The following is a 288,358-nucleotide window of genomic DNA, read 5'->3' as shown; positions in this document are numbered from 1 at the left end:
CTCCAGCTCCCAGATGCGTTGCCACCCTTCCACCCATCTCAGCTCACCATCTGGGAGCTCCCGTAGTCCTTTTATATAGCCTGACCCGGAAGTGTTCACAATCCCCAGTCCATGTGACTCTCAATCACTTCCGGGTCAGGTACAAGTCCTTTTCTTCACACCAGAAGCACGTCATTCCTCTTGTCCACATGTGCTTCCGGGGCGTTGGGAAAATACCCATTATTCCTCCCTGCAGCATCCCCTAGTGGCCCCCATGGCATCCAGCAGGGCTGCGTATACAAACTACTGTACAATGTCCATGATGCCCTGCTGGTCTTCTGTGGACCTCCATACTGCAAGGAGGGCTCCACCTGGCGGCTTGGGGGTATTGGCCGGGATAAACGGCCGGCCATCCATCACAATATATATATATTGTGGACGCTAGAGGCACTGTTGCCCCGTTAAGCCCACCAGACAGATGTTCTGGACACACATTTAAAAGCACCAAGAATAATTCTTTAATAATTTCTTCAATAAAGTGCACAAAGCACCTCACACTCCACAATTCTCCAATCAATAATAATAAACAATAATCACAGTAATTCTCCTCTCCACCCAGCAGCTCCGTCACTCTACCACCCAACTCCAGCTCAACTTGCTGGGTCTCAATCAGTATTTTAAATAGTCCTTACCTGGAAGTGTTCCTTCTGCAGGTCAAACGCCACCTCCTAATGAGGCTTCTTAATGTGGAATTTTTTCTTTTTCTGTTAATGGAAGTTAAGCATTTTGCGTGATGGGGGTTCAATGTTATACTTCTAAATATAAATAATATGTGTTATGCAAGACACTAGACCTCCCTGGTATGGAGCAGTATCAAGGAATACCATATTTTAAAATTAATTTAAATTTAATTTTAAATTATAATAATTACGACATTAAACCAAGAAAGAATATACAGAATTTGACACTTTGAATGATTCCACTTAATATTTCAAATGATGAAGTATTCATTACAAAATACAGCATACTCCCATGTTTGCAGATAATTGAATCAAATTAATTCTAAATAAAAAGACTGATGTTTCTTATGAACACATAATACACATATGAAGTGTATGCAAGTGAAAAGAGAGATCATGAGAAAGAGGAGTAAAACAGAGAGACAGAAATTCAAATGCTGCAGCAGCTGGGACGGGCTCTTTAACATTACATGGAGTAAGTAGCCTGTCATCACTCATCAGCTAACTAATTTGCAGCTTTCTGAATGATATTAGGTAATGAGGTCAAGTAGCAAGCAGTTGTTTCAGTATTGCTGTGTATGGAAGAGTAGCATCTAATTATGTAGTAAACATTGATCTACTGTAGGAGTGCTGAAATGTTGAACAACTAATTAACATTTATACATTTTGTTTATTTTATGGGTAAGGCATTGTGAATCCTACAAAATCCTCTGTTGGAAAGGAGATTACAAACTAAAAAAGACTGGAAAGGACAAGAACAAGGTTTACTAAGGTTGTAGAAGAAGAAAAGAAGCAGCTGCTGGCTTATACAATGCTTCTTGTCTGGCCACTACAAGAAGACAGCGGGGATAGAGGTATGCAATACTTCTTCTATACACTAGGCACCTGAACCTCATGTTATAACCAAACACAACATCCACAACAGGTTGTTAGGAAGATACAAGACACCCTGACTATTTGGTGGCATATTCTATCAGTCTATCAATCATACAATCTTTATTTTATATATTGACTATTGAGGAAGTTCCACTATGTTATATTTGGGCCACTAGCCCCTCTTTTTACATGCAATTTGCTCTTGGCCTCTTCTGTCACTGTCTGCTGCCATGCAACACTACGAACGTTGAAGTCATGTGATGGAAGAGGTGCAGAAATAAAAAAAGGAACCTGGCAAGAGCTATCATTGTGCATCTTGCCAGTGTGCTCCTGAGTTCAGTTGTTTTGAACTTACTTTTGTTTTATTATGGATTTTTGTAAGGTGTTTTCTGAATATCTTAACTGTGCTGTACTTGCCTTTTGTATTTTTGACCTCTTGCTCATTTTGATGAATGATTTACATTTTGATGAATCATGAGTTTTCTCATTCAGGCTTCAATCTTCTCCTTGGCTCCTGAAGCCACTTGAGCTTAAAGGGAGCTGCCTTACTCTGTGACCTTACAGTTCAACATAGCATTCTTATCTGAGAAGCTGCAGCACAATAGAAGGACTGTAGTCTAAAAAAAGAACCAGATAGAGAGGAGCCAGTGGAAGAACTGTTTGAACTGTTTGCAGGCCAGAAATGTATAGCTCAGGAAAATAGCCTACACTAATAATCCTGTATAATACAATTTAACAGATCAACTACCATTCAGATTTCTGATTCACCCTTTCAGTTTAACCATTTACTACAAGATAATATTAAAATTATTTAAAGGTAATTGAGATCCCACATCAGAAACTGGGTACTTCAAACAATCAAAAACTAAACTGCTCAAAAAAATTAAAGGAACACTTTGAAAACACATCAGATCTCAATGGGGAAAATCATGCAGGATATCTATACTGATATGGGGGTATTTTTCATACATGGATTACTCGTTTAGCCAGATGTAATTGTTGATGATTTAACATGATCCTGGATCTGTCGGTTTTTTGAAACTCTTGCTGGATGTGTTGTCATAGCAGCACATCCAAATCCTCAAACCAGCTCGGAGCAGGTTTGTTCTATGTAAACAAGGATTAGCTCACACACTTGATCGGTTTCCGTGCATGGAATTCATTCAGTCATGGCTTTGCCGTTCATGAGTGAGCGACCAATTGATATTGGTGTGCAAATTATAATAAGAGAATTTCATATAGAGAGGGTTTTGCGCGATCGGCAAGATCCTTTATTGCTCCTGGAGGAAATTCTTTTCGAAAAGATACCACTTTAGCTAAGGGGGAATATTGTACCTCAATGATTTATTAGCACCTTATATTCGAAGTCAAACTAGGTGAAGTCAAACAAAAAAAAAATGCCCCCAGAAACAGGGCAATGGGCATTTTGCTGAAGTGCCAACTCTTCTGCAGGGGTTAGGTCTGGACCGCATGGACTTCCACCTGTTTTTTGCTTGTCTACCTTCCTATTAGCTTTGAAATTAATGTTTTTTATATTATATATGATTCTTTATGTCAACAATTCTTTAAATAGTTATATACCAATATTTACCAGTTTGAAGTATATTCTTGTACTTCACTTTAACCTGTTCCTATGTTCACCTTGTGCTCACTTTTGATCTGGAATTATGATATATTAAATAATAATTAATCTGACACATAAGAAATGAAACGCTGCATTCGGTAAGTATAATGCACACTTCTTAGCGTTTAATTTGTCAGCCACTTTTTGCCAGCCATCTTTTCTGGTTTGGGCTGCTATTGCAGTGTTACCCCTTGTGCATATTAAATCTTGAAATTCTTCATAACCTTCGAATTAAAGGTCATGCTCCTCTTGTATGAAAAAAAATGTGCCCGTTCTTTCGTCATTTTGTTACAGTCTATCAAAGACTTGTTGATCATGTTTTCTAGACTGAATATATATGGACTTTCCAATCAGCGCGGGCGCGCACATTCATCTTGGATGATTAGATCCAGCTAGACTAATCTACTACACGGCTGCGTCTGAAAAACTGACTTATCCCGGATGAGCTTCACCGGCATTAACTCATCCAAGATGAGGCATCTGATCTCAGATGATTTAAGCGACGTACGGAAAATACCCCCATGGACTGGGTAATGTGTTAGGAACAAAAGAATGCCACATCATTTGATGGGAGAGAAAATTATCAACCTACAGAGGGCTGAATTCAAAGACACCCTGAAAATCAAACTGAAAAAATGATGCAGCAAGCTAGTCCATTTTGCCAAAATTTCATTGCAATAACTTCAAATTGTAATCAATAGTTTGTATGACTCCCAAGTGCTTGCACGCATGCCTGACAATGCTGAGGCATGCTCCTAATGAAACAACAGATGGTGTCCTAGGGGATCTCCTCCCAGATCTGTTCCAGGGCATCACTGAGCTCCTGGACAGTCTGAGGTGCAACCTGGCAGCGTTAGATGGACCGAGACATCATGTCCCAGAGGTGTTCTATTGGATTTAGATCAAGGGCAAGTGTGGGGGACAGTCAATGGTATCAATTCCCTCATCCTCCAGGAACTGCCTGCATACTCTCACCACATGAGGCCAGGTGTTGTCGTGTACTTGGAGGAACCCAAGACCCACTGCACCAGCATAGGGTCTGACAACGTGTCCAAGGATTTCATCCCGATACCTAATGGCAGTCTAGGTGCCGTAGTCTAGCCTGTAGAGGTCTGTGCGTCTCTCCATGGATATGCCTTCTTAGACCATCACTGACCCACCATCAAATCGGTCATGCTGAACAATGTTACAGGCAGCATAACATTCTCCACAGCTTCTCCAGACCATTTCAGGTCTGTCACATGTGATCAGGGTGAACCTGCTCTCATCTGTGAAAAGCACAAGGTGCCAGTGGTGGACCTGCCAATTCTGGTATTCTATGGCAAATACCAATCGAGCTCCATGGTGCTGGGCAGTGAGCACAGGGTCCACTAGAGGACATTGGGAACTCATGCCACCCTCATTAAGTCTATTTCTGATTGTTTGGTCAGAGACATTCACACCAGTGGTCTACTGGAGGTCATTTTGTAGTGCTCTGACAGTGCTCATCTTGTTCCTACTTGCCCTAAGGAGCAGATACCAGTCCTGCTGATGGGTTAAAGACCTTCTGCGGCCCTATCCAGCTCTCCTAGAGTAACTGCCTGTCTCCTAGAATCTCCTACATGCCCTTGAGACTGTGCTGGGAGACACAGCAAACCTTCTGGCAATGGCACGTATTGATGTGCCATCCTGGAGAAGTTGGACTACCTGTGTAACTTCTGTAGTGTCCAGGTAGTTTTGTTTTAATTTACTGTCATGTTTTTATGAGAACTCACACAAGTAAATAGAGAATGTGTCTTTACCATGAGAAAAATAGTACTAAGATATATGCGATAAAATAATTATTTCCAGATCTGTTTTGTTGTCACAAACATGCATCGGAAACAGAGAGGGCATGTTTTCAAATATCAAAATCTTTGCTACTTTATCTGTAGGTTTTTAAGCTGTGGTTTTCTGGTGGTGTTCTTTGGCCCATGGCCCTTAAATTAAAGAGTGCCAGTGGAGGTAAAACATTTTTTAAAATTTATAGAAAACGCTTAATTTTAGAGCACAATTTCACATGGCAAATGCATATGTACCATGTTTGGGAGGAAATAACTTAGACTTGATCAACACCAGACTTAATAATTACAAAACAGTATTATTTTATATAAAAATAAAAAAACTGCTCTATGTATATTAAAAAATGGATGCATCAAAACCCTGCTACTTTCATTACTGAAAAGACTGGAAAAGTCTCTACTCCTCAGTCTGCACCTGAGGAACACCATGTAGTGGGTAACAAGTGGAAGGAAGTTATAGATGGATTTTTAAATGAAATGAGTTGAGTGTTTGATTAATATTGTCTGCAGCATTTGATTATTATCATATTTGATTGATATGTTCTTATATCATGCCAGTAGTGATGTTCCAAGCATTTTGGTGGCATGGATTAATGTTATTCTTTGGTTAACTCTAATATGGCAATTGAGAGAGAGGTCTTTTCAGTTGATGTCAGCTCATCTGTTGTAGTGTAGGATGTCTATTCATAGTGGCTCTGTCTCTCTCCTTATGAAGCATCTCTTCAACCTAGCTCAGTGATCTCAAACTCCAGAGTGGCTGCAGGTTTTCATTCTCACCCTTTTCTTAATTGGTGACCAGTTTTGGCTGTTAATTAATTCTCTTTCCTTTCATTTTATTTTCAAAGATTTGTTCCCCCGAATTTCTTCATTGTTCCTCTGAATTGCTTCATTTCTTTCCATAAATGGCACCTATACAGAAATGAAACTTGAAATGAGTGAGCCAACAGAAGACCAATTAAGTCAGGGTCTCAAACTCCATCCAATTTCACTCCAACCAGTTGCTTAATTAGGAGCTGAGTCTTGTTGTTAATTAAACCTGTTCTTTAATTTCATTTCTTGTTGCTGCTCTCATTGTGCAATGGCATACATTTCCAAGATTATTGATTTCCTCTTTTCTAAAAGCACTGTTAAAATGTTTTGTGGACCTGAGACGATCAGCATTCCTGAGACCTCCATTTCTTGATTTTCAGATATTGTGTAATGGACACATTTTGCTGGTCATTTTATATGTCATTATTGTTTGAGTGCTAATTGACTGCACAACTAAGGGGTCTGAGTCTTCAAGAACAAGTCAACAACAACAACATTTATTTATATAGCACATTTTCATACAAACAGTAGCTCAAAGTGCTTTACATAATAAAGAATTGAAAAATAAAAGACACAATAAGAAAACAAAATAAATCCACATTAATTAACATCGAATAAGAGTAAGGTTCAATGGCCAGGGGGGACAGAAAAAACAAAAAAAACTCCAGATGCTGGAGAAAAAATAAAATCTGTAGGGATTCCAGACCATTAGACTGTCCAGTCCCCTCTGGGCATTCTACCTAACATAAATGAAACAGTCCTCTTTGGATTTAGGGTTCTCACGGAAGGGCTTGATGAAGATGGTCACGTAGAGTTCTGCCTTTTAATCCATCCATCATTGTTGGAGCATCATGAAGCTTTGAGTAGGTGGAGGTGGCGCAGGCCACCACCATAAAGAAACCAGAAAAAGAAACAGAAAAGAGAGTAGGGGTCAGTACGGATTTTAGAGCCATCATGAATAGTTATTATGATGAATTGAACATATAGAGTATCAGGGTTAAGTTAAATTAAGTTAAATTGAAGTTATAGAAAGGCCATGTTAAAGTAATATGTTTTCAGCAGTGTTTTAAATTGCTCTACTGTATCAGCCTGGCGAATTCCTATTGGCAGGTGCACAGCAGCAGAAGGCCACCTCACCACATCTTTTAAGTTTTGTTCTTGGAATTCTAAGGAGACACTCATTTGAGGATCTGAGGTTACGATTTGGAATATAAAGTGTCAGATTAAGGCTTTATAAACCATAAGCAGAATTTTAAAGTCAATTCTGAATGACACAGGTAACCAGTGTAGTGACATTAAAACTGGAGAAATGTGTTTGGATTTTCTTTTCCTAGTTTGGATTCTAGCAGCTGCATTCTGCACTAGTTGCAAACGATTTATGTCTTTTTTGGGTAGTCCTGAGAGGAGTGCGTTACAGTAATCTAGTCGACTGAAAACATACGCATGAACTAATTTCTCAGCATCTTTCAGTGATATAAGAGGTCTAACTTTACTTATGTTTCTTAAGTGAAAAAATGCTGTCCTAATGATCTGATTAATATGCGATTTAAAATTCAGATTACAGTCAACAATTACCCCTAAACTTTTTACCTCCGTCTTGACTTTTAATCCTAATGTATCCAGTTTATTTCTAATAGCCTCATTGTATCCATTATTGCTAATCACTAAGATTTCACTTTTCTCTTTATTTAACTTGAGAAAGTTACTATTCATCCATTCTGAGATACAAGTCAGACATTGTGTTAGTGAATCAGTCAATTAAAATGAATTCAAAAGAACTTAATTAGCAGCAAAAACAGGTCACTAATTAAGAAAAGGGTTAGAATGAAAACCTGCAGTCATGCGGCCCTCTGGAGTTTGAGACCACTGGTCTAGTTAGTGCTTTACCAGTTAGTCTGTCACCATCCCTAATGACCATTTAAATTCTTTTGACATCAATTCTTTATTACAAAACCGAGACAATGATTATTAACTATTAAATTGAAATTTGATATTGACTGGTGCCAACAGACATAAATCCAAATAGGTTTTGACTTAGGCAAAGGTTCAAAACCAAACAAAATAAACAATAGGTTTATTTGTTTTTAAGGAAATGCTTTTTTGAATGAAGTTTGTGAGTATCTTTTTTTTTTGGTTAGTTTTGCACCCTTGCATACTGGAAAATGCACTATATAATAATGTAGTATTATCATTAATGTTATTGTTATTGCCGCAATGTTTTTTATGACAACATGATGGCATTACATCATGCCACATTACCATATAACATTGTAGCAATAGGAATTATAACCAACAGCACAAAATTGTGGCACCCAACAAAACACATTCAACAAAATGGTGGTTCGGTGAGATCAATAAAAATCACTAATATTTAAAATAACCAAAATGAAACAGAATCAAAAGTTACAAAGTTTTTGAAGGTTTGTTCTTTTTTCTTTTAGAGACCAGATCCAGGGATTCTATGTAGTCCATCTAGCAACTGTGGAGATCTTTTCAAGATAGGTAGTACAAATATGAGCTTGTGATATATTTTAAATTTTAACAGATAGCAGTGCAAGAAAAATGTTGAAGATACTCATACGTTTCCTTTTTGTTAATTCTAGCTGTGTCCATAGAAACTGTCATCAATAGAAATGACAATTTACACTTGATCAACAAAAATTGATCAAATGTACATTAGTAAGTCCCAATTTCTGTAAATATAAAGGAATGCCTGGTAACAAGCTAATTGTGCCATTGTAAAACCTGTTTTGTGGGAACATAAATACTTTCACTGAACACATTCTTAGAAATAGGAATTGCATGCATACATAGCTTCTTCAGAGGACTGGACAGTGACTCGTTTTCAACACTTTATTTGTATCATTCAGTATATGATCCCTAGTGCTAATAGATAATGTTTTTAAATCCATGTACAAAGTACCTAAAGGTATCTCTTGGACAAAGGGTGGCTTAGCTATAAATGAACTATGCAAGCTTAACACTTATGTCTTGGAAGAATGGGAGCATGACTCTTGCCTCATGTTGCTCAAAGGCCTCCATTGTCCATTAAAACAGTTAAATTAGCTCCTCCCACTTCTTTCTTACTATACCACTCAGAAATCTCTTCTTGGTCAATACTTTTCACATCGATAGAATAAAAAATAATATTTAGATTCATGCTATATACCTTTTCATCTGAAACTATTTAATGTCCTGTTTGCACCTTTCAAATGATGTCCCTATGTTCTCTAGCTTCCTGTATTAATATAATGTGGAAATAAAGTACAAAACACAGTGTAACGACAAGGGGCCACCACTGAGCACCAAATGTTAGACACAATAAAACCCAGACATACTTCTAACTCAAATGAAGGGTTTTATTGAGCCCCACCACCTTCTGCACAGGAATAATAACAAAATAAAGCACCAAGCACAATCCTCCATCCTCCACCAAGAGTGTAGCCCACTGCCTCCCGACTCTGACTCATCAAACTAAACATAAAACCTAAACTTGGAGTAAAGCCACGCACATTTTCACGCCAGCTAAATGTTTGGCATACGCAATTTCTCTGCACGGTTTGGCAAACTGGCAGCACCCAGCGTCAAAGCAGTGCTTTTGTTCATGTGTGGTTTCCCTTTCTTTTTTAGATCCACATCCCTGATGCGGCTTTATCAAATATACTGAAGTTAACTGCATATTGTTTATTAGTTTAAGGTATCTAATTGTAATTAAGCTGTAACAATATAATGGTTCACGGAATGGCCAAACTATTCCAAATACCATAGCTGCTTTAGCTTTGTTACTCTCAATGCACCACTCGGAGTATTTATATCACTGTATCTGAGTGTGGCATCACAGCTTTACAGCAGCTGATCAGAAAGAGAATTATTGGTAAACAGCATCAAGCACACGCTACCTTAGTCATGCTGTCTATTGAACTGTTCCCATATGGCAAACGCTTCAGAGCCTTTCCTGTAGGGACATCGCGATAAAGAAACAGTTTCATCCCAAGAATTATAAACACACTCAATCAGTCCATCAAGTGCTCCTTGTAGAACTGTTTGTACTTATTAGTGCAATTACTTCACTGTAAACTTGCGATACAGATTTAATATTGCACAACCAGAGCCACTTTATGAAGCATGTATTTACATATGATGACAATATCATTTTAATATGAAATGCAGCAAAAAATATTTATTACATTATCCAGGTAAAATGTTAATATCATTTAAATAATCTATATTGTTAATAATTAAACATGTGAGGACACGGTGTCATAGCGCTAGCTAGTTCAGGGATTGTTCCTGCCTCACGCTGTATTCTTGCTGGGGCTGGCATGACACTGGAAGGATAGATGGATATAATAATTAAACATGTACTATGAAGATATTTCAATGTTCCTTAAAACTTTTGAAGAATCTGCATTCTAAGCTTACAGATGGCTTAACATCTATTACAGAGCTGATTATGTGGCGATGGCTTACTTGGAGAAAGAAAAGGAAGGACAGGAATTAGGTTAAAACGTTTGAAAGAGACAGTTCTGCTGCAATAAATTATTTCATCAAAGGTCACGCACGGCGCATCAAGCATTTTGCGGAAGGCAGGAACAATCTCTGGACAGGGCGCCAGCTCGTCACTATCACTGCGCCACCATGTCCCCATGTTTAATAACATGATTTAACTCCTATCATCATGAAAATTATATAAAGTATACATATCAGTATTTGAATTATTCAGAGAGCTGTAATATCACAAATGTAATGTATTCCGTGTCCTGTTGGAGGAAGAGAAAGCCCGTTTAAGAAGCATGTAGTGATACACACACATAGAGCACATAGAAGAACACATAAAAAACAAAGCATTTAACGTGCTACTTTAGTTACAATGGTATTTGAGAAACTAGTAAATTACAGTAAATGATTTAAAGATGAAGTTTATGATGTTCTACTTGACAAAATAAACTATGTGATTAAAGTGGACATTTCGAGATTAAAGTTAACATTTCGAGCTTTTTTCTCACAGTGTCCCTATTTTTTTTTTTCCTGTACCCTAATAAGCTTTCATATGACACTCAGATGGTGGGCTACGACTTTTTTACGGCGACTTTAATATCTGACAACTTTTTTATTTCGGGCACTGTGTGAATTTGTGAACTTGAGCTTTCAAGTTTCTCCAACACTATGTCACTCGATCAACTTCCTTTTGTTGTTTATACCACTGTTTAAACCAAAAAATAGTAAGTTTTTCCTTGACTCCACTGGGTATTCGCTGAAATTCTTCTATTTTCACCCATGCTTTTGAACTTAAGGGCTATTTATATTGATTTGCATATTCAAAGATGCATAATTCTAGGAGGAGTTGGGGTGTGGCAGCAGGCGCGTGCACATGCTTTACTTTTCACACTAACCTGGATTTATTTATCAGAAGAATGTGGAAGTTGGCATTTACACAGATTTATGCATCTGGATTTTTTGTGCGTACGCACATTTCCGCTTTTGTCCGTATGCCATGTTTTAATGTGAATTCTACTCATGGCATTATGCATGAGGCCCCAAGTCATTTGGAGCACTTCCAGGTTCAGCGGGAACCAGGGAAGTTCTTCCCTGGCAGCACCCTCTGGTGGTCCCCAAAGACCCTGACAGAGTTGCATTTTCAGACTCCACTTCCCATGCAACTCTATTGGTGTCCTAATCGGGTTTAGCTCTGAGGAACACTGCCCCCTGCTGTGTGGGGAATGACCTGCTCCTGGCGAGTCCGTTTTCCCAGTCCTTTCATTATGGCCTCCTGGCTAGGTATGAAACCTTCCATTATCTCAGCCAGAATTCTAGTCCTTCCTTCTGGGCACCCACAACAGATAAAGAGATGGGGCACTCTCGGATGAACCCCACATATTCTGCTGTCAAAATGATGATTTTTATTGAGTGATTATAGTGAACGTGATTCCTTAAATTGTGGTGTGAAATTAAATTCCAAATGGACCAGAACCTGAGATCTACCTGTTGAGAGATTGTTTTTAAAAACTCATTTCAATTGTACTTGGGCGAATAGGAGTACTCTGAAGCTCAGGAGGATTTCTCTAATATTACTAGATTTTTTTCTACATGAAAAGATGTCTCAGCCATCACAATCTCCAAAGTAACAAAAATATCCACAGTAATAAATATGCAATATTTTAATTAATGATTTATTTAAATTAACCTCCTGTGACGGGTGGCCGGGGCCCATGCCCGGCCGGGACGCCCCTGCAGCATATGTTTCAGGGGAGCAAGCATGGGAAACCCAATGTCTCCCCCTGGACACAAGATGACAGCCTTCCTTGGTTTCAGTAGTGCCTTGGACTCCCGCAGGGCTTCATGGGAGTTGGAGTTTGAGCAGCCCTGTTGAATTCCACAGGCGCCGCCAGTGGGTGTTGCAGCAGGAGCTGCTAGCCTTTTTTGGGCACTAGTTTTGCCACACCCGGAAGTGCAGCCGGATGTCAGCAATCAAGCACCCGGAGCAATTCTGGGTGCCTAATAAAAGGAGCCAGCAACCACCACTCATTGGCCAGAGTCAGGAGGAGGAGGGCAAAGCTTAAAGGAGGAGTGGTGGTAGTGGAAGAAAGAGAGGAGTGTGGTGTTTAATTGGTGTTCTGATACACTTAGGACTGTGTTGTGCCTGTAAGGGTTTACGGGGAAGACATACCCCAAAGGTGAAGAACAATAAAAGTCTTTTTATTTTATACGTGCCACCAGTGTGAATCTGTGTTGGGTCGTTCGCTTATATAGCACCTTGTTACACTCATTAAACTATGGTCTATCATTTGGATTAAAAAAATTAATTCTTGATATTTGCCTAAAGAGAGCCTAAGGATGACCTCTTTGAATATGTGTTGGCCCCCAGTTTAGAGTTAATTGCCCTGTGGTGGCTCCGGCTGCTCATGCTGATATTTATAGTGGTTCTCTCTGTCTCCTTCCCTCCCTCCCTTTTGCTGTTTTGAAGCTGGTTTGCTTGGCTGACCTCTTAGTCTTTTTATTACTCATCATGAAGCACATATCACTGGAGGAATGAAAGCACTTTGGGTGCAGTTTTAAGAAATTTTGCAGTTCTAGCAACTGAAACAACCAGATCCATTCCCCACCTCCGCAATAGCTAGAGCATGCACTTTCCCTGCCAGGATTTGGAGCTATGCCCTGCTGTGCCCTATAATCCCCCGCCATACAGTACCTTTAATGCCCATGAGTAGTCTTATCTTCAATATGCATGCCAAGTATTTCTTCATTTCAGGTCTATGTAAATTGAATTATCTTTCATTTCTCCAAAGGCAAAAAAGACAGGAATCCCTAAAGGTATATAATAATTTAGATTTATTAGACTGTTGGTTTTGAAATTAATCTAAACAAATGCAGTACTTTTCTACAAAAGGAAGGTTTGATGTCATTTTTTTTATTTTACATGGAAAATTTACACTAAAACAAATGTAATACTTATGATTATTTTACTAAGAACAAAAAAAAAAGTTAAATTACAACTTCACAAAGTTAGTAATGCATGTTGTGGCTGTAGATATTTTATCCATTACAACATGATATATTTTTTACACAATAAGAGGCATTAGATAAAATTAATCTTTAACTGCTTTTTTACATTATTTGAACAACAATGTCTTCAAAGTTAAACCTCCATATATGAACATTTTCTTTTATATACAAATTGTTAAAAATAATCTACCCAATTTCCCATTGTTTACTAATTTCTAATTCTTTAACAGTACTATTAGTGTTGATAAAGAATTGAGCAACATCTACAAAATATATAAAAAAGATATCAATGTACAATATTTTCCGTTTACTTGTTTTAGAACAATGATGGGAAAGGGGCCTTTCAATTAAAATCTCAGAAAAGGGATGCAAAACAGCTATTCAGAAAATAAATTATTGTTCATTATGTACCAAGCATTGCATAATTCAACTAAGCATTATTCATTCTTGACATACTTTACATCACATTTAAACTGTCCAAAATCCAACTTGTGAATGTTGTTGTCAAGAGCCTGCATCACCAGGCCATGTTGTTTGGGAATGCCCTGTACTTAAATTGTTTTCATACATCTCTTGGCTAGTCTTACATTTACTCCTAAAGCTTTCACAGTACTATTTGGAATATACCAGATGGGGTAAAAGTGTTGTAGGAAAAATCACTTGCAATATCCTTTACTACCCTACTTACACAAAAATAAATTTTGCTCATCTGGAAGTAATTAATAAATGGATAAAAAAATAGTAGACATGGATAGGTGAATCGCTATGTTTATATGCAGTATAAAGGTATATATTGTTATTTCTGAGCAAGTACTTTATTTTTACTGTCATACATGAGAAACTGATTTTGTGGCAGGGATGCACTCATCTCATCCCAATCACTCATACACATTTATAAATCAGTGTCTGTGTTTATCAGGCATCTCAGAATAAGAAAATGGTTCTAACAGGCTCAGAAACTTCAGTGATGCAAATATGGTCCTACTCTTAGGAGTAGGATTATAAGCATTTTTTTCAATTTTCCTAATTTAGAAAACTATTTGTAAATTCGCCAGGATTTAGGAGAGCTCATTTTTAGTCCTAACTCGCTAGAAGCTTCCAGAAGATGGCATTCAGGCAGACATTGTCACTCACATTTTAGGATGGACAGAATACTTTGCAAACAATGGACAACAATGAACTTATAAAAAGATATTGATTTGTCAGAGATGGAATAATGTTTATAACAAATAATGTGTATTATGTGATCATACCATCTATGCAGCCATGCACTGTTTGCTGAAATGAAAGTGTTGAATTCAGCTTTGCAAGAGCATTGATTTGTGAATGTCACTACCAATCATTCCTTGAATTTTGCACCACACTTTGAATGCCCTTACAACACATACGGGAATATGCACATTCATTTCACCACCACTCCATTTGAGGTCAAGTTAAGGCAAGTTGCATTCATTGTAATCTAAGTGTGGATGAGCAATCACATTTGAATCACAAGTGATATCACAATATCAGTATACCGATGGCCGTAGGTGCAAACTGTATTGTAGTAGCCAGCATATTACTCTGAAGATAGAAAAGGCAGGATGGATGATTGACAAATAAATTTCACACAGATATGCTTAGTTTTGCATTCCACGAAGCCCTGTAAAATTTCTGTTACACTTTACAAGCCCAGTGAGGTCCAAAATGGCAGGCAGAGACTCCTGGGGCATTGGATGAATACAGCCTTGTGGCTGTAACAGCAGGGAGGTGATTCTTCTGAAAGTATAGTTGTGGATCATTCATTGCTAAATAAACATACCTGTGATCGGGCTTTACTCTCATTTAGTGTATGTATTGCGGTCCTTTCAGCTCAGTGCTCAGTGAATTATTCTTGATATTTATGCGAAGTGGCAACAATTATGTGCAACTTAGCACAATATCCTACCTTATTATGTTTTTCTTCTTTATCTTCCTTTTTCTTTGCTATAAGAACATAAGACAATTGAAAAGCAAGACGCAATCATTCACTTTAGCAACCCCATTTGTTTAGCTGATAGCTAACCTGTCCCAGTATCTCATCCAGTTTCTTCTTAAAGGTTGTCAAGGTTTCTGCTTCAGCTCCATGTCTCAGTAGTTTGTCCCAGATTCCCAAAACTCATTACGTAAAGAAGTGCTTCTAAGTCTCAGTCTTTAAATACATATCCCCTTAATGTCCTTGAGTAGGTGATTCACCCATATCATGAAAGAATTATGTTTGTGGTGAAGCCATACTGCTAGTATCAGAAAACTACAAAGTGTCATTATGATTTCCATGGAAATTTCAAAATGTCATGAGTTACACTTTGTGGCTCGGGATGTCATAAAATTGAGACATTGTTCGTTCTCAAATGTGAGCTCCTAGCTGGGTGGTAAGTGTTTTTCATGAATATGTCTCATGTCCTACTCTAAGGTAAGACACATTCTTATTCTAGTCAGATGTTTACTGCATTTTCTAAGAGTAATACTGAGATGCTTGATAAATATGGGCACAGAAACCATGCTTCCATGTGCAAGGTGATAGATCATATACCATACAAACAAGAAAAACAAATGTAAGTGTCTTGTTTAAAAACAAAAGTGAAGTGACATACATAGCAGAAAAAGGAGCCCAACCCTGAAGTTCAAGATTCTGACTTCTGGGCCAAGTGTCACTTAAGAGGCTTCTATTTTATTGTGCATTAAAATATTTCAATTTACTCCAAATTTAAATTTCATCTTATTTCATGCCAACAGATTTTGTTATTTACACAAATTTATTTTGGGTAGACTTACATTACCTTAGATTATCCATCCATCCATTATCCAGCCCGCTACATCCTAACTACAGGGTCACAGGGGTCAATCCCAGCCAGCCCACACACACCCGCACACCAAGAACACACTAGGGACAATTTAGAATCACCAATGCACCTAACCTGCATGGCTTTGGATTGTGGGAGGAAACCAGAGGAAACCCACGCAGACACGGGGAGAACATGCAAACTCCACGCAGGGAGGACCTGGGAAGCAAACCCAGGTCTCCTAACTGCGAGGCAGCAGTGCTACCACTGCGGTACCGTGCCGCCACCTTAGATTATAGAAACTGGAAATATTTAATAAAATCTTTATTAATAAATCCTCTGATTATCTTACATTAATGCAAAAATATAGTAAACTTTCAATAACATTGGGTTGGTTATTGAATATACAACACACAATCAGATAAAAACAGAGTACATAATGAAAACATGTCTTGTATTAATCGTCATAAAGTAAAGCAGCTGTATGCCTGGACAGCATTTTATGTTACCAGACTTGTTAATATGACAATCAGAAACAAATTTAGCACATGTGTAGATCACTGTATACTGTAAAAATCATGAATCCAATGTATTCTGACATTTTTTTTTCTTCCAAGTAACAAAACTGTCTCAGGAATAGTACATTTGGCACAGGAATCTCATTACAAATTGCTTTACCATTAACTTTTAATACATTTCAGCTTTAGCTTACACAGTTATTTTAACCTGAGAAAAATGAAGTTAAACACATACACAAATGCACACTGTAAAAAGTTAGAAGGCCACTTAAATGAATACCTATCACCTTTCAATTAATCCATTCCCCTATTTACTCAGCACTTACTCCAATTTAAAATGCCATGTAAATGGTCTTTTGCAGGCCACGCTCACCTATAAATCCACAATAAGACATACTGGCCTATACTGTATATGTTTAGGGTGTGGGAGGAAAACCAGTAAGCTTCCTGGGGTTTTGTTGGCCATACTAAGGATGGCTGTGATTTGAACTAACTCTCCTGGAACAGTGAAGCAGTGTGCCATCCATAAGTCATTTTCATTTCTTTTTTATAGTCACTACATATCATTTATGTAATAACATAATAGTGACAGTGTAATAATATAATTTTAACATGCAAAAATACTGTATTAAGACATCACATTCATGGATTTTTGTGCCTTGTGACTCTGAATTTTTATTAAACACTTCAAAAAGTAAAGAAAAATTGGATGAAACCTATTTGGCTAAGGTCAGTAACTACAGAGGAGAGTAAACCAAAACTCCCCTCTACACGGATTATAAAGAATACTTAGTTTGGGATCCCACAGTCATTAGGAAAAGGAAAGCCAATATCTTCATGACCCAGGAAAGCTATGCACTAAAACTCTCCTCTCGGTCAACTTCACACTCAACCTCATTCTTTAATGTGCTACGATAAAGTCTGAATTCCACTGTTTTGCTGGAATATGCCAAAGATCCTAGCCTGGATCTGTCACTTTTAATGCTAATGTCTCCTGTTGGCTCTGAGCTCTGCTTTCAAAGCCAGGCTCTGGTGTTGCTGTGTCATGGTCACACGAGATATCTCATCTGCACAGCATCAATTTATGTGACAATTTATTTTTGAAATGCAAAATACAAACTTGTGAAAATAACCCAAACAACTTAACATGTTGAGAGCCAAGAGGAAAGCAGACCCCACAATCGTACATGCACAGAGCAACCATGTGCTCTGACAAACCCAGAAATATCTCATTAAGTCAGCTCTTCAACTTAATCTATGCTGAAATTCATATGGAAATTTGGATACTAAAAGTTGAGAATGGTTTATTTCAAGACAGGATTTAGAATCTCAACTTTCATTTGAAACCTGCTAAAGCATCTGTCCAAAAACTGCTGGTGGGGAAAAACAAGTGACAGATGACAATGGTCAATCAATGACACTCTTTCTGTACTTGGAATTGACCAAAACACAAAATGTAATTCATTTGGTTGTTAACTATTATTTGTTTTTTAGGATGAAACTTTCCTTTATTTGAGTTATATTTATTTAAAGTTCAGATAAAGGGATTATGGTAGCCTCTCATTCTTAAATAAGATGGTAGGCCATAAATCACAGATTGATATATGCACCACTGCAACCAAATAACAGCACAGTGTCCTCAACAAATATGCAACTTTCAAAAATATCATAAAAAATGTGTACACAGATACGCACAAAGGTCTCAGTCCATGGAATGCACACTCAATAAAACAATCCAGCTGCTTTTACTTATGCATTACCTCATCTAATACATCACGTAATCTGATTCTTAATATGCATAATATTCAGAGCTTCATCCAATCATCAAGTGCCACCAGTATTTTCTGAATCCCTTTGACTCTCCCAGTAATCTGAATATAGATATTGATATATTGATATTAGCACCACTTCATAGGAGGGGTGTTTGGGCTTTCCCATTAGTTTATTCCTGCTGTCCCCTAATGTCCTTATTTCTGGTATTGAAATGAAACCGCTCTGCATATTGAATTTATTTACTTGTTTTTTATTTAATATTAGGCAGCATTTTTGTGTGGCCCTTTGGTAATTTTCTGATGATCTGTTCTACAGATTCTTGAGCACTAAACCTTGGCAAATTTTAAATATGCCTCTCCACTCATGGCTTTAGAGAGAGAAAGAGGTTAGGAGCACGCACTGATAACAGCGCATTGCCGCACCCACCACATGACAAACCAACTCAGGATCCCAGATTAGAACCCATGCAATGGGTGACACCACAGCAGCACACTAATTCAGATGGAGTGGAACAGTGCGAGGTTTTTTTTGGTGGCTGGAGTGAAAATTCTGCTACCAACCCCCAGGGTTTTTCCTGCAGGTTGGAGAGCTTACATGAAGGGCTGGATTAACATCATACCCAGGGCGGAGCCATTGCACGTTATCTGCCTTGCTCAAGTGCCCAATGAAGTAGAGTCACTTTTTGCATTTACAGGAATTGAACCAGCAACCTTCCGATTGCTAGTTCAAATTCCTAGCCTCAGAGCCACCACCACCACCACTCTGGTTTTAATTTCACAAGAATAAGAGATGTGAGTGAAAGAGTGAGACTTTGTATTGTAAACACAAACAATGCCCAGGCTGCAAGTAGTAAGAAGTGGTGAATCTTGTTTTGTGGGTTAAAAAATAATATTCAGGCAGACTTTTTTGTTTTTCCTTTTATGAGTTGTGGTAGCCGGCCCGGACACAGACAGGCAGACACGTTCATGTCACCCAACACACGTTTTATTACCATCATCTATTACGTACAAGTGCCACACAACCCCAAAGTCCCCAAAAGTCCAGGTCACCAAGCAATCCCTTCTCTCTCTTCAGGCCACCTCTTTGCCTCCTCCAGAGACCTTGTCCTCTTCCACCCGACTCCAGCCATCCTATGAGGGGAGGCGGCCCCTTTTATACACCCCAAGGATGTGCTCCAGGTGCTTCCCGGCAATCTTCTACCGGCATTCCCCAGTGTGGCGGAAGTGCTGGCTGCGCACCCAGAAGCACTCCGGGTGTCCCTTCTCCTCTTCCCCCTCAGCACTTCCGTGTGTGGCAGAAGTGCTGAGGTCCAGGGCTCCCAAGGCATAGGGGTGCCCCCTGGTGGTGACCACAGACCCCTACAGGGTTGAGCTTCAAAACTCTGTACCTGTGGTCCCCATAGGCACCAGGGCGGTCTCCCCCACATGGTCTGGGGAAGGCATAAGCCCTCCTCAGGTCCTCCTGGGTCACCCCCCCAGCCATCTGCAACAAAACTTTTTATATTTGAGAGAAACATGGAAAATGATCTTTCATAAAGTTTACAAATTAATTCACAATAATCAAAATATGAACATTAGAAAATTACCCTAACATGTGTTTCTACCTGTAGTCCTGTAATTGCATTTGGTACATTTACAGTGCTTAGCATTCCCCTAGTGATGCCCTTACAGCTGAAATTGCATGTCAATGAATGTCATCCATGCTAGATCATGCTTCTCCGTCTTTCATCATATGGCATTTCTGTATTTAACTCCAGCCTCCTGTTACATGTATCTTTCTTGTCAATAGCTTTTCCTCCAAACTACCCATAACTATGCCAATATTTATATTGTGAAAAGATACAAAGGGGAGGGTGGTGCCACGGTTAGAAAAGTTTGGAGGTACAGAGTCAGCAGGACATAGACTAGGATGGTTCATGCTTTTTTTAGTAAGACCCAAGGGTTATAGTAATGCAAGTCAACTGCCACTAACAGAATGTCCATCTCCAAGATTAAGAGTAATCATGAGGATGAAGTTGTGGGCCATAAATCCTGAATTATGGTGGGCCTCAGAGGGTTAGTTACGCATCTAAAAACTAAAAGAGAACAAACTTCTTCCAGGTCTTTGCATGTCAATAGAGAGCACCAGAGTGGAACAGGTTTCTGTTCTGTTACATATTTTGAAATACTGTACATGCATACCTGGCTCAGGGATGCAGTAATAACTATGGCCACTAGAACATGGTCATGAGATATGGCCACTAGAACATGGTCATGAGATGTGGCCTTAGGACTTTCAGAAGGTGATAACTGATTCAAGATGTAATTATAGAAATTGTCTTGTTAGTAACATTAACCCTGTTTTTTATGCATTTTAATGTATTCTCAATTACTGTTGTAAATTTCTACTACAGTGGTGTGAAAAACTATTTGCCCCCTTCCTGATTTCTTATTCTTTTGCATGTTTGTCACACAAAATGTTTCTGATCATCAAACACATTTAACCATTAGTCAAATATAACACAAGTAAACACAAAATGCAGTTTTTAAAGGATGGTTTTTATTATTTAGGGAGAAAAAAACTCCAAACCTACATGGCCCTGTGTGAAAAAGTAATTGCCCCCTTGCTAAAAAATAACCTAACTGTGGTGTATCACACCTGAGTTCAATTTCCGTAGCCACCCCCATGCCTGATTACTGCCACACCTATTTCAATCAAGAAATCACTTAAATAGGAGCTGCCTGACACAGAGAAGTAGACCAAAAGCACCTCAAAGCTAGACATCATGCCAAGATCCAAAGAAATTCAGGAACAAATGAGAACAGAAGTAATTGAGATCTATCAGTCTGGTAAAGGTTATAAAGCCATTTCTAAAGCTTTGGGACTCCAGCGAACCACAGTGAGAGCCATTATCCACAAATGGCAAAAACATGGAACAGTGGTGAACCTTCCCAGGAGTGGCCGGCTGACCAAAATTACCCCAAGAGCGCAGAGACGACTCATCCGAGAGGTCACAAAAGACCCCAGGACAACGTCTAAAGAACTGCAGGCCTCACTTGCCTCAATTGAGGTCGGTGTTCACGACTCCACCATAAGAAAGAGACTGGGCAAAAACGGCCTGCATGGCAGATTTCCAAGACGCAAACCACTGTTAAGCAAAAAGAACATTAGGGCTTGTCTCAATTTTGCTAAGAAACATCTCAATGATTGCCAAGACTTTTGGGAAAATACCTTGTGGACTGATGAGACAAAAGTTAAACTTTTTGGAAGGCAAATGTCCCGTTACATCTGGCGTAAAAGGAACACAGCATTTCAGAAAAAGAACATCATACCAACAGTAAAATATGATGGTGGTAGTGTGATGATCTGGAGTTGTTTTGCTGCTTCAGGACCTGGAAGGCTTGCTGTGATAGATGGAACCATGAATTCTACTGTCTACCAAAAAATCCTGAAGGAGAATGTCCGCCATCTGTTCGTCAACTCAAGCTGAAGCAATCTTGGGTGCTGCAACAGGACAATGACCCAAAACACACCAGCAAATCCACCTCTGAATGGCTGAAGAAAAACAAAATGAAGACTTTGGGGTGGCCTAGTCAAAGTCCTGACCTGAATCCAATTGAGATGCTATGGCATGACCTTAAAAAGGCGGTTCATGCTAGAAAACCCTCAAAAAGCTGAATTACAACAATTCTGCAAAGATGAGTGGGCCAAAATTCCTCCAGAGCGCTGTAAAAGACTCATTGCAAGTTATCACAAACGCTTGATTGCAGTTATTGCTGCTAAGGGTGGCCCAACCAGTTATTAGGTTCAGGGGGCAATTACTTTTTCACACAGGGCCATGTAGGTTTGGATTTTTTTTTCTCCCTAAATAATAAAACCATCATTTAAAAGCTGCATTTTGTGTTTACTTGTGTTATATTTGACTAATGGTTAAATGCGTTTGATGATCAGAAACATTTTGTGTGACAAACATGCAAATGAATAAGAAATCAGGAAGGGGGCAAATAGTTTTTCACACCACTGTATATATGTCAGCTTATTATCAATTTTTAATATTATATTTTGACATAATTGTGGCATCATTATTTTATTGTTGTTTCTGTCTGTCCTGGGTCTTTTTTCATGGTGGTGGTCATATTGTTTACAGTTGTTATGCCTCTTGCTTGGTCAGATGACACAGAAATCACATGATGTGTTATATCATATCACCCTGCCTGTTTAAGAAGGTGATGTAGCATTTAGTTTGTACGCATTTATGGATACATTCTAAGAACAAATCTTTGAGTTGGTTAGGGAAAGGATATCTAGTTAGCTTAATTTCTCACTCCCTTTTTTAAGGCTTCTACTGGTCAATTTCCTGGTATTCTAGTCTTTTTTCTGCTCCCTGACTTAATTTCTGCTTCCTTCTTGAAAATATTTAATCTCCTGGGGCCTCATGTATAACTCCATGCCTAGAATTCGCACTATAACATGACATAAGCACAAAAGCCCAAATGTGCTTACGCACAGAAAATTCCAGGTGCAAGAATCTGTGCGTACTCCAACTTCCGCGTTCTTCCGCATGAAAGCATGAAAACTAACACACGTGCACGCGCCTTCTGTCCCGCCCCGTCTCCTCCCAGAATTACGCCTCTTTGAATATGCAAATCAATATAAATAGACCTTAAGCTCAGCGTTCTGTGAAAAGGCAATAGCAAAAGCAAGAGGGAAAATATAAGAATTTCAGCGAATACCAAGTGGAGACAAAGAAAAACGTACTATTTGTTGGTTTATACAGTGGTATAATCAACAAAAGGAAGCTGATCGAGTGACATAGCGTGTTGGAGAAACAAGCTCAAGTTCACAAAGTCGCATAGTGCCCGACATAAAAAAGTAGTTGTCACATATCAAAGTCACCGTGAAAAGGCGAGATATAGCCCATCGTCTGAGTGTCATATGGAAGCTTATTAGGGTACAGTGAGAAAAAAAGGCACAGAGTAGGAAAAAAGCACGAAATGTTAACTTCAGTCTTGAAATATCCAATTTAATCACATAGTTTATTTTGTCATTAAAGTAGAACATAAACTTCATCTTAAAATTGTTTAATTTACTAGTTTCTCAAATCCCATCGTAACTAAAGTAGCACATTAAATGCTTTGTCTTGTATTTGATCTTCAATGTGCTCTATTTGTTTGAATCACTATGTCCTTCCATTCTTTCTCTTTCCACGACAGGACACAGAATCCATTACATTCATGATATTACAGCTCTCTGAATAATTAAAATACTGAGATGTATACTTGATATCTTTTTCATGATAATAGGAGTTAAAGCACATTATTAAACAGGGGAACACGCTGCGTGATTGTGCGCGACCTTTGATGAGATTACTGTAGCAGTCCTGTCTCTTTCAAATGTACTATCCTCCAGTTCCTGTGCTTACTTTTCTTTCTCCAAATACCCAATTGCCACACAATCAGCTCTGTAATAGATATTAAGTCATCTGTAAGCTTACAACGACGATTCTTCAAAACTTTTAAGGAACATTGAAATATCTTCATAGTACGTGTTTAATTGTTCTATCAGTCTATTCTTCCAGTGTCGCGCCATCCTCAGCAAATATACAGCGCGAGGCAGGAATAATACGTGAACTTGCTAGTGCTGCGGCACAGTGTCCTCACATATTTAAATATTACAATATTATAATACAGATTATTTAAATGAAGTTAAAGTATAATCAACATATTTTGCTGCATTTTATCTTAAAAATGATATCGTCATCATATGTAAATACGTGCTTTATAAAGTGGCGCAGGTTGTGCAATATTATAACTGTAGTGCAAGTTTACAGTGGGGTGATTGTACTTATAAGTACAAACAGTTCTACAAGAAGCAATTGATTGAGTGTGTTTATAGTTTTTGGGATGAAACTGTTTCTGAACCGCGAGGTCCATACAGGAAAGGCTTTGAAACGTTTTGCCGTGACTTAGGCAGAGTGGGCTTGATGCTATATACCGATAATTCTCTTTCCGATCACCTGCTGCTGTGATTCCCCACTCAGATACAGTGATATAAATACTCTGGGTGGTGCAGTAAGAGTAATATGGAAAAAGATGATCCGTTGCGGCAACCCTTAACGAGGGCAGCTGAAAGAAGGAAAAAAAGGTGCAGTGAGAGTTACAATGCTAAAGCAGTCATGGTATTTGGAATACTATGGCTATTCTGTGGACCATTATATTGTTATAGGTTAATTACAATCAGATGCATTACACTAATGAACAATATGCGATTAGTTTCAGTGTGTTTATAAAGCTGCGTCAGGAATGTGGTTCTAACAAATAAAAGGTAGCCACACAGGAACAGTAGCACTGCTTTGACACTGGGTGCCGCCAGTCTGCAAAACCAAGTGGAGAACTTGCGTACAACAAGGTAGGAGGTACCGTGGAAAAGTGCGTGGCATTACGCCAAGTGTAATTTTTATACATCACGATTTGAACGTAGAAGCATTCTTACGCAACATTTCTGTGCGTACGCACCATTTACACATGAGGCCCTTGGTCTTTTCATGACTTTCTTTCAGTTCTGTACTTTGCAGGAGTTCACCAGGTGCATTTCAGACTTCATGAGATGAATAGGAGTGTTATTTTGTGTTTGCATTCTAAGGACAGATAGTTTGAAATTTTTTGTAGTGAGACCGTGAGAGTCGTTAGAGTTTTAGTTTGTTTTTGCTCATTTGCCTCTTTGTATTCTATGATTATTTATCAGTTACTTGTTTATTTTTTCAATACAGTATACTAATTATTTTCATAAAGAGCTTATTTCTTGTCATTTATGTCTCCTAGTTGGGATATTTATGTTAACTGTGTAAAATCAATTTAACAGAAGAGAGTATATGGAACTGGGGGTTAAACAGAAAACGAGGTGGATAAGAAGACAAGTGAAACATTTCATTCTTTTACAGTTTACAGTGATTATAAAAATGTTCTGTGGTCACTTCTCTTCTGTATAAATGTAAATGCACAATCTAAAGATTTGGGGAATCTAGAGTTACTCAAAAAATGACTGCAATATTGCAATATTGCATGTTTAATACCATTGTCGTTCCAAATTCAGAACCTTTCATGACTGTGTTGTATACAAATTTGAAACAAATAATTGAACATTAACACATTGCTTTATCCATAAAAATAGTTGAAAACAGAAACAGACTGAAGCTTGGTAGTTCCATTTGCATATCTGTCTGTGCAGTTCCATCACTTGCAGAAAAACACATTTCAAAGTATTTAAAGTTGAGATTATCTTTTATTCTTTAAAGTCCAATAGTGTTATATCTTATTTTGTCTCCAGTTCAATGTTTATAGGTTTAATTATTCATTCATTTTTTGGTAATCTGTGGACCAAAAGTTTACAGCTTGGAAGACCTAATACAGAAGTACTATAACTTTCTCCAGACTTTAATTTTGTTTTTAATAAAATACTGTACGTGGGCTAATATTTTCTTTCCATCCTGTTTGACAAAGTTGTTTTTTTATGAAATGTAACATGTTTTTTATGAATTTTTACACTTATTCGCCAACTTCCTTTAAGGTAATTTTTAATCTTTTCTGTTTTTCACTAAATGTTTTTTTATGATCTGGATTGAGATGAATATTTCTCTGTTTTATATCATTCTTGAATTTAATCTAAGTGCCAAAAACACTGAGTCATGCTGGTGCAGTAATACCAAAGTCTGCACACATGGAAAGGTCAGCCTGAGCTGATGATAAAGCAGCACACTTGACATCCCAGCAATGTTTACATCAGAGTGCATTTTATGTCTTGTATAATAGTGGATAAAGTATAATGTAAGAATAAAACCAAAAAATATTATGTGGAAATAAGCAAATGATTTTCCAGCTTTTTGCTCCTTTGCAATTTTTTTTTATATAAAAAGAGAGTATTCAAGTAAAAAAAAGCACAAACATTAATAAATATTTCAAATAAATATATTAAGCACAAAATTAGGAACCCTTTTTTATGTAGGCTAAATGTAATTTAATAGAGTCTTTTATCTTTTATAAATGTATGACTAAATGTAGTATTGAAAAGTCCTGAAGGAGCTTCTATCCATAGTTTTCTCCTGTGTCATTCAGACTTTGCTTTTTCTAGAAAAAGATGATGGTTAATTCAAAATCTTGAAAGGCATGTAGCACAGTAAGTCTTTTGTCATTGTTATTTATCATGGATGACAAACCATTGCATGGGAGACAACTTGGATTTTTCATCCTCTTTCAATTAGGGTCCTCAAATATTGCAAAAAATTATGAAGTCTTTAAGTTTCCCAGCTGACATCAGCTTTTATTTTCTTTTTAAACCAACAGGATATATATCAATAGAATCTTCTGGATTTTACCAGTTTATTTTTAGATCTTTTCCATGATTAGGAGCATGAATAAACCGCACTCAGTACATGTATCTGTATATTTTGGGTTGTGATATCTACTCATATGAAATTGTGCACTTTCTATTTCTAAACACCTTCTCTTTGATGTGTATATGCAGCAGGTAGACTTCTCTAAACTGGGAATAGGTCATTTCAATGTACAACTCCTTGAAAAAAGTTGGAACAATATAAAAGCAGAAAGCAATAATCTAAAAATTCACTTTGACCAGCAATCCATCACAAACAGTAAAAAGACAAGACATTTAATGTTTAGTCTGGTCAACTTAATTTTTTCGCAAACATATAGCCATATTTGGTATGAGGGCCTGCTAACATACCAAAATGCTGGGATGGGTAATTTAGGTAAAAATAAAAAAATAATGATGTGGGTAGAAATTGATAATGTTTAATAGATGAGTATCATCATGTTTTAGTATAAAAGCTGCATTCAGGAAAGGCCTAGTCTTTTAGAAGCAAAGATTGACCAAGAATTGCATATTTTCCCACAAATGGCTGATAAAATCATTTAAAAGTCTAAAACCAATGTTTCTCAAAGACAAATCTAAAGGGATTTATTCCATCTTCAATAGTGCCTAATACAAATAGAAGATTAAAGGAACCTGGTGAAATTTCTGTGCATAAAGTTCAAAGCCACAAAGCCTAAGATGACTGCATGTGATCTCTGATGCCTCAGATAGCACTGCATCAAGAACCGTCATTCATCAATAAATGAGATAACCACATGGGCTCAGGAGTACTTTGTCAAACCTTTATCAAGTAACACAATACATAGTTACTTTCACAAATGCAGGTTACAACTGTATCGTGCAAAGCAGAAGATATGCTGTCAACTTCTCTGAGTTTGAAGGACTTCAAGGATAGTCCATTGTACAATGGAAACATCTATTGTGGATGGATGAATCAATATTTAAGACCTTTTCTGGAAGAAGTGCACATTGTGTCCTCCAGACTAAAGAAGAAAAGGAACATTTAGACTGTTACCAGCTAAAAGCCAGATGCCAGTGTCAGTAATGATATGGAGCTGTGTCAGTGCCATGGACAGGGGTAACTTGCACTTCTGTGAAGGCACCATTAATGCTGAAAAGTACATACAGATTTTGGAGCAACACATTCTACCTTTTAAGCTACATCCCTTCCATGGAGGCCATGCATATTTCAGCAAGACAATGCACATTTGAAAGGTGTGGCTGCATTGAAAGAGGACAGGAAAATGTGAATGACCTCCCTGTTGTCCTGGCCTGTCCCCAATTGAGAATGTGTGGCACATTTTGAAAAATAAAATGTGACATAGGGAACACCATATTGTTTCACACCATTAAACTTGTCTTCAAGAAGAATGGGGCACAATTACACCTGAAACACTCAATAAATTGGTGCCTTCAGTACTTAAACATTTATTAAGTGTTGTGAGAAGTTACAAAGTGGCAAATTTGTTACTGTCCAAACTTTCTTCTGGGCATGTTGCAAATAGCGTTTATTTTTGAAAAATACAGTAATCCCTCGCTATATCGCACTTCGACTTTTGCGCCTTCACTCTATCGCAGATTTTAAATGTAAGCATATCTAAATATATATCACGGATTTTTCGCTGGTTCGTGGATTTCTGCGGACAATGGGTCTTTTAATTTATGGTACATGCTTCCTCAGTTTGTTTGCCCAGTTGATTTCATACAAGGGACGCTATTGGCGGATGGCTTAGAAGCTACCCAATCAGAGCATGTATTACATATTAACTAAAACTCCTCAATGATATAAGATATGCTTCCCGCGCGGTGCTTGATTGTTTGCTTTCTCTGTACATAAAAAGCCCAGTCAATATGTCAGTGTCAGTAAGAGTTTTATTAGTAATAAAAAATAATTGTTATATGTCACCTGAAAATATGTTATATTATAATGCAAGAGTGTTTTTAAAGAAAGTTACTGAACATTTTAAAGGCAGTGCTTAAAATGATCACTGCAGGTAAGGATGCCAAGTTCAGTGTGCACTAACATATTCATAAAAACAGACCTCAGCCCATCTATTGTGATAATCACTGCATTGAAATATAAGGATTTCTTTTCATGTGATGCATAATGTCTATGACAACCTCTGGTGTAAAGATAAAAAGGTTTTTTGGTTTCATTTAATTGCTAACAGAATTATTTGTCTGTGGTGGGCTGGCGCCCTGCCCGGGGTTTGTTTCCTGCCTTATGCCTTGTGTTGGCTGGGATTGGCTCCAGCAGACCCCCGTGACCCTGTTATTAGGATATAGCGGGTTGGATAATGGAATAATGGATGGATAATTTTTATGCCACTCTTTCACCAAACTGTAAATAGTGTTTTTGGAAAGTGTTACTGTATTGTTTTAAAGAAACTTGCTTATATCATCTTGAAGGAGCCTGTATAAGCATACTCACGTTTGAAATATGCTTTTCCAATGAATAAGACATGTCTTCTCTCCAGCATGCTCAAACAAAACAAAAAGCTAATGAGAAGTCCAATATGGTTCACCTTGCTGTGTTTGCTGTTGCTAAAACCAGAGCTGAGCTCCTTACCACTAACAGAACTATATTTTTCAAACACCACCCTGTATCAGGAAGACCCTAAGTGTGTTTGCATGCAGTTTGATAATTCAGTTTTTAAACACAGAAATACAGTTTCTAAAATGGCATGTCAACCCTTACTTGAGTTAAAGAAACCAGGTTATTAGTCTCTGAGAAACCAAGTTAACAAATGCAGATTTCTCCATTTGACCATGTAAATGCTTAACTTTGTTACAGTTAAGGATTTCGTAGTCTGTGCATGTCTGTTGCACACTATGATCTTTACAAGCGCTTTCTGTAACCATGGGTTAAAAGCTGTGGACACAAAGATCAAATTTCCAGAAGCAAATGTTCAGGCAATCGTATTATTCATTCCTGATTGAAATAATCTCTCTTAAGATTTCAGAAATCACTAAGTTTATGTTGGTGACCTAAACTTGCAGTAGTAAGCCCAGCAAAACAATCTTGGAAGTGGTGTCAGGAGTAACATGTTAAAAACTTGCCTTATGTAGTCCTGTTGCTTTTTAAAGTAACAAGTAACTTAACACTATTCTAATTTTATTGAAGTAAAAATACCTGTGTTATTATTATCCCAGCAACAATTAATGTAAGGCAAAAAGCACACACACCAGCATGCTGCTCTTTTTCAGGGCTCAGTTGCACAACCAAGCAGAAAAGAGTAGGCTCCATGCAATCCATTAATAGAAACATATTAATAAAGGGTTAGTTTAGTTTTAGTCCAGCTATCTTTTATCAATATGTTGAAACATAGTGATCAGGCGATGCAGTGGCCAGTGTTCATACCACCTAATCATCTGTAGCTCAGGTCAAGATGTAAAAAATGAGATAAATGATATTTACTTAACAGCACATGAAGGACTACAGGTGTTTTTAAAACACAAGAAAATAACCATGTTTGTCTGTGTTTCTCGTCAGTTTCATGCAGATTCATATAGGGCGTAGAATTTAATAACAAATGCTGGCCAGTCAAATGAGCAGATTTTAATAGAATAGAAGAAAATTAACACAAATGTAATAAACTGTTCATGTAGCACATTTTACAATAACTAACTATATACAATTCATTTGCTTTTTGTAAGTAATGAGCAACTTAAATACTTTTAAAGGTAACATTCCTCACACTGCTAGGGATACACAGACTTCAGTATTGTTTTTTGGATCCATGGCGGCTGATGAGGACATTTAACTCTTTTTTTCATCAGTTTATTGACATTTTCATATTTTTCCAAGGGGGAACTCCATAGGTGGACTTACTCACAGTTTTAGCCTTAACTGGTTTAATTTTTTTTTTTTTTACTTCATTCTATACTTAGTAGTGTGGATTTATTGTCCATGCTGGCATAATGAGTGTATCCATTTTCATCTGTTCTTTTGTTCATCTAAAACAAAAATACTGCCATTTTCATTACGTCCTAGGAGATAGGGCCGCTCCCCAGTCAAACCATTGTTTGACCAAGAAGTTTTCAAATACCCTTACAGTTGTTGACTTTCTACAGCTAACTTCACTTCAGGTTAATCTCATGGCTTAGCTTTTCTTAGTTTTCAGTGTATAGAAGATTATGCGGAAAAGTGGCCCATTATTTATTTATTTTTTCCTTTCATTCATATTATTAGGTTTTCTCAAACTACATGGCACCATTAAAGTTGCCTACTGCTTATTATTATTATTATTATTATTATTTATTACAGGACCTTACATAATATTCCTACTGTTGCCATCTAGTGGGAAAGTATTGCTACAACCTCTGCTTCTTGTGCTTTTAAACTCTATTCTGTCATTCTCTCTTTAAAGTCTTATCTTATACACATATGTGGCATAAAGTCATTGTAGAATAAATGTCAATCAGAATTAATGTCACCTAGTTTTATCTTGTTGCCAGTTCCTCTATAAAATTTTTTTAATTGCAGGCTCAGCAGTTGAAGACAGACTCTTAATAGCTTTGGTGTGTGTGTGTAAAAAGCAGGTGGTCTACATCAGACAATGATTTATGATTTCATACCAGCTTTCCTTCTCTCTTGGGCCACTTTTTATTTAGTTAGGAGAACTTAGCAGCACAGGGGTCATAGACACCACTACCATTGGTGGCTTTACTGAAGAAATGCAAAGATTCCTTTATAAGGCAAATTCCTAAAAATATTGTAAATTGTTGCAGTAACTATGAGAAAATACAATCCCGTCTATTTCTTTACTTCCTTACTTTGTAGCAGTAGTTACTGACTAGTAAAAACAGAACAATATATAGTATATGCAGGTAAATATCCATCCATCCATCCATACCTACGATTATTTTAGGACTCTGTTTTATCCATTACAGAGTTACAGAGAATGGGAGTCTAAAACAGCAGAACTGAAGGAAATGAGTGAACCAGTCCTGCACAAGAGATAGATATTTTGGCAACAGCTATAAATAAGAGAACTCTTCGCCCTTTTACTTATATGTGATTTATATAATGAATATACAGTACATAAGAAAAAAAGGAAGGGTATTTGTTTGTTTCATTTGCAAAGGCATGCAGATGCATCCCTTTAATAACTCCAAACAATGATATACTATGGTATAGTATAAACAATATATTTATATAAATGAATGTGTCTAACAATCTTTATTTTAGACATCACTTTTGTGTAGTGAAAATGGGCAAGTTTTATAATTTATTTCTTCAGACTAACTAAAATGCAGAGATCGAATTTGTTATCTTGTGTTTAATTTCTATAACCAAAAGGTCACACATTCCTGTTGTTCCTTTCTTCCATACTGTACCATAGAAAACCACAGCTCTTATGTTATGTGGCAAAGTGACTTGGTTAAGCTAACTTTTTTTGCAAATTTTAAACCTAGTAAATACATTTGTGTCAAAATATTAAATACAATTTTATGAGATGTTAGAAATAGAAGTAGAAGCTTTGAAATATGCTTCTACAGAATAGGCTAATTGATTACTCTTTATTGATAATGAAGGAGTGAGGAAAGGTTTATTTATGAGATTAACCTGCGATGGACTACACGTTCTGTGCAGGACTCAATGCAGTGACCACCAGTGACCCCAAATTAGATAGATGGGTAAAAAAATGAATAGATGGAGTATGCAGTGACCCTGTAAAATCAAATGACATACAACTGAAATGCATCATGGTCATTTTCTAGTGCTATTTTTATACAATTTCAGAGAGAGAGAGAACTGAGAGAATAGTTAGTGACACTGGAATAATGTACACACAGTACTACTTCCAGAAGAGCCAGAATTCTTTGAGACATGGACTCAGCAAAGTTTGCTGTAATGAATTGAGATCTGGGAACTGATAAGCCAATGGAGTAAACTGCAGTCACTGATATGCTTGTAAAAATCTGTTTGCATGCTTTATGACATACTAGAAACATCAATCTGAATAATGATATGCTAAGGACATAAAGGGATGTGCTGCAGCATTCAGATGATGATTAATTGGTGGTGTAATGTATACAAAGAAAACAATCCCTGCACCATTACACTACCATTACCTGCCTGTACTGTTGCCTCAAGCCGGGATGGATGCCTGGGTTCAAGCTGTCCATGCCAGATTCTATGCCTAACATCTGTATGCTAAGGTCAGTGCCTAAAGTGGACATATGAATGTGTGTATTCTCTCTACCTTGGAGATTTGAGCGTCACAATATACTATTATTTGATTGATGAGTAGGGGAGAGAGGTGCTTGATGCGTGCCAGTACTCACAATAACATTGCTGGTATAAAACAAAGATTCAGCTACTGGTGAGTACTGTCCCACTTCAAGCACTGCCTGTGGGAGAAATTAAGAGACATTTTTCCATTTTCAGTTGTCCAGTTTTGTTGAATACATAGCATCAGCTTTCTGTTCTTAGCTGAAAATAACGGAACCATGTGTGGTCTTTTGCTGCTATAGCCCATCTGCTTCAAAGTTCAATGGGACACACATTCAGAGATACCACACCACAGTTGTAGACATTTTGTATTTAAGTATGTATTGCCTTTCTATTAGCTAGAGACAGTTGGCCCATTTTTCTTTTACGTTTCTCGTTAATAGCACTTACAAATCTGGTAATGACAAAACATTTTTTTTTTTGTTGCACCGAGGAAAGCTGTCAAAATCACCAAAAAAGATACTACATTAAACGTTTTTCAAATCATGTGTCTTACCGATTTTAATGTTTGAATGAACAACAATACAATTTATTTTTGTATAGCCCAAAATCACACAAGAAGTGCCGCAATGGGCTTTAACAGGGCTTGCCTCTTGACAGCTCCCAAGCCTTTGAAAAAAAACACTTGTAGGGAAAAAATGGAAGAAACCTTGGGAAAGGCAGTTCAAAGAGTGACCCCTTTTCTGGTAGGTTGGGCGTGCAGTGGGTGTCAAAAAGAAGGGGGTCAATGCAATACAAACAATAAACAATATTAACAACAACAACATGATTAACAGTATATTAAAATATTGACAGTAACAACAACAATAATCTGTCATGATTTTGGGATTTTAGAACATGTTCAATCCAATTTTGCACTTTTTTAAAAATACAACTGTATATATATTTGTATCATGATTTTGATAATGTATTTGCACAGACATTTAGTTTTGTGTGGTGCTTCTTTTATGCATAGTTTTGTTATTGCCGATGCCATATTCTGCTGCCATGAATGGTTGCTGATCACATGACAGACATTACATTACCTCTTATGTTACTATTTACGCTATTGCTGATCGTCCATGTTTATGGAAGAAATGACAGAACATTTGGTGTGTTAATGTAGTTTATGAACTTTCAGGTATTTCAGATTTTGGATTTTGTTTGACAACTTTGATTTATGGATAGTGTCTTGGGTCTTTACGATTTGATTCTTTTTGAACTTTTGGTAAAAAAAAAAACCCTGCCCATTTCTGACCATTGACCTTTCTTTCATCTCCTGGTCCTGTTAAACTTTGCCATCAGGCTTGCCTTACCATTTCAGGCATAACATAAACCACTTGACTGTATGTGCTATATGTAGGGGTGGGAAAAAGTCGGTTTGTAGTCGTGAGTATGTGAAACACAGAGTTAATTCTCCTATTATTATTTATTTGTTAATTACTGTATTATTTATTTGTATTATTTGTCTTCTTATTTGTCATCTTATTATTATTATTAATGTGTGCTTGAGTGTAGCAAGTAGACTACAAGAATGTGTAAATAATAAAGGCCATCAATTTGAGCACTTAATGAGAGTGTAGCTAAGTGCACTTTGCCATTGTGGCATTCTTTTCAGTTAATAAAGTTAATAAAGCTATTGTAATAATCATAAATTGCCAATTTTATCCATACAAACGACTGTAAACTTCCTTTTGCCCACTCCTGTATATTGAGAAGCAACCACTGGATTAAATATTTGAAGAACGCTTGTTGCATTAACAGAAAGGTGTAGCTAATTTGGTGGCCACTGTAACTATCTGACCTTTATTTAGAAGCAAATTATAAAAAATATAAAAGTAACATTTTTATTACTATATTTTACATGAAAATATCCTTTAGAATTGTGAATAATAGTCCACTGTTGAATCGTGCAGAAGGTAGCACTACTGCCCCATGATTCCAAGAGCTTAGGTTTAGTACTTATCTTGACTAATGCCTGTGTTGAATTGGCATATTCTCTCTGAGAATGAGATTATACAGATACATTTGGTTTGTTCCTGCACCTCAGAGATGTGCCTGATAGACTAGCGCCCCCATTAGAAGTGAGTGTAGAATGGGATGTCCATGAGTGTACCATGGGGGGCACTGCCACTCTATAACATTTTTGGGCATGATGTTGCCAGGATAGGCATGAGGCTTCACACAAGCATTTCACAGGTCAGCTGGGTTCAAAAAATGTATGAATAAGTGCATGCCATGCAGGCAGTGCCAGTGCTAGGTTATTTTGCACCCTAGGCCAAGCTTATTAGTGTGCCAACACACTGTTTGGTAGCTAGCCCATGTGGCTAGGTTCCCCCCCATTATGATCTGTGCACCAGCCAAATGCCTAATTCACCTTAAAGGTGGTGCCAGCCCTGTATACAGGATAGATATATCAGTAGTTTCATGTAAGAAATAATTTTCATTTCCCCTTGTCTCATCCAAAAGGTTAGGCTATCCAGCTTTAAATGCTTGACACATACCTATTCTCTTTTTTCTCTATTTTAATTAAGAATTGTTGTGCAGCATGTGTGTGGCTATGCCAACCTTTTAAACCTCCCTCAAAAAAATACAGTTACTGTTTTTTTTTTTTACAGAAAGTGGGATGCGTCTAATTAATGGAGTTGTCAAACTCAGTGTCTTAAAAGGAGGTCTGTGTTCAGTTGCTCCATAAAACTGTTAAGATTCTGCTCCCTGCTGTGTATTTACCTCTTGCAGAACATACAGTTTGGCTGCCTCTCAGACAGTGGTTGTTGATGGTTTGAAGGGGCGTGTTGATTTGTGACTGACAGACGCAATGAGAACTTTACAGCAGTCTGCTTTAACGCGTGATGAGTAGCAGACCCATGAAGGTCTCCTGAGATGATCTCTGGTTACTGTTTTCACTGCCTCAACAAATGCTCTTATTAGCCTCTGGACCTTTAAGCAAAGGTTTTCCCACTGAAATAAATGTGTGTTTATTATTGAAAACCAACGGCCTAATAAAAGTTGGGATGATTATTTTTACGGTATTTGACATTCTCAACTTTTTCTTGTTCCCTTTTTTGTAATCTCATTTTTAGAAATCTCAGGGTGATTATTATTATTTTTTTCTTCTTTTATTTAAATATTTCTAATTTCAGTCAGATCACAATTGTTATTTTGTCTGATTGAGAATTTAAGAATCACAAGCCTGAAAGTCTCTTAGAGTTTTAAATCAAATGCATGATTTCATATGACAAAAGACAACTTTTATTTTCTGCACAAAAGGTCACCCATTGTGAAAAATTATTTCCAGGGGTTAGAAGTTAGAATGTCATGATAAAGAATAATACGGCTTGAGCACTACAAGTATGACTGGGTTAATGTGAAGTGAACATAACCAAATCTGAAATTTCCAAGTTTGAAAAATTATATTACTAAAACACTTCTGTACATAAATTTGACAGCATGCTTAAAGTAATGGAGCTGTGCTGTTTTGCTTTACTCTTTTCATTAATCCGTCCACTTTCTGACCTGTTAGGACTCTGGAGGCCAAAGCCTATTCTGGGAACATCAGACATAAAACAGGAACCGACCCAGGATCGGATGCCAATTCATAGCAAGGCACATTTACTGATATCACACTAATGCGGATTTACTAGTTAAACCTAACGCGCATGTAGAGGGAAAACAGTAGTAACCAGAATTTTTTTTTTTTTTAAATATAAGAGCAACATTCAGGCTCAACACATTTAGTAATAGACTCAAAATTTAAAATCAAGTCTCTTGAAGCTAACCAGTGAAGCATCCTACTGCCTATCTTTCTGTTTATTTCAATTAAATGTCATATTTAAAACAGATTTTAGGTTATGGCATGCATGATTTCTATGTATACAGTATACACTGTATCTACCAATAGAAATGAAGGCTTGCAAAAATGCATGCCATTTCATTTTTGTCATTGAATGGATAACATAGTTATCATGATAGAGCATAAAGAAATAGAAGATAATAGAATACTACTGACCTGTGGGAGTTATCATTTTAAATTCCCAGATAAATCATTGAACAAGAGCAATTTAGACATGTAAACTAATAAAGAACAATGCAGACTAGACAGAGAAGATGGTTCTGATTTCTTAAGAAACAATGTAAATATATTCAGTTTAAATACAGATTACAGATAATGGATGTGAAAATGCAAAAGATAATCAAAATATGTTGTGTACTTCTAGATAATTAAATAAAATAAAATAATTTCAGAGTTTTATTATAGATCATTTTTTAATTTGATTTTAAAAAGAGGAAGATAATAGCAAGGTAAAATATTTTCATATATAAATTTGAACCCTGTACGCACCAATGCTCTGCACACTGGAGCAATACATAATAAAAAAAGCAAGCAAAAATATAAACGAATACAACCTCTAGGCCACCGACAAAGTCCAAAGGTCAACATGCTTGGCCGAGCGAAAATAAAATTTACAAATTAAGTAATATTATGGGTTCACTGTTATCCATGACTTAATCACGGAAATAGTGCCTTCCCACTTGCTGATTGTTCAAGCCGAAACATCATTTATCCACACAGTTGGCAGTTTATAAATGCACACCTTAGTATATAAGAAATAGACAGAGGTAAAGATTAAGTAGTGTGAATATCTTAATATTTTATATGGGACAATAGTTTTCTATAATGAGGTAATTTCATGTAATAAACTTTTTTTTTTCATTTTTGATCACTTACATAGTATTGATAGTTATTCTTCTGCATATATTTTTGTATACTGAAACTTTAATAAGATAACAAAAATCAACACAGGAAAGACTTGATCCATAATGCCCCCAATGTGCTACTTCTGTGCAATTTTCTGCATCAGCACTTGCACTTTCTGATTATTATGTGCAATATATCATTTTAGTTTTCTGCATTTTTTTCATGATTTAAATTACATTTTTAGTGAGGTTGGATTTTTGTTGACCCACTAGTGAAAACCTTTTTCCCTAAGTGGTCTGCAAATAGCCAAAAAAAGTCTTCAGTTAGTCAGTGAGTTCAGCTTTATATATATGTGTCCTCTTCCAGGTGGTGTTCGTGTATTCTACAGAGGAGAGAAACAGACATTAAGTAAACAACTGTTCCATCCCTTTATTATTACCCTGCCCCAGATTTAAGATTGTCTCATCATGCTTTTGTGTGTGACAATATATTTCTATGTAATAAAACGGTACAAATTGTAGGTTTAAAGCTGAGTTTGTCTTCTTATACTCAGAGTTCAACATACGGTGTTATTTGAAAAGCTTCCTATCTGCTGCTGAACTGCATTAATATTATTAAGCTAATTAATTAAATAAAAGTATGCTATTAACCAGACTCATTTGACATCTGTAATCCATCTACTCATAACTGTAACAATTATAATCCACCTCAATAAAAGGACAAGTGTCTGTGTCTATGTATCTGTGTGTCTGTTCAGTTGCTATGTCTGTTATATTTCATTCAGAATGGGTTTCATACAAGCAGTACTAATGTTTGTGATGCACCATCTGTTGGAATGAAAGATGTATTGCATTTAATTACTGTAGGCAATACAAATTACATTCCAATAGATGATGCACTGCAAGCATTCATGTTGAATATGATGAGGTTTATATTGATTACTTACATTTCAGATACTTAGATGGATAGCACAGCTAGTAAGTAAATAACTTGACCATGATGCAAGGTCAGCACCAGGACAGATTTTCCTGGAAGGTGAGTAATGCATACCAAATATATTCCTTAGAGTGAGTGTTCCTGAAGCATATAAAGAAAAGCCAACACGAAACCCCACCTGAAGAAGACCCGTACAAAGATACAACTCCTCCTGAAGCGCCTGAAGAAGAGGGGCCACCCGAGGAGTTTTAAATCCTGTGCATCGAACTGCACAGCTACTTCATCATCATCATCATCATCAATATCATTCATCATTGGCGAGTACCCGTACATTTGACTGTATTTTAATTAAAGTAAATTATTATGTATTTACTCTATAACAAAGAAAACTACAGCACATACCAAAGAAAACTTGCATTCATGAATTACAGTACGTATTGTGGTAACATCGGTGTTTTACATTCTTCACTGTGGGAGACATAACAGTACAGTACTGTACAGTATATGGGTGTACCTTTACATTCTGTTTTTAGGTAATGTAGTAAGGTTATTTTTTTAGGTAATGTATTAATGTATTAAGCTGAGTTTGCAACGAAATTAAAGTGCTTTGGGGGCATACTGTATTTAGGGTTGAAACTATAAAAAAAGGGCATTTTTATAACTACATTCAAAAGTCGCGGTTTTTCACAATTCGCGGGTGCTCTAGGAACGTAACCCCCACGAATTTTGGGGGTGTACTGTACAGCACTATCAGTGCATGTGAGAGTGTGACGTGCGGAAACGCGGGTGTGTCAGCCGGTCACACTTTCTGGGTTGTTCACGTTTTACATCCATACGGCAGTTGCACTTCATCCGATCAAAGCAGTCGGCCTTCTCATACTTGGACACTTTCATCTGTTGGCAATTGAAAGAAACATGGGTAAAGAGCGACGCACAGAGACCAAAGCTGCCGCTAGATGGCACTGCGGTGAACGTCTGTTGGAACGTGCGGCCATCGTGTCGATGATATGTACGGGGACATGTGCCGAAGGTTGTGTCATTGAAAAGGTGCCCTGCGGTTCACCATGAACATTTTTCCGAACCAAACATACCCCATGACCTTCTCCTGGTCACAAAGGAGCCCATGCCCAGTTTGGTGCCAATCGGACGCCCGGTGCAGATTTGTATGGTGGACAAACAAACATACATACACACATCGACTCTGCTTTATATATTAGAATATACTCATCAGGCACTTTATTAGATACATCTGTTCAGCTAACCACATGGCAACAACTCAATGCATTTTGGCATGTGGACATTAATGACCTGCTGAAGTTCAAACTGAGCATCAGAATGGGGAAGAAAGGTGATTTAAGTAACTTTGAACGTGGCATTGTTGTTGGTGTAAGACAGGCTGATCTGACAATTTCAGAAACTGCTGATCTACTGGAATTTTCACTTACAACTATCTCTAGGGTTTACAGAGAGCAGTGCAAGAAAGGGAAAATATCCAGTGAGTGTCAGTTTTCTGGACAAAAATGCATTGTTGATGCCAGAGGTCAGAAGAGGATGGCCAGCTTGGTTCGAACTGATAGAAAGGCAACAGTAACTCAGATAACCACTCATTACAACTGAGGTATGAAGAAGAGCATGTCTGAACACACAACACATCAGACCTTGAAGCAGATGGGCTACAGCAGCAGACCACACCAGGTGCCACTCCTGTTAGCTCAGAACAGGCAACTGAGACAACAATTCACATGGGCTCACCAAAACTGGACAAAGGAAGATTGAAAAAATGTTGCCTGGTCTGATGAATCTCGATTTCTGTTTCAACATACAGATAGCAGGGTCAGAATTGGTGTCAACAACATGAAAGCATGGAACCATCCTGCCTTATATCAACGGTTTGGGCTGGTGGTGGTGGTGTAATGTTGTGTGGGATGTTTTCTTGGCACACTTTGGGCCCCATAGTACCAAATGAGCATCGCTTAAATGCCACAGCCTACCTGAGTATTTTTGCTGACTATGTCCATCCATTTATGACCACAGTGTACCCATCTTCTGATGGCTAGTTCCAGCACAAAACTCAGATCATCTCAAACTGGATTACTGAAACATGGCCTACAAAGTCAACAGATCTCAGTCCAATAGAGCATCTTTGGGATGTGATGGAACAGGAGATCACATCATGGATGTGCAGCTGACAAATCAGCAGCAACTGCATGATGCTGTCATGTACATATTGTAAAATAAAGCACAACACAGCATAAAGGTTTGGGGTTTCTAGCCCCATATACTGTACAGTTTGCAAAAATTATAGTTCAGAAAATAATCCATATATCAGACAGTCAAGATGGCAGAGTGGGGACGATTTATGGAGTGGGACCAGAATTGACAGAGAGGCATGCTGGGAGGGAACCGAGGTGGATGCTGGGAGTCATGACTTCATCAGAGGTAGACAGAAGGAAGGAAAAGAACACGGAAGTGGCAGTATGTGGTCAGGGAGTTTGCGGAAGTTCATGGCGGCGCTGCTTCTTTCTTTCTGTAGGAACAAAGAGAGAGATATTAGTACTCTGCCTTTCCCTCTTGGCATGAGTTTTCACGCTGCAGTTCGGGTCTTTACGCGGCTCCCTATGCGAGCGTGCGTGACATGACCCCCTCCCCATAGCCCAGACACATCGGGTCAGGAGCCCCGAACCAAAAGGTCGTGAACCCGGGAGAGGGCATCGGCATTGGCTTGCAGGTTGCCCCGGTGATAAGTGACCATAAACTTGTACGGCTGAAGGTCTAAAAACCACCCGGTGACTCGGGGATTCGACTCCTTGTGAACCACCATCCACTGGAGAGCAGCATGATCGGTCACTAGTGTGAAGTCACGACCCAACAGGTGAGTCACTGCCCACTTAATAGCCAAGGCTTCCCTCTCCACTGCCGCATACCTGGTCTCCCGGTCCAACAGTTTCTGGCTCAGGTAAATTATGGGGTGCTTGACACCATTGACGCTTTGGCTCAGCACGGTGCCCAGGCCTGTGTCTGAAGCATCGGTCTGGAGAATAAAGTGAAGAGAAAAGTCAGGAGTTTTTAATATTGGTGCCATTGTCAGGGCCGTCTTAAAGTCACTGAAAGCTCGTTCCATTTCATTGTTCCATACCACATACAAAGGAGCCCGTTTCTTTGTTAAATTTGTCAAGGGTGCTGCTCTCTCGGAGAAACAAGATACAAACTAGCGGTAGTACCCCGATAACCCCAAGAAGGCTTGCACCTGTCTCTGGGTATTTGAACGGGGCCATTCGAGGATGTCTTTGACTTTAGAACATTGGGGTTTCACCTGTCCTCCCCCCACCAGGTAGTCTAAATATTTGGCCTTCCTTAAACCAAAGAAACATTTGCGTGGATTAATACGGAGACCGGGCCTATGCTACTGTTAAGAGGACAGCGTACACCTGCAAGATATGTTCCTCCCAGGTGCCGGAATAGATGACTACGTCATCCAGGTAGGCGGCATAATAGGACTGGTGGGGCCGAAGCACTCTGTCTACCAGATGCTGGAAGGTTGCTGGCGCCCCGTGCAGTCCGAATGGGAGGACCATATATTGCCAATGTCCACTAGGGGTACTAAAGGCAGTTTTCTCTTTAGCGGATGCCGTTAAGGGAATTTACCAGTACCCTTTTGTCATGTCAAGCGTAGTCAAGTACTGAGCCATACCCAACCTTCAATAAGGTCGTCCACCCGAGGCATAGGGTAGGCATCAAATTTCGAGACCTGGTTAAGACGTCTAAAATCGTTGCAGAATCTCCAGGAGCCATCTGGCTTGGAAACGAGGACGATAGGACTGGACCAAGGACTGTGACTTTCCTCAATTATGTCCATGTCCAACGTCCACTGGACGTCTAGTTCGACCTCTGTCCGTTTTACCTCCGGGAGGCAATAGGGGCGTTCCCAGACCACCACCCCGGGGTTATGATGTTGTGCTCAATCAGCGAGGTACGTCCAGGTGTCTCGCTGACCACCTCCGAGACTGACAGGATCGCTTGTTCCAGCTCCTGTCGTTGCTGGGACGTCAAATTGGGACCGAGGTTAAGAGCCGATTTTTCTGAGAAAAGGGAGAGGGCTGCACCAGAGTTCGGGTGGCCTTCCCGTTCTCTCCATGGCTTTAGTAAGTTCACATGGTACACCCTCTCGCTCGGTCGACGTTTTGGTTGTTTTACCAAATAATCGCCGAGCCCTTTTCTTTCCTTAACCTCATAAGGGACCTGCCAATGGGCCAGCAATTTGGAGTGGGAGGAGGGCACTAGCACCATTGCTCAGTCTCCAGGTTGGAATTCCCTGAGGACTGAGTTTCTATTATAACACCGCGCCTGCGCTGTCTGAGCATGCGTCATATGTTCCTTTAGAAGAGGTCGGATTTTATTTAACCTATCGCACAGTTGCGCGATATATTCCAATATATTGCAGAAGGGAAGAGCCTCCGCTTCCCAACCTTCCTTTAGTATGTCCAAAAGGCTCCGGGGTTGGTGCCCATATAAGAGTTCAAATGGGGAGAACCCCGTGGAGGCTTGTGGCACCTCCCAGTAGGCAAATAGCACGAGAGGCAGAAGTTCCTACCGTCCGCAATGAGTACCTTGCGCAGCATTTGTTTAAGCATCTGATTAAAATGCTCTAAAAGTCCATCGGTTTGCGAATGGTAAACAGACATCTTTAGATGCTTAATACGGAGTAACTTGGCCACCTCCCTGAACGTATCCGAAGTAAAGAGGACTTCTTTAGGTATTCCCACTCTGGAAAAAAGATGTACTAATTTCTGTGTGATATTTTTTGTATTGGCGGATCGCAAGGGAACCGCCTCTAGGTACAGAGTCGCGTAGTCTACCATGACTAATATATATTTATGTCCATGGTTCGAAGGCTCTAGGGGTCCTACTAAATCGACTCCGATTCTTTCAAAAGGAACATCAACGAGGGGAATCGGAACGAGAGGAGCACAGACCCTCCTAGGTATCTGACATAACTGACAATCCAGGCAGGACTGGCAGAAACGTCGGACCTCCTCATTTATTCTGGGTCAATAGAAACAGAGTTTTATTCTCTCAAGAGTTTTCTCAGCCCCGAGATGGGCACCTAGGAGGTGGGCGTGCGCCAGTTCACAAACCTAGGTCCGCGGTACTAGCAAAAACTTCTGTACCTCGCCTTCTTGAGTTGCGAGTCAACACAACAGATCTTTTTCAAGTACAAAGTAGGGTTCCGGTGGCATGGGAGTATCTGACACATTGCCATCAATGGAAACAATAGCATTCTGAGCAAACTTTAGGGAATCTTCGTTCCACTGTTCCCGTTTATATGATGCTGGCGTGGACCTAAATTGATGATCCATACTGTTTAAAGGATCAATTCGCGTTGGGCGGCTGTCGTTTAGTTGGCTCGGGCCCTCACCTGGTGGCACATCCGGGTCCGGGTCCGTCGCCTGAGAATCTTCCCCCCGTCCGCTTACATCATCATCAGTTGCAAAACTGCACGGTGTGGGAGCCGCAGGGGGGCGCCCTGTCCTCTCATTATAAGACCCAACTTGGGTACCGGAGTGGTTTCTGTTCTATCGCTTTTAGGCCTAGACCAGTCATGTCCCAGAATTACAGGAAAGGGGGGTTCGGGTAATACGACCACAGACAATTGACTTAGTTCCCCCTTCCAGGTAATATAACATTATAACAATATAACTGATATGATCTGGTCTCCTCGTGCACACAAGTAACCTTCATATGTTGGTTTAACCACTGTCGCGGTAGAATGTAACGGCGAGCCACAATAGTTATGTTTCTCCTGGTATCGAATAACTCCATCACCGAGTGTCCATTCACCAGTACCACCCCTACGTTCGGGATTGCCAAGGGATTCAACAGAGCACAATACCTCTCAACTGTTGTCCAACTGCAGTCCATTGGCTCCATATTTAGTGGACAGGCTAGTAGAATATGCCCCACCTCGCCACACTTGAAACAGAGCGGCGGGGCAGGCGCTTTCTCTCTGGGTTTCACCGGAGCTTCCGGCTCACAACGGGTGGGCTCAGTGTTGGCGACACATCCTTGTCGGGCTCCGCGAGCTGGCTTCTCTGACCCCCCGTCTCAGTGTACCACGAGCTGACGCTACAGGACCTCGACGAGACCTTTCATATCCTTATAGGGGTGGCGCCAGACCTGCTGAACAAGATAATCTGGCATGGCATTGACTAAACCTTCGCACGCCACCTGTTCGACCACTTGGCATGCTTGGGTACCTTCTGGCCTTAGCCAGTGGCCCATCTTGCCCCAGAAGTCAAAAGCCTGGGCTCGGGCAGGGCGATTGGTGTTGAATTGCCACTGCCTCCATTCACTTGCCTAATGGCCCGGCGTGATGCCGTAGCGGCTAAGAATCTCCACTTTTAGGAGATCATAACTCGCGGTCTCCTCCTTGGGGAGGTTGTGATAGGCCCACTGTGCAATGCCTTTCAAATATGGCGCCAGTATGGACGCCCATTCAATCCGTGGCTATTGATTCCGAGAGGCTGTCCTCTCGAATATCCCCAGATAAGACTCAATGTCTTCCGCCTCCAAGAGGGGAACGATCGGAGGAGGCGGAGGCCGGGCGGGCTCAGGTCTTACAGCTTCAGCTGCAGCCAGGCGAGCTTTGGTTTCTTCTAGCTCGTGCTTCGTCGCGGCTTGGTCAAGCTGCAGTGTCTGGAGCTGATTCGCCAGGCTGGTCATAACGCTGTTCAGGTCCTGTCCTTCTGACATCTCAGATACTCTCTATCCTGCCGACTATGCCACTGTAAAATAAAGCACAACACAGCATAAAGGTTTGGGGTTTCCGGCCCCACCCTGCTCCCCCCTGTCTGCACTCTCTTTTTTACCTCTCTTCCACATTCCCCATTACTCTGTACTGCTGATCCCAAGTATTTAAATTTACCCACCTTCACCAGCTCAACTCCTTGCATCCTCACCATTCCACTGACCTCCCTCTCATTCACACACGTTTTCTGTCTTGTTCCTACTGACCTTCATTCCTCTCCTTTTTAGAGCATATCTCCACTTCTCCAGGGTCTCCTCAATCTGCTCCCTACTATCACTGCAGATCATAATGTCATCAGCAAACATCATAGTCCACGGGGAATCCTGTCTAATCTTGTCTGTCAACCTGTCCATTACCATTACAAATAAGAAAGGGCTTAGAGCCGATCCCTGATGTAATCCCACCTCCACCTTGAATTCATCCGTCACTCCTACCGCAGACCTCATCACTGTCACACTTCCCTCGTACACATCCTTTACCACTTTCACGTACTTCTCTGCCACTCCCGAATTCCTAATACAATAAAACAAAAATCTCGATGCACCCTGTCATATGCTTTCCCCAGGTCCACAAAGACGCAATGTAACTCCTTCTAGCCTTCTCTATACTACTCCATCAACACCCTATGAGCAAACATTGCATCTGTGGTGCTCTTTCTTGGCATGAAACCATACTGCTGTTTATTAATCGTCACCTCATTTCTTAACTTAGCTTCCATTACTCCTTCCCATAACTTAATGCTGTGGCTCATCAATTTTATCCCCCTGTAGTTACTACAGTCCTGCACATCCCCCTTATTCTTAAATATCGGCACCAGTACACTTCTTCTCCACTCCTCAAGCATCCTCTCACTTTCCAAGATTCCCTTAAATAATCTGGTTAAAAACTCCACTGCCATCTCTCCTAAACATCTCCATGCTTCCACAGGTATGTCATCTGGACCAACGGCTTTTCCATTCTTCATCCTCTTCATAGCTGTCCTTACTTCCACCTTGCTAATCCATTGCACTTCCTGATTCACTATCTCCACATCATCCAACCTCTTCTCTCTCTTGTTCACTTCATTCATAAGCCTCTCAAAGTACTCTTTCCATCAGCTCAACACACTCTCCTCGCTTGTGAGTATGTTTCCATCTTTATCCTTTATCACCCTAACCTTCTGCACATCTTTCCCAGCTCGGTCCCTCTGTCTAGCCAATCACTACAGGTCCTTTCTCTGTCCTTAGTATCCAATCTCTAATACAACTCATCATTCGCTTTTTCTTTAGCCTTCGCCACCTCTCTCTTCACCTTGCACCTTATCTCCTTGTACTGTTGTTTACTTTAAGCATCTCTCTGACTACCCCACTTCTTCTTTGCCATCCTTTTCCTCTGTATACTCTCCTGTACTTCCCCATTCCACCACTAGGTTTCCTTTTCCTCCTTCCTCTGTCCAGATGTCATGCCAAGCACCCTTCTTGCTGTCACCCTTACTACATCTGCTGTAGTTTCCCAACTCTCTAGTAATTCTTTACTACCACACAGTGCCTGTCTCACCTTCTCCCTAAACTCAACCTTGCAGTCTTCCTTTTTCAACTTCCACCATTGGATCCTTGGCTCTAACCTCGCTCTCTTCCTCTTCTTGATCTCCAATGTCATCCTACAGACCACCATCCTATGCTGCTTAACTACACTTTCCCCTGCCACTACTTTGCAGTCTTCAGTCTCCTTCAGATTGACCCTTCTGCATAGTAATCCTCCTGTGTGCATCTTCCTCCACTCCTGTACATAATCCTATATTCCTCCCTCTTCTTAAAAAAGGCATTCATCACAGCCATTCCCATGCTTTTGGCAAAATCCACTATCCTCTGACTTTCATCATTCCTCTCCTTGACACCATACCTACCCATCACCTCCTCATCTCCTCTGTTCCATTCAACAACAAGTCCATTGAAATCTGCTCCAATTGTATCTTTTTGTCCCTTGGTTACACTGTTCATCACTTCATACAACTCACTCCAAAAATCTTATTTCTCCTCCATCGCACACCCAACTTGTGGGGCATATGCACTAACAACATTCATCATCACACCTCCAATTTCCAACTTCATTATCATTACTCTGTGACGCTCTTTTCACCTCGGGGACACTCTTGACATACTGTTCCTTCAGAATAACCCCTACTCCATTTCTCCTCTCATCCACACCATGATTGAACAATTTGAATCCACCTCCGATCCACCTGGCCTTACTCTCCTTCCATTTCTTCTTCCCCTCTTCTTTTCCTTCTTCTTTTTCTTCGGCCAACAGTAGCCCAATTTCCGCCAGCACTCTGTTGACTAACAGTACTGGTGGCGGTCATTGTTAACCCGGAAATTTGTATTGTTGTCCACCTACTGATTTTGCAAAATTTATCACTGGATGCCCTTCCTGACACATCCCTCCCCATTTATGCGGGCTTGGGACCGGCACGAAGAAACACACTGGTCTGTGCATCCCCTGTGGCTGGGGATTCTGCTGATCAATGACAAAAAAGCCAAATTAGATCCATTGTGATTTATTATTATATATCGATAAAATGTGAAAACTTCCAAGTAGGTTATTATGTTTTACATTATACTAACCATAGAATGCTGGAGTCTTTTAAACATTTTTTAGTTTATTATTTTCACGTTTTTATTTTCAAATGTTGCAGTATGTAGTTTTCATATAAAATTTTGCCTGGCAAATTTCATACATTTTAACCAAATTTATACTTTGATTTGTTTTTAATGCATCGTATATACTGTGTGCATTATAGTATATTTGTTATCTTTGTCTTTATGTGGCAGGTGGTCTGGTTAGCAAAGAGGTCCAAATGGGAATCATTAGGGCTGAAGGAACAGTCAGGTCATGTAAACAGAGAGGCACACTAGGAAGAATATTTTCTCAAAGTACATCTCAAAGGACTTATGCTTTAAATGTAAGCATCTTCTCTGTTTGTTCATTCTGTCTATTTTGGTGTGTGTGGTGGTTCATACCATACTCCATTTTACTTCTCGTATCGATTTCTTGTATAATAATGTATTGCTGTCAAAGCAACAAAACATGACAAACCATCTGACCTAAGTACGTTATTGTCTTGTTTGACTCAGAATCATCCTAAAACTGCTTAATTTGTAGAGCTGTGAACATTTCAAAATATCCACCCATCCTTCCAGTTTCTAGATGTTTTTTTCAAATTTACTGCCACTTGGATGGCAGTGCCACCCCCAGCATCATTGGGAGACAAAGTAGAAACAAACCTCAGACAGGGCATCAGTCACTCAGGAATACCTGCGGTCAGAAATTACCTCAAATAAACTTAGAAGACAGCTCATGTTTTCTGAGTCAGCCTTCTTCTTATACCTTACTAAAATAATGCACAAATTCACTCATGTGGCTTCTGGTTTAGGGCAGTTTTTTCCGTTGTCATTTGTCAAACTCCATTAGTCATAAAACTCAAATCATGCAATAAAAACCATCGGCCCTGTTTAGCATTTTGGTTTGGCAGTCCCCGGAATTAATTATTTTTAAAATAGTTGTATTAAACTTGCTGTGCAAATATTGAACTTTTTTATGGTATATTAATTTCTATTCTCTATAAATTAAAAGACAGCATTTCTGCACCCTGCAGAGTTACAGTATTATCTTTTTGAGTTATTTATATTTAAAATTTAGGCAAATTTGGTTAATTATTATTGAGATGCTTTGTTCTTTATGTAATTTGAAGGAAGCTTTATTTGTACCCCACATTGCTAGAATGGCTTTTTGACAATTTTTATTTAAATTTTTGACTTTGAAATTGTATTAAACAAGTTTAGTAGAATGATACATTATTATTATTATTATTATTATTATTATTATTAAGTATTCTGAATTTCCTCTAGGGGTTAATTAAATTTAATCTAATCTAATCCTGATTAATAATGATAATAATAATAATTCAACAGAATTCATTACCAACAGTGATGTACAAAAGAAGATATATAAAACACTATATATTGTTATACCTAATCTTTAACAGTCAGCCAGTCATTTACTTACTAGCTTAGTAATGAAAAGGGTTGCAAAGGGTTCCGGAAGCCTGTCCAATCTAGCACTGGATATAAGGCAGGAAAACACCAAGGACAGGATGCCATTCCATCACAGGGCAGAGTGAAAAAGTGCTGTATAAAATGAAGGATTAATTTTTGAATACTTTCAGATTTGAAAAAGTATCAAAATATATTTTTTATATAAATGATGAAATGCCAGGGAAATACAGTATATAATTTCTGATTTTAAAATATTTGGGAGCTCACTGTGCATCAATTGTCTAAAGTTTCATTTGTGCGAGGTGAGACACAAAAATAACCGGACTGAGCTTGGGGCTTTCCTGGAAAACCGTCTGGAGGTTGGTCGGACATGAATCATAGAACTATAGAACCTTCTACATGCCCTCTCAAACCGCCAACCACCTAAGGTATATCCTGTGAATAGCCCAGTCAGTATTTACACAACAATCGCTACATGAGTTGCCGCAATAATGTCGGGTGAAAAAGTCGAGCAGTGAATCAACATCATTTTTCTCACAAAATTGAACAAAACAGCCACAGAAACTTATGAAATGATAAAAACAGCGCACGGTGATAACAGTTGGTCTTGCACACAAGTTTTTGAGTCGCACAAGCGTTTCAAGGAAGAACAAGAAAATGTGGAAGACGATCAATGCCCAGATTGCCTATGCTGGTCTTGGACAAATGAAAACATCAAAATGGTGAATCAGATTCTTCGAAATGATTGTCACCTAGGTGTTCAAGCTATCTCAGAGTTGGCTGATATTGAGACGCATTTTGCACAAGGAACTTCACATTACAAAAGTTTGTGCAATACTGGTCCCAAAAATTCTTTCACCCGAACATTTGTGGTATCATCCACCAAGACTGGGTTACTGAAGGGCAAACTGTCAATCAGGCTTACTATTTGGAGGTCCTAAAAACCTTTCAAGAGAGTGAGAAAGAAAAGGCCTGATTTGTGGAGGAGAGGGGGCTGGGTGCTTCGCCAAGGCAATGCTTTTTCCATAAAGCAGTTTTTGACTGACAAAAACATTCCTGTCCTCGATCATCCTCCCTCTTCGCCCGATTTAGCTCCCTGAGATTTTTACTTGTTCCCGAAAATCAAAAGTGACCTGAAGGGAACACATTTTTCTTCAATGGATGAAGTTAAGACAAAAATGGCAAGCCAGTTGAAACAACTCAAGCAAGAAGATTTCCAGCACTGTTTCAATCAATGGAAAATACGTATGGAGCAGTGTAGAGATCGGGAGGGGGAGTATATAGAAGGTGACAATGTTTAGAATGCTGTAATTCATTAACAAATATAGTATATTTTTTACCAGTTCGGTTATTTTTGTGTCTTACCTCGTATATGGTTGCATTTCTTCAAATGAAAGGAGAATAGCAACTTGTCCTGATGTTTATATACAGTATTACATTAGGATAAGCTGCTGACAAGGATAGTTGTACTGTGGGTACTTGGATTTGAATCCTGTATGGTCATTGTCTTTGTAGAGTTGTATGTTCTCTTTATGTTATGATATCCAATATGGTGTTCCACAAGGCTCTATCCTGGGTCCGCTGTTATTCTCAATCTACATGCTTCCGTTAGGTCAGATTATCTCAGGGCACAACGTGAGCTACCACAGCTATGCTGATGACACACAGCTGTACTTATCAATAGCACCTGATGACCCCGATTCTATTGATTCACTAACACAATGTCTGACTAGTATCTCAGAATGGATGAATAGTAATTTTCTCAAGTTAAATAAAGAGAAAACTGAAATTTTAGTGATCAGCAATAATGGATACAATGAGGCTATTAGAAATAAACTGGATACATTAGGATTAAAAGTCAAGACGGAGGTAAAAAGCTTAGGGGTGATTGTTGACTGTAATCTGAATTTTAAATCACATATTAATCAGATCATTAGGACAGCATTTTTTCACTTAAGAAACATAAGTAAAGTTAGACCTCTTTTATCACTGAAAGATGCTGAGAAATTAATTCACGCGTTTGTTTTCAGTCGACTAGATTACTGTAACGCACTCCTCTCAGGACTACCCAAAAAAGATATAAATCGTTTGCAACTAGTGCAGAATGCAGCTGCTAGAATACTAACTAGGAAAAGAAAATCTGAGCACATCTCTCCAGTTTTGATGTCACTACACTGGTTACCTGTGTCATTCAGAATTGACTTTAAAATTCTGCTTATGGTTTATAAAGCCTTAAATAATCTCGCCCCATCTTATATATCGGAATGTCTGACACCTTATATTCCAAATCGTAACCTCAGATCCTCAAATGAGTGTCTCCTTAGAATTCCAAGAACAAAACTTAAAAGAAGTGGTGAGGCGGCCTTCTGCTGTTATGCACCTAAAATCTGGAATAGCCTGCCAATAGGAATTCGCCAGGCTGATACAGTAGAGCACTTTAAAACACTGCTGAAAACACATTACTTTAACATGGCCTTTTTATAACTTCATTTTAATCGTAATTTAACTTAATCGTGATACTCTGTATGTTCAATTCATCATAACAACTATTCATGGTGGCTCTAAAATCGGTACTGACCCCTACTCTCTTTTTTGTTTCTTTTTCCGGTTTCTTTGTGGTGGTGGCCTGCGCCACCTCCACCTACTCAAAGCTTCATGATGCTCCAACAATGATGGACGGATTAAAAGGAAGAAGTCTACGTGACCATCATCATCATCAAGCCCTTCCGTGAGAACCCTAAATCCAAAGAGGACTGTTTCATTTATGTTAGGTAGAATGCCCAGAGGGGACTGGGCGGTATCATGGTCTGGAATCCCTACAGATTTTATTTTTCTCCAGCCGTCTGGAGTTTTTGTTTTTCTGTCCCCTGGCCATTGAACCTTACTCTTACTCGATGTTAATGTTGATTTATTTTTTTATAATTATGTCTTTCATTTTTCTATTCTTTAATATGTAAAGCACTTTGAGCTACTGTTTGTATGAAAATGTGCTATATAAATAAATGTTGTTGTTGTTGTTGTTGTTGTTGTTGTTGTTATGTCTTTTTGGAATTTCCCTGCATATATTCAGGTTTCCCACCAGATCACAAAGATTAACACATATTGATTGGAGACTCTGAATTGACACCCTAAAAATGACTGGGTGTTGCACCGTAGGATGGACTGATATACAGTGCATCCGGAAAGTACTCACAGTGCATCACTTTTTCCACATTTTGTTATGTTACAGCCTTATTCCAAAATGGATTAAATTCATTTTTTTCCTCAGAATTCTACACACAACACCCCATATTGAAAATGTGAAAAAAGTTTACTTGAGATTTTTGCAAATTTATTAAATAAAAAAAAAATGGAGAAAGCACATGTACATAAGAATTCACAGCCTTTGCCATGAAGCTCAAAATTGAGATCAGGTACATCCTGTTTCCCCTGATCATCCTTAAGATGTTTCTGCAGCTTAATTGGAGTCCACCTGTGGTAAATTCAGGTGATTGGACATGATTTGGAAAGGCACACCTGTCTATATAAGGTCCCACAGTTGACAGTTCATGTCAGAGCACAAACCAAGCATAAAGTCAAAGGAATTTCTCGAGACACAAATCTGGGGAAGGTTACAGAAAAATTTCTGTTGCTTTGAAGGTCCCAATGAGCACAGTGGCCTCCATCATCCGTAAGTGGAAGAAGTTCAAAACCACCAGGACTCTTCCTAGAGCTGGCCGGCCATCTAAACTGAGCGATCGGGGGAGAAGAGCCTTAGTCAGTGATGTGACCAAGAACCTGATGATTACTCTGTCAGAGCTCCAGAGGCCCTCTGTGGAGAGAGGAGAACCTTCCAGAAGGACAACCATCTCTGCAGCAATCCACCAATCAGGCCTGTATGGTAGAGTGGCCAGACGGAAGCCACTTCTTAGTAAAAGGCACATGGCAGCCCGCCTGGAGTTTGCCAAAAGTCATCTGAAGGACTCTCAGACCATGAGAAACAAAATTCTCTGGTCTGATGAGACAGAGATTGAACTCTTTGGTGTGAATGCCAGGCGTCACGTTTGAAGGAAACCAGGCACCTGTAACAAAGGCACTATATAGGCGCCTGACCTGACACAGATGGAAACGGAGGTACGTATGAAAATAAACACACTTTTATTTTTCTTCAGCTGTGGGACACGTCTTCCCCGTGCCACACAGCCCAAACACAGTCCCCAAAGCACAAGCACAAACACAAAACAATTCTCTTCCCTTTCTTTACCACCACTCCTCCTCAAGCTTCGTCTCCTTCCTCCCAACTCTGGCTCCTCGAGTGGTGGTGGCTGGGCCCTTTTATAGCCCACCTCGGAAGCATTCCAGGTGATTGACCACCTGGGGTGGGGCTGAAGACTTGTCCAGCTGGGCTGTTGGAAGCAGACAGCCCCCCTAGTGGCCACCCTGGGCCTCAACCAAGCTGTGGAGGACTCCATCTCCCATTGAGCCCTCCGGGTGGTTGGGGAATCACTGTCGGCCAGGAAGGCTGCCACCAAGCGTCCCGGGGAGGTATTGGACCGCCCATGTTGGCTCCCCCAGAACATCAGCAGCAGGGGCGTCCCTGCCGGGCATGGGACCCAGCTGTCCTTCACATACCGCTCATCACCAGGCCAATACCATCCCTACAGTGAAGCATGGTGGTGGCAGCATCATACTGTGGGGATATTTTTCAGCGGCAGGAACTGAGAGACTAGTCAGGATAAAGGGAAAGATGACTACAGCAATGTACAGAGACATCTTGGATGAAAACCTGCTCCTGAGTTGTCTTGACCTCAGACTAGGGCGAAGATTCATCTTTCAGCAGGACTAGACCCTAAGCACACAGCCAAGATATCAAAGGAGTGGCTTCGGAACAACTCTGTGAATGTCCTTGAGTGGCCCAGTCAGAGCCCAGACTTGTATCCGATTGAACATCTCTGGAGAGATCTGAAAATGGCTGTGCACCGACGCTTCCCATCCAACCTGATGGAGTTTGAGAGGTGCTGCACAGAGGAATGGGTGAAACTGGCCAAGGATAGGTGAGCCAAGCTTGTGACATCATATTCAAAAAGACTTGAGGCTGTAATTGCTGCCAAAGGTGGATTGACAAAGTATTAAGCAAATGTTGTGAATAATTATGTACATGTGATTTCTCAGTTTTTTTATTTTTAATAACTTTGCAAAAACCTCAAGTGAACTTTTTTCACGTTGTCATTATGGGGTGTTGTGTGTAGAATTCTGGGGAAAAAATGAATTTAATCCATTTTGGAATAAGGCTGTAACATAACAAAATGTGGAACAAGTGACGCGCTGCGAATACTTTCCAGATGCACTGTACCATGAAAGACTGGTTGCTGCCAATCCAATAACAATGCAGTACATCTATGAATCCTATAATGGAATAGGCTGGCCATGAAAACGATGGATGGGTCAATCGATGGACACATTTCTGAAATATTCTAAATTTCTGTATCATTTTGCTAAACTAGAGCCCACCATATTTTAGCAAGGCAGCAACCTAGTCTATCATGTTTGGAGGTTCAGCCCAGACACAGACAGGCAGACACCGATAGTTTCAGCACACGTTTATTTATTTACAGTTTTGTCCTCAATAAATTCCCACACAACACACAGTGCCCCTGCACCAAACACACCTAAAGGCCTTCCAATGGACTTTCCTTTCTTCACCACCTCTACTCCTTTCCTCCAAGCTTTGTCTTCTTCCTCCCAACTCCAGCTATTGACTGGAGAAAGGCGGCCTCTTTTATATCCACCCGGATGTGCTCCAGGTGCCCTCTGACGAGCTTCCTGGAGCACTTCCAGGTGTGGCAGAAGTGCTGCATGAACACCCGGGAAGCACTCCGAGTGTCCCTGGTATTCCTTCCTGCATCCAGGGCTCCTCACTCCTCCGGGCGCCCCCTGACGGTGGCCATGGGCCCCTGCAGGGTTAAGCTTTCATGCTCAGTTCCCATGGCCCCCATACAAACCAGGACGGCTGCCTTCTCGTGGTCCAGGGGAGGCATTGTCCCTCTCTCGGTCCTTCCAGGCGTCCCAGCTGGGCACAACCCCCAGCCAGCCGCGACGCATGGCTTGACCTTAAATTTACATTGCGACCATCATGGGGCAACTGCAGTTGTCCAAACATTCTACACAACCGCAAAGACACAAGTTCCAGTTTATTCTAAAGGTTTAATCCTTTTCAACCTTTTACAAAGAGCTTCAAAAAACACACAAATCACTCAGCAATCCTCCTGTCTCTTTTCTTTACTTTTTCGCTCCTTCAGGCAAGCTTTGTCTTTCTCCTCCCAACTCTGGCCTACTGTTTTGAAGCCTTCTTTTCCTTTTATATAAAACCCGGGAGCACTTCTACTGTCCTAAGACTGTGGCTCAGGAGTACTTCCAGATATGCCTGAAGCCCCACAAAGCAAGGCTCTCAAATCCCTTCAGCTCTCCCTGGCAGAACCCACAGAACCCACAGGGCTGATCCAAAGAACTACAGTTCCAATTATGCCCTGTGGTACCTAAATGCAGGGGCACTGCCATCTAGTGTGTTGGGGGAAACAATGTCCTGAATAAATTGTTTTCCCCATTCTTTTTTTTTTTTTATTAATTTTATTACAATCCATACAAAGCAATCAAGTTTTTACAAAAAGAAAAATTAAGTTAAGAACAGATCGATCCCCACCTCTGAGAGAGAGAGCAAGCCAAACGGCGTTGAATTTAAGGCTTGTAAACATACCTAAAATAATAAATTCACTGTGCTTTATGAACTTATTTTAAAATATTACTGATTAGATCCTGCCATGTTTTGAAAAAAGTCTGCACAGATCCTCTAACTGAGTATTTGATTTTTTCCAGTTTCAAATAATATAACACATCGGTTTCCCACTGACTTAAAAGAGGAGAGTTTGGGTTCTTCCAGTTTATCAGAATGAGTCTGCGTGCCAACAGTGTAGTGAATGCAATCACAGTTTGTTTGTCCTTCTCCACTTTAAGCCCATCTGGAAGAACACCAAACAAGTTTTCCCTATTCTTTCCATGATCCTACCATCCCTGTTCTGTTCCAGCTGGGATGCCAGTCCCAGCACAATGTCTGTCACAATACCCATATTCACTAGCTTCACATTTTTATTTTAGAGTCACAATTCAAGTTAAACGTATAAGAATATGGAAAGAAACAAAAGAAGACACAAGAAGAACATATGTACTTCAGACTTAAGGCATAGCAATTTTTGAAAATTCCCAAGGTCTTTAAGGTGGCAGATTTATAAGCCAAGCCACAGCGTCCTTCAATTTAAAATGGATTAATATCTAATTTAATAATGTATATTTTTATACTCTCATTTTTATTGATTTTTTACATTTAGTTTGTCTTATTAAATATTTTTGGTGCTCAGTTTATTACCATAACCCAGCTGAAGTCTGTTCATCCTGAACTGTCCATCAATCCATTTATTTTTTAATTCACTTGTCCAACTAAGGGATGTGAAGAGCTGCTGCCTAAATTATTCTGAACAAAATGCAAAATTAAGTAAGACTATTATTAAACATGCAAAATAATAACATTCCAAACCTATCCAAACATCCATGTGTATCCTGAGCAGGGTCATGGAAGAGATGCCTATCCCAGCAAGCATCTGGTATGAGAAAGGAACAACCCATGGGCAGGCCACCAGTCTATTGCAGGATGAACACACACAAAACACATCCATTCTGGCTGCATCAGATATAAGGAGGAAAGTAGCCCTGGAAAAGACCCCAGTCATTCATAGGAACATGTAGCATTCTAACATGGGGAATAAAATTTACACATTGATGGTAATGAAAGGGCGGCACGATGTTGCAGTGGTAGTGCTGCTGTCTCGCAGTTAGGAGACCCGGGTTCGCTTCCCGGGTCTTTTCTGCGTGGAGTTTGCATGTTCTCCCCATGTCTGTGTGGGTTTCCTCTGGGTACTCCGGTCTCCTCCCACAGTCCAAAGACATGCAGGTTAGGAGCATTGGCGATTCTAAATTGTCCCTATTGTGTGCTTGGTGTGTGGATGAGTGTGTGTATGTGTGTCCTGCGGTGGGCTGGCGCCCTGCCTGGGGTTTGTTTCCTGCCCTGTGTTGGCTGGGATTGGCTCCTCAGACCCCCATGACCCTGTAGTTAGGATATAGCAGGTTGGATAACGGATGGATGTATGTTGAACATTTTTTTGTAATCTATTGTTTTTAAAACATAGATTCCCAAATATAATTTTGCTTATGTTACTTATTCTTCTTCTTTCGGCTGCTTTCATTAGGGCTTGCCACAGTGGATCATCTTCTTCCATATCTTTCTGTCCTCTGCATCTTGTACTGTTACACCCATCACGTGCATGTCCTCTCTCACCACATCCATAAATCTTGTCTTAGGCCTTCCTCTTTTCCTCTAACCTGGCAGCTCTATCCTTAGCACCCTTTTCCCAATATACCCAGCATCTCTCCTCTGCACATGCCCAAACCAACACAACCTCGCCTCTCTAGCTTTTTCTCCAAATAATCCAACCTGAGCTGACCCTCTAATGTACTCATTCATAATCCTATCCATTCTCGTCACACCGAGTGCAAATTGTAGCATCTTTAACTCTGCTGCCTCCATCTCTGTCTCCTGTTTATTTGGTCTTTACCACTGTTTCCAACCCATATAACATAGCTGGTCTCACTGCCATCCTGTAGACCTTCCCTTTCGCTCTTGCTGATACCCATCTGTCACAAATTACTCCTGACACTCTTCTCCACCCATTCTACCCTGCCTGCACTCTCTTTTTCACCTCTCTTCCACAATCCCTGTTACTCTGTACTGTTGATCCGATGTATTTAACATCATCCACCTTTGCCAACTCTACTCCCTGCATCCTACTGTAACACAATTGCTTCTTTTATTGCCTTTAGCAAACAAATGTGAATTAAGACTAGAAATATTTCAAGCAAAGATTGCCAAGTGAGATGTGTAGGTTTGAAAACCATGCCTAATAAACCCAAGGACAACAAATGCATTCAATTAGATTGTTTTAATAAGAATATTTTTCTCTGAATCTACTCTCCTTCCTCATATGGTATGTACTGCCATCAAACTCAGGCTGGCTATGTCACAGTCAAATCCATTCTCTGCTGTAATTTCTTTTAATAAACCTACACCTTGACCATTGCTCTAAAAGGCTAAAGGAGCCTCCAGCCATTTCTTTCTGCATAAGACAGATTTCTCTATTACATTTCCTCACCACTGAAGATGGTTCTCCATGTTTTGTAGTATGCAATCAGCTCCTATAATGGAAGAAAGATCACAGTTTCAGGCCAGCAAGTATACTGGGTTCATATGTTCTACACTCCCAGGCTTTCTTGTAAATGCTGCAATAAAAGCTATCTACATCCATAATAACTCTCATGGGGCCTGAAGTGGCCTCCTTGGATCTTTTCTGTTGTTTTAACATCTGCTGTAGGATCTGGACAGCCTCTCAAGTTAGGTCCATATCTCTCACAGTATCCACAGCCCCCCAGTCAATTTGTTATCAGTTCATTGAGTGGATGTTATCAGTGTTCATCAGTCCCATACTGAATGACCAGTAGGTCCATACAGACCCCGCTGGAAGGTTTACAAAGTTTATCATCTACAGTTCAGTGGGTGATAACAACACTAATGTGTATTAACATCAAGAGCTTTAAATTAATGGTAAGTTTACAAAAATCAACTGAGCGTGATAAATTTTCATTTTACACCACACACATTCCTTTGAATTTGCTAAATCTTCCAAATTAAGGTTAGCCTTGGGTTAGGCTTAAACTATAAAGCTGTAACATTTCATTGTGTGTTGCACTATGAAAAAAATATTTAATGATTTATTTCTGTAATTGACAATTTTGTGAAATAATACAACTTTTATATTTCATAGTGCAATTGTTTATCTTTATTTTACAAACAGATTACAAACAACTTAAAAAGCTTAGTTAGATGTACATTGTGACTTAGGAGTCAACCAGAGAACTTTGAAATTTTAAATTAATGCTTTAGCCACTAGGCCAAGCTTTCTGCAAAAAAAAGTTAATCTCACCTTCTCCTTTTCAAATAAACATATTTATTAAAACTATTATGGCTATGGCTGAATCTTTTCAAGAATTCCAGAAGTAGAGTTTGGGCCCACAATTAGGCTATCCCATCAAAAATAGCCTGGATTACTTAATGGAATTGCTTAGGAACAGCTACCTATAGCTATAGTGCCACAGATTAGAAGACCTTCTTGTGGCCTATATGGCCTTCTTGTGGCCTTTGTGTCATTGAATCACAAAATATAAGCAGCCTTTAACAGGTCCAAGTGAATAAGATAGCTTCCAACTTGCTTTTGGTATATTTTTGCAATATATAGTATTTTCTCTATGTATTATTATATGCCTTTTATTTGTTGGCTTGAGGAGTGGCATTGATTTTCTTACCTATTCTACTTAAGTTTCTTTTCACTCTGCTGTCCTAAGGATCTACACATAACAACTATACTTTTCTTCTTCAAGATGCTAGGTGGACCTGTATTTGGCAGTCTCTTGCCAGTTAGATTATCCTATAAACTTGATTTGTGACATTGTAGAAATGTATTTAATGACCGATACATACATTCAATAAAATAAGACAACATAAACAAAAATAAATAAAAAAAAACATTGAAAGGGTTATTATAGTTTAGTATATTTCCATAAAGTAGAGTGTTTGATGTGCAGTCTATTAACCTCTTGTATTTAATGTCTAACATACGACAATTTACTTTGACCTCTTAAAGTAGCCCATTTTCAGCTAGATGGTAGCATATGACCACCTGAGCTCACCTCAAGGAGCAGTAGTAAGATGTTCTCTAGCTATTCTGTTCACCTCACAAGCCCTGTTACCCCAACTTAAAAGGGCTTGTGACAATGAAAAGCAATTAGACATGCCAACAAACATTATAGCAACCTGGGACATTTACCTGGGTAGTTTCTGCCTTGCAGCTGTCATTCCAGTCATAAAATACTTGAACAAAGCTATGGAAAATATGTTAACTGAATAAAACTAGATTTATGATTTTAATAACCTATTATCAGCTCTAAATGCATAGCTAGAAACTGACCAGTAAATCAATGTTAATAGAGAACATAAAAAACAAAAATGAAAAAAAAAACAACTTCAAGGCCACATTCTGCAAGGCTTTAAAATTATTTTAAATGTTAGTGTAATAGATTATTTTAATTGTGAACATACTGTATGAATTTCAAAGTGCACAAAGGTTTTGAGGTTATTCAGAATCAGAAAGATGAAAAACAGAAGTAATTCTGCACCTGCTTAGGTACACCATTGTTCTGGGTTTATCAAAATAAAAATAGCCGACATTTCTACTTACAAGACACACATGAATAGTAATCTCCAGTATGCAATACAATCCTCTGTGTTAGGAGACTTTTTTTATTAGTCTTAGATTCCTATTAATGAAAATATGGTCCAGTTTACCTTTGCAGATATTTGAAAATTTGTCTTTAGAGGCATGTTGTTTGCTACCTAGGCTGTAAAGGTACTTTTATTTTAATAAATTCTGTAGTGTATGTATTCACAGTACACCATATTACATTTCATCTAATCAAAATATATGTTCTCTGTATACTCTATTTATCTCCTTATTTGTCTTCAGACAATTATAGTAAAAGACAACTAAATGTTTCATCCTATTTACCATTGCAGAAATAGAGAGAGAGAGAGAGAGAGGTTAGGAGTGCGCTCTGATACAGTGCATTGCTGCACACACCACACAACAAACCAACTGAGGATCCAGATTAGGACCCAAGTGCAGCCATGCAATGGGTGACACCTCAGCACCACACTAGTTCAGATGTATTGGGAACAGTGTGAGTTTTTTTATGGTGACTGGAGTGCCAATTCTGCCACCAACCCCCAGGTTTTTCCCTGCAGGTTGGAGGGCCTACATAAAGGGATGGATGCAGATTAACATTATACCCAGGACGGAGTAATTGCAGGTTAAGGGCCTTGCTCAAGGACCCAACAGGCCAGAGACCCTTTTTGGCATTTTACGGGATTCAAATCGGCAACCTTCCGATTGCCAGTGCAGATCCCTAGCCTCAGAGGCACCACTCCACCCACGCAGAAATAGAAATTTGTTTACATCCTTTATTGTGGAAGAGTTTTCAGTTACAATCTAAACTTTATGGTGAAGACATGGTTATGCTACTCTGATGATCTCCAGCTAGCGATGAAGCAGGGGTGACTTTAACTTTACTATTTATTAGGGGTTTAGCCCCCTTCTGTTAAAGCTGTTATTAATTGACTGTGAGTTCACTGTTTCCCCCTTGGAGTTTTCTGAGTTCACCATTGCCATTTTACAAGTCGTCCACGCATAACGGTTAATGTGTCAGAAGATGAGGGGGCTGGGCTATTAAAGATCTGAGGATAGACTACAGACATCTTATAATGGGGTGGAGTGGGGTTACCTCAGAAGATCAGAGGATAGATACCTGAGATCTGAGACTAAAGTCCCCCATACCCAAACGATGCCATTAGGATGAACTACTCTTTTTCTGAATGTGACTTTTTACTTGGAGAGGAGAACAAATTCAATGGTTCTTTTTTAAATACTGTTTATTACACAGTATATTATTTTATATATATATTTGTAAATACAGGAGAGGGAAGTTATCTGTATGCGCCCCATCATTTTATGCAATTATGTTTGACCTGGTAAAATGACCAGATATTTTCATGCCTATTTACATATAAAAGTTATTATTACATATAAATGGTGAAAAATGTGGAGGGACTCCTATGAATGACGCACAGATTATCATATTTTGGGGAGAGGATGCTGAAAAATATTAACAATCAAGTACTTTGTACAACATAATATTAATTTCTAAACCTGCTACATGCAATTCAGGTTTGGGTAATAGAGACACAGAGGCCAACAAAGTATAAAATAACCCAGACAGGGCAGCATTCAGTTGCAGGTCAAATACTGTATATGCTCACAACCTTATTTGGGCCAATTTCGAATCATTAAGTAAGGTAATCTGTGCATCTTTGGATATGTGAGAAGAAAAGTGAAGTATTAGTGCAGATGGGGGAAAAGGTGCAAATTCTACACTACATGATATCTAGGTGTGAGATTTGAACCCAGAACACTGAATGTGAGCCAAAACAACACTTACCAATATTCCATTGTGTCACCTACTACTTACAGTCATATGAAAAAGTTTGGGAACCCCTCTTAATTCTTTGGATTTTTGTTTATCATTGGTCTAGCTTTCAAAGTAGCAACTTCTTTTTAATATATGACATGCCTTATGGAAACAGTAGTATTTCAGCAGTGACATTAAGTTTATTGGATTAACAGAAAATTACTGTGACCCCATTCTGCACTGATCTATTGGCCAATTAGACTAGCCAGCAGTTCAGAGTGTGGAAAAAGTGTAATCTGTGACTAGTTATCAAAACTGAACATTGGGAGTGAAGTAATATACAGGGGCACACAGCCAAGTAAAGAAAAGGTTTCAAAAAATGTGCAAGCACCATTATTGCATACTACTTAAAATGGCCATTAACAAAACAAAATAAAATGCACTTTTTCCCAAAAAAGTATTTAACATTTACTTCAAGAAATGGTAGATTTTTAAAGATTCACCCACATGGTGCCCAAGTTAAATATATAGTATGAAGCAACAGTACACTTATTTAACAACCTTATAGAAACTAAATGGTGCAAAAGTATGCTGTTTGCATCAATCCGACCATCAGGGCTGTTTCTAGATATGTTGGTTTTATTTTCAGATAGACTTACACTTCTGCAATAGAAATAATGGAAAATTGTCCCTTTGTATGTACTGTAATGGATGGCCGGCCATTTATCCCGGCCAATACCCCCAAGCCGCCAGGTGGAGCCCTCCTTGCAGCGTGGAGTTCCCCAGAACTTGTCTTTTCCTGACAAGAAAGGAAAAGAAGCAGAGAGAGTGAAAGCACCGTTAGAGGCGGCAGGGGTTTCTCTCCCAGCAAAAGGGGCGGACCTAACAGTTCCTTATTTTCAGTCCCGTAGGGGAAGAATACCAGGAGGACAGCGGCAGTGTTATGGGTGCCGAAGGTTGGGCCATATTTGGCGGAACTGTCCTTGGAGAGAGGGGGACAAGAGGTCAATTTGGAATAATATTCCCCCTAGGTTCTCCAGGGACCAAGATGTTCATTTTAATCAAGGCTCAACCAGGACGTCCTCTTGGAGGAAGACTTCCCTCTCGGGGCAGGCCGCTCCGAATAATAATTCGTCGCTGGGGGAATACTGTAATGGATGGCCGGCCATTTATCCCGGCCACTACCCCCAAGCCGCCAGGTGGAGCCCTCCTTGCAGCGTGGAGTTCCCCAGAAGACCAGCAGGGCATCATGGACATTGGAGTTTTTATGCAAAGCCCTGCTGGATGCCGTGGGGCCACAGGAGGGAGCTGCAGGGAGGACCGAGGGCTTCTTGCCCTGTGACCCGGAGGTTCGTCACAGGAAGAGCGACGGACTTCGGGTTGAAGAAAGGGACTATTTACCCTGACCCGGAAGGGAAAAGGACTTGTGGACTATTGGGCAGAACACTTCCGGGTCAGGGATTATAAAAGGACTATGGGAACTCCCAGAGAACGAGCTGAGCTGGGTGGAAGGGTGGCAACGCGTCTGGGAGCTGGAGGATTGGTTATTTGTGTATTATTGTGAGATTTATGAGTATTGTGGAGGAGAGTGTGCTTTGTGCACTGTGGCAAGAAAATAAAGTCAACTTGAGGACTTTTACCTGGTGTCTGGAGTCGTGGACAGGGGTTCAAGGGAGCGAGGGCGCCCCCTATCGTTCACAGTGGCGTAGTCGGCAGGATACTCTAGCGTCGTTTGCAGAGGACCTGAATCAAAAATTTCTGTGGGAAACGAACCCTGAGAAGACTGCAGAATCAGGAATCACCACAGCATCGCCAAAACCCGAAAATTCCGAGTCCAAAATGGGAAAGAAGAAGGGCAAGCAAAGCGACAACGCCAGCGGGAGTGCCGTAGGTGCAATGGCCGACGCTCAGGAGGAGTTAAGGAGAGGCCTTACAAGTCCGGAGAAACCTCCAGGAAGCAGCGATCCCTCTAAGGTACGTGCCGGGAACGACATTAAAAATCCTTTTATTGTTTCTCACCTTGTCCGTGCATGTACCTTGGAGATGACCACCTGGAGGCTCCGAGGGGAAAAGGAGACTGCCCCGAAGACGACGGCCTTCTCTTGTCGAAGCCAGAGCACCTAGAAATCGACTTCCGCGTGATGGCAGCCGACAAGGGACACGGTAGCAAACCCGGTGCAGTCTGGGAAGGAGGAGCTCCGCGTCCTGCTGTTTGCACCTTCAAGCCCGAAGAAACGGACTTGGTCTTTCCGAAAGGGAAGGGGGGAGGCGAGCGAGGCATCGCTCAAACCACAAGAAGGTAAGGAGGGTCGGGAAGTAGCTGATCGGGATGTCGCTAAAGTCTTAAAGACAGACCGCAGTTTGCCGAAGAAGGCAAACGACCCTCCGAGAACTCCAAATCCCAGAAGCCTCCGCGAGACCCGTCAGAGCACGTGCCTGAAGCGGGCGTGCTCATTGGCTCCCGGTCGGCAGGTAACACGAACGAGGAAGTGAGTGTTCTGCCGGTCGAAATGAATAATTATATAAACTTACGAGAGCTCGAAAAACTAATCGAGCCCGTAGCGAGTGTCTTGCAGGTCCTGACGACCATTGAAAAGATCGTCGGGGATTTGGGAGCGGCAGCCAGAGAGCCGTTGGAAAAGGTGAGGGCCTATGTGCGGCGATTTGGTGAGGAGCCTCCAGTAATGAATGATGCGGCGATACAGGTGAGCGAGACCCGTATCGTATATAATAGAGGGACGCGGTGTGATCCGGGCCGCGTTTAATAAGTAGCGGGTGCCAATACACGGCGTACCCTACAAGAGAGGTCGGTACGTTAACAGAGTGGTCGGCGGAAGGGCTAATCGATCCGGGGCAGCTAGACAGTGCTGACTCCCGGAGCGAGGCAGCCCTGAAGATGCCGCCGGTAATTTATAAAAGTAAAGGGGTGCAAACAGTAAAGGGTCTCTCTTTACTTAGTAGAGACTCAGACTGTGGACAAGCCCCAGATTAAGCAGGAGATCCCGATAATGAAACGAGGGTCTCCTGACAAGAAAGGAAAAGAAGCAGAGAGAGTGAAAGCACCGTTAGAGGCGGCAGGGGTTTCTCTCCCAGCAAAAGGGGCGGACCTAACAGTTCCTTATTTTCAGTCCCGTAGGGGAAGAATACCAGGAGGACAGCGGCAGTGTTATGGGTGCCGAAGGTTGGGCCATATTTGGCGGAACTGTCCTTGGAGAGAGGGGGACAAGAGGTCAATTTGGAATAATATTCCCCCTAGGTTCTCCAGGGACCAAGATGTTCATTTTAATCAAGGCTCAACCAGGACGTCCTCTTGGAGGAAGACTTCCCTCTCGGGGCAGGCCGCCCGAATAATAATTCGCTGGGGAATACTGTAATGGATGGCCGGCCATTTATCCCGGCCAATACCCCCAAGCCGCCAGGTGGAGCCCTCCTTGCAGCGTGGAGTTCCCCAGAAGACCAGCAGGGCATCATGGACATTGGAGTTTTTATGCAAAGCCCTGCTGGATGCCGTGGGGCCACAGGAGGGAGCTGCAGGGAGACCGAGGGCTTCGGTGCCCTGTGACCCGGAGGTTCGTCACAGGAAGAGCGACGGACTTCCGGGTTGAAGAAAGGGACTATTTACCCTGACCCGGAAGGGAAAAGGACTTGTGGACTATTGGGCAGAACACTTCCGGGTCAGGGATTATAAAAGGACTATGGGAACTCCCAGAGAACGAGCTGAGCTGGGTGGAAGGGTGGCAACGCGTCTGGGAGCTGGAGGATTGGTTATTTGTGTATTATTGTAAAATTTATGAGTATTGTGGAGGAGAGTGTGCTTTGTGCACTGTGGCAAGAAAATAAAGTCAACTTGAGGACTTTTACCTGGTGTCTGGAGTCGTGGACAGGGGTTCAAGGGAGCGAGGGCGCCCCCTATCGTTCACAGTACCATTTATAAAGAAAGGAAACTTTTTTGGTCATGGAATACATTAGAGGATGAAATGCTATCAGGACATTAATCAATTAATAAAAATATTAGCATAATTTATGAAAAATACAAGTCTTATACGCGAGAATTACAGCAGGTTGTTTTAAGGCTTTTATATTCCTAACTTTAACTGCAGCAAACCTTTCTATTAAACAATCATAGTGGAAAACTTCTGGCTCTGGATTATTTTTTCAACACCTCTGCAAGTTGCAACTAGCAAAGTTAACGAATACTAAACTATAAACTCTCTCAATACATTTATTAAGATACTAAATATTTTTCATGTTAACTAAATGCTTTCTTATGTGATTTTATCATCAGTAATTGCATTAGTGTCATTACGATACAATACAATTCATTGTGATTGTACGAGAAATGACAATTTCCACAGGAGAAATGCTGGGGCACCAACCTGGCCATCCCTGTTAATTTCAAAGTCTGATATTTAATAGAACAAACAAAAAGGGTGCCTAATGGTGTGATATGTAAACAGAAAACAATGATATCCTCTCTGGGGCTCTCAAGTCTAGCCTACTTCCTTGGTTTTTTGTCTGGGAAGGGAGATTCATCTTGTAGGCTGCTCGGTCAGCAAAGGCACCTCTTTCCAGCCAGCTTGAAATAAATAGGCTGGGAACCAGAAGGGGCGGAGTCAGTTTCCCTCACTGGGAGTCTTCTTGGCTCTGTGAAGGGAAAGGGATAGGACATGATTAGCTCCAGTGCCCCCTCTCATCCTGGAGGCATATTACATGCCTCAGAAAAGCACCAAAGGTGATCTTCTTATGCACATGACTGACAGCCTGTATGAAAAAGCAGCTTCAAATAAGTAGCAGACTTTGACTTTGTTAAAAATCAGAAAAATCTAACTTAAGACCAAGGACTCGACCATTTCTCTAACTGTGTAAATAGAGGGACCCGACACAAAAGGGAAACTCCCTGATAATCTCACAAAAGCTAAATAAATGTTTAATTTCAGTCATTATTTTTATAATGATTGCATATTTTTACGTAATTACTATATATAAAACATTTTTCACAGGTCGTTATTATTTCAGAATGCTGTTTTAAATTGTGGACACATTAACTCCCCAGGATATTTTTTAACATAGAGAAATTTCAAATTGAATTTTAATCCTTTTCACAAAAGGGGAATAAAGGAAGAACCTCCTCACCGCATGTCTATGTTAACATCACAGGATTTATTACAAAACTAATGTGGGACAGGCTTGAGGAAAAGGTGAAATCGGCATCATTATTGATAAAAACAAATTTTATGGAGGTGGTTATCACATTATAAAAGAAAGATGCAATGTAAGTGGTAAAAAATATAAAAAATGGCTTTTTACCCTTAGTTAACAGTGAGTTCCCCCAAATTTCACTGCATTAATTATCTGTCTGTTTTTAGAGTTCCTTATATTATGATGTAATATACAAACTCCACATGGTCTCCCTTTGAAGGCAAGATGATTCTTGACTAAGTGTATTAAATGAAGGAAATGCTGAAACAAACAGAAAAATAATGTGCATAACATTGTTAATCCATCCATCCATCCATTTTCTAACCCGCTGAATCCGAATAGGGTCACGGGGGTCTGCCAGAGCCAATCCCAGCCAACACAGGGCACAAGGCAGGAACCAATCCTGGGCAGCATTGTTAATATGAACTATAATGCATAGGTGCATGACGACCGCAAATGTGAATGTAATGTAATGTCTCAGTCAGGATAATGTTGCATAGCCCAACTGTACAAAATAATTTTCCCATTATTACCATTTAAGAAGACAATTACTTGAAAAGAGCTGGGTTACTTGAAAAGCTGAATAAATGAACTGTTAAGGCAATCATTATTTTAATGCTTGAGGTAATATTATATGTCTTGCAAACCATTTGCTCAGTCATCTACTGTCCAAACATCAGTTATTTATGTCAAGCTGAGCAATAAAGCATTACTTTTTGTTTTATAACAATTTTTATTTTCACTTCAATAATCCTAATAAAGCTTTCAATAGCAACACACTTTGCTGGGCTGACAAGGCCCCACTGAATCTGAAGATGCTACCCGGCCCACATGGGAGATAATGACCTTACATTGTATCTTGGGTCTGTCTCTGGCTCACCTTCTAATGGGACATTCTGTTGGAGATGAAAAGACTGGATTCTAACTGCATACCCAAACCACATCAACTGCCTCAGCTCAATCCAGAGAAGCAGCTGTTTCAACATTCTCCTGCATAGCTGAATTGTTCACCTTACAACAGAGAGTCAGCCTACCATATCTTTGCTGTAACATTTTGGGAGTTTATACCCATAATCTAATTTTTTCTGTCACTACCCAGAGCTCTTATCCTAATATCCTGGCTAGATTATCCATCATGGTCTCATCAGTTCTTGCCCCCTAATCATTCCCTGTCTCTAATTGGCTATCTCTCTCAAACCTTCATCACCTAATAGCTAATGTGTGGTGAGCATACTGATGCAAGAATGACTGCTGTTGCATCATCCAGGAGGGTGCTACACAATGTTGGTTGTTGAAGTGGTGGCCCTCTGTCTACAAAAAGTGCTTTAAGTACTGAGAAAAGCACTATATTAACATAATTAATGTTTATTATTATGATCATAATGGAAGATCAGTATGTAGAGTGACCGGTAAACTAAACATTTAATCCAAAGATTCAAATCCAACTTCACCACTACATTTAGGTATGATATCCACAAAAAGTCTGATTCAATGTTCAATCTCAGGATCACCACTTCCTTGACTCTTGAACAAGACCACTACTTTTCAGCCCTTACTTGCAGGGAAAGTGGCACTCTTTTCCAAGTGAGGATCATGACCTCAGATTTGGAGGTGGTCATTTTCATTCAACCTACATCACACTCAGCTATGAGCCATCCCCAATACTCTTGAAGCACATCTCAGAGAATACTGTTAAGTAAATGGTCATAACCTTTTTTCAAATCCACAAAGCACAAGTGACAGGATTAGAAAATTCCTTTGATCACCCCTCAAATATCTCTACAACAGTAAAAAGTTAGTCCAGTCTTACATGGCTGGGAAGGAATCTGCATCTTCTGAATTTGAAATTCAATTATAGGACCGAGTTCCTGTTCCAGTACACTGCCATAGGTTTTCCACGGGAGGCTGAGGAGACTTTTGGCAATTGAAACACACTCTCTTGTTCTCCATTTTAAAATTGGCTGACAAGCACTCCAGTCTGCCAGTCCTGAGGTGTTGTCTCCACCTTTCTTGCAAAGTTGCAGAGACATCTTAATCAAAAAACCCCCTCAACACCCAGTGCTTTCAGCATTTCAGGTCAGCTTACATCTATTCCTGTGGCCTTACCAGTTAAGACTGTCTGATGATATGCACATTTTTTAATTCATTGCAGTAAGTCCAACAAGAGTGAAACTAACAGACACACATTCTTTATTCATTTCATTTTAATATCCATGATAATGTTGTTCTAGTATAATGGGAATTCAGCTTTTACAGTACTTAAATCACCACATTAAAGGAACTTATTTTAGGAATTTCACTTATTGATATAAAGGATTCTCAATATCTAGGGTATGATTTGATTCACCTTTTTCTTTGTGAATGTATCATTTGAAAGGATTATTACATTCCTCATTAGAAGACAAGCACCCACTTTCAAACTCACTGGCCCATCCATGTTTTACCTTTTAGTATGGAAAGGCATCTTGATCTAATGTAATGTGAATTTAGCATTAAGCACGCCTGCTACCTAATATTCCTGTTATACAACATAAACGTCATATAAATGACATGGATACAAACATGAAACAGCAGCTCACTGTGCATAAAAGGTGTTATTTGGAAAGAGCCCAGGCTTTTTTACTTATGACCTCAGTGGAATCATTTTCTGTCGAAAAGACAGACAAATGCATCAATTATAAGTATTTAGAAGAAGGGAGGTCAAAGGCCAAGCTCCTGGTCATACCGTCTCCTTCTCATGACCAGGTCACTATATTTAAGGAAGCAGATACTGTTTTTTCTGAACAATTTATATCTTTCAGAGAATGAAACAAGGAGGCATCAAGTTCCAAGTGATCTGCTAATTTTATTATACCTGTCTTTCAAAGAACTGCGGTCAGCTTGTTTTCATTTTACCTGTTTTTTTTTCTGTTTTTTTTTTCCTCCAAAATACTTTCTTCCTTAGCACAAGGCAGTTAACTGATGGTTCCAAACATTACAAACATAGATAGCTTTAAAGTAAAGTTGAGAGGCTTACTATTAATGTCACGCCCTGATGAAAACTGCCATTCATCCATTCTGAAAAATGTAGCAGAACATTTTAGCAGAAGAGCTGCCTCTGTACAGGGTGCCAATCCACACTCACACTCACACCCACAACCCAACTTGCTCATACTGAAGTCTCCATTTAAACTACCTGGATATATAAAATACTGAATTTAATTACAGCTAAATAAACATATCTTCAAAATAATGGGTGCTTTCTTAAAATTGGCAAGTTCACATGATGCTTTGTAGGCTTTCCGATTAAAGGACATTTTATTGATTTTGTTACTGGTAGTTTTCATCTTGTTTCATAAAATCATACAGGAGATCTAATGTGCTAGGCTGATGGTAGCAGATACTTCTGAAAATATTTTTGTTTTGAAGAACCCTGCTGCTTCTACAGTGGGTAGAGTTCTAATGTAACATAGCACATTTATTTTCAATCCTGTTTAATCCACTTTAGTGTTGCACAGAGATGAAGCCAGTTCTGGTAGCACTGGCAGGAAGCAGCATTGGATTAGGCACCACTTCATTCTATTTTATTTATGAATGTGTTTATGAAGGGGAAATATACACAGTATGTATAAATGTATGAATTACATTGTGAGACTGAGTAAATCTGCAATACATAACATGTGCATGATAGTTATGGACTGTATATGTTTTTTCTCTTCATGAAGATGACATATTGCATAGATAGATAGATAGATAGATATTTAAAAGTAAGTTATTTTTCTTTTCTTCTTTTTTCATGTTTGACTATAAAGTCATTTGTTGTATAACTTCGACTTGATTGTATATGTTAATATTTTCAAATAAAGTAAAATTTTTTTGTTTATTTTTTTAATTTTGAGATTAGGAGGATTAGTGATGCACTTGTGTGTGTGTCTTTTCACCCTAAAAAAGACACGTGCCCTGACCAGGGATTGTTCCATCCAAGTGCCTTGATGCTTGTTCGATAGGCTTTAGCTTTCCCTTTTGTTTAGAAGATAAATTGATGTATACTATACCTTAATCTATGTGTACATATTTACAGTACATAGATAATCACATACAGTAAATTCAAATGAAAAATAACTTTTAGATGCTCTGCAAATTCTGTATATAGAAATATTTTACAAGATTTTGGAATGCTTTGGATAGCTTTGTAGATTACACAATAATAAAGAATGCCGATAATAATATTGAATATAACTTTATATTCCAGAAATTGTACCTTAAAATGCATATCATGCATAACAACAGATTATAAACGAATTTCTGTAACCATGGAAGATTTTTCTTTTTTCAGGTCATCCAAATGTAGGGCTTGGTAAGAATAGACCATTGCAGGACAGAGTAACTCACATGGCGTCAGTGTAGAGTCGCCAATCAACCTTACCTGCACGTCCTGAACCGTGAGTGAAACATGAAAGGAATGTAAGGTCATACTAAGAATCCATGAAAAGCATGACATCTCACATAATGTATAGGCTGAACTGAAGCACAAGACGCGTCCATTTTTATTTCATTTATTTAAAAATCCCACCACCGCCTGCTATGATACTCCTAAAGACGTGTCCCTTAGGTTCATTGGTGAATCCAGGATTCCCTGAGTGTTAGTAAGGACACCCGAGGCTTATTTGGGGCTCTGTTCATATCTTTCACCCAGTGTAGCAGGGATAGACAGCTGCCATCAAAGCCCAGCATTGAATTAAGCGAGTTTAAAAATATTATATATAGTAATACAGTAATGGATAACGAGGTAATAGAAGTATTCACATTGAGAAATCTATATATTAAAGACTATTAAGTCTCGTGCAAGAAGCATATTATTGCCACCTGCAGGAGCTCTTTTTGTGCTGAAGCCAGAGAAACGTCTGTTATGAAAAACGGACTTACAGAGAAACAAAGTAATTTATCTTTCGTGATATAATTTTGGATTATTTGACACGCACACACGTTTATATAAAAGATGATATTTATAATAGGGTCTCACTGATAACTTCAGTTCCCGACAATTGAGAATGATGCAGGGCGCTGGAAGTACCAACAATATTATTGTTAACGGGAATTTGTAAAGCCTAGCTCTTTCAATGAATTTGAATAAATAAGCAACAAAACAAAGTATGGATTCCGTATTTTGTGCTCTTTAGATATGAGTAGTTTTAAAAATATAACTAACAATTTTATCATTAAAGATTATTATTAGCTTGCGTACAATTATGTTTGAACTACTCGGGTTAGAAAATGGACGGATTCAATTAAACAGGTCATAGGTTTTTTTATGTAAATATAGAGTATAGTCGCCAGCGTTTCAGTTTTTGTTATTTAATTCAAGTCCCAGAGTGAACGATTCAAAACACCATTTTACACTTCCAATGTACGTTTGCGCACAACAGCCTCCACAGTAGAAGTACAGCTCTGAACACAGGAAGGTGTACAGAATTTATTTTCGATACTTACTTGTGCTTATACTTATATTGAATAATGTGAGTGTACATAAGCATATTAAACGAAAATAAAAGTTAACTATTCACAACAAAGTCTTTAGTTTTACTTATCTCTTATTTTTCTGCTTTCTGTCTTGTTTGCTACTTATACGTGATAGGCGTTTATCATATGCAGAACGGACGATCATCGCATGTTTAAAAGCTACGGATATGAAAATCATGTGTTAATTTGAAAAACAAGATGTTGCCCATTTAATTTACATCGGACTGTTAAGAACAATTAGATTAAAATAACGAAGTAGTTTTCCCATTCATTAAAACTACATGCTTTTTAGGGGGGAGGGTCCCACTTAAGCAAAGTTGTTTTATTTCAGGAAACTAAGCTAACTGATCATGAAAAACACACCATATAAGATGTAATTTTAAGAGCACTGTCATACATTTTGACGGCATTACACTGGACTCAACCTTTTGAAGTTGGAGAACGGCTATACCGAAATAATAAAATCGCTTTTTTTGTGCAATACCGTCTGTGGGGAATGTACACTTTCTCCCTTGTATTTATGTAAAGTTTGTCTTCCGCTAATCACTACAGAGATGGATGTGCTGAGTAAATTGGGAACTTCAATGTGGTCCTGTATGAGACAGTGTGGGTGTTTTTCGTGAGAATGCGCCTGTTTGTATCTAAAGGATAACATTTCCTTTTTTGACAATATCTTTTTGACGTCAGATAATTTTATTTTCTGACAGTAGTAACTAGGTATGTCGTTTTTATAATATATACTGTTTAAAATCATTCAAAAATATATCGAAATGCTTACATTTTGCACATTTTGATTTTATATATTCAGATGAATTAATTTATTGTCTAATAAAAACAAGAAGTCGTCAGATTTAACTTTGCGGTATTCTTATTTGCATATTACAATTAATTCCATTCATTTTAATTAAGGTTTACTTTTATTTTGACAAGAAACAGCATTCTATTAATGGCCCAAATAAATGTAAAAAAAAAAAAATCTATCATGTTTTCGAGGTATCTGTCGTAAAATGACGCAACTTAAGATATAATATTTCATAAAACCTCAATATAGGCGATCCCAGTTATCAACTGAAAACTTAATCAGCATTCGTTTGTAACTAAAGTTCAACATACTTCTTCTCCTTACTAGAATTAAAACTTTAACGAACTGATTGTACAAACAAGCTTTATTCTTCAATAAATCAAGTGCTGCACTGTGGCGCAATGGACTGCAGGGGATGAACAGTACTCGTTAAGTTTGCTTGTTCTCCAGGGTCCATCCGGGTACTGCGATCACCAAAACCCAGATCTCTCATCGCCTTCATAAAAAGCAAATGCGTGTATAGAAAGTTATTGCGTTTTTTGAGCAATGAAAAATCGGGGCTGGCGACCTCTCCCCGTGATGCCGCAACGGAAAAAAACACGTTTGGAGAAAACAGGAGATAGATTTAAGTTTAGATTATGTATATAATGTTTCAGATTTTCAATGCATTTTTTAATTTAAATGTGGCTGCGAGTACAGGTCTTTCTCAAATGTTCATGAACCGAGTACTTTTTTTTCTTTCCACAGATTTCCATTTTCACGCTTTACCTTTTATTTAATTGCAGATTGGAGTAACCCGGGCAAATATACACTCGCATACATGCTAAGGAACAATAGAGTTACTTTTATTTCTAAGCATTTATTATATGGACTGTGAGAGGAAATTACAATATCCATAGGACACCTGGACATATTGTTTATTATGGAGGCTTTCTCTGTTCTTTTCGTTCTTAAATAGCTTGACATGACGTAGCAATATTGTAGTAAAACATTAAAAGACTGATAAGTGATAATTACATAAAAATACATATACATTAAAAATAGAAATTAATAATAACCCAATACGGGTCTTCTGGAGTAAAATTGTCCTGGATTATAACAACTTTCTTTCTTTGAAGCGCGGACCACGCGCGTCACGCAAATAGGATAATTCAGTAGTCTGGTTATTTTCTTATAATACAGTTTTAAGATTATCAGTGGTCGTTAATTTCACAATTCCTGAATGGAAACTTGAATGCATTGTTTAAGAAAAGCAGGCATTTCAGTTTCCATTTGCTCTTCACATGATGACCACACAATTCTGCTTCCTGGGTGTCCCAGCCTTTCGCTGGCGTTCGGTTTCGTTGACAGGCTCTGATGATTCATATTCTGTTTGAAAGGACAGATAACATTTCAGTTTCTTTTATGCCTAAAACCAGTAATCGCAATGACGTCGCATGAGGCTTAGATCAGAATAGCGAGTTTAGATACTGTTAAAGGCATATTCATACACCATTCCCTGTGCCAAACGGATTTTATGTGGATTCATCTTTTTTTTATTCATCTTTTTTGAATCTACATGTTTTTCACTCCTCGTAATTCTCGATTCAGATTAAACAGAAATTATAATAATTTTCTAAACTTTTTTTTCTGCTTGGCATCATAGACTGACATGGTTCAGAAATACTCTTTTTGACACGCAGTTTCACTACAGGGAAAACTCACATCAACACTAACAGTCTTTTAATTTGAGCCTGTTTAAAGTGGCCAATCGTGACCTTTGTAGGGTGAAAAGAAGCTGAAGTAGCCTAACGAGAAGAAATCAGAAGCAGGAAGAATATCATTCACCAATTCATACTCTTTCATTTCTCTCCACAAATCGAGCATTTATACCTGTTTCTAATTGTAACGTTGCTCGCTACCGCCTATTTAAGTAACCGCAGAGGAAAGGTGTGGATGGAACCTTATTTTGTATTATGTAATTGAAATTCACATTCAGAACTGCAGATTTCTAGCAGATGTATTGACGTAGAGATTATATATATATATATATATATATATATATATATATATATATATATATATATATATATATATATATATATATATATATATGTGTGTGTGTGTGTGTGTGTGTGTGTGTGTGTGTGTGTGTGTGTGTGTGTTTGCATTACCCAGCTTTGAGCATCACAAGAAATAACTAACAGAATAATTTTGTAATCACGTAAATTTTAGTATGGGAGTCTACATTGAGTCCATACCAAAAATCAGCTTGGCACTATTTATCACACAATTCAAACATACTCAAGGTACTCCAAAACGTCGCTCCTTCAGTGTACAAATAATAAGACAATGGACTTGTACTCTAAGGAAAAATGAACATTGTAGTTCATCTAAAAGCAGACTGCACTCAGTGTAGTAGCAAGTCTTTTATTACCGTTTTGTCATTTGACTGACATTTCAGTCCTGTGGGAATATCATTCAAGATGCATTGCTATCATTTGCTGAAATATCTGTAGATTCAAGTGGAAGATGCGTAGTGGATTGAGGAACAAGGTATTAAGCCAGTCAGTCATTCTCCAACCCGCTATATCCTAACACAGGGCACCCACACACCAAGCACACACTGAGGACAATTTAGGATCGCCAATGCACCTAACCTGCATGTCTTTTGACTGTGGGAAGAAACCGGAGCATCCAAACCACCCACTCAGAAGCGAGCCCAGATCTCCTTACTGCGAGGCAGCAGCGCTACCACTACGCCACCGTGCCGCCCCAGGTAATAAGTGCGACTTTAAATTTACTATGGAACGAATTCATACACAAAACCGACTTCGTTTGAAGGCTGCATCTCGACCTATCGAAACTGGTAAACATTTCAAGAATTTCATTAATATGTTCACGTACAGTACGTCATAAACAAGCATGAAGACATTATTGTGTTTTGTCCAAACTGGCAAATAATAAAAATGAGTCAATGTTCACAATATCTGAGCAATCTATGCGACATATTCCTGCTAGATTTTTAAATTCCTTGAAGTTTAGAATACAAAATAACATTTAATTTCAAGTTCAAATGTTTGTTATGTATACACAGCACATTGTGAATTTTGCTTTGATGTCTCCTAAAACCTATAATGACAATGGTATATATTGAATATACTGAATGGTATACTGCGGTGGGTTGGCGCCCTGCCCGGAAATGGTTCCTGCCTTGCGCGCTGTGTTGGCTGGGATTGGCTCCAGCAGACCCCCGTGACCCTGTGTTCGGATTCAACAGGTTGGAAAATGGATGGATGGATGAATGTTATATATTGAAGTTTAAAATTAAGCAAATAGCATTTTTTTATTTGCCTCTATGAGTTTGCTATAGGTATATGGTATGACTCCTACTTGCCATTCAGCTTAAACTCATAACAAAACACGAAATAACGTGGAAGGATGGATGGATGGATGAATGTTATATATTGAAGTTTAAAATTAAGCAAATAGCATTTTTGTATTTAACTCTATGAGTTTGCTATAGGCATATGGTATGACTCCTACTTGCCATTCAGCTTAAACTCATAACAAAACACGAAATAACAAAAAGAATAAAACAATTTCAAACTTACCTAACCTAATTCTGAGTTCATTGGAAACATTGACTCCAAGGCAGGAAACAGACCAGGGCAGGGTGTCAGAAGTCCATCACAGGTCCCACTTACACTTTCATCCATATTTCTGCACCCTTAAAAATAAAGGTTTTGGAGTAGTTCTTCAGAACTATGCTGTTGGGGAACCATTTTTATTTCCCTAAAGACTCATCCACATGAAGGTCCCAGAGAGGACTTTTATTTATCTAGATCTGTAACAGGCCCTATACAGTAAATAACCATGAATGGATTGTAACAAAGTTGTGAAATACCAGTGGGTCGGGATTTAAAAGGGATTCTTGCTGCATGCATACGGTAACACTAGCTAAATCAAGGTTTTCTTGATCTATTAGTGTCCTGCTAGGTAGCATCCTATAAAGTAAAGATTTCAGGTTTCTTCTACATTTTAGGAGGTTATTTCAAGCAAAAAGAACCAACCTCATATGAAAAGAACTCTTCCCAGAATTAAGTGGTGATTCGTCAAGCAATGGTTCTATGAAGAACCACACACCCCAGTAAAGAACCTTATAGTGCCACTATTTTTAAGAGTAAACTGAGGCCAATTTAAATTCTCAAAGGCTATTCCAGTTCATCAATATAAAGATGGAACTAACCTTAGATGGGGCACCCAGTCCATTACAGGATACACTCACACACACAACCATCTCACGTATATATTGGGGTCCATTTGGTTCCACCAAACTTCAGAGCTTAAATGATCTTCAGAAAAGTATTCCAGGTTTTCTTTATATATTACCTATATAAGTTTGGTAAAGTTGACAGTTTAAAGCACATTTAATAATAATTAGGAGGACAGAAGCACAGCAGTCTTAAAGTTGCAAGGACTAGGTCACAGCCTGCCTGGAGTTTTTACATTCTCTCAGTTGACTGTGATGTGAAATTGTCCATGTACAGTATAAGTAATTGAGAATGCTTTAGCATTGTCCTCTGCTATTCATTTGCACTCTGAACACCCTAACTTGTATGCAATGCATTTGAAACAGACTCTGGCTTACAACAACCTTGTAACAGTTCCACTGAATATGGAAAATGGTTGAATTCACAGGCCACCAAACATCTGTTGCATGACATTAGACTGCATGGAGAGAGGTTGGTGACAGAGGTCTTCTTTGTTACGGATGATAGTTTTCTCTTGGTGAGAGTTCAAACCAAAACATTGTGTGAAATATTTGTCACAAAATGAACTCCGAAAACAAAAGAAAAGAAAAGATGGGTTAACAGTATTTCATTATGTTCACATGAGGCCTATTACTATGCACAGTATACCTCTACGGATAGTAATATTTTAGGGTAACAATATGTTTGCACCTTACACAGAGTTCCTCTTTGGTTTTATGCAACTCAATAAAATTTTGGAGACTGACAACCTTCATTCAATAATCTGCCATATATGTACCAACATATACATGCATATTTCACAATTCATGCCCATTTAAAATCATGTTATGGGGCATTATTTTAATGCATGTCCAACAAGCAAGTAAGCTACATACACTATCATAATATCATACTTTAAAAAATATGACTGTCATTTTCTTTACATGTAACTTGGGATACAAATATACAGTAAATACATAACTCATGTTGATTAAGAATGAAGGAACCCCTTTAAATGAACTATGTTCCTTACTTTTTTATGTGTATAAAATATATTGCTTATTTTTTAAAGTTTTGCTATCAAATTTTTGAGGGAAAACATCAAACTTACTAAACCAGTAGTTTTCACTATAGTGTTTTCTTTAGGCATTTGTTTATTGACAACATTCTTTCTGGTAAATTAAAAATGAAATGGCAGTGCGTCCATCCATTTCACATTTTAAAACTGTTAAGTTGCCACTGGTCTGCTTGCTGTTTATGTGATTGCTCTTCTGATATGTATGAGTAAGTGTGAACAGTTTTGATCTATGAAATATTGTTAACAAAAACTTTCAGTGCTGCACATTATTTTTGTTTTTTCTTTCAAACATATACAGTAGCATTAAAACAGATCTTGAATAAAATAAATTGTAGAAATTAATTTTAATACATTTTCTATGGGATATATGACGTACAAACCGTGTTGACTTGGTATATTCTCCCTATGTTTGTGTGTATGTTGTCCGAATTACAAACTTCCAAAAATATCAATAGTAACCTTAATTACATAACATATCATTCTTAAACCTGCTAGGACGTATTGTGGGTGGTGGCAACACAATATGAGTGAGTGTGAGAGGGTGTGTGCCCTGAGATGAAAACAAATATAGAATAATGCAAATGAGATGCAAATACTTTATATAAATTAAAACTGGAAAGCAGTATTTACTCTTTGGTATACGCCACATACAGTAGCAGTTTTCCGTCTCACATTAAGTATATAATTTAGAAAATATTCCCCTACTAATTTTGGAAGTTTATTTAGGTTGGCACTTGGCAGAATAAAAGAATATGCCTGCGATAGACTGTCGCTCCGTTTATTAGAGTTAATTTCTGTTTTGTGCCCACATGCCGAGACAGAATCCTAACTCTCCAGAAAAAAATAAGTAACAAAAATGGATGGATGGGTTGTCAATCTAATTTAGACAACGGTTTGACTAGTGATCTTTATAGAAGCATAAAGCACTGAACATAATAAACTCCCTGGTTAAAGAGAACTTGTCAAGCAACTGACTTGCACTAACCACGTGATCGGCAAGACAGCGCTACAGAAACAAAGAGCAGGCAATCTGCGCAGTAATATTAAATAATTACATCGTGTAATGAACGAATTATAGTAAAAAAAAAAAAAAAAAAAACTTGAATTTGTGTTTTGAACAATAAAACAGATAACTTTTTAAAATTATGAATGCAATCATGACGGTGTTAAATGAGAATGTCAGTTTGATATTCGGTTCTCAATTTGCAATTAAAACACTTATTGAAAGATGGAAATAATTTCTAATGTCAGAATATATGCAAATTGTGCCACAGACCTTGACCAGATGTATATTTTGTGGGAATATTATTTATAATGAGGTTTCCTTCTCTTCATTCTAGCAGAGGCCACGAACATCAGAAGACTTGGGGCGGCTTTTATGTATTCCATTTGTTTATTATGAGGTTGTGTGAGGTTTTCGGTGCTGGGTAGGGTTGGGGTCAGATCAGAACTTTTATTGAAGTAATTAATGGTCAGCTTTAACACAGTGACTTCGAGTAAAGCACATTTGCTTAAAAGTATCTATCTATCTATCTATCTATCTATCTATCTATCTATCTATCTATCTATCTATCTATCTATCTATCTGTCTGTCTGTCTGTCTGTCTGTATGTCTGTCTGTCTATGTTTATTATTGCTTCGTTTAATGGAATTTACATTTTCATCATCATTTATTTTTAAAGTGCAGCGGTTTTTGACATCTATTGATTTCCTGAACGTGCATCATTGTCTAGTGGAGCTGCGTCCCATTCTAGCAACACTGGGCGCAAGGAGGCGGTAACTGAAGGTGCCCCAGAGGGAGATTCTGCCAATTACTCCTTTACAAACCATGTCATAACAAATTATAAAGAGGAATCCATAAGGTTTAAGAATGCATACGAGGTTCCTCAACTGTACTGAAAAGCCAGCGAACGCGATCTGTCTTCAATTTAAAGAAATACGATGACTATTAGAAATCAATTTATTTTTTTAGTCGTCCATTATCTTTTTAATTAAACAAATACATTATTATGAAAAATAACAATTAACGGTGAAAAATTGAGGTACATTTAAGACATCTTTTTTTCTAAGAAGACCTTGAATGTAGAGTCAGGAAACGTAATCGAGCATGTAAATGAGCTTATTTGTTAGGCTACACATTTATGTATTTTTAGCAACGTAGTTGGAATACATTGCTATTTGTGATTCAATAGGCACGTTTTGCAAAAACCGAACGTTCAATCAAATCTCAAAGCTTTGTCATCACTTAAGAGTTTGAAATCTAGGGCTGAAATAAACAAAAACGCCACAAAGATTGCCCGGGTCACTTGTAAACATTCGGATTCTGGTCGTCGAAGGAAACTGCCTTCATTTTTCAAGAAGTGAAATGGCAGAATAAAAGAGCAGTGAGTCACAAACTTTCTTGTCTTCCTGGATTATTGTGAATGGCGTAGGAGACGTTTCCTTGCCAGGTGCACTGCTATTTCCGTTCAGGAATACAGGTTAGATTTGACAAAACTCTCGGGAAAACTGAGGTCAAAGAAATAAAATAATAATAGTATAGAAAATAATATATTGAAAATGAAAAAGTCAGAATCTATCAAATTACGCTTTTTGATTTTTGCAGAGGATCAAACTTCCAATCTTGTGTAACACCCGAATTTGCCAGTAGCTGTAAATAATGCATACGGACCCTATTTTAATCTTTTGATTTTCAGGAAAAAGGTTTTACCCTCTCGATCATTTTACTAAGTACTAAATATGTCGCAAGCTAACGATTAAACGATTTGCAATTGCATAATACATACTAAAGGGCGTCATTGGGTGCTAAATGAATTTTTAGATTCTGGAGATATTAAACGGTACATTTTAAATTTCTTTTTTGAAATATCTCTATATTTTTTCCACATCTACATTTGTGCTGTTACTACAGTACAGAATTTCAGCTAACTGCAGCTAACTTAAAATACGTGGTGATCGCTTGTTATCAAAGTTCAGTCACTACACATTTTCAGTGAGGAGAGAGGGAGCCGACTTTAATCACTCACTCTTATATACATGACATGTTCCGGCTGGTTGATTCTGGGTATTTTTATCTTTTGTCAGTTTACTTGAACCTAGCATGGCTCTCACTTTTATATTTTTTTCGATTTTTGCCAAGCGAGTTACATACTTTAATTATATTACTAGTTTAACTGTAACTCGCCTTCGTTTTCGTTTTTAATACAGCGCGTTGTTTGTTTTGATTATTCAGTCGAGTATTACTTCTCAACAGGGTATAAACTGAGGGTTTTGAGGACAACGCCTTAACCTGTGAAACTCAATTTAATTATGTTCTTAGCACAGTTAGCTTGGTGTCTTTCAAAAGTTGTTTTATTAACATTTACTCTCTCTCTCTCTTTATATATATATACATTTTTACGGCTATCGGTTCGGTTTGTTTTTAAAGTGTTTTTTATACGATTGTTTGTGATTCTGTTGTTAAAAGGAACTGGAAAATAATAGTGAGAGGCATTAAAACTAAAGGTCTGCGGACAAAAGTAAAATTGTGTAATCTGTTTGCCTTTATCTGTTTAATCATCCTCGTCCATCCTTTTCTTTTCTACCTCATTTAAAAAGACGCAGAGCCTGTTTTCATTTTATATTACTGAAAAAAAGAAAACACTTCTAACCGTAAAGTATGTTGATACAATATTGGCATAATCTTATAAATATTTTGTATCTGTAAATTACAATTCACCTGTACAACGTCTTAACGTGTTTTTCACACATACACAAATAAATGATAACAGTACAAAGGAAAGCTAAAGAAGCCAGTAAACTTAATCGATGTAGTCGGTTTGCTATTACCTGAACGCTTAAAGGTTTACATTTTGTTATTGTTAATGACATAATAATAAAAATAACCTTGAGTATTACATTCTCAACACCTATTAGTTCAGTACCATTGTTTCAAAACCTCTCTCTGCAGTGAAGTATCGTCAAACGTGAAGATCGTGAATGTTTTGAAATAGTCACATACACAATAACGTAAATATGCATCTGTGTGGTATTAATTTGTGTAGTACTATTAACAAACATAATTATTATCATTATATAGCAGTAGTAGTAGCAGTACTCATTCATTCTTGCATTCTTCATTTTCTTTATTTCGTTTTACATTGATCTTCTAATTCACTTACACATTTCTAGACTGATAAAGACTGAAGCAGTTAGGAACTGGCATGAAAATAAAAGAAAACAGGAAAACTTAGAACATAAAACAAGTAAGTTATTGGCGGTGCAAAATATAAAGATTGGGATAGAGGATATCAATCCATTGTTAGAAAGATTTTTCTGATCTTTCATGATGTGTTTATCCAGTATGAACAGTTACGCTGATCTTGCTATCCGGCATACCTCATGTGTGAACAGCAGTGAGACTCCTTCCTTTAACAAGCCCCCCTAGCCTGATAAGGGCACGACCTTCATGTTTCTCATTAGGTCTTAGAAACCCTCACCGCACAAAAGCAGGGATGTCAATGTCTATATTATTTTTACAGTTTAACTGACAAGCAAATTCAATTTCTGCAAACTGACTTCATGCTACCAGCAGTTGACTTGCTTTCTATAGAAGGCTATTATAGGGAATTCTGTTGGGATTTGTACATTTTAAATATTATGTTTGATTTTCTGCTGCAATATTAATATATTTTTATGCTATGTGTACCAAAAGTATTATGTAAAACACTTTAATAAAATTATTTCTAATGAAACAGTATGCTTTAAACAGGTAATGTGATAATAATACTAATTAGCAAGTTATGAAATTATATTTATTTATTATTATGATCGGACATTTTTGAGGATTTAAATTATTTATTTAGTATGTCATCCTTGAAACTATTATTTGCTTATTTTTATTCTTGTTAGTCATTATTTGTTTTCTTTAGTATTTCCTTCATATTATTTTAAATTGTAATTGTCATATTTTTGTATTTCATATGCTACTCGTTTTATTTTTAAATATGGTAGTTCGATTCACATTGATAAACACAATGCACTGTATTCTTTTAGACTATAATATACCTAAAATAAAGCATCCCAATATACAATACGTGCATGGTGAACATTTACATATATTGTAAATATAATATATGTTTCTTAATGCTCTTGACTCTTACTAGAGAACTTCTTTATATTAAGTGAACATACAGCCAAGGCAGTGGGTTAAATGGAAGAGGGGAAAACAAAAGTCCTCTCAGCATAAGTGCAAAAGAAAGTAAATGTTTGGGAGGCCCACTGTCCTAGAAGTATTGTTGGGGGGCATCATGGGGTTTAGAGCCCAGCCCCTTATCATTTTTTAAGGAATGTACAAGAATAATATCATTAAGCCCCTGGTATTTTATCTATCCTATTTGAATCAGCCCCTGATCATAGTGCAAAACGCAAATGTGGATACCCTTGGTTAGACTACAAGTAGAGTCCAAACCAAACACTCTTTGATTTATACAGTGCATCTGGAAAGTATTCACAGCGCATCACTTTTTCCACATTCTGTTATGTTACAGCCTTATTCCAAAATGGATTAAATTATTTTTTTACCTCCGAATTCTACACACAACACCCCATAATGACAATGTGAAAAAAGTTTACTTGAGGTTTTTGCAAATTTATTAAAAATAAAAAAACTGAGAAATCACATGTACATAAGTATTGATAGCCTTTGCTCAATACTTTGTCGATGCACCTTTGGCAGCAATTACAGCCTCAAGTCTTTTTGAATATGATGCCACACGCTTGGCCAGTTTCGCCCATTCCTCTTTGCAGCACCTCTGAAGCTCCATCAGGTTGGATGGGAAGCGTCGGTGCACAGCCATTTTAAGATCTCTCCAGAGATGTTCAATCGGATTCAAGTCTGGGCTCTGGCTAGGCCACTCATTGACATTAACAGAGTTGTCCTAAAGCCACTCCTTTGATATCTTGGCTGTGTGCTTAGGGTCGTTGTCCTGCTGAAAGATGAACCTTCGTCCCAGTCTGAGGTCAAGAGCGCTCTGGAGCAGGTTTTTATCCTGGATGTCTCTGCACATTGCTGCAGTTATCTTTCCCTTTATCCTGACTAGTCTCCCAGTTCCTGCCGCTGAAAAACATCCCCACAGCATGATGCTGCCACCACCATACTTCACTGTACGGATAGTATTGGCCTGGTGATGAACGGTGTCTGGCTTCCTCCAAACATGATGCCTGGCATTCACACCAAAGAGTTCAATCTTTGTTTCATCAGACCAGAGAATTTTGTTTCTCATGGTCTGAGAGTCCTTCAGGTGCCTTTTGGCAAACTCCAGGCAGGCTGCCATGTGCCTTTTACTAAGGAGTGGCTTCCGTCTGGCCACTCTACCATACAGGCCTAATTGGTGGATTGCTGCAGAGATTGTTGTCCTTCTGGAAGGTTCTCCTCTCTCCACACAGGACCTCTGGAGCTCTGACAGAGTGACCATCAGGTCTTGGTCACCTCCTTGACTAAGGCACTTCTCCCCCGATCGCTCAGTTTAGATGGCCGGCCAACTCTAGGAAGAGTCCTGGTGGTTTCGAACTTCTTCCATTTACGGATGATGGAGGCCACTGTGCTCATTGGGACCTTCAAAGCAGCAGAAATTTTTCTGTAACCATCCCCAGATTTGTGCCTTGAGACAATCCTGTCTCGGAGGTCTACAGACAATTCCTTTGACTTCTTGCTTGGTTTGTACTCTGACATGAACTGTCAACTGTGGGACCTTATATAGACAGGTGTGTGCCTTTCCAAATCATGTCCAATCAACTGAATTTACCTCAGGTGGACTCCAATTAAGCTGCAGAAACATCTCAAGGATGATCAGGGGAAACAGGATGCACCTGAGCTCAATTTTGAGCTTCATGCCAAAGGCTGTGAATACTTATGTACATGTGCTTTCTCATTTTTTTTTTATTTTTAATAAATTTGCAAAAATCTAAAGTAAACTTTTTTCATGTTGTCATTATGGGGTGTTGTGAGTAGAATTCTGAGGAAAAAAATGAATTTAATCTATTTTGGAATAAGGCTGTAACATAACAAAATGTGGAAAAGTGATGCGGTGTGAATACTTTCCAGATGCAATGTATATTGGGCAGATGATTACACAACTTCAAGGGAACAAGCTTTTCATTTTTTTTTATCCGAGTAATCACAAAAATCACAATGGAGACCAAGACCTTGATCACTACAAATCCTAACAATGTGCTTACCCAGTCATAGATAAGTCAAAGCCTGCCTGGTCTAAACCAACATGCCACCTTTATTCCCACAGGACATTTTATTGTGGACTGCAGTACAGGCTAGTGCTCATTTTTATAAACATAAATCATAAACTAAGACTGTCACCAGTGATTCTAATGTCCTGCATTTGCTCTAAGGTCCCAATGTTTTTTGTGGCACAAGGGATAGCATGTTCAAAGTAGTTGTTATGCCAAATACTACTAAAGGACAAAGAAAGGAGGAGATGAAAACCTTTTCAAAAGCCAGTTACAGTTATTATTTTCAGTTATTAAACATTTTTATAAACTGCCTCACCAGTAACTATAGCAGGAGTATGCTATAGAAATGGATCTTAATGTTTGATTTAAATGATGAGGAAAATGGGCCTCATTGATTATTGTTTGGTGTCCATGCAATTTATGCCTATAGACAGTAGTTATATTTGATCTTGGAATTCCATGAAAACCTTGATTGTAGGTTTTATCTTGTAATTGTAGTGTTAGCTATTGACTAAGGACATTATTTAATAATATAAGGCAAAGTGAGGTAAAGATTTTTAGGACCTCATACTTCAAAATGTTGCTTTAAAGTGAAGTGTAAACTGAATTGGAAGCCAATGTAGATATTTAACATATGTAGCAAATGGTTTTACTTCACAGTTCTGGTTATGAAGCTGCTTTTGCAGATCATGAAACATTGAACTGGATTAAGATCATTGTCTGAATACTTTTGATCTGTTGATCTGTGTCTGCTTTTGCTGATAAATTTTCATGTAATAATTGTAACAGTGAGGCTTCTTAATAATACTGTAGTAGAACTTTCAAATTTATTGACTATTATAACCAGTTGGGTCATGGGGGTCTTCTGGGGCTTTAGCCCCTGATCAATGACAGCCCTTACTCTCACCTCTCCAATGCACTTAGGCTTCTAGTCCCTGATGTTCACAAGCCCAGTCCTTGTTCCTCCTATTCCAGCATTTTGACATTCTGTCTCCAAGGAGACATCAAAACACAGTTGTTGACCTTGCAAAAACTTGAAGGGGACAACCACTCTACTCGTTGACCCCTGCAAAAAATACATTGGGCCCCCACACGCTTTCCCATCTGCTTTATCAAAGAGTTCTAAAGTCTTAATAAGTGCTGAAGCTAGCAACACCACCAATTAAAAAATCTCTGGGACCTTAAAGTCATTTTTCAGCGAATGCAACAAGTCTGGTAGACACTGAATGTGATAAAGTATTACCGTACGCAACCCCAGATTACCTTTATGTAGCATTTGGTGTCTGCCAAAGGTGTAAAGGTGAATCCAGATATTCAGAATTTAGAGAAATTTCTTGGGCTTGTGGAATGGTATAACAGGTTCATTCCACACCTGCCTCCTCTTAACCTACATAAGTGGAAAGACTTACCTTGGGAATGGACTGCCAAATACCAGAATGCTTTTGAACAATTTAAGGTGACCCCCTCAAATGCTGCCCATCCTGGTGAGGCCAGATCTCACTTTCCTTTTCCAATCTAAACAGATACAAGCAATGAGGGCCTTGGTGCTGGTCTATTTCATGGGAAGAGTAGAGCCTAACAAGTGATTGCAAATGATATGCATCACAAAGCTTACACGGTACTAAAGTCAGTTACTCTACTCTAAACTGAATGTTTGGCAGTGGTTTGGGCCTATGTAAATTGGCACTTTGTACTTCCTGATTTAGATTAAGTTTGAGGCGTGCATAGATGACAATGCTCTAGACTTGCAGGAGATTAGCTGGGCTCAAGATACCTGTCTTGAATTTTAGAGGTTTAGGGAGGACTTCAGTAACATTGGGTCTGCACACATAAAATTTGAGAAACTTAAGGGCATCCTGTATCGGTCCATTACAGAGACATCAATTTCCAAATCATGGTCCCTGAGGGGTACATCACTGAGTTCCCCATCTGCTACCTTAATAGCCCTTTCATTGGGCACCTTGGAAACCTGAAGACCTTCCTAAAGATACTAGAGGTTACATGCTGGCCTACCATCTATAGGGACATGCAGAATCACATAAAGATATATACTACCTGCCAACAACTCAAGGTCCCAGATGGTAAACCACCTGGTGAATTACAATCAACTGTTGCATCTGAACCCAGGGAGATGTTGGATATAGATCTCATAAGGCTTTTGCTTTCCCCTAACAACAGGAATACTGTTCTGATGGTCATAGTCTCCTGCTTTTCAAGGTGGATTAAGCTTTTTGCCTTGTCAAGTCAAGTCACACGATAAAACAGCTCGGAATCCTGGTTGGCAACCCTCCAGGCAGAAACAGAGTCCAGTCCCACCCTCTGGAAATGACCATCTATCTGCCACAGCCAAATGTTAAGTGGGCGTCCTCTTGACCTGATCCAACCTCTCGGGTCTTAAACAATGAGGATCCTGCAAGCTGGAATACCCTCGGGGAATGATGCCATATGGCCGTAATGCCGTAACTGATGCTCCCTTACAATGCAGGTAATGTGTCTCATTCAGGACTCCACGAGCAACAATTCATTCAACACAAAGTCAAACCAGCGGTACCCAAGGATTCTCCGAAGAGACACTGTACTAAAGGATTCCAGTCTTCATCTCAGGTCACTGGATAGCATCCATGTCTTTCAACCACATAACAAAACAGAAAGGACCAGGGGCCTCATGTATAACGGCGTGCATAGAATTCACACTATAACATGACGTAAGCACAAAAGCCGAAATGTGCTTACGCACAGAAAAATCCAGATGCAGGAATCTGTGCGTACTCCAACTTCCACGTTGTTCCGCTACATAAATTCCAATCAGCGTGAAAAGTAATGCTCGTGCACACGCGTGCTGTCCCGCCCCAACTCCTCCCAGAATTACGCCTCTTTGAATATGCAAATCAATATAAATAGACCTTAAGCTCCCCATTCTGTAAAAAGGCAATGGCAAAAACAAGAGGGGAAATATAAGAATTTCAGCGAATACCAAGTGGAGGCAAAGGAAAAATATACTATTTGTTTATTTAAACTGTGGTAAAAGGAGGTTGATCGAGTGGCATAGCTTGTTGGAGAAACTTGAAAGCTCACGTTCACAAAGTCGCACAGTGCTGGAAATAAAAAAGAACTTGTCAGATATCAAAGACGCTGTGAAAAGGCGAGTCGTAGCCCTCTGTCTCGCTCTATGTGTGTGAATCACTACTTGCTTTTTAAACCGGCTCTCTTCCGGCTCTCTTCCTTCGACTGGACACAGAATCCATTGTATTCGTGATATTACAGCTCTCTGAATAACTAAAATACTGAGATGTATACTTGATATCATTTTCATGATGATAGGAGTTAAAGCACATTATTAAACGGGGGAACACGTTGCGTGATTGTGCGCGACCTTTGATGAAATTACTGTAGCAGTACTGTCTCTTTCAAATGTACTATCCTCCAGTTCCTTTGCTTACTTTCCTTTCTCCAAATACCCAATCGCCACACAATCAGCTCTGTAATAGATATTAAGTCATCTGTAAGCTTACAACGACGATTCTTCAAAACTTTTAAGGAACATTGAAATATCTTCATAGTACGTGTTTAATTGTTCTATCAGTCTATCCTTCCAGTGTCGCGCCATCCTCAGCAAATATACAGCGCGAGGCAGGAACAATACGTGAACTTGCTAGTGCTGCGGCACAGTGTCCTCACATATTTAAATATTAACAATAGAGATTATTTAAATGAAGTTAAAGTATAATCAACAGATGTATACATGATATCATTTTCATGATGATAGGAGTTAAAGTACATTATTAAACATGGGTTTCACAGCACAGTGATTGTGAGCGACCTTCAATGAAACAATTTATTGCAGCAGTACTCATGGGCGGCTCTAGGCTTGTGGCGTCCCTGAGCAGAGAAAGAATCGGTGGCCCCTTCGCCCGCCAATTTCAATATGGTATCTTATGCACAGTGGATGGCCACGACCGTTGCGGACACTGCATAGCCACCTCATACTCATGACACAAGCATTTAACTTTTGTCGAAATTTGCCGCTGCGTTTTTAGCTGTGTCGTTATTTTCTCTTTCTGTTTTATATTCAATATATATTGCCGTGGCCGCCCCTGCAGTCCTTGCTTTTCTTTCTCCAATTAACCAATCGCCACACAATCATCTCTGTAATAGACGTTAAGCCATCTGCAAGCTTAGAGCACCGATTCTTCAAAACATTTAAGGAACATTGAAATATCTTCATAGTACATGTTTAATTAGTCTATCCTTCATGCCAGTCCCAGTGAAGAATATAGATTATTTAAAAGAAGTTAAAGTTGTATCTGTATAATATAATAAACATATTTTGCTGCATTTCATCTTAAAAATGATATCATCATCATCTGTAAATACATGCTTTATAAAGTGGCTCAGGTTGTGTAATATTATAACTGTAGTGCAAGTTTACAGTGGAGTGATTGTACTTATAAGTACAAACAGTTCTACAAGGAGCAATTGATTAAGTGCGTTTAAAGTTCTTGGGATGAAACTGTTTCTGAACCACGAGGTCCATACAGGAAAGGCTTTGAAACGTTTTGCCATGGCTGAGACAGCGTGTGCTTGATACTGTATACCGATAATTCTCATTCCGATCAGCTGCTGCTGTGATTCCCCACTCAGATATGGTGATATAAATACTCTGAGTGGTGCAGTGAGAGTAATATGGAAAAAGATGATCCGCTGTGGCAAATCCTAACGGGAGCAGCTGAAAGAAGAAGAAGAAGAAGGTACAGTGAGAGTAACAACGCTAAAGCAGTTATGGTATTTGGAATACTATGGCTATTCCCTGAACCATTATATTGTTACAAGTTAATTACAATCAGATGCATTACACTAATAAACAATATGTGGTTAGTTTCAGTGTATTTATAAAGCTGCATCAGGAAAATAAAAGAGTAACCACACAGGAACAGTAGCACTGCTTTGACGTTGGGTGCCGCCAGTCTGCAAAACCGAGCGGAGAACTTACGTACGACAAGGTATGAGGTACCGTGAAAAAGTGCGTGGCTTTACGCCAAGTGTAGGTTTTATACATTGCGATTTGAACGTGGAAAAGTTCTTACACAACATTTGTGTGCGTACACACTGTTTATGCATGTGGCCCCAGGACTCTAAAGACTTGGACCTTCATCCTTTTGCAAAGATATCAGGAGCGCCACACATTCCTTTCCAATGACCTCTTGACCCCCCATGCTCTCCCAATCCATCTACTGACATCATAGGAAGACTCACTAAAGACATGAATGCTGCTGCCGAGGTAAGTAAACCTCTCGACCAGTCAACACTCTCTCCGTAACACACTGCTAATGGCTCTGCCCAAGAGGTCATTAAAGGCCTGGATCTTGGTTCTTTGATTTCCGGGTCATTTGCCTTAGTATGTGAGAAAACCTAGAAGATCTGCTGTACCCTGAAAAATAAGATCCTCACCTAGTGGAGGTGTATTGGAAAATGGTTTACATTTCACCAGCTGCTTCTTGTAAAGCTTGAATGGTGCATTAGGAGTAAAGCAGACACTAACCACAGCTTATCATTACCAATGTAATTTGACAGAGAGAGTAAACAGGATACTGCACACAACTTACACTGGCCTCCTACATGGGGTATTGACATCAAGACTGGGATAAGGATTTCCCTGAGCTGCCATCAATACAGCAACTCAAGAGGCTCCTGGCAAGCTGCCTACCTTGATAGTTCTGAGATGTCAATTAAAGAGTACACTTCATTTAGTTAGTTACTGTACCGCTACCCAACACATCTGCATATCATACCATCCAAAACCTGGAGCAGTTAAGGAGGAACGTTGAGATGAGGCTGGTAAGTACAAAGTCCAGACAAATCATATAATTCAATGCCTGACAGTGGCAAGTGCACTATTCTGTGGGAGATCTGATCTGGACATGGGCTAACCACCTTTTTGATGCTTCATGAAAATTTGCATTCAAAGTTTGTGCTTAAATATATAGGACCAGCTTTTATCATTAAATAACTCAGGCCAGACAATTTCCACATATGGAAGAGTGCAGATGCAGATATTATGACAGATACTGAGCATGTGCCAAGCATTAAGTCATATATTATTCCCACTGACTGATTCTGGGGGTGGGTAACCATGCGTTAACCACATAGTGTAGTAAAATTTCCTGCTTACCTATGGTGTCGTGATTGCTTCTTCATCCAGATGCTGCATGAACAGTTACAGCATTTTACTATTTGTAGACTGAGGTGACATCTCTTGACATCCATGAACACAGGCTGTGGTGCCACTGGAAGCCTTTTTAAAAGACTAAAGAACCACTAGTGGAAAAAAGAACATTTCAACAAACACTTATAACTGATCTTATATTAGTGAAGAGAAGCTGCCGGGAAATTTAATAGCAGCTACCCAAAGCTGACAGAAACTGGCAATCACCCGCTGGAAGGTTCATCTTTGGAGAGGTGGCATACTGGAGCAGTTGGAGTAGGTGGAGCAACTGAAAGAAAGGATCAGAGTCACATTAAGTGGCGGAAAATGGAAGCTCCTCAATGATAAACACGATTTGTATTTATTTTGATTTAGGGACATTTTGTTTCACTTTGGCAATGACGTTTGGCTTGGTGATTTTTGAGTTTTGATGCTATTCACTTTTGACTTTCTAGTAACAAATCTTTGGCAGTCCTTTTTGACTATTCTTTTGCCTTTTGCCCTTGGTTTTGTTTATCTTCCAGTTCCAGCCAACTTTGTCTTTTCCAGGAAAAGCTTTTTTATTAGCTAAGGTTCAACACTCAAGAAGGATATGACAAATTATAATGCCATTTAAACTGGAAGTAAATGCCAATTGTGGTGATACAGGCTATTCTATTTCAATATTTGTCTAGAAGACGCGTGCTTGCTAAACAAAGTTATGACAAACCAAACCATGAATTACTAATGATAAAGCTACCCTTTGAAGAGTGAAGATATTGGCCAAGAGAACTGTATAGTCATTTTGTCATTTATACTGATCATAAAAATGGTATTTATTCAAAAACCACTAAATGACCTTTTGTTAGACAAACTAGAATGATTAAATTCTACAGTCACAAAAACATGAATATCGAGGCTGATGCACCTCTAAAGCCATGCAAGAACATGAACCAATAATACTTGTGGATGAACTCATAGCAGTAATCAATATTGTTGAACCTACAGATATTATGTAGCAGGTATAAAATTCTCAAGATTGCCACTGACCTCCTGAAACAGTCACAAAGGGATTATATTGCAGAATCAGTCAGAGTAATACTTCTTTGGATTCAAATCTCATTAATACTCATTAATAACTGGTCTTCCAAGAAAATACAAAACTAAGAAAGTCATTCAAAGTCATTTTGATGGCCTTCAATTGAAACTGATGTTGAAGATTAAATAAAATCTTTTAAGTAATACGATAAGGGTCAGGTCTTTAAATAGCAATTCCCCTGGACTCTCACAACCCATATTACCACTTACCCATTCTTGCGAAGAAATTACTATATGTTTAATAAGAAATCAAAGGGCTATACCATTTCCCTAGTGCTAGATCCTTTCTTAAAATCAAACAAACAAGAAACTCTTCATAAAATTATTGCAGCTAGGGAAAGAAAATTCAAGCATGTATTATGTTCTTTCTGGCTTAAATGTTTTCTTAATTTTGGTGTTGATTTGGAGCACATAACTTCAAATAAGGCCCAAATTCTTCAAGTAGATCTTAAGGCAAAGGAACTACTCTGGGCATCTCTCTCGGATGATTCGTTTTGCCAACATGCTCGCATCGCTTGTGCATTAGCAACAGGAGGAAAAGTAAAAAGGATGCCATTTTGCCGATGTTAGTGGCTAAGCGACTTTGTCTTTCTTCTGAGGTTTCGCTTCGCCAGATGTGCTCTCCTCACTTGTTTTATTAGCAGCTAAACGAGTTTTCTGTTTCCTCAGAGGTGGAGTCCTTACCCCAACTCCACCTCTCACTTCTGGGCTGGACAGACAGACACACACACTTCCACACGTAGACATTTATATATAAGATAATTAAAAAAAAAAGAATGAATATGAAAAGATAACAAAGAAGGCAACCCAAGAGAAGACAATATGAAATGCACTAATCAAAATCAATCCATAAGACCAGAGCAAAAATAAAAAAAATTGAAAATAGTCAAGATACTAAGGAAACCTACAAGACAAAGTAGAAAGAAAAAGCCAAACAACATGAGGAGGAATGCTAATGCCTGAGCCTAAACGTGAGCTTTATTGTAAACAACAAAATGGCAGTAATCACACAGCAATGACAACATTTCCATAGCAATAAAATAAACAAATAATAAAAAAGATATGGATTATTTCCCCAAAAAGGCAGTAAAATGATTTCAGCAAAGTCATGATTTAGACAATGACACGAAAACTGCAAAACCAACATTCTCCTTAATGTTAAACATTAAAGGGGAATCAGGCATGCTTTATACTATTCATTTACAGGCTCCCTGGTCTACTTCTCGACAAGTTTGCCAACTTTCCATCTGAATAACAGGCAACTACTGCTAAAATGATGGATTTTATTCATTGATGACTTTAACATTCTCAGACCTCCTCAGCAAAAGTTTTCTATCTTTCATTGATTCTGAGTGTTTTTTTCAGCTGACTCTAGTTGCCCAAGATTAATGATCATAGAGAATTCTGATTTTTTCTTTCTTATTTACTCCTTTACAAAGGAACTTTTATTTCTTAAACGCATTCTGCATCATTTCAAGTGAACTGAATTTTAGATATCATAACATCACTTAAAATTTCAAATAGAAGTATATGCTTTATATTTTTAAGCTGTCAAATGATATGAGTTAATGTGTTTGTTTTTAAATATTTTTCAACTAATCCTTGGTTTCAAAAAATCATTGAAACACTGTTTTGGGGTTTTAGAGACCAAGGAATTTAATGGCAACATGTGTGTTCTAATTGCATTTCTTGTTGCATTTTTAACATTGTTAAAATTAAAGTGCATTCGCCTGCAAAGCCATTTTTGTTTTTCTTGTGGGCACTGCCATTTTGAGACAGTTATTCTGGTGGTTGCTATGCCATTATTAGGCAGGAGTTTTCAATGTGTACCTTTATTACTAGGATGGAATAAAAGGTCAGTGCTGTGCACTTCCTGGTTTGTCCAAGTTTATGGATGCAACTCAAAGAAACACCCAGCAACAGCTTCTTTGTATTGTAATTTCTTACTGCTTGCAACCTTTTTCTGCTCTTTTTGACCTCGACCCTTGGCTTGCGTATTTGGCCCAATTTTCTCACAGGTTTTGGTTCCACACCCTGAGCTTGTTTTTCTTGATTCTTGATGTTTTGGTTTTGACACTGAATAGTTTATACGTCTCTTTCTCTTTTTCTGAATCCATTCTTCATTCAAATTGCTGTCATTTAGTATTGTCAACAATAAAAATAATATTCTTTGCCAGTGGTAGCGCTGCTGCCTCGCAGTAAGGAGACCTGTGTATGCTTCGCAGGTCCTCCCTGCGTGGAGTTTGCATGTTCTCCCTGTGTCTGTGTGGGTTTCCTCCGAGTACTCTGCTTTCCTCTCACAGTCCTAAGACATGCAGGTTAGGTGCACTGGCGATTCTAAATTGTCCCTAATGTGTGTGTGTGTGTGTGTGTGTGTGTGTGTGCACCCTGCGGTGTGCTGGCGCCCTGCCCAGTGTTGTTTCCAACCTTGCGCCCTGTGTTGGCTGGGATTGGCTCCAGCAGACTCTCATGACCCAGTAGTTAGGATATAACGGGTTAGATGATGACTCACTGAATATACTTTGCACTTCCTTAATATTTCTTATTTGTACAGTACTTTGCATTGGGGTGTCTTTAACAGTTAGGGGTCTTTACACTGTAATTTATACCATGAATGCAGCACCTAGTTTACTTACCTGCCAGATACTTATAAGAACTAAGATGTTAGAGGCTATAGCAAAGCTGCACTGAAATGCATACAGATTATCTTTGATAAAACAGCCCTGAATATTTTATGTTAGATCTTTGAAAGTTTCCAAAATAAGCTGGTTTTATTCTGCTAGCTTAAAATCTTGGCTAATAATGAGCTGTACATTAAGGTGCAGAATAAAATCAGATATTCATTCAGATGTTCATTGTGTGTCTTTATTTCTTTAATGTTGACTACAGAAAACAACTCAGATATTTCTTTCCGCAGCAGATTTTAATCTCTTCTGCTTCTCTCACGACACTTCCCACTACCTGAATATCATGGGACTGTTCACCATCTCTTCTGTCTTGTGTTTCTTTTATTTTTGAAGATAGCGTTGCAGGCGATTATTCAATTGAATTTATACAACTTAATTGGAACTGCATTGCTTTCTCAATAAATTTACCATATCTCTCCTTGCATGTAAAAATGTTAATGTTTCACATAGTTTATTTACAATTCACACAGTAAAAAAACACCCTCTTCCAAAAAAAAAAACACTTTCAGGAGATATCACAATTCTAGCTAAGGTCCTGGCTTAATGACATGAGTGGATTAGCATGAGCAACAACCAGGAGCATTTCAGTTTCAAATGGGACTGCAAAATCAGCATGCATATATTTCCATGAATATTGTCTATTTTCAGGAAAATAAATGTGCATGAAGTAATATATTTCTTACACTTTCACAGACCATACATAAATTTGTTTATTCTTCTGTATCAGTTACAGGCAGGTTCCGCCATTTAAACTATACCACAAATGTCCATCATGGAGATGTTCCAATAAAGGTCGTCTCCTAAATTCTATAATGACTACACTTACATTGCTTGATAAACTGCCTGAATCAACAGACAGTTCCCATATCCTTGTGACATAAAGTCCGGAAAAATATCCAAAAATTATGTTAAAGTCCATATTTGCTTCACAAAGCCTACTAAAGTGCCTTTCTGACCTGAACTACTGTAATATTTGCATTCTTTACTATGCAAATTAAGAAACAACAAAGTCTACAGTATGAGAATATGGGATTGAAGATGTAAATCTGGAGGGATCATGTACATTTCCATTTAGTTTGACTTTAGATAGTTGATCGATCAGTTAAGAATATACATTTCTTACCATTCAAATGATCTTGATAAGATCTTTCTTAACTCCAAAAGACATTCTTAAAGCTTCATGTTTTCAATAGTTTTTTTAAGTTGGGTTTAAAATTCAACAAATTTTAGTAGTGTAACTACTGTATATAAAACACTTACTCCAAAACTATATGTAAAATAATCACATGTAGGGAAACCATACATCTGTGTTTTTCTGGAAATGTCCTCTTTTTGGGCGCCTATCTAGGTATCGGGTCTGGCTTTACGGAACTGTCAATTTGTCCAAGTTTTTCACACTGCTACCTATACTTCCCAAAGAAGTTTACTTTTTTCAATTTATCTACTTTTTCTGGAGTATTGCCTACAGTATTATTCTTCACAAACATCAGATGAACCTACAGGACCGATGCCCTAGATCCTGGAGGGCCACAGTGGCTGCAGGTTTTCATTCTAACCCTTTTCCTAATCAGTGACCAGTTTTTGCTGCTAATTAACTCCTTTTCCCTTCATTTTACTAGCCTTATTTTTAAGGATTCGGTGCTCTGAATTGATTCTTGTCTTCAGTAAATGACAGCCAAACAGAAATGAGATGCGAAACAAGTCAACTAATGACCAGCTAAACTGGGATTTCAAACTCCAATCAATTTCACTCCAACCAGTCTCTTAATGAGAAGCCTATTCTTGCTGTTAACTAAACTCGTTATTTAATTCCAAGGCTTGTTGCTGCTCTCATTCTGGTCCAGCAGACATTTCCAAAACTGCTGATTTTCTGTTTTTTATAAGAATACCATCAAAAATGTTTTGGTGACCTGAGAGATCAACCTTACCGAGACCTTCACCTTTCTTTATTTTCAGATATTGTGTTATGGGCACAGTTGAGCTGGTCTTGCAGTGGCTTGTTTTGTGTCTCATTATTGTTTGGCTGCTATTTAAGAAAAAGAGACGACTAAGGGGTCTCAGTCAAGTTAATTAAAACTAAGGCAAAAGAAGTGAATTAGCAGCAAAGACTGAAGAAGATGGCTAAAATAAAAACCTGCAGCCACTGCAGCCCTCCAGGACTGGAGTTCGACACCTGTGCCCTAGATTGTTGGTTCTCAAACACTGTGTTACTCACATTATGGAAGTAAATACAAACACTTCCCCAACTACTTTTATACTGAGAAAAACTGCAAGGGAAATGATACCACCCCTTCCCCCCAACATGGAGAATCGCAGGCTTTTTTATTTTTGTGTCCTCTTTTTTGTCTCAGGAAATACAGTAACCCTGATCACATGCTAACTGCAAGGTAAATTAGTAGCAGAAATAATACATGCAGTAATACAGTGGAGCGCTGCTGCCTCGCAGTTAAGAGACCTGGGTTCGCTTCCCGGGTCCTCCCTGTGTGGAGTTTGCATGTTCCAGTGTCTGCGTGGGTTTCCTCCGGGCGCTCGGGTTTCCTCCCACAGTCCAAAGACATGCCGGTTAGGTGGATTGGCGATTCTAAATTGGCCCTAGAGTGTGCTTGATGTGTGGTTGTGTTTGTGTGTGTCCTGTGGTGGGTTGGCACCCTGCCCAGGATTGGTTCCTGCCCTGTGTTGGCTGGGATTGGCTCCAGCAGACCCCCGTGACCCTGTATTTGGATTCAGCGGGTTGGAAAATGGATGGATGGTAATACAGTGGAACCTCGGTTCACGACCATAATTTGTTCCAAAACTCTGGTCGTAAACTGATTTAGTCGTGAACTGAAATAATTTCCCCCATAGGATTGTATGTAAATACAATTAATCCATTCCAGACCGTACGAACGGTATGTAAATATATTTTTTTAAAGATTTTTAAGCACAAATATAGTTAATCATACTATAGAAAGCACAGCGTAATCTATACTAATAAAAGGCAAAGCCCTCACTCACTCACTCACTCACTCACTCACTGACTCACTCTTCACTAATTCTCCAACTTCCCATGTAGGTAGAAGGCTGAAATTTGACAGGCTCATTCCTTACAGCTTACTTACAAAAGTTGGGCAGGTTTCATTTCGAAATTCTACGCGTAATGGTTATAACTGGAACCTATTTTTTTGTCCATATACTATAATAGACTTCTGCTCGATGCCCGTGGGAGGCGGAGTTACGTCTCCCACGTAATTTAGTGCCTGCCCATATAAGGCCGTCCGTCAGCGGCAATCCAATAGAAACACTGCTGCTAAATATTCACGGGTGAAGGACTGTGCTTATGCAGAGGAAGATGAGAAATTCAGGGTGGTGATTGGCACAAACTCAGCGAAACTGCGAGAGAAACTTAGCTGACATTAAATACAGCCGTGGGATGGAAAAAGTCAATGTCACGCTAAAGGAAGACAGTGTAAAAAAAAACCTGTGCATGCAATGTGTTACAGCTCAGATAAAGAGGAAGACGAGCTGTTTACTGACGCATTAAGAAACAACCACACACCGTGGCGCAGTGGCAGAGGCTTTGCCTCTAGCGCTGACGTCTGAGGTTCGATTCCCGAGAGGGGGTGCACCGAGTATGTGCGCGCTTCCCGATTTATTTTACCCTCTCATCCCCTTGGTTTTAGACATATGAAAAAATATGCGGTTAACGCAGAAAGACAGATCACCAATTGAAGCTTTATGAATAATGAATACTTTATTCGGCATCAGTGATTGTTTTGGTAAAGCCATACTCAGTGTAATCATTAGATGAACGGTAAAAAAGTAAGAGCGAGGGTAGGGTGACTTATTGAGGCACGCAGGCGAAACCACAATAGCACGTGGGCTCGATGCGTCGGTGCACGTCAACTCGATCTGAATTGCGCGATCACATTCGAAAAAATATATCTTTTCAAGTTCTATTCAGTCGACACAAATATCTTTGGTTGGAATGTAAGGCAAATTTACTTTTTACATTTGTATGGTCAAGAAAAATTTATGCAATGATGCCTACATTTAACTTACATTCCTACCAAAGATATTTCTGTCGACTAAATAAAAATTCCTTGAGTTTAAAATTTAAATAGAACTTGAACAGATACGATAGTTCATAATATCCACGCAAATTTGCACATAAGAGTGGGAGTCATCCGTTTTAACAAGCAGCATATTACACTGATACAAAATAGCCTGCCCATTTAATTATTTAGGAATGGATAAATAAATTAAGATTTTGTACAAATAATGTTTTTCATTTTTCTTCCTTGATGGATTCTGGCACCCCCAGCAACAGTTGCTCACAGTACCGCCGCTCCCTATACACAGAGTACGCAGTCTCGAGGGCACCAACTCCCAGGGGCACCATCCCAGCTGCTCAAAAAAATCATTTTTATATATTATAATAATAAATTAATATTAATAATATACATATACAAATAAACAAAAATATAAACGTATATATTGCATTTTATGGTGAACGCAGAGTAGGCTAAGCACACGTGATGATGCGCACGGCGCGTCCTCACCTATGTTATGGCTGCCTATTTGGCCAAAAATAATAATAATTGAACAATATGCCTGGTCCAGGAAAGAGATATCAACAGTCCAAGATGAAGCCCGTGCATCACTTTCAGGTACGTTCATCATCCTATGAAACTTTTTTTATTCTGTCGACGTTGATAATGTGTTTTAATGTCAGTAATAATTTCACGACTAACGCATCTTTCTTAATATGAATACAAGCAGATCAAAATAAACAAAATGACTTAAAATGCATTATATTAAAACACAGAGGCAATTCTGATTATTGATTAATAATGACCATATGGTGTCATTAAGTAGGTGTTTTTTTTATTATTTTATTTTTACTTCCGTAATATTTGATGGAGGGGGCACAAAAGTAAATTTCTGCTTAGGGCACCCATGTAGCTAGCAGCGGCCCTGGTTGCTCGCACCCCAAAGAGCGTAATTATATATATATATATATATATATATATATATATATATATATATATATATATATATGTGTGTGTGTGTTTGTATATGTAGATATGTATTTATATGTATATATATATATATTTATATATCTGTATGTGTAAATGTAGGTATGTATGTATATGTATTGTGGACTTGAACCCGGACACAGACAGACGGACATCGTTGGCTCCACCACACACCGTTTATTTACAATAATATTTACAATTTTAACGTGCACCACAAACCCCAGTGCCTCTTGCACCGTTCCCCCAATGTCCAGGCCACACAGTTTCTCTGCCTTTCTCCTGGCCGCCTCTAGTCCTCCCTCCAGCTCCGTCCTCTTCCACCCGACTTCTGCCGATGACTGGAGGGAGACGGCCCCTTAAGTAGGAACCCGGATGGGCTCCAGCTGCTTCCCGGCACTCCCCTTTGGACACACCCCTGTGTGGCGGAAGTGCCGGCTGTGCACCCGGAAGCCATCTGGGTGTCTCCTGTCTTCTTCCCCCCCAGCACTTCCTGGTGTGGCGGAAGTGCTGGGCTCCAGGGTTCCTCAGGCACCGGAGCGCCGCCTGGCGGTGGCCACCGCCCCCTACAGGGTTGGGCTTCCAAGCCCTCTACCCGTGGCCCCCAATACAACCAGGGCAATCGCCCCCTTACGGTTTGGAGGAGGCACAAGCCCTCCTCCGGTCCTCCTGGGCTCCAGCCCCGGCCGGGTACCACACGGGATATTCCGGCACCGGGGCGCCACCTGGAGGTGGCCACGGGTCCCTACAGGGCTGGGCTTCCAAGCCCTGTACCTGAGGCCCCCAACATAACCAGGACAGATGCCCCCTCGCGGTCTGGAGGAGGCACAAGCCCTCGGAGCCCGGCCAGGGACCACAGTATATATATGTTTATATATGTGTGTGTGTATATGTAGATATGTATGTATATGTATATATATGTTTATATATCTGTGTTTATGTATATATATATATATATATGTATTTGTGTGTATGTATATGTAAGTGTGTATATGTAGATATGTATATATATATGTATATATATGTGGATGTATGTGTATATATGTATATATATATGTTTATATGTGTCTGTATATATATATACTGTATATATATGACAGCAACACTCATCACATCACTCACAACAGTGACAAAACAATTACATTGACAACACACTACTTCTACGCTATTTTGCTATATAGATATATATATAAATATATATATAGATAGATAGATATATATGTATAGAAATGAGAACAACACTCATATCAATGACAAAACAATTACATTAACAATCATGTTACGTTATTTATAAAATTTTTCCTTTTCTTTATCATAACTTCTTTAACACACTACTTCTCCGCTGCGAAGCACGGGTATTCTGCTAGTAGTAAACTAAATGTAAAAACATTGAATAACACTGAGAAAACCTTGAACAACAGAGAAAACTAAAACTGCTAGAGATCACGCTAAATCGCTACGAACCGCTCGCTAAAAACACTTTTTTTAATGAGTTTTAAGCACAGGGAAAAAAAATTAACATTTGAAAAATCTGTAATTTAATAAACCACCAAGAAAAGTAACATTGCAACAATGCACGCTACGAACCGATCGCTGTAAACAGAAGTGAAGTGGTGGTTAAAATCCAATATAAAAAAAAATCTTCATTAAATACAACGAGGTTAAAACAACGCTCGTATCTGTCTCTTTAAAAACAAGCCCGATTCATTCTTTAACTGCCTTCTTGGCCTTATGCGTCCAGTCGTCTCTCTCTCTCTCTCTTGCTCGAGTTTGCGTGTGTGTGTCTCTCTCTCTCGCGTGCATGTGTCTCTCTCACAGGTGTGTCTCTCTGTCTTGCGTGTGTGTTTCTCTCACACAGTAAGATATGTGTATCTAAAATAGATTTAACCTTGAAATGAGACTTAGTCGGTCTTATTAGGTCAATGTCATAGACCAGACACTCTACCTAATGTTCAAAGAACTCACATATGTTCTTTCAAATGTGCAACTCATGGTCCTTCAGGTTGTGTAATACTGCATTCAAGTCATTGTTGTGATTTGTTACTTCTTTTCATTATATCATAATGTAACTATGATAGCAATGAAATGCAGGCAAACTACATGAAGCATGACCCATGGCAAGTTAGTTAGATTTGTAAATATACCATGAGACTTTTTATGCACTGTACATACATGTTTTGCTAAGGTCACATTTGCAAAAAGTGAAAGGGACATTTTTTAGAACATAAAACAAGATTGCTTCTTTAAAATCACTAGAAAACGTAATAGAAAAATCTTTGTTTTGGGCTGGAACAATGAGTAACTGGTTTTAAAACTTTTGCTTTAACAAAACATTGTCAATTTGCTTTTTCCTAGACTTCAAAGCATGCTGTACTGGTCAAGCTTTTAAACAGCTTGACTTACTCATCTTATCCTCTGAAACAGTTTTTTCTGGTGAAGGTCATGGTATCCTAACTTACAATTCATCCTAATATTTAGATTTACCATTATTTTCCCAGTTCCTATTCAAAAACCGACACATGTATTTTAAAACTCTAGCCATGTTATTTGTTTTTTCTTTGAGTTACACTATCTTACCTTAATTCAGCAGAACCTTCTACAATCAGGATCTTTCAGTCAAAGACTGACTTTTTATCACACATAAAATGAACATTTAAGTCTGTCCTTCCAGCTCCACTTCAATATCCAGCTTTCCAAACACTGGGACAGCTTTGCCTATGTAAATTCTAAAAACTATGATAGTCTTTCTGAGACTTAAATCCCGAAATGTCTATTTAAAAACAGACTAAAAAAGATGACATACAGCTTGTAATTTTAACAGATATATCTATCATGGTCGAAACTACCCAACATCTGTAAGACTTGCCGCTTACAGACAAAATGTATAATGACATCTATTCTTACTGCTGGGAATCACCTTCCCTCACTTTACACGTTTTCACTCAGACACATGTAAAGTTTTCCAGTTGCTTTGCCATGAATCTGACTTATTTTTTTTAAACTTAGCTTAGCGTCTTTTTTTCTAGAACCTTTTTCTTAAGTTCCACAGCCTTTTCTTTCTCACATCTAATATACATATTCAGCATGCTTGTATTCAGAGTCTTAATTCCATGGTTCCTAAACTGAAAACAATCACAATAAATTTAAATAAATACTATTGAAATTATTGATTGCTTTGATAATTTTGTATACTAAGATAACATCTCATATGTATACTGTGGTTTTATATGTACATCCTGCATTTCGATGTACTACACAGAACTCCTGTACTCTTGCAGGCAAGTGTAACTGTTGAGCTTCTTGATCCTTTAAGTTCCATAGAAACAACTATTTCAGTTCCATTTTATCAAGTGAATATTGCCTCTATCAATACACACATTTGAATGTTCAAAATGTTATGTGTATGATCTTCATCACTCTATTGAACCATGGGTTCTATTAATTTTATTTGTTGTTTTCTCTTTTTCTTGTGTTGATGCAGATGTGGACCTTATCCATCCTTGTTATAAAATTGTTATATCTTATGTATATATAAAATGATAAATTAAACAGTACTTTGATTTTTCTAAAGAAACCAAAATACATAGCTTATTTATTACACACTCTTACTTTGTACATTAAGAATACTATATCTGTTCTCCTATATTACCATTTTAACATCACATTATGTTTTTCACAGTTTACACTACCTCCTTTTAAAAACCGCTTTCCAATCATGGAAGTCTTTGTACTGCAACATAAGAAAGAAAGGACAAGCACCATGATGAATAAGACTCTATGCCTAACTCAATCTACCCGGGCAGACACTTAGTCAGCAGTTTGATCAAGAGTAGACAGAAACTGAATTCTGACTTTCATGTATAACTTGTAGGTAACATACCAAACACAAAATGTGAAAAAATGTGTATTCCTTTTCAAGATCTCAAGAGATGTTGTACTGCATCTTCTCTCTGCAATTACAATAGAAAGAGTAGAAGCACTTTTCATGACATTTGCACAAACAAAAGACAAAAAAAAAATGGAACTATGTGTAAGTAATGAAGATATAGTGACAAGGGTGCCATTTTAAAAGTACAAGTGAAGGTGTTTTTGTCTCTGTGTATCTTCTGATGACTAGATGTCATTTTCAGGGATGGTTATTGTCTTTTGCTCTTTACTCTTTTATTAGTTCATCCCTGTACTGCATTGCATGGATAGATAGATTAGCGAAGATATACATAAGTGTTGTCAACAGTAATGGGTGACATTATTGGCAAACACAGCATTAGACCAATACTTGGCAATCTTGGACCCCATCTTGTTATATAATATTGAAAGACACAAAGTGGAGGAAGTTCAGACAGTTGGCCAATGTTTCTAATTTTAGGCTTTTCAAACTATTGTATAACCCCAGAGGTTTATTTTTTCTGACCCCACAAAGGTTTATTTTTTTGAACAAATTTAGTAAATTTGCGTATTTCTTTAAAATTAAATCACATTATTTAAATACAGTAAGTAGACATGGTTTTGTTCTGTAATTGATGCACAATTGTAATTTTCTGTAATTAAAATTGAATTGAAATAAAGTGTTGTTTAAACATTTTGATCCTGACTTTGATCACATAATACTGTACTGCATAAGAAAAAAATTCTATTAAAAAAAACAAGTAACTGAGTGAACATTTAAGCTGCTTTTCAGAATAGTCTGTCTCCAAGAAAATAAAGAAGAATGATGGTCTAATGGCCTGTACACAGGAGTAGCAGTACCAGTTTTCCTCTAGTTACTTACAGAGGCTTATTTTATAATATGCATGACTACAGTATATTACAGAATTGAATACTGTACTCCTATAGTAAGGCACTTAATTAATTGTGAATGTAGCCGGCAGCTAAATTTTTACTTACGGTCTAACTTGCATGCAGCAGTCGCTTATGACCATATGCCATATGTTTGTTTGTTGGAACGAGGTAATTAAATTAATTAATACCCAGTAAATTATATTGCGATTTTTACATTCTCGAATGATTAAGTCAAGGTAGTTCCTTTCACTCATCATGGCACTAGAGAATGGTGATGGTATGTACCTTGTGGCTCTCATCAGCAAAGTTGTTACTACCACATTATACTATTTTCACATAACATTTCTATATGTATGGTGAACAGTTATAACAATATAGCTTAATATTTTATAATGCTACCATCTTGCATTCATAATAAATTAGCCGTGCCCTGTGGCCCCACCTGCGTATTAGTGAAAAAGGACAGCGAGGAGGGCCCTGCCAGGCTCCTCATTCCTGACATCACACTTCCCCCTCACCTTGGCCCGCAACCTCTGTCTCAGATTAGCGAGAATTAATCGCTCCTGCAAGTGAACTATGATTCTTAGTACTGTACATTGAGTGGAGTCGCATAATCAACTGTAATGTTCAAGCAAATTATAGAAAAAAGCCCAATCTAAATCCGTGAAGTAGTTCTCTCGTTCGCTAGCTAAGCGTAGGTAAGGTACATACCCCAAGGCTGGAGCATGAGTGAGGAGGGCCCACCCCCCAAGCCCGCTGCGTGTCTCTCTGATTCACGCAAATAAACTGGTACCACAAGTGAACTATGATAAATAGCGCAATGAGAGAAGTCACTAAATCAACCACAATGTTCAAGCAAATTATAGAAAAAAACTCAATCTAAATCCATTAATAAGTTCTCTCGTGAAAAGCGGACAGACTTACAGACAGACAGATACATAGAGATGTTCCACTTGCATGTATTGCTTTGTACTTGTGCACATTAAACCTTTCCCAAATATCATTTGAGCTGCTTCATTAATATGTCACTTTAATTTTGATGTCATCTACAAATGTCTAAACTGTACCCAATATTCTTGAATGAATGTCCATGTTATACAGTATGTTAGAAAAATGTGATTTTCCAGCATAGATCCCAGAGAAACTGTACTGATAACCTTACAGCATGTGAAGGATTCTCTTCTTATCAGTATACTTTGAGTCCTGCTCATTAACACTATCCCTAATCAGTTTTAAAAGTTATTACTGATACAGTATACATTCAAGGAATGATATTTGATATGGAATTATGTTAAAGGCTTTTTGAACACCTACTGTAAGTCAACTATATGTTTTGCTTTTGTTTGCTACTTCAGCTGTCTATTTAAATATGTCTAGCTAGTTATCCAGTTTATTTGGTATTGTGTTTTTGATTTATTGTGTAAGATATAGATAAGCAGTATTGGTCGATAATTTCAGTATACATGTATAATGTATTAAAAAAGTATATCAAAAATCCCCCAAAAAAATTGGTACTCAATCTGCTTTAGGAAAAATTTTTTTTTCCTCATTTTTGCCATCCTCTTGACTTTCCTCGCTTTTTATTGGGTGGGGGCTGAATTCTGCTTCATGAGGTTTTTTAACTTTTTAACTTTCTGATGTTTTTTTTCTGTTTCTAATTTGAAAATGAAGTCATGTGTTGTATACGTTTGATTGTATGCAATATTATTTGCTTCATATTCAATAAATAAAAATACAAAAATGTATTGCTTTATTTAATAAAACTATTGCATTGTTTTGCAAAAGTATCATGTTATTTCACAAAAATCTGCTGAGATGTTGCCAGCTGCAGCCAGTAAAATCAATTGTCTTGTGAAGAAGTTGAGCACATATATAGCATGCAATCAAGTGACACAAACTCAACAAAAGTAATACTTAGAGCTATACATTTAATCCTGCATGTGCTGAAGAGTAAATTTAATCCGCTCATTTTAGAGTCACATGGGAGTCGGTGATTATCACAGCGGCACTGGTTCTATGGTAAGAAAAGAATATGGTGGACAGTACAGCCAATCAAAAAAGAGTGTGCTGCATGCAATCTAGTAACACAAACCCATTAACAAATGATTTTTTTATTTGCTATTGATATTTTGAAACAGTGGGATCTAGTGGTGCAGCAGCCATTGTTCACATCTCAGATCCTTAAGGGCTTGGGTGGAGATAGAAAATGTGGCTGAATGTTATTTACTTCAGAGCACATGAAGGACCAAAGGTATTTTGTTAATTGAGGAGTATTACTGACACATTTGCAGTATTCAGTGGTAAAACAGATCAGAGGCGGATTTAGGAGTGTGCGAGGCATAGGACTGACCAACCCCATGTGGGGCCGGTTACGTCAAACGCTGTTACTGGTATGTGTGGACTGTATAAACTTGCGAGCGAATTTAATAAAAATAATGTTAACATACACCGGATTTTATCATTACAGTATTCAGCTAAATTTTTTCAAGATAACTTGCGGACTTTATCAAAATATAACGATATAATCTATTTAAAAAGTGCAATTCACAATTCATGACAATACCACGACAATGTGAAATGCGATGCAGTGCAGAAATTAGCAGAGCCTCTTCTAGAAAAGTACCCAAATTGCAAGTATACTCTGAGTCTCGATATGTGAACCATCTCAAGTATATATATACTGGAGAATATAACTTGACAAATCTGCTTGAACGGGACACGCAGACCTCAAAAGCCCTTAGGCACTGGGCTTGGGGCGGTTGCCCCACTTGCCACCCCCAAACGTCGCTCTTCAAACAGATAATCATCCACAGTTAAGCACACTCATTGATGCCAATCAAGCTATAAATACATGGGCAGAATATGAAAACGCCAAGGTATTGTGTACTAAACTTACTAAATTTTAACCTGACCAAAACTAAATATACATCTACATTTGTTCAGTTCTTGTCACTTGATTGCAAGCTGCAATGTGTGTTCTTAACGTTTCCATCAACAGCTACCTCTAGCTGCACAATGTTACCAATAGCAGCAGGCAAAATCTTTGAGAAATAACACAATACTTTTATAAATAATACAAAGCTTTTGTGATATAATGCAATAATTATTGCAAAATGACACAATTATTAAAAATAATTGTCCATATTTTGTTATTGATTAGAGCCACATTAAAATCTTTTATCATATTTTTCCTCCATCTAAACTGATTGCTGAAATATGTTTACTAAATAACTGCACAGCCCCAGTAAAACTGCTTTCAATATTTTTGGCTGCTGTGAGGATTACAATTTTGTTATGTTGCTTTTTTCATTTTTTTGTTACTTTTTAGATGTATTCTTGTCTTCCATCACCTAGCCTTGCTTTCCTTTCCTTTTTGTGTGTTTTCTCTTCTTTATTCCTGTCTTGGTCATTTAGGATTCTTGGGTGTTGTCTTGCTTCATGTAGCAATTACTCAAGACCACAATTGCCCTGCTACCTTTCTTTTTTGTATTCCAAATTCTTACCATTTTTAATAAAACATTTTAAATAAATGTAAGTCTTTTTTTGGCCAGGGTTTTGATAGCCTTAATCAGGAGAAGAGATACGGTAGAAGAACAAAGAAAGGTAAAAACCTAGAAGAAATAAGAAGTACAACAGCAAAGACCAAAATCAGAGAAGAAATGAAGCATGAAGTTTGCAACTTATTGTTTTTTGTTATCTGCAATCAAGAATAGAGATAAGATGTCAGTCATTCCATTTTTTAAAGTGATGTCACTTAGTATGAATATCTGAGACATTTCCAAGGATAAATAAACCCTCATAAAATGGCAGTGTTCATAATAAACCAAAATGGCATTAGAGATAGCACAGATAATTTTTAATAATCAAAATAAAAAAGAAATACCAGAAACAACTGGTTTGTTTTGGTTGTCTAAGTCAAAACTCAAAATGTGCTAAAAAATAATAATAAAAACAAAACACAGTATTCATATACTGTATCTCTTTATGGCAGGAGTCTTTGTATCTACCATTATTGTCTATTTGGAATTCTGGTATGTTGGATTCTAATTTGGATGTTGTCTTTTTTTTGTGTGGGAGTGTTAAAACACTGACTGCTAAAACATTATAACAATTTTTTGACCAAGTTTAATTATTCAATGTTGTCACTGAAGCCCTGGTACAATGTCAAAGTCTTAGTACATTATGGCTAACCATCCATCCATCAATTCATTTATCTGTAAATTTTCCAACCCATTTATCCAGTTTAGGCTTGCAAACTTCTTAAAGTAGATCTTTGTGAATATTAAAGAAAAAAAAACCAGATAAACTATTATCTCTTACCTTAAACTTTTTATCTACCTCAGCTTTTGCCATTTCATCTATGAGTATCAATACTCAGACTTGTGCCTTGGAGTTTATCATGGGTTCCTTTTCACAGCACATTCTTTATTTATTTGTTTGTTTGTTGTTTGTTTATTTATTCATATGTAATTCTGGAATGCTTAGTTAACAGCTTTACTATATCAAGTAATCTGGATACTTGCCCATACCAAAGCAAAGACTTTTTGAGAAACATCCATCCATCCATTAGCCAACCCACTATATCCCAACTACAGGGTCACGGGGGTCTGCTGGAGCCAATCCCAGCCAACACAGGGCACAAGGCAGGAAACAAACCCTGGGCAGGGTGCCAGCCCACCGCAGTGAGAAACATTCAACGAGTTATTTGTTTATTCATTTTTAGTGGTTGTTCTTTCAAGAATAATATTCTTGGGGTATTGAAAACTATCCTGTCAACTTCTGTACCATTCCACCACAGAGCACATTCACTCACTTTTCTCCAGTCAGGTTAAGATTTTGTCCCCAGGGGAAGTTGGCTTGGTACAGAAAATTTTTCAACTAAATAAATACATAAATGCACACACACACTATGGACTGAACACACACCAAAATGAGTGAAAAGGAAAAAATGAAAAAGAAACTTCTGACTTTCCTGTCACAATTACAATGAATGATTATGTGGACATATTGCTGTTGGTGTAAAGGAGCCCCAGTAGCGTTTCTTGACAAATTTCTGCTAAAAAATATTATTGTTAATGTGTCAGAGAGAGGATGGACTGCATTGTTCATAATGGCACTCAGTTTTGTTTTAATTCTCTCTTTTGCTACCACATCCAGGGGGTCCAGAGTGTGTCCCATAACTGAGCTTGCCCTTGTAATTAGTTTGTTAATTTGGTAAGCATCTCTTCAAGTGATGTTACTAGCCTGGCACACTACAGCACAGAATATCTTGCTGGTCATCACAAAGTTGTAGAAAATGTCAAGGATGTCTCTTCCCACATCAACAGAATGCAGCCTCCTAAGAAGAAAGAGCCCTCTCTACCCTTTCAAATATAGCTCCTCTGTCTTTTAGGATTGTTACAACCTATAAAATATGTTGAAGCGCTTTTTTAAGAGTACACCACCTCCACATCCACTCCCTGAATATTGACTGGATGTAGAGGCACTTTGGTGTGGCAAAAGTCTATAATCAGTTCCTTTGTTTTGCTGATGTTAATTTGAAGACAAAGTGGAAAACAAAGCTCTCCACCCAACTCCTATACTCTGTCTCGAATCACTTATTGATACATCCCATAAGTCCAGAGTCATCGGAAAATTTCTGTAAGTGACATGACCTGGTGTTATATTCATAGTCAGAGGTGTACAGAGTAAAGACAAAAGGAGACTGGATGGTTCCTTGTGGTGCTCCAGTGCTGCTCACATCTGTATCAGAAGCACGGTCCTTGAGACTGACAAACAGCAGTCTGCTTGACAGATAGTCCATTATCTGGGACACCACAGGCTCATGCATATCTCTGAGCTTAACCTTTAGCATGCATTGCTGGATGGTATTGAAAAAACATAATCCTCAGAGTGCTGCCAGTTTTGTCCAGGTGAAAATAAGCCTTGTGGAGCAGATAAATAATTGCATCCTTCATTGCAGTCTTTGGATACGGATAATCTGCCTAATGTGCATTTTTCAGATGTGGGAACAAAGTGTAAAATCTAAAGAAAACCCCATCATACCATCTGGACACAGGAAGAACATGTGCAGACAGTGACCAGTCCATGATTTGACCCCAGAAGTCTAGAGCCATAGTGCATTACTTTGCAAATCATTGTTAAAATTAATGGCTGTGAAACAGAATAGTAAACTTAAATGTAGCAGAAAATCGGTTGCAAGGTTTTATTATAATTACAAAAATTTGATTAGCAGTTGTAATAGCAGTTTTCCATCAAGGTGTACTCTTTGTCCCTTGCATAAGTGGGATCTCGTAGTTCTTTCATTATTAATACTAATAATTCTCTCAAAAAAGTCGTTTGCAGTTTGTGCATAACTAAAAGTGAAATATCACCTTCATCAATGGCATTTCAAAATATAGCAGTTTGCAGCTGAACTATTCCATTCTCATCTGTGTACATTCAGAATTGTAATAAATAAGAGCAAAGCTTTCCTTTGGGGTATTATATTTTTATATTCAGCTTCAGATTATACAAGCTTACAACTTGTTGGATTTTTCTGCAGAGCAGAAAATAAATTGACACCATATAAATGACAAAACATGGCCTTCAGAATTCCTAACGACTCTAAAGAAGGAATATTGTTGTCTGTGTGCTCAGTGTTATGCATATGTTGTTATAACCCAGAGGAAGTCTCTGCCACAAAGGAGGAGTGTCTTGGGTGTGTTGCGTGCAAAGGCCTCGAAGTCTGGTCCCTGTGTGGTCTAGGAGAGGTTGTGTGTGTGGTCCTTCCAGGCCCTGATCATCTGTCCAAAGGCTGCTAACTGCCTGCTGAATGACCATGGCTGTTTACTTTAGCTCTGTCTGCACCAACTGAACTCTGATCGCTGTCTTCCTCCAGCTGGGCTAGATCAGGACCCCAAAGTGAAATGCAAAAATTCAGTGCAGCCCCAAAGAGGCAAGAAAACACAAAAATAGATCAGCTCTATCCCGCCCCCCTCCTCGCCAAAAAATAAATTGCTTTCTTTCTGCCTTAATAATATAGTAACTGCATTCACGGAGTTGCTTTAAAGCCTAACTTTCAAGGCATTTACAAGTACCTGATGTCTAGAACAAGTGAGGTGAAGTGTGTAACGTTGATTTTATTATGACTGTGATAATAATACAATTATTACATTTAACAATAAACCCAACTTTGTAACATATATTTGTATAGAAAATGTAACAGATCCAAAACACCAGTATGTGATATGCCTTGCATGTTGTTCACTGATGGAAAATGGAATTATATTACTAGATGCTGCATTACTACAAGTAAGACTACCTTGATTTATTTATCAACTGCTGGACCTTCCACACGGTTTGAAGTCATTGAGCTACTAACGTCTAATAGCAGGTCTTAGCAAATTAGATTGCATTCTAATTTCCCAATCCATTCTTGTGCTAAATGCAGTATACTCTCTTTTAAACTCTCCTAATCTGTTACTTACTCAACAGCTATTTCATTAAGTATAATTGCAGAAAAAAATGTTGAAACAATGAAATTTAATGGTTAAACATTTGTATTTTGTTTTCCTTCTAGTGCACTATTTGAGCGCCTCATGTTTCATATAGTACAATTCAATACATGTATATTTATATAAATAATTTGTTAAGAAAAATGTATACTACTGTATTCCATGATAAAAGCATATGTTTTTAAAGCTGAACATTTATTACACACATCACAATTGCTCTTTTTAATATATCAGTAACAGTATATATTGTATAAATATTAACAAACATTGCAGTCATTTCTGTAGACTTTGATAACAGTATACATCATTATGGAACAACATAACACACAAATATGGTACTTGGCAACCACAAAATCACAAAAACGTCCACTTTCTCACCTGAAATAATAGAGCATGAGTTAGACACTTGTGCAATAAAGCAGCAAAAAGTCGAATAGTTACACTGCAGACGACCATGAAACGTTCTCTGGAAGTTTTCTTTTTATACTCCACGTCTTTTCACATTTCTTTCAGATTTTACTAATAATTTATGACTGCTGAAAGTTCTGAAAGCTAGAAATTTGACTAGATAAGAAGCACTAACCAATATTTATATTTTCTATTTATTTCACTCGTTTTCAATATATTGTTTATTGTTATTGTATCTGGTGACAAAACAAGGTGGCCTTATATATCACTCAATGCTTGGATTATGTGAGTTTGAAAATATATGTATGGAAGTGTATTTGTCTGTATTATCTTAAATTATCTTTCACTTCAAGAATCATACAAAATGTAGTGTTTTTCTTTTTATTATATTAACATTTTCAGCATTATTTCTTAAATTATATATTTACTTTGCTAAATTTTGTTTTATGTTTTTTCATACATAATTTATATTTCTGCATATATTACAGGTAATTAATTACTCTAGATAATATGCAATGTTCAGAAGAAAACCTCTCTACATTTTACCCTAATCAAAAGTGTTACATTTCCTGCTATTATCTCTTGCAAATGAGAAAATTATACTGTCTGAGCCTTGACTTTTCTTTTTCAAATTCTGGATTTCTTTCAGTGGGCGCCAGAGTAACCCAAAGCAAGTACCTTGGCTTTAACCTTTAACCTTCCTCAGCACAGACCTCAGACTGGCATAGAGCCACGCTGACCCCAGACTACATTCCAAAATTTCCTTTTCATGGCTTGAGGGAATTCAAGGGTTTAAGAAGTTATTGTGGCTGCTATGCTTTGAGATGATTTCTGTTTGAGTAATCTTGATGATATTAGGAACTTATGGAAGTAGTATTTATTAAATGAAGAGAATCCATATTAACTATTTCATACCTTTAAGTTAGTTATTAAAAATACACTTTTAATTATATAAATACCATCAACAAAAAAAAAAATACTATCAATATAGAATTCACATCTTATAAATAAATTATCCAGTAAGTTAACTAACACAAATAAATACTATTCGGAATGATTTGTTTTTTTGCAGTTACAAAGGCAGGTATAATACAATGCAGGCAGCTTATGGTAACATTGTATATGTAAAGTAATATGAATAAACATATACCATTTTAAAAATGAATTTAACTTTTATTTATTTGCATTATATTTCCAGTTAAATATGGGAGATTTGATAGTCTCATCAAAATTGACAGTAAACATCAAACTTCTGCAACCTAATATTTACTGACCATGCATGAACAATTTTATGAATCTAAAAATATGCTTTAAGGTTATAGATAATTGCAATAATATTACATTTTAATTTGCAATACAAGTTCATTTGTGTAATATACAATGCTGAACTTTATTCAATTTATTTATTTTTTGTTAAAAACAAATCCAGCTTAATGCAGTTTAATTAAGCTGTATTGCCCATCCACTAATTTGCGAGTTTTTTAATCTTATACTGGTACAAAGCATAAACAGAAAGAGCTACAGATGTTTGCTTCTGCCTCCCGTGCCCCTGAATTGGATTAAGTGAGTTTGAGAATGTTATATTATGGTATGTTACTTTAGCACCTTAAAAGAACACTGCAAATGCAATAAGAAACATGTTCCAAAATGTAAGAAGCATAATCTTTAATTTTCTTCTTTTATTCTGAGTCTGCTTTTCAGATGTATATGGGGGGTTGGGGGGGTTGGGGAAGGAATCAGATAAGGAAAAGGAATCAAACAAGCTAGACGTGTGAATATAAAATTAATGGTGAACAGGTAAGATTTTGAAAAGTATATGCATTAGTTTATTAATAAAATTAGCTAATTTTATTATGAAAACATCATTAACTTGTTAATATGTTACCCAAAATAAAAAGAATTTTAATGCTTATTTAAACAGTTTAAAACGAGTAATTCCTAAAGGGTAAAAATTAGGCATACAAATCTATGATGTGAAAGAATTGCCTATTGACATGGTGATATGTAGTAATAAGTCAGCACCAAAAATGCTGTGAAAATTTGGTAAATACATAAAAATAAGACCCCTGTGTCCTGTTATAGGATTAAGCAGATTTGAGAAGGTTATTTTATATTAAAGGTGAAAAGTGGAAATACATAAAATAAAAATGGGTTACATTGCAATGTAAATTTGCACTTACTTGTAAGCCATTAATGCTTTAACAAAAAAAATAATTAATACTTAAAATACTTCAAAAACTTGGTTTCAAACATGTGACTACAGCAATTGTGGTGTGTCTGAATTTAAGCATTTATTAATATTTTAAAATGCACATTTTCATATCCACTTGGAAACTTTAGCCTACTACTACTACTATTAGAACACTATACAGTTATTTAGAATTGCTCATAAATATTATTATATATACCATATATATACAGTACAGAGCACGTACCCTTTCGTAACTGACAATATAACATTCTTGGAAAAATGTAGGTTTCATCTCTTCAGAGTTTTATATTTCAGTTAATCAGAAGTGTCATTTTAAATTACACTATTAATCCTGTTTTATTTAAAAAAAACATCTCACAATGTTTAAGCAATTAGTAAATTAGTAAATGAAGATTTCTGTAGGCTGAAAGAGGTGTTGTCCAGTATCCGAGTCTACAGAGTGGCATTGCTTTTAAATGCTTGGAATGTCTGGATACTGTTATAGTGGTAAACATTCACATTCAGCTCCTATGAAGCGTAAGGTGATACATGAGTTTCCATCTGAAATTGAAGGACATCTGTCTATAATGTAATATTTCCTAACATTTCATGCCAAGTCAGTAATTCACGATGGCATTTGGCCTGTGAAAATATAACCCCCCCCCCACACACACACACACTCACACACACACACACTCCCCACCCACCGTGCACAGCCGCAATTGCTGCCGAAATAAGTTGTCCGTTCTTTAGTCAAATGTCAAATTTCCACCCCATGTGGGTGGCAGGACACCTTATATCATTATCCAAACATAGTTCATGCTGAGATCTGTAGCTCTTTTACAAACTATTATTGCATTAGGAAGACAGAACAACATGGGTGAATTTTTCTCAGCAATATATCTGCAGAAATGACACAGAACCAGAAAAAACTATGCTCTGTTGGTTTTAGAAATGTTTCAAAAGGTTCCCCTTTCTATAGCAGAGTACAAGTGAAATGAGAAAAATAAGCAAACTCATTTAAAAATAAAAACCTCAGTCCTAAAGGCATCTAACAGATCTTCCTTATTTGAAAAACTGTAAATAAAAAGTCAGTGCTGCTTATCTGGACACTTAACTTAATGAAAATATTGCCTTGTATGAATTTGATTATCCATCCATCCATTCATCCACCCGTACCACCATTCTGAGTCCATTTCTCTCTTTAAGTGTCTTGGGGTTTTAGTGAATGTTTAAATGAACTGAAATGTATCGATTCAGTGAAAATGCTCATGTATTCATCCATACACCCTTTTTATATTTCAGTTTCGTGGAGAGTTGGAGGTTTCCCAGCAGCAGCAGTTTTATGGCAATCCGCAACCCTGGACAGGATAGTAGGCGATCATCGGGCGCTCAAAAGCATACAGCAATATATTCTCACACTGAGCTTGTTTACAGCTGCCAATATAGATAACAGGTCTCTGTGATTTTGAAAAAATGAGGGTACCTGGAGAAAACCTACATCGACCCTGGAAGATTATGAAAAGTGCATGAAAAGCAACTAGACAGATAGTCAATCACTGGTCTTTGGCTGTTTGAGAGAGCAAACAATATGTACACATTTATAATATATTTTAGAAAGGAAAAATAAGAATTGATTAGTGTTTACCAGCACACTGATCTATACAGAAATATTTTCCAGTTGGAGTTATCCAACCCTCTACCCTTACAGCTATACCTTATTTTCCCAATTTGTAATACAGATTGCTGGTGTCTAGTTCAACAATAACATTAGTTGCAGTGTATTGAAATGGACATACAATTTAGAGTTAAAGGCATCACAGATAAAAAAATACACATACTGTAAACCATTTTCCAAAATTCTTTGATGTGTCCCTTCAATTACCACAGGTCTGAATATTTGCCAAACATCAAGGACCATCCTGTGAAAAGCAAGAAGAATATAAATAGATAAATCACTCATAAATAACTGATTTTTTCTCTTTTTTTTTCTTTTGTGTCTCCTAGATCTTTAAACATTGGCAACCTCAGAGTTAACCCTGGAAGTATAAATGCATCTTGCCAACATTCTGTGAAGTAAGAGCATTGTGTCAAGCACTACCAGTTTCCTACATCTAAGAAAAAAGAAAAAGATGAATGCAGCCTTACGCATTTTTTTTATTTAGACTTTCTGAGCCCACTGATTTATCCTTCCTATTTTCCTCAAAGATCTTTTCTTGCAAGCACTGGGAAAAGTGCTATGCAGGCAAATCTGTCGTTTCTGCAGCTCCCGTAAGGATTATTCTAATATGGTTGGTGACATATATAAAATAGAAGGAAACTGGTACATCCTAAAAGTCTGCTGGCTCCAGGCCATTGCATGCAAGCAACCACTCACTTTTAGGTGAATGTTGCCAAGAAGGTATCTCCACAAACCGGTGAATGGAAAATGTACAGATTAGTGAGTAAATTCTTGCTGGAACAAATTTCACAGAGTGTGCAGCTGAGGTCGGAGTTATCAAAAAAATATAGAAATTGATGTTGGGGAATTTATGATGTGGGTGGCAGAGTCAGGAATGAATAGTATAGGATTTTATTATTTTGCCAAGTGGTTCTCCTAATGATGTAAATGTTTACATGCTATGGGAGTTTTAGCCAAGTCCTACAAATTCTGTGGAACTCTTTCATACTAGATGATTTGAGGTGGGGAACACAAGTGAGCTTAATGAGAAAAATCGATGTGCAATAAGAAACAAATCATGCTGATGAAGAACTGCCTATTTTAATCTGCCAATTTTTACCCTTGTTCGGTCCTTAATCTAAATCTCTGTTCTACTTCAGATTTTCTTCATAAGGTTTGTTGGATGAGGACTGTAACAGTTTATAGTTTCTGAGTCTAAACAGATTTGAATTAGCGCCATGGGAGATGGTGTTTATAGGATCGGACAGGAGAATCAAATGAACATGATAGAGGGAAAATATTCAGATGGGTGCCTCAGAACACCAAGGATGCGTGTAAATGAGGGAGAGAAAAGGGTGAGAGAAATATGGACAAGAGAAATGCTTGCATAGTGTAAGAGAAAGTGGGTCATAGCACTGAGAAATGTGGATGGCATTTTACAAAACTGGTGGCCTGTCCTTAAAGTAAACGCAAGATAAGAGAGGAAGGTGAGACGGACAATTTGAAGCTTAAAGGAAAGAACTGCTGCCACCTCTGAGGCAGAAAAGCAGGAAGGCTGAGAGAAGGAAGGCATGTTCAGACTAAAGGAAGGGTGTCAGAAAAAGCAAGGGAGGTCTGGCAGTGAGAAGATGGAGAGTTAGAGGTCTGCACATCAAAGCCAAGGAAGCAGAGTGACAGTCTTTTATAAAGTTTTTGTCTTTGGGGGCTTTGCCTGTGTAGACATGATATCAAAAAATCACACTCGGTGAACATTTACTCTACAAAGGATGTCTCGTTGTCTGATCCCAAACTAGCTATAATTCAAGAGTACTTCCGAAAGTATATTTTTAGTTTTCCATTTTAACTAAATATGTGAGGATTACATGAAAGGAGCTGCATGACCGTTAGGGAACTGAACTTTGGCCACTTATTCTTACAAAAGAATTCTTTTAAATGTGTCTTTGAAAGAAATATCAGTGTAGGCTGCACATCTACAGTTAATCACTTGATACCTAATTTATAAATTGGCTCTGAAGGAGCATTAGGTATCTCTGTCTGTTTAAGCATTTAAACCCAAGATAAAGACTGACATCTTTTCATTTAAAAACTGAGTTTGTTTTATTGTAATTTGTGGATCTTAATTCACTGGATTCACATTATCCATCTGTCCACCTTTTGAACCTGAGTCTTCCATTACAGAGACATGGGAAGTAGGAGTCAGTTTTGGCAGCCTCATGTGTAGAGCAGGCATCATCCCAGGAAGGGACACCTTTTCAACACAGAGCACACTCATGCACACTCACAGAAGGCCATTTTAGAAGCATAAGTTATCCTGACATGCCCATATTTTTTCTTCGTTCTACATTATATTAAGTTAGTTTCTTATTGCTTTTTTATTTACTATATTCCCTAAAATGTACACTGAGCAAACATCATATTAATATGCACAATTAAAGGCAAACATATATAAGGTGCTTTGGTATACATTTGTTTTGCCAATGCCAGATTTATATTACTACAGTCATACTCTTCAATGGTTGTAAAACTAATTTCATTCATAAGGCCATAAATTGTGCTGCAGAGCTTCCCCAGATTTTAACATACAGTATATTTTTCTTGTATCTCTTTTTTTAATTGATTGCTAATAATTTGTTTAAGATTATTTGTAGCACAAACTGAAATTCATGGGGATTAAATTATCCTCCCCCCTCCACAAGGGAACATTTGCTGCCAGGCTGAAACCAATACAGGGTAGGACAGTATTCTATCACAGGGTCCACTTGCATTCACACGCACACACACACAAAATCACAACATTCACCCTGGGCCAATAAGGAATCTCCTGTTAATCCTAATCTGCACATCTTTGAGATGTGGGAGGATAACCAGAATATCCAGTGGAAGAATTATCTGTCTAGTGGAAAAATTACACAGAAACAGTCTTAAATTGCTAATATTTGTTTTGTAGTGATTGTTATTTATTATGATTGGTTCAATTTAAAATCAAGTTTGGACAAGACCCAATGTTCTTTGCAGAAGACACTAGGTCAAATATATCATGGTACATACAAGTATACCTTTCTTAAACCTGTTTAATCTATTTCATTGTCAAATGTGGCATCTGGTGTAAGGGAGAAACCAGCAGTAGATAAAACACATTCAATAAATGTAATCTAATATACATATACAATAGTTTGCCGCATAAATATCACCAGTGCTTTACCACTATTGGTTACAAGCTGAGCTGTGGGGATGATCAGTTACCTTACTAGATCAATGTAGTGAAGTGCTATATTGTATGTCACCTGTGATGCAGGAGACCAGAATCTAAACATTTGTCATAGCTCATTCCCTTTCTTTTGAAGTAATGTCTTGGAGACTTTCAAATTTTATCTTGACATTTTATTAGCTGTGTTAAAAGAAAAGCAATTACTGAGCTACAATGGACCAATTAGTCTTCTGTTCTGAAAAATGAGTCTCTTTTTAGGTTATAAAAATAAAACGATTTCTGGCCAGAATCAGACCATTGCTTACCTTAATTTTCAAAGATTTACAAATATATACCTATCTATCTTTATCTCTATCTATTATAGACTGTTTAATCTATCTATCTATCTATCTATCTATCTATCTATCTATCTATCTATCTATCTATCTATCTATCTATCTATCTATCTATCTATCTATCTATCTATCTATCTATCTATCTATCTCTGGACACCACTGCCTAACAGCTGTGGGGATCTTGTTTTGAACAACAGCTTATTCTTTGGAGCGAGTTTGCCATGTCTTCAGCAGTTTCATTGGTGGAAACTCAATACTGGCCCAGTATGAATGACAGAGGATGTGTATGTGAGTGTGCCCATTGCAACCCGGTCTTCACATCACTGTAATGAAAAAAAAAAAACCAAGCATACAACAAACTATCCATCCATCCATCCAACTATCCAACCCACTATATCCTAACTACAGGGTCACGGGGGTCTGCTGGAGCCAATCCCAACCAACACAGGGCGCAAGGCAGGAAAAAAACCCCGGGCAGGTCGCCAGCCCACTGCAGACAATAAACTGTATTATACTATATACTTAGAAACATTCTGAATGAGTGTCTTTATCGTTGTTCATTCTAAAGAATGTAAAAATACCACTTGGAGATGACGAAAATATATTAAGCTGCTGTCTCTATTCCTTGGGTTTCACTTCCATCAGTATCTTTTCTGTATCCTAAAATCTTTTACAGGGACTATAAAAAACCAATCATTTTGGTCACATTTTTATGTTTAGTTGATGATTTTACTCCCACAGTCTTGAAAAAAATCTCAGACACTGATAGAAATGTAGCTATATTTTTCTTGGTTTTAAGGAGTCAAAATTAAATAGATATAAGTGATGTCATTGATGCTAATCATAATTTAGTAGTTACTGTACCACACAGTCCAAAACTTCATTTTTTGAGCTAAAAATACAAAAAAAATGATGGTGTTTCTCACTATGTAGAATTCAAAAAAATATTCATGTTCATTTTTAATAGAATTGACTGCAGGAACATTTTATTTGTAGCCTTTTCAAATCATACTGTTTCAGGCTTCACAAAGATCATTGCTAAAATGAGAGCGTATATATATATATATATATATATATATATATACAGTGGAACCTCTGTATACGAGAAATTCAAGATAAGAGGAAAGTATGAGCGAAAAATTCGGATCTAAATACAAGCATTGGCTCGCGTAATGAGCCACAAGCCAGGCTGTGGTTATGCGTGACGCATTTCCCAATCCGCCTCGACTCGGGGATTCACCCAAGCTGACGCTACCAGCCCGTCAGCTCACTCAGTGTTCCTTGTTCTCCCGTAGCGTGAGGATCTACGCATTTGTGCGCTTGTTATTTCATTGTTTCGCTGTAGCAGTTCGCCGTATAAGCGTATCCAAAAATATTGCGGATATGCAGATGGAGAATAGGAGACGATTGCCCTCAAGAGGAGTACTAGGGTGTTGTACCGTGTTAGCCATTATAAATGTAGAGAAAAGCCAAGCAAAATGACACCTTTTATTGGCTAACTAAAAAGATTACAATATGCAAGCTTTGATTACATCTTGCCTGAAGAAGGGGCCTGAGTTGCCTCGAAAGCTTGCATATTGTAATCTTTTTAGTTAGCCAATAAAAGGTGTCATTTTGCTTGGCTTTTCTCTACCCTCAAGAGGAGAGAGAGAGAAGCGAGCGAGCAAGAGAGATAAGGAGAGAGAGAGGGGCGCACGAGTGAGCGAGCAAGAGAGATAAGGAGAGGGAGACACGCACGAGAGAGAAGAACCATCAGCTGAGTTATGATCACATGACGCTCAGCAGACAAAGTGTATCCACACTTATTTATCAGTGTTATTTGTTAGGAAAATTGACTTTTATGTTGATATTTTTGGGGGTGCGGAATGGATTAACTGGATTTCCATTATTTTCAATGGGGAAGTTTTATTCTAGATACAAGAAATTCGCTATACAAGCTCAGTGATGGAACGAATTAAACTCGTATCTAGAGGTTCCACTGTATATATATATATATATATATATATATATATATATCCTCTTTAATAAAACCCTTGTGTGCGTCCAGGTGTCCGTGTGTGTGTGTGACATGCGCACTTCACCAGAAGACACACAGGCACACACGAGTCACGCACACACACAGGCGCACACACACACACAGGCGCGCGCGCGCGCGTCACACACACGAGACACACACACACACACACACACACACGAGACACACACACACGCGAGACACACACACACACACACAGGCACGCGTGACAGACAGACAGACACGCACACACACAGGTGAGAGACAGACAGACACACACAGACACAGAGGTGCGCGCTAAAGAGACACACACGCAAGAGACAGACACACGCAGGCCCGCAAGAGAGACACACACACACGCACACAGGCGCGCGCGTGGATTGTTGCAATGTTACTTTTCTTGGTTGTTTATTAAATTACAGGTTTTTCAAATGTTCATTTTTTCCCCTGTGCTTAAAACTCATTAAAACAAGAGTTTTTAGCGAGCGGGTCATAAGGCTATAGTGCAAATTCTTGCAGTGTTAGTTTTCTCTGTTGTTCAAGGTTTTCTTAGTGTTATTCAATGTTTTTACATTTAGTTTACTATTATGCTGTGCTTTCTATGGTATAGTTAACTACATTTGTGCTTAAAAAATTAAAAAAATATATATTTACATACATATATATATATATATATATACCCTCATTTTAGCAATGATCTTTGTGAAGCCTGAAACAGTGTGATTTTAAAAATGAAATGAAAAGTCTGAAAAAGGGGCTTTTCACTATGAGGACTGAGGCAAAGATAATTAAATAAAGATACATATCAGTGCCCTGATCCTATTGTGAAATGTACAATCAATATGTTTATTTATATAAACTGTGGAAGTTGACCCGGACACAGACAGGCAGACACATTCATGTCACCCACAAACACGTTTATTTACAATATGTACAATAATAAGTGCACCACAAACCCCCAAAGTCCTGGCCACACAATGCCTTCCTTTCTTCAGGCCGCCTCCTTGCCTTCTCCAGCTCAGTCCTCTCCGCTCCCGACTCTCGCCCTGAATGAAGGGAGGCGGCCCCTTTTATCTGCACCCGGATGAGCTCCAGGTTCTCCCCAGTAGTCTCCCACTGACACGCCCCAGTGTGGCGGAAGTGCCGGTTGTTCTCCCGGAAGCTCTCTGGGTGTCCCTGCTTCTCTTCCCCCCAGCACTTCCTGGTGTGGCGGAAGTGCTGAGGTCCAGGGTCCCCAAGGCATTAGGGTGCCTCCTGGCGGTGACCACAGGCCCCTACAGGGTGGGGCTTCCATGCCCTGAACCCATGGCCCCCAAAGCAACCAGGAAGGTGGCCCCCACATGATCCCAGATGGGCACACGCCCACTTCCGGTCCTCCAAGGCATCCCGGCCGGGTCGTGGCCCCTGGCATCCTCGACAAAACATATTGATTGTATTTCACAATAGGATCAGTGCACTGATATGTATCTTCATTTAATTATCTTTGCCTCAGTCCTCATAGTGAAAAGCCCCTTTTTCAGACTTTTCATTTAAACAGTATCTTTCACTAAAAATAAAAGTGAATGAAGTAAGCATTTCTTTTTTTTATATGTATATTTTATTAATTTTATTGTAATCATTCCATACAAACAGATCAAATTTTACAAAAAATAGGATTGAAAACAAAATGTCCCCAAGCATTGAATGAAGTAAGCATTTCTATATCAAAAATATGCAAAGACATGTTTTGAGTGATAAAAGTTCTTTAATAAAGATAAAGCTCTTAGGACCTTTGAAGACTTAGAAGAAATTAAGGTGCAATTAATTAACAGTATTGTTCAAAATATGGCTTTTGTAGTAAATAAGATAACAAACATAGATTTCTCTAAAACATGACATATTTAAATTTTAAATATAGTTCAAATGAATGTGCAAAAATCATATTTACTATGGAAAATCACTCTATAGTAACTGATAAGATTAGACAGGGAGTTAATATTCAGAGAGTGAAATATATATAGAAACATTCTAAGAGGAGCCCAGAAAAGGATTTGGGAAGGTAAAAGATTATTACTTACAGTGTGAGTCAGGAGAGCCCATTTTGTGAACATACTCCAAGCTAACAGAGTAGCTAGACTGCATCAAATGGGGAGTTAGTCATCTACTCAGGTGCATTGATGTAGTTAGTGTCCTGCTCTTGCTAATAAGGCAGATCATTTCAAAAGTTTCTTATTTTTGATTGCTAGACATGGTATTATTTTTGCATTGGATTACATGATCATGTAAGGTTTAAAAAATTTCTAAGAAATCAAAGGCTGTTGTTTTCAAATGAAGGTATCCTGCCTAACTGGTTGTGTTTTCAGGAGAATATATTCCATTATTTTTTACCATCTGATTTTGTGGCACTCCTTGGGCCACTCTTAGGTGCTTATAGAATACATCCTTCCAGTCTCTACTTCTTTGAACAGTAATATGGTGTGGTGAAATGTACTGAATATTGTGCATAAATCTTAGATAACCCTAGACTTTTTAACCTCTGCAATTGTCAGTTGAAAAGAACATTTTTCAGATTTCCAAACATTCAGTTTGCACAAAAATTATATTTAACAGAGAAATTGTTGTTTACTAGTAAAAATGTAATGTGCTAGACCACTTTTCAGGTAAAATCTTGACTGCTTTGTAGGTTTAGAAACCAGCGTAGGATTAAACAAAGATATTAAATGTTCAATACCATGATATGTTGATTAAACCAAACTGATTAAATGAAACAGAAATGGGTGTAGAAGGAATCAAACAAGGAGAAGGACACCCAAGCTAAAACGTGGGGGTGTGGTATATTTGACAGCTTAACCTTTAAATCATCAATTCTAAGTCCATGACAAGACTGAGCATAGCAATATGACACAAGGTGGTCATCCTATATCAAGAGAAGTTTCACAGCAATCAGGGGTTCCCAGATGTGCTGTCCAAGCTTTTCTGCAGAAGCACAAAGAGACAGGCAAGGCTTAGCACCAGAAATGAGGTGAAAACAGAGTGTAGAAGATGAGAGATTTATCAAATGGTCATCCATTCAAATTCAGAAGAAGTCCTGCTTTGTGATTAGCTCTGAACTCACAGAAATCACTGGAATTCAATTCAAGTACACCACGCTATAGTCCAAAGATGACTTTATTTAGTTATCTTCATTGAAAGAGGCTGCCAAGAAACCATTCCTTCCTACCAAAACTGAATCTCACCTATGCACAAAAACAAAGTAACTGGTTTGTTGATCATTAGCAGCAAATACTGTGAATAGGTGAATCAAAATATGAAATGATAAGATCAAACAGGAGGTACTTGTCCATAGAAGAGCGTACTACATGGATGAGTGTCTGGAGCGAACAATAAAGCATGGTGAAGGGTCCCTGCAGGTTTGGAGGTGGATTTCTCCAAATGGACTTGCTGATCTGGTCAGAACTAGTTGAATTCTCAAAACTGAAACATCCTACCAGATTCTCATCCATCACATAATACCATCAAAGAGGCTTCTTATCGGTCCCAGCCACTTTCTACAGCAGGAGTTATTACTAATCATAATGAAACAGCTGACAGAAAGAAGGTGCGTCTTGGTGTGCTACCAATAACCTGGTGCTCAATACCACCAAGACAGAGAAAATGGTAATTGACTTTCGCAAAGATTAGTTACAACCTCTCCCATTAAAAATGAATGATTTTGTTGTCAATATGGTAAAATCTTTCAAATGTTTGGGTACATCTATCATAAACACTCTTAGGTGAGCCATTAGCACAGCTTCCATCAATAAGAAGGCTTAGCAGTGGCTATACATTTTACACCAACTAAAGGAATTAAATATTTCTCAGCCAATCCTAGTACAATTTTTCAAAGCCATAATTGAAAATAAGATCACATTCCTCATTGCTGTCTGGTTTGGTTCAGCAACAGTCCGCTCCAAAAATAAATGAAAACGTGTTGTGAGGTCTGCTGAGAAAATAATTTTATGTGCTCTTCTTTCTGTTGCTGACCTACATTCATCTAGAGTCATAAACCACGTCAAAAGGATCACCACTGATTCATCTTACCGAGCTCATCACTTGTTCCAAAAACTCCCCTCTGATAAATGCTTTAGGTCAATTAAAACAAAAGTAATAATCATATCAACAGCTTCTTTCCCAGAACCATAGCTCTTGCAAATAAGTAATTTAGCCAGTCTTCCATGCTTACTAATCGGTTCTCTGAAGGTGTTTGTATGTACAGTATATGTAAATGTATGTGTGTGCTTGTGCATAAACACTATACACTCATGCCTTCACTTGCACATCATCATTTGCACATCTCCTTTATAATTGCACTATTTTGCGGCTGTTCATAATGCATGTTGTTTATCCATCCATCCATTATCCAACCCACTATATCCTAACTACAGGGTCACAGGGGTCTGCTGGAGTCAGTCCCAGCCAACACAGGGCGCAAGACAGGAAACAAACCGCAGGAAGGGCGCCAGCCCACTGCAGGGCGTGCGTACACACACCAAGCACACACTAGGGACAATTTAGAATGTGCCTAACCTGCATGTCTTTGGACTGTGGGAGGAAACCGGAGTACCCAGAGGAAACCCATACAGACACTGGGAGAACATGCAACCCACTGCTTCACCGTGCCACCCGCATGTTGTTTAACTTAAGTTATTTATGTTATTTGTGTGTGATTCTGTTTTCTCTCATAGCAGTTCCAAAGCTACCAAGCTAAATTCTTGTATATGAAGTACTGGCGAATAAAAGTGATTCTGGTTCTGATTCTGAAAGTTACCCAAAGCACACAGCCAATGTTTTAAAGAACTGCACTGAAAAGAAGAACAAGGAATTGTGTAATAAATGGTATGACTGTAACAGAATCCTAATCTTAATATCATCAAAACTGGGATTACCTGAAAGACAGAAGCAAGAGACACAGGCAAACACTGCGAAACAAATGTGGCAAATCCTTCTAGTTGCTTAGAATAAAGTTCTAGCGGATATTCTTATAAAAATGAACAACAGTGAACCTAAGAGAAATAATGCAGTTATAATACTAAAGGATGGCCCCAAAAATATTGCTCTTCACAGCACAAATTTTCATTTCACTATCTTTGAAGGTATCTTCATAGAATTTATTTTACATATTGAAAAAATTGAAAGTGGAGAATTTCATTATGGTGCATAAATTAAAAGCAGTTATCGAATGGTTTTAGCTGTGTGGTTGTCCAAGCAAACATTTTATTCGGCAGCTGAAGAATTTTGAGGTCCCAACTTGGCCTTTCCCATTTACTTTCAGTCTTAAAACAAAGCAAATACATGATGATGTGAAAAGGAAAGCAGAATAGTCACCATTTAAGGTGTATGGCCACTGATAATCAGGCTCTTTCATGCGTTCAGTTCTCGCTAAGCTACTTAGCTCAGGTCATCTCTTGTTCAAGTGACGGTCGTCCTTTTAAAGCCCAGAGACCGGAAGGAGCAGAATAAGTTCCACTCACTGGGCAGTTTCTCTACACTGTGGATAAAGAAAATGAAAAGAGAGTTAGCGACAGTGCCTCCTCTCAGCCCGGGGTGATATCACATACCTGGGAAGAGCTTGGACAATGATCCTCAGACACGCATGCGTGACAGCTGTTAATTTTTTTTTTTTTGCCACACCACACACAAACACAGAGTAATAAATTCCTACAACATTAAAATATTTATAAGAGGACTTTCCTTTTTTAAACATACATCTTTGTAAATCACACAGAAAGACTGAAAGAACAGTGAGTCATAAATAAAACAGACATCCTTTAACATGCTATTTTTTTATATTGGTCTTAAAAAAAGAACAAAAAACGAAACAGCCATCTGCTTTTAGAGTTGCTCTTCGTTGTCTATAAAGCCTTTGCTAAAGTTAGCCGCTAATATTTGAAAACTGAATTTCAGTTATTTATATGGATGTTGTGCTATGTAGTGTATTGAACGTAAATGAAACACATGGATTGACACAGCACAGATTATGGAAGGAATCTGGTGAACTGATAACATTAAGTTGTTCTGTAGCAGATGTTTGTCAAAATCACTAATGTGAATTGTATTCTTTATTCTTGGGACACAGTATGGAAGACACAAAAAAGAATGCACTTACTATCCATCCATTGTCTAACCCGCTGAATCCGAATACAGGGACACGGGGGTCTGCTGGAGCCAATCCCAGCCAACACAGGGCACGAGCCAATTTAGAATCGCCAATCCACCTAACCTGCATGTCTTTGGATTGTGGGAGGAAACCGGAGTGCCCGGAGGAAACCCAAGCAGACACGGGGAGAACATGCAAACTCCACGCAGGGAGGACCCGGGAAGCGAACCTGGATCTCCTAACTGCGAGGCAGCAGCGCTACCACTGCGCCACCGTGCCGCCCCATGCACTTACTACTGATGCACTAATTAACTGGTAGCTGAGACCGATGTCTCTTATACTATTGACTTCAAATTGTTTGCTATTTTGAAAGAAACCAGGAACTGTTAATGTGTTTGCCTCTGCACTATATTTCAGATTCTCCTTTTAGACATTAAAGCCACTAAAAAGAGACCAAGAGATCAGAGCTGGTAATTCTGTGGGATGATCAGAACAATAGGAGCCTGACAAATTTAGCTACAGAACTATAGCTGATTATACATCCTGAGTTTTGCATGCCTTAATCACACATTATTTCAAACACTATGCGCTGAAAGAGGATTATTATAAGTAATTGCAAACTTTTCCTTGACTCTACAGAACATAACAGCCTTATTCAGTGTGAGCATTAGAAATTAAGGAGTTCCAAAATTAGTACTATTTTAACAAGACTGTAAAGGCTCACTTGTCTGTCATCAGCTTAAAAAAATTCCATTACACAGCTAGGTCAGCATTGAAGTCTTCTCCAAGATAAATAACTCCATGCAGATTTCCAGCTTTCCCCTGAAAGAAATTCATAAAGAGAGAAAAAGAAAAAAAAATCTGAGCCAGTCCTGTTCAAAGAATATTATTGAAAAACATTTATCACACTCTGTACAGAACTATTTGCTGATGTAATCAACCAGACAAGAGGGAATCTGAATATTTACCAAATCGTTTAATGTCAAATTGTTTTGTTATGGTTGGAGGAGAAAATAAGTCCAAAGCCACTTATGACACTTGTTCATTAACATTACAAAGTAGCCAGCTTGCTCTTAAATTTCTACTACTTAATGACATTTAGTGGCTAATTAAGTTCTGGATGCAAATGTGGAACCTCTGCCAATGTCGTCAACAAGGCAGTGGTTACTTCACAGTCACTGATTGGTTTCTGCTTGCATCTTCATGAAGAAGGCCTGATTCAAACTGAAATATGGTTGGACTTCATATAATTTTTGTAAACAGTTACTTTAGTTGCTTGTGCCATTCTCTCTTCAAATGCAAAATATTGACTGAAGGTAAAGCACAGAATATTGTCAAATGTCAAAGAAGTTAGGTGACATGATTGTTTCATACAACAAAAAAACAAAAGAGTAAAAAATATATACGACAGTGTTAAAAATGCAGCAAAAAGAAAAACAATCACTGCAGATTTGTCTTTTATTTGGGTATGGGCATGGATATGGAAATATTGCTTACTTTTGGTGTAGTTTGCATGCAATCATCAGGTTATTCAGGGTTTTTGCCAACTTTTTCCATCCATCCATCCATCCATCCATTATCCAACCCGCTATATCCTAACTACAGGGTCACACGGTTCTGCTGGAGCCAATCCCAGGCAACACAGGGCGCATGCCAACTTTTTGCTCTTTCAAAAATCCATTTAAATGTCATTTTTTCAATTATTCATATATCTATTTGTTTCCCCCAAAATTCATTGCCTATGTCTCATGTAATCTATGTTTAAGAAATGTCTCCTTTACAGTTCTTGCAAAGAGAGGAACAACGGTGTCTGATTCTGGCTTAAGTGTTAGTGGAAAAAGGGGTATTACTTAAAACTGCTATTGTGAATGGCAGCAAAAAAATAGTGAAAAGGGTGATAGGTCTTTAAAAATTAACCAAAATCGAAACCAGGAAAGTCATCAGTCTCTCTCAGAAATTGACCGTCCTCCAGGCAGACAGAGCCTCTAACTCGAAATGCAGGGTTTCTGGCCTGCAAAAGCCCAAAATGGGGCACTACCTTTAAAATTCCAAAAACATTAACATGCACAAAAATGCCCTTCAAGGGAAAGCAAAACTATAACAAAACCTACTGGCCTGAAAGATTTTATTAATTCAAACAAAAGAAGAACAAAATTGCAAAGGCAAAGGGTGGAAAAGGCCAAAAGTGAAGAAGAATGGGTTTGCCTAAAATCCAAACAAAAGCAAACACAAATAGTTTGCAAATCCAGTAATCATAAACCTAAAGCTAAACAAAAATAACAATAAACCAGGGAATCCTAAAACTACTACTGACTCTACAGGACCGTAGCCCAAGGCCAAAATGAAAAGGCAGAGGGCAGTCCTGCCTCAGTCCTGTATGTAAACCACCTGCCTCTTGACACTCCATACACAGACAACAAGAAACGTACTCATGTGACACATATATAATATAACGTGTGGCTCCTGAAAACTGTGGCCGTAAAAAAGACCTCCATTATTTCATTTAACTACATCAAAGAATTCAAAATATCAATTCTCAAAAATATTCAAGGAATAAGGAACAAGGGTGTTTTGGACCTCATAAACAGAAGTGAAGTTTGTCTGTTCGATGTCATACATTTTACATACCATGACAGAGTGTAAAAAGAAAAAAAGGGCAGAGAACTTGATATATGTTGTTAACCCATAGTACAGTGATGGCTTTGTCAGGCAGCACACTATTGGCAGTCAGAAAAGGCGGCAAGCACAGTTATGCTAGAAGGTCTGCACTCAGCAGATGATTGTGACTTGTGATGCAGATAGCAAATCTGACTCCACTTGACTACAAGTCGTCTAATGTGACATCAGCTAAAGCTAATTACTGCATCTGAGGGCTGTACTCAATTAACAATCTCACCCCTCACATTAATAATTAACACATTTACACGATTGAAAAAATTCAAGAAAATTTAACAAAACTAACAGAAGACTGTTAAAAAGCAATGAACAAAAATAAAGCCCAACCAGAACAACACAGAGAGCAAAGAAGATAAACACTTTACAAGGAAGCAAAAAATAAAAACCCCAAGGAAGGAGCTGCTTCCAAAAGTTGGAATTATTCTTTTGTTTTCATCTGAGAGAGGTGACTGGTATTAAAATGAATTTCTGATTTATGTATCATATCCCACTATAGGACTAGGGTCCCCCAAGCTGATGATGCTTGTAAGGTCACCTTAGAGACTATCTATGAACATCTTCCACTACCTACCCTGGGGTTTCTCTCCTTAGCTCAGCAGGGAGTAGAGGACTTGTCTTGGGATACAGAAGTCAGCCATTCTCATGCCTTTCAAGTGGATTTAGATTAGCCGAATTATGGGTATCATTACTTTGTTCTGGGAGCTGGAATTGGTGTAGGGACCATCCAAATTTACAATATTCTTTGGGTAGTGCTGATGGAATCTCTTCAGATAACACAGGTAGATAACCCAGGTATCACTCCCATAGGAGAGAGAAGTGATACAAATGTTGTAACCTCTTTCCTGACCTAGGATTTGGCCTGTAAAATGCATTATGAGAAAATTATTTTTTCTAATTGGAAAGTAACATACATGTAAAGTGTTTCCATGTAACAATGGAGAGTGCTATAAATGTGACTTATTTTAACTCATTCTGCAAATTTTGTTACAGTATCTTAGGTTCGGGGCGGCACGGTGGCGCAGTGGTAGCGCTGCTGCCTCGCAGTTAGGAGACCCGGGTTCACTTCCCAGGTCCTCCCTGCGTGGAGTTTGCATGTTCTCCCCGTGTCTGTGTGGGTTTCCTCCGGGCGCTCCGGTTTCCTCCCACAATCCAAAGACATGCAGGTTAGGTGGATTGGCGATTCTAAATTGGCCCTAGTGTGTGCTTGGTGTGTAGGTGTGTTTGTGTGTGTCCTGTGGTGGGTTGGCACCCTGCCCAGGATTGGTTCCTGCCTTGTGCCCTGTGTTGGCTGGGACTGGCTCCAGCAGACCCCCGTGACCCTGTATTCGGATTCAGCGGGTTAGAAAATGGATGGATGGATATCTTAGGTTCATCAGGCCCCCCTTGCAAGGACTAAATTCAGTGGGGCACAGAAAGGAGCACGGCCTTCTGCCAGAATTTTAAGTACAGTACCTGTCTTGTCTCTCCCCAGAGATGAGATCTATTCAACATACAACTTAGATCATTAACCACCCCTGCGCCACTCATAAATCCGTCAATAAATGGGGCCCTTACATTCAGTGTGACTTGCTCTGTGAGGAAGAAGGGGCAAATTCCTTGAGAGAAGATTGCCTTAAGCAAGAGGATCATATAAAGTGTTTGATGACAGTTAAGACACACGGCCAACTTGTCCTATGAAAGAAAATAAACAAGTTCCAAAACCTTTAATCTGTGGTTCTATACATTGTAGCTGTTTTTATTTAACTTATTTACACTATTTTTGCATTCAACAGGATTAATAAAATGTTACCATTGCAAGTTTTTATTATTAAAGTATAGCTGGGAGAGTACTTGTTTTTTCACAATACTTCTTCACAGTGATAAATCATTCAGTGTGCAGTAAAACATTTGAGTTTTTCTGCAGTTCTGTAAACATCTTATATGATCCCCAGCAAATAGAGCAGTGTGTTTAACTCATATTTTTTGGCAAGAAATTCACATAACAGCTTTGAATCTGATTACTCTCATTGAAAGACATGTAGTAGATTTGAACATAAAATAACAACTAGCACATAATACATGCCCAGATTAAGAGAGATCAAAACTGACAGCTGAAATTTCAACCAAGTATCCTTTTGCAGTATTTTATACAAGCTATTAGAACTTTGGGGGCAGCATGGTGGTGCTGTGGATAGTCCTGCTGCTTCACAGATCCACCATACTGGGTTCAAATGCTGCACCAAATTGGCGTCTGTGTTAAGTCTGAATGTTCTACCTGGCTGTAGATGGGACGTCTTCCTGTGGTGATACTTGTTAGGGGTCCATGGCTGTGTGCAAATTTTTAATTAAAAACACTGCACTCAGACTCAAGGGGGGCACAGGTGTGTGTGGTAGTGTTGCTGGGTGGCCCCAGTTTGCTGATTTGGAAATTGCCTGGTCATGCATTCACAAGAAGATACGCTCAATTCGGCTGATTCCTCATTTAGCACTCTTGGGACCATAATTCAGGCACTTACATCCACTGGAGTATAAAGGGGCCTAAGTAGGAGGGAGAAAGTAAAGGAGAAAAGGAAATAAACAGTCTGGATGTTAAAATGAAAGGAATAGAAAAGAAGAGCATCAGAACTGTGGCAGAACTAGTGCTGCAGAGAAGAGGCAATCGGTCATGGAGGATGCTCTGTGTGGGACAGTGGCACTCCAGTAGTATCATCCAAGGAGCAGGAGCAACCAACCTTTCCAGGAGATCCCACAGATGCCGATGGGAACATGGCCCAGATAATGGTTGACTGCCTTTGACAGAAGATGATCATAGTGGGTCAGCAGAGGAGACATTGTTTTGGATGAATGCACTGAGGCTTGCAATTCTTTTAATGGACTGATCCTGATTTTATTTTAACCCTTGATTTTAACCTGTTTAAGGATAGCTTATTTATTTGGATTTTACCTTCCACGGAACACTGTTTTTATTATAGATTCTTTATCTATATAAATATTTCTGCACTGAACTTTGTTGTGAACCCTCAGTTTGATTGGAATAAAAAGCACTTTGCACAGTTGCCCTAGTTGATGTTGGTCTATGAGTATCGATGACCTGGGTTCAAAGAGGCATTGCCAGCTGTGGGCAACCCAGGCATCACACCTCCATGTGCTCTGGTTTTCCTTCCAAATCCTCAAAGATGTGGTAGTTAGGTTGATTTTCAGGTCTAGATTGGCCCTGTGTGGGGGTAAGCATAAATGGACTCTGTGTTTGACTGGGCCTCTGCCCAGGACTGTTTCCTGCCTTGCAACTGTGTAGGTTACAGACTGTTATGTAAGTTGGGGCATTACATTAATATCCTGGGAATGTAATTATAAAAAGTAAATGACACAAGTTATTACAGTTTATAGTTCTAAGAGTGTGATACTGGAAGAGTCAAACAAATATGCACCATTACTATTGCTATCTCTTTTGACCCAGTAGGTTCATTGTGTATCTTTCAATGGGATTAGGCTGACCATTGTAGTTTTCAGAGAGAAAATGGGAACACAACATAAAACAACAAAGTTCAGTTGACATTTTGCTTATTTATTTGTTTATCCCAATGTATACTTTTTAAAGTCTGCTGTGCACTTGAACCTGGAAAAACCAAATACAAAAATTCACACGCTTGCCACATTTTTTTGAGACCTGTTTAGAAAAGCCTGGTGGGAGAGAAGGTGCTGTTGTATCATCATTCACAAAGCTAAAATTAAAGGTGCCAGAGTGATTCTTAAGAGTGATGCCATAGGGGTGTGGCATGGTGTATTTGGTTCCCAAAAGACCCATCCACATTATTTATTTAGATCCATAGCAGTCTTCTTACAGTAAGTAGCCAAGAACAGATGGAAACAGATTTGTGAAATACGAATGGGTCCTGATTTTAAAAGGACTCTCACAGTATACAGCAACACAGGCTAAATTCAGGTTTTCTTAATCTGTTTGTGTCCTGCTGGGTAGCCTACCAAACATTACAGATTTCTGTTTTTTCCCTACATATTAGGAAGTGTTTCAAAGCAAAAAGAACCAACTTTATATGTACAGAACCCTTCCCAGAATGAAAATGTGCTTTATCAAGCAATAGTTCTACAAGGAACTACACAACCCAGTAAAGAACCATAAAATGTTGTTAAACAACCAGTACTTTTAAAAGTGTAAGGCTGTCTCTGTGTTGATCTCCCTGTTTTTCACTTTGTTAATAAAATCACCATTTTTGTTTACTTTTGTACCTTTTGTTTGCTTCCTGTATACAATATATACAGTATACTGTATGCTTTTGCCTAGACGAAGTGTTCCTGAGTAGACCCTAGTCCTAAAAATTACACAACCAAGGCAGGGTGTGAGGGTAACAAAGCACAGATTAGGAGGGGAAAAAAAAGCTGACCTCCTATTCCTCTGGATCAAACTTCACAGATATCGCACGGTCCAATGTGATGGCTAACCTATTTGCCCACTTAGTTGAACTTCCTGCTCGCTCTTAAAAATCCCCAACCCCAGGGGTGTCAAACACACGTTTATTGTGAGACATATAAAAAATCACTTTATATAACCAACGCTGGTTGGAATAAATGGAAAAACAACTACTGCCACTTTTACGTTACAAACAAGACCCCCAGATACCCCCTCTGCTCATCATAATCATATGTTCCGCCTTGTGTCCTTTTTTAAACAGTCTTCCTTGATTTGCACGCAGTTTGTGTGAGGAACTTGCAGATTTGGGTACGACTGCTGATCCTGATGTGATGTGGGAGACCTTCCGTGACAAGACCATGAAGGTTGCCGAGGGTTGTGTCAGTGTTACTGGTGTTCCCAGAAGAAGGGGTTTCACCTCACAGGGCATTCTGGATATCATCGACAGGAGTTGCAGCGCATGGATCAATGGCAACTCTGGTCTGTACGACTAGTATGACTGCAAGAGCTCTGAGGGCAAATAAAGAGGCATTTGTTAGAGGAATCTGTGAGCAAGTGACACAGCATCTGTGGTCTAGCGACCCAAGTCCTGCTTACAGGGGAATCAAACCATTACACACATCTGAATCTGTTCCTCAGAGAGTTGCAGTCAGGACGGCTGATGGAACGGTCCTTACGGATGACACTGCAGTTGTGACCCACTGGGCTGGCTACTTTGAGCAGTTGTTCAAAGCTGATCTTCTGGCTAGGACATTGGATATCTCTGAGTTCACGGTTCTTGAGGCTGATCCTCCAATTAGCTGCGAACCACCCAATCTCACTGAGATTGCACAGGTGGTGAACCAGCTGAGGGGGAGAAAGGCTGCAGGGATCTCCAGTCTGGTGGTAAGGTTGTCCTCCTGGCATTACAAGCAATCTTTGCTTCCATTTGGGAGACTGGCATCATTCCAACTGGCTGGAAAATGGGACTTGTCATCCCTATCTGGAAATCCATGATCACTTGCTCACCCACCTGCGTCTGGTTTTATGCCTAAGAAGTCTACCATTGACTGCATCCTGGCACTGAGGATTCTCAAGAAGCGCAAACGCAAATATTGGAAGAGTTTCTTTGCAGCCTTTGTCAATTTTTGTAAAGTGTTCGACTCAGTTGATTGAGGTGCCCTGTGGGACATCCTGAGGGTTCGTGGGATCCCCTCAAAGTTGCTGGATATCATGGCTGGCCTGTACACTAGTACTGTGAGTGCTGTGAAGAGTGGAGGCAGAAACTCTGCATTTTTACCAGTTGATTCTGGGGTTCGTCAGGGGTGTGTTCTTGCTCCTACTCTGTTCAGTGCTGTATGGATTGGGTGTTGGGCAAGGTCATGGGGTCCAGTGGCTGTGGGGCATCTGTTGGTGAAGAAAGATTCATGGATCTTGACTTTGCTGACGATGCTGTGAGCTTTGTGGAATCAATGGAGGCTCTGATAGGTTTGAGTGTCTAGATAAAAACAAGATCCAGGCCTTTAATAACCTCTTGGGCACGGCCATCAGCAGTGGTTCTGTCAACGGAGAGAGTGTTGATCCTGTTGAGAGGTTTACTTACCTTGGCAGTGACATTCATGTCTCTGGTGACTCTTCCTATGAAGCCAGGAGACGGAGAGCTTGGAGGGATTATGAGGTTGCTGGAAAGGGGTGTGTGGTGCTCCCAATATCTATACAAAAGGACGAAGGTCCAAGTCTTTCAAGTCTTGGTGCTTCCTGTCTTGCTATATGGTTGCGAGACATGGACGCTATCCAGTGACCTGAGATGATGACTGGACTCCATTAATACTGTATCTCTCCAGAAAATCCTTGGGTACCGTTGGTGTGTTGAATGAGCGGTTGCTCATGGAATCCCGAATGAGGCACATTACCTGCATTGTGAAGGAGTGTCAGTTGCGGCACTACGGCCATGAGGCGCTTTTCCCTGGGGGTGAACCAGTTTGTAAGATCCTCATTGCTGGGGACCCGAGTGGCTGGACCAGGCCAAGGGGTCGCTCACGTAACACCTGGCTGCGGCAGATAGAGAGTCATTTCCGGAGGGTGGGACTGGACCAAGTGTCTGCCTGGGGGGTTGCCAACCGAGATCCCGAGTTGTTTTGTTGTGTAGTGGGTTCAGCAACACGCTGTATCAGTGCATGCTCCCCAACTTGACTTGACTTGACTTCCTTGATTTGTTTTGAACCTATTATTGTAAAACTTGATTTATTTTTATGGAGTGTTATTTGATTTCAATAAAATCAATAAAATAAATAAATAAATAAATAAAACAGTCTTCCTAATTTATCCACTTTTCTTTTCTTGGAAATTATAGCATGTTAGGAAAGCTACCAGAAGCCACAGGATTTAAACCAACACTGAGTGTAAAAACATTATGTCAGTGCCAGGGACAGCTCTAGCATTTTATCACGCCTAAGCAAAGCTGTGAATAGTGCCTCTTATTCTGCTCCCGATTGTGTCACGTAATGAAGGATTATTACTGTTTTACCCTTTGAAATAGTGTTACCCATACAATATTTTGCTTGTATTCTGGAAGTTTAAATGATGTTTGAATGAATGTGCAAATTTACATTCATGTACTGTATGCATGTTATATGAACTAAAAAAATAGTATATATTTGGTTTAATGAATTTAATCATTTTCGGTAAACAATGCCAAAGAAAAATAGCAGTTCACTGCAGATATTAGGTAAATTAATGTAAATTTGACTTAGAAAGGATAATTTATTTAAAAAAAATGTAAAAATGCACATACTGTATATACAGAAAATACTGTATAACATCATAATAACATATGGTTTAATTACATGGGGCTAGTTCTATTTTACAAACAGAATTGAATACCATTTTCAAAAAGTAAATAATAATAGTTACAGTATATACATTTAAGTCCTTTACACTTGTAGAAAGTCTGAATTAATATAAGCTGTCCTAATTCAGAGTGTTCATAACAAATGCAATGATTTATATCTTGAGGTAGAAATAATTAATACACAAGAATAATTGAGTCAAATATTGTACATATTAAAATGTGTGCTTCATTCCAATGTTTAAAGTCTGAAGTTGCATAATTTTCATAGAGGACAAGATGAAAATTCAAAATAACACCATATTCTTAATCACTGATGCTGAGAAATAGTCAAATTACATGTGGGAGTTTTCAAGTAGGGATGAGTCTGACAAAACAAACTGAAGTGATTCCAAAGTATTCATAAGAAATACAAACAAAAAAATACAAATGACTAAAATTCAAAACTACTTTTTTCTTGTCTTCATCTTTACAAATGTACAAACAATATCTTTTACTGATATTACAAAGAATATATTTTAAATGCATTACTTACACTAGTTCACACTCCACTGATAAGGTTTCATAGAGTTATATGGAGCATAAGGATTTATTATATACATTACAAAGGACACACATGACTGCTATGTCATTGGGTTTTTCAATAATTTTTGCAAATTTGGCAAGTTATTTATGTTAATACTAATAAAGAATAATAATAATTATTACATAAAAAGGCTTAATATACATTATATTAAATATGCAATTCAAGAAATGCCAAGGTCATAAAGTGTATGCTGACCTGATAAGTGATTAGGCAGAAATCCAGCCTTGGGGGGATTTTGTTTATCATGTGATGCGGTTAAAAATTGTGCGAATTCCTGTCAGGCAGCTCTTAATGGTAATGCAGATTACATGCAAAACAAAGGAAGAATCAGATAGAAACTTATTTTTACTTTAAGATGTGAAAGTCAGAATGTAAAATAAGGTAAAGAGTATACATCTTGGGTGGTGCAGTGGGTAGCGCTACTGCCTTGCAGTTAGGAGACCCGGGTTCACTTCCCGGGTCCTTCCTGTGTGGAGTTTGCATGTTCTCTCTGTGTCTGTGCGGGCTTCCTTTCACAGACATGCAGGATAGGTGCTTTGTTGATTCTAAATATTCCTGTGTGCGTGCACACCCTGCGGTGGACTGGCGCCCTGCCCGGGGTTTGTTTCCTGCCTTGAGCCCTGTGTTGGCCAGGATTTGGCTCCAGCAGACCCCCGTGACCCTGTAGTTAGGATAGAGCGGGTTGGATAATGTAAAAGTAAAAGTACTGTACAAACCTGCACCTGAAGAAAATAAGGAAGTTCAACATAAAGTTGTAGTTAAAGCCAAACACACCCATTTAAATGCCCATTAATGTATGTCCCGATCAGATTATGTGGTCAGGTGCAGCACCTGAAAAAACTGGGTGTAAACACAGTCAAAAGCAGATAGTAATCATATTTCATACAAGTGAGACTGCAAGTATGTTTTCTATCCACAAATAACACTCAAGTTAGTGGAACAGACAAAAGAATCTACCATTGTTTGTGAAGAGGACACTTTATACAGAGAAAACTAAATAAATTTTAGTTTCAGTGATGGTTAATGTAACTCAAGCAATGGATAACTACTATGTCTTGTATAAAACTTTGTAAAACCTTAACCAAGACTTAACCTGCTTTGGAAAGCATATGGGAATGTATCTGAGCATATGTGACAGATATATTAAATGTCTGTTTGATAAATAATTCTTTACATGTCTGCTAACACCTCATGACCATTCTGACCATCTCAGTTGTCTGGTTAATATTTGGGCCTCAGTGTATATTTAATCATCTTTATATATAATACGCAACCATGGCTGTTCTTTTGTCTGTCCAGGATTTTAAATCACCTGTAGCTTGCAAACTGTTTGAACTATTGACCTGTAATTTGGTGCACATATACTATGCAACATCTACTATATGTTTTCGGGGTTATGATTGACCTCCAAGGTTATTCCTCTTTTTATATTTATTTTATTTTATTGTAGAATCAACTCTCAGCAGTGGCCAGAAGGGCGGCTGTGCAGCACATGTATATGGGCGCCGTTCTCATTCCTACCACCTTCGCTGTCACTTCCCCTACCTCTTCATATATTAAATCATTCTTGAGGCAGATTGAAGACTTAAGTGCCAGCTTAAGTGAAAAATTAAAGAAAACATACTAAGTAATTGCAACACAAACACTGACTTAATTAGTTTTAACGCAAAAAGATGCCGATGAAAGAAGAGAAGAAGCGGGTTGCTAGGGTGGAGAAAAAAAGAGCTGGTCAGGAAGCAGTAAGTGCATCAACTTCTGAGCAAATGAATACTAAATGTACAGAGAAAGAGGATGAAAACTATGAATGCTCAAGTCAGGTGTATTCACTGCACGTTATCATGCACTGCGCCATTACACAATATTGCAAGTATACATTATATATGACTGTGTTTATGTATGTGCCTCACAGAGCAAATGCAAGCAAGCATACTTTTACTTGTGTTTTAATTCATTTGTCTCTGTTTAACCTATGCATATTATAATGAGAGAAGCCTACAACATTTAACAGCATAACAACAAATATAAGGAAATGTCTGAGGTTTGCTTAGGAAATAGATTTAAAGTGCCTTGCACATTCTTTAGTAAACACATAAAACTTGCAATTTGTAGTTCATATCCCGTATAAGTGATACAATCCTGTTCCTACAATAGCATGAAGTGTACTATTCATTTATTCACTCATTCATTTATCCAGATCAGGGCCATGGGGAGCCACTGTATGTCTTGGAGGTGTGGGGTAGAAGGACATGATCCAATCCTAAATGAGGTGGCTCTGCTTTGCTCTTGTGCATAAAATTATTCATACCTGTCCAGTTTATATTCACCAGTTTACCTAGCAAACATCCATTTCAGATGTAGGAGATAAATCAGACAAAGATCCATGTTGACATGGGGAGAACCCGAAGTGTACTAAAGAAATTAAATGTACACAACTAAGTACATTAAGCATTTTGTGTTTCTATAATGTCTTGAAGAAGCCAGAAATTAATATCTGACATACATGCTTACACCCATATCAGACCAATTTGGAGTCCTCAGGATGTGGAAGTAACTTAGGGAATATGGAAGAGACCAACACAGACACTGGGAAATCCTCCAGAGAGAGCAAGTCAAGCTGTGATAAGAACAAATATTTTGTAGCTGTCGAGTTGTAGCAGAATGCTGTCACTCAGAAATCTCCACATAAAGTTATATTTTTATGTTTTCTACATATGCAGGCTATTGGGACACTGCAACTACTTCCAGTAAATATATTAATCCATGAATTAGAATGAGGATGCTGGCCTAATATTGAAAACAATATAAATACACTATTATACATCTGACATGTTGACAATTCCATCTCACAGCCCTTAAACCTTAGCTTGATATCCTAGTTAAGATTATTATTTAGATTATTATTTGTATATTCCCCTTGTGTTTATGTAGATGTTTGCATGATCTCTCCTCCCACAGTCCAGAGAAATGCAATGCATATGGAAGTTTACTTGGTTTTGCTGTGCAACAGACTGTCAACCTATACACCGCTGGTTTCCTGCCTGGCATCCACTCCAGCTCCCCATGACCTTATACTGGATAAAGCATTTTTTAAAAGTTAAGCTAGTTCTTTATAACTCAATGGATCTGCTGGCTTTTTATTCAGTTGAGCCTTTACTCACTGCATGAAGCGAGTAAACTTTCTGTGAAGTTTTCAGGTCCTTGAGGGTATATCACTGTTTGTGATGTCATGTCTTACAGGGGTTACAGTAGTCATCAGCAAGTAAACAGTGTGCATAAGAACACTTGGAAGAGAAACAGAGATGGCATCTAAAATCTGTAGACAACTTAATCCTACAAACACAACCAATTACGAGATTACTTAAAAAGGAATTAAACTGTCAGCGCCTACGTTTCACTGTACGCCACTTTGCAGATTCTCTGCTTGTTTTCTACTCAGGATTGCACCTTCTCCAGTCTGTTACAGCAGGCAGAGCGTCATCACATTGTGAGCACCTCCTCAGGACATTGTCATGTCATCTGGTTTATCACTTGTCAGGATAGATTAGCCATTTTAAAAACTGTCCTCCAGCCTTTTTTTTTATTGCAGTTAAATAAATGATTAAATGATCTGGTGTAACATCCAGGTCTGGTGTTAATAATTATGCTTGTTGATATGCTTTGAGCATACTTTGACTTCCAAACACCCTGTACAAGTAGATAAGGAAAAAGGAAGGACAGACAGAATTATTAAAAGATTAAGTCTAGGTTAGATTAGATTAGGTTAAATTAGATTATTTATTTATAAAAGCACATTTAAAACAACAGATGTTGTGCCAAAGTGCTGTACAAAAAACATAGAAATAAACACAACACAAACAATCATGCAAAAGCAGATTAATAAAACAACCAATTGTAACATTCACCACAATCCCATCATACACAATAAAAGACAGAAGAAAACAAGTAGGCCTTAACCTGACTTTTAAAAACCTCGATTGAGGATGAAGACCTGATGTGCAGAGGTAAGTCATTCCAAAGGCTAGGAGCAACAACTGAAAAAAGCTCTGTCTCCCCTAGACTTCAGCCAAGATCTTGGCACTACAAGGAGCAGTTGTCCAGCTAGTGCTCTTGGTGGCACATAGGGGTGAAAGAGGTCATAGATATATTTTGGAGCGAGACCATGCAAGGCTTTACAAACAAACAAGATTTTAAAATCAATGCGACACCTGAACCAGCTGAAGGCGCGACAGAGCAGATTTTGGCAGACCCACACATAAGGAATTACAGTAATCTAGGTGAGATGTAATAAAGGCATGAATGACTGTTTCCAAGTCATTCTGTGATAGAAAGAATTTTAGTTTAGAAATTTGCCTCAGTTGGTAAAACTGGACTTTACTACCATGGAGATTTGTTTTTCAAAACTTAGTGATGACTCAAAGATGATACCTAGGTTTCTGAGATCATTATGAATCATTGTTACCAAAGGTCCTAACTGCATGCTGATTTCAACTGCAGATGTGGTAGGACCAAAAATAATGACTTTTGTTTTATTTTTGTTTAATTGCAAGAAATTTTGTTCCATCCAATATTTAACATCCTCAAAGCATTTCAACAGCTTTTTTTATAAATGAAGTGATGTCAGAACTAACTTTGAGGTACAGCTGTGTATCATCAGCATAACAATGATAGGCGACATCATGTTTGTAAAAGATGGCCATCAAGGGGAGCAGATAAAGGGGAAATAGAAGGGGAGCCAGGATAGAACCTTGAGGGATGCCTTGTGTGAGAGGAGCTGGTTGAGAGAAATTCCCATCTATGTTAATTGACATAGATCTGCCTTTCAGGTAGGACACAAACCAATTCAGTGCACATCCTTGAATGCCTACTTCATCCTCAAGCCGTTTTAACAGGTTCACTTAAATTCAGCAGCCATAGAAAATTCCAGGGTCTATAATTGAGCTGAGAACTGAGAAAATCAGTTTAAGCAATGCAATGAATAATAAGAATCTCATGTATTTTCAGCAGACAACTAGTCTCTTGGGGCCTCATGTATAACGCCGTGCGTAGAATTCACACTATAACATAATACGGACAAAAGCGGAAATCTGCTTATGCAGAAAAAAATCCAGATGCATAAATCTGTGCGTACGCCAACTTCCACGTTCTTCCACTACATAAATCCTGAAAATTATGAAAAGTAACGCACGTGCACACGCCTGCTGTCCCACCCCGTCTCCTCCCAGAATTACGCCTCTTTGAATATGCAAACCAATATAAATAGCGCTTAAGCTCAGCCTTCTGTGAGAAGGCAATGGCAAAAGCAAGAGGGGAAATAGAAGAATTTCAATACCAAGTGGAGGCAATGAAAAATGGACTATTTGTTGGTTTAAACAGTAGTATAAACAACAAAAGGAAGTTGATCAAGTGACATAGTGTGTCGGAGAAACTCGAAAGCTCACGTTCACAAAGTCGCACAGTGCCCGAAATAAAAAAGTTATCAGATATCAAAGTTGCAGTGAAAAGGTGAGCCGTAGTCCACCGTCTGACTTGCATATGAAAGCTTATTAGGGTACAGAGAAAAAAAAGGCACACATTGGGGAAAAAGCATGAAATGTCAACTTTAATCTCTAAATTTCCACTTTAATCACGTAGTTTATTTTGTCATTAAAGTAGAACATTATAAACTTAATCTTAAAATCGTTTAATTTACTAGTTTCTCAATCCCACTGTAACTAGATTAGCACGTTAAATGCTTTATTTTGTATTTGATCTTCTATGTGCTCTATGTGTGTGAATCACTACCTGCTTCCGGGCTTTCTCTTCCTCCGATAGTATACAGAATCCATTACATTTGTGATATTACAGCTATCTGAATAATTAAAATACTGAGATGTATACGTGATACCATTTTCATGATGAAGGTAAATTACATGATGAGGTTAATTACAATCAGATGCATTAAACTAATAAACAATATGCGGTTAATTTCAGTGTATTTATAAAGCACATCAGGGATGTGGATCTAAAAAAGAAAGGATAACCACACAGGAACAGTAGCACTGCTTTGATGCTGGGTGCCGCCAGTCTGCAAAACCAAGCAGAGAACTTGCGTACGATAAGGTATGAGCTACAGTGGAAATGTGTGTGGCTTTATGCCAAGTTTACGTTTTATACATTGTGATTTAAACATGTAAACGTTCTTATGCAACATTTTTGTGCGTATGCACCATTTATACATGAGGCTCCTTTGTTTTTTATGATTTTTCAGGTGAAATGTCACATTTATCACCTTTATCACATTATATTCATTCATACAATTTAACAATCAACATTTATCCAAAATGAATGAGTTGGGGGCCCTGATGTTCTAACCAGAATTGGCTCTTGCCTTGCATCTGATGGTGCCATGTGATCCTAATTATATTAAATGGGTACGACTGTTACGTCTGTGTTATGTGTAATTTTCTTCTGATGTATACTAGAAAAAATAATTCAATAAGAAAATGTTTAACAAAAACAAATTCCATGTTTTCCACATCCACTCCTGAAAGATGAATCTGTAGCTCTAACACGGCCTTAAAACACGTGGTCATTTACATTTAAATAACCTTGTTATGTGCTTCACTACTTTGATGGCAATTTGAACAAAAGAGTAGCAAGATGTCTGCGGGTTACTGGTACTCCATCTAAAGCTAAACTGTATTAAACAGTTTTGGTAATGGATTGATCTCTGCATGATGCCTGCAATTGATCTAAAAAAGGTAGACTTTCAAATGTCAAAAGATGTTTTAATGCAGCATTTAATTGTGTTTTTACTGTGGTCATCCTCTATTTCATGTCCTTTTTAATGAAGTGGCTTGCACAGATGGGAAGCTACAGTGTGACAACAGATACCGCCATGTAAGATGGGTTCATTAACATTTGAAACTAACGGATGCATCTGGTTCCATTAAGTAAATAACTCTCAGTCGGCCATCACTCAGCTTCACTCTACCCTAATCTCTGAAATTTGCAACTAGTTAAGCCACACTCAGAGAGTACAATTCTATTTAATCAATCACTTAACACTGCTGGGAAACCTTTTTTGCCTTCCAGAGCAGGAGGAATGTCATGAACTATGGGCTTGCTTTCCGGGAGTTCTGAGCTAAAGTTTACATTAGCACACGAGCAGAGCACCAGGCAGCTGGAGATGTGAGAGCATTTACAGTGCAAACCTGCTATTGCTAGCTCAAATCCACTTACCTGTTATCTGGGAGGCTTACACCACAGTATGGCCCCTTTCTGCAAACATATTGTATCCTTAAAAAAAAAATCACATAAGCACCATTGAAACACCTTTGAATTTTCAATATTCCATGTAGAGAAGAAAAACCTGATAGTTGTCTGCAGTTGGCATATGTTAGCTGTCCTTGTGCTCTAGGAAAGCTGGAAAAATAATTCTCATGAAAACCCCCAGTTGTAAATTAGACTTTAGGCAGTATGGCTTAATGACCAAGGCACTGGTCTGTAATCCACAAGGTTGCCAGTAAAATTCCTGCCTTGACCTCACTGTGCTCCCTGGCTTATCCTGTCTATGCTCCAATTGTAAAACTATACGAAACAACAGTGCTCTTGTTTTACACTTTCTAAGGTTGTTAGTTTGGTATTCTCAATAGAAAGATGCTATATAATATAAAGATGTTTCATTTTAGCCAAAAGACTATAACTTCATAGTTTCATAGGTGTATCAGTGTAATTTACAGTGCCCATAAAAAGTATTCACCTCTTGGAAGTTCTCGTATTTTATTGTTAAACGGCATTAAATCACAGCGGATTTGATTTGGCTTTGTTAACTCTGATTAAAAGAAAAAGACAGCTTAATATAAAAATGAAAACAAATCTCTGCAAAGTGCTCTAAATTAATAACAGATAATTGTATCTCCCCTTGGTTTCCAAACACAAAATAATTCATTGCATAAATATTCAAGGCAGTATTTAGTAGTTGCACCTAACTCTGATTTGGCTACTCCAGGACATTAACATTGTTGTTTCTAAGCCATTCATTTGTAGCTTTGGCATTCTACTTGAGGTCATTGTCTTACTGGAAAATAAATCTTCCCCCAAGCTTTAGGTTTCTTGCATACATCCGCAGGTTTTCTTCCAGAATTTTCCATAATTTGTTGAATTCATTTTCCCCTCTACCCTAACCAGCCTACCAGAGCCTGCTGCAGAGAAGCATCTCCATACCGCAGTGCTGCCACCACCATGCTTCACAATGCAGATGATGTGTTTTTGATAATGTGCAGTGGTCAGACATCGCGTTTGGTCTGATGGTCAAAAAGCTCAATTTTGGTCTCATTGGGCCATAGAACCTTCCACCAGCTGAGTTAAGAGTCTTCTCTTGTACCTTCTGACAAACTTTAGGCGATATGTTGGGTCCATTTTGTTTTTAAACAATAGCTTTCTCTTTGCCACTCTCCCATAATAATGCAACAGTTGTTTTTGGAAAGATTTGGACAAGAACAGGCCATTCAGTCCAACAAAGGCCTATTTACTTAATTTTTCCAAAATAACTTTAAGTCTAGTTTTGAATGTCCCTAAACTTTTGAATGTCTCTAAAAAGTTCATAAACTTTTTTTTCTTGTGAAACAATTTTGCCTTTGCATCCTGCACTTGCCGAGAAGCGTAATTGAGGGGATCTATGCCTTTGAGGAGTTGAAGCCAAACAACATCGTGGATGGGTGTCCCCGTATGAGAATCACTGCTAGGAGTCCCTTGAGGGTACTTCCTTTTTGAGAATCTCTGATCAATCGTCTTCCAAATCCCTTGTAGAATCAGAAGAGTCCTGTAGATTGTCATCCCTTGGTTATCCAATAGTCATCGGAGGGTTCTCCCATGGATAATACTCACTGATGACTGATGTCCTTACCCCCATGGTGAATGGCCATCAATCATAGTCTAGGGTTATTGTTTACCCCTTGCAAGCAGAAGCCCATTGCAAGACTTTCCACATACCCTTTTTCATTCAGTACTACTTTAATTCATGTCTCATCATTACCCAAGTATAGAAGGTCAAAACCCATTGTTTAAGAGAAACTGCCCTAAAGTCCTCTTTTATGCATAATCTCTCCAATCTAAGTCACTGTAACTTCTTCAGTGTTATCAGAGGTTTTTTGGTGGCCTACATCTTTCTACAATAATTCATTTTTGTGGTTTGCAAATTTTACAAATGTGCCATACTCTTTCCATTTCTTAATTAATCATTTAACTGGACACTGAGGGATATTCAGTGACTTACTGTATATATTTTCTTCTATCTATCCCCCAACTTGTACTTTTCATTTATCATTTCAAAGATACTCTTGAGACTGCACTGGGAGACACAGCAAACCTTCTTGCAACAGGTATGGATGGATATGGATGTGCCATCCTGAAGAAGCTTGATGACCTGTGTAACCTGAAAAGGCTGCAGGTACCACCACATGCTACCAATAGTAACAAGAACAACAGCAAAATGCAAAACTAGAGAAGAATCAGTCAGGGAGGATAAGGAGAGAGCAATTGTCTGTGGCCACCACTTACAAATTCATTCCCTTCATAGGGGTTGTCTTTAGGGAATCCATTCCCGGACGGGTTTATCCATTCTCAGGAATTCGGGAATCCCGCATGTCATTCCCGGGAATCCCGGGGATAACACAGTGCACGGGCATCTCACATGTGAATGGTTTTAGAATGACTGACACTTATTTTTAATAAAACTACTGCAATATGTTGACACCAATAAAAGACTAACCTTATCTACAACCAGTTCATGCTGTCATATAAGTACATGTATCTAGTCCAGGGGTGCCCACACTTTTTCACCTTGCAAGTTACTTTTAAAATGACCAGGTCGAAATGATCAACCTACATTAAAAATGCTATATATATATATATATATATATATATATATATATATATATATATATATATATATATATCGAATAGTTTTACTGTCAAATAATGCAAAGCCTATGCGACACGTGTTTCACCCTTTACGTTGCGCCACAGCGTGTGGTTCGTTTATTTGACAGAATGTAGATTGGGGTAATTACATTCATGGCATTCGTAGTCTGAATCACAATCTAATTGTATGGGTGGTTACCTACCATGTGACCGCCACGGTGCCCTCTTCAGTTGCGAGAAGCAGTTCATAGAATGTTGCAAAGTTTTACTGTCAAATAATGCAAAGAGTACGCGAAACGTGTTTCGCCCTAATTCTGAGCTCATCAGGCGTACACACTCACTGCACCAACTCTCTGGAATCGAACCTCGGATGTCAGCGTCAGAGGTGAAGCCACGGCGTGTGGTTCATTTATTTGACAGCATGCAGATTGGTGTAATTACATTCATCGCATTCGTAGTCTAAATCACAATCTGATTGTATGGGTGCATGTGGGACTACCAGTGTGTTAGAAGAAAAGAGATCTCAGACTGGCCGCCCTGTATGTCAATCAAGTGGCAAATGCCATAGGGAGGATATATGACTAATGTTTAAAAAAAATTTTTTTTGAATGCAACGCAATCTACCTGATCAGATACTGATACACTTGTTCTAAACAACACCCGCTCTTGCCGTTGCTCTGAAACCCCATCATTTCAGCTTTTACTGATGCATCCAGTTTCTTGTCATCATTCTGTGATGGCAAGTTTCTTGGCACAGATAATACGGATGCAACCGACTTATGCATTGCAATTTCAAGTTGCAGTTCAAAGCTGCTGTCTGACAGACGTCAATGCTTATGATTCCTAACTGGACAAACTGATATCCCTGAATCTTAATTGACTTGATGTTAGACTGTGTTGATTAAGTGTCCCTTTCATTTTTTGATAGTGTACTTTGTTGGTCACCTATAGTACATAACATCACATTCATACTTACTTAATTCAGTTTAGGACTGTAGGATCCAGGAGTCTATTCCAACACCATTGAGAAAAAGGCAGAAAATGGCTCTTAACTGATGCCAGTCCATTATACAGCCAATGATTCACACATTCAAAGAAGCCCAATTTGGGATTGCTAGTTAACCTAACAGGTGGCACGGTGGCGCAGTGGTAGCGCTGCTGCCTCACAGTTAGGAGACCTGGGTTCGCTTCCTGGGTCCTCCCTGCATGGAGTTTGCATGTTCTCCCCGTGTCTGTGTGGGTTTCCTCCGGGCACTCCGGTTTCCTCCCACAGTCAAAAGACATGCAAGTTAGGTGGATTGGTGATTCTAAATTGGCCCTAGTGTGTGCTTGGTTTGTGTGTGTCCTGCGGTGGGTTGGATTGGTTCCTGCCTTGTGCCCTGTGTTGGCTGGGATTAGCTCCAGCACACCCCCATGACCCTGTGTTCGGATTCAGCAGGTTGGAAAATGGATGGATGGATAGTTAACCTAACACTCACATCATAGAGAATATGAAACGAAAAGCAGAGTACTTGGATTGAAACCCACATAGACATCAACAGATCCTAAAAACTCTAATTTGAAAACAACCATGAACAGGATTCAAACCAAGAATGCCAAAGCAATTTTTCACTTAAGAAACATAGCTAAAGTTAGACCTCTTATATCATTGAAAGATGCGGAGAAATTAATTCACGCTTTTGTTTTCAGTAGACTAGATTACTGTAACGCACTCCTCTCAGGACTACCCAAAAAAGACATCAAACACTTGCAACGAGTGCAGAATGCAGCTGCTAGAATCCTAACTAGGAAAAGAAAATCGGAACACATTTCTCCAGTTTTGATGTCACTACACTGGTTGCCTGTGTCATTCAGAATTGACTTTAAAATTCTGCTTATGGTTTATAAAGCCTTAAATAATCTCGCTCCATCTTATATATCGGAATGCCTGACACGTTATATTCCAAATCGTAACCTTAGATCTTCACATGAGTGTCTCCTTATAATTCCAAAAGCTAAACTTAAAAGAAGTGGTGAGGCGGCCTTCTGCTGTTATGCACCTAAAATCTGGAATAGCCTGCCAATAGGAATTCGCCAGGCAAATACAGTAGAGCACTTTAAAACACTGCTGAAAACACATTACTTTAACATGGCCTTTTTATAACTTCACTTTAACTTAATACTGATACTCTGTATGTTCAATTCTTCATAATAACTATTGACAGTGGCTCCAAAATCCATACTGACCCCTACTCTCTCTTCTATTTCCTTTTCCGGTTTCTTTGTGGTGGCGGCCTGCGCCACCACCACCTACTCAAAGCATCATGATGCACCAACATTGATGGACTGAAAGCCAGAAGTCTACGTGACCATCATCATCAGGTCCTTCCATGAAAACCTTAAATATAAAGAGGACTGTTTGACTTATGTTAGGTAGATTGCCCAGAGGGGACTGGGCGGTCTCTTGGTCTGGAACCCCTACAGATTTTATTTTTTCTCCAGCCTTTGGAGTTTTTTGTTTTTCTGTCCACCCTGGCCATCGGACCTTACTCTTATTCTATGTTAATTAATGTTGACTTATGTTTATCTTTTATTGTGTCTTCTATTTTTCTATTCATTCTGTAAAGCACTTTGAGCTACATTTTTTTGTATGAATATGTGCTATATAAATAAATGTTGATTGATGATTGATTGATTGAAATCCATGAGTCAATCAACTGTTACTCACTTTGCTACCATGTGCAATAAAATGTCTTTTTATGTATTTTTACATACAGCAGATTCTAATGGAAAGATTTGCTCAGGGCAGATATGGAGACTTGGGGAAACTGCCAGTTTGTGAAGATCTTTTTTAAACATACTTTGAAAGCAACTGTTTTCAATTTCTTGTTTTGTTTCTTCCCAGGTGTTTAGTGATTCCGTTAAAGCCAATTTAGAGTCTTATTAGTAGTTGGGCATAAAGTATAAAGTCATCCAAGACTGGATGCTAATTCTTTGTATGGCTTACTAAAAACACAGCCACACTTAGGCAAAATTAAACTAAAAATATTTAGAGATGCACATCTACTGCATACTCAGACCTGAGACATTGGAAACAGCGCATATGTACTGAAGGAGAATATGCAAGTCACTTAAGCCTAGAATCGAACAATAAAACCAAGCATTATGGGGAAGTATTGCTGATGTACACAATCATCAAATAAAGTCATTTACCAAGTACAAGGCAACAACTTTCCTGGAAAAATGTAAATTTTCTTTTCTTTCCATCTACTAATCAAAACAGTAAAAAAAAAAAAATCACCATGTTTGTAATGTTTCAGTGCAGGGTCAAAAGGAGACGAAGCTTGCCTCACTAACCACAAGGGCAAGGACACACTCCTGGACATCATTTCTCTGCAGAACAAACTCATGCACACTCCCACCCTCACTCACTCACATTGAGTTAGTTATGAAATGCCTGATAATCTAACTGAATATATTTGGAATGGTAGAGGAGAATGAAGTCCCTGGGGGATCCATAGGAAGAAATTTATACACCTCATACAGAAGACACCAGGGCTTTGGATTAAACTGTGGGTTTGTTTTTTTTATTTTAACATGATTGCCTCAATTGCTCATTTCAATCACTTAAGGAAGGCTGTTTGTTGTAAGATCATTTGATGTTGTATTTTCATAGAAATTTAGATTCACCAGGTTAGCAGAAGTCTTCATTGTATGCTTTATTTTTATCCATGATACATAAGATGTATTTTTTCAGCTAATGAACAAGTCTAAGCTGACTTTATATAAGTGAGTAGGATGAGTGTACATGTGTCTCATCCGAAGTTGGTTCTTGAATAGCATACAAAATAGGCAATGACTCCTCTGATCTGTAATCAAAATAGATGGATGTTATTTGTTTGTTATAATTTAGAGCTTGAATCAAACCTCAAGATCAGATTCCAGTAACCCACTATGACTATAAATCACCATAAAAAAACATCGCATTTGGGAGAATTGCACCACTTGCTATATGGTATGTCAGTTGAGGTTAAAGTTGTCAAGTAAACAGTGTGTAAATGAGGCTTTATAAATGGAGGAATGGATGGATAGATTAGTGTAGTGTAGGAACAAATGAATGAATGAATGGATGGATGGATGGATGGATGGATAGATTAGTGTAGTGTAGGAACAAATGAATGAATGGATGGATGGATGGAAATTAATCAAATTTCAGCTCTGGTAACATGAATTCAAAGAAAAAATTGATGTTCTTTGAAAATAAAATATTAGTCAGTCTACCAAACAGCTTTTATCCCTTGAGCTTATCTCAAGCACAAAAATGGAGCAAACCCCTGAAGATGGCCATCTACTCCAGGACTCAGACATAAACACTGAGTTTAGGGTGTATAAATGTTTGTGATGTGGGAAGAAAACTTAACCACACAGAGGACATTTCCTGCAGACATTAAGAGAGCATGCAATCTCCTCATAGACAGTAGTATTCAGGCAAAGATTTCAGCACATAATTTTGAAGTTGTGGTGTCTGTAATAGTGGAATGCCTTTTTGATGCAAATGCAAAGTTTATAAAATGTATTCTAATCTCCTTTTTATTCTATAAGAGAGAACAGAAAGACAGAGGCCAGGTTATGCTTATTATTCATTGTTGTTAATTTCCGCACACTTTTTGAAATCCATTTAGAGATATTTAAAGTTAAATAGCACTTCATTTCATTCAGTACAATTAATAATAATGAAAGAATTGTATTTTTTCCATTCATAATAATTAGGTTCATTTTGTATATCACCAATAATAATAATAATAATTGAATCCATTATTTTATTATATAGCCATCTTTACATTGTCCTCTTTATATTATGAGTTTGGTTCAAGGCATTGAATTAATATTACTTTAAATGCTACCCAGATTTGTGGCAAGTTCAACATTTGCCCTCATACCAAATAATGATTTCTTTATTTTCTTTGCAAACTAAAGAATGTTCTTGTGTTAACTGCATTAAATAAGTGCATGTATGCTTATACAGTACATAGTAATTATTATGCCACATGAATTATTAAATGTTACACCAATGTATAACCACAGCCACCGCTAACTGGATCATTTTATGCCATCATGAAATATATAGTGTTAGCACTTTGTCATGATGCCTTTGGTTATGCACTTCCTTTTTGCTTTATGATCTGTAGGTTGTTTCAACAAAAGCTTAACTGCCTGTAAAATCTTAGTCACAACCATTATATATACCTCGGGAGATAAAGACGGGGTGAGGGAAGGGTGGATCAGATTAGACTGACTTTTACAAAAACAAATTCTTGGGGGTATGAGACGTTGCATTTGGCCCAGGCTGCTTTTGTCAAGTAATAGGAAACGGCTTGCTATGACAGTCCTCTTCATTTTTCTTAAATTGAACCCCAATTGTTCAGTCATCACTATTGCTCATTTTTGTCTGTTTTGAATTTGGTCCAGGTTATGGTATAGAAATTGAACTCTTCTTTTTTACTCTCAGACACTGATATAATGTTTCTGATTTATTTCTCTCCTGCACTGTATGTCACACATAGAAAAAAAATATATATTCCACATTTATTTACTCAATTTTCTAATCTCACATAGGCTTCTTATTTACTGTTTCTCAGTTATAGAATAGGCAGACAACACTGGGATGAGTTTCACTGGTATTTTTGCAATGGTCCACCAAAATATGTTGAAACCAATTCTTTCTGTGCCATGTAGCATGAAAGCTGGGGCTTACCCTGATGGAAAATTAGCAACAATACAGGGTGGGATGGCAGTTCATCATGGAGTGAGTTCAGAGTCACTAACCAATTTAAGAGCATGTCTTAGGATACTGGAAGAAAAAAAAACATGAGAAAAAGAACAGAAAATTCAAACTCCTAGCAGAAAACACAGAACCAAGAGCCATACTAGACTGGATTTGAAAAGTAAAAGTAAAAATTAATCTGTAGCTAAATTCAAAAGGAGACGCAAATTACCACATAACAGGGAAAGGGTGTGTAAGGGGCTTGATGTCATGTAAACGTGTGCTGATAAGAGGGAAGCTTATTTACAAGTCAGTGTGGGTAAGTAAGTCCCAATAGGGGGCTGGAAACTAATGTATAGTAAGCTTCCCAAAAGGGAATTTTATACACTATTAACAACTGACAAAACTAAAGTATGATTACCATAACTCCTCCAGAAGTCAAAAATACTTGAGTATTAATCAGTTTCAAACCTGTTATACACCTATGGTTCACAGATTGCTATAGCTTATACTGACATAATTGAGCACAAAATGGGAGCAGTTTCTTAATTTTAGCTTAGCTCAGTCTTCTGTAAGTATAGGGTCACATTGTTGATGCATTTTTACAAGTATAATCATAAGCATACATTTCTGCTTATCACTCTATTATAAGAAAAACCCTGGAGAGAAACACTAGGGATACGAGATGTGATCTTCATGTGAAGATCACGGAAGACACTTAAAAGACCCGCAAGACGAAAGAGGTTGGCCACGGAGCGTCTCGCGGGGACCTTAAACATGAGACTTTGTGCCAAAAGATTGACACAGGACCGTCTCACGGGGGCATAGAACATGAGATTCTTGCAAGACGTGTATAAGGACAATACATTTTAAATGAAATGTAGACGACTAAGCAAAGAGGAAATCAGCGTGGAGAATAGAGACTCAAAAGTGTTGGAGAGAAAAAAAAGAAAAAAGAGAAAGAAAATAACTAGGTGCAAATTCAGAAAATAAGGAAAGTAATTATCAGCCCGGAACAAGTGGAACTGAAAAAAAGCAGGTCCAATCGGGCTGAGAATTACAAGACAAGAGAGTAAAAGACAAAGTAGAACTTCAGAAAGATGTTCACAAACATTGGCGCTATACACATGCAGAGCAGGTTACAGATTATGAAAGCAGTGGAATTCGAAAGGCTCAAAAAAAAAAAAAGTTGACGAGGTACACATATGGAGAAAGTTAAAGAATACAAAAGTAGGAAAATTAGAAAGTATATATAAAAAAAAAGTAAAGATCGCAGTAGCACAAACGAATGAAAATTATTACTCGAAAAATGGAAAATAATCACCACGGACCAGGTGTCATTGAAAAAAAGCAGAACAAAGCGAGGTCAGAAATAAAAGAGTGTAGAAAACAAAGTAAAACATCATAAAGAGGCCAAACACAAGCAGAGTAGGTTAGAGATAATGAAAACTGGAATTCAAAAGACTAAAAAAAAAAACGTAGCCGTGAAACGCATGCAGGGCAAGATACATAATATGAAAGCAGAAAAAATGACAGTGTCAAAACAAAGAAAGTAAAGATCGCATTAGTGCAAGCAAAGAGAACTTATTACTAGGAGAAATAATGAAAAGGAGAATGCAGATCGAATATATGGACATAAGTGATATGTCATAAGTATGTAAATATTGTAAAGCTTTGCAGTTTAAGTCACAGAATTTCAAAAATGGAGTTTACCTCATATGCATTTATTGGTTACTTTGCAAAAAAAAATTATTAACTGCTGATGATTTAGATTGTTTTGTCTGTGCTGAAATTCCAAACAGAGAAACCTATCCTGAATTATGGTACAAAGTCATTAAACACATGTCTCACTGACCTCATTTAAAAGATTCAGTATATTGGGAATCCAAAGATTCCAAATATTGTTTTTACAGAAGTTCTGAAATAAAAATGAAACTAAAGAAATAGCAACAGTTCAAAGAAAAAAAAAATCTTAAAGGTATGTATCCGGAAAACCAAAAACAGGGGTTGGTGAGCAAAGCCCCCTAGTAAAAATAAAATACAGAGATCTACCTGTTTAAAATATGATCAAAGAAAGATAACAGGAAATCCAGCTAACAGAGCATATTTTAAACTGGAAATTGAAGAGAGGAAAATAAAAACTTTAATTAAAAACGTTCCTGAATAAAATATATCTTTGAGGATTCACAGTCCTTTGGAACAAGGTTGCCCTAGCCTAACTGGCTATCCACCTCCTTCTGGACATTTTACAATATCACACTCAACATGTTGAGATCCATAACTGAAGCATCATGTGATGATAACGTGCTGTATTAGTAACTGATAACCTTTAAGATTCCCAGCCACTCTGACATCTCAGTCCAGGAGAGGAGCAGAAGTTTGGTTAAAATAGTAGTAGTGGCACCAAGCCCGACAGAATTCAGCTCCAGACAAAACAAGTATGACATAGTGAAATAGGGTCAGTTAGATCTTTTTTATTAAAAAAAAAAAAAAGACAAAAAGAATTTCTGAGCATCTTAGTGACCAGCACTGATACTACAGTAGATAGACAAAAATAGAGAGTCTTCAAGTGAATTTAAATGTTGAAGCTGAGTTGGCATTTCTTTCACTAGCATTAAAATCATTACATATTTGGGAACTGTATAACTAATTTACTTTTATTTATGCTTTTTTAAACTTTATTTTTTATTTTATTTATATATATACTAGCAAAATACCAGCGCTACGCAGAGAAGTAGTGTGTTAAAGAAGTTATGAAAAAGAAAAGGAAACATTTTAAAAATAACGTAACATGATTGTCAATGTAATTGTTTTGTCATTGTTATGAGTTTTGCTGTCATATATATATATATATATATATATATATATATATATATATATATACACACACCCACACACACATATAAACATATATACATATACATATACAGTATACATATCTACATATACACATATCTACACATACACATATCTATATATATATATACATGTACAGATCTACATATATATACACATACATATACATACACATATATATATACACATATATATTGTGATGGATGACCGGCCATTTATCCGGCCAATACCCCCAAGCCGCCAGGTGGAGCCCTCCTTGCAGTATGGAGGTCCCCAGGTGGTAAAAGAAGAAAGGTGGTGTTGCTGTGTGTTGGACTGGTGTTTTGTGGGACTGTGCATTGCCTGTGGGTCATTGGGAAGACGTGCGCCCATGGGTGAAGGAAAATAAAGTCTTTGTGTTTTTATACGTACCTCCTTGTCCATCTTTGTCAGGTCAGGCGCTTATATAGTGCCTGTATTACAATATATATATATATATATATATATATATATATATATAGTGGTGGATTGCCGGCATTTCACTCCGCCCTCAACCCCAGGCCGCCAGGAGGAGCTCTCCCGACAGCATGATCATGCCCCGAGTTCCAGCAGGGCATCATGGACAATGTAGTTTTAATGCACAGCCCTGCTGGATGCCATGGGGGCCACTAGGGGACGCTGCAGGGAGGAATAATGGATATTTTCCCTACGCCCCGGAAGCACACGTGGACAAGAGGAATGACGTGTTTCTGGGGTGAAGAAAAGAACTTATACCTGACCCTGAAGTGATTGAGAGTCACATGGACTGGGGATTAGGAACACTTCCGGGTCAGGAGATATAAAAGGGCTGTGGGAGCTCCAAGAAAGCGAGCTGAGCTGGGTGGAAGGGTGGCAACGCATCTGGGAGTGGAGGATTATTATATTGTGATTGGTTATTGTTATTGTATGAGTATAGTGGAGGAGAGAGTGCTTTGTGCACTGTGGCATTTGAATAAAGTCAACATTTGGACTTTTACCTGGTGTCTGGGGTCATGGACAAGGGTTCAAGGGAGCGAGAGCGCCCCCTATCTACCACAATATACATATCTACATATATACAGTATATATATATATATATACACACATACATACATACATACACACATACATACATACACACACACACATATATATATACTGCTCAAAAGAATTAAAGGAACACTTTTTAATCAGAGTATAACATAAAGTCAATGAAACTTATGGGATATTAATCTGGTCAGTTAAGTAGCAGAGGGGGTTGTTAATCAGTTTCAGCTGCTGTGGTGTTAATGAAATTAACAACAGATGCACTAGAGGGGCAACAATGAGATGACCCCCAAAACAGGAATGGTTTAACAGGTGGAGGCCACTGACATTTTTCCCTCCTCATCTTTTCTGTTTCTTCACTAGTTTTGCATTTGGCTACAATCAGTGTCACTACTGGTAGCATGAGGCGATACCTGGACCCTACAGAGGTTGCACAGGTAGTCCAACTTCTCCAGGATGGCACATCAATACGTGTCATTGCCAGAAGGTTTGCTGTGTCTCCCTGCACAGTCTCAAGGGCATGGAGGAGATTCTAGGAGACAAGCAGTTACTCTAGGAGAGCTGAAGAGGGCCATAGAAGGTCCATAACCCATCAGCAGGACCAGCATCTGCTCCTTTGGGCAAGGAGGAACAGGATGAGCACTGCCAGAGCCCTACAAAATGACCTCCAGCAGGCCACTGGTGTGAATGTCTCTGACCAAACAACCAGAAAGACTTCATGAGGGTGACCCAAGGGCCCCATGTCCTCTAATGGGCCCTGAGCTCACTGCCCAGCAGCATGCAGCTCGATTGGCATTCGCCATAGAATACCAGAATTGGCAGATGCACCGCTGGTTTCCTGTGCTTTTTACAGATGAGAGCAGGTTCACCCTGAGCACTTGACAGAAGTGAAAGGGTCTGGAGAAGCCATGGAGAACATTGTGCTGCCTGTAACATCATTCAGCATGAGCAGTTTGGTGGTGGGTTAATGATTGTCTGGGGAGGCATATCCATGGAGGGTCAAACAGACCGCTACAGGCTTGACAAAGGCACCTTGGCTGCCATTAGGTATCAGGATGAAATCCTTGGACCCATTGTCAGACCCTATGCTGGTACAGTGGCTCCTAGTGCACGACAATTCCTGGCCTCATGTGGTGAGAGTATGCAGGCATTTCCTGGAGGATGAAGGAATTGATACCATTGACTGGCCACCACACTTTCCTGACCTAAATCCAATAGAACACCTCTGGGACATTATATTTTGTTCCATCCAATGCCACCAGGTTGCACCTCAGACTGTCCAGGAGGTCAGTGTTGCCCTGGTCCAGATCTGGGAGGAGATCCCCCACAACACCATCTGTCATCTCATTAGAAGCATGCACCGATGTTGCCAGGCATGTATACAAGAACACAGGGGCCATACAAAGTGCTGCGTACAATTTTGAGTTGCTGCAATTAAATTTTGGCAAAATGGACTAGCCTGCCACATAATTTTTTCACTCTGATTTTTGGGGCATGTTTGAATTCAGGGCTCTGTAGGTTGATCATTTTCATTTTCATCAAACGATGTGGCATCCTTTCGTTCTTAACACATTACCCAGTCTATATCAGTATAGATATCCAGGAGGATTTCTTTTTCCCATTGAGATCTGATGTGTTTTCAAAGTGTTCTTTTAATTTTTTTGAGCAGTTTATATATATCTACATATATATATATATATATATATATACTGTATATAGCAAAATCCCCACGCTTCGCAGCGATGAAGAACTGGTTTAAAAATTATTTTTTTTTATTAATTTATTTTTTATTAATTTTATTACAATCCATACAAAGCAATCAAGTATTTACAAAGAGAAAAATTAAAATTTTTATTAAGAAGAAAAGAAAACCTTTTTAATCTGAGGGAAAATATCAATAACTATCTGTTAAGGATCTCTTTGTATACCACGTTGTCAGTTCAGCACTCCGGTTGTAATATGACCAAGCTGTGCACTGAGCTTACTCTTCAGAATGCAACGTATAGTTTTGTCCAGGAGAAAAGCAATGTTGCCTCAAATCAATGGCAACCTTTTGTAGGGTGTGTCCCTGAGACCTATTAATTGCCATCGCGAAGCAGAGCCTTACTGGAACTTAGAGGCATTTGAATTGAAATGTGAGATCAGAGGGTATAACGATGATGTGAGGAATACATTCAGAGTGTGGCGCTCTGCTGTTTTTTTGTGTAGCTGCCTTCACACAGCTTCTCCACTGCTTTATAAACGAACGCCATATAAGGCCATCGTTTCTCCTTGCTTCGCGGTTCTGTACTGTTTAATTGTTCGTTTATTACGATTGCTATAGTTATTTTGTAGCCATTTGAGACTTACTTTACTGTTCAGGTACCCATTTCCTTTATTTAATCCGCGGCTTGTATGCGCTATTTTTGTTCGTTTATTACGATTATAGATATTTATTGATTCCCTTCTTTAGCTGACTGCCTGCTCATATAAGGCGCTCCGCTGATTTTTTGTGAAGCAGACTTTACACAGCTTCTCTGCTGTTTTATAAACAAACGAAATATAAGGCCTCATTTTTCCTTGCTTTGCCAAGGAAGCTGTCTTTTTATTTAATCCACGGGTTCTCCGCTGTTTTATTGTTCGTTTATTACGATTGTTATAGTTCTCTTTATATAGCACTTTGTCAGTTCAGCACTCTGGTTGTAATATGACGAAGCTGCGCGAGCTCACTCTTGAGAATGCAACGTATAGTTGTCCAGGAGAAAAGCAATCTTGCCTGAAATCAATGGCAACCTTTTGTAGGGTCTGTCCCCGAGACTTATTACTTGTCATTGCGAAGCAGAGCCTTACTGGAAATTGGAGGCATCTGAATTGAAATGGCAGATCAGAGGGTATAACGGAGATGCGAGGAATACATTGAGTGTGGAGAAACTCTAGAGACAGCGTGTGCATTAACTTGTGGATTTTTCTGTGAGTATTTGGTGGCAGCATGACGAAGTTGCTTCCGCAAGACTGCGTTAGCTGTGGAGCTCAGCTCAGAGCATATTCTTTTCCCACCTTGTCAATTGTGTAATGCATTTTTTGAACAGGTTTGATGCATGGAAGTGATCACTCGTACTGCGTTCAGTTAGTTCACGTGAGCTGCTCTCTTGTGTGATGTTGCGATTTCCACGGCTTTAGTTAATGTTAGCTAAGACCCGGCACTTAAAAGTTTCTCCCTACAGCAATTTTAACTTCGTTACAAAGTGATCTAAAGTTTCGTTTATACCTCATGTGTTCTCATTAAACTTGTATCTCGCGAATAAAGTATTCAACGAAGGCATGAAAAACAGCAGCGGGAGCGTATCCATAAACTTAATTTAAACTTACGGTTTACACCGTGCTTTGTTTCCGCAGTAGCTTCACTTATGAATAAGCTTGTATGTGTTTTTCTTCAGCGCTCTTTGGGAGCTCTTCCTTCTTTTCTACGTACTGCGTTCACAGTCAGTTCACGTGATTACGTGGGAGGCGTGATGATGTGTGACACGCAGCTCCGCCCCCCACGGCCATCGAGCTAAAGTCCATTACAGTATATGGAGAAAAATAGGTTCCAGTTATGACCATTACACGTAGAATTTCAAAATGAAAACTGCCCAACTTTTGTAAGTAAGCTGTAAGGAATGAGCCTGCCAAATTTCAGCCTTCTACCTACACGGGAACTTGGAGAATTAACACAGTCTTACAGAAGTGACTTTGTGACGCTGCTACCAAAAACTCTCAGAAAAATCCACACGTTAATACACACGCTGTCTGTAGAGTTTCTCCACACTGAATCCTCCAGGCACTACTTACAAAAGGTTACATTGACAATCGTGTTACGTTATTTTTAAAATGTTTCCTTTTCTTAGCACAAGCACAGCTGAGAAGCTTCGATGCATGTGCTCCATAACGCGTTAAAAAATAATGCATTTAATCACACTTTCAATTCCAAGCAAAGGGGAACTTCTGTCAATGCATGATTTCCTGGTACACCGATTACATTGATCAGCACTTCCCGATTCATTTTATCATGGTGTAAACCTAGAGTTTAAATTAAGTTCATAGACACGCTGCCGCTAGCGTTTGTCATGCCCACGGGTAATGCAGGATACAAGTTTAATGAGGGCACGCCGGATATAAACGAGAGTTTTGATCGCTTTGTAACTAAGTTAAAATTGCAGGTAAAGGGCTGTGCTTATGCAAATTCCGAGAGACTGTGTTTGTGGGGGATTGACAGTTAAGGCGGGTGGGGTAGTCACGTCATCATCTCCCCTCCCATTCACCTCATTTCGCTCTGAGCTGAGCTCCGAAGCTAACACAGTCTTACAGAAGTGACTTTGTGACACTGCTACCAAATACTCACAGAAAAATCCACAAGTTAATACACACGCTCTCTGTAGAGTTTCTCCAAACTGAATCCTCTAGGCACTACTTACAAAAGGTTACATTGACAATCGTGTTACTTTATTTTTAAAATGTTTCCTTTCCTTATATCAAGCACAGCTGAGAAGCTTTGATGCATGTGCTCCATAATGCGTTAAAAAATAATGCATTTAATCACACTTTCAATTCCAAGCAAAGGGGAACTTCTGTCAATGCATGATTTCCTGATACACCGATTACATTTATCAGCGTTTCCTGATTCATTTTACCCTCACACCCAATTGGTTTGAGAAGAAGTATGAAAAAATATGAGGTTAACAAAGAAAAACAGATGACAAATTGAATCTTTATGAATAATCGATTCGCCATCAATAATTGTTTTGGTAAAGCCATACTCAGTGTAATCCTCCTTCCATTTTATAAATTTTCCGCCACTAGCCATGAACGTAAAAAGTAAGAGCGAAGCGAGGGTGACTTATTCAGGCAGGCAGGCGACAGCTCAATAGCTCGAATTTGGATATAAGTAGGTTCTATTTAGTCCCCAGAAATATCTTTGTTAGGAATAGAAGTTGAATTTAGTCTTTAAATTTCTATGGTAAAGAAAAAGATATGCAATGATGATTAAATCTAACTAGTCTTTATATATTCAGGTTTTGACTTTATATATTCCAGCGATGACTTTATATATTCAACTTTTGACTTTATATATTTGGGAATGACTTTATATATTCAAGTTTTCACTTTATATGTTCCAGCGCTGACTTTATATATACCGACGCTGACTTTATATATTCAAGTTTTGAATTTAGATATTCTGACAGTGACTTTATATATTCAAGTTTTGACTTTATATATTCTGACGCCGACTTTATATATTCAGAAAATCAATGTATTTGCCTGTTTGGCACCTCATAGTATATGTGTGTGTGTATATATGTACACATGTATATATATATATATATATATATATATATATATATATATATATATATGCCAGAAACACTCATGACAATGACAAAATGTTATGTTATTTTAAAAATTTTTCCTTTTCTTTTTCATAACTTCTTTAACACACTACTTCTCCGCTGCGAAGCACGGGTATTCTGCTAGTATATATATATATATATTAAGTCCTAAGCCTAAAAATGCAACGATTTTATGTGACGTTTTTATGTCACTTTTTTGTCACGCTTTAAATTGGGCTTATTTTAAAACCTACAGTACATATATATGTTTGGTATCATTCTTTTCAGAATTTATCGAACTTTAATGTGATGTTGTTAGACTTTCAGATTCTTATTCAGTTTTTTAAATTATAAACTAAAAAATATCAAGAACTCACATTCCTTCAAGACGAGACTTAACCAAGAGTGCCAAGAGATTTAACCACGCCCGTGGCTGGAAATAAAGTCAAAGAGTGGGACAGCTACTTTACAGGCTTTTAAATGTTCGAAGTGCCGTGCGAGATCCAGATCATACAGCATGGCAGCAGCAGCAAGCCAGCAGCTGACTGAGCAAAGAGGAGGTAAAAAAAACTGTATTTGTTTCCCATTGTATCACTGTTTAAGAGGGGGTTTCGGAGGAGCAACCATGTCTCCTTTGGGCGTGTTCACTCCTACTCTTCTCAACGCGAGCGGCAGACTGGCTGCAACTCGGGGTTTGGCACCAAAGGCATCAGGGGGGTTTGCTCCAATAGTATATATATACAGTTAGGTCCATAAATATGTGGACAGAGACAACTTTTTTCTAATATTGGTTCTGTACATTACCACATTGAATTTTAAATGAAACAACTCCGATGCAGTTGAAGTGCAGACTTTCAGCTTTATTTCAGTGGGTTGAACAAAAAGATTGCATAAAAATGTGAGGCAACAGTGGCAGTGCAGGAAAGATATGAGAGTGAGTGGTGCTCAATGGAAGAAGCTATGAAAGATTGGGGTGCTGCTGGAAAAATGGCCAAAGTATAAGACAGTGCTTCAGTTGTAGAATAAAACTTTGAAAAAAAATTCCATACTTTACACTCTAAAAAAATATATAAAAAAATTTATTTCAGTGAGTGTTACATTTTGCAAATGTGAAATTGCATTCAAAACAAATATTAGGTGAAATTAACGAAAGTAAACTCTGCTGTTTTGATCATCATAACCTATAAACTTAGCAAGAATTTTGAAATTATCTCAAAAACATAACTAGTAGCTATTGGTAGCCACTGGTAGACATATAAGTTCAACAGTTACATATTCATACACTCTAATTTTAACAATGATCTGAACAATGACATCTGTAACAGTGTTATTTCTGCAAATAAAGTAATGCAGCAGTCAATTCTATTTAAAATTAACATGAATATGTTTTCTTAATCCTACATGGTAAGAAAACACCATCATTTTTAGGTATTTTTAGCCAGAAAAAACAAGTTTTGGACTGTGTGGTACAGTAACTACTAAATTATGATTAACATCAATCAATATATCTGTCTAAACTTATCTTGAGCTTTTTGCCATTTCTCTAAATAAACTTAATCAGATCCTCAATATAAGCATTGATGGTGTTCCCAAAACATAAATGGATGTCTTCCAGCATTTTTTTGGTAATGTCTCCTCAGATCTTCAAATTCTTAACTTGTAAAAATGTTAAAAAGTTGCATTAGATTGAAAAATTAACTGGTCTAAATAGCCCCTGCTTCTTTAACTCGACTCTGTCAACAATCTGGCTTTCTTCTAGCTCTCCTTTTGACAAACTCATGAATTCAACACAGTATAGATATTTCTAAACTGGCATAGAACATTGTGGTCTCTAAATATCCCTGTCTCTTAAAAAAAAACATTAAAATGTCCCTTTCCACCTGGTCTCATCTCCCCATATTTTCTATTCCGTTCTGTAGCTATTTTTAAAATGAATATTGTACCCTGCATTACTTTTTTTGGTACCATGCTCCAACTTACTCCATCCTATCAAATATTGGTTTAAAGGTAAATATGTTCTCTCTCACTTTCTTTCAAAAGCCAAAAGACTTTTCTAATTTTATCCATGACAGGCTGGAGAATGATTTTAAACTATATTATTGAGCAAATACCCTCTGTTTGATATGATCTTGGATTGACCCTCCTGCTAAACCACAATTTTAATTCTTCATTGCAAGTAGTTTGTTTTTCTCTCATTTCAGCCATTTGCCTATTGAAAAATAAAGTCTTAATTTTACCAACTTTGATCCTCTAATCTTAATTTTCTCTTGACATGGGGTTGCATGAAAAGACTCCTGGATTCCTGGCAGAAATTACACTTTCCTACCCAGTCTTTCAGAATTCGGTGATTCCAGTTTGTAGATGCTCCATCTCATTTCCTCTCTGGGTAGGTCTGAATATTAATACCAATTGAGATGTTTTGATAATTCTGGGCTTTGAATGATCCAGTCACTAAAATTTGAGTTTCTTATCATTTCTTCTTTTTCCTTTTTACATATTCAGATGAGTTTAAACCTTAAGACATTTGGAGTTCCATTGTTTACTCCCTTTTTGTCCCATTCCTTTCCTTAAAAGTTCAGTCACCATATTTTATGTTGCACTACATAAAGTAACTTACAAGCTATTGCCTTCACATTACCCCTGTCCTGCATGACCTCCCATAGTTTACAAACCTGTTATGGAATACCAGTTTTTCAAATATCACCTCCTACTATAACCACCCATATATTCATTATACATACAGTGGTGTGAAAAACTATTTGCCCCCTTCCTGATTTCTTATTCTTTTGCATGTTTGTCACACAAAATGTTTCTGATCATCAAACACATTTAACCATTAGTCAAATATAACACAAGTAAACACAAAATGCAGTTTTTAAATGATGGTTTTTATTATTTAGGGAGTGTATGTACATGTATGTGTACTAGTTATATCTAATCGTCATAAACATTGTGTTATGGGATTGACTAGCCACCCATATTACTGTCACTGTTCTTTAAACACTCCTAGAAGGTTCCTTCACTCGTTTTGGAATTGTCCTTCTGTCTCCTTCTTTTATACAGTATCTTTGTTTTCTATTAATTCTGTTCATTTTTCTTCTCCTAACGCTTCTGATTTTTCTCTTATTTTTATTCAGCAGAACATTTTGTCCTTAGGTGCCCTTAAGCTGGCACTTACCAACTTGGTAGATACTTTCTAATTGTATTTAAGTATCCTTCGAGAAGTCCTCTTTTCATAACTTGATACTTCACAAACTCACATTGCAGAGAATCAATGTGTGTTGTGGCTCTAATATATATAGATGCATGTCTGTTTCTTGGCTTGGGTGCAGTTGGATGGCTGATCCGTAGCGATGAACAAGTTGATTTATGCAAAACTGAAATTGCAGTGAAACAGTGCCAGTAAGTATTTACATGCTTTCATTCTACATGCACCTGGCTATCTTTTACTATTTATATAAAGATCTCTAAAGGAAAAAAAAATCACCAGACTCATTTCCTGTCACATATAGACTACCAGGTGTGTTCTGGTAGTATGATCCCAATTTTTCCAACAATAACAATCTTGATCGCAATCTTGAAGATTTGAATTGTAGACAGAAAAGAAACCTGAAGCTCCACAGTCCTTGGAGAGAACATATCTTCAACCTTTTCTGTACAAATCAAGAAACAGGAAAGGTTGTTACTACAGGTAATGGTGTGATTTTCCAGTGAAGAAAACACAGTGTGAACGGTACCCGGGCACAGACAGGCGGACATGTTGGTTTGACACCACCACACGTTTATTCACAAATTATTTACAATAATATTTGGTCACCAAGACCCCAGTTCATTGGTCACAAAGACCTAATCACGTGCACAAACCCCAAACTCCCAATGTCCTGGCCACAATGCCTTTCTTCGGGCCGCCTCCACTCTTCACAGCTTCGTCCTACCTCCACCCGACTCCAGCCCTGAATGGCGGAGGCGGCCCCTTTATGAAGGACCGGATGAGCCCCAGGTGCTCCCGGCAATCTTCTGGCCACGCCCCAGCGTGGCGGAAGTGTCGGCTGTCCTCCCGGCTGCTCCCCGGGCACCGTCTCAAGTCTTCCCCCCAGCACTTCCTGGTGTGGCAGGAGTGCTGGGGAAACAAATCCCCAAGGCATTGGGGCGCCTCCTGGCGGTGGCCACGGGCCCCTACAGGGAAGAGCTTCCAAGCCCTTGACCCGTGGCTCCCAAAACAACCCGGAAGGCGCACCCCGTGATCCAGGCGGGCTCTGACCCTCTTCCGGTCCCTCCTGGCGTCCCGGCCGGGTCATAGCCCCTGGCATCCCTGACAGTGCCCCACAGCCAGCGAAGACCACTCGTGGGTAAGGCGACCCGTCCCGAGGGCAGCAGAGCTCAAGCGGGTCCCACTCGAGGATAGCGGGGTCCGGCCCCGCACTCCTAGCAGGGACAGGGGCGGAGACACAATCCCGACACCAACCCATGGTGCATCCCTGTGCCTCGCACAGGTTGTGCTCCCCCCTTTTACCGGCACCCCGGGGCCTCCTCGGTAGGCACCCCCTCCGGGACCTCCACGCCCCTTTGTTCTGAGCCACTCGTTCCCCCGTTGGCTCCTCCAGCTCGGCGCACCTGCGCACCGACAGAGATCCTTCTGCAGGCGGCCCGACATCAGAGGGCTGTTCCGCCGAAGGGTTCCTTCAACTCGCCGGGGTCCGTCCCTACAAAGAGAACACAGGGGCAGAACCGCTGCCAAAGCACCCAGCTCGTGCCGCATGCGGGCAGCGTTCTCCCTCCAACCGGCACCCCGGCACTTGCCTGATCGGCACCCTCTCCGCGGCTTCCGTGTCCCTCTCGACGATGGAGTCGTCGGCACCGCCCGCTCTCTCTCCGCCGGCCTCAGGGATTCCCTCTGCTCTCCCAGAGGGCAGCCAGCCCACGCGTGCACCCAGCAGCGCGTCTCACCTTATCGGAGGAATCGGCACCCAGCCCTTTATTCCTCCCTTCACTCTGGGGCGCCCTGGCGGTTTGAGACTCCTTATGGAATAAAAGGCGCCTCTGTCCGTCTGCGTCCCTATAGTGCGGCGCAAGACCGCAGCCAACTTCGGGCGGGCGCTAGGACCCGGGGCACTTAGCAGCCCGTGTCCCTTCAGCGTCCTCACGGACTCCCCCCTCGCCGCGCATGCAGTCAGCGGCGCCGCACCTCCTGTCGGAGGGCTGCTTTCGGAACTGATCATTGTCTTCACAGCCTTTTCAGCAGCCCTCCCATATGCTTTCGGAGTCGGCTGTACTCACCGTCTCCGCTGTACCTCTCCGGCTGGAGATTCCAGCGTCGCGCCGTCCCGTTGTCGATAGTAAGCGTTCTCAGCGCCCGGCGCCTTCTTCTCCAGTACCAGCACCTCAGCCCGGAGGCACATAGCACCTGTAACACCGCTGCCCGGCGGGCTGAAGGGCGCCTCCAGCTCCGCCAAAGCAGCCGGCAAAGACAGGAAGTTAACCGACGCGGAGCCTACCTGACTGTCGGCCTCCGACGCCGGCCACTTCCTGTGGGCCTTCTCCTCCGGCCCAATCGGGTCTCCCCCCTGCCCGTGATGGACATTCCCTGGTCCGCCTCTCTACAGTCATCGGCGGCACGCAAGACACACCGTCCAATGCGTGCCTGTCAGGGGGAGGGACTTCGGTCCGCGGCCATCTTGGCTCCCTTTCTGCGGCGGCGACGTGCTTGCCGGCAGCCTTGCTGTTGCCAGCGCCTCTCGAGCTGCAGCGTCTCCTCCTTCGCAGCCCTCGCGGCTGCGCTGTGCTGCGGGCCCGCAAACCAGCATCGCCCGCCACTGGCGCGGATCCTGGAGGTCCCTGCCTGGAAAACAAAACACTGCGCCCGGCCCCAAGGGCGGCTGCCGATAGGCAGGGAACTCACCTCCCAGGTCCCGTCATACCGAGGAAGCGCCCTCGGCGTGGCCTCTCCGGGCGCCATGCCGTCCCGGCGCCTCCAGCAGCGGCGCTCGTTGGAGACCGCTGCACTCTTCCAATGCCGCCGCCCGCCCGCTTCAGGGAATAACGGCCCTCCTGCGGACCCCTGGCGGTCCGTGGGGTTCCTTACCCAGCGGGGCTGTGTGCCGCAGCACCAGCGTGCGTGGGTGGGGTCCCCTGCTGCACCGGGCCGTCCACAACAATATTTTTTTGTACAGGTCTCCGCCTTGTAACAGGCGGAGCATCCTGCCGACTACGCCAGATGTGAACGGTACCCGGGCACAGACAGGCGGACATGTTGGTTTGACACCACCACACGTTTATTCACAAATTATTTACAATAATATTTGGTCACCAAGACCCCAGTTCATTGGTCACAAAGACCTAATCACGTGCACAAACCCCAAACTCCCAATGTCCTGGCCACAATGCCTTTCTTGGGCCGCCTCCACTCTTCACAGCCGTCCTACCTCCACCCGACTCCAGCCCTGAATGGCGGAGGCGGCCCCTTTATGAAGGACCCGGATGAGCCCCAGGTGCTCCCGGCAATCTTCTGGCCACGCCCCAGCGTGGCGGAAGTGTCGGCTGTCCTCCCGGCTGCTCCCCGGGCACCGTCTCAAGTCTTCCCCCCAGCACTTCCTGGTGTGGCAGGAGTGCTGGGGGCAAATCCCAAGGCATTGGGGCGCCTCCTGGCGGTGGCCACGGGCCCCTACAGGGAAGAGCTTCCAAGCCCTTGACCCGTGGCTCCCAAAACAACCGGGCGCACCCCGTGATCAGGCGGGCTCTGACCCTCTTCCGGTCCCTCCTGGCGTCCCGGCCGGGTCATAGCCCCTGGCATCCCTGACAACAGCAATGTTTTATGTCTTTGTGTGGAACATGTGCGGCATGTCACATATCTAAAAATGTACTGCACCCTTGTATGGTGTATGTGAAAAAGAGAAATAAATATAATTGATTTTGTTTGTGTGTGATTGATCACATGCATTATGAATCTGTAGAAAAGAACACAGGTAAACATATGAGTATATATGAGGATTTAGATGAGCATCTTTCCTTGTTTCCCACCACAGAAACACTTAAAAACTTCTAAAAAAAACTCTGTTTAGTAAATTTTGTGTTTTATGATTACTCAATTGATTGCAAAACAAGCTTTACTGTCACGTTATGAAACTGTATGCACATTGAAACTTGCCTGTTTTGCTCATCACTCCTGGTGAGTGATATGAAAGGCTTAATTTCTTTAGTGACCCTCTTCTTTCCAGTTCTTCATTTTTGGTGTCCTGTCTTTTGACTGGATGGGTGCCAGTGGAGGAATTTCTTTTATTTCTTTTCTTCCCATTAAAATTATTTGTAATTGTTTATTTGTTCCTTGTATTTGTTCTCTATAAAAATAAAATACATAAAAGAAAAAAATTTTCATTATTTATAATACTACTTGTAGTTTTATTTCTTTCTGGGTGATAGAGGTTAAAACACAATCAAATGAAATCATGATGGTAACATAAGCAAAGGTTGAAAGAGGTTAAAACCAGAAGTTGTGTGAAAGAAATCATCACCATGCAAGCAATAAGACTAAACAATAAATACAACAGATTGCAAAAAAAGTGAAAATGTTCTTTCAAAATCCAAAAGTCATGTTAAATGACTAGAGATGATGATCAACCAGTTATTTTGAGTGTGACAGGAATGAATTACTGGTGCAGGTCACAACAAATTCCATTTAATAATGTTGTTAAAATACCATACAATGCAGAATACAAGTAACTTGCGAGTTAGCCAAGATCTGGGGCCTCATGCATAACGCCGTGTGTAAACCTCACACTATATCATGACGTAAGCACAAAAGCCGAAATGTGCTTACGCACAGAAAAATCCAGATGCAGGAATCTGTGTGTTAGCCAACTTCTTCCGCTACATAAATCCCGGTCAGCGTGAAAAGTAACGCTCGTGCACGTGCATACTGTCCCGCCCCAACTCCTCCCAGAATTACGCCTCTTTGAATATGCAAATCAATATAAATAGCCATTAAGCTCAGTGTTCTGTGAAAAGGCAATGGCAAAAACAAGAGGGAAAATGGAAGAATTTCAGCGAATACCAAGTGGAGGCTAAGAAAAACATACTATTTGTTGGTTTAAACAGTGGTTTAAACAACAAAAGGAAGTTGATCGACTGACATAGCGTGTCGGAGAAATTTGAAAGCTCAAGTTCATAAAGTTGCACAGTGCCCTAAATAAAAAAGAAATTGTTAGATATCAAAGTCGCCGTGAAAAGGAGAGTCGTAGCCCACCATCTGAGTTTCAAAGGAAAGCTTATTAGGGCACAGAGAAAAAAAAGAACACAGTGGGAAAAAAGCACAAAATGTCAACTTCAATCTCAAAATGTCCACTTTAATCATCAGTTTATTGACATTAAAGCAGAACATCATAAACTTCATCTTAAAATCACTTAATTAACTAGTTTCTCAAATCACATCGTAAAGTAGCACGTTAAATGCTTTGTTTTGTATGTGATCTTCTATGTGCTCTGTGTGTGTGAATCACTACTTGCTTCTTAAACCGGCTTTCTCTTCCTCCGCCAGGACACTGAATCCATTACATTTGTGATATTACATCTCTCTGAATAACTAAAATACTGAGATGTATACATGATATAATTTTCATGATGATAGGAGTTAAAGCACGTTATTAAACATGTGAACACGGTGGCGTAGTGATTGTTCGCAACCTTCTATGAAATAATTTATTGCAGCAGTAGTCAGCGGTGGCTCTAGGCTCGTGGCAGCCCGGGCAGAGGAAGAATCGGTGGCTCCTTCGCCGCCAATGTCAATATGGTATCTAATGCATGGCGGATGGCCACGTCCGTTCCGGACACTGCATAGCCGCCTTGTGCTCATGACACAAGCGTTTAACTTTTGCCGAAATTTGCCGCTGTGTTTTTAGCTGTGTCGTTATTTTCTCTTTCTGTTTTATATTCAGTATATATTGGTGTGGCGGCCCCTGGGATTTGGCGGCCCTGTGCAGGTTGCACATGGCTAAGGCCACCCATGCAGTACTGTCTCTTTCAAACGTATTAACCTCCAATTCCTGTCTTTACTTTTCTTTCTCCATGTAACCGATCGCCACACAATCAGCTCAGTAATGGACATTAAGCCATCTGTAAACTTATAACGCAGATTCTTCAAAACTTTAAAGGAACACTGAAATATCTTCGTAGTACATGTTTAATTATTCTATCCTTCACGCCAGTCCCAGTGAAGCATACAGTGCGAGGCAAGAACAACCTTTAATTATTAACAATATAGATTATTTAAATTAAGTTAAAGTTTTATCTGTATAATGTAATAAATATATTTTGCTGCATTTCATCTTAAAAATGATATCATCGATATCGTCATCATATGTAAATACACTATAAAGTGGCTCAGGTTGTGCAATATTATAACTATAGTGCAAGTTTACAGTGAGGTAACTGTATTAATAAGTACTAACAAGTTCTAAAAGGAGCAGTTGATGGACTGATTGAGTGAATTTAGAGTTCTTGGGATGAAACTCTTTCTGAACCGCGAGGTCCGTACAGGAAAGGTTTGAAGTGTTTGTCATATGGGAAGCAGTTCAAATAGGAAGCATGGCTGAGGCAGTGTGTGCGTAATGCTGTATACAAATAATTCTCGTTCCAATCAGCTGCTCTGAGTGGTGCAGTGAGAGTAATATGGAAAAAGATGATCCACTGTGGAAACCCCTAACGGGAGCAGATGAACGAAGAAGAAAGTGCACTGAGTGTAAGAATGTTAAAGCAGCTATAGTATTTAGAATAGTTTGACCATTCCGTGGTCCATTATATTGTTACTGGTTAATTACAATCAGATGCATTAAACTAATAAACAATATACGGTTAATTTCAGTGTATTTATAAAGCTGTGTCAGGAAAAGAAAGGATAACCACACAGGAACAGTAACACTGCTTTGACGCTTTGCCACCAGTCTGCAAAACAGAGCAGAGAACTTGCGTACGACAGGGTATGAGGTACCGTGGAAATGTGAGTGGCTTTATGCCAACTTTAGGTTTTATACATCGCGATTTGAACGTGGAAATGTTCATACTCAACATTTCTGTGCATACGCATCGTTTATACATGAGGCCCCTGGTTGGGAAGTATGGGTTGGGTATCAAAAGGATTCAAAAGACAAGGAAAAAGTCATAGTTCTTTAGCAAAGACTAAAATCAAGGCAAACTAATTCAAAATACTTTGCAAAAAAGTGTCCCAACTCAAACAGCAAATGGTTAAAATATAAGACACAAAAAGCCTAGAGAAAAAGTTTAGAGAAATACAAGTACAGGCTGTGAGTGATGGCAAAGCTTGCTGAATATTGGATGATGCTGTGCTGAGTATACAATATGCTCAATCATAGGGAAACATGAGGCTAATGAGCAAAGATGTATCCAAAGGGATTGACCATTTTCTGCAGTCTGTGAATTCACACTAGTAAATGCTAAGCCTACCAAGCTCTAACATGTCATACCACTTGTACTTCAGAACAGGGAATCCACCTGTAGCAACCCATGTTTAGGCACAGCCAATACTTGGATGGGAGACCAACTAGGAAAAACTAGGGTTACAGCTGGAAGAGGTGTTGTTAAGGCATTCACCAAGGCATTCACTTACCCTGTGGTCTATGTGTGGATATTGAAGCCTCAATGCAGTGACAGAGAAAGGGTTCTATATAAATCCTTCAGATGAAACTCTGTGTGGACATCTTTTGAAAAACAGTAGAGTGTTTCAAAATGACTTGGCCAAACTGCCCACCAAGGACTGGTCATTCTGCCCCCCTATTCATCCCCTGTTCCTTATTGGCTAACTACTGTATATCTCTCACTCTCTCACCACTTAATAGCTAGTGTTTGGTAACAATACTGGTGCAAAAATGGCTGCCGTCACATCATACAGGTGGTTTTGACATTAATGGTAGTTGATTCCATATTGTCTATGTAAAGAGCTTTGAGTAGGTTAGAAAAGTGCTACATACTGTAAATGTAATTATTTAATTAATTAACATGCTCTGAAGGTGTCTGGACACATTGGAAATTCTCTCCCTGGTTCACCTTTCTTTAACTTGCCTCTCTGACAACTGTCTCTCAGTGCAGAAGGAAAGCTTACCATTATTGTCCCTCTTGGCATAGTTGCCACAAAGAGTTCTGTATACACTTAAAATGGGGCTTTATTTCACCTCTACATTCTTAGCTATTGGATTATACTTACACTAAACAGTCCAAACTTCATTAGCTTTTTCAAATCATCCATGCATTTTTGTCAGCTGAAGTTCAAATTTGTTGTTATTAATTTTTACTTGGATATCTCCCGCAGTCTTTAGAAAGTGGTACAGTAGTAACAACAGATGATGAATACAACACCAGGTGGTATATTTATACAGGGACCACTTGTGGTTACTTCACAAACCAACACAGGAATTCTTATCTCCAGTCTGTAAAGATGCTTAATTTGAAGACAAGATGAGGAACACAAGCCAATATAAGCTCAAATGTCTCTCCTGTTTTTTTCAATCGGCCCATATTCTAAAGAAGGCAAAAAAAAGTGCACAGTTTACATTTCATCCACTTGTGTCTGTCCCAAAGTTACCATGTTTAGAAACACTTAAATTGTATGCCATTAGGTGTGTCAGGGTGGAGGTTTTTTTTTTAATTGTCAGAAGTGAGCTACCTATCTTTGAAGCTATTTGACTGGAAGAGGCAAGCCCATTTACATTATTGATCTTAATGCCCTGGGAATCTCCTGGGCATTTCCAGTGACATATGCATGGGTGGGTGTGTCCTCAGCCAGAAGTTTCTGGTTTTCCATTAAAAAAAAAAAAGAGAAAGACATACTGTAAGGCATCTGAAGCTGTTAACACCCTTTCTTTTGCTAAATCTTTGTACTTCTAGCTCAGGACCCAAAAGAGATGGGAAAAGTGTGATACGTTATACAAGAACACATACATCAGGTATGCACATGCAGTGTTCAGAATGAGATGTGCTTGAAATTTGATCTTGTATGGACTTTTTCTCATTTCCTTTTGTTTCCTGGGCCATTTAACAACAAGAGACCCCAAACCACATCACTATTTGACACCATTTGTCTCAATTAATCTGAATCAGCTTCCATCTGAATGAATTCTAAAAGCAGCATAAATAGTCTGGGATCAATTTGGGGAATAATTTACCCCGATTCCACTTGTTAATTTAATATCATCTAAAGTTCTATTCGGTTTTATTTATACAGTGGATGAGAGATGTGCATGTAAAAAAGAGCTGAAACATTGTCAGTCTATTTAACTAAAAACATTTATTTGCACAGATATACAATGCTTGTACTTGTTTTTGTCTTGCTAATGATTCTGTTCTTTTTTGTGTATTACCTATTAATAATTTGTCCCATTTTTATCTGGTTTTAGTGCTATTGGTTTTATAATTTTGTGTTTAGTCATCTGACGAGTTGTAAAGAGCTGAATGCCTTCAGTTCTTCTAAGACTTTTCGTTATGGATGTTGCTTGCAATTTGGGTGGGCCATTGATACCAGCTGCTTTATATGATACCCCTAGATGGTGAAATCTACACCTCAGTTCTTTTAAGTACAGTGTTTTATTTATTTCCTTAACACTCTCTAAACCATTTACATCTTTTCTAATTTTACCACTTCAGAGAATATTGATGAATATTCAACACCTGAAATATAGGATTCTCAGCTTGTTCTTTAACAGTATGGAGGCACATGTTTTTCTTTTTTAAGCAGAGTGAGAGGTATATTTCAGGGTCCTGGGCAACACACTGTTTGAAACTGTTGCCTCACTTCCTCAGGAGACTGGGGTCAAATCTTGCATGTTTTCCTAATATCTTTGTGGGTTTTCTTCCCACCTCACAAAAAAGATTCTAAATTGCCTTATTATGAGAGAATGTGCCCTTTTGGAACATTGGAATAATTATGACAAAAACAGGCCTTTAGCCCAACATATTTGCCAATACTATTCACCTAGATTCTCCAAAGTAACATCATATTCATGCAAAATTTGCCCTTAACAAGTTTCTAATTGTCTCTGCATTCTTGCTGACAAGAACTGGGATGATTGACTAGTTTCCCATCCAGGGAATGCTGCGTGGCTTCCATCTACTGTAATACTGTTCAGATATTTCCTCAAGATCCTGAATTGGATAAGCAGATGTAAAGATGAGCATGTGAATCTTAGATCTGTAACCACAAGGGTGTACCACTGTGCCCCAAACCACAGACACAATATTGCTCAACATGATTCCAGGTTCAATAAAAAGCATTTGCTTTCAGCACCTTCTTTATACAATCATCAGTCACAATACACAAATATAAATTCTCTCCTTCCACCTCCTGTAGAGTATGCCTGCTGCCTCACAACGCTGACTCAATCAAGTGAGGCTGCAGGCTTTCTTTTGACTCTGGCCTGAGAACTGCTCCCGGTGTCATACTCATGTTATCTGGAGCACTTCCAGGTTGTGTGGACACCAGGGAAGTTCTCATTGCAGCGCCCTCTGGCAGTACCCAAAGATCCAAACATGGCTGCGTTTCTGGACTCCAACTCCCGTGTCACCCTTTGGGTGTCCTAATCACGTTTAGCCCTGAGCAACACTGCCACCTGTTGTGTGGGGGAATGAACTGCTCCCTGTAGGCCCATTTTCATAGTCCATCCATTACGGCTTCCTGTACAGGCATGAATTCATCCTCCATCCCAGCCAGGATTCCTGTCCTTCTTCCATGGCATCTACAGAACATTTTTGATTGATTGCAAATCTAAATAATATCTTCACTTGTGTCTTCGATAACACTTCTTTCTATGTGAAACCACTCCTTTCATTTCTGCCACCTTTATGGTTTCTGCCAGCCTCACTTCATTGATCATTTTTTTCAGTTTTCTACCTCTTTTACTCTTCCGCTTCTCTTGTTCTGAATCTCTGCACATATGACACTACAAATTGCCCCCAATTGTTTGCTGATCTGACAAATAAAAACAAAAAAGATTGTAAATTAATGTCAAAAAGCAGCCTTTTTGACAAACTCTCTGCCATTTCTTATTGTCCATATGTTAATCCATTATCAAAATTGGTGTAATAATCCAGTTTACAGTCATTGCTGAGGCCAAAGTCTATCCCAGAATCAAAGGGTAGAAGTAAAAAAAAAATGCTCTGGACAAGTCACCAGTCCACACACACACTGTCCACACACAGTCCATTTATACTGAAAAATTAACTAGAGTACTTGGAGAAAAACTAAAACAAAAAGGGGAATGAATTGAAACCTAGAAAGAGGAAGTGACTGGACCAGGAATCAAAACCAAAACTCTTGAGCTGTGAGACAGCAGCACAACTCATTCTGCCACAATTATCTGTTATTATTTCATCCTTCATTGTATCTATTTCATTAGTGCATTTACTGTACATTGTATTGGTAACCTTCAAGGAGCATAAATAAGTGTGAGTAATATAAGCACACTACCTTTTGAGAGACCTAATGTGCATTAATCTATCTGTCTGTCTATCTTTTTCTTTATTTGTATGTATAGAGTGCCATACTAGTTTCCACTGCTGCCAAACAACTGCAGGCATAACTGCTTAATCACAGGGTCTATGATTGTCTGTTTGGAGCTTGTTCTTGCCATGTCTCTGGTAGTTTCACTGGTGGAAACTCAATACTTTGCCCAATCTATTTCAATACTACGGAGTTAAGAATCTGTCTAAGTGTGACATTTCCCAGTCTCATAACCAACTTTAACTCAGATACACATATCTAAGTAAATCAGGGTAGTGATAATTCACAAAAACAGTAACACAAATACATTTGAACACAAAATGACAATTAGGCATTATTTGTATAGCATATTCCTATAGTGAACACCATCTCCTTTGGAAGTACAGAACTTGAGTGCAGACTTTTTATTATAATTTATTATGACAGGAGTTAAAAACAATCAAAGTGACTATCTCACGGCCATTGGGACTTCAGAATTCAACTAGCATCCTTTTGGTGTTAGTTGGCCACTAAGCCACATTGTCTGTTTTAATCATCACTGTCTGCTTTCTACATACTGCATCTAACTAAACAGCTCCTAGGTATAGAATCCTTAATGAAGGGCTTTTTGTCTGCTTTCTTAACAGGATACTAAATACTTAGAACCTTATTTTCTATTTCCATTCCTTAGATTTTAATTATCCAGACACAACTGTTCATGCCAGAAGGCCATCACTTCTGAACTCACAGCTCCATCCTCTATGTACTCTAGGGATTATTTCTAGAGTAAAGGCTGATCTTTATAAATTGACTCCACCAGCCCAAAATGTCTTTCAGTATCCCTGACAAATATCTCAGCTGTGTTCACTAGTTTTCCATTTAAGGTACTAATACTAATAATTTCGTATTGGCTGCCTGTTGTACTGTGAATGTGCTGCCTTCTGTCAGCTGTGGAAAATTACATTTACCTTATACATGGTGCTCTACTGCCTTCCCCAATGTCCTATACCATTACAAATCATTAGCGGTTTCAACTCCCCCCTAATGGCAGTACACATGTAATTGTATTGTAGTAGTATTGTCATGTTTACACAGGGGTGCTGTAATGTCAGGGAAAGTTAGGATGATTCTAGTTATTGAAAACAAGTGTAAAAGAATGATTGGCTTACAATTTCGAAACAATTTTTATAACAATCCAGGCAGCCGTCACATATTATTCTCCCCTCTCTTTTAGCTAGAATGGTTCAGCCCATTCCTCATTAAATTGAATCTCTGAGCAGTAAAATCCACAAACTTGCTAGCCATCATTAGATTATTTTTGTTTTAATTAATCGAAACATTGAAGCCAAATCATGAGTTCCTAAAACAAAAGGCAAGAAATACTGGTGTGAGACATGGGAGTACAACATCACTCAATTTTTCTCAAGGACTGGTCAGTTTATTAACGTTAGTCCATTCTTCATTTGTGGTGCAAATAAACTGGTTTACAGGATTTTTCATTCTACACCAACAACCAAAAGATCAAAAAAATCTAATTAGAAGCCAGTTCAAATAAGCTGTGCAGGCATATGCTTATTATTAAGTAATCCACAAGGAATGTGCTGTATCGCAGGAAATAGAAAACGATTGATGATTTTAATGCTAGACAGCTTTTTAACGTTAACTTAGTACTTTCCTGCTAAACACTCAAACTCATTTTACAAAATTTAATCTATATGTTGTAGGAGTTTTGTGGCTGCATTTCAAGTTAAGTGCATCAAGACGATTTTGTTGCATAAAGGGTCAATTTTGACCCATATTGCAAGAATAATCTTAAAGAGATATGTTGGTCTTAATTTTCTTCTTCCGTGTAATTTTGAATGTGAGAAGCTCCCAGGTTATTTGTCAGATTTTTAAGCTGAAGCACTAAGGGCAGCAGAACTGTTTTCTTTTTAGATGTATGGATTAAGAACAATGTTATTTTATTTTAAATTTATTTGACATTTATTAAAATATTTTAGATTGCCATAAAGTTATATTAAAAACTTGGTTTGTCAGTATTTTTTCCAGAATTTATTTTAGCTTTAAATGCAATTCCAGCAAGGCTGTTAAATTTATGTAAGCATTATCATGCAGTTGTCAAAAGCCTTCATGGTATTTTTATTGGTATTCTAAATATGGGGGGCCATAAAGATAAAATTAACCGGCAGAAAGCTGTGAAATCCAAAATAAAATTCTTCATTCCCTGTAAAATTTACCCTGTTAATTATAGGTAATTTTTTTCAAAAATAGACATTTATTTCATATTTTGTCATTCACAACGAGAAGAAGTTCAACACCTTTATTTTTTGACAGTCCCATCTTTAGAAATCTATGAAAAAAAATGTAGACTTGGATTGCCCAGATACTGTTTTTTTATTTTAATTTTTATTAAAGGATAGTATTTCCTTGTATCAGAACAAACCTTTTTTTAACATTTTACTGAATTTATTTAAAATCGAAAAACATTCCATACAAGCAAGTTAAGTTTTACAGAACTAGGTTTGAATCAAATCAACCCCCATCCAGCAAATATTTTAATTATACAACTTTATTTCCGGCCAATGTCTTAATATTATTTGGGAAATATTTAATTTATAAGTATAAATGGTTCAGATGTTGTGCTTATTTAACCTTTTCTTTAATGGACATTTGGTATGTGCTGGTTAAAACGTTACTGCCTGTGACTGCATGATTTCTACCCTTATAAGAATTATTACTTATTAGAATTACAATTACTTTATTATTAGTCATTTTTGCTCATTTTCTTTATTCTATTTTAATATTTTAATTATTTGTATTTTTATGCATATTTTAATGTTGTATGTAAAACTTTAGTATTTAAATAAAGAATAAAATTACAGAATTTAAGTAGCTTTAAAAACATCTGCTAAATAAAACTTATAATGAGGACTAATCATGCACAGATTACTACAATGCAACATTTAGTGTATTCAGTTCTGTTATTTGGGAGACACAAAAACAGACACCATCCTATTCAATTGTGTCAGAGTGACTCCATTTACATAAAAAAAAAAAAAATCTTCTGGCCACAAGGAGCAAAAAGCCACTTAGCTGGGGAAAAACATAATGATCTGCATTTAGCATGTTTAAGCATGCCTGGGTGATTTCGTCTTGGCTTCAAATGTGCATTATAGGTAGTAATGTGCATACTGTATGTACATATTTCTTTTAGCACATACAGTTGTTTTAGATTAGATTGGATAAACTCTGTGAGTAAAAATATGAATACTATTGTATTGAAGCGCAGTGTCAGTGCTTGTGGCTCAGAAAGATTTAAGCTCCTTATCAGGGCTGATTTTATACCTGGCTATCCTAAAAAGTCCTTGTTCACACAGCTATCAGCTCTACACTAAAGACAAGATGACTGTGCAGATGCTTCTGTTTTACAGAGTACACCTGTGTTGGGTTTTGGTGACTTTTATATTTTAAATAACAGCTTTCTGAGTAGCACTGTTTTTTCTTTGCTGGCTTTTCCTGTTGATGATGCCACTGTTAATATATTAATAATGTATAAAAAAGCATACAAACAAGTAACACCTATAATCATTAACCTAAGTTTGAATATATACAAAAATGTACATATTTTTAATTTGAATTTTAAAACTTTATTTTTTTGCTAATTTGATAGCCCTATTAAATATAGGACTCAAATAGAACTATATCAGTCTGCATAGGTTAAATTATCAAAAACTTTGATATGATTTCAGCTTGTTGTCGTGGTGGCAGAGCCATTGTACAACGTTGGTTTTCTCGGGGTGGGGGACCTAATAAGAAATTCTTTCGTGAAGCCTGAAATCTCTAGTGGGTAGCGTAGCCCATGTGTGCAGAGTACAATGAAATTCTTACTTTCATGTCTAAACAACATGTCACCAATCTTCAGCACCAAGAATGCATTATAATGCTTCGGATCCCTCTCTGGCTAGATGTACTTAATTATGTATTTAACTGTTTAAATGTTTAATTTGGGCTGGATACTTCTCACGCTTAATGTTTTGGGGGTAATTCCTCATCTTGATTGACACCCACTGATCTCCTATCACGCCCTTCTGTTGAGTTCCCCAGAGATTATCACACACGCATACAAATACAAATGTATAGTGTGTTTAACGCTTTACTGTAACAGTTTGGTTCATCCATCATTATATGGTAATCCTTTAATATTTAATATAAGATTATCACTACCTTCAGCTGTTTTTTTTTTTTTTTGGTTAAAAAATGTATTTGTTCTTATGTTTATCAAAAAAGTGGAGATGGATGCAGTTTTTTTTTTTTGCATAATGAGCCAGTGATTTGAATTGAGGCAGTTTTAAGTCCAACATCATAGGGACCAATCCACAGAGCTGGGATTGCACTGAATGTTTTGAGAAGGCAGCTATACTGATGTTATTACATTGCATTATTCCTTTATAAACCTAAAGTATCTTTTTCTAATGCCAACTATGAAAAGCATTGTACAAAATGTTGAATGAATCACTGAAAATATGCACAACAAATTTAGTGAATGCATGAATGTATGTGTATTTATATATTCATGGTTCATAAGTTAGTATAAACAAAAAGTTCTGTTTGCATAATCATGTTGTTAGCTGATTAATTAATTACATTTGGTTTTGCTTTGACTTCAGAGGTACAGAAGAGATGTGTTTCTGAAATAGTACACTTCCTCCATCTTATATTACTGGCAAAAATATTTGCTATATGGTTGAAACAGGTAAAGTTAGGAGGTTTTGTAAAACAGATGTGCAGTCAGAGAACAGAGCAAACTTGATCAAACTGCATTTCAGACAAGCAGCAGACCTGCTGTCCACATGTGAGACGTCCTCCCTGGTGGTGCTCTTGCACACTCCATTTACAACAAAAACTTGTCAGTATGGGTGGAATGTTGCGTCACTAGGTGAGAGGTATTCCTGTAAATACCTCTTTTGTTTAAAAAACCCTTTTGGTTTTAGCCTCCAGAAATAACAGAAGCTGGGCAGCATAGTGGATGTCTGTTCAGGAGATCTCACACTGTTGCAATGCCCCCTTTAGGATAAGGCATGGTCTGGTCAATTAAATCGAGATGTATTACTGTATATGCTGTAGTAAATATAGCAAAAAGATAGAAGAAAACAGTAAGTGGAATGAAAAGGAACTTCAGCATTACAATAGAGAGGCAAAAAGAAACTCCATCACAATGTGGACATGTGTGTTTGTGTTGCCTGTAATGCCTACCTTGTGCCTAACACTGCTGGGATAGGCTCCTGGCAATCATCTATTAATTCTATATTTTTGTTAAGCTAGTGGACTTTCCAACATACTATACAAGTTAAAATTTAACATTTAAAAATCAAATATGACCTTAGCTAGCCTAATTTTAAAGCTTCATGTCTTATATTAATGCAAGCCCTCTGTTAATTCCTTAACCCATTTGAAAAAATAAGGTACTTTACGTGATACTTAAAGTGACGTGGACGCAGCTGGGGTGCCAAAGCCCCTTATTTTTCCAGCTTCCTTAAACAGCACTTTCCTTTTTAGGGCAGCCCGCCCACCCTGGCATACCTTGACCCTAATTAGCCCTGATTACCAACATGCCTTTCAACGCAGGGCTATTATCAGGCTAATTAGGGTCATTCTACACACTACTGCCGCCTAACCCAAAGGTAGTAGGACGACCTGACAACTGCTGTATGACAGAAAAAGCTTTCATGAAAGGGGACTATGAACTGCCGCTGAGTTTGACGAGTTCTCATACTGCTAATTGCTGTGGGATCTAAAGGTTTAAAAGTCAAAGTGAAAATGATTCACCCTTTTTTTCTAAACAGAACACTTCATAAATTGAACTCCATAAATTTACTTTACTGACATCAAAAACCTCAAATAAAACTATCCATATTTATATTTTTAAACAAAGTCTTCCATACAACTAAAAAAGCTTTTCATTCCCTATGCTAATTGTTGTGTGCTGGATAGTTGGGAAGCTGTTTAACCCTTTATAATCTTAACATTATTAGTAAGCACTGTGAATTAAAATCCCTATAATATTGTGACAATAGGTGACTGCATTTTATTCAGCAGCCTGGCATATTTTCCTTTGAGATTACTACATCTATATACTTTTGAAAATTCAAAAACTATTATGGCTACTACAAAAAGCATTTCTATGGATTTTTATATAAATACATTTATCTGATGTTCATCAAAATTCAAACTGGAGTTGATTACTGTGCTAACACATTTTTACTGAATTAATTCTGAGTACATTTAAAAGTAATTATGTGACTTTAATATGTTTTATTTTTGTAACAAAATGAAAATACTGACAATACTTATAGCACAAATGTTCCTAAACTAAATTCTTGAAACCCTCATGACTGTTTTTTTGTTTCTACTATTTCTTTTAATTCTTATCCTTTTTTGACTGTTATGTTTTGTGATCAAGTTGTTATTGAAGTTAAAAAATGTAAGAAGTGAAAAAATATAACTGATTTTGAAAACAAAAAGGCAAAAGAGAACCCTTCCACCGGTGAACCTCTCCTTGAAGAGAGTTGCAGAAAAGAGAGAAGGAAAGTTAAGGGTGGTGCCACAACAGCCATAAGAGAAGACAGCGGCAGCACTGCCAAAGCAGACATTAAAAAAAGCTGGTGGAAAAGTGGAAAGATGGAAAAGATTAAAAGATCTCCACATTTCCCATCACTGGCCACACAGCTTCCAACCATCTAGACAGCAAGAGGCCACATACTGATACTGGAACTGGATGACCTATTAATCCGTCATCATGAGAAAGTCAACAGGTAATGGAAAGGAGACTTTCAGAGAATGAAAGAGACAGACTTGAGAGATTTCCAGCGAGAGGCCAGTGCCGACTTGGCTATATTTATACTATTAATTGGGTATAGGTGAGAGAAAGACCAGGGAGTCCAGGAGGAGAAAAAAGTGGGATGAAAGGGGGGGTAATAATTGAGCAAATCAAGGGCCTTGAGTCAGAGACAAAAGGAGGAATCAAGGGAATTGTACCAAAACATGTGGAGAAAACTATAAAGGACATTTAGAGAACAGAAGTGAAAGCAAGGGGTTAGCGGTCAGACACATAGCATAACAGGTTTGGAGCTTACGATACAGATAATTTACAAAGGAACCAAATAGGAATAGATGGGGTTAAGTTGTCTTTGAGATGAGTCAGTAAGCTGCGTTGCCTTTTTGGAGGCCTAGGTATTTAGGACTTAGGCTATAAGATATTCTTGCTTAGTTTCCCAACACCTAAAGTATTTCTCCAACATTCCCTTGAAATAATTTTGGTTGTTTATAACCTCTCACTTCCAGACAGGCAAATGCATTTTTATAGCTAGGCCCAATGTGGCAGCAGAGTTTGCTTTTTTGTTGTTTTTTGTTATTTCGTCCATCTTCCTTTCCACATTGCTCCCTTGTGCTTATGTATGTAATAGATAGATAGCAATCTTTATTTTTATTTGGCTACCTCAGTGCTATTTTGTTTTGGATGGTCACCACAAGAGATCTCTCTATCATTTACAGTATACAATTTGACAGGACACCACATCTAGTTTGTCACATTTTTTAATGCTTGAAATTTCAAATGATAATAATTTTAATGAATCACATTACACTTCTTCCAATACAACTTTGTGAACATTTTTTGAATCTAACACTTCACTGTACTCCTTTAATATAGAAACAGTTTGTCAAGCCCTCATCACCTCTTGACTAGATTACCGCAGTTTACCATTTAACGATCACCCTGCTTGAAGTATTGACCAATTATAGGAAGTTCAAATACTGCTACCAGAGGTCTCTTCATGAAGCTCCATTAAATCTAGCTTAAAACACTGTGAAGGCTTGGGGTACCAGTAAAGCCAAAACTCCAAACTTGAACACACAAGATAATCCCGGGTTCAAATAAAGGGTGTTTTATCAAAAGAATACCTTGTACAACAAGAACAAAACCAGTTGTCTCTTCTCTTTTGTTTCCTCTCCTCTCTCTAATGCTCTGCTCTCCTCCAGTTGAGTGTTGCCCTTCTGCCTCCCAGCTCTGACATGCTCGGATAATGCAGTGCAATCCCTTTTATTGAGAACCTCGGAGCACTTCCAGCGCCAGGGAGTGTAACTTCCTGTAGCACCCATGGCCCTCAGCAGGGCTGTATTACTGGACTACATTTCCCAGCATGCCCTACTGGCCTCCTACCAGGCACCCATTTCCAGGGCCATTGCCATCTAGTGTTCTGGGGGAATAAACAGCAACCAGTGACAGTCCTTCCCCTGGACTTCCCTTTTATCCCAATCAGGTAAGGTACTCCAAATATTTCTGGCTGGGATGCCTGTCCATCTGCCAGGAGCTTCCTGTCTGGGTAAGGACTCTTCCTCTCCTTTGTCTGGGATGTCCATCCGTCCATCTGGGGAGTCTTGTTCGGGTACAGTACCTTTCTCTGTCTTAGCCGGGATGCCTGTCTGTCCACTTGCCTGGGTAAGGAATCTTCCCCTCTCCTGGTTGGGATTCCCGTCCATGCCATGTGGCACAATTTCTCACTTGCATTTCGACTTACTTGGAGATGCATTCTCTTTTAACTCTTCTATATTCTCTATTTATTCTTCTGTAATGACTGTACTGATCATATTTAAACTATATTATAATTTTATCTACTTATACTAGCTGTGCAACCTGTCAAAGACAGGTTCAAATCTAAATAATCAACATAGACTTCAGTGTTAATGTTTGCGGTGCACCAGGCAATGCATATGTATCTGTTATTTGGTATAGAGTTCGTTAAAGAGTGCTAATGTTTGTGATGTGCCATCTGTTGGAATGCAGGAGACACTCACTGACACATGGACCTTTACCCCTTTATTAAGGTGGATTTGTTATTCAGCTTGTTTTCTTGTGTAGATTAAAGATTGTGTCTGGTAGCTGGCTCATACAGTGTGTTGCCATTTTTCCTTCTGAAACTCAGTCTTAATTATAATATTTTGTTTTGCTATTTGTACACCAAGAACCATGTGATTAAAAATTATTTGAAGTGTTATTTTTCTTTCCGAAGCGGTGAATGTTCAATATTTTTTAATATGGAATGCAATATTGCCAAATGCAAGTGAAGCTGCAATTGAGCAAATGCTGTCTGCAACATTTCTTTCTTCCTTCTTCACAAAAAAAAAAAAAACGAAAGAAAAACAGCTTGACCCAAAAGATTAACAAGGTAGAATCAATTTGTTAAGATCGTCACTTCACAAAGCAGACGGGGTGATGGACAACAGTGATAGGCTGTGGACAGCCTGACTGTGAGCCATGCTAGAAAGTGATTGAAGAGGTGTGAGAATGACCCAGGCTCCCTGAGACTTGTTGGCAGCCTGAAGCGTTACTAAAATTACCCATGGTGTCACTGTTTATTTAGACACGTCTTCATTTAAATAAAGCGTGGCTTTTTAGTCTGATGATATCTCTTGCCCTGACCTTTGTCGCTGTCTGATGCCCAGTTTACACTTGCCAGCTGATACCTGCATGAATGCTCATCTGTTGAGTGTCATTTAACATTTTGTAGAATTATCTAAACTATTGAATAATGCCTTAATTTATAATAGAAAAAGGAAATGGAGATTTCCCAACAAATAAAATTTAAAGCAGATAGAGCATATGGGCTAATGGAATTTTTCTTTTATTCTAAACACCTGCTTTACCAACTTGACACAATTATATACTATAAATAAGATTCGCGAAATGAAAAAAGCATAAAAAATAAAAGCAATACTACAATAGACAGGTACCCTTTCTGTGTTGATTTCCAACTACCCATTACCATCTATTGGACTAGATTCATCAATACTAACAAGAAACAAGTTCTTAATTAGAGAAGGAACATATTTTAGGTATAGAAATATAGATTCTGTGCTAACATTCAGAGAGTAATGCTAAAAATGAAAATGTCAAATTACTGAAAAAGAACATTAACAGATAAACATATTTTAAAGCCTGCAAAGTAGACAAAGTGATTTGGGCAGAGGCTTTTTTTATAGAGATGCATAATATCAGTTTGCATGCATCACCAGTAACTGCTCTTATATTACAAGCTTGATGTTCAGTATCTTAAGTGTCACTGTGTGAAGTTTTGGAAGTTGCAATTTTGTATACTGTACAAAGTATACAAATATATATACTATATATATATACTGTATATATATATATATATAGAGAGAGAGAGAGAGAGATAGAGAAAAAGAGATAGATATAGATATTGAGACAAACCGATAGAGCAAAGGCGCTCTATAGGCATTGACCCAACACAGACTGACAATGGAGGCAAGTAAAAATGAAACAAAAGATTTTAGTTTCTTCAGCCATGGGGCATGTCTTCCCCGTGTCCCGCACGCACTACACAGTTCCCAAAACACACAAAAGAAAAACACCAACATACTCCTCTTCCTTCACTCCACCCAGGCAGCTTTGTCCTCCTTCTCCCGACTCTGGTGCCTCGAGTAGTGACTGCAGGCTCCTCTTATAGATCACCCGGAAGTGCCGTAGGTGATAATTAACCTAATTCAGGCTGTACTTCCGGGTGTGGCTGCATTACAGCCCAAACAGTCTCAGGAAGCCTTGCAGCTCCACCTGGCAGTGGCCACTGAGCTTAACAGGGAAGAGCTCCAGTTTTCCAGAATTGTGGCCCCAATGCAACCCAGAGGGCTGCCACCAAGTGTTCCGGGCGAAGAAATAAGCCTCCCATGGCTGCTCTCCCGGATTCAGTGCCAAAGGGGTGTCCCAGGTGTCCACCACAATATATATATATATATATATATATATATATATATATAGTGGTGGATTGCCGGCATTTTACTCCGGCCCTCACCCCATGGCCGCTAGGAGGAGCTCTCCCGAAAGTATATACGGGCCCCGAATTCCAGCAGGGCCTCATGGACTATGTAGTTTTTATACACAGCCCTGCTGGATACCTTGGGGGCCACTGGGAGTCACTGTCGGGAGGCCAATGGACTCATTTGGGCACCATGACCCAGAAGTTCATTACAGGAAGAGCGACAGGCTTCGGGGGTGAAGAAAAGTACTGTTTACCCTGACCCGGAAGGAATAAGGACTTGTGGAACTCTTGGGCAGAAAGACTGAAGGAATAAAAGGACTGTGGGAACTCCCAGACAACGAGCTGAGCTGAGTGGTAGGAGAGCAACGCGTCTGGGAGTGGAGGATTGTGATTATTATTGGTTTATTATTGTTATTGTGATTTATGAATATAGTGGAGTGGAGAGTGCTTGGTGCACATTATTATAATAAATATAATTATTGTGGCAATTTTACCAGGTGTTTGGCGTAGTACCTGAGGGTTCAAGGGAGCACTACTGCCCCCTACTGGAACAATATATATATATATATATATATATGATAAACCTAGGGCATCAGTTTGCTCCAAACACACTTGGCTTGTTCAGTCCCAGGTTCAAATAAATGTGACACAAGCACACGCAAATACAGATCTTCCTCTCACAATATCTCCTTTCTCCCTACCGCACTACCCTCCTCCACTGAAGCATTGCTCCACTACCTCCCAGCTCCAAATTGCTTGAATAAGGGAGTGCAGTCTCTTTTATCACCGACCCAGGAGTACTTCCAGTGCCAGGGAGACTGCCCAATGAAAACACTTCTGGGTCACATGGAAAACCATAATAGGGAGCTTGTCTCCCTACAGCAACCTCTCGTGGCACCCAGTGACCACAGCAGGGCTGCTCTGCTGGACTACATATCCCAGCATGCCCTGCTGGCTTCTTTCTGTGCACCGACCTCTGGAGCTACTGTCATCTAGTGTGTTGGGGGGGATTAAAAAACCTCCAGCAACTTCTTCTCTTTTTAATGGACTGTCTGTCCACCCTTTCCAGTCCTTTCTTCCAGGTCTGCTCCCTCCCGTACAGCCATTGTGGCATCTACTATATATATATAAAATGTACACAGTGTATATATATATATATTGTGAAGGACAGCTGGGTCCCATGCCCGGCAGGGACGCCCCTGCTGCTTATGTTCCGGGGGAGCCACCATGGGCAGTCCAGTACATATATCCAGTACGTATAAGGCATCAGGTAGTATTATGTTTTACAGTAGTAAAGCTGCAATTCTCAACATAAAGCATGTAACACTGTAGTTCTGTCTTAAGTATATGGTCAAGATCAGGCAATAATGGTTTGAATACTATTGGTTTGTAGTATTTTGAAGAAATCAAGTTTTATGAACAGTCACTCTCCAAATACCCCCTCCCAGCTACACACTTCGTTTCCTATATGCAAATCAGATGTTTTTTTAAAAAATAAACCTCTCAGCTTTCCACACATCACACCTATCAATCCCAGAGACTGATGTGACCAGTCATGATGAAGACTCAGACAGTATGTCAAGAATGTATGAAAATATCTCGTAGAAAAAGAAAAGAGGCCTCTCAATCAGCGTCTCATAAAAGGAGTGGAACTCAGCCATACATGGAATATACTCCAGTTCTATCAACACCACCATTCCAGAATCCAACTAAATGTTCTCAGCAATCACATTTATCTCCCATAAAACTGTCTAAAATGTACCCAGGGCAAGACCCAAGCTACAAATGCTGCCTTCTAGCTCCAGTAACATTAAGCCACATGTTTTGGCAATGCACAAAAATGGAATCATTTTGAACCAACATCTTTACATACTTCTCAAACAGCCTCAGTGTTACAATCACTCCAAATACATTAACAGCAGTATTTGGCATACTCTGTGATGGAATTAAACTGCAGAACGAGAAATTGACTAATAATCCACACCACACTACTAGTGTACAGACTTATCTTGCTCAACTGGAAGATTTCCATCCCATCTTCAATAACTCTGTGGGTAACCAATGGTTTATATTATCTCAAATTTGAAAAAAAAACACCAAATTCTCCTTTAGGAGACATGCTCAAAGCTTTTTTAAAATATGGCAAGAATTCATGTACAGTACAAATTTAGAATAAGTGTGCTGGAATTGAATGACCTTCTAATATCAAATTATTTAAAGAAAAGCTTTTCAGGCACAGATAGTGCATGCAACATCTACACAGACAGTCACAGAAAATAGAGATGATGGATCCATGAGGCTGCAATGCTAACTACTGAACCCTGACACCACTACATCCACCCGCACACACACACACACACACACTTGACTTTATCTGTAGGATTAATTTAAAGATACAGCAGAGCAATCTCAATGACAGTGTTTATTGTATGTACTACACATAGCTAGGAATAAGTTGGATTGATTAAAATCATCAAGCAACAATAAAATCCTTTTTTGGTTACTGTAGTGTAGAAAACACTGAGCTTCTGGTAAAAAGAGGGACTTTCTGTTTTGTATATACTGAATGTGAAATGTAAGTTTCCTTTTATGGGGATAGCCCGATTTTAGTAATAGCAAACAGTGCTCAGAGTGCAAAGAATTTGGTTTGGTGTAGCCATATTTCTGTACTGTTATTCTTTAGCATTTGTTTTTTCGTTGGATTTTACAGTTATATAAAGAGTTGTTATCAGCAGTTACAATATAAACTTAGTTTTTTCCCTGACTTGCAGCAAGTACTGCACTGCAGGCTTGTATTTGTGTGGCTCAATATGAGTAAAACATAGTTGCACTGAAAATATCTCTGTGTTATAACTGTAAATTTGATAGTAGTGACAGAAAACAGACAGCAGAACACCTGATATATGACATCCCAAAGACATTATAATCAGTTTCAATGAATGATGTACACATCCATCCATCCATTATCCAACCTGCTCTATCCTAACTACAAGGTCACGGTGGTCTGCGGGAGCCAATCCTGGCCAACACAGGGCGCAAGGCAGGAAACAAACCCCGGGCAGGGCGCCAGTCCACCGCAGATGTACACAGTATATACAAAATATAGAAAACAGTAAGGAAGCTTGTAGAATTTTTCTTTTTGCCCCTGACTCTACATGTCCTTATAATTAAAGATAATTTATGTTTTGGATCTCTAGAGGTGGCACATAAATCAACATTTGTGATAAAAGCTAAAATCTTGATAAATAATTTTTGTTTGGATCGACCTGTAAGGTTATCCTGAAGTTAAAATGTAAAAGCATGGCTACTTGAATAAGCATGCTCTGTGATTATAGAAGGTATTCTTACATTTTTCATGATGCACTGGTTTATAACATAAACCAGTTCCTAAAATATTTGGAATTTACATTTTTTTGTAAAGCACTTTGACATTCTGTGGATGAACATTTCTATATAAATAAATCCAATATTCTTAATATATACCCATACAATATTATTAACCTATATGATAAACAAAAAATATTGTACAGTGTCGAAATGGGAATAAAATTGCAGAGACTCAGCAATCTACTTTTGTCATGTATTGAGTAACATGAAGTCAGCACAGCACTGAGCACAACAAAGGATCACACCCTGGCCAGAATGCCATTCTATCACTGAGAACACAGTTGCAAGAAATCACCCACTCTAATTCATAACAGGAAAATTGTATTCATATGAGCCTATCTGCATCTTTTTGTACTGTACGAGAAAATGTACCAGAATACAATAAGAAATTTAACATTTCACTCAGCAGCAATCAGTTTTCTGAGAAAATATGGGACAGGTGCACATTCCAGTTATCAGGGAGAAGGGCATCAAGAAACTTTAGGAAACTGTAATTATTAAATTAGAATTAAAGTCAACAGCTGTCCAAACAACTGCACTTTTCCAAAAGGCATTGTTGTGTATGTGTGTTTGAGAGTGTGTGTGTGTATGTGTGTGAAAACAGTGGTTACAAGTTATTTCCACACTGAAAAGTAAATAAAGTAAAAGACACCCAGTTTTGGCTGTATAGCCTTCATCAGGTGTACAACTGAAAAAGAAGAAGCAGGTAACATATACTTTATAGGAGGGAACAAAGTGAGGGCAGATAAAAGAATAAAAAGTGAGAGTAGGTGATGTGGAAAAGTTGCAATTAGACATGATTAAGGGAGAGATTGAAAAGTTATTCAGTCATTAAGACCTGGAGAAATGTATAATCCTGAGACTGAGCCTAATTTCTTCTGTTTTACCTTAAGAAGTGTCTTTGAAGCCCTGTAAAAGAACACAAACAGAGAGATCAGTGTGACTATGATCAAGGGATGTAAAGTGTTCTACAATAGGCTTGTTAAGGCCTTTCATCTTAATGGCTTGAACATGTTTTTTTTCATAGCGTCTCCCTGTTTCACCTATGAAGATGGTTAAATGCTTCCTACAAGAAATGCAGTAGATAAGACTTTTAAGTTGGCAAAAGGCCCGTTATTTATAATTGAATTTACAAAGGGACCAGATACATTGGTATTTTTGGTGACATATTTTCAGGTAATGCAAAGGCTCCTCTTACAACTCAAAGTGTCTGGTGGGGAATATAGCCCTCCTCTGTGAAATGAGCTTTGGATGAGACATTTGTGTAGGTTAGGTGGTCTACACAAGAGCATCGGGTTGCTGGAAGGGAGATAGGGGAAAAAAAGGTTCTGTGAAGGATCAGTCTAATTTTGGAAAATTTTGTTTAATGACCTGTGGGGTAGAGAGAGAGAGAGAGAGTGTGTTACGATGAAATGGCAGAATGTTGGTTTCAATTTTGGGATTCCTTTTAGTGTGGGCAGTTCAAAGTCTAATACTGGCTTGTTTGAAGGCCCTGTCCCCTGTCCACAATATGAGAAAGACTTTATCTGTAATGGAAGAGTGTCTTCATTCTGATTGCTTCATTACATAGGTCAGGCTAATTACTGCAAAGGTGGTGCAGTGTAAGGAAACGTAAAAGAGGCAGAAAGTTTATAGTATGCCTAGGATAGAAGGAGCTCTGTAGAAAGTTATTGTATGAGTAATTTGGCTTCTAATAGTAGATGTTTCATACCCTGGAAAGCTGACAAAAACACCTGGCTTAGTGGGTAATCACAGTTATTCATGCCTTTAAGCTGTCTCCCATGTGCATGTATGTGAGTATGTACAGTTAGGTCCATAAATATTTGGACAGAGACAACTTTTTTCTAATTTTGGTTCTGTACATTACCACAATGAATTTTAAATGAAAAAACTCAGATGCAGTTGAAGTGCAGACTTACAGCTTTAATTCAGTGGGGTGAACAAAATGATTGCATAAAAATGTGAGGCAACTAAAGCATTTTTTAACACAATCCCTTCATTTCAGGGGCTCAAAAGTAATTGGACAATTGACTCAAAAGCTATTTAATGGGCAGGCGTGGGAAAGTCCATCGTTATGTTATTATCAATTAAGCAGATAAAAGGCCTGGAGTTGATCTGAGGTGTGGTGCTTGCATGTGAGAGATTTTGCTGTGAACAGACAACATGCGGTCAAAGGAGCTCTCCATGCAGGTGAAAGAAGCCATCCTTAAGCTGCAAAAACAGAAAAAACCCATCTGAGAAATTGCTACAATATTACGAGTGGCAAAATCTATAGTTTGATACATCCTGAGAAAGAAAGCAAGCACTGGTGAACTCAGCAACGCAAAAAGACCTGGATGTCCATGGAAGACAACAGTGGTGGATGATCGCAGAATCATTTCCATGGTGAAGAGAAACCCCTTCACAACAGCCAACCAAGTGAACAACACTCTCCAGGGGGTAGGCGTATCGATATCCAAGTCTACCATAAAGAGAAGACTGCATGAAAGTAAATACAGAGGGTGCACTGCAAGGTGCAAGCCACTCATAAGCCTCAAGAATAGAAAGGCTAGATTGGACTTTGCTAAAGAACATCTAAAAAGCCAGCACAGTTCTGGAAAAACATTCTTTGGACAGATGAAACCAAGATCAACCTCTACCAGAATGATGGCAAGAAAAAAGTATGGAGAAGGCGTGGAACAGCTCATTATCCAAAGCATACCACATCATCTGTAAAACACGGTGGAGGCAGTGTGATGGCTTGGCGTGCATGGCTGCCAGTGGCACTGGGACACTAGTGTTTATTGATGATGTGACACAGGACAGAAGCAGCTGAATGAATTCTGAGGTGTTCAGAGACATACTGTCTGCTCAAATCCAGCTAAATGCAGTCAAATTGATTGGGCATTTCATGATACAGATGGACAATGACCCAAAACATACAGCCAAAGCAACCCAGGAGTTTATTAAAGCAAAGAAGTGGAAAATTCTTGAATGGCCAAGTCAGTCACCTGATCTTAACCCAACTGAGCATGCATTTCACTTGTTGAAGACTAAACTTCAGACAGAAAGGCCCACAAACAAACAGCAACTGAAAGCCACTGCAGTAAAGGCCTGGCAGAGCATTAAAAAGGAGGAAACCCAGCATCTGGTGATGTCCATGAGTTCAAGACTTCAGGCTGTCATTGCCAGCAAAGGGTTTTCAACCAAGTATTAGAAATGAACATTTTATTTCCAGTTATTTAATTTGTCCAATTACTTTTGAGCCCCTGAAATAAAGGGATTGTGTTAAAAAATACTTTAGTTCCCTCACATTTTTATGCAATCTTTTTGTTCAACCCACTGAATTAAAGCTGAAAGTCTGCACTTCAACTGCATCTGAGTTGTTTCATTTAAAATTCATTGTGGTGATGTACAGAACCAAAATAAGAAAAAAGTTGTCTCTGTCCAAATATTTATGGACCTAACTGTATGTATGTATATATATTGCCATGTATCTACACCAGTGGGTCACGTTACGAGCTCACCTAAGGTATGTGGTACCGACCAAGAACGATAGCTAACAGTCTTGTTTTTTTTTATTTTCCTCACAGCCCTTCTGGTCTGCTCAGTATAAAAGGGAGGCACTCCCAGAAGGTGGCATCACATTTTAGACCTGACATCACCAGGGAGAGACAGAGAGTGACTTGCTAGAATGATCAGTTTGAACAGAACAACTGTCCTTGCAGTATAGCATCATTAAGCGCATATTTTGTTTGAAGATTTGCTTTTTGTTGGAAGTAAACAGGATTTTGCCCCCACATTATTTGAATTTTCCCAGCCTCATCATTCATCACTATATAAATGAAAAACAAATGAGAAAGGACAATCCCATGTTGAAAAAATTAGAAAAGAAGTTATACTGTAGATAGTGTTTTGACTGTGCAGCCTTAATTTGTTACTAGAAATTACCTGACCTATTGTTATGGACAAATTCTGAACAGCTGAATGAATATCCAGCTTCAGAAATGATTATAGACCAATAATGACAGATCCTGCCAAATCTCTTGTGAGTCAGTAAAATATGGCATTTGATATTTAAGCTTGACTATGAAAAATGGTATCAGACCCCAAGAGAGAAAAAATCCACATTGAATTTTGTAGAATTATCCTCAAGGTGTACACTGGAACAAAGTGTGTCATGTCTGGAAAAATATGAATAAAGCTCACTTGATCACTGAAACAAAAAACACATTACTTTTGAATTTTACTAAATCATAAAACAAGAATGTTAAACTGAAATGAAGCATCACTAATGTAAAAACAAAAAATATTATAAAATGAATTCATTAAAAACACTGGGACACAATTGGAAAATTGTTAAGGGTAAATTTTGCACAAACATTAGGAAGTTTTTCTTTTTACAAACAACGATAGATACTTGGAATAAGCTACCAAGTAGTGTGGTAGACATTAAGACTTTAGGGACTTTCAAAACTCGACTTATTTTTGATAGGACTGGCGAGCTTTGTTGGGCTGAATGGCATATTCTCATCTCATCTAGATTGTTCTAATGCTCTAAATATGTATTTTGACGCATTTCAAACAAATGGTGTCCATCTCTCTATTATAAAAAAAAATCCTGGAGAGAAACACTAGGGATACGAGATGTGATCTTCACGTGAAGATCACAGAAGACACTTAAAAGACCCATGAGACCAAAGAGATTGGCCATGGAGCGTCTCACGGTAACCTTTAACATGAGACTTTGTGCCAAGATATTGATCCAGGACCGTCTCATGGAGACGTAGAACATGAGATTCTTGCAAGACATGCCCTATTTACAACCAATATCAAATAAGACCACGGGCAGCAAAACACTCAGTCGTGTGAAGGCTGCACACATAGATCCAGGGCTCTCAGCGCATATGAAGTGTATAAGGACAATACGTTATAAATGAAACATAGATGGCTAAGCGAAGAAGAAAGCAGCGTGGAGAAAAGAGACTCAAAAGCGTTGGGGAGAAAAAAAGAAAAAGAATAATCCAGGTGCAAATTCAGAAAATAAGGAAAGTAATTATCAGCCCGGAACAAATGGAATTGGGAAAAAAAAGCAGGTCCAATCGGGCTCAGAATTAAAAGACAAGAGAGTAAAAGACAAAGTAGAACTTCATAAAGACCTTCACAAACATTGGCGCTATACACATGCAGAGCAGGTTAGAGATTACGAAAGCAGTGGAATTCAAAAGGCTCCAAAAAAAAACATTGGCGCGATACACATGTGGAGGAAGTTAAAGAATATGAAAGTAGGAAAAGAGAATTTCAAAAATGGGGTTTACCTCACATGCATTTATTGGTTACTTTGCAAAAAAAATTATTAACTGCTGATGATGTAGATCATTTTGTCTGTACTGAAATTCCAGAGAAACCTATCCTGGATTAGGGTACAAAGTCATTAAACACATGTCTCACTGACCTCATTTAAATGATTCAGCACATTGGGACTCGAAAGATTCCAAATATTGTTTTTTACAGAAGTTCTGAAATAAAAGTGAAACTAAAGAAATAACAAAAATTCAAAGAAAAAAAATCTTAAAAGTGTGTATCCGGAAAACCAAACACGGGGGTTGGCGAGCGAAGTGAGCAGGGGGCCGAAGCCCACTAGTCCCTATAAAAATCAAAATTAAACACTGACCATATACTGGCTTAGTGGCCAAAACATCCACAGAAAAAGCTGGACTCCAGGGAACAGAGTTCAACTACAATCAGAAAGAGATCTAGATAGAGACACATTTCTACTGTCAAAATACAAAGAAATCAGAACCAAATAACTGAAAATATCATCAACGGAAAAAAAATCAGGCAAGTAAAGTAGTAGCATAACACAGTAGAATTGTGTCTGGCACAGACTGCGGTAAAGTTATTGTATCAGTATGGCATCCAGTCTACAATTGTTTACTTCCTTCAACACAGTACTGACCAGATAAGCTGAAGCTCCTATCATCCAGAAATTGGAGTAAGTTTATAGTTTTATAGGCTAATTGCCACACGTACAGAGTACTGTAATATTCATATAGATTAAAAGGGCTCAATGATGGACGGATGTTATATTATTTATAGATATTGTAACAAAAAACAGATGCAAGAGTCATAAAAAGGTTTGGGGCAGCCACCCATATAATATTTCCTGGCTGAAAAAGGATAAATTGTTCACACTGATGTGCTCAGTACGGAGTCCAAAACAGATCTCATGGTAAATAATCCAGCTCTAAAGGCCAGCAAGGGAAGCGAGGTCATTCAGGATGGAAGCGGAATGGTCATCTTCCATAGGCTCAGACCCGGACGTGACGTCATCAAAAGGGCCGGAACCAGAAGGCTTTTTGTTCATTGGTTCCACACCACAAGTGACGTCCACAAAAGGCCCAGAACCGGAAGTGATGTCATCAGGGCAAGGCGGGATTTCCCATGAACAGTCTGTAGGAATGTAAGAAAAAAGGTCAGCACTCTTGGCCACCCCCTGGTCTGGTGTGGAATTACTCTAATTTAGACCCTTTAGCTGCCTCCCATGTGCACATGTGTAACAATCTATATTAATAAAAGGCAAAGCCCTCACTGATGACTGACTCACTGACTGACTCACTGACTCATCACTAATTCTCCAACTTCCCATGTAGGTAGAAAGCTGAAATTTGGCAGACTTATTCCTTACAGCTTACTTACAAAAGTTAAGCAGGTTTCATTTCGAAATTCTACACGTAACGGTCATAACGGTCGACAATGTCCGCCATATTGAACTTTCTTATTCATGGCCCCATCTTCACGAAATTTGGTAGGCGGCTTCCCTGCGCTAACCAAAACCAATGTATGTACTTATTTCGGTGGTATGACGCCACTGTCAGCCGCCATATTGAACTTTCCAACGTCACTAATTCTCCAACTTCCCATGTAGGTAGAAGGCTGAAATTGGCAGACTTATTCCTTACAGCTTACTTACAAAAGTTAAGCAGGTTTCATTTTGAAATTCTACATGTAACGGTCATAACGGTCGACAACATCCGCCATGTTGAACACTCTTATTTATGGCCCCATCTACACGAAATTTGGTAGCCGGTTTCCCTGCGCTAACCAAAACCAATGCATGTACTTATTTCGGTGGTATGACGCCACTGTCGGCCGCCATATTGAACTTTCCAACGTCACTAATTCTCCAACTTCCCGTGTAGGTAGAAGGCTGAAATTTGGCAGGCTCATTCCTTACAGGTTACTTACAAAGGTTAAGCAGGTTTCATTTCAAAATTCTACGCGTAACAGTCATAACGGTCGACAACGTCTGCCATGTTGAACTTTCTTATTTATGGCCCCATCTTCACGAAATTTGGTAGGCGGCTTCCCTGTGCTAACCGAGACCAATGTACGTACTTATTTCAGTGGTATGATGCCATTGTCGCCCGCCATATTGAACCTTTCAACGGTCTTTGTTACTTATGGGCCCATCTTCAAGAAATTTGGTACACGGGTTCCCAATGCTAACTGAATCCTACTTAAGTACATATATACGTCCATAGCCTGCAGCTCGGTCACCGTGTGAGGCGGCGTTGGGTCCCCCATCCCAATGCCTCCCACATTGTTGGCTGCCTGCCTATATAAGGCCGTCCGTCACTCCAGTCTCTACATTCCCTTCCTTGCTTCGCCACGGGATTTACGTCTCCCTGCTGATAACTACTGCCTTTTTATTTAATCCATGGCTTCTCCGCTGTTTTATTGTTCGTTTATTCCGATTATAGTTATTGTGTAGGTATTTTAGACTTACTTTACATTGTTCAGGTACCCATTTCCTTTATCATTCCAACCGTACCCGCATTACCATGTCTATCGAGGTGATCACCATCGATCAAAGAACAGTCACTTACCGAGTGGTTTCCATGCCCGGAGATGGCACCTACCTTTTCCATTCTCTTTGTTACATATTGCACGGCCATATCAGGCTCACTCTTGATATCCGGAGGAACATTGTGTCTTATGTATTGAATGACTGGGACAGGTTCAAGGTGTGGACTGATGACGGTACAGGAGATAATTATACTACACAGGAGCACTAGAAGAGTGAAATGCTTAAGCCCTTCACCTATGGATCTGCATGTGAGTTGATGGCTGCCGCTGAATTGTTCGGTTGTCGCTTTCAAGTGTACCGAAATGGCCAAATATTTTACACCTTTCGACAACCGCCTATGCCTCTTAAACATCTTAGATTCACAGGTGACGATTTCAGTAGTGGACACTTTGATGTTTATGAATGTTTAAACTCTCAAAAGCTGGATGTGAAGTTATCAATGAAACCGGTTGTATACTTACAACGCTTGACAGATGGCGAATGTCTCTTCAACACAAGCCCTACAAATACTGTCGTAATTGAAACAAACCATGAAACTCAAACCTATTATGACAGCAGCAATCCAAGCTGTGAGATTTGAAACAAGATTACTGTTCACATGGCCAACTGTACGTTGCATGCTCAAGAGTAAGCTCAGCGCACAGCTTGGTCATATTACAATCGGAGGGCCGAACTCACAATGTGGTATACAAAGAGATCCTTAACAAATAATTATTGGTATATTTTCCTCAGTTTAAAAAAGTTTAATTTTCTTCTTAATAAAAATTTTAAGGCAGTACTTTGCCGCTGCGAAGCGATGGTATTTTCCTAGTATGTAATATAGGGATAGACTGTGATTCCCCAAACTCTGCTTTGAAGAAGTTTGAAAAAACGGTGGAATATTTATAAATCACCTTTACTGAATTGTTGGGAAAGTGGGGCAAAGTGTTGTAGTGGTTAATATTGCTTCATCTCAGCTTCAATACACTAATTTTGATTTCCAGCTCAGCTCTTATTCATGTGGAATATGTAAGTTCTCTCTTTGGGTGCCTTTTCCACCAGGTACTCTCTTTTTTCTTTGTTAATTTGGAGATGTACAGCTAAGGCCAAAAGGAGAATCTACAATTAAACTGACCTACTGTAAGTGCCAAGGTGTGTCATCCTTGCCTTGCACCCGATGCTGCTAAAACAGGCTCTGGCACCTTGTAACACTGAACTGGATGAAGTGTCATGGAGGGAGTCTTAGTCATGGTTAGGAGCAGTAGTGTCTCTGCATTCATGGCAATAGGGGGCACCCCCATCTTTCAGCAGATGGTGTTGTTGTGCAAAAACTAAATGGGCAGTAAACTCACATCAGTAATTTAAATTACTATAAATATTTACAGTAAGCTCAACCTACTTATCATAATCAGTTATTTCAAGTTTTTCATAGTATACTCAGTGCAATTTCATATTTTAGAAAATATGGAGTTGTGAAAATTCTTTGTGCCTGATGCTGCTACCCTGTTTCTTGATTCCTTGGCAGAAAATTTGACCCTGAATGCTCATGGCATATTCTTGCTTTTTTTGTGCATGTCCTTCATTGATCTTCAATGGGTTCCTCCATGTGGCTCCAGTGATCTTTTTTTTTGCTACATCCACTTTCATGCTGCTGGCTCTGCCTCACACTGCTCACTTGATAATAATAATAATAATAATCATTACATTTATATAGCGCTTTTCTCAGTACTCAAAGCGCTATCCACACAGAGACCTCATGCATAATGCCGTGTGTAGAATTTGCACTAAAACATGGCGTACAGACAAAAGCAGAAATGTGTGTACGCACAAAAAAATCCAAATGCATAAATCTGTCCGTTTGCCAACTTCCATGTTCTTCCGGTACATAAATCCCAATCATCGTGAAAAGTAACACACGTGCACACGTCTGCTGCCACTCCTCAACTCCTCCCAGAATTACACCACTTTGAATATGCAAATCAATATAAATAGCCCTTAAGCTCAGCGTTCTGTGAAAAGGCAATGGCAAAAGGTTGGGGGAAAATAGAACAATTTCAGCGAATTTGGAGCAATTGGAGGCTAGGAAAAAGTACTATTTGTTGGTTTAGACAGTGGTATAAACAACGAAAGGAAGTTGTTCGAGTGACATAGAGCGTCAAAGAAACTTGAAAGCTCAAGTTCACAAAGTCGCACAGTGCCCAAAATAAAAAAAGAAGTTGTCAGATATCAAAGTCGCTGTGAAAAAGTGAGTCGTAGCCCACCATCTGAGTGTCATATAAAAGCTTATTAGGGTATAGATAAAAGAAAAAATAGGGACACAGTGGGAAAAAAGCTTGAAATGTTAACTTTTATCTTGAAATTTCCACTTTAATCATGTAGTTTATTTTGTCATTTAAGTAGAACATCATAAATTTCATCTTTAAATTGTTCCATTTACTAGTTTCTCAAATCCCATCGTAACTAAAGTAGCACATTAAATGTTTTGCTTTGTATGTGTTCTTCTATGTGCTCTATGTGTGTGTATCACTACGTGCTTCTTAAACGGGCTTTCTCTTCCTTCAACAGAAACAGAATGGGGTCATGCTATATTATAAACTTCTACCAGTTACCCACTGTAATGGGAGCAGGTGATGAGGGTGCTACCCAGCAATTTAAAACAAAGTGGGAATTTGAGATTGCAAGGATTTATAAGGTACTAGGTAGCGTGTGGGAAGGTCAGTCTCAAGGATTACAGGATCTGACCCCAGAAACACCTGGGTTATACCCAGATGTAGTTTATGGCTAAGCTTTAAAAAAGCCTTACAGCTACTAGATGGTAATTTTGGGAACCAGGAGTTCACAGAAGTTGACCATTTGAAAAATGGGTGAAGGAGCCCAGAGGTGGCAAAAAAGAGGCAAGGCCTTGGTAAGAATGTGCATAAGGCACACCATCTGTGAAATGGGGAAGCAAAGGTTTCTATACTTTGTCCATGAGCGACATAAGTTATTTGATTTGTTGTCTGCGTTTTATAATTTGTTTTGTTTCATGGATTTATTCCTCTCATATATAATAAAAACACCTGTTTATTGTAGAACTTTGGTCTAATTGGCACATCTTCTGGGTTTGGGGTCGACTCATTGGTTCCTCTAGTGGTCACAGCTCACTCAAGTACAAATGTTGCATGTTGTTCTGGTGTTTTTATACTTTGGCAACAACTAAACTATTATCATGGAAATAATTGTGCTTTTAAGATTAAATTTAAATGATGCTATAACTGGTTATTGTGTTTCTATTTGTTAAAGTTTGCCTTATACATTTATGAATTAATTTTCTGATCTGCTTAATCCAAAATTATTCTTTATTAAATTCCATTCATTATTTTTGAACACACTCACTTCAACTTCCCAGAAAAAAATAATAAATTCTTATTTAAAATGTAGTTCAACATGTTGCCTTCTCCTCCAATAATATTAGTATTTCCTTCACCAGAGTTAATCCTATCACTTGAGATTTGGAATAATGTTTATAGTTTGTATTCCCCTGGAAAAGATCCTAGTTAAGCTTGGTGGCCTGGAAGTTTGTAGCATTATATAAATTGTTCTGAAATACCAAATAATACATCAAAGTATGACAGACCCCCTCACAAGCTGTGGGTGCCAGTGGCCTGTTTACCCCATTCCAACCTACTGTCTCTAGTTCACATGCACAATTCAAGCCTGCTGAGCAGAAGAAGGTTGAAATCTGTCCCACGAATCAAAACCGTTTACCCTGGTTGTTTTAAAAGTGCAACAGAAACAGCATGGCATTATGAGTTAGCAGCTTCAGGTTCCTGGGTTTCCAAATCACCAATGGCCTTATGTGGTCTGTAAGCATCACCTGCATATGCAAAAACGCTCAGCAATGGCTCTTTTTCCTGATGAAGCTTAAGAGCTTTGGGGTGGGAACCAAAACATTATTGAACTTTAATCATTGAACTATTGAAAGTATCCTGACTCGGATGCATCACAGTGTGATTTGGTTACCTCATTTGCCAGGATCACAAATTTACCTAAAGGGTCTGTCCATACATCATCTAAAATAATTAGTGTTGACCTTCCACAACTTCATACTATCTACTCAACCGGGTGTCTGAGGAGAGCTGAATCATTCATCTCTGATGAGAGCCACCCAGCTCATCCCTTATTTTCACTTCTGCTTTTTGGGAAATGCTACTGAAACCTTACCACTTGCTCCACCCGCTTAAAGAACAGCTTCTTTTCCCCATCCATAAAGTCATTGAACTCCCTGTAACCTGATCCTACCTTCCCTGCACTGTGTTCTGTACTCACCTGCTGGTTTATATCTAATTTTACTGTACATTACCTCTTTTACTCTTATTTATTTGTTGCATTTGTTTATACATCACTGTGTGATACAATGCATTGGTGGTCCAAGGAATAAAAGTTTTTAAAGGAAGAAAGGTGGCCTCAGGCTCAGTGGGTACACTTTGTTGTGGACTTTAGCCACCATGGATAGTTCGTTGTGGATGTGAGTTGAATGCTTGATTAATTCAGCTATTCCACATCAGTACTCTATGGATTGTAATTAGCACACCGCATGCACAGTTGTATAAAGGGAGCCAGGAGAAAAAGATTGAGAGGACGAGAAACCAGAATTAATGAAGTAAAAATGAAGAAAAGACCGGAGAGCAGAATTGGTTGGGTCCAGATTGGCAAGAAAGTGACAAATCTGTCTAAGCATGAGGGTGGCAGTAGAAAGCAGGAACAATTGAGGCACCTAAGGATCCCACAGATGCCAAGGTGATAAGGAATTTGGAGCTAGGTTATGTGTCCTGGAGGACGCCGTGGGATGGTAGCTGGGGCGGGAGTCAAAACGGGATTCGAAAGGATCCATAGGATGCAAAGGTAATAGGGAAGACAGAATTGGGCTCAGTGTATCCTGGTGGACACCGAGAGTTGGTGTGCAGGATGGGAGTCGGAGAACAACGTTTAATTTAAAACCAGCTTCAAATTTTCTTCTGATCGAACGCTCCATCATAGAGAAGGGATGCTCTTACAATAAAGGTATATGAGGGTGTCAGATACAAAAAACACAAAACAGTGAAAACGTTGCTTCAGAATAGTTTGGGTATTACCATGTGGTCACATAGGCACAATATATACAAGAAAAAGGCAGTGTGCTCCGAGGTTATTCTCTCAGGTGGGCATTAGCATATCATAATCTCTTGGACTAATAACGTGAGTTTTCCAGATTCGAGTTAAATGACCAACATTGTAAAATACCAGAAAATATACTGTAAAATCTGACTTATCCATGAGAGAACTTATTCACGAGTATATACGGTATTTAATGTTATTTATTTGACTTTTAACTTCCTTACAGGCATTGTGTTTTTATTTGAGCATTTATTTAAGAATATTTTGCACTGCACTCTGGGACACTTACTTGTTTAGAAAATAAAATGCACAATGAAATTGCACTGTTCAGCTCAGTTTCATGACTACTGATATCCGGGGTTTAAGGGGATTGTGCCAGTTGCGTGCAACCTGGGCATCACACACTGCAACTGTGGCACAAGCAGTTCACTATGGTCTTGAAATGTGTAAGAGATCTCTAATCTAAATTGTAAAATACCATATGTTTCAGAGAAAATGTTTTGGACCAACACAAAAGGTCCTATATTACAAATGACTTAAATGATTACTGGAAAGAAAAACAGGCATTTGCAGTCAGTATTTATTTAGTTGAGGAAAATCAGAAAAAGCCTGATATCAGTACACAAGCTTTATAGGTGTGTGCTGCACCTCTTTAAATACTGGCATCCATACAAAAACTATTAGGCTCAGGAAGGATTAGTCTCCTCATTATGTGTTGTAGAGTGAAGACTTTCTAATTCTTCTGTGTTAAAAAATCAAACATTCATTCAGAAACCTGCCTAATCCTCTTTTGAGTAACAGATGCTGGAGCCTAACTTGACAGTACTGTAGGAAAGTTAGGAACCGGTCCATCACTGAACACACTCAAAGGACAACACAACTAACCTATGTGTTATTACCAATCAAGCTATCATAACTGTCCTTGGGATGTGGAAGGAAAACCTAAAGTACTCAAAACAAAAATCCATGAAGACATGTAGAACATGTGCATACACTGTGTGAGCTCACTATTAGAGCCTTGCCATATTGTTTCTAAACATACTGATGGTATTATGAAGTGTAATGGTAGATTTAGAAGTAGCCAGGATGTCAGAGATTAATTTTAATGTATGCAATCTAAATTTTACAGTTGCAGATTATGGTCACTTTTATAGTAAGAGAATGCAAAAATTCATGTTCCCAATTGACCAGAAAGCTGTATGTCAGTCTTACAAGCATTTAAAACCCACTGTTACCATCCAGTTTGACCTTTCGTGACAGCCTTTAAGCAATCATTTTCTTTAGGAATCTTTGACTTCAAGGATAATGCAAAAACTATAAAAGCAGCACTCTATGAAAAATACCACTTAAAATATAAAATCTGTAGCTTTCTTTTTACAGTGGATTTTTGTAGTCTATCTATTGGATTTTTAGTATTGTCACATACATGCAGTTGGGAGACAACTTTAGGGCTCATCTGCCAGTACTTCCACACTGAATTGAGGGTTGCACTGCCGCTACTTTCCTTCTAACTTTAGACCTGAAGAACGGTGGTATGAAGAACTGTGATGCAACTTCTGGTTCCAGGGGCTTAAACACACCCCTTCCTTCATGGCTACCTTAAATAAAGAGCCACAACCACATCTTCTCAATCTATGGACTTGCATCTGCAAAGACATTTCACCTCTGCAGTGACTGCTATTTTTTGTCAACTTTTTCATTCAATTATATGGGGATCACCATCTGGTAATCCCAACACTTTATTGTTGCTTACCTGTTTTATCTTATGGTATCAATAACAAGCAAAAATAAATAAATGACAATCAGCAAATTTCTCGTATAATAAAAAATAGTCAGAAGAAACAGTAACAACTAATGGCAGTACTAATACTGTGGTCATGTACTTTCTGACTATTCGGAACTCTGAGTTTTGACATTTCACCTTCACACGGGTTTTAGGTTGGACTGACCAGACTAAATGTTGTATTTTTTACAGTTCGCTAAAGTGAAAAGTCAGTGTTACATCACAACTCGGACAATTTGGGAAGCTTTGTTTTCTCTGAATTGTCTGACTTGTAGCTCCACTACGCCATTCACGTGGAATTTCTGACTCAGAAACTTGGAATTACTGTCAGTCTGAGAGCATGTGAATGTAGTGTAAGCCCACTCCTCTTATATTCCTTGTATATTGTGAGTGGGCCACCCATTCATCCCTTTTAAGGGATGACTCCAATTTAATAAAGGCAAGCTGAGAACTGAAATCCAGGATGGTTCATTTTAAAAGCGCTCTGGTGGATTTCGGTAGGATTTCTGAGTATTGTATTTTCTTTGACTTTGATCTCTGACTCTCAGCTTTTTTTTTTTTTTTGCTTTTCTTATTTTTCTTTTTTGTGGATTTTGTTTGGGCACTCATTTGTTTTGGATTACCTGTATGGAAAGTCCTTTTTGCTTCTGTGAACTATTTTGTTTAATTTTTCCTACTCCTCCAATAATTCCTTGTTTTATAAAGTTTCTTCATTGTCTTATTCTGTACAACCCAAGGATTGAAAGTGATCCCTCCTTTGTGGGGTATTCTGAGTTTTTATTTTTTGGGACATTCCATAGTATATTTTTAAAACTTTCACTTTTAAGCACATTTTAGCCTGGTGTAGGCAAAAGCCAGCCACTCTAGTGCAAACTGGATTGCCTTGTGGTACACCTCCTTTGGGCAGGCTGGTGACATTTAGGCCTGTTTACCTAGCTGCTTTTGAAAGTCTCACACCACTTTGGACACTTTGTGAAATAAATCATACCATCAAATTGTCTGAGAATCACCCCACATTTTATTGTATATTTTTTGTAGGTTCAACACCCAATCAATTCAGTTAATGGACTCATTAATTCCAATAGCTTCTCATCCACCGCCAAACCATAAAGAATGGGGCAAAATGCAAAATAAATTAATGGGATGACATTCTGTTTTTCATGCACTAAATACATCACAATGTATTATAAGAAAGAAAGAAAGAAAGAAAGAAAGAAAGAAAGAAAGAAAAAAAGAAAATTACCATAGTTATTCAATTGTTTTGTGCTTATTGGTCATGCAAATAAGCTTGAGTTCTAAAATGGAATTCTGAGATTTACAGCACATTTCTCTATATAATGATTTCTCAATGCTGTTGTTTAAGGGATGTTATGCATATGTGAGGTTGCTGTGTGGTCAGAAAGCCAAGTCTGGCTTACTGTAACATTTGACTAATTCCAGAGTCCAGAACTTGAACTCTGCTTAATCTCTGCTTAGCTCAAAGGACGATCATCTTAAACCAGCATTCTGCTTTTCTTTCACGAAGAACAGACCGAATACCTGGAAGGTGGCCACAGTAGGTCATTCTGTATAAACGCCAGGCAAGTGAGAGAAACAGAGAGAGAGAGAGAAAGAGAACAGTTACACACACCAGCATGTTGGACAAGCTCTTAAAGATGTGCATTCTGAAAAGGATCTGTTCTGTGCAGCATTTTTTTTTGTTAAAGAGGCCGTCTCTACAAAATGAATTGCACAGTGGGAGAGGAATAAAGCCTCAGTGGTGATACGGAGAGTCCAGTTAGTTTAACTCTAAACTTTTTCCCTGTTAGTTATGTAGAAAATAAAAGAAATCCTTATGAAAAGTGACATTAATTATGATCCATTAACCTTCTGTAGCACTCAGACAGATAAGGAACATTATGGCCTTGAGCCATGTAAGTGATTTAAAATGTTTTCCTATCTTAAGGTTAGAAAAAGGTTCAAAAATATGCATGATTTAGACACAGAACATGTCTGTTGCTAACCAGAATACAGCTGCCATTATGGAATTACATTTATCCCTATGTCATATGGAAAAATAGTTTTGAAGCCAGCAGGGACATAAAGGTCTTCTGCTTGTGTTTGTTCTTTCTTTAAAGTTTAGTGAGATCACTGAATATGGAAAGCAAAGGTACAAAATTCATTTTTTTAAATATTCTCTATGACAAGGGATAATGATATCATATTCTTTTCACTCATGGGCCTTGACTTAAGAAAGGATTTATATTATGTTTAGAAACTGAAGACTGTTTAGGCTGCTTTGAAGTGACTGTTCTGGTAGCCTTAAGACTTTATTTTTTACGTTTCACTTTAACGTGCACACAAATCAGACCTTCTTTAGTGTGTAGGAGTTTTTGACTGCTAAAATAATTAGAAAACATGTAAAACTGTACATTAATGGAAAAAGTAAATCAGAAGCATCAGCCAAGAATAGTAGAAGCTGCATATGGCAGTAAGATCAAATCCTGGCCCGGTCACTACCTCTGTGTAAATTCTGCAAACTGTCCTTATGTCAACAGGTTTTTTTCTTTGGGTGCTCTGGTTTTCTTCCCACATTGATAAAGATGTGCAAGATAGGTTAATTGGTGACTCTAAATTATCTCCATACAGGAGGTGTTAGGTATGTGCTAGCAGTCAGTCCAGGGTTGGGGTCTGCCTTGTGGCATATATACACACAGTAGACACTGGCACCACACATCATGGAACTAGAATGATTAGATTCAAAGATGAATGGTTATTTGTTGACTGGTTATCAGTGCTGCTAGGACAGGTTTTTCTCATCACAGAAATGTAGAGTAATAAGAAAACTGACAGATGAATGATACTCACTATTCCTATCTCATTTCAGTGAGTGACATTTTTAATTATACTGCATTTAAGATATGCCTACAGCTTATTTCTGAGCAAACCTGAACACTTTGGCCCAGCTGCACGACTAGACCTTTAAATATTTTATTAACTGGGTGCTGTCCAGTTATCTTCTCTACATAATTCAATGCAGCTCTCTAGTTGAGATACTTTGTTTTTATATCTGACACCTGACATAAAGTCCTAAGTGTATTCAGCATTGAACTGGTATCTCCTGAAATCTTCTACTGCTCAGTTACTTTTCTTTGTTAAATAATGTTATGTGAATTTCCCCTTGGGACTAATAAAGTATGTAGATATATCTATCTATCTAAAGCCTACTACAAGAAGGCATTTGCACCTCACATACTTTTAAATTAATATGGATTCACTCATCTGTTAATTTTCCAAACACACTTAACTGCAATAGAGCTAGTAGAAGATAATGCAGGCAATAGATAGATAGATAGATAGATAGATAGATAGATAGATAGATAGATAGATAGATAGATAGATAGATAGATAGATAGATAGATAAATAGATACATTATTCATTTTTTAAGAGGAAATTAAAATTTTATAGACGCTCCAGAGAGAAAGAGAAGAATATTTTATATATATATATATATATATATATATATATATATATATATATATATATATATATATATATATATATATATATTGTGGAAATTAACCCCTGACACAGACAGGCACAGTGACACAAGTCCCAAAAGCACAAGCTTATATTTTTCTTCTGCTGCCCATTACACAACACACAGCATGCTAAGCACAGAAATCTTCCTAATATAAGGTTCAGTCCCTTCTTCTCTTTCTCCCTCTGTTCCGCTTTCTCTTCTGCAACCTCCATTCCTCTACCACAAGCTCCGTCCTACAACTCTCGACTCCAGGGGCCTCATGTATAGCGGCGTGCGTAGAACTCGCACAATAACATGGCGTAAGCACAAAAGCCGAAATGTGCTTACGCACAGAAAAATCCAGATGCTGGAATCTGTGCGTACTCCAACTTCCACGTTCTTCCGCTACATAAATCCCGATCAGCGTGAAAAGTAACGCTCGTGCATGCGCTTTATGTAACGCCCCAACTCCTCCCAGAATTACGCCTCTTTGAATATGCAAATCAATATAAATCGCCCTTAAACTCAGCCTTCTGTGAAAAGACAATGGGAAAAGCACGGGGGGAAATATAAGAATTTTAGCGAATATCAAGTGGAGGCAAAGGACAAACATACTATTTGTTCAAATAAACCGTGATATAATCAACAAAAGGAAGTTGATCGAGCTCATGTTCACAAAATCACACAGTGCTGGAAATAAAAAAGAAGTCACATATCAAATTCGCCGTGAAAAGGCGAGTTCTAGCCCACTGTCTGAGTATCATATAAAAGCTTATTAGGGTACAGAGAAAAAAAGGCACACAGTGGGGAAAAAGCACGAAATGTCAACTTCAATCTCGACATTTCCACTTTAATCACGTAGTTTATTTGTCATTAAATTAGAACATTATAAACTTCATCTTAAAATCATTTAATTAACCACTTTCTCAAATCACATCGTAATTAAAGTAGCACGTTAAATGCTTTGTTTTGTATTTGATCTTCTATGTGCTCTATGTGTGTGAATTACTACTTGCTTCTTAAAACGGCTCTCTTCCTCCAACTGGACACAGAATCCATTACATTCGTGATATTACAGCTCTCTGAATAACTAAAATACTGAGATGTATACGTGATATCATTTTTATGATGATAGGAGTTAAAGCACGTTACTAAACATGTGTTTCACTTCGATGAAATAATTTATTGCAGCAGTACTCTGGGGCGGCTCTAGGCTTGTGGTGGCACTGGGCAGAGGAAGAATCGGTGGCTCCTTCGCCCGCCAATGTCAGTAAGGTAGCTTATGCACAGTGTATGGCCACGTCCGTTGCAGACACTGCATAGCCACCACGTACTCATGACACAAGCATTTAACTTTTGACGAAATTTGTCGCTGCGTTTTTAGCTGTGTTGTTATTTTCTCTTTCTGTTTTATATTAAATATATATTGGCGTAGCCGCCACTGCAGTCCTTGCTTCTCTTTCCCCAAGTAACCGATCGCCACACAATCAGCTCTGTAATAGAAGTTAAGCCATCTGTAAGCTTAGCGCCGATTTTTCAAAACGTTTAAGGAACATTGAAATATCTTCATAGTACATGTTTAATTATTCTATCCTTCACGACACTCCCAGTGAAGAATATTGATTATTTAAATGAAGTTAAAGTTTTATCTGTATAATTTAATAAACATATTTTGCTGCATTTCACCTTAAAAATGATATCGTCATCATATGTAAATACGCGCTTTATAAAGTGGCTCAGGTTGTGCGATATTATAACTATAGTACAAGTTTACAGTGGGGTTATTGTACTTATAAGTACAAACAGCTCTACAAGGTGCAATTGATTGAGTGTATTTAAAGTTCTTGGGATGAAACTGTTTCTGAACCGCGAGGTCCGTACAGGAAAGGCTTTAAAACGTTTTGCAGTGGCTGAGACAGCATGTCCTTCAAGCTGTATACCGATAATTCTCTTTCCGATCAGCTGCTGCTGTGATTCACACTCAGATACAGTGATATAAATACTCCGAGTGGTGCAGTGAGAGTAATATGGAAAAAGATGATTCGCTGTGGCAACTCCTGAAAGAAGAAGAAGAAGAAGAAGTGAGAGTAACAACGCTAAAGCAGTTATGGTATTTGGAATACTATGGCTGTTCCCTGGACCATTATATTGTTACAAGTTAATTACAATCAGATGCGTTACAATAATAAACAATATGCGGTTAGTTTCAGTGTATTTATAAAGCCGCGTCAGGAAAATAAGGTGTAACCACACAGGAACAGTAGCACTGCTTTGACGCTGGGTGCCGCCAGCCTGCAAAACCGAGTGGAGAACTTGCGTACGACAAGGTATGAGGTACCGTGGAAAAGTGCATGGCTTAACGCCAAGTGTAGGTTTTATACATCGCGATTTGAATGTGGAAAAGTTCTTACGCAACATTTCTGTGCGTGCGCACCATTTATACATGAGGCCCCTGGTCCATGAATGGAGTGAGGCGGCCTCTTTTATACTGCACCCAGAACTGCTCCCAGGAGGGGTAAAAGCGATGCATGGGCACTCGGAAATACTCCAGGTGCACCCAGATCCTGTTCTGGCAGCACTTCCGAGTGTGGCGAAAGTGCTACATTTCAGGGCTCCGAAACTGTCCAATCCATGGGGTGCTGCTTTTTTCCTGTATATATATATATATATATATATATATATATATATATATATATATATATATATATATATATATATATATATATATATATAAACTCCTCAAACAAATTAAAGGAACACTTTGGAATATGCACTGGGTAATGTGTTAAGAATGAAAGCATGCCACCTCGTTTGATGGAAATGAAAATTACCAACCTACAGAGGGCTGAATTCAAAGACACCCTGAAAATCAAAGGGTAAAAATGATGCGCAGACTAGTCCATTTCGCCTTAATTTCATTGCAACTTAAAATCATACTCGGTAGTTTGTATGGCCCCCATGTGCTTATATGGATGTCTGATTAGACGACTAACGGTGCCCTGGGAGATCTCGTCACAGATCTGGACCAGGGCATCACTGAGCTCCTGGACAGTCTGAGGTGCAACCTGGCAGCGTTGGATGAACCGAAACATAATGTCCCAGAGGTGTTCTTTTGGATTTAGGTCAGGCGAGCATGGGGGCCAGTCAATGGTATTAATTTCTTCATTCTCCAGGATCTGCCTGCATACTCTTGCCACATGAGGCCGGGCATTGTTGTGCACCAGGAGGAACCTAGGACCCACTGCACCTGCATAGGGTCTGACAATGGGTCCAAGGATTTCATCTTGATGCCTATTGGCAGTCAAGGTGCCATTGTCTATCCTGTAGAGGTCTCTACGTCCCTCCATGGATATGCCTCCCCAGATCATCACTGACCCACCACCAAACTGGTCATGCTGAACGATGTTACAGGCAGCATAACATTCTCCACAACTTCTCCAGACCCTTTCACGTCTGTCAAATGTGCTCAGGGTGAACCTGCTCACATCTGTGAAAAGCACAGGGCGCCAGTGGTGGACCTGCCAATTCTGGTATTCTATGGCAAATTCTAATCGAGCTCCACGGTGCTGGGCAGTGAGCACAGGGCCCACTAGAGGACTTTGGGCCCTCAGGCCACCCTCATGAAGTCTGTTTCTGATTGTTTGGTCAGAGACATTCACACTAGTGGCCTGCTGGAAGTTATTTTGTAGGGCTCTGGCAGTTCCTCCTTGCCCAAAGGAGCAGATACTGGTCCTGCTGACGGGTTAAGGACTTTCTACGGCCCTTTCCAGCTATCCTAGAGTAACTGCCTGTCTCCTGGAATCTCCTCCATGCCCTTGAGACTGTGCTGGGAGACACAACAAACCTTTTGGCCATGCCACAGATTGATGTGCCATCGTGGAGAAGCTGGACTACCTATGCAACCTCTGTAGGGTCCAGGTATCACCTCATGCTACCAGTAGTGACACTGACCGTAGCCAAATGCAAAACTAGTGAAAACGCAGTCAGAAAAGATGAGGAGGTAAAAATGTCAGTGGCCTTCACCTGTTAAATCATCACTCATACTACAGATGGCAGTGATCCTCTTCATGTATTCCAGTTTGGACACCTCCTTGGGAGTCAGAGTCCCTAGGTGCCATTAGAGGATGCTGTCAGTGGAAGACCTCCCTGTTTCCCACATCACCCTGAAATGTTTCCAATAAGATGCATCAAGATACTAGAAGTATTCCCAGGTCCTGCTTATAAGAGACCCAGTCCCCCACTTCGTATAGTCGGGAGGTGACACTCACCAGGAAGGCAGAAGGAGAAAAGATTCAACTATATATATATATATATATATATATATATATATATATATATATATATAATTATATAAACAACAAACCCATATAAGAGCTTCTGATTTGAATACTGAAGAGCCTCTGCTGTCAATAACCGGCTTGTAGGTGGCAGCAAGATGATCAGGCCAGTCCAGATTTATATTTGAAGGCATTAATATTTGAATATAGCAAGTCCAACTTTTTATTTGTTCATATTCATTATTGACAAAATTGTGAAATGTAAGACTTCTTATTTATTTTCTAAAATTATTTTTTCCACTAGTACTTGCAGAGCATATATTTTTTAGTCTTTAGATTAAAATTTAATCTTACAACATTTTTATAATACTTTTTAGATTGTTAAAGAGGCTTGTTGGAGAGGTAAGTTGGAAGACCTGCTTGCAGGACTGGATGCAGATTAACATCATACCCAGGATGGAGCAATTGCAGGTTAAGGGTCTTGCTCAAGGTCCTAACAGAGTAGTGTTACTTCTGGAGTTTGCTGGATTCTATCTGGCAACCTTCCAATTGCAGATGCAGGTCCCTAGCCTCTAAGTGAGTTGGACAGCAGACTATTTGTCTCAAACGTCCCCCACATCAGTTTAGATCAGACTTACATGACCAACTTCTATGGTGATGCTGTAACATATACATTAGGTGCATCAAATAGCAAAAAATGAAAATAACATACACCTTGTGGCATCCGGCCGGGACGCCCAGGAGGACCGGAGGAGGGCTTGTACCTCCTCCAGACCGCGAGGGGGCGACCGCCCTGGTTATGTTGGGGGCCACGGGGGGGAAGAAGACAGGGGACACCTGGAGGGCTTCCAGGTGCGCAGCCGGCACTTCCGCCACACTGGGGCGTGTCTGCGGAGGAGTGCCGGGAAGCAGCTGGAGCCCATCCGGGTTCCTGTTAAAGGGGCCGCCTCCCTTCAGTCGAGAGCGGAAGTCGGGTGGAAGAGAGACGGAATTGGAGAGAGGACTGGAGGCGGCCAGGAGGAGAAAGGCATTGAGAGACTGTGAGGCCTGGACCTTGGGGAATGGTGCAAGAGGCACTGGGGAGTGCACAAAAAACATTGTAAATAGTGTGAATAAAGGATGTGTTGGGTGAACTTAAGATGTCTGTCTGTCTGTGTCCGGGTTCAAGTCCACAACCTGTGAAGATTTTTTTTAAGTATTCAATAAAGTAAATATACTAGGCTGCAATTAAAATAACCCCTACTGCAGAGTAGATTTACCACATAACAGCATCAGAATTCTTCATCTCTTTGTAATCTATAAGAACAATGACCTTTTGTGAATTTAGAAAAATGGGAAACTGCTAGTGATCTTTTTTCTTTTAATTCAAATAATTTTCATAATACAAGGTTAGCACACATTTTTCTCTAATCATTCTTAAAATAGAGGATGTCCTGTAGGATATTCCAACATCAGATACAAATGTATCAGGATATTCTACATGGGAAGCTAAAACGATTTTTCCCCCCTAAAAAAATAAATGCCCTCATTTGTGCACGTACTAGCGGATGTCTACTACTCATTTCTCAAGAAGCTGCCATACAGCAGTAGTGTGTATGAAGAACATGTTTCAAATAGGTTTGGTTTCTTGAACCCTGTAGTAGACAATCAAAAAAAAAAAGGTAAAGAAAAGACTGAATTTAAAACTATTAAAAATGATATTTTGTTGAAAAATTCAAAGTGCATTTCTGAAGTCAGAATATACCATATTATAAGTGGTATAATATTCTGATATTAGCATAACCCAGTTCAGTGTTGAAGGGAGCCAGGGGCTATCCCAACAGTATCGGGAAGATGAGACCACTTGTACGCACATGCATGCATATTAACATGGTGCCAATTTAAGGGAACAAATCCATGCATGTGTTTGGGATGTAACTTGAAAACCAGAGTACCCAAGAGAAAAACAAATATTGAGTATTAGAGATTCTCATGTTCTTCTTAAATCTGTACAGCAAGTATAATCATTTCAATGTGCTGCTGTACTGTCTAAAGAGTCTCCAGTTACCCTGCCTCAAAGTATGCCTCATGATTTAGTTTGCTGTACATGATAGCAAATATGAGTACATTATATGTAAAATTAATAAAATATAGTTTTCTAAAAACTTCAAAGATAAAGGAAGTTTAAAAAATAAGTTAACTTCAAATTGGTAATTGTTGGAAAAGAATGAAAGCAGATGATTGTGGCTTTGGTTACAACACAAAAAATGTAGTATACTGTGGCCATGTTCTTGTTAAATATTACATATGGGAGATTTCCTAAATTATTCGGCCCTCATCCAGATTCTTATACTCCTCCTGACTTTGGATAGAATGCTGGGGAATTTCTTGATGATTAGTGATCTCTTCCCTTTCATATATATAATATTGCTTTTATTTTTTTATAAAATATTCTTTGGCCAATGATTGCACTGGCAATGAAAGATTTGGCACTCACTACCTTATCTCGCATGTCTCATTTCTCAGTGAGCTGTGTCATTTACATGACCATACAGCTCACACAGTAGTAACAATAAAATATGTTAAAACTAACATATTAAATGTTTCAACCAAAACAAAGACTATTAGTCATTATTCACGTTAGTGAATAATGTACACTATAAGAACACAATTATCGGGACATTCCATATTGATGATGGATTTGGCTGTTTAAGGCACAGTAATTTGATTTTCAATTACAGTAGGTAGCTTCAAACAGGATTTATAATATTACTTAAAAATTACATTGTGAACTGATGTGAAATTAAGTCATATACTGTAAAAGCAAGACAAGTTTGGTTTTATTCCTTTATTTATAATTTTGTTCTAATCTTATAACTTTATAAGGGTGGGATAACAAAAGTGCATGGCACATAAGTGTATTGACAAAAACACATATTGAGAAATTTAAGGTGAGGAAATGCAAACAAAGACAAATGTGTACCCCTTGATAATAATTTCTTTATTACATATAGCATACAAATATAAACATAATTATTGTGATTTTACCACTGCAAAGCTTTATTTAATAAAAAGGTTTGTTTTTTTTTTAATTACAAAAGTGAAATCGGGCGGCACGGTGGTAGCACTGCTGCCTTGCAATAAGGAGAGTTTGCATGTTCTCTCCGTGTCTGCATGGGTTTCCTCCAGGTGCTTCGGTTTCCTCTCACAGTCCAAAGACATACAGGTTAGGTGCATTGGCGATCCTAAATTGTCCCTAGTGTCTGCTTGGTGTGGGGGTGTGAGTGTGTGTGTGTGCCCTGTAGTGGGCTGGCGTCCTGCCCGAGGTTTGTTCCTGCCTTGCGCTCTGTGCTGGCCTATAATTGGCTCCAGCAGACCCCCATTACTGTGTTTTAGGATATAGCGGGTTGGATAATGACTGACTGACTAAAAGTGAAATCAAATGCTTTAAAACAAAACATATAATGCAAGGAGACATACTTTACACAAATGGAGAGAAAACATAAAACTGTATAAATGAAAGTGTTTCAGTTCTGTGCAATTTATGGGCCTACCTTCTTCATAAAAAGTCAAAAACTGACACCTCTCCATATATTAGTACTAATTGTTGCAGGGAACAAATAATTATATCTTGGACACCTCTGGCTCTAGAGGGAAACTCTTCAAAAAGTGTAAGCATGTTATTACATGGCACAAACGTTTAAGCTAATAATATTTTAATGCACATGGAACCCTTTCCTTGCTTTTGTAAGTGACCACTAAGTTAAACTCCTACAGTTTTCACCATAGCAAATGTTTGTGAAAATTTGTCCTGCTCATTTTTGTCTGTGTGCACTTTGTAAGACGTGTTCTGCAGTGAGAAATGCAGTCAAAGTATCTGGACATTTCATCTTTGTGGTAGCTTTGGCAGTTTAAGCTAATAAATTTGAGGTTAAATTTCACAAATATATACATGCAATTTCCGTGGACAAATTTGCCAGTAGAAGGGAAAATTTATAAAGGCTACAGGACTTTTAATGTGACGCTATCCTAGGATGCCAAGATTCCAACAAGTCTGTGTATCACATTTTGGCATTGCTACAGTTGCCCTGGTCAAATGTAAGGGATGCCATTCTGAAATTAAAAGTCACAGAGCAACAACAGCTCAGCAGTGAAGTGGCAGGCCATTTAAGCTCACATGACGAGGCCAAAGAGTCCTAAGATGCATGACACATAGAAATCATTGGGCCTCGGTTGAAACGATCACTAGCAAGTTCCAAACTGCCTCTGGATGCAAAGCCAGCAATGAGAACTGTTCATCAGGAGCTAAACAGCGTGTGGTAGAGAAGATACACAGAATTATAATCACCAAGCACAATGTGTAGCTTCAGCTAGGAAATGAAGTGTTTCACTGTCTTGCTCCCTAGATCATGTGATGCCAAAACATAATGCTAAAGCATGCATAAAATGCTGGGCAATTCTGTGCTTTCTACTTTATAACAACAGATTGTGAAATTCCCTTTCCAGTGTCAGCATGAGAAAGCCTCTGTACCCAAAGCAAGACCCAAACAAAATGGTTTGATGAAAGCAGAGTAGATAAAATTGACTAGTCTTCAAAGACCTCTGAATACACCATTGAGAATAATTGGAGTTTTGTTAGTCAAATGTGTTAGCCAAATCTACACCAACATTGATGCCTAGCCTCACTAGTGTTCTTGAGGATGATTAGAATCGACTCCCCACAGCATCCACACAAAAACCTTCACACAAAAGTAGAGGGTATCATAGCACAGAAAAAAAAAGCATGAATCGAAATAAGAGGCTCTGAAAACACCAAATAATCCAGGCCCTGAAACTCAATGGAAGATTTGGGGTCTCTACCTTTAAAAAGGCAAAGGAACATAAATGCAAAATAGGACAAACGTCCTGGCCAAAAGAATAAACTAACAATTTTAATAATAAACTTGATTAAGGAATTTAAACACAAAATAAGGCAAAGGCAAACAAAGTTGGAATTGAAAGTCCAAATGCCAAAATGAAATACAGAAAAAAAAACAAGACTACAAAAAGGTCCAAAGATGAAAAGACTTATAAGATTCCACAAGGTAACAAAAAGGAGAAGCAAAACAATACAAATAGGAGTTAATGCTTACATAGGTCATAGCTGCAGCATTAGGGTGGTCCGCCTCCTTGAGCTCAAAATCTAAAGAACATGGGAAATAAATAACAAAAGGAAAATTAGAAGAAACAAAAAGAAAAACAAAAATGCACAAAACAATCTGTAAAATCAAGAGAATTAACAAATAAAAAGAAAATAAACTAAAACCAGGGATGGAGACTTATTTAAACATACCATTGGCAAGAGGGATAGTGGATCTCCCCATTAATACCCTCTATTCCAAGAAAAATGTTGGGTAATACTTTTGAACATACTGTGAATCTATAAAAGAAAGCCAAATACTTGCATAAGGAAGCTTATATCTCATCAAAATAAATAAAACTGAAAAGGGATTTTCTGGTGTACAGATGTGGCCACTGACTGACCTGTTGTAGAAAGTAAATTCAGATCTCATCAGTGATGTAGTCAGTTACATTAAATTACTTAACCTGCAGGTTCTTTAATTATATACAGTATATGCTACCACATACTGGTGTCTTATTAAGGGCTGTTAATTGCCTTGTGATTTCAAAAAAATCCTAATTCAATTTAGAGTCCCATGGAGTCAGAATGCATCTTTGCTGAAATATGGGCAATAGACAAAAAATAAAAAAACAACTGATATCACGTCATTGCAGAATAAACATATTACACGCCCGCTCTGTCTTATACCTGGACACTTTAATGTTTTCAATCACTCTAAAATGACCTTATTTGAGATTTGGGAGGAAACATGGAGTTGCTAGACAAAATCCAATGCAAACACAAGAGACAGCCATGAAGCAGCAGGTCTAACCAATGTGTTTGTGTGCAATCTTTTTAAAACATGCTACAAATTTCAAACTTGAGCTATAACTGGTCTGTTTGTTGTGATGATTACTTGCCTGAAATGAATGCCTGGTTTGTGCAATGCAATTGTATAATTTTATATGGTTGCATTTATCCAATAAACAGTAACATTAATGCCGTAAACATACTGAAAAATAAATATGCCAATAACCCAAAAAGGCTGAAATCAATTCAGGGAAACTCAATTCATTTTTCATTTTCACTAGGTTTATGCCTTTCGCTTTTCAACTCACACATATTAGTCCATGTCAATGTACTGTACATTCCATTAATCTATGTAAAAAAGCTTCCCCTGCTATCTTAATTTTTCCCCTGTACTAATTTGTAACTCTAAAATTTAGGAGATATTTTATTTCATAAGTTAGAAGTTAATTTATTGCTAATTTTCACCTCATGAATTTAAAGTAGAAAAATTAACACAAATGATATACTGTACAGTAAATACACATGTTTACTATTTGAATACAGATACAGCATATAGCTAAATATCAACAGGTTCTTCAGAATAACATTGTTCTAGCGGATATGTATTTTTACCCTTCTGGGAGAATTAGATGCCATAGGATGTATATTTCAAAAAGACATGTTTAAAACTTCATCCTCATGATGCAAAGGGAGGAGGGGGATACTTGCATGCTCATCTGTCTCCCAGAATTTCGGAGTCCTTAAGCTTACCCCTTGATTTATCGATTCCGGTTGCACGTGGACAGCTTGTCTTCCGTACAGAGAGCTGCAGAAGAGGCTTGTTCTGCGCGAATCTGCCGTATGTCCCATGTCTGAAATGTTTACAGTGCTCTGTGATTAACACCTTCCAGGTGTTCACTTGGAAAGATTGGCCATGTTTGGTTTAGACACTTTTACATTTTTTTCCTGGTTGTGTGCAGTCATCTATATTTATAAAGCTTGGTGGGCCAATAGTCTGAACTGTTGACCATCAGCTATTTTTGGGAGTGAGTTATAAACTGTGGTTTCTTAGAAGAAGAAAAAAAAGACGAGTATTCAAGCATACAAGTTCTCAGATAATTTCTGGAGTCCTACTACAGCACTGGAAATTAAAACGGAGAACTGATGCTGTAGACAATTTAATAATTCTCCTTAATTTTTATTAACCCTATATCCTCCAGTCTAGACAGGAAGGCATCAAAGGAGGTAGAAAACAACCAACACTTTGTTTCACTAGTTTTTCATAAGCCAATGCAGAACTTATGTGGCTAAAAAGTCAGAGAAGGAGGAAAAGAGGGGAACTTCTGGGATTCAGATTGGTTTGTTTTGTGTGTATATGTTTATTTGAATACATTGAATAGTGTGCCAGTATGGGTTAACAGCACCAATAAAAATTTGTTAAAAGCCTTGAATTGGATTTAGTGGGTTTGAGCATGTTATTTTATGTTATGTTTTGAGAAGAAAGTAAATAAGCTAAACCCACACAAATGCCCCAAGCTATGTTAGAAGCCAAACCAATGTTTTTTCAACATAGTAAAATTTGTGTTGAACAATGTTTACTTCTTCACAATTTAAGGGAAGTAGGGAAAATGTGTATTATTTATATTTAAAAAAATCACAAAACATGCATTTTTAAGGCAGGAACTATCACACAATCATGGACACTGACATAACGAATGTTGTTATATACCAACCCACGTTCTTTTGTTTTTGCCTGTTTGACCATCAATATTTTTGGAGAAGGTGACAGTTATCAATATTTGACCAACATATTGGTGTCACAGGACAAGAACGCAGATTCATAAAAGTAGACTGTCAGAATGGGGCTTGTGCTTTGCTCCTATTACACCCATCTTAATTTTCTGCTCAGCAAAAGTAAACGGACTGGAGTCACATGATGAAAGGGGCAAGGGGAAATAAAAGGGGGGATTGTACTTTCCTTATCTGCACTAAAATTGTGCACAATAACCTTGTTTTTGGTTTGGTCATTTAATATTCTTCATCTTTCTAGGGATTTTGTAGTGTTTTTTTGTGCTGCACCTGCCCATTTCTGTATTGATTATACACTTCTTTTGGATTATTTTTTAACAGAACATGAATGTTAGATTATAAAACTTATTTTCTTACCTGATTGGCAGATCACCACAGTTTCCGCATGCTTATCTGCATCTGCAGTGACAACATGGCATATACTACCTCCCGAGCATGATGGAGCAACACATTGCACTTTGCACTTATTTTTGCTGGGAGATCACATTGAGTGCCAACAGATATTGCCTGGCAGAGAGATTATAAATCCTGAAAGAAAAGCAGGACATGAATTGATAATTATAGATATTATATTGTCACACATGTGCTCAAGGGAAACAGTTTGCCAGCTCAAATAAATGTGTTTCTCCGCCAGACCAGGGGTTGGTGCTGTAGTCTAACACTTTCTCTTTTGTCCCTCTGCAGTCCATCTGAAGAACCCACATCCTAGAAGACATCTCTTCCTTTTCTGGTCTCCATTAATTCACCTTTAAAAGACATAATTTCCACCTCTGGTCCTGTCGAGCCCGCCTCTTGCTGTCTGCCAGGTATATAACGGCTATCTTACCTCTCATGACTCAGTTCTGTTTACAATTTTCATCTGTAAGGACATAATGTGCTAACAAGTATACGGGGTGGCTACCCCAAACCTTTTTGTGTTCACCTTATTTATTTTACTATATATATATATATATATATACTGTAATTATACATCTATACATACACATATCATCATGCATGTGCATCAGATGATCAGAATCCAGGCTAATACAAGCTACATAATACTACTCTGGGACAAGAGGGAGCAATTGCGCTAATCATGTCCTTTTCCCTTCCCTCCACAGTGCCCAGATGACACACGGTGAGAGCATCTGACTGTTGCCTATAAGACTCAAGGCTGCCAGAAGGAGGTATCAGCCTGTGATCAGAACAATCATGCAGGACTACGTTCCAATTTTGTGACCTATATTCAAAGAATGTTTATTTTAAGCCCTGAGAGGTAACCTGTTTTTTTTTTGTATCTGTGCCATAGAGCACATGTTTATTTTGAGAATTTGAGCCAGATTGGTGCCCCCAACATTTATTCTCTCTAATTTGTCATTCCTCACTCGACCACAATATATATAGTATTCAGGTCCCTTCTCTTTCTGTACACTTTATTGTGCTGTACATTTAATTTCCAAATGGACACATTTGCCATTTCCACCTATCTACACTCAATCTACTCTCTATATATAAAACCCTAAGCCTAAATGTGCAATGATTTTGTGCAACGATTTTATGTCACATTTTTTGTCACACTTTAAATCGGCTTATTTTAAAACCTACATATATATATGTGTGGTATCATTCTTTTTAGAATTTATTGAACTTTAATGTGATGTTAATGTTTCAGATTCTTATTCTGTTTTTAAATTAAAAACTAAAAAATATCAAGAACTTACATCTCGCGAGATGAGACTTTGTGCCAAGAGATTTAACCACGCCCGGGACCAGAAATAAAAGACAAAGAGTAGGACAGCTGCTGTACAGGTTTTTAAATGTTCGAAAAGCCACACCAGCAGCTGATTGAGCAAAGAGGAGGTAAAAAATAAACTATTTGTTTCCCATTGTATCACCGTTTAAGAAGGGGTTTCAGAGGAGCGATCGCATCTCCTTGGGGTGCGTTCAGCCCTCCTCTTCACAACACAAGCATCAGAGGCGCAAAGTGGCTGGCATGTAGCGCAGTCTAGGGAGGGTTAGTGAGCAGGGGGAACCCCCTAGTATCCTATAATGATAAAGTGAAAACCTTTTTTTAGAAAAGTTGGCAAATTTATTAAAAATCAGAAACTGCAATCTCTCATTTATATAAGTATTTAGAACCTTTGCTGTCACATCATGGTCAGATGCATCCTGTTTTCTTTCATTATCTTTTTCCTGTGTCTAGAACTTGATGGGTGCCCACCTGTGGCAAACTGAATTGACAGAGCAAAGTCTAGAAAGGCACACACCTGTTCATATAGGGTCCCCAATTCTCTGCTTGTCAGAGTAAAACCCAAGCCATGAAGTCAAAGGAACTCTTTGTAGGTTGTGATGAGGCATAGATCAGGGCAATGGTATAAATCCATTTCTAATGCTTTGAATGTTCCTAGGAGCATAGTGACCTCAAAAATTGTGAAATGGAATAAGTTTGTAAAGGGCTCAGGTAAGAAAAACCATGGGTCTCAGCTAAGATGGGCAACCTGTCAGAAGGACAACCATCTCAGCAGGAAACCACCAACAGCACATTTATAGTGGAATACCCAACCTGCTTGGTGTTTGCCAAACAGCATTTAAAGAACTCCAAGAATATGACAGTAAAGATTGGTCTGGTCTGGTAAGACAAAGATTGAACTCTTTGGGCAGAACCCAAGTACTATGCTGTCAAAGACCAGACACTGTTTATCACCTTCCCAATACCATTCCTATGGTGAAACTTGGTGGTGGCAGTGTCAGGCTACGAGGGTCCTTTTCAACAGCAGGAACAGGGAGTCTGGTGAGAATTGAAGGAAGGAGGAATGCAGCCAAATACAGAAATGTACTTGAAGAAAACCTTTTCTAAAGTACATGCAACCTCAGACTAAGATAACGTTTCAACTTTTAGAATGGCGATGACCTGAAGTATAAAGCTAAGGCAACACTGGAGTGGCTTCAGGACAAGTCTCTGACTGTATTTGAATGGCCCAGTCAAATCCCAGACTTAAACCCCATAGAACATCTGTAGAGAGACTTGCAGATGGCAGTTTACAGATATGATGGAGCTTGAGAGCATCTGCCAGAAAGAATTGGATAAATTGACCAAGTCTTGGTGTGCAAAGCTTGTAGAGGCTTACCAAAGAACACACAAAGCTCTAATTGCTGCCAAAGAGTCTTCTACAAAGCATTGAATTAAGGGTCTGATTTCAGTTTTTGATTTTTAATAAATCTGTAACTCTAATGAAAAACTTTTTTTAATTTTGTTATTATTGAGTATGAATTAATTTGCAAAAAAGGAAAATGTATCTATTTAAAATGAAATGTTCAACACAGTTAAATGTGCAGAAAGTGAGAGGGTCTGAATACTTTATGTGAATTCACTGTGTATATACTTTATAAGCAATATAATTAAAAGATTTTTTTATAAAGTGCTTTGAGCTACATTTAATTTATGAAATGTGCTGTATAAATACATTGATTATTAACATTATTTTAGATTTCAAAATGGCTTCTATGAATCATGTTCTTTGTCACCATGTACTGCACTTATTTCTGAAATCAAATATATAGAAATTGACATTTTTCAGTATCTTATCACTTTGTTTTGGGAGTTTTCAGCACCTTAAACATTTTATTATTCCTTTCCACTCACAGGTATGTCACAACATTAATTTATTGGATTTGCTTTGAATTTATTAACAAATATACTACATTTTGTGTTCACAGACACAAATGTATTTATTATAAAATCAAGTGAAATAACTTTATTATTATAACAACAATAACATTTATATATATAGCACATTTTCATATAAATGATATAGCTCAAAGTTCTTTACAAGATAAAGAAAGAAAAGAAAGAAAGAAAAAAAATATAAAAATAAAATTAAGCAATACTAATTAACAAGGAAAAGAGTAAGGTCTGGTGGCCAGGAAAAAAACAAAAAAAAACATGCATTTTAAGTGTTAAAATCAGTTGTCAAAGGGATCAACATTCTAAAATTAGTATTTTTTATGACTACTTATTTGAAAGAAACTGCAGCACATTGCATTTTAACACTATACAGTTTTTTTATATTATAAAAAGGACTGCAACTAAATGCACAAAAGGTCCATTATTAACACAAAAAAGTGAAAAATGTAAAAAGGTTACTTCATATAAATTCATGTTCATATACTGTATGCACATTTCAAACAATTCTGCCTTGCTTAACAGTTTAATTGAATTATTAAAAAAAAAAACTTCCTTTAAGTGTAATACTTTTCAGTGACATGGCAAAGAAGTGAGTAAATCTGTAATATATTCTGTGCCAAAACCTCAATTCTGAACTACTGTATAAAATAGATAAATAAGAAGAATATTACCATGTTATAGTTACAGTCTCAGTGGGAAACTCTTTTTCACTCATGCTAAACTATAGTCTATATTAATAATAATCAATTCTGTAGTGGAATGTTCTTTACTCATAAGAACATTAGAAATCATTGCATCATGGGATGCTCTGGTGAGTAAAGTAAAAGACAACACACCTACATTTGAATTAGTCAAGCCTGGGTACATTTACTAAGCAAACAAGGAGGATGAGCATAAAGAATAAGATTCTGCGCAGTTATAATATTGTATCAGTGTCATTTTTATATTTTTTTGCAATGGTGCGCAGAAGATATTCAGTTTGTTTTAATTAATATCTCTATTATTTTTTGTCTCCACATATACTTATGTCAAATTCTTCTGCATTGTCACACAGGTTAGGAGAAACTCAACTACTGCCTTTGAAATAATCAACAGATTGATAGCTCATTTGACTTAAAAATACAAAACAGAAAGTGTTTTTGCTCTATTATTTAAGATTTTGCCATAACCTTCAAGCAAGGAGGGAAAATAGTAAGACCAGAAGATGAAAAAATAGTGAGTAGGCAAATACATAATCAGCACAACTCCTGGTCTATACTTTGGTCTTGTCATGTCTGGGCTACTGCAACACTCTACTGGCAGGTGTACCTGCATGTGCTATCAAGCTACTGCAGAAGACTCCAAATGCAGTGGAATGACTTGTATTCAATCAGCCGAGACAAGCACATATCACTCCTCTGCCCTCTTTTGTAAGCCATTTTGGATTAAAGTTTCTGCTAGGTAAATACATTTGAAAAAATGAAATTGTATTCAGACATTTTGGGAACCATGAGGAAGTCAAACACACCATTCTTCAAAACCTAAAATTTTGTTAGGCAAAAACAAAGTCAGAAATTAAATAACCACCAGAGAAACCTTAATTTAATAATTCTCTAGTTTGGTTTTTTTGTGTAGAAATATCCCAAAAATAGAATACAGCAATGCCATCTTGATGATGTTCCATGTAGTGATGTAAGGAACATGACTAACAACAGACCCCACTGCAAGTCAACAATATGACTGCACCCATAATTTGAGTCTCAAAATCACAAAAATAAATATGTCCAAAATGTGTGCTGATGACATCACCATCATAGTAACAAGCATAATAATTATACAAATAAACAAAAGCAACCTATGTCATATTTGTCCAGGATGTTTTTTATTTTTATAAATACATTACAGTTCTTCTGATTTGAAGTTTGGTGTAACTACATTGCAGGTTAAATGCAAATGTCCTGGCTCTTGCTTTTTGTCTTGGTGTAGATTTACTCTCCTGTCTTGTTTTCCATTTCAGCTTGGGTTCTTTTTAATTCAATGGTCATACAAAGAAAATATCCATACATTTTTCCAAATATCTTCAGCCAACACTGTAATATTATCTTATTTCTTGTCAACAAAAGATCATTTTCTATGCACCAGCAACTTAATAAAGGCAAAGATAATGACTCATTCGGTGTCCTCCATAATCACTTATGCAGGACCTTTCTCATCAACAGCCACAGTCGATAAATACATTTTTAAAACCAAAAATTGAGACATCTGCACTGAACATTAAAAAGTCATGCATAATTGATTTGCATTAACTTATTATTCAGTAACTAAGTCTTGCTTTAACATGTAGTGCAAAGCAATTTTAAAGGAACCCTCACATTTTTTTCTTAATCTTGCACAAGCTTTTCTTAATGTTACAAATTACAAATGTTCCCCTCATGTCACACTTGCACATGATAAACTCATGGCAGCAGACTGTTTGTAGCGTTATCACCATCATTGGTTGGCATGGCTGCCATTTCCTCAAAAAAACAATAAAAGTAATTCCACAATTTGAAGTTCAGAACAATTTTCATATGATGCTTAGTTATTGAGCAATACATTTTTGAAAGTGAATCACCCTGCACTCAAAACAAATACAGGGTATAGCATAACTTGCTTATTATTCTTCAGCCACTATTGTTTTAGCCATTTGCTCATTGCTTTATATATTTCAATAAAACTCTCTAAGTTATTACATAAGATAAAGTTTTGTCTTTCAGTTCTATAAACCAAGTTAAAACCTATGCTTATTATTCATCTTCCTTAATACAGTTGTAGATCACCGGGGCTGCAGTCTATTGTGGCAGCAAAGCACGAACTAAACTTGTCAGTATGACAGTACTAATTAAAGGGATCCATTTCTTCTTCAACTCAGAATTAGCTACTAATATATGAATTGTATACATTATCTGTACCATTCAGATGTAAGATAAACATTTTTTCCAATATCACTGCTGTTGTCTCCCTTTCAGTTTATAGACAGATTCCCATAACATGATGGCTGATTTGTCCTCCATTCAGTGGCCCAGCTTATGCCTTCACCATGCAATAAATATAAACTGTAAGCTGTTTGATTGTTTCAGTAGAAAAGTGGAAGACTGTAGCTCTAAAAAAAAATCATGCAATGTGTAAGAAATCTATGGCAGGCTTCCATGTCTCCCTCAAAGTGCTCTTTTCGTGATCTGCTGCTGGTGATTTTTTTGCAGTATTTTTTTCCTTATTCATTTTACATAAATTGAATTATTTTCATTTTCTTTTTATCATGTATTTAGTACTACTGGTGCCTTGGGATACTTCCCTAGTATGGCACAATTTCTACATAGATAAGAGTGAGGGGTTACTGTGTCTCCTAATCTGAACTATACTTAAAAATGAAGAAAACACTATCACGTTTGGTATTCCAAACTGAATTTTGTTAAACATTTCAGGTAATTACCATCTCTAGCAGCTCTCAGGACAGATTCATTACTTCAAGCTGGGTCAATAAGAATATTTCTTTTGATACAAAAAAGCCCAAAGCAAAGAAAGAACCAAGAAATAAAACCAACAAGAAATGAAGAAGCATTGTAAAATAATGAAGCTCCATATAAAGATGATTGCAAGATTGAGGTGTCCACCTTCCCCTATTATGAATACCAGAGGAAACATGTCAGAGGACTGTATTTAGCAAAATGTCACCAGTTCACTACAATAACTGTGGTCTCTCTCTTTATTTTAATCAAAAATGGTTTGATATTCAGATCATCTGTTTGACTAAGCAATCATGACTCTGACGTACAAAAAAGTAATTTTTGGTTTCCACCTTCATTGAACTTTCCAGATTTTACTCTGGTGTCCTCAAGTGTGTGCCAGGCCATTGGGATATAAGAATTCTGCTAGATTCCTTTTGTGAATATCTTTCAAGTTACGTATATTTGACCTTAAGTTCTCATTATATGTTCACTCATCAACATACATTTTATTGTCCACTTAATTTTGCTTTGTATGAACAGCTGAATGACTTCCTGCATACTTTGAACAAAAGTCTAGTGATACATTTGTTTAATTAAAATTGAGATAAATAGAATTCATAAATTACTACCAAATATCCTTTACTTGTTTTTTTAACATATTTTATTAAGCTATTTCAAAAATACTTTCAATCCTTTCATGCATTCATTTATTTATACACCTTCTGTGCAATCTTCCTGTATCTTGTACAAGATAAGCAACCACTATGAATGCAAAGAATCTGCAATCTCAAAATGTACTTTGTTCTAATCTTTATATTTAGGGTGTCATATTTTTTTCTCATTATTCACCTTTACATGAATATGAATAAAATATTGTATTAATTTAGCTGCCGGGTTTAACACCGTTTGAAAGATATATTATATTTTGATAGAAATGACACTTCCCAGCATAACTTTGTTTGCTTATATTGGACAACGCACCTTATTTGTATTATATAATCACATTTATATTAAGCTTCAAAAGAAGTTTTTGCAGGTATTATGAACATTTTAATACAACGCAAACTCATCAAAGAATTTCAGCTCTGAATGTTAAAACTTTCACCAATAAAAAAATTTGAAAAATCAATTTTAAATAGCTAAGCTGGACTCTTCTCTTTATTTCTTGTATGTTTTTATTCAAGCCATTTAAGCAAATGTCACATTCAAAATAAAACACACAGCATGATTTGCTCCAATTTAAGGCAGCAACGAACTGCAAAGGTAATTATCACCAGTAATTTAGCATTTTTAATTCTGATGTCTTTTTGTATGATTCATTACATACCTTGATAGGTTTATTAATGTTGTCTCTGCAGATCAATTATGTATATTATGAAGGTGAAATTTTAACTGACCACATACTCCTAAACATCCTACAGTTCTTCATTTTATCTTTTTACATTGTGACCAATGCTCAGAATATTACAGAGTGAAGAGAAATGTGTTATGTTTATGTTAGCATTACTTTGCCGGGGTTGTCTGAGAATTGTCTCATTAGCATCGTAAACCCTTCTTCTAAGCACACAAAGTTCAGATTTGTTGGTCGTGTACCTTAAGTTTACACAAATAATTTAGTTTCAGTTAAAGCAAAGCCAGACCCTACTACTGAGATTTTTTTGTTCAATATTTAATTCGCATACACAATATTGCACAGTGTATACTTAATTTAAAAGAAGGAGCTTGCAGTGAAATGGGACAATTGTGATTTATTATGTTTAATAGTGATAGATTATGTGAAAATAGAGCATTCATAACAGTATTTATAAATAAATGACCACTTGTCTGCAAGCAAAAAAGATGATGAGAAACACTGTAGCACAAAATATTTAGAAAGTACATTCTGAATAATATTGCTACTTTACAACATCTGTTGATTATTGTTTTTCTGTAATTTTTTAAAGAAAAACTCACAAAATACTTTTTCATATTGACGTTAGAGTTTGTACTTCACATACTAAACATGAGGAAAGGCTTTGCTTTGAAAATATGTTTTTACATCTACTCACCTTAACTTGGGGAACAAATGCAAGAAAACTTAATGAAATTAAGCAGGTTTTAGAACCTGTCGTTTCATCATTTTTTTTAAAGGAGATCATCTAAATATTTTTATACTTATAAAATACATTTCATTTATATTGCAAGGGTACATTATTGCAGTTCAGTAAATAAAAAGGTAATTATCATTTTCTGCTGTTAAGATGTTATGTTGTGTAAATGATATCTACCTGCTGGTAAATAAAAATATGTTTTTTAGGAACTAACAGAAAGTGAGGTACTGTACATTAGCATTGTTTCTAAGAATAATAGCTCTTAACATTACAGAAAGTGAAATCAATTTTAAGACTTATCCAATCATAAAAAACTTGAAAGTGTATTGGCCAACGTTGTTAGAAGACACTTACCACAAAGCAAAAATAAATGCTGTAATGAAATGCAGATGAAGCTTATTAAGGCTGTCAGTTCTTATAAAAAAATAGACAAGCCATTTTGTGTGCACTCTTTCAGTTTAATAAAGATGTCAAACACACTGAAAAAAATTATTTGAATATTCTATAATTACCATGTAGATGTGTGCATAACAAATGTAGTACAAAATCTATGCAACTGATTAAAATAAAAAATGGCATTGTGAATATATGTATAAATACATGGTAAATAGGTGGATCAAAGATTATGTGTGTGTGTGAGTGTACATAAACTTATATATGTATACATGCATATAAACATAAATCATATTTTATTAGTGCTATTACATTATTTGATATTACACTAAAGGTGATAGATAGATAGATAGATAGATAGATAGATAGATAGATAGATAGATAGATATGAAAGGCAATATAATCCACTCTGAGCATTATCATTTAAATATATGTATTTAAGCCAAAATGACAGTCAATACACCAATAATGCAGCTACCAGAAAAAAAGGAGTAATTTAAATCTGTGAAATATTATTAATTTTACACTCACATTACATTTATGTAATGTTTAATGTTTACAATTAAAGGCAATCTTGCATACAATTTTAAAATTAATTTTAAATCCAACTGTTTTCTTTAATCCTTACATGAAGACATCAAGTATCATGGCTCTCAGTACAGTATTCCACTGAAAAAGCAACATAAATTGTTGTGAACAGAAACAAAAAGGAAGTTTCAATTTTATTTTTATTATTAGCTTTACTTTGCATGTTTGGTATTTGTGTTCAATGTTGCATAGAGCTGAACATATATTTGAAATTTCAAAAGATTTTGTATCTGATAAGCCAGCACATGGTGCTTTTTTACATGATATCTGACATGCATGATAAAATTATCTTACATATGAAATTTGCACTATGACTTAAAAAAACAACACACACACACACATACACACACACACAAAAAGTCCACAGTCGGTGGTCCGCGGGAGCCAGTATGCGGGAGGGAAAAAAAACTACAAAAATAAACTTTACCTTCTCGCACTCAGGGTGGGCGATGCCATTCTTGCTCAGGGACCACGGTTCTGGTAAGTGTTAAGGCTGTCACTGCAGACACAATCCCAACAGAACCTGTGCCGGCAAGGTCAGAAAAAAACATTCTCCAAATTCTTGCTAGTTAGGTCTATCTTCTAGCAAAGTCAGACATTGCAGCTCAAATCTTTGCAGTACAATTGGACTGGACACTGTTAATCTAAACCAGTGCTGCTCTAGTTAAGGCAATTCTGCATGGGGAACATTGACAGATTTTACCATAGAGCATTCTCCTGCTTTTGTGTGTATGTCACGGGTGGAAAATGGATTGTTAAGGAGTACAGCTGTAGTGCATTTTGCTGAGGTTAGCGTTAGTGGATTTGGCATATTCTGACAAAATTCATTTTATTATGGAGCAGTGATTAAAATTATAGACTTGGAATTATGATGTTCATTTTGGGTTTATACAAACAGCTGTGTAAATCAGCCTGAAATGACGACCTTAATGTTTGGCAGAGGATGTTTTGGAGATACTTGAGTTAGAAATCTAAACTTTATTATCGAAGTGGAGGGCTGAGATCAGATGTGTGACAGTTACAAAATGCTGACAAATGAATACATGAAACAAATTTTATTTGACCTCCTCAGGGAGTCATTTAAAACATTGTTTTTTTTCTCTTTGTGGAGGTGGTGGTGGTGGGGGGTAATACTTTGTTAACTCTGTGCTGTATTCTTTAGCCCCGGGTGGCACTTTTTCCAAATTAGTAGGGCCATGGCAGCATCATTTATACAACTAATTGAGACTTCATCCCTGGAAGCCAGTCTTTTATTTAGGATTTCTGGAATGAACCTCTAGGGATTAGCTCCAGACGAAGTGCAGAGAGACAAGTTTGAAAAAAGACACACTTCACACTCTAACACAGAATTTAGGCTATTACACTGATCTCAGAAGAATAGGTGCTATTCTCATTGCACCACTGCAACTATGCTCAGTTCTAAACTTCAAAAAGGCTTACTGTAGATTTGCATTATACTACACATGATCTGCTTGCACTAGTTTGAAAATTGTGTTTCATTTCTTATAAATACTATATGTATCTGCATTACATTTTATCACAGGGAATGCTAAATTATATATATATATCTATATCTATATATATATATATATATATATATATATATCTATATATATATATATATATAGATATATATATATAGTTTTAAAATAGCATGCACTAAATAATGCTTATTTACTGCCCAAGTCATCGCATTTCTTTTTGTAAATATTTAAATAAATAGCTCATTAAAATCTTTTACTATTTAATGTAATCTGCTTTTATTAAGCCATGTACACTAGTTTCACACTTTGCTATCTTCTATATTATTTGAATCATTTACAGAAAAAGAAAAAAAAATATTACTCATTACACAAACTTACTATTTCAAACAATAAAAGATATTTTATTTAATTTGATACAGACATAAATTATTAAAATATGGTGTGGTTCTGAGGTTATTACAGAAAACAGACACAACTACTGAAATAGGAAATATAATAAACCAACAGTTACTTTTAATTTTAGGGCAAGTAGTGGGGTTACAGTACTGCACTTTATTCCATAGGCTTCCTATTTTTTCCCCAATCTCCCAGTCAGTGTGCGACAAAACAAGTTTCATAACCTCTTGCTGCTCCAAAATAATTACATATTATAAACAATTATTATCCTATAGTACTTACCATGAGGAACTGTTGTCGCTGAGAACATTACATAAAATAAAGACTGCTTTCTTTGGTCTTCAGAATCACTATGTTATTTATTAGAAAGAGGTAAAGAAGACACTAAAATATGTTTTACTTTAGAAATAACATAACATTCTCCACCTGATGAATTCAACTTCAGAGAAGCTTGATAGCTTGAAAAGTGTTAAATATAAATTCATAAATGTTCTACGGTATATGAAGGAATTGAGTGGTGCATCTGTTTCTTTACTACTTTTATTAAATTGTCAAACTGAAAGATAGTTTATGAAAATTATTAAATTAATACAAAATTTAAAGTAATCAACTTAATTAAAAAATATCTGTTATTGTATGTTGTAGGAATATTAATGCTATTCAAACACCTTACTTTGTAATTTTAATCTCAATTTCCCTATCAACTGTTTGTTTATTCAAAATAATCAGGAGGAGTTCTCAAGATTAATCATATTAATTATAAATTCAAAATATTAAAGGTAAGCATTAAGATATTAGTAAGATGTCCTCTTGTTTTCTCTGCCCTTTTGTCGTGGTGAGGTTTGCTGCTGCATACACAAAATATGTTTAAAAATATATGGTGAAATGTCTAGAAAAAAGATGAATAAAATTCAATTGAAGTAGCACATGGTTTTTCAAACCCTTTAAGCTCTTTCAAACTTTTAGATTTAAACAACACTGTTGGCTGTTTTTCATTTTGTTATGTTTTTGCTATTGTTTTAATAACTTCTACTCCATCATATCAGAAATAATAAAATGTAATACAGCTTGGGAGCTGAACTGACAATTTGAACGGTTTAGGATGTTTTTTCTTTTACTATAGTAACTACTTCCTCCAACATTTTCCCAGCTATTTTAATGTTTTAAATAATGATCTGTTTAAAATAAATCAGATTTTTCTTTGTCTTTTTTTTTTTTTGCATTTTTGAGCACTTAGGATTCAGAAAAAAAAAAAATAAACAATTAGATCATTCTCCAATACTGTTTGATTCTGGCAAGATGCTTACATCTCAAGTGGAAAGCTGCAAGAAAAATGGCCTTGTACATGAAATAGACATATATTTCTTGTGGAGTACAAAGCTTCTTTTGATCACCTTTAATTGGCTCAATTGTGATTTGCTAAACTGTTTCTGCTGTTTTCCTTCCAGTTGACCTGCCCTTCCCAAAAAATAAGGTTAGATATTTTTATATTTTCTGTAAAGGGCACATTGGCTTTGCCGGCTTCAAAACTGTTTATGTTAGAAATACGGCATTGTTGAAATAATAATTTAGATAATAACTGTTATTATCTTATCTCTCTGCGGCATGCTGTCTACTATGAATGAGGTCACGAGAACAATCCAAAAAGTGCCGCCCGCTTTCAAGGAAGCTAGATCAAGAAATGGTCAAAAACAGAAGCAAGGTGCCTTATTCAGACTTGGCAGTTTCTTTAGTGCCACATAGACATTGCGCTTGGGTGGTTAGGAGTAACTCCCAGAATTTTTTCTGTTATTATTTTTTTTTCTCTAATTGTCTGTGATTTACCAGCTGAAAGAATCCCAGCTTGTCTGGCCTCAATACAGTATGTAACCTGAACTCCCATGAGGAAGCCGAAAGACTGATTTCAGTAATGCTCTGAAACACATATACTCATATCCAATTATAATTAACATATAGCATTGATCTTGATTGTAGATTAAAATATATTCCATTGGACAGCAATTTGAGTGTCTAAATACCACACAGCTTGCATGAGTTGTGTGGCATGTTCGGGAAAAAAATTTATTACACAGACACAACTCACCAATCCCTCTACTGTACTTTGCTTTAAAAACAGGAAAAAATATATTTTTTGGTGCTTCAAACTAATATGTTTTCTTCATAACATGAGACCTTGCAAGGTAAAAAGTAAACCAGCCAAGAAGAATGAGCAAAAATTGCACCACAAGAATAAGCAACGCTAATTGTGTCTTATATAAACAGATGTATGCCTGTAATTTCAGTGAAAGGTGAACCCGAAATACTTACATACTCGGTTCTTTGTGAACTTGTGATGCCTTGGTGTCCGCTGTCATGTGGACCAAACCTCTACCAAGACATCAGTAGTCATAAGTGAGATGGACCTGGGCAAGTGAGGAGGTTTACAACACTTTATAGTCAAAAATGTGCAAAAGTTTATTAAAAACAATAAATTAAGTGTGCAAATAATCATTCAATAAATAATGCATCTTTGAAAAAAAAATAGTGTCCTCGGGTGCTGCATAAACAGATGAAAAAATATTTAAAAAACCCAAACAATCCATCCATGATGTATTCTCATTTTCTCCTGTCAGGACCTAGGAATGAATCCCTCCTACTTACTCTCTCTGGTGTCCTGTTCTGCCACTTCTTATGGTACCCACAGACCCTTTCCTGTAGCCAGCCCACTTTATCATGATCTGCCACCTCCTTCCGTCACCACAGGCCCCACTACAGATGGTGCCCTGCAGTTTACTCCGCTTCTTGCCCCTCAAATAATGCCACTGTGCTTCTGGTACCTCCCAACCCTCTGTTACAATGGCCACTCTCCAATATGCATCTCTGCTCAATAGATCTATTTCAATAAGAAGAATTACAACCTGCTGCTTCCTGGAATTATTAATCTGCCAGTCCACTACATCACACATCTTAGCAGAGTCGATGCTGTTTGTCTTGACCTTTTTAGATGAATAATTCCTCTAAAACACCCTGGATTTGACATACAACAGAACTATGAAGTATTTCTGGTTGTCAGTTCCTATATAAGAAAGTGATGTATCCTGGGGTCATCGAGTGTTTCGGGTCTCACAACATCATAAACCCTCACTCAGGGGAACCAGCCGGGGTTGAACAATCCCCAACTTGCATCCCAGTAGCGATCCATGGATCAGCCCTCTTTATTCAAAGCCACCTTGGGACTTTCTCTGTGGCTTCACTAGCGGATTTAATGGCCCTCTTTTTGGCTGCTCCTGTTATGCCCAGCCATGTGAGGACTCTGCTGAGTGTGCGTCCTGCAAATCCTTTGCAGCCAATTTCTTTGGGCTCATAGAGTACCCCCCCAGCCTCTGTCCCTACACTCCTCCACCAGCTCCTGGTACTTGGCGCATATCATCTCGCTAGGTTCCTCAATATGCTCTTCCCAGGGCACTGTCAGTTCCAGCATGATCAGCTGTTTTGAAGCCTCAGATGTAATGATCATATCTGGCCGGAGTGGTGTTGTTACAATTTGCTGCGGGTACTTTAGCTGCTTTCCCAAGTCAGCCTGCAGCTGCCAGTCAGAGGCTGTGTGGAAGAGGCCTGTTATTACTGCCTTTGCCTGGGATTGCTCTCCTGCTTTAACGAAAGTAACTTCCTTCTTTGAGCCATGGAGAAGTTTGCTTGTGTTGATGGCTGCAGCCAAGCTTTCAGCAACTGCCTTGAGCACCTTGTCATGGCATCACCGGTAGTGGCCGTCTGCCAGAGCCTTAGGGCAGCTACTGAGTAGATGTTCTAGAGAGCCTCTTCCTGAACAAAGTGTACAGGATGGTGTCTTGCTCTTTCCCCAGATGTGGAGGTTTGCTGGGCTTGGCAGGGCATCGCCTGCACCAGGAACCGGAAACAAAAGAAATCTCCCTACATGATGTCTGACCAGGTCATCCTTCGCTGGATAGTACTCTCCCACCTTGTCCACGCATCCTGTTGCCGGAGTCCTACTGCCCTGCTCACTCTCTCTTCCTCCATCCTTGCTCGGACCTCTTCCTGGAGTAAATAGATTCTCTCCTTGCCCTTTGGGAAGTAGCCCAGACCTGCTCTACCTGTTGCCACAGTGCCCAGCAGAGCCTTCTGTCTCTGGCGTGACTCTGCCACCTCCACAGCCTACTCCGCCCTCCATTTCCTTCCTGTCCTCACCTCAATGCCAGCTGCTGACACCTTACAATCCTTGGAGTCCCTGTACTGTGGGGCTTCTCTAGTGCGTGCCACCATGAATTCTTCAGTGAGGCCGCTAAATGGTAACTGCAGGATGTTACTTGTCCCATACAGTGCTGCGCTGGTGAGGCTGCGTGGGAGTCCCAGCCACCTCCAAATAAAATATCAAGAAGACATGGACATGGTCCAATGCAAGGCTGGATTAAGACCGCCACAGGACCCTGGGAGACTTAGCAAATTAAAAGAGAGTTGTTCATAAATACCACATGGTATTTCTCACTTTTCATTTCAGCATGAAACTTGATCACTTCGACTCGTAAGGAGACGGTCTTGTTGAAAAGATCCCTTGCCTGTCACAGGTCCTTGGGTGCGCACCTAGAATGCCCTTAGGGTAGATCTGCCTGGCCCAAACAGACCTTAAGAGATAGAGGAAAGCCTTCAATAATAATGAGAATGTGAGTTGGCATTCTAGTACAAGAACATGGGCTACACAATGAAATGATAAACCATCTAGGTTTACTTGATGCCGGAGAAAAGTTTTGGCATGCAGAGATAGAAGTGCAGAAAACAAAGGGATACAGGTTTTTGGGAAACAAGTCATTTTCCTCCCGGATGGTAGAGGGCACATACTTACGAAGTAAGGGACACCTAAGCCACATACCAGAGAGACAGAGAGGCCACAAGGAGTTGGGAGACAAGGTCATAACATTGTCATGAGTATTTTATGATCTGTAAAAATGTAATTTCAGCAACATTTCTTGTATTAAATGGTTACGTTTTACTCATCTTTACTTTATTTTATTATACTGATAAATATTTAATTGTTCAGCCACTGCTGAAGAAGCCCATTCTTGATCCCACAGTCCCTTCAAACTATAGGCTTATTTGTAAGCTCCGATTTTTGTCAAAATTATGGAAAAGGTGGTTTCTTTAAAGTTACTTTCATATCTGGAGGATAACAATTTATGTGATGTTTTTTACAGTCAAAAGTTTATAGCACAGAATCTGCTTGTATAAGGTTGAAATGATATTCTATTAACCTTGGTCTTCTGTTGCAATCTTCGTAGTTCTATTGAATCTTAGTGCTGCATTTGACATGGTGGACCATGGAATTCTGTTAAAACGGCTCGAATATAAAATCAACAATCAATGGCTATGCGCTGAAATGTTTTGAGTCTAACCTTAAAGGTAGAACTACCTGAAGGTCTTTTAACATAGATGGTAACCTCTCTCTGCCAGCACCCATTAAACAAGGTGCCCCACAAGGTTCCATTTTGGCCCCTCTTTTTTTTGCCCTATATCTGCTCCCCCTGAGGACTATCTTTCAAAAACATGACATTTATATGCTGATGATATACCTCAAAGTCAGACCTGACATCATTTCATTGGTGAAAAAGGTGCTTTGATAACATTAAATACTTCTTACAATTAAATGAAAATAAAGCAGAGGTCATTATTTTTCCTCATCCACTGCTGACATCGGCACTCAATTAGGCTCTTTGTCAGCAATGATTCATAATGATGTTGGGAACCTGGGTATCATCTTTGAGTTGTCACTAAGTTTTAATAAACACATTTCCACAGTAAAAAAAGTCCAGTTTTTACCAACTGAGGCAAATCTCAAAGTTAAAACCTTTTGTCTCACTCAGGGATTTGGAAACAGTCATTCATGCTTTTATTACAAGATGCAAGATTCCTGAAGAAGGGGCCTGAGTTGCCTCGAAAGCTTGCATATATTAATCTTTTTAGTTTACGCGGTCTTGCTCCAAAATAAATCTACAAACTCTTTCATCACCAATCAGCACCAAAGGCATTGAGGTCAAATGGAAAACTACTCCTTGTAATTCCAAGATCACAGCTGAAGTCTAGGGGATACAGAGCTTTTTCAGTTATTGCTCCTTGTCTTTGGAACGATCTGCCTCTCCACATTAGGTTTTCTTCCAATATTGAGGTTTGAAAACTTGACTTAAGACCCACTTCTTCTCCATATTTCACTGTGTGTAAGGATTGTGAGAGATGGACTTAATTGATTGTCTTATTACTATTTTTATACTATTGGTTGTATTGTGTTTATTTTACTGCTCATTTATACAGCACTTTGGCTCAACATTTGTTGTTTTAAATGTGCTTTTATAAATAAATTTGACTTGACTTATTTTCTTCCTTTATTTGAAATAATCAGGACACTATTTGTTTATTAACACTTTCGGAATCTTTGATGGTTTTCCTGTGGTCATGGCCCTTTTATTTCCTAACAATAGTTGGCAAGTACATAAGCAGATGTTGACGTGACACAGGATTTCACACTACAATAGGTACATAACATGGCATGGATACCCTTCAAGCATCCATCCATCCATTATCCAACCCACTAAATCCTAACTACAGGGTCACGGGGGTCTGCTGGAGCCAATCCCAGCCAACACAGAGCGCAAGGCAGGAAACAAACCCTGGGCAGGGCGCCAGCCCACCGCAGGGCACACACGCACACACACCAAGCACACACTAGGGACAATTTAGAATTGCCAATGCACCTAACCTGCATGTCTTTGAACTGTGAGAGGAAACCGGAGTACCTGGAGGAAACCCATGCAGACACGGGGAGAACATGCAAACTCCACACAGGGAGGACCCAGGAAGCGAAGCTGGGTCTCCTAACTGCGAGGCAGCAGCGCTACCCACCATGCCACCATTCAAGCATTTGTATATAAAAAGAAATTTATGATAGATCTTTGCTATAGAGACATGATTTTCAGTTTCACAAAGGATCTTTGATCTTGTTATTTTTGACTCATTGGCTTTGTTTTGGCCTTTCACTTTTGTATTTAGTTTTTCTCGATTTGACTTTGGCACTGACTTACTGACAATTCTTTTGGTTCAACGATAAAATCAAGTTTAATCTCCTGATCAGTTTAACTGTTTTGGAGAGTGCTAGTATCCACCCTGTCCTTAATATTCATTTAAAAGTTTAAAAAAGAAGGGAAGGCCATGTTGCCTTTTTAAAGTATTAACTAGAAAAGGATCAGTCTTATCCCTACATTCCATTAGGTGGGAGCAGATAGTTCAAGAAATGACAATAATGAGAATAGTGTTTTTTCCATTAAAACCGCCAAACAAGAACCTGGGAGAACTAGTCTATTAAAGGCTATTAAAAGCTCAGGGATACAGACACATCAGGAGCTACTAGGGGAGTTCAAACCTGGCTCCTCTGTAGTAAAGCAAAAAATGGCCACCCAAAACCCAAATTTGATACCATGACTTGGTATAGATAGATAGATAGATAGATAGATAGATAGATAGATAGATAGATAGATAGATAGATAGATAGATAGATAGATAGATAGATAGATAGATAGATAGATACTTTATTATATAATCCTAAGTAACAAGAATAGCCATACTGGCAGTGGGAATTTAGTGGAGAACATTTTTGTAACTACCAGAGGGAATCATGCTTTGCACATGATCAAGTGTAAATATTAAATATATATACATAATATATTATATAGCTGTAGTTCTTTAATACTTTACAGCTTTCATAGTTTGTTTGTCTTGTTTGTGTGGATCAATGTAGAAACAAGGGGAGCACCACTGAGAAAAAGATGGAACTCTAGATACCGTAAAGCATGTTCCTCTCTATTTTCAGGAGAGGACCAGAACAGAATGAGTTTTAGAGCATCTGGCCAGTCTAGTGAAGTAGGTTGTAGTGCCCCTTGTGGTCAAATGACCCAAAGTCTATGTTAATTTACAGACAGATACCATGCATGTCAAGCATCAATAATCTAATTTGATAACTGTGCAATAGACCTTAACCTTCATTGATGGTGAAGTCCAATTGCCAACATGCTGGACGAAAAGGCAATGATTCTTGCTTTAAGAGGAAAAATTAAGTATGGATTTCAAAAATGTATCATTTTTTTAAAAAGTCAATTTCTATAATATTTTTGTGCAGTTTTTATTTCAGATTACTTTTCTTTTGCTAGTTGTATTCAGTGTTTGGGCTGAGAATTGTGAAAATAAGGCCGTCAAGGGCAAACAGCAGCACAGCCTCAAAGGGGACAGAGTTAATAATTATGTAATATTTTCACAAAGTACAATCTGTCTCATTTTACAAATGTTTTACAAATGTTGAACACTGACATATATCATGAGGTATTTTTGTCCTACTATTACTGAACGGAAGATTTGTTATGTTCTAAGGAAATTTTGGAATAGTCAAGTTAACAGAAGGAGGGATTGCTTCCAACAATAAGCTTCTAGTTTCATAATGCTGACTGCAGTGTTCAATGTAAGTTCTCACTCATTCTTAGCTACACAAAAGAAAAGATCTATTCTGAGTGTATATGTAGGGCTTGCACAGGGTGACAGCAGATTTGAGAAAGGTAATGAAATCAAGAGATGACATGGACAGATCAGAATCAAGCCGTGGTCTTGACCAGGAAGACTTAATTTAAATAAACAAAGATCAAGACGTGTAGCTACAATCATAGTCAAAGAACAGTATGGTAAGTCGTGAAACTTGAAACATGAACCTTAAATAGTCAGAGGGCAGGAAAAAGTTGAAATGTTGTCATAACTAATAACTCAGAAATTAATGATAAGCAAGACACTGAAAGTTTTTTTTTGTCAATGCAAATCTTAGACAATGAATAAATGTAAGATGCTGATCCTTATCCCCGCGTTGTAATTACATCATGCGTCACACACTCAGGATCGTCAAGCCTAGCAATGACTAAGCAGTCTTCAACAAAAGTGCCCCAGAATGATGGCACCCATAAAAAAATAAATAGTGCTGCAGGAGAATGTGACGCATATTTAATATTGGTATAAATACATAGGAACAAAAATAAATATTAGCAATAGATTCCTTAATCTTCAAAAGCCCAGGAACCATACAGTTAGGAAAAAAAGTTACAGTTGAGTATCCTGGTTATATACACATTTCATAACAGTTCATGTTAAAATTCTTCATAAAGATCAAGGCCAGTCTTATTGCCTTTAACAAGCCTGCCAAGAGAGTTATCTTACTTGCTTTATCCATCCATATAATACAAGAATGGGCCAGCTTTCTGATAAACAAGAATACTAAACCATTAGAGGTGAAAATATTACCCATGCATTTTCAAAAATGGCTGAGTCTATAGGAGTTGTATCCTGTTTCAGTTGCATTGGAAAAAAAGTAGGAACCAACCTAGGGTCTGTACAACCAAACCAACACCTAGCTGCAAATTATACTAACCGATGACTTTGAAATGTGAAAGGAAAACGGGGGCACTAGAAAAAAAAAACCCATACAAAAGCAGAAAATGTGCAAACTCCACATATACATATAATGTTCAGGTCAGGATTCATTTTGAGTCCCCTGGTGCTTTAAGGGTGCAGTGTTACTGAACAAGTAAATGCTGTGTTTGGAAAAAATAAACCAAGTACTTTGCAGTGAATACTTGTTAGCAAAGATTTAGACAAATATAGCTACTATCAAGTAAAAGATCAGTCTTTGTTAGTTAATGAATGAACAAGAAATACAAAAGTAAGGATTTATGACATTGCTTTGGTATTTGCATATTTTAGTTCATTTGTTTGTTTAATTAGAGGTTCATTTTGCTTCATCGCCTGTTGAGATATACCTAACATTCAATTATATATACATCTTCTTTGTTAGTGAAAGGATTCTAATACTAGGGTGTTGTGCCGTGTTAGCCATTAGGAATGTAGTGAGAAGTCAAGTAAAGTCATCTTGCTTGACTTATCACTGAAAGGATTCTAACAAAGTGAGGGAAAGCATATCTTATAGCTCAAACTCTTTTATAAAAAGTGAACCATTGTGTCTTCGCTGAGGTTAAAGCAAGACTAACAATACCCTGCACCTTACTATTGCGAACCTATGGAAAATGGTTATATTTGTCATATTTAACACATAATATGTAAAATAAATGAGGGATAAAAGAAGGAAAATGTCATGAGGTTTACTTTGTCCATGCTATTAATTTCAAGTTTAGATTTATTGTGAATTGTGCATAGTAATTTGAAATTACCTCCATCTAATTGTACTACAATTTTGCAGGCTACAAATGCAAGGACGAATGCACCATCAGGAGAACAATTGTAGTCCACAAAACAGACAGTAGTAAAAAAAACCGTCAATAAATATTAAATTACCAAAGCAAAAAACGAATGTCAAAAATCAGAGTTATCAATAGCACACCAAAGTCTTAACTAACTAATTTCGTGGACTGAAAAGGCCAAAGGGGAGCCAACTCTTGAAGAAACAATCTAGTGACCGCAGGCTGAAATCACGTAGGAGGTTAGCAATGGTCAATGACACAATCAAGTTTAATCGTGCACCTGCAATTAATAGTCAAAAGTACCACAGTGCATTAAATGGCCAGAGGTCCACACACTACTTTGTTAAAAGTATGATCAACTCTCTGTTAAGGAGACTTTTCATCAAGTCACCCAGGTTCCTTTGTGGTTCTTAATCTGGCCTTGTTTACTGCACTTGGTGGACACCAGCACTAGTCACGGCATTGAACTAATCACAAAGTTCTTAATACTAGTCCAAAAGCTTGAACACTACCAATAGTGCATGGGGATATTAATACTGTTAGGTTAATGATGTCATGTACCACAACTTTCAACCCTCACACAATAAAATCAATTTGACTACAGCCACTATTAAAAAAACAATGATGACCCAATAATAACAAGAATCATGTTGTCAAAATGAAAATAAAAGTACAAAATAAGAACAGACAGGAGTTACAAAAATCAGAAAATCATAATGCTCATGACAGACATTTAAACCTATCAACAATACAACAATGACAATAAAAGTCAAGCCTGTCTCAGATGAAGTTAAAAATGCCTGTGTATCTCTATCCAGAGTAATTGAATGAAAATATGGGATTATTACTTGAACACAAATTGATCCCAGTTATGCATTTATCACAGTCCAAAAAGAACCACCAGTTATTTGATTGTAATAATGAGGTTTAAGGAAGTTAGAGTCTCCATTAACCTATATCCTATCACATCATGTATCCAATGTTGAAATAATTAGTAGTTTAAAGTAGGAATAGCAAATGTTAAGACGAACAGTTGTAGCACTCATTATTGAACCATGCTAAAATTCTCAAGATGAAGTTTCTCAAAAAAAGTTCAAAATATTCTTCAACCGAATCGGGTTAAGGTGTAATTTTCAAATCAGCATTCAAACAAGTAGTATCAGCCATAAAAAAGTAACAGAGAATCCAAAAATCAAAGTAAAAATAGGAATGGCAGTTCCACAAAATTACCAAGGGAAGCCAAGGCATTGGTCAAAGAATAGACTTTATCTGACACATTTCTTATTAAGGGAGCATTCAAGTTAGTCAAGAGGTGTGACTTAATGTCATCAGAGTCACGAGTCAGTAAGAATAAAAAAAAGTGAAATATACAGTATTTTGCATTTACACAAATATTTAGAATGCCCTTTTTGGTTAAGATGTTTGTATTGTCATCAAGAATGCGTTCACTGTCATTTATTAAATAGATTAATAGTTATGTGATGTAGTACTGACAGTTACAGGGAAAAGCAACCTAAATGCCTGGCAGGAATAAGTTAGTATTGTTGGGAAAATGCTGTAAATTATTTACTGTAAGGAATTGCCACACAATTCAGTGAAGGGACTGTAATTCCTTGGAATCGGCAGTTCATTTGCCGTAGACTGGTAAAAGAATGTTTTTTCTTTCTTTTCTCTCTTTTTGTTCCTAAAAATAAACTTCAGATTGAAGGGAAGAAGATACTACTGTGCTACTATGTTAGAAATACATGAAAAAATGACGGAGGCTTTGAACACAGAAATAAAAGATGAGGAATGTTAACAGGAATGGGGGAAGAGCTTGGACAACTGTACTGCATCTCAATAAGAGTATTTTGAAGTTGCCTGGAAGGAAATTGCTATAATTTTATGATAACGTTTGTAACAATTCCTGGAATTTTTGAGTCCCCGCTCATACATACACACATGCACACACACACACACATTATATATATATACAGTATATAGTCATCAACTATAATGCAATAGTCCAAATGAAGTGTTAGTGTACCAACCGTGCAACCCCGTTTACTGATTTACTGATATAATGAGAAAACTTAAATAACTGTTTAGGGACCCTGGGTGCTGGTAGAGGGGTCGCTGTTGGGGAAGAACCTTCCTGCTTTCCATATGACCCAGAAGTGCTTCCAAGAGGACACCCTTCCAAGGGAAAGCACTTCTAGTTCCAACTTGAAAAGAAGCCTGCCACCTCACATAGGGGAGCCAGAGTTGGGAGGCATCAGGCAACAATCTAGGAGAAAAAAAGGAGAAAGAAATTGATTTATTCATTTGTATTGTGGCTGATCTTTGGAAAGGTGAATGAGAAGTGCTTTGGTTTAATAAATATCTTTTATTTAAACCCAAAAGAGTGGTGGCCATTACTGTGTCTGAGGTTTGGGGTAAGGGTAAAGAGAAGGTAAAAGAATATGGCTGAAATAGTTTGTGTCCTACATTCTTTTCTTTTTACATAGGAATGATCTTGACTTTTTTTTCTCACACATATAAAATAATTATTAAATATAAAAAATATACAGTGGAACCTCGGTTCACAAATGTATTGGTTCATGTACAAATTGGTTTATGACCAAAAAGTTCGCCAAACTTTTGCCTCTGTTCACGACCACACACTCGGTATACGAACAAACCAGTCCAGTTTCCTTTCGGTTTGTACGTGTTCAGTCTCTCCCTGTGCATTTCCTGTGCAGCGAGAGAGAGCGCGACACACACACACAAAGGCGTGCGAGAGAGAGACACACACACACAGGCGCGCGAGAGAGAGAGACACACACACACACAGGCGCGCAAGAGAGAGACACACACACACAGGCGCACGAGAGAAAGACATTCATTTCTGTTTACAGCAATCGGTTCGTAGGGTGCATTGTTGCAATGTTACTTTTCTTGGTGGTTTATTAAATTACGGATTTTTCAAATGTTCATTTTTTCCCTGTGCTTAAAACTCATTAAAAAAGGTGTTTTTTGTGCTATAGCGAGAACTATTGTAGTGTTAGTTTTCTCTGTTGTTCAAGGTTTTCTCAGTGTTATTCAATGTTTTTACATTTAGTTTACTATTACCTATGGTATAATTAACTATATTTGTGTTTAAAAACTAAACAAAAATATATATTTATATACAGTTTGTACGGTCTGAAACGGATTAATTTTATTTACATATAATCCTATGGGGGAAACTGCTTCGGGTCACGACCAAATCGGTTTACAACCAGAGTTTTGGAATGAATTATGGTCGTGAACCGAGGTTCCACTGTATTTAACTCCACTGTGTATATAAATATATGCACATGTGTTTAGAAATATAATAAACTTAAGTGAACTTAAGAAGTAAACAGATGGAGTCACCTACATATAAAGTGCAGGTGCATTCTCCAAAGACTGAATCTTCATTTGGCTTAAACATAAACCTAAAACCAAAAGCCTGAGATATTCCTGCGAAGAATAACAGTATGAATTCAGTCAAAATGAATATACAGTATAAGCACCTAGCAGCTGGATTTAGACAGGGTGGGCTCCAGTCCACCATGACCCCTCTCAGGACTAGTGAAGGGTAATTCTGAAGTATGCAAAATATCCTGTGAGAAGAGAATTTCTTGCCAAATGAAACTCTTACAAGCAAAAACTAATATGCAGCCAAGAAACAGACAAGATTCTAGCATATGTTGAAACAGGAGCAAGCAGTTTGTGTCACATATCAGAATGGCAATGTGCAAATATGTGCTTGATTAGAATAACAAGCTCTACTTAGAGAATGTTTATGTTATGCTTTGGATCAACTAAATCTAAATGTAACCATACAATGTCAAGTAACTTTAATTTATTGTCATGTTGACATAAAAAACAGTCTATGAGAATAAGAACTAATAATAAGTTTTGTCAATAAATGATGTTGATATGTATTGGATATTACACTACTGCGGTGGGTTGGCACCCTGCCCTGGATTGGTTCCTGCCTTGTGCCCTGTGTTGGCTGGGATTGGCTCCAGCAGACCCCCGTGACCCAGTATTTGGATTCGGCGGGTTAGAAAATGGATGGATGGATGGATATTACACTACTCATATTTTCATTTTTATTCTTCCACAGTCTTTAAACTACAATGGAGTCTAAAAATGAAGAACATTCATGTCTGAAATTTGGCAAGAAAATAAAACAAGCATTAGGCTCTGTAGTGCAGTGCTTCTTGAAGTGTTTTGCACCAATGAGCACTTACTGTAGCTGTAGTCAAAGATAAGGGGATGCCAACTGTCATTTTTTACTGTAAATTCTCTGTTACAGTTGCTGATTTCATTTTCCTGCATGAATTTGTGTGAAAAATACTAACATACATTTTCAAGGTTCCAGGGTTTGCACATCAAAGTAACAGATTTCACCACTTGATCCATACTGACAAATTAATGTAGCTGTACGAAGTACTAGCCATATTTACATTGCATTTTCCAGGATCAGGTTTTGGAAGCTTTTTTGGAGAGTATCCACACAATAAAAGAAATTGCTAAGATAGATAGATAGATAGATAGATAGATAGATAGATAGATAGATAGATAGATAGATAGATAGATAGATACTTTATTAATCCCAAGGGGAAATTCACATACTCCAGCAGCAGCATACATAAAGAACAATATTAAATTAAAGAGTGATAAAAATGCAGGTATAACAGACAATAACTTTGTATAATGTTAACGTTTAATGTCCACCACCCCCACCCCGGGTGGAATTGAAGAGTCTCATAGTGTGGGTGAGGAACGATCTCCTCAGTCTGTCAGTGGAGCAGGATGGTGACAGCAGTCTGTCACTGAAGCTGCTCTTCTGTCTGGGGATGATCCTGATCAGCGGATGCAGTGGATTCTCCATGATTGACAGGAGCTGCTCAGCGCCCATCGCTCTGCCATGGATGTCAAACTGTCTAGCTCCGTGCCTACAATAGAACCTGCCTTCCTCACCATTTTGTCCAGGCGTGAGGCATCCCTCTTCTTTATGCTGCCTCCACAGCACACCACCACGTAGAACAGGGCGCTCGCCGCAACCATCTGATAGAAAATCTGCAGCATCTTATTGCAGATGTTGAAAGACGTCAGCCTTCTAAGGAAGTATAGTCGACTCTGTCCTTTCTTACACAGAGCATCAGTATTGGCAGTCCAGTCCAATTTGTCATCCAACTGCACTCTCAGGTATTTATAGGTCTTCACTCTCTGCACACAGTCACCTCTGATGATCACGGGGTCCATGAGGGGCCTGGTCCTCCTAAACTCCACCACCAGCACCTTGGTTTTGCTGGTGTTCAGGAGTAGGTAGTTTGAGCCGCACCATTTAACAAAGTCCTTGACTAGGTTCCTATATTCCTCCTCCTGCCCACTCCTGATGCAGCCAGCCCACGATAGCAGTGTCGTCAGCGAACTTTTGCATGTGGCAGGACTCCGAGTTGTATTGGAAGTCCGATTTATATAGGCTGAACAGGACCAGAGAAATTACAGTCCCCTGTGGCACTCCTGTGTTGCTGACCACAATGTCAGACCTGCAGTTCCCGAGATGCACATACTGAGGTCTGTCTGTAAGATGGTCCACGATCCATGCCACCAGGTATGAATCTACTCCCATCTCTGTCAGCTTGTCCCTAAGGAGCAGAGGTTGGATGGTGTTGAACAGAATTGAGGAATTAGGAAAGGTGGAGAGGTCAATAGAAGCAAACATAATCAGAGGAGAAAGGAGTATAATAGAAGTAAATGTTATCATCCCCTAGAAAGTAGAATGGCACAAGACGTTGTGTTTTTTTTTAACAGTAACCATTTTGTCCATAGTCCTAACAGTTAGGAAGTTTATTTAGTACTAGCCAACCCGCGGCGTACCATACGCCGCATAATCAGGCCGTTTTTTTAATAATTTTTAAGCACAGGGAGAAAATTTAACATTTGTAAAATCGGTAATGTAATAAATCAGCAAGAAAAGCAACATTGTAACAATGCACGGAACGAACCAACACACAATCGTCCGTGCGGCGTAGCGATGTGAGAGGGGGGTGTGTACAAAGTGCAGGAGCATCTAAGAAGACACATGTTTGTTGCGGATGCGAATTGCTGTATGTAGCGTGTACAACACTTTGCTATGCTGCACGCGGTCATGCGTGGTAACCGAAAAATCGTTTTTTAAAGACTGCTCACTTCATTGTGTTTTAACCTCAGTTGTAAAGGAATGTTTTAATGATCCCATGCGATACCCCTAACAAACAGTTTTACACGCTGCATATGGCGATTCACCTCCGCAAGAAACATGCCTCTATTAACAGTCAACGTGTGGGAGGGGGGTGTGTACAAAGGGTAGGGACGAAAACAGTGGGAGCGTATAAGTCGCATTTAGTGGCAATTCTACAGTTTGCAGCCCAAATGCTGAGCCTCAATACACTTTTGATTTCCAGATCGTCGCTAGTAGATATGTCCACCTCATCCGGTCTCTTAGGCCATTCGTACTCTGGCTGTAATAGGAAATTCGGGCTTTGTATCCAAGTTTTACTTTTGATGAAGCTTTCTATTGTCAAACCTCTTGATGCCTGATCCGCGGGATTTTGCGCAGATGCGACATATCTCCATTGCAAAGGTTGCATGTGCTCTCTTATCACTGCGATTCTGTTGGCAACAAAGGTTTTGTAGTGTGCACTTTCATTTGCTATGTACCTTAGTACTGTGGTGCTATCAGTGCAAAAGATTGACTCTTGTAGGGGAATCTGTATTTCTCGTTTTAACATTTTGTCCATTTTGACTGCAATCACTGCTGCTGTAAGTTCCAATCTTGGTATAGTGACAGATTTTAGTGGTGCCACTCTTGATTTCCAGATTAGAAATGAACAATTTCTCTCGTTTTCTTTGTTAGTCAAAAGGAGGTAGGAAACAGTGCCGTACCCGTTTTCTCCAAAATGATGCATTTGTGCGGTCACGCCTAGACACACGCTCAATCTCATGCATAATTATTTATTGAATGGTAAACACTTCTGGAAAGACACGGTTGTCTAAAACAGGTTAGTGTGAGAATACAACAGTAAGTGAATGAAAAGATGGAACTCTGGAGAGAGCAAAATACAACACAATAGTGAACCCGCGGCATAACAAACGCCGCATAATTATTTATTGATGGTTGAATACTTCTGGAAAGACACAGGGACACCCCTCGCAAACTGTTCTACACGGCGCATACAGCGATTCACATCTGCGACAAACAAACTGTTTTACACACTGCATACAGCGAATCACATCCGCGACATGATTTTTCCTAGATGGTCCTGTCGCGTCCACCCTCGCACTTGAAGCATACACACTGCCTGCTCATGTGCCCGGTCGCAAGCCGTGTCCAGCCTCGTTCTCGAAGCATACACACCGCCTGGTCATGTGTCCGCTCGCAAGAGAAACTCACGGAGAGCCTCCTACCAGCTGCCTGTGTGTGTGCCTCTGTCTGTCTCTGGCGCGGCTTTCTCTTGCGCTGCCTCTGTGTGAACCGGTCAGGCACAGAGAAGGTCAGCTGCTGACAGAGCGTCTCGACTGTTGCAGGGCCTGCATTGGTGAAGCAGGTGTGACGGACAGCCGGGTCCCATGCCCGGCCGGGACGCCTCTGATGCATACATCCCGGGGGAGCCATCATGGACTTTGCAATACCTCCCCCGGGGCGCTTGGGGGCACTCTCCCTGGCAATGGATTCCTCCTCAATCTCCCCAGTGGCTCCATGGGACATGGAGTCCACCACAGCAGCCCGGTTGGGAGATGGGGTGGCCGCTAGGGGGTGCTGCAGAGAGCCAGCCACCACACTGGACGGTTTATCAGCCCCACCCAGAGGTGCAATTAAGACCAGCTGGTCAGGCACCTGGATCACTTCCGGGTGGGTTATAAAAGGGCCTGCCTCCCAGCAATCGAGGCCAGAATCGGGAGGAAGAGGACGAGGTTGCCTGGGAGGAGTGGTGGAGCAGGAAAGTGTTGGTTTGGTGGTAACTGTGTGTTTTGTGTTTGGACTGTGTTTGGGTTGTGTGGCACGGGGAAGGCGTGTCACACAGCTGAAGAAAATAAAGGAGCCTTTGAGTGTGAACACGTGCCTCTGCATATTCTGTGTCAGGTCGGGCGCTATATAGCGCCTTGTTTACACAGGTGAGACGGTAATGAAACAGAAGCACAGGGCTTATTGGTTTTTAAAGACTGATTCCTTCATTGTGCTTTAACCTCAATTTTAAAGGATTGTTTTAAGGATCCCATGGGATACCCCTCGCAAACCGTTTCACACGCTGCATATGGCGATTCCCCTCCGCGAGAAACATGCCTCTATGAACAGTCAACGTAGCTCGGAGGTACATGACATTAACCTGACCTGCACTGCATGTGGCCCCTACGACAGACAAACATAAATGACGCCATTTTTTCTGTGTCGTCACATCCGAGTTGGTGGGCGTGGCCCTGCGAGTTGTCGTCGTATCCAATGGTCTTGGAGTTGGTGGGCGTGGCTCCTTCCTGCGTGCGCCATAGGTGTCTCACTTGTCGGCGGCTTAGTGAATTCACGCCCCTTACGGCGTGCTTTTCATGGTTTTCTTGCCTTAGTGAATTATATATATAGATATTACTAGCCATCCCCCACAGCTCTGCCCACATATTAGTGAAACAGGACAGTGAGTTGGGCCCCGCCCGGCTCCCCACTCCTGATGTCACACTTCCCCCTCCCCTTGGCCCGTAGCCTCTGTCTCAGATTAGCTTGAAGATATTGCTCCTGCAAGCGAACTATGATTCTAAGTGCGATGAGAGAAGTTGCAAAATCAAACGGAATATTCAAGCAAATGATAGAAAAAAAAAACAGATCTAAATTCGTTAAGTAGATCTCTCATTCACTAGCTAAGTGGAGGTAAGGTACTCCCCGAGGCTGGTGCATGACCGAGGAGGTCCACACCACCCTCCCCTCGGCCTACTGCGTGTCTCTCGGATTTGCACAAATAAATTGCTACCGCATGTGAACTATGATACATAGCACAATGAGAGATATCACAAAATCAACCGGAATGTTCAAGCAAATTATAGAAAAAAAACAGATTTAAATCTGTTAAGTAGTTCTCTTGTGAAAAGCGGAGAGACATGCAGATGTTGGATTTTATATATATAAAAATGTATTATATTATATTATAGTATATTACTTAGTCTATTATATTTATGTTATACATAAATGATTAACACCAGAGAGACCAAATGCTGAACACAATTTCACACTTTAATGTTTAGTTTCACTGCAGTTAAATTACATGAACATCTAAACTTTTGCTGCAATAACATTAAGCAAAGCTATACTGGCGAAAGTAAAGTACAACTGTCAAAGTGTAATACAGTACATCAAAACAAAACGCACTGTAAATGAATAGTCTAATACATAACATGAGTGTAGCTATATAAATATGTATTTATGCTAGTATGGACATCACTGAATTAAGTTTTTTTGTTCTAAAACTGCAGCAGATTGATGCAAAATGCAAAGTTCAGAAATACTAAAACATCAGGTGGACTGATAAAATCTAAGTTTGAGTGAATTGTGCATCTGAAGTGACATTCTGGAAAGATATTTTCCAGCAAGACTGTGCTAGCATTCCAGAATGACACATCAGGTCATGTTGGTCAGCATGCAGGGGTACAGCACCCACCACATAACGAAACAGCTCGGGATTCCAGTTGGCAAACCACCAGGCAGACACATGTTTCAGTCCCACCCTCCAGAAATGGCTATCTGCCTCAGCCAGGTGTTACGTGGGCATCCCCTTGGCCTGGTCCAGCCACTTAGGTCCTCAACAATGACGATCCTGAGAGCCGGATCATCTTCAGGGAATTGGGCCATATGACTATAGTGCCGTAACTGACTCTCCCTTACCATTCAGATAATGTGCCTCATTTGGGACTTTGTGAGGAACTGCTTGTTCGACACAAAGTCAAACCAGAGGTACCCAAGGATTTTCCAAAGAGACACGGTACGGAAGGAGGCCAGTCTTCCTCTCAGGTAATTGGATAGCGTCCATATATCAAAACCATATAGCAAAAAAGGAAGGACCAAGACTGCAAAGACTTGGACCTTTATCCTTTTGGAAAGATATCAGGAACACCACACATCCCTTTCCAGTTACCTCATGAAGCCCCATGTTCTCCTAACCCATCTACTGACTTAATGGGAAGAGTCACCAGTGACATAAATGTCACCGCCGAGGTAAGTAAACCTCTCGATGCGGCCAACACTCTCTCAGCAGATGGAAGCACTGCTGATGGTTGTGCCCAAGAAGTCATTATGCCTACATCTTGATTATCCAAGAAATTTGCAAGCCCAGACACTCAAACTCCTCACTTAGTCTCTCAAGAGCTCCAATCAGAGCTTCCACTGACTGTGAGAAAATCACAGTATTGTCGGCAAAGTCAGGATCAATGAATCTTTCTTCAACAACAGATCCCACACAGTCGCTTGACCCGAGGACCCTGCCCAACACCCAGTCCATGCAAGCATTAAACAAGGTAGGAGCAAGAACACACCCCTGACAAACCTCAGGATCAACTGGGAAAAATGCAGATGCTCTGCCTTCAATCTGCACAGCATGCACAGTACCAGTTTACAGACTGGCCATGACATCCAGCAACTTCATGTAGATCCTGCAGTCTCAGGATGTCCCACAGGGCAGTTCGATCAACTGACTCAAACACTTTACGAAAATTGACAAAGGCTGAGAAGCAATTTTGCTGATACTTGAATTTTCCCTCAAAGAGAACTCTCACTGCCAGGATGTGGTTGATGGTAGACTTCTTAGGCTTAAAACCTGAGTGCTTAAACACTGGTAGGTGAGCAAGTGATTATGGATCTTATTGAGGACTGAGAACAGTGTTATTCCCTTGTAGTTACCACAATCTAGGCGATCACCCTTCCCTTTCTAAATAGGGATGACATCTATTGCCCAAACAGAAGCAAAGATTGCTTGCAATGCCAGAAGGACAACCTTACCATCAGAATGGGGAAGTTCACCCTGGATACCGTAGATCCCTGCAGCCTTCCCTACCCTCAGCTGGTTCAACTGTGCAAGGTCAGTGAGATTGGGTGGGTCACAGCTAATTGGAGGAACAGCCTCAAGAACCATGGACCCAGAGATATCCAATGGATCAGCTTTAAACAGCTGCTCAAAATAGTACAAAGGGCAATTCCATCACCCACCCTGACTGCAACTCCCCAAGGAATAGATGTGAATATGCGTAATGCTTCAATTCCAGTGTTAGCAGGATGGTCACTAGAACATAGATGGTGTGTCACTTGCTCACAGATTCCTCTAACAAATACCTTCTTATCAGCTGTCAGAGCCTCGGAGCTGTCCTTCTTAGTTCCCGGTACAGACAAGAATTCCCATCAAGAATGTGTGTTGTGACTCATCTCGATAATATCCAGGGTGCCCTGCAAGATGAAACACCTCCTTCTGGGAATACCAGCAACACCAACACAATCCTCAGCAACCTTCTGGGTCTTGTCACGGAAGGTATCCCACATCACATTAGGATCAGGTGTTGCACCTATGTCTGCAAGTTCCTCACACAAACTGCATGCCAACACATTAGAAACAGCCTCATTCTCCTAGTTGGTGGTAGCCTATTGGACCTAAACTGGATCTACAAAGTAGCAACAAGTCTGTCGTCAGAATTTACAAACATCTGTAGTTCTGTAGGAGCCTCCAGTATGCCCACGAGGATGTGATCAATTTCCTTCACAACACCACCAATATTGGAGTACCAAGTTCAACAACAACAGCACTGGGAGCAGGATCCAGCAATCCACAGCTTTCTACTGCCATGGGGGCCAACACAAACCCAGCACTGTTAGTGCTTGTGGTCGCATTGAAGTCACCCATGACCAGAGGAGTAACCCCCTGTGGGCACCAATAAACTACCAAGCGAAGCTGCAAAGAGAAAGTCTCCCTCACCAAGACATCACTCACCATGGTCAGAGCATACACTGTGACAACAGACAAGGCATTCAGAAAGTGCCTTAACTAGAGTCTCCCACACTCATTGAAAGGAGTGACATCAGAAGGAGCCGATCCACCAGAGCAACAGCTACTCCCTGAGTATGACAGCCATCAGTACAATCAGACCAATCCACCCATAGAGATTTGGCCAATCCCAGGTCTGCCTCAGAGAGTGCTGCCACTGAAATGCAGAGTTTACGAAGCTCTTCTGACAACAGAGGAAGATGGTCATCATGCAGGGGAAACAAGATGTTCCACATGCCTACTCAGATGGGCCACCTCAAATTAGGACCCAAGTACTGCTATGCAGTGTACAACATCTCAGCATCACTCCAGTTCAGATTCCCAACAGGCCAGCCCACACTGACTCTCCAATGGTTTCAACTCTTCCAGGGGAGAGGCTTCTCAGGGCTTCCCCTCATCCCATTCATAATGCAAACAGTCTTCCTGTGGGTGGATGCAGCAGAGCTACTCCCTCAAATAGCAGAAATGAGTCTTCATTTCTTTTCAGAACTGCATGAAGTTTTTATGGAGGCTGGAGTGCAAATCCCCAAGTTTTCCCTGCAAGTTGGAGGACCATTTGCAGGGCCGGAATGACACCCCAGGAAAAGGACCCTGAGTACTTTATAGGAGATGGGACAAGGATGTTGTCAGACTAGAGAGAGTAAGAAGTAGACAATAAGCAGAAGAAGAAAAGAGAATAGAGTGCGTGTGTGATGGTGCTGCAAAGAAAAGGTGGGAGGTGAATTGAGAGCTACAGTATACTTGCAGTGTTTAGAAGCAGTCTTGGGTTCTCCTATTAGTGCATGTTGTAAGAAGTTGCTTCTGGGCCGGAGCTGACAGGTTTTTGGCTGACCATTGTCCATTACCACAGTGCAAATAAGAGAATTGAAGCCTCTGAGGATGCAATTGTCTCTAAAAAAAAATCAGTTTGCCTGGATATAAATTCTGTACAGTTCTCGCCAGCTGCGAGAGGAGTATGTGAGGCATAGTGATAGTGAGATCCATTATCACAGGAGCATGGTCGGAGATAACAATAGCGTTGTATTTGCATCGTGGGCAAGAAATTGTTATCTATAAAGAAATAATCAATTCTTGAATAACAATGATGTACTGGTGAGAAGAAGGAATATGCTCTTAAGTATGGACTTAGAAATCTCCATGGGTCTGATAAGTTATGATCAATTAAAAACTGTGTGATTATTTTTGCAGTGTTGGATGTTGTCACACCTGTAGCTGAAGACTTATTCAGGTCTGGATTTAAAACTCAAATAAAATCACAATTAAAGCCATCATAATTTTGTGAGTGTTCAAGTTAGGAATTAACGCAAACACATTTTGAGTTATCATCCACACTGGGCGCATAGATATTTATCAAAATCACTACTACAATTAAATAAATTACCCATCACCATTAAATATCGCCTTACAGGATCAGAAACTATACTTGATACTGCAAATTAAATTGTTCTATGAATTAAAATTCCCATGCCTCTAGTTTCCTTTGTACAGCTGGAGTGGAATAGTTGGCCAGTCCAGTCTCTTTGCAACTGAAACTGATCCTTGCTGATTAAGTGAGTCTCCTGTAAAAATGCAAAAGGGATGAACCCAACCACAGGGGATCCACAAACCAGTGTGTTTCTTTGTGCCGGTCCCAAGTCTGTATAAATGGGGAGGGTTACATCAGGAAGGGCATCTGGTGTAAACTTTTGGCAAATCAATATGCGGACAACAATACAAATTTCCATACCGGATTGGTTGAGCCCCAGGTTAACAACGACCGCCACCAGTACTGTTAGTCAACAGGGTGCTGGCGGAAATAGGACTACTGTTGGCCGAAGAAGAAGAAGGAGAAGAAGAGAGGGGAGACATGTCCAGAGGTAGGAGGAGAGGAGGAAGGTAAAGACAGTGGAACTGAGGGTAGGAACTTTGAATGTTGGCTGTATGACTGGTAAGGGAAGAGAGTTAGCCGATATGATGGACAGAAGGAAGGTTGATATATTGTGCGTGCAAGAGACTAAATGGAAGGGGAGTAAGGCCAGGTGGATTGGAGGTGGATTCAAATTGTTCTATCATGGTGTGGATGGGAGGAGAAAGGGGTAGGAGTTATTCTGAAGGAACAGTATATCAAGAGTGTTTTGGAGGTGAAAAAAGTGTCAGGCAGAGTAATGATTATGAACCTGGAAATTGGAGGTGTGATGATGAATGTTGTTAGTGCATATGCACCGCACGTTGAGTGTGCAATGGGTGAGAAAGAAGATTTTTGGAGTGAGTTGGATGAAGTGATGAACAGTGTATCCAAGAGACAGAAAGTGGTGATTACAGCAGATTTCAATGGGCATGTTGGTGAAGGGAACAGTGGAGACAAGGAGGTGATGGGTAGGTATGGTGTCAAGAAGTGGAATGAAGAAGGTCAGAGATAGTGGAATTTTGCCAAAAGGATGGACATGGCTGTGGTGAATACGTATTTTAAGAAGAGGCAGGAACACAGGGTGACGTACAAGAGTGGAGTAAAATGCACACAGGTAGATTACATCCACGCAGAAGAGTCAATCTGAAGGAGATTGAAGACTGCAAAGTGGTGGCAGGGGAAAGTGTAGTTAAGCAGCATAGGATGGTGGTCTGTAGGATGATGTTGGAGATCAAGAAGAGGAAGAGAGTGAGGGCAGAGCCAAGGATCAAATGGTGGAATTTGAAAATGGAAGACTACAAGGTTTAGTTTAGGGAGTGAAGAATTATCAGACAGTTGGGAAACTACAGCAGATGTATTAAGGGTGACAGCAAGAAGGGTATTTGGCGTGACATCTGGACAGAGAAAAGAGAAAAAGGAAACCTGGTGGTGGAATGGGGAAGTACAGGAGAGTATACAAAGAAACAGGATGGCAAAGAAGAAGTGGGATAGTTAGAGAGATGCAGAAAGTAGACAAGAGTACAAGGAGATAAAGCGCAAGGTGAAGAGAGAGGTGGAGAAGACTAAAGAAAAGGTGTATGATAAGTTGTATGAGAGGCTGGACACTAAGGAGGGAGAAAAGGACCCGTACCGATTGGCTAGACAGAGGGATCGAGCTGGGAAAGATGTGCAGTAGGTTAGCGTAATAAAGGATAAAGATGGAAATGTACTCACAAGTGAGGTGAGTGTGTTTGAGCAGATGGAAAGAGTACTTTGAAACACTTATGAATGAAGAGAATGAGAGGGAGAAGAGGTTAGATGATGTGGAGATATTGAATCAGGAAGTGCAACGGATTACCAAGGAGGAAGTAAGGACAGCTATGAAGATGATGACGAATGGAAAAGCCATTGGTCCAGATGACATACCTGTGGAAGCATGGAGGTGTTTAGGAGATATGGCAGTAGAGTTTTTAACCAGATTGTTTAATGAAATCTAGGAAAGTGAGAGGATGCCTGAGGAGTGGAGAAGAAGTGTACTGGTGCTGATATTTAAAAATAAAGGGGATGTGCAGGACTGTAGTAACTACAGGGGGATAAAATTGATGAGCCACAGCATAAAGTTACGGGAAAGAGTAGTGGAAGCTAGGTTAAGAAGTGAGGTGATGATTAGTGAGCAGCAGTATGGTTTCATGCCAAGAAATAGCACCACAGATGCAATGTTCGCTCTGAGGATATTGATGGAGAAGTTTAGAGAAGGCCAGAAGGAGTTGCATTGCGTCTTTGTGGACCTGGAGAAAGCATATGACAGGGTGCCTCGAGAGGAGTTGTGGTATTGTATGAGGAAGTCATGAGTGGTAGAGAAGTATGTAAGAGTTGTACAGGATATGTACAAGGGAAGTGTGACTGTGGCAAGGTCTGTGGTAGGAGTGACAGATGCATTCAAGGTGGAGGTGGGATGACATCAGGGATCAGCTCTGAGCCCTTTCTTATTTGTAATGGTGGTTGACAGACGAGATTAGACAGGAGATCCTGTGGACTATGATGTTTGCTGATGACATTGTCATCTGTAGCGATAGTAGGGAGCAGGTTGAGGAGATCCTGGAGAGATGGAGATATGCTCTGGAGAGGAGAGGAATGAAGGTCAGTAGGAACAAGACAGCATACATGTGTGTAAATGAGAGGGAGGTCAGTGAAATGGTGAGAATGCAGGGAGTAAAGTTGGCAATGGTGGATGAGTTTAAATACTTGGGATCAACAGTACAGAGTAATGTGCATTGTGGAAGAGAGATCAAAAAAGAGAGTACAGGCAGGGTGGAATGAGTGGAGAAGAGTGTCAGGAGTGATTTGTGACAGACAGATATCAGCAAGAGTGAAAGGGAAGGTCTACAGGACGGTAGTGAGACCAGCTATGTTATATGGGTTGGAGACGGTGGCACTGACCAGAAAACAGGAGACAGAGCTGGAGGTAGCAGAGTTAAAGATGCTAAGATATGCATTGGGTGTAACAAGGATGGATAGAATTAGAAATGAGTACATTAGAGGGTCAGCTCAAGTTGGACCATTGGGAGACAAAGTCAGAAAGGCAAGATTGCGTTGGTTTGGACATGTGCAGAGGAGAGATGGTGAGTATATTGGGAGAAGGATGCTAAAGATAGAGCTGCCAGGGAAGAGAAAAAGAGGAAGGCCTAAGAGAAGGTTTATGGATGTGGTGAGAGAGGACATGCAGGTGATGGGTGTAACAGAACAAGATGCAGAGGACAGAAAGATATGAGCTGTGGCAACCCCTGACGGGAGCAGCTGAAAGAAGAAGAAGAAGAAGAAGAAGGTGAAAGAATACTTTCTTCCTCTTTAATTTGTGATTAAGACCTTTGACATTCCAGCTCACAAAGTTCACTGTTTGGTCATAGATACATTGCTTCTGAACATTTGTTGTCATTTTATAATCATTAAATTAAGGCTGTACATTTTGCATATGATAGCACTAACCTTAATTTCCCATATTGCCAGGAGTTATGGCTATGAAGCGTTTTGTTGTGTTGGAATTTACAATTGTGGGGAGGAAAAGGATAGATCAGAAATAGCTTGCTCTCTTTCTCTCCTGCCTCAGACCTCTCCATATCTTAGCTTGTGCAACTGCCTCATGAATCCAGCAACTTAAATGTGAATCCAGTAACTGTCTGTGGAGAGTTTCCCTCTGTTCTGTGTGTGGTTTTTACTGACTTCTGTGAGTTTCTTTCCATATTCCCAAAGGTATGGATATTAATTTCCTTGTGTTTCCAAATAAGTCCTGTGTGAATGTGACAAGTAGGTCCTGCCTAGATGTGGTCCTTACCTTATATCTGATGCCTCCTTGTTAATCTGTACTAGACTAAAATCATTTTTGAATGTTATGTTATACATATATTATTATAAATAAGGTCATGATCATATGTGTGATGTAGAATGCCATGCAGATATTAGGTACAGTCTATAAAATCTCAAAAGAGGTTGACATAAAAAAATCAGATGGCTGTTCAAATTTAGAAATAGAGCGCAGAATAGGGATCTTCCTAATTTAAGTTAGAAACAAGGAGATGGACAGCTATGAAGACAGCAAACTACTTTATGAAGAACAACAAATCAAAAGGAAGTCTCATTTTATTCCAGTAATACAGGGTACACACTCAAAACACTATGATTGTTGCAGCTGCAATGAAGACTTAATGAAATATCATTTATCTTGCAAGTACGTATTGTAAATTTGTTTTGATGTCATGTTGTAAGCTGGATGTCTGTTTACTTGTGTAACATTTTAAGTAGTGATAAGTCACTAGTAATTAATAATATTGAAAACACTGAAAACACAGGTCATACTTCAGTGTTTATTAGTTAAAAGAGTTCATAACACATTAATTTTATTAAGAATGGTTAAACCTGTACATTTTAAAATAAATACACATTTCTTCTGTATTATGTGTAGTTTTTAAAGACATGTTTTTATCAGGTAAAAACCTTTATTACAAAAATTAGCATTATTGCATGACGTCATTGGAGAGTTTGTGTTTCCAGTATTTTAAAAATCACATCATCTATATATATAATTCACTAAGGCAAGACACCCATGGAAAGCACGCCGAAAGGGGCATGGATTCACTAAGCCGCCGACAAGTAAGACACCCATGGCGCACGCAGGAAGGAGCCACGCCCACCAACTCTAAAACCATTGGATACAACGACAACTCGCAGAACCACACCCACCAACTCAGATGCGACGACACAGGAAAAACGGCGTCATTAATGTTCCTATGTCGTAGAGTCCACTTGCACCTCTGAGCCACGTTGACTGTTTATAGAGGCATGTTTATCACGGAAGTGAATCGCTATATGCAGCGTGTAAAACAGTTTGCGAGGGGTATCCCATGGGGTCCTTAAAACAATCCTTTAAAACTGAGGTAAAAACAATGAAAGAAGCAGTCTTTAAAAACCAATAAGCCCTGTGCCTCTGTTTCATTGCCGTCTCACCTGCTTCACCAATGCAGGCCCTGCAACAGTCGAGACACTCTTTCAACAGCTGGCCTTCTCTGTGCCTGACCGGTTCACACAGAGGCACCACATGACCAGGCGGTGTGTATGCTTCGAGAACGAGGGTGGATGCGGCAGGACTATCTAAGAAGAGGCATGTTTGTCACGGATGTAAATCGCTGTATGCAGCGTGTAAAACAGTTTGTTTGTTGCGGATGTGAATCACTGTATGCGGCGTGTAAAACAGTTTCCGAGGGGTTTCCCATGGTCTTAGACTTGGTGGCCGGGTCTCTGTCAGTTGCTCTTGCGACCAGGCACATGACCAGGCAGTGTGTATGCTTCGAGTGCGAGGGTGGACGCGACAGGACCATCTAAGAAAAATCATGTTGCAGATGTGAATCGCTGTATGCAGTGTGTAAAACAGTTTGTCACAGATGTGAATCGCTGTATGCGGCGTGTAGATCAGTTTGCGAGGGGTATCCCATGGTCTTACAGTTGGTGGGCGGGTCTCTGTTAGTTGCTCTTGCGAGCGGGCACATGACCAGGCAGTTTGTGTGCTTCAAGAGTTTGGGTGGACGCGACAGCACCATCTAAGAAGATTCATATTTGTCGCGGATGTGAATCGCTGCATGCAGCGTGTAAAACGTTTTACGAGGGGTATCCCATGGGATCCTTAAAACATTCCTTTACAACTGAGGTTAAAACACAATGAAGTAAGCAGTCTTTAAAAACCGAGTTTTCAGTTATGACGTACGACCGCGTGCATCATAGCAAACTGTTTTACACGCTACATACAGCAATTCGCTTCCGCAACAAACATGCGTCTTCTTAGATGCTCCTGCACTTTGTGCACACCCCCCTCCCACCTCGCTACTACCGTGGTTGGGTGTCTTGGTTGATTATATATAGAAAGGTAGCCAAAACCGCACAGAGCAATGAAAAGTCTACGTGAGTCACAGGTGCATCTGGACTGTGCAAAGACGACAACAACTTCTGTTCCACCTTCCACGCCTGAGCGCCACATGGACGATTGTGTGTTGGTTTGTTCCGTGCATTGTTATAATGTTGCTTTTATTTTTGATTTATTACATTACCGATTTTTCAAATGTTAATTTTCTCTCTGTGCTTAAAAATTATTAAAAAAACGGCCTGATTATGCGGTGTATGGTACGCCGTGGGTTGGCTAGTAGTTAAGTAAATTTCCATTCAATTAAAAATGAGAGAGAGGTCATTCTTTGGCTGTACCTTCTCTTTTTACAAGCTTAAGAAGGGGACATGGAAAAGACAGTCATGTGGGGTTTGCCATGTATCACTTCAAGAATATTCTAAACATTTAAATGTCAGTGGTTAGTCACAGGGAAAGGCATGATTCTTATCTAGTGGTCTTTTACTTTGCAGCATTAAGACTTGGATGTGAGCCATTTCCCATTTACAAAGAAAAAAAGAAAAACAGCAAGGACAACACAGATTTAAACTAATTGAAAAATGAAGGATGCTGGATCTTTTCTCATCTCTCAGCTTTAAAAATAAAGTGTTAATATAACGCAGCAGGTTGCCAGTTGGACAGCTGTTCAAGTTTACATAGGATATTTCTACCAACATATTAAAACCAGACATGTTTTCTAAGTATAGTACAACTTTGTATTATCCATTCCCTAGAAATGGAAAATAGTAATTATTAAACATACCACCATTGTGACATAAACTTTTTTAAAAATCTGGCATTTGGAATGTTCTTTTGATATGTCCCAACATATGATACTAGTTACCATATTCACTTTCATTTTACACTTCATAGATATATTATGTGGTACATGACATTGTATTCATTCAATCGATATTCATTTTGTGTAAAATCTTTAGCCACATGCATTAGTGTAAGAAGCTTTACAAACCAATATCGTGTCAAATATATGTGTAAATATGTGTAATCCAAGTATATTGATATACACCAAAGATTAACAAAAAGATCAGGCATCAAAAACAAAGAACTGTACCTTAAGAATCAAACAAATCATTGCAATCCGGTGTTGATTTATGGTTCATTTCATTTTTATTCACCATGTATTAAGTTTTCACATTTGTTTGTCATACAACATTGAATCACAGTGGATTTATTTTGGGTTTTTTGACATTGAACAACAGAAAAGGACTCTTTAATATCAAAGTGAAAACAGATCTCTGTAAAGTGATCAAAATTAATTGCAAATATAAACCAGAGAATAACTGACTATGTATCTACCCCCTTTAATATCGCACACCTAAGTTATCACTGGTGCAGCCAATTGGTTTTAGAACTGATCTCATTAGTTCAATGCAGATCACTTGTATGTAGTCAAGGGGTCTCACTTGATTGCAGTGTAAATGCAATGGTGTCTGGAAGGTCCAACTTTTAATGAATCAGTATCATGACTAACCTGCACTATACGCCAAGATGCAGTGAATTTGTTCTTGTGGCTAGTGTTGACCTGATGTTCTGCTAACCCAATTCATCTAGGTGTTTTGATCATTTATTCTGTTTCTTTCATGTTTATTGTCAAGTGATGTAGTTGTAGATGTGGAGGTGATACAAAGCAGAGTGAGAGGTATGTCTCCTACCTAAAACAGTGAATATATTTTTATTTCTGTGGGAAAAAAGCTTTTTAAAGTTATATAAGTGTGATAACCATCCAATCATAAATAATGTTGCCTTTTAAAACAGAGAACAATGAAATCTTTGAAAGTGAATAATGATTGTGAATGAGATGTGGCTTTTCAACTGTCATCTTGAAAGAACAATGATGTTTTTTAGGACTACTCATATATTCATTCCTTCAAGGCATTAATCAAAATTCTCACTGCATGTCAGTTTCAAAATAGGTGATCCAATCCTGTACTGATAATTCAATAATCACTATCCAGTTTGATGCATTTTAGTTAGAAATTGCCTTTTGTAAATTAAACCAGTCAAAATGTTACTTTTCAGCTTAATGTTTAGAGCTTTGATGTATCAGTATTGTTTGTCTCCACAACATTTAACCACTTCCCATTTTACTTTCATTTTTAGTGGTCACTTTGCCTACAAGCTAAAATGTATCACAAGGAAGTACACTGAAGGTGTACAATCATATGAAAAAGTTTGGGAACCCCTCTCAGCTTGCATAATAATTTACTCTACTTTCAACAAAAAGGATAACAGTGGTACTGTATGTCTTTCATTTCCTAGGAACATCTGAGTACTGGGGTATTTTCTGAATAAAGATTTTTAGTGAAGCAGTATTTAGTTGTATGAAATCAAATCAAATGTGAAAAACTGGGTGTGCAAAAATTTGGGTCCCCTTGTAATTTTGCTGATTTGAATGCATATAACTGCTCAATGCTGATTACTTACAACACAAAATTGACTGGATTAGCTCGTTAAGCCTTGAACTTCATAGACAGGTGTGTCCAATCATGAGAAAAGGTATTTAAGGTGGTCAATTGCAAATTGTGCTTCCCTTTGACTCTCCTCTGAAGAGTGGCAGCATGGGATCCTCAAAGCAACTCCAAAAACATCTGAAAACAAAGATTGTTCAGTATCATGGTTTAGGGGAAGGTTACAAAAAGCTATCTCAGAGGTTTAAACTGTCAGTTTCAACTGTAAGGAATGTAATCAGGAAATGGAAGGCCACAGGCACAGTTGCTGTTAAACCCAGGTCTGGCAGGCCAAGAAAAATACAGGAGCGGCTTATGCACAGGATTGTGAGAATGGTTACAGACAACCCACAGATCACCTCCAAAGACCTGCAAGAACATCTTGCTGCAGATGGTGTATCTGTACATCATTCCACAATTCAGAGCAATTTGTACAAAGAACATCTGTGATGAGAAAGAAGCCCTTTTTGCACTTACACCACAAACAGAGTTGCTTGTTGTATGCAAATACTCATTTAGACAAGCCAGATTCATTTTGGAACAAAGTGCTTTGGACTGATAAGACAAAAATTGAGTTATTTGGTCATAACAAAAAAATGGTTTGGTGGCTCGACAGCAAGCAGGAATGCATAGTGGGCTGGCTGCCTGGCTGTCTTTGTGAGACAGGTGTGCGAGGGTGGCAGTTGCAGTGAGACGCAATATGATTTGTACCTCCTGTTATCATAAGTGTCTGTCCTCCCAGGCTAGTGTTGCCATAGGTGCATCAGTTACACGAACATGTTCATAAACCACGATTAACTGGTAATTGATCAACTCATGCCAGTACCTCACTTTCATTTTCAATCTACATCTCCAGATCATTTGCATCAAAATCAGAATCAAACAAATCAGAGTCTGATTCAGCAATAATACGAGAAAAGTCATCCACGGATTATTTTGCTTCGAGCATTCATGCGCAGGGAATCAAGGTCAAATCAACAAAGCTAACTTTCCTTGTAGCAAAAACATATCGAAAAGTGTTGTAACAAGAAGATCGTTAACGTGCAATAAAATAATTGTTGGCATTAATTAATTAATGCGTTAACGCGATAATAATGCGTTAACATGCCCAGCCCTAAATATTATATAATGTTACTTTTATAAATGGGAGGTTTCAGTAGTTAGTTCCCATGGTCTATAATGGTCTTTGTGAAGTTTGCATGTTTTCTTTGGGTTTTCTTTTCAAACTTGTGGTATGCAGTAAATCTTTGAGTCTCATATCTTAGAATCCAAACTCAGTTTACAAATATATGAGCTTTTTTAATTTCTTACAAAGATGGTCTATAAACCAAAGTACTTCCGACTTGTCCTGCTCTTCTCGTTATTCCTTCTGTCCTTTGTCCCATATTATCTTTTACAACAAGTGCTAAAGTTCACTTGGCACAATCAAAGACATTTTGCATGCATATACTCAAGATACAACAAACAGAAGATCTTTGGACACCACAATGCCTGTCATTTTATTCATTTGGGTTAGTAGTTCCTGGAGTCATTTTGAATCACCCCTGTTATGTTTCAGCCAAACTTCATGACACCCCAAGATGGCCAAGTGGGTATGGCATCATAATTGCTCTGTTTGGAACTGATGTGACAGGAAATGTTTGCAAACCCTCCCCATAATGTTGAGTGGAGTGAACATGTGCACATTCTTATCAAAGAAGAAGTTGTTAAAAGATTGGAGAATCATAGCACTAGCTTCTTATTCACTATTATTCTATCCCTTGATCTGGTGAGGGTCACAATGGCAACACAATAAGCTTCACATCCCTCTCCCCGGCATCACTTCTAAAATCTAGAAATACTTTTTTGGTTCAATTTAAGGAATAAGTCATCTAATAGCTAGGCATAATGATTAAAAGCATTTCTCAGCCCCCAACAGAAACTGAAAATTACTGTGTGAACTTGTGGAGCCCATTATTCTTGCTTTAATAAATAAGAGAATCAAGTTTCTTTTCAAAAACTCTCTGTCTAGGTTTATGTTAGCCTACAATATGTGTAGACTAGTATTAAAAATGTAACTAAAAAATGGAGAAAATTGTCCTGAACAAGAGAATCAATGTATCTGTAAAACATTTAATGTCAAAGAAAGATTAACAAAACCAGTATCACAGCCTAATCATTAATAGGGTCAAAGGTCATAGGTTCAGTATTGTCACATGCATGGAGTACAGTTAAATTCTAACTTATATCACTGTTAATTGTGTTAAATAAAATATCATCTATAGTGTAATGGTGTTTGTTTTACCTTGTGTTGTTGCAGTTTTGAGAAGAGGTCCCCAGTGTATTACTTTGGACCACATCCCTAAGCACTTTGTTTCATAAATAAACTCTTTATATTGAAAAACTGTTTTCTATTATTTCTGCAAAATCTGTTCTTCACCAGCTTCCAGATGTATTCCCCCGCAACATCCTCCTGAACAGCCTCAGTAATTACTGTATGCTAGATAAATAGGAACTTGTTGTTTCAGGATGTGTTTGTATGTCTGGTCACACGCAGTAGGGTTTCTACAAAGGTGAGTCCTTTGAACTATTTATGCCAATGAGAACACACATTATATTAAGATATTCTGAATTATATGAATGTGTATCATGACAACATTCTCTAGAAATAAAAACTCTCAATACCAGAATGCTTTCAAAAATGCAAACTTATGCAGCAAGTAAAATATATATAAGCTTAGTTCCTGCTAACTACATTCATTCTCCTTTTGAACTATGCAGTAAAAATGCAAAAGACATTGGTAGCTTTTTTTAATTGCCATTGGTACAGCAAAAAGAAGATTTTCAGTAAAAAAGATTATTGTTAGTATCATGCCTTCACTTTGCTATGTTTTGTTATTTTTGTAAATAGATATTTTCCCTCTCTCCATTCTGTGCTCTTTATTTAACTTTTTGTGTATTTTGTAATTCTTGTCTAGAGTTTGGTTTTGCTTTTGGATTTAAATTTGGACTTGTTTGCCTTTAGATTGTTTTCTGAAACCTATACTGAAAAAGTTCTAAGCACCTTCTGTTTGTCTGCTTTGTGCCCTCCCCCACCATAACCAATCGTCTATGGGGGAGGAGCAAAAGCTTTAGATTTGTCAAAAATTTCGATCTCCAGTTTTCCACGGATCTTGACATTTTAGGGTCCCCTGATACTGAAAACATTAATACCTCAGTGATGGGTGTGTGCTGTCTGTGTGCCACAGTTTCTTGAGTATGTTCTAGAGCTAAAACGGCTGGATGGAAAAATACCAAACTTGAAATTTAAGCCTGTTATGATGATGTGTGAATTAGTTTTTAAGCCAAATTGTGCAAGAGAAAGAGACACTCTAGAGTAGGGGTGCCCACACTTTTTCGGCTTGCAAGCTACTTTTAAAATGACCAGGTTGAAATGATCTACCTACATTAAAAATGCTATATTATATACAGTATTATATATATATATATACTGAGTATACTTTATACATAAAATATATGTTGTCGTACCTTGCATAACTGAATAACCTTTATGGCACAAAAACAATTCAATACATTTATGGTCACTACAGTATTTGGATTTAATATTAATTCATATGGGAAAAGGCTGACTCGCATAAATAAGTAGAGCCGAATAATGCAGTCAAGGAGGTAGCTCTTGCAAGGACTTCTTATGCTTAATGATCAAGTGACTCACCCGGAACTATGCTTCGTGTGTCTGCCTTTGCTTTTGAATTCAGTTGAGTGAAAAATGACGGCTATCCAATTAACTGCGATTTTAGTTCCCTCTCCTTTCTCTTTCTCAGATCGCTTTTCGGAAGTCAGTTTCGTAGTTTTTATGAACAGTTCAACAGTGCCTTTCCACATTTTCCTTCTTTGGAACAGCAATGATAGATTGGCATATCAGACAAACGCACTTCGATTGTGACATTGTGAGAGAAAAAAATTCTCTTCCAATTCCACATCCAGCCCATACCCTCCCCAAACATTTTTTTTTAAATCCCTTCTTTAGTCGATATAAATTGGAAGGCTAACTAGATCACTTAGATAGCCGGAGTTTTGCAGTAGCTCACATGTTTCTTCATCTGTGCAAGATGACCAGTGTGTTAGCAGAAAAGAGATCTCAGACTGGCCGTCCTATATGTCAATCAAGTGGCAAATGCCATAGGGAAAAATTTTTTTTGAATGCAACACGATCTACCTGCACTACCCTTGCGATCTACTGGTCGATCGCAATCAACGTTTTGGGCACCCCTGCTCTAGAGGTTCCCTCAAATACTGTAATTCTGCAATTAACTCTGAATTCATCTCATCAATTGCTAGTGTAATTACCTATTTTATGATCAGAAAGATCAGCAGAGAGTTTGGGTAACTTGGTTCCTAGGGCGCAAAGCCTACTGACACCCCAGTCTGAATTTAGTTTTTTTTTTTTTGAGTATTATTATTTACTAGCAAAATACCCGCGCTTCGCAGTAGAGAAGTAATGTGTTAAAGAAGTTATGAAAAAGAAAAGGAAACATTTTAAAAATAACGTAACATGATTGTCAATGTAATTGTTTTGTCACTGTTATGAGTGTTGCTGTCATCAAGTTTCAATATAAGGAAAATAATCAGAACAGGGTATCCAATGCCAAGGGGTGAAACAAGTTGTAACCAAGTTATCAATGCTACAACTAGAGTTTACTTCAGTAAGAAACTGTCACTGAGGTTAGACAGAAATTGCTTTCACAGAGGAATATAATGATACTAATTTATAATGTTACATCGTGTGACATCAGAAGCAGGACAAACATGATCTTGTGACCAAACAAAAGGTAATATCAGTTAAGTAAAATACAATAATAAAAATGTTTTAAATTATCAAACCAATTGTTAAACTGACATTGAAATGAAAAATACACATATATGAACCCCAAAACAAAAACATGTAAGACATGCTAATTATTACAGATTTGTACCCATACTCCAAAGCTATGTTATCCTTTTGACTAGTATTGTTAAACTATACAATAAGCCTTTTTTTGCACAACCTGCAAATATCAAGTCTGTTCAAACTCAACAATCCTAGAGCACATATTATTCCATTTAAAAATTCCATGGCTGTTAAAATAAAACAGAATGTGGTAAGATTATATTATTTAGTATATTGTTAACTGTGCTGCATAGTCATTGTTTATAATGTATGGTTTACTTTTATCAAGTTTATTTTAGCTAATTGTCATGAAAGCTTAGTAATTCTACAGAATTCTTAAAATTCTGGACAGGATACTGACTGGGGCAAAATTTTGAGGAATAAATTACGATTAATATAACTTAAATAATGTATTGCATGTGGGATATGAAAAAAAATGATGAATGTACAATGTAAAGTTTGAAAGAGAAAGTAGATGTTATGAAAAAACATAGGAGGCATAATGGACTCTTCACCATATATTTCCAGATGTATACAAGTGTTTAAGAAGCATTGGATGTTAGGTAATATAGCCCATTGTATGGAGTACAAGGTAAATATGCCTAGGAAGGTTATACATAAGGTATACTCATCGGGAGTGCTGTGTGCGATTTTGGTCTTCATATTACAAAAAAAAAACACATAGTAGCTTTAACTTACTCCTTAGTGTTACTTTTTTTTTTCAAAAAAAAAAATTACATTTTTATTAAATCTCATCTTTCTACTGTAATACATAAAAAACACAAAGTACAAAGTCAGAAATGTAAAAAGTATAATAATAATAATAATAATAAATAATAATATGAACAGCACACTGCACAAGTGCGATTGACATAAGCATCACTTTTGGATTACCAGAATCACTTTCAGTTTCACTGACCACTTCAATTTCACTGCCTGAAGACAAATTCACTTCGTCATCATTGCATATGACAGGCATTTCTTACAAGATGCCTTTATGAGGCTACGATAAGACACGTCTACACCGTTGCCTGTGTAACACTTGCTTATGTAAGACACACCTATACAGTTGCCCGTGTAAAGCTCGGTACTAATGCTGTTGTCACTTTTACAGCCTGAGTAGTCCTCAAGTTTTACGCAAGACGTGTTTATGAGGTGTGATTAAAATATACAGTGAATGTTTAAATAAAAAATGTATTACTGTAAAAGACACATTGCTATTAATCCCCCTCAAAATACTTCCCCTCGCTTTGAACACATTTATCCCATTGTTCTTGCCACTTTCTGAAGCAGTTCTGGAAGTCCTGTTTCATGAGTGTCTTTAGCTGCTCTGTCATGGCTGCCTCGATATAATGAATCGATTCAAAACATTTATCTTTCATAGTCATTTTAACTTTGAGGAAGAGCCAGAAGTCGCCCAGTGCCAGATCCAGTGAATAAGATGGATGAGGACATACCGCAATGTTTTTATTTGTCAGAAACTGCTGTACCAGAAGCAATGTGTGGCATGGAGCGTTGTTATGATGGAGGATGAAACCGTTTGCCAATTTCTCAGGTTGTAATACTCAGAGTTCACTGTTGTTGTGTCCCTGGGTTCAAACTCAGTTCACACAATTAAATCATGGTCAAAAAACACAATCATCATCCCCTTAATGTTGGATCTTGATTGACACACAGGACATCAAGGCACCCAGAGCAGCACAACTAAAAAAACTTCCAGAACTGCTTCAGAAGTGGCAAGAACGCTAAGTGTGTTCAAAGCGAGGGGGAGTATTTTGAGGGGTGTAAAATGGCAATGTATCTTAAAGTGTAATAATTTTTTTTTATTATTTAAACATTCACTGCATTTTTTTGACCACATCTTGTATACCATTGCCCGAGTGACACTTGGGACTAATGCTAAGAAGGTTAAAGGTTGACTAAGCTGAGTTGAGGACTATGAGGTACTGTATAAGCTGTGAGAAAAGACTAAAGGAGACGAACATTTTCATTTTTAAGATGTGCCATGATTGAACTGTTTAAAATTATAAAGTGAATTAGTGCAGTTACTAAATAGTTTGGTAAATAGTAGGACTTCAAACATCTTCAAAAATTTAATATGATTAGTGAACTTAGTTGGGGGTGAATGGCCTGTTCTTGTTCTAATGGAAAGTAATATATTTGAGAAAGTAAGTATGATCTTCTGTCCAGTGGCTTTCTGTTTTGGTTCTGTGGTGTTAAATATCAGGACGTAACTGGCAATCACGTAATCCTTACCAAATTCTAAAACTACTGTAGATAAATCTAACCTTAAATGTCAACACATACCAAATTTTACTTTGTCAAAATAAAGCTACACACTTGTTAGTTATGTTCTTACATATAAAACCATAATATTGAAAGATGATGTACTTTCTTTTTTAAAAGATCTGGATTGTCCATTATTTTTGGTGGTTAGTTTGGATGACCCTAATATTTATTTGCTAAATGATAAATGGATTTACACCTTCCAGGGTAAATTGTTGACTCCTATTCAATGCCACCCACAGGTCCCTGCATCCCTGAATTGAAATAAGCAGTCAACAAATTGAATAAATAGTGCTAAGTGGTATAGTGTATGCCATGACCCTACCCTGGGTAAGCGAGCTAGGAAGATGAATGAATGAATGTTGTAATTCTTGTTAATCCAAGTAAATGAATTCTTTGTATGTGGAGAGCAATTTAAACCTTTCTGAAAATAATCATTTAAAGAATAATCTTTATTTGTTTGTTGGCACTCAGAATGTTTGTAAAAATACTTTGGCAGTATTTTACTTATTTGTATAAATTGTGAAAAAGAAAAATATAATTTTTTGACATTTAAGATATTTTGAGTAAATTGTAAAAGGTAAATATTAAAGGTACAACACAGTGGGGCAGCAGGTAGCTATGCTGGTTTATTGGTCCAGGATTCTAAATTCATAGTCCTATTCTAGTTAGTCTTATTGGCATTTGTTGATCGCAGGACCAAAGTCTGCAGACACACACTTTTTATGTAAATGACACAGTGGTGGAGTGTGTATTTTACCTTTAAGTTCCTGGGTGTCCACATCACTGCTGACTCTTAATACCTGCATAATAAATAAGAAGGTGCAGCAGCATCTCTACTTGGTGACTGAGGAAAGGCCATCTGCCTCCTCAGATTTTGCTTAACTAATTGTGTCATGGTGTGGTACAGCAGCTTCACCTTTTCCAACGGGAAGACTATTCAATGATTGGTAAAAATTGCCCAGCAAATCTTTGGCTCCCTGCTACTTGTCATCAAAGAACTACAGCAGAAGCAGTATCTGCAGACAGCACAGAGAATTACTGATGACTGCTCGCTCTCACGCCTGTCGTCAAGGAGAAGGTACAGGAGCCTCCACGCTAAAAACTGCAGGATCAGGAACAACTTCTTTCCTGCGCTGTTACCCTTCTGAACTGAGCACCTCAGTATTAGATACCCTCCCACTTCTTTTATCCCCTTCCATTATGCATACCAGTTGGTTGAATTAGCCACATTGTGCTTTTTTATAGCTTTGTTACTGACAGTCCACCTCAGGACTTTTGCTTCTTAGTTTCTACAATAACCTATTGTACTTATTTAATTGGGGTATGATACTGCTATTAATTCTGTTCATTATTTCTATTGTGCTTATTGATTTTTACTGTATATAGTGTCTATATTTACTTTTCATAATCATACCTTATCAGTTCCCTGCAATGGACTGGTGCCCTGTAAATGCTATAATGGATGGACTGCATAAGTGGAGGTGCAACCCAGCTGGTATGGCTCCAGGTTCCTATCCCAGTTGGTGTGATCATATAATGGATGGACTGGGAGAGACTGGTTTTCAAGGACAGTTTATCCCCAGGGTGAAATGTGGCACTGACACTCTGGTGTTGTCCCATTTTGAAATCAAACAAGGTTCTATGGAACCTGTAGTTCAAAAGGGCAGCCCAGTTGGGGTTTCTGGGTGCCATCAGAGGGCATTGCCAGGAGAGATCCCCCCAATTTGGGGATTTCACCATGCTATGCTGTGACATTGGAAGTACTCTCAGATCCAACATAAAAGGAGCCATCTCTCCTCACTTAGGGGTGCCAGAGTCAGGAAGAAGAGGACGACACTCAATGTGGAGGTGGAAGGAGACACAAAGAAATTGGAGGTATTGGATTTTCCTGGGTGTACTGACCTAAAAGATAAGATCTTATAAGATAAAATAACTTTGTTTTAACTTGGAACTGTGTCTATGGTAGTTGTGTCTGGTGTTCAGGGCTCACTGGCGCCCCCAAGAGTCCACTATATTTATGTATATATATTCATATGCATTCATATACAGTAGATATTTATACTTACAGGCTTAGCTTGCACCTTTCTATAATGTGCAAGCAAGCTGAATCTGATCAAATCAAATCTTATCTAAGGTTAGTTCCTACCCTGAACCCAGTTCTCCTGAGATAAGATCCTGCATACGAACATCAATGTAATGCAATTAGCAGGATCAAGAAAAGGATGGATGGTAAGGGTTAAACAATTAAACCATCCATCTATTCATTCTTATTCTAAATCTGCTTTATACAGTAAGTTAAAGAGTTAACTTGGTTTAAGTTAAAATTGTGAGTCTTGTTTATTAACCATTCAAAGTTATAAGCTAATTTTTGAAAATCACAGAAGGGGAAATCTATAAAGCATACATTCATTCCATCAGATCCCATTTAGACAAATAATTGTTATACTTGTCTGAGACTTATTTTGTAAGAAATTCTGCAAAAAACATTGCTTACAACAAGATACATTTCCCGCTTCTAAATGTTGCTATCCTTTTCCCCCTGTTTGTCAAACAAAATTTACTGTGGGTTTTTACATGTCTGCTGATTGTCCAACAGCTGTCTTTTGTTTTGAGATGCTGGCAATAAAATTCTTGCCGGTTTGCTGAAAGAGATGCCACAAACGTCTTAGTGTAGCGTGTGAAACAGAAAACATGTTGATTTGTGAAATCTGTTTGCCTTTTGAGTGGATTCTAGTAAATGATGGTTTGTTACATTTACAGCCCTGTGATTTGTTTGTAGGCTTTTAAGCTACAGATCACTGTGGAGGAGAAGGAAATATGGTTTCTGCCATGATTGCTGGTTTGACTAACCTCTAGGAAGCTGAGTGAACCACTACATTGTATCTGGTACCAAAACTGTTCTCAGGAGCCTGCATGTTATTAACTTTCCAATTGCTTGCAAATATATTTGGTTTCTATAACCTAAAAATAAAACAATTTAAACTGCCATTTGAAAATATAGGATACCAGCAATTCCACTATGCCTTAGTAATTCTGTAGGTGTAACACTTCACTTCCAACTGACTGGAATATGTGACTTTGTGTCATTGCAGAGTGACTAAAACCTTTGATTGAGTCTCCCATAATACAGTTTTTATGGAAGAGTTTTCAATTTGTATTGTCATGTCCCATTTTCCTTAAGATATCCATAGTTATTCTGTTTAAATTGATGACATACTCATTTTTTTTACTAGGGAGCAAAAGTTCTGATATCATGACTGTTTTTAAATATTATTTGACTAAACCATAACACCAGTGTCCCAGAATGCCTGATAGATTAAAAAATGAGGGATTACAGAGATTAAAAAATGTAGAAAATTTCTGGAAAAAACATACAGGTACAACTATATCTCATTGTTATTTATTCAGTGTATGTTTTTTCAGTAATCTTTTCATAAATCCTGAAATACCTCAGCTTAAGTGTAGTAATGGCCTGATTTATAAAACACGCAAAATTAATCTAAGAAAGCATGCTAGCGAATAGACTCTGCAAAGATGATTAAAATAAGCATGAAATGAAATAATTTTACCAGAATTAAACCAGGAAACAAAACAAATAAAAATACAATAGAGTGTAACTCCTCTTTACAAACAATATATTTTTAGACGTTTTCACCAAACCTTTTGTCTCAGAATCATTAAAACAATCTATAATAAAATACTGCAAGAATAAAAATAGAACATTGTCTCCTTTTAGTTTACAACTCAGCTTCACACCATCTCCCAGTTCATTCACACCATAGATCTCCCAGCTCGATTTAATATATTGTTATTATACCTTTGTGTACAGTCAGTCAATCAGTCATTTTATAACCTGCTAAATCCCAAACAAGGTTGCAGAAGTCTTTTGGATCTTATCCCAGCTAGCATAGGGCTCAAGACAGGAACAAACCCTGGAAAGGGTGCCAGTCCATCGCAGGACCTTTGTGTGCAGTGAAATATATTTATCATAATTCAATTAAGAATTATGTCACAATTAGTAGAGCTGCAGCACATATAGCATTTGAGCCATCTTTGAAAGTTTCTTCTGCATTTTGGAAACTGTTATATTGATGCACTCCTCTGCCTGACAGCATATTGGATTCTCTTCCTTGTAAGCGTTCTTTGACAGCATTTCTGCTTCAAGCTATTTCCAGGTTTAACACTGAATTTTTTTCCCTTATATGTTCTAGAGGCCCAGCATAAATACATTGATACACACATTCTTAAACATGCCTCATCCATTTCAGGATTGCTGGCAGGGGGACAGCACTGGGTGGAAAGCAACCTAGAACAGGGTGCCAGTCTATCCCAGAGCACATACTCTGGCCAATTTAGAGTCACCAGTTAATTTGAGCTGAATGTATTTTCTGACTTAATGAGAACCTTTACAAACACAGGCAGAATTTACATACTCCACAAAGACAACAACCAGGAGTGGCATTCAAACCCAGGATAGCAGATCTGTGAATTGGTAAGTCTAACCACTGCACCACCAGGCTGCCCCCTCATACAGTGCTGCTTTGATGCAGTCATTTTGTGAGACATCAAAAAGTATTCAATCAAATTTTTGCTAAAAGAAAACTTTTAAGGGAAAGGAGGTGACATTGGGAAACAAATTGGAAATATAAACCAAATCAAAAAACTTTCAATGCCATATTATTGTTGACTGGAATTTTGATAGCTGACATTTTGCATCAAATCAAGATCATCTGTTTTTATTCTTCAAAATGACTTCTTACAAATGGTATCTAACCGATCATTGAACTCACATTCATAGTCAAAATGTTTCCTTCTTTGTTTTTAGTATTTATTCTGATTTTTTTCACAGTATTAGAACATTCTTTTATTGTTAGCTAGCTGAAATGACTAAACATGGTCAACAGAGCAGGAAATAAAGCAGAAGACGGAAGCCAATGTAACATAATCCGACTTCTAGTTGTGGGGTGTGTCAGACGTGCCGAGATGATCTCATTACAGGACCATGTCAAATTACCCAAGTGCAAATCACTGGGCATGTAAAATTGTGTGACTGTGGATCAAATTTACAACTCAGTCTTGCTCACCTGTTTATCTGAAAGCCAATTGTGTATTGCCTGCCAGAATCAGTACTGTCCAAAGGATTAAAAGGTTCATCAACAGTCTTTACCATTTTTTTTTCTTTTTTGCATACTGCAGTGTTTCATAACCTGTTTGATTTTGTCAGGACAAGTCACAGATTAGTTGGAGTGAATCGCTTGGGTATGTCAAAATACACAACTGCACATCACATGAGCAAACACTGCTGACTACCGCTGGCTCAGTAAGATCATATAAATGAAGTCTACGACTGAAAATCATTGGAAAAGTTGTATAATGTGACATGGCCTTTAATGGATAAAATATAAGTGATAGTCTGCATGGGTCAGAATCCAGAAGAAGAATGCAAAACTTAAACAAAAAATGACCATGAATATAAAAACAAAATCCAAGCAAATCAGAGTCCAAAACAGGTGAGGAGATGTACTGATCATGTTTCTAATCCCAGTAATCTTTTCCCTAAACACAATACATTGTGCAAACTTTGTTTTAGGACACCATGAAGTGAGCTGACATTTTAAATAACATGCTGCTCATGGATTACATGCCTGGCAGTAAACACTATGAAAATGACTATGAAAAGCAAGTCAGAAAATGGTGGTGCCCATGAGAAAAAGAAAACATGAAATAGTGCTTCCCTGATTTAAATAAAATAATAACAGTTATTGATGCCATCAAAGCACCTATCACTATGTGTGTCTCACCTCAGGTGAATTACTATATTTAGTATGTTTTCTTTAATTTTTCTCTTTAGCTTGCACTTAAAACTTTAATCTGCCCAAGGAATAATTTAAGATATGAAGAGGTAGGGGAAGTGACGGCAAAGGTGGGAGGGAATGAGAACGGCACCCATACGCATGCGCCGCCCTGCTGGTTACTGCAGAGAATTGATTCTACAGTAAAATAAAATATAAATAAAAAGAGGAATGACCTTGGAGGTCAATCATCACCCCGAAAGCAGATAGTAGACGTCACGTAGAACACAGTGGTGTGAAAAACTATTTGCCCCCTTCCTGATTTCTTATTCTTTTGCATGTTTGTCACACAAAATGTTTCTGATCATCAAACACATTTAACCATTAGTCAAATATAACACAATTAAACACAAAATGCAGTTTGCGAGCTACAGGTGATTTAAAATCCTGGACAGACAAATGGACAGCCACAGTACTGTATTATATATAAAGATACACATGCTTAATTCCTTGAAGAGACAGGAGTACTGAAGAAACTGGTAAAAAAGGAGCTCTGAAATCAGCATTTGCAGACATGGCACTTAGTCAGCACTTTGGTGGCATTTCCAACCTGATTTGTCTGTCCCTCTCTGCCTTAGAGGAAATTCATATGTCCACTATCCACAAGTACTGTTAGGCTAACATACATACTAGAGCAACATAAAGATTATAATGGATCCAGTTTCTTTTGCAGAAAATAGCATATGTGATTTTTGACTGGCCTCTCTAAACACTTCACTGCTATAGGAGTTAGTGTGATGTGATTATAAGCATTTATGCATACTGAATGTGACTTCTTAGGTACAGGGTTAATGGTGGATCTTTTTAAAGTGTGCTGAATGACAAACTAGGTTAGTGAAAGGCTAAGTATTACTGTGAACACTGGTGCAAGCTGATCAGTCCATGTCTTATACACATGATACTTAATCATCTATTGTGGCTCATTAACTTTTTCAAACTGAAATAGTAAGCTGTACTATTCTGCCACTAACTCCTTACAAATAACAAAACCAGGATGACTTCTTTACATGTGACAAAAAAATTAACAGTAATTAATATTACATATTAATATGTAATACACTCATTGACCCATCTTTTCCTATAACTGAGTACTTTCTGGGATATAAATCAAAACACTTTTTTGTTACCTCAGTATTTCATTTGCTGAATTTTACAGTTCACTTAGAGACTCTTTGTATGCCCCTGGGTCAAGGTAAAAAGTTTAAAGTAATATATGACTATGTTTATACCTAAGTAAAACAAGCCAAGTAGCGTCAGTGAAATTAATTTCAGCCTTACACATTTGTGGAGTCATGGCCAATGGCAATTTCTACATGTCACTACATTTTTGTTTTCTACTTAAGCATTTCATTTTCCTTTAAAGGCTTACTAAAGATGACACAAAGTTCTGCTGCTCATTGCACAATAACTGCATGTCATTTTCCACTAAAGCCAAGTGAAGTCTGGAAATGGTAAAACAGGTATTTAAATGTTTGGAGGGGGGGGGGGTGCTTTTTACCCAGCCAGCAGTAGGTTTACAGTTTATAATCTGGCTTTAAGGAAGGCATTTGTCTGTCTTAATAGTTCATGTTCATCCTCGACCACCCATGGGGAATGAACAGCAGGAAACACGCACACACACAATACGTGTGTATATACTGCATGTGATTTAACAGTCAGTTTTGAACAGTACCTACACAAAACACCCATTTTTCAGAGGGATTCAGCTTTTGCCACAGACTTGGAAGCATCCCTCATTTTTAAGATAAAGAAATGTTTATATTTAGAGCTTTTTGAACTTGAAATGTTTCTCGTTTTCCACCGCTCAGTCCCTTAGAGGACTTTATACATCAAATGCATCACAAAAGTAAGTGAATGTCTCTAAATAGGAAAAATTAAAGGTTTGGCCTGGCAGCTTGTTCCCTACTCTGTACATATATAGCATTACTTTAAAAAAATGAACACGTTGACACACAATTTTACATCGTTTTAATAAAAGAGAAAATTTATCTGTACTAATAAAAGACAAAGCCCTCACTGACTCATCACTAATTCTCCAACTTCCCGTGTTGGTAGAAGGCTGAAATTTGGCAGGCTCATTCCTTACAGCTTGCTTACAAAAGTTGGGCAGGTTTCATTTCGAAATTCTACGCGTAATGGTCATAACTGGAACCTATTTTTCTCCATATATAATATAATGTGTGTGTGTGTGTATGTATGTATGTGTATATATTGTCGTGGATGCCAGGGGCGATGACCCGGCCGGGATGCCTTGGAAGACCAGAAGTGGGCGTGCACCCATCTGGGACCACATGGGGACTGCCTTCCTGGTTGCTTTGGGGGCCACGAGTACAGGGCATGGAAGCCCCACCCTGTTGGGGCCCGTGGTCACCGCCAGGAGGTGCCCCAGTGCCTTGGGTACCTGTTTCCCCAGCACTTCCTCCACACCATTAAGTGCTGGGGGGAAGACTTTGGGAGACACCCGGGGAGCTGCCGGGAGGACAGCCGGCACTTCCGCCACGCTAGGGCGTGGCCAAGCGAGAAAAGCTGGGAACACCTGGTGCTCATCCGGGACAGGATAAGGGCCGCTCCATTCATTCGAGGCTGGAGTCGGGAGGAGGCAGGACGAAGCACAGAGGAGGTGTGGAGGCGGCCCGAAGAGAGGCATTTGTGGCCAGGACTGTGTATTGGGGTGAAGGTGTGCACTGTTTGGGTCTGAGTGACCATTATTTGGGTCTGTGTGACCAGTTTATTTATTGTAAATATTGTAAATAAAACGTGTGGTGGTTGAAACAACATGTCCGCCTGTCTGTGTCCGGGCCAAGTCCACAATATATATATATATATATATATATATATGTACAATATATTTATATGTATGTATATATGTATATGTGTGTGTATATATATTTATATATATGTAGATGTGTATATGTATATGTCTATAGATTTGTGTATGTGTAGATATGTTTATATGTAGATATGTCTCTGTATAAATGTTTATATGTATGTGTGTCTGTGTGTGTGTGTGTGTGTATATGTATGTATATATATTGTCAGGGATGCCAGGGGCCATGACCCGGCCGGGACGCCAGGAGGGACCGGAAGAGGGTCAGAGCCCTGCCTGGACCACGGGGTTTGCCTTCCGGTTGCTTTGGGGGCCACGGGTCAAGGGCATGGAAGCCCTTCCCTGGAGGGGCCCGTGGCCACCGCCAGGAGGCCCCAATGCCTTGGGACTTGTTTCCCCAGCACTCCCGCCACACCAGGAAGTGCTGGGGAAGACTTTGAGGATACCCGAGAGCTGCCGGAGAACAGCCGGCACTTCCGCCACGCTGGGGCGTGGCTAGAGGAGGAATGCCGGGAACACCTGGGGCTCATCCGGGTCCTGTATAAAAGGGGCCGTCTCCCTTCATTCGAGGCTGGAGTCGGGTGGAAGCAGGACAAAGCTCAGGAGGAGAGTGGAGGCGGCCCGAAGACAAGGCATTGTGGCCAGGACTGTTTGGGGGTTTTTATTTGGGGGTCTTTGTGACCAATTAATTGTAAAATATTGTAAATAAACGTGTGGTGGTTTGAGAAACAACATGTCCGCCTGTCTGTGCCCGGGTGCCGTTCACAATATATATATATATATATATATATATATATATATGACAGTAACACTCATATCAATGACAAAACAATTACATTAACAATCATGTTACGTTATTTTTAAAATTTTTCCTTTTCTTTTTCAGAACTTCTTTAACACACTACTTCTCCGCTGTGAAGCACGGGTATTCTGCTAGTCCTGTAATAAATGAATGAATTCACACAAACCACATATTTTTCAAATAAACCTACTGCTAGATTCAAGTCCTGACCAGTGTTAACATGAGGCTTTTCTCTGAGGGTATATCCACACTACCACAAAAATGATCTCCATTCACATTGGAGTTTTCTCATTGTTTACAAAGGGATTCCCATTCATACTAAAAACCCTGACTCTAATAGCATGTTCACAACATAGAAAAAGAAATAAAGCCTTTAAGGAACAAGAATGAATTTCAGTGTAACATTAATGTTCTGATTACAGTTGAAAGTAACAATCCTTAGAACTGGCGAAGGTCATCTTGACATTAAATAAAAGCAAATGTTAAAGAAACACTTAAAGTGTTCATTTGTGAGATAATTGATTATAAGCACTCCACAACAATCTGAGCGCATCTTGTACTAAAAAACAATTTTAAAACCAACTCAATAAATAAATAATGTGCACGCATCTATATCGTCATTTTATTTGCATTGTGCTTTGGAGTCTCTCAGTCCTGTAATATTGTGGGCTAAGCTGTATTCTACACCCATCCAATTTGTTAAATGCCTTGTTATTAATTTTGCTAAGGAATGCATTCCTATTTATTGAGCACATTAAGTTTAAATAATAAACGTTGATTAGAGCCTGTCAATCGAGTCATTTACAGTCTGATTTTCATGGGGCTATGAATTTTTCTCTATAATTGTAACACTTCCGGTTTTGGGATTTATCAATAAAATGTAGCAACTGGTAAGTGTCATGCAAAGCAACTCTTTTATGCATGCTATGTTGGAAAATGTCTTTCTTCTGTGAAGGGTGACCAATCAGGGAATGAGTGTGGTAATCTGCCTGCGAGGCATTACCAATTTAAACAAAAGTCGACTTTCACATTGAAAAAGCACTTATCTGTTTTAATTGCCAAACATGCACACATTAGTCTGAGAAGGGGATCCCCAAGAGAAAGCACTGAGGTAAGGTTGAAAAGAAAAAGTAACTTATTTTCATAGAACATATCGGCCTGTCTGAAGGGAGCACATCAGGATGTGCTCAAGCTTGCGTTCGTGCTCGCTCGCGCACACATGAAGACACTAGCCTATTTCAAATATGCCTAGCAGGAATTGAATGTAGCACCTGCACAAAATAAACCTGAGTCAGTCAAGATTGGTGTTAGAGAGTAGCTTGTTGCAAGTTTGGTTGAACATTTCAAATCCAGGTATAAGAGGCTCTTCCTGCCTCTATTGGTTGTCTTTAGACTCAGTGGTGTGGATAGCTTGGCTGCTTTCTTTAGTATACCAAACAGCGGCTTGTGCTTGTGTATATATTTTCTTTTGTCTAGAAGTATAGATATCTCCCAGTTATTGGATTGTTTTGGTGGAGGTATTTATATAAATTTATAGATTTTGGGTTTGAGATGTACTTTTTTTTTTTTTGAATATATACTGCTTTTTTTCTGCTTGTTAGTATTTTTAGGATTCTTTGGATTTTCCTGATTGTTTTTTTTTCTTTTTGTCTTTATTTTTCATTTTGGAACTGGCAAATTTACTACAATTTTCATTCACTATTTTTGATTGGGACATTTTTTTTAGTTTTGTGCACCTGTGAATAAAACCCACTTTTGTTTTTGGAAAATACCACCTCTTTGTGTCTGTGTCTCCATGTCTGATTAGTCTCATGTCTAATCCTGGTCAGTCCCGAACTATGAGATGCCCACTGTGTAGTCTTGTGCCCACTTTGCCAATACATGTGGTGGCACAATGAGCCATTGATATGACAAGATCCAGTCAGGGAAGGGCTACAAAATAAGTATGGACCAATCAGAGTGCAAATGGAGTATTGCTTTCGGAAAGTCATGTTTACACCTGTCCACACTGAAACGTTGACATTACATTTTCAGAAGTACAAGGCTCTAGAGAATGTTTTTAAAAGTCTTCATTTTCAGGGGGTGAAAACCACAGGGTAGTGTGGATGAAAAGCAAAAACATAAACCAAGGTATACATTTTTAAATAAAAATGCATTAGTGTGGACGGAATCGGAGTATCCCAGGTCCCTCCCTATTCCAAATACGTAAATGTTATGTTTAAGAGAAGACTGAGCTGATGGATGCATTTGTATGACCCATGACAGAGATGCCCTGTTCAGGGTTGCTCTAGTTTTACACTACATCAAACCCTAACTTTCCACTTAGTTTCTTCAATAAACAGAGAAATAAATGGATTTGCGTGGTGTGTTACTGCAGCTGTTCTGTTTTTCTTATGCAACTAAAATTAATCTTTTTGTAGACAGTTTGGTACAAACAAATGATCTTGTATATTTGGACACATTGTATTAGTCATTAAGCTTTCATTTATATACGTAATACCTGAGTTAAAAGGGCATTTGCTGTCCCATCATGATTGTGGGATCTTTAATGGTCACAGAGAGTCAAAACTTCAAATTATGAGGTGCCCTCACCAGTATTGTGGGCAGTTTCACTGTACTGGAGCATTGGGAATATTTTGGAGTCCTTAATAAATCTAGCTGTAAAATGTTATAGTTGCTAGGCAAGATATTTGTAAGATTAGATTAACTTTGAATAGCATGCAATATTACATTTTCCTTAAAGGATGTACTTTGTGTATGAAGGGGTAAAATAAATCATACTACATGTCAAATGTGTGAATGACTGACTAAAATGAAAGCCTTTCGATTTGGTCAGAGTCAGTCCCTGAGCCAGGGGACACAGTCAAGTATACTAAATCCAACGTGAAGGAATCTCAAAAGCATATGGCCTGAGTAAGGATGCTAAATGACAATGGTAGGCTTATTGAATATAAAAAAGAGCAATGAGTATATGTTTTCTCTATGAATTAGCAGGATAACCATACTTTACACACAATGGCATGGCTATATGAAGAATTCCTTCATCCTGTGAACCCATACAATTCATGTCTTCTAGGATGCCAAGAAGAGATTTGGTGCTGAAAGCTATCAGAAAAAAAATGGCCTAAAACAAATTTAGGTGTTTGTATTTTAAAAAAATGATAGCTTGGATTTAGCATTGTGATATGAATAGCATCCATCTTTAAGCAGGGTTCCCTGGAGGTGTTAGTAGTTTGGTAATGTCTGCCGGTGTTGGAGGTGATTCTGTGTAGTGAATATAGAAAATCACCCGAAAAATCCCAGACCATCGAGAAGTGTGCGAACTGACGAGAAGAAGAATCGTCTTCGCCCTG

The sequence above is a fragment of the Polypterus senegalus genome, chromosome 9 (genome assembly GCF_016835505.1).
Source record: "Polypterus senegalus isolate Bchr_013 chromosome 9, ASM1683550v1, whole genome shotgun sequence".
In the NCBI taxonomy this organism is placed as follows: domain Eukaryota; kingdom Metazoa; phylum Chordata; class Cladistia; order Polypteriformes; family Polypteridae; genus Polypterus; species Polypterus senegalus.
Note: the sequence above shows the minus strand (reverse complement) of the source record.